Genomic DNA, 257,728 nt, shown 5'->3' with positions numbered 1-257,728 from the left:
AGGAGGGGGCTGGCAGACAAGCCTGCAGTGTCCTTCAGGGAGCTCTTATAGGGCTGTACTGCATCTGTGTGCTTAAAGTTTGTTTACCCGGGAGAAGTATGCAGTGCAGTGTGGGCCGGACTCGGGTGGGGGGGGGGAGCGGGACTCTGGCTGGGAAGAACAGACATCGGACTGAGCGGCAATGCATGGAGCAGGAGAGGGGTACTCTGAGGAGCCGGCTGAGGACACAGGTCATGCGGGGAATGCACAACTAAAGAGTGGCCAGTGCGATAGTCGAGCATGGAGCTCTGCTAGTCACCCTCCACCTCCACCACCCGTGTGCATTGTGCACTGGTACCCCTAGCTACCTATGCTGCTGCCAGCCATATGTAGAGGGGGCTGCATGCGCCCCCTGCATCACAGGGCCCGGTTGCGGTCGCGACTGCTGCACCCCCTATAGTTACGCCCCTGCTGGGCATGGGAGGGCAAGGGCCTCGTGACCTGGTTGCTCCGTCTCTACTATGGACCCCGATATGCTTTTATCATTAATTGGTTTGTTAGAATACGTCTTTTTATCTATTATTAAAGATACCACTTGCGTAATGTGCAAGGCTGATGCGCCCTCTCTTCTTTGTTTCACAGTGGGCTTTTCCCTCAACCCATAGAGGGTAGCAAAACCTGTGTTTTCATTGGAACCACTGAGAACCTGTGATACATCATCACCATTACACCACCCTTGAGCGCAGGAGAATAATGTGATGACTGGTGTTCTGTATGTAAAAAATAGGAAATATAACTGATGAGCTTCCTAGTAAACATTTAATAGGCCATCCTCTAGTGCTATTACAAGTATAAAACTTGAAATCCATTTATATTCCCTCCATTATACTGATATTACTTCTGTTCTCCACTACAGTGGAACCTCAGATTGCGAGCAATGCATTTACGGAGCGTTTCGCAATACAAGCTATTATTATTATTTTTTTAAATCCTGACTCTGTTTGCGAGTGTTGTCTCGCAAAACGAGCAGGATTCAAGCCTCTGCGGTGTGCAGTACTGCATTTGGTCAGAGGTGCGGGGGCGCCGATGACACTTGGAGCCGTTTGGAAATACTCGAAAAGACTCGGAAATACTCTGTTCCAGAGTGTTTCCGAGTGCACCCGAGCAGTCTGCGAGTATTTCTGAGTCCACCTCAGGCCACATGCAGTATTGCATGCAATAGAAGTCAATGTGGAGCAAGTTATCTTTGTTTCCATTGATTTCTATGGGGAAACTCGCTTTGATATGCGAGTACTTTGGATTGCAAGCATTCTCCTGGAATGGATTATGCTTGTAATCCAAGTTTCTACTGTATGTGTTTGACAACATCTCTCTCTTCTTTCATTTCTCTTTACGCCCCTTTCACACCAGGGCGTTTTGCAGGCTCTAGGGTCTATAGGGTTAGAAATAGCGCCTGCAATCCGCCCTAAAGAAGCTGCACCATTGTGTGTAGTGTGAAAGCCCCGAGGGCTTTCACACTACAGCGGTGCGCTGGCAGGACGTCAGAAAAAAGTCCTGCCAGCAGCTTCTTTGGCGCGATGAAATCAATGGGGCAGCGCTGTAATGCCGCCAGCAAAACGCCGCTATTGCGCGTATTGCTGGCGGTTTTAACCCTTTTGCGGCCGCTAGCGGGGGGTAAAAGCGAAATGCGATGCGAATCCGCCGCAAATCCGGCGGTAAAACGCCGCTAAAAATAGCGGCGTTTTACCGCCGACGCAAAGGGCGGTGTGGTGTGAAAGAGGTCTTAGTGTTCCATCACTGAATTTCTTAGAGCTGTCCCCATGCAGTATTTCATTTTTTGCCACAAGATGTCCTCAGTCTTCCTGTTTAAATAACAACCAGCTTCATTTGTCTCATTAAAGTGATACTAAAGTGTCAGTTTTTATTTTATTTAAACATAACAAAAATGTTATACTTATCTACTCTGTGCAGTGGTTTTGATACAGTATTATCATACATAAATACATACATACATATCATAAATACAGTATTTGGAAATCCGTATGACTGTTTTGATGTTGAATTGTAAAATCAGCAGTGTTCTGTCAGATTAGCAAACCTGTGAGATCAGCAGGCTTCCCGCTGCTTTTACAATTCAACATCAAAACAGTCAGACAGATTTAAAAACACTGAATCTCACTATATAAGCTCCGTTTAGTGGTTAAAATACGTGTGAAATGCCAGACTCTGGTGGGTGTAACAAGATGTCCACTTGCCACCTTCTCACTGTATCCTTACCATGGATGAGTGTGGGGTGTAGGAAGATGGTGGCAACAGAATGTCACTTCTATTTCAAATTCTGACAGGTCGCCGAATCTGACGAAACACTGGCACTCCTGACCCCTCCCTCCTGCCGAGTGCCCCCACAGCAAGCAACTCCATCCATTCAGACACAAAGCCACAGTTCGGCCCCACTCCCTCTCTCTCCTCATTGGTTTACTGACTTTGACAGCAGCAGAGCCAATGACTCTCCTGCAACATGGCTGGATCTGAATGGGTTAAGGTAAGTATTAGGGGGGCTGCTGCACACAGAAGGTTTTCTTTTTCTCTTAATGCATTGAGATAAAAAACCTTCTGACTTTACAACCACTTTTACCCTAGGCAGTACAGTGATGAGTTCACCTCTCTGTCACTATAATTTCTCCTCCTATATGCATGCTCCTTATCAGCACCTGAACTGATTGAGTCCCTGGGCTGCTTCTTACTGTCACAGCCTGCAAGATAATACTAAGCCAAATGTAGGTATTTGCATTTTAAGAGTACATTTAATAATGTTGTATTAAGAAACTGTGTTAATTTGTATTTACTATTAAACAGTTCATTTAACGCCTTGTACACACACACACCAGTGCCAGGGCAGTATTCGCACACTGTCTGTGTTCAGGGCTGCGCACCCACATGGCTGTCAAACTGGAAGCAGTGGCTTTGCCCGTGCCACAATTTGTTTGGAAATGAAGAAGCATGCTGGTATTGAGGTGGTGTGATTAGCCTTTGAAAGTTGCCTACTGAAGCCAAGCATAAGTTTTCTGTTATTACTGGAAGAACGTTGCTTGGAGGCTGATATTGCATTGTTATTATTTGTTGTCAATGGCCTTTAGCCCTTCTAACCCCCCCCCAAAAAAAAAAAACAAAAACAAAAAAAAACCCCACAATCATTGGTGATCAATGTTATTTTAAAAACCTCAATATGCCTATCATCCGTGGTCAATGGATTTATAAACCACCCCCCCTTCTCCCCCAGACATGCAACTGCTGAGGACTGTTCACATGCCATGGCTTCAATGGTATGCTTCTCGGCCACAGCAAAAATTAAACACCATGGGGATTATTTATGAAAGGCAAATCCAGTTTGCACTACAAGTGCAGTCGCTGTAGATCTGAGGGGGACTTGCAAGGAACATAAAAAAACAGCATTTTTTTTTATACATGATTGGATGATAAAATCAGCAGAGCTTCCACTAATTTCAGAGCTTCCCCTCAGATCTACAGCAATCAACAGCGACTGCACTTCTATTACAAACTGGATTTGCCTTTCGCGAATAACCCCCCATGTCACATTCGGTGGTTCAAATGTGATGCCACATGGTGATACTACGTCTACCCGCCTCTCTGCTTATTTAGACATTTTTGCAAGCGGTAAGAATATGGATTATTTGCAGCCTTGCTCTATGATGGTGACCTGTAGCCGGAAAGTCAAAACTACACTAGGGTACAGGACCAGTGCAACAGGGGTGGATGGGAATCCAAGAGGAACAGCTGCCCCATGCAGTATTTTAGGGCTAATTCACACTAATGCATTGATCTGCATGTTAGCGAAGCTGTTAACACAGGTCAATGGAAGGACACTTAAACTATTGTTTTTTATAGGTCCTGTTCACGCTACAATGCTGCCTTGTGACATGTATGTATTTTAACGCAAGTCAATGTGTGTAAAACGCAGGTCAACGCAATGCAAGTAAATAAAAAAAAGTTTGCTTTGTGATTTATTTTGTGACCCACATGTCAAAACTTGTGTTAAAACATGCATAAAATGGAAATAAATCTGCATCCATTTTACCTGCATTTTAGCACAAATAAAGCCGCGTACACACGTAGCCGTCTGTCCGACGTACTTAGTCTGGCGGACTTCCCGCCAGACTGTCCGTTGGACTTTCCGAACGGGCTACTTGCCCACACATGGCACTTTTTCAGCGGACTAATATGGCGGACTAAGTCCGCCGTACTATCCGCCCTACTTTTGAAATGAACGGACTCGCCCACACACGCGGAGGAAAGTCCGCTCATTTCGAGCGGGTCTCCAGGTAGACGGGGCCCGCGAAGGATACGTCGCTGGCCCCGCCGCTTGGTATGGACTTAAAGGGGAACCCCAACGCCGAAAAAATCGGCGTGGGGGTCCCCCCAAGGTCCACATCAGACCCTTGTCCGAGCACGCTACCCGGCCGGCCAGGAAAGGGGGGGCGAGCGAGCGCCCCCCCCCCCTCCTGAGCCGTACCAGGCCGCGCAGCCCCCCCACCCCAAAGCACCTTGTCCCCATGTTGATGAGGACAAGGGCCTCTTCCCGACAACCCTGGCCGTTGGTTGTCGGGGTCTGCGGGCGGGGGGCTTATCGGAATCTGGGAGCCCCCTTTAATAAGGGGGCCCCCGGATACCGGCCCCCCACCCTATGTGAATGAGTATGGGGTACAATGTACCCCTACCCATTCACCTGTAAAATAAAGTACAAAAAAAAAACACAACACACAAGGGTTAAAAGTTTATTGCACAGCTCCGGCGGTCTTCCGTCTTCGGGGGTCTTCTCGACGGACTCCTCCGCTATCTTCTTGTAGCTCTTTTACTAGCGGAGGAGCCCGGCTTTCTTCCTCACCGCCGCCCTTCTTCCGACTTCGGGGGTCTTGTCACCCTCTTCGGTTCTTCTGCCGGGCCAACGCGCCTTCTTCTAGCTCTTTTACCGGCGGTGGCCCGTTCTACTGCCGCCGCCGCCGCCGTCCGTTCTTCTGTCCTTCTCTTCTTCTTCAGATGTTGCCTCGCCGAGTCCTCCGCTCACAATGACGGGGATCGGGCACGCGGCGACTTATATAGGGACAAGGGGCGGGGTCTTCGGGTGATGTCACATGGGTTGATGTCACATGGCGACAGTCCCAGCATCCTCCGGGACTGTGACATCGTAAGGGGGCGGGGTCACCATGTGACATCGACCCATGTGACATCAACCGAAGACCCCGCCCCTTGTCCCTATATAAGTCGCCGCGTGCCCAGTTCCCGTCATTGTGAGCGGAGGACTCGGCGAGGCAACATCTGAAGAAGAAGAAGAGAAGGACAGAAGAACGGAAGGCGGCGGCGGCAGAAGACCGGAGGAGTCCGGCGAAAAGACCCCCGAAGACAGAAGACCCCCGGAGCTGTGCAATAAACTATTTTAACCCTTGTGTGTTGTGGTTTTTTTTGTACTTTATTTTACAGGTGAATGGGTAGGGGTATATTGTACCCCATACTCATTCACATAGGGTGGGGGGCCGGTATCCGGGGGCCCCCTTATTAAAGGGGGCTCCCGGATTCCGATAAGTCCCCCGCCCGCAGACCCCGACAACCAACGGCCAGGGTTGTCGGGAAGAGGCCCTTGTCCTCATCAACATGGGGACAAGGTGCTTTGGGGTGGGGGGGCCGCACGGCCCCCCTTCCCCAAGGCACCCCCCATGTTGAGGGCACGCGGCCTGGTACGGCTCAGGAGGGGGGGGCGCTCGCTCGCCCCCCCCTTTCCTGGCCGGCCGGGTAGCATGCTCGGACAAGGGTCTGATGTGGACCTTGGGGGGACCCCCACGCCGATTTTTTTCGGCGTTGGGGTTCCCCTTTAAGTCCATACCAGGCGGTGGGGCCAGCGACGTATCCTTCGCGGGCCCCGCCTACCTGGAGACCCGCTCGAAATGAGCGGACTTTTCTCCGGGCGGGAAAAGTCTGTTCATTTCAAAAGTACGGCGGACTGGCATACACACGGCCGGATTGTCCGCCGAAATGCGAGTCCGGCGGGAAGATTGGAGTGTAAAACTCCGCCGTACTTTCGGGTCAAAAAAGTATGCCGGAGGCTACACACGGGGGGATTGTCCGGCGGACTTGAGTTTGCCGGACTTTTTCACCCGCTTGTTTGATCGTGTGTACGCGGCATTAGTGTGAATTCAGCCTTATTGTGGAGGAAGGGCGAGGTTGTAAATCAGTAACAGTGGGCAACAATGGCACTTTGTGACATTAACTTAGGCCAAATTTACACCTTCGAATGGGCCCGACAGCATTTACATGCAAGAGCTCAAGTGGGTGTTCCTGGCGGTTAGCTGCGGGAGGCAGGCCCATTGAAAGCAATCTGCTTCCAATACTGATCTCTCACAGGTGATTGCTGCATAGTGCTTACATATGAGCGACCACAATTAGCTGCGGGAGCCCGCAGCCTCCCATTGCTTTTGATGGGGCTGACTTCCACAGATAAACATCGGGAACCTCTGCTGGAGTTATCACATGTAAATGCTGTCAGGCACATTCACAGGTGTGAATGTAGCCTTACCCATAGCTTCCAACTGTCCCTGATTTCGAAGGACTGTCCCTCATTCGAAGCAATGTCTCTCTGTCCCTTATTCCTCATCATTTGTCTCTCATTTTGGTCTGATCTATATAGTTGTATATAAAATGCACTATTTATTTTTCAAAGTGCTTCCCAGTGCTAAACCTTTCATCCAATTTCTAAATGACTGCATTTCTAAATTCCAAAGGCCAGTATAAAGGAATAGTAGTTTAGCGGCCAAAACCCATTGCAGTGCGGCCTTGACTTAATGGGCTTACCAGTTACCTTCTCTTGGCCTGCTCTTCCACTTCTAGGGGTTCCCAGGGTTGATACCCAACGACTTGTACACTGACACAGATGAAGTCCTTTTTGAAAGGTTTATTCGGCAGTAGAACCTTCAACTAACACAGTCTTTTAGGGAACAGAGGGCACGGGTGAAGAACTCAGGCACCTTGAACTGCAGGTCTAACAAAGTCTCTATTTCCACCCAGAGTAGCCACTCACAGCTGGGTACTTCAAGGCTGAACAGATCTCTAGCCAGAGATCGTGGCAGTCAGCGCTTTGGCTCAAAACTTGAACGACCAACTAAGGGTGAACAGGAACCTTTTTCCACCATACCTGGAACGTTTCCCGTTTCCTCAATGGTACTAGAAAAGTGTGAATTCGTCAATGTCCTTCCCAACTCAGTAACCAGGCACTTCTCAGGATGCCACTTGCTGGCCCTCCTCCGAAGAGTCCTCCCTGGTCACTTCCACGAGCTGTGGTGTTCCTCCAAGCCGAGAGCACACTCGGACACTTTGAATCCTCCCTCAGTTACTGCGCCTCAGACCAGCCGGTTCCGAGACTCGGGAACAGACGGATCCCTGCCCCAGACCAGGCAGGTCTATCAGGGGCCACCGACAGGAACATGTTGCGGGGTGTCGAACACCCCGTGACCGGGACCCCTCACGGGGCTACCCCGGTCCTGGAACCAGAACAGACCACACGGGTCTCACGAACAACTCCGGAACCCTGAGCACGTGACCCACACCTCCTTAAGTACCCCCTTCCCAGACTCCTCAACGGGCCCCCGGCAATCCCACTGATTGGTATTGAGAAGGCCGATACCTAAACATCCAACCAGACCTGGTTCTGGTCTGTCATGTGCACCTCACCGTTCACATGACCAGGCAGAACTTCCAAACACAGCCTGGCCAGACTGGTATTAAGGCGTACCTACACAATTAACCCTCAGAACCTTTATTATTCTGAGGCAAAAACTAAATTTACATGCGTGTGACATTTGATCCCAAATGTCATCCGCTACAGTAGTGGTAAAAAAGCCCTTGTGGCTTTAACCAATAATTTTTTTTTGTACAGTTCTCCTTTAAGGGGGGCGTGGCAGGGGGCATATCCTATGCCTACATACTTTTGCTAATAGGTGTCCCTCATTCCCATCTCAGAAAGTTGGGAGGTATGCTTACCTGCTTGTGCTTCCATTTTCCATCCAGGCATACTTGTATTGTACCGTTCTACCCCAGTCTTTTGGTATTAATATAGTGATCCTATGTGCATCACACACTGCAGGCCCCTTGCTCACATTCAGAAGGCTGATGTAAAAAATATCAGTACTAAGAAGTTCCTCACGATCATCAATCAGATTGAATCCAATTTCTTGAGATGTACCTGTGTATGGTGATGCAGGAAGCAGAGAGAGAGAGGAGAGGTTACAAGCACAGATCCAGCAAAGAACTCTGTCCTCCTACTGACCCTGTTTTGTGGTCTGTGCAGTGGATTCCAAGAAATCAGATTACGGTAAACTGAGGCAACGTTGTAGTTTCAGCACAAATGAAAGTTACACCTCAGCCCTGTGCTAAATAATCAGTTTGTGCTCAGACTTCCTCGATTTTTGCAAAGCAAATTTATCCTAATCTGAGATCTGCTGAAGACATTGCATTTGTGTGCAAACCATACCATGATGTTTCACTAAACCCCAGTCACTACCTTAAAAACATACAGTGTTGCCAACCCCCCCGAAGTGAAATTTACTGGCAGGACACCAACATTTACAAATGACACTCATTTTTTACTTGCAAAAATCATGAAATTTACTGACAGAGCCACATTTTTTACCGGCACTGCAAAAAAGTACCTAAAATTACAGTTTTCAGCGCTAAACAGTGCAAATGTTAATATTTAAACTATAAACACATAGCTAGTGCTATTAGCAATGTGTTCAAAAAACATATTTCTCAATTTACATGAAGGTCAGATTACTATAACCCAGCCAGCACAGAGTTCCCCCAGACATCAGAGTCTGCAGGATGCCCCCTTACAGCGAAAGGGAACTCTTATGTAAAAGGGGATGCTGAAGATCATGATCTAATGGGGAACTCTGATGTAAGGGGGGCTCTGGTGACTAAAGACCACCTTCCGAAGAGTGAATACACTAAGGTAAGGGGGTTAATAATATACGGCGAACCTATATAAGTGCCCACTTACATTATTGTATTTTCTCCCCCCTTACATCATTAACCTCACCCCTCAGACTGGCCTGGCGACGCGTTCACTGACCTCCTCTCAGGTGCACCATACAGGGCTTAGTCAGACGGCTCCAGCTTGGGGATTCTGGTTTTATTCCATAGTCTCCTCTCCACAGTCCACACATGTCTGACTCCTCCTGTGACCCCCATCCCGACAGCGCTCCCACTATTGACTCCTCTCCAGACTCCCCCTCAGAGACTGCGGACATGATAAAAGACAAGAGATGATCATAATACAGGAGGTGGAAAGATGCTGAGGTCACGATACAGAGATAGACAGAGGCTACGGTCATAATAGAGGAGATGGACAGAGGCTGCGGACATGACACAGGAGATGGACGGAGGCTGCAGTCATGATAGAGGAGGTGGATAGAGGCTGTGGACATGATACAGGAGGTGGACAGAGGCTGCGGTCATGATAGAGGAGATGGACATAGGCTGCGGACATAACACAGGAGATGGACAGAGGCTTCGGTCATGATAGAGGAGGTGGATAGAGGCTGTGGAAATGATAGAGGAGGTGGACAGAGGCTGTGGTAATGATAGAGGAGGTAGACAGAGGCTGCGGACATGATACAGGAGGTGGAGAGAGGCTGCGGTCCTCACCCCCTCACAGTAGTTTCCTCCTGTCATATTATCTCTCCACATCATTGTGTTCTTCTCCTGTGCCCCTTTCAACTCTCCACAGGGCAGCCAGAACATCAGTGTCCTTCTCTGTCCCCTTCACAGCTTCACCCCCCCCCCCCCCCAGTAATGTCCTCCTCTGTCCCCTTAATATAATTCCCCACACACAGTCCTCACCCCCCTCCATTGGCTACTTCTCTGCTGTGACCAGTGCACAGGGTGTGCGCCGATTCGAACGAGTGGACTCTGGACTGGCATCTATTTAAAAATAGTGCCTGGTGATCCAATTACTTTACTACTCACGCGCCGCCCAGCCAAGCATGTACAAGCTTTACCGAGCCTGGCTGGCTTAGGAACGGAGCATGCACAGTTGCATGGTCGGCCCGCGAGAGTGTTTTTTACGGGCACCGCTGCCGTAATGGACATTTACATGCAGCCCGAAAATGGGGTTAAATTTACGGGCTGCCTGTAAATTAACGGGTGGTTGGCAGCATTGAAGGCATACAATGGGGCCATCTACCAAATGCACACATCGATGTACAGTATCTCACAAAAGTGAGTACACCCCTCACATTTTTGTAAATATTTTATTATATCTTTTCATGTGACAACACTGAAGAAATTACACTTTGCTACAATGTAAGTAGTGAGTGTACAGCTTGTATAACAGTGTAAATTTGCTGTCCCCTCAAAATAACTCAACACACAGACATTAAAGTGGTTGTATACCCCTTTGTTACATTTTTAACTACAGGTAAGCCTAGGCTTACTTGTAAGTAAAATTAATATCTCCTAAACCTTTATGAGGAGTACAAAGACAAGTGTGTCTTGCCTACAGTCAAACATGGTGGTGGGAGTGTCATGGTTTGGGGCTGCATGAGTGCCGTCGGCACTGTGGAGCTCCATTTCATACTACGACATACTACTATGACATACTAAAGCAGAGCATGATCCCCTCCCTTCCGAGACTGGGCCGCAGGGCAGTATTCCAACATGATAACGACCCCAAACACACCTTCAAGATGACCACTGCCTTGCTAAAGAAGCTGAGGGCAAAGGTGATGGACTGGCCAAGCATGTCTCCAGACCTAAACCCTATTGAGCATCTGTGGGGCATCCTCAAACAGAAGGTGGAGGAGTGTCAGGTCCGTGATGCCATCATGGAGGATTGGAAGAGGACTCCAGTGGCAACCTGTGAAGCTCTGGTAAACTCCATGCCCAAGAGGGTTAAGGCAGTGCTGGAAAATAATGGTGGCCACATAAAATATTTTGGGCCCAATTTGACATTTTCAATTAGGGGTGTACTCACTTTTTTTTGCCAGAGGCTTAGACAGTAATGGCTGTGTTGAGTTATTTTGAGGGGACAGCAAATTTACACTGTTATACAAGCTGTACACTCACTACTTTACATTGTAGCAAAGTGTCATTTCTTCACTGTTGTCACATGAAAAGATATAATAAAATATTTATTAAAATGTGAGAGGTGTACTCACTTTTGTGAGATACTGTATCATATGGAGAAAAATATTAATCTGCATTTGGCAGGGCATTTAGCCACGGTGTGAATCCCAGTGGCAGGAATCTACTGATTCCTGCTGCTGGGTTTGACAGCTGCAAGCTAAATGCAGCCTTGGTGTTCTTCTAGCAGCACTGACTGACTCTGACTATGCATGCTTTGTGCGTCTTATGTTTGTGCAAAGCATTCCTGTGTTCGGTGTGTTCTCAATGTGTGTGCTATGACTCTTTGAGTGTGTTTTATGTGTACCGGTGAACAGTGTGTGTTATGATTATGTGTACTCTGCATATGCTGAGACAGTGGACTTCATTTACTAAAACTAGAGGGTACAAAATCTGGTGCAGCTGTGCATGTTAAGCATAGTTGCCAACTGTCCCGAGACATTCTTGGGATTTAGACCTTTGTCCTGGTCTTACAGTTTCCCGTGAAATGTTCTGCGAAATCACAGTTTTCCCGATTTTCTTTTTTTGCTCGCTAGAGGTCCGTGGCCAGCACTGAATTGTCTCTGCTGGCCGCCATTTTACAGAAGACCAGCTATCATGATGAGGGAAGAAGAGGTGGAACCCAGTCCTAATCTGCCTCTTCCTACTCTGCGGTAATCTTCAGTCTTCTCTCCTCCTCGCGTTGCCTTCTGGGTAATGGGGAGCTGTGTGTTCTTGGAAATGTGTGTCCCAGATCACAGCACGATCCATTCACAAAGCGCTGCACGACTCATAGGAAACGGGCAGGGAAGCTGCAAGGCTCCACTGCCTGTTTCCCTTAAATAGAAAGGCGGCGCCGGGACCTGAGAGTCGAAGGATGGGTCGGCCTCGGGCAGCTGACATCGCGGCCCCCTGGACAGGTAAGTCTGCTTATTAAAAGTCAGCAGCTACAGTGTTTGTAGCTGCTGACTTAAAAAAAAAAAATTCAGCTGGCCCTCCCCTTTAACTACTTGCCGACTGCTGGCTGTCAAATTACGGCCAGGCGGCGTGGCTCTCCTTGCGGGAGGGCATCATATGACGTCCTCCCATTTAAACAGGGAATGCGCGCGATCATGTATGCGTATCCCTATTCCTTGCCACCGAGGGGGGTGAACAGCCATTGTGTATGGCTGTTTACCACGTGATCAGCCGTGATTAAGTCACGGGCGATCACAGATGGTTCCACCCCCACTGTGCACGATACATGCGCAGCGTTCTTGAGCGCGCTGCACGTGCACGTCGGTGGCAGCGTGTTCCCGGGAACACTGCTTGTCACCGAAGCTGGTAAACAGCCATTGGCCGGCTGTTTACCCACATGATTAGCTGTGATCCTTTCACAGCTGATCACTAAATGTCAACAAACCGCGGTAACGAGATGTTACCGGGTTCTCCTCCTCACACACCGATCGTGTGTGAGAAGGAGATTGTGGTAACATCTCGTTACCACTTACAGGACACACCAATCACACTGATTACCCCCCCCCCCCCAATAAAGAGGACCTGTCACCACCCATCATAGTATCTGTCACTCAAAGTCCATCAGAGTACCTGTCACAGTCCATATGAGTACCAGAGTACCTATCACAGTCCATCAGAGTACGCGAGTACCAGTCACAGTTCATCTGAGTACCTGTTACAGTCCATATGAGTACCCGAGTACCTGTCACAGTCCATCTGAGTACCTGTCACAGTCCATCTGAGTACCTGAGTACCCGTCACAGTCCATATGAGTACCCGAGTACCTTTCACAGTCCATCTGAGTACCTGTCACAGTCCATCTGAGTACCCGAGTACCTGTCACAGTCCATCAGAGTACCCGAGTACCTGTCCCAATCCATCTGAGTACCCGAGTACCTGTCATGGTTCATCTGAGTACCTGTCACAGTCCATATGAGTACCCGAGTACCTGTCACAGTCCATCTGAGTACCTGTCACAGTCCATATGAGTACCTGAGTACCTGTCACAGTTCATCTGAGTACCCGAGTACCTGTCACAGTCCATATGAGTACCTGAGTACCTGTCACTGTCCTTCAGAGTACCCGAATACCAGTCACCAGGCCATCAGAGTGCCTGAGTACATATTTGCAGCCCATGCCTCATAGAATATACGTTGGGGGTGTTTGCTTTCCAAAATGTGGTCATTTTGTGGGTAATTTCACTGTCCTGGTGCTCCAGGACCTTCAAAAGTGTGATAGGTAGGAATGAAATGAGATGTATAATTTATGCTTCTAGAACAACTGAAGGTACTACTTCAATCTACGGCCTCTCTATGTGGCCAGGCTGTGTAAAAGTATCACACATGTGGTATCGCCATACTCAGGAAGAGTAGCAGAATGTATTTTGGGGTGTAGTTTTTGCTATATACATGCTACTTGTTAGAAATATCTTATAAATGGACAATTTTGTGTAAAAGAAAAAAAGCGTTTTAATTTTTTTTCCACATGTTCTAAAAACTTCTGGAAAAAAATGAACTGTTCAAAAGACTCATTATGCCTCATAGATTATGCGTTGGGGCGTTTGCTTTCCAAAATGGGGTAATTTTGTGGGCAATTTCATTGTCCTGGTGCTCCAGGTCCTTCAAAATTGTAATAGGTGGTTGTAAAATGAGATGTCATTTTTGCTCGTAGAACGCCTGAAGGTGCTACTTCAATGTTGGTGCTCTGTACGTGGCCAGGCTGTGCAAAAGTCTTACACATGTGTTATCGCCATATGCATATGCTGTGTGTGAGAAATAACATGATAATATGACAAGTTTGTAAAAAATAAATAAAAAATATAAAAATCTTCATTTTGAAAAGAATTGTGGGAAAAAATTACAACTTAAAAAAATTCACCATGCTACTTACTTAATACCTTGGAATGTCTACTTTCTAAAAAGGGGTCATTTGGGGGGTATTTGTACTTTCCTGACTTGCTAGAGCCTGTTCACACAAGGGCAACACGACTTTCAACACGACGTTTGGAGGCAACTTGGACACGACTTATCAACGCGACTTGGGGCGACTTACAACATGGCTTTAAGTCGCCCCAGGCGAGGCGACTTTTGCCGTGGCCAATCAGAGAATGAGCTCTCAAGGGGGAACTGCACGCCAAATAAAAAAAAAAAAAACGGCGTGGGCTCCCCCTCCGAGAGCATACCAGGCCCTTAGGTCTGGTGTGGATTTTTTTTTCAAATAACGGTTTCTTTATTTTGAGTATCAACATAAAAAAATAAACAGTACAGAAGCATAGTAGCAGAGGTGGAATTACAAAACATAGCAGGGTTAGAAATAAGCACGCTACCCGTGATAATGAGTCACGGGCACATACAACAAGGCATAAGTGTGTGGTCGACCGAGCATGGGGGGTCAGGAAACACATATAGTCAACTGTCCGCTCCCAAACCCGAGAATGGTATGGATTTTAAGGGGAACCCCCTACGCCGAAAAAAACGGCGTGGCCCCCCCCCCAGATCCATACCAGACCCTTATCCGAGCACGCTACCCGGCCGGCCAGGAAAGACAGCGACGAGCCAACAGCTCAAGAAGAAGAGAAGAGAAGAAGAGAAGAACAGAACAGAAGGCGGCAACAGAAGACCGGGCAACCACTTGTAAAAGAGCTAGAAGAAGGCGCGGTGGCCCGGCAAGAAGAACCGAAGAGGGGGGCGTGACCGGAAGTCGACCCGCATGGACGCCTACACGCCTCGCTCTCCCACCAGCCAAGCTCCAGCAGCACTTAGGGGGACAATCCGCCGCCATCCAATGGGCAGATCGAGGGCCACCCGCTCCGCTACCACCAAGGGACCCTCTGCTGTCCCCCCGGGACCTGTGACCGGCCTCCGTGCGTTTTTTTCGCCGACGGATCCCCCGGCCGGCGGGCCTCCCATGATGGCGCCGGCCTGCGACTGAGGAGACGTCCCGGGCCTCATCCCCGGTCTCCAGTCTGCAGAACAGCCGCCGCATGGGCTCCGTGGAGGACGAGACGCCTCTATCATCCAGGCCAGCCGCTCGGACCTCTGGTGGTGTGAGTGAAACCCCGCTCCCGGTCCCGCACCAGGCCGCCCGCTTAGGCTCGAGGCCTACTATGATGCCCTCAGTACCTGACACCCGTGCAATTAGTCCCCCACAGGCATCGGGGCAGAGCACTGATCCAAGGGACCAGCGACCACAGCAGTGGGGCCGGCAGCCCCCCCCCCACGCACTGTAGTGTAATGGGAGCATGGCAGAGGGGATGGCTGGGGGGAGGCTGGAGGCCGCATGGCGCCTGGCCGGAGCCCGGAGTACTTGGGGAACGGATCCCCTCCCCCCCAACGGATACACAGTACACACTAGCACTCCCCAGGCTGCTCCAGGCGGCGTCGGACCCCCTTCTCCCCGCCAGTTCATTGGGGCCCCCCCTCCCTGGAGGATAATGACTTTCCCGCCCTCCCCCCCCAGGGGAACCATTGTCCTGGTCTCAGCAGGGACGTGGGGGAGTGGAGGGGCCCCGACTGAGTCCGGGGGCACGGTCTCCTCCACCCAAGACCCAGAGACCAGCCTCATCATGGGCTCCCAGCCCACAGCGACACCGGAGTGGCTCCCCAGCTCCCACCACATTTATGGCGGGACTAACTCCGCACCGAGGGGAGAGACAGAGCCGTCAAACCCCCCCGGCTCCTACGCCTCCCTGGAAAGGGGTGTGGGACTTACCCACCGAGCCTGCCTCAGTTACACAGGGGAACGAGTCTGGGAGCTTCGGACCTACGCCGCCACCCCACTTGCACTCAGCCGGAGGTGACCCTGGAGGGCCCCCCCCACCGCCCTTGCACCCGCAGTGGCAGCAATACCTACAAGCAATTCCCACTAAGGAGGACTTTAAGCAATTGATCGAAGATGTTAAATCAACATGTAGATCAGAAATACAAATGTTACACTCAGGCCTAAAGCACTTAGCGGACCGGGTGGAGATGGCCGAAGAGGAGATACAGGAGACCAAAATAGCAATCCACAGGACCCAAGCACAAGGGGCCGATCATCGCTTGCTCCTGAGGGATATGCAGCGCCATGTGGAGGACTTGGATAACGGGGGCGTAGGCATAACATAAGGGTGAGGGGGATCCCAGAGGCGGACGGGCCAGAAGTACTTCAAATTATCCTACAGGAAGTATTTAATGACCTTCTTGGGGAACCCCCCTCCAAGTTTATTGAAATGGACAGAGCACACAGGGCCTTGCGCTCCAAAAATGCAACTTCGAACCCCAGGGATGTCATCTGTAGAATTACTTTGTTTCACCTCAAAGAGGACATTATGAGACAGGCCCGGGTGGTGACCTTTCGTAACACCCAAGTGCAGCTCTTTCCGGACCTATCCTGGCTTACGCTGCAGAAACGCAGACTTCTTCAACCGCTGCTCCGCACCTTACAGGACGCTAACATTTCTTACCGCTGGGGATTTCCGTTCACCCTTACAGCTAAGCATCAAGGCAAGACAGCATCCTTGCGGTACCCTGAAGACCTACGCGCCTTCTGTGAAGAACTGGGCGTTCACCCTCCCCAGATACCGGATTGGGATCTCGTGGCTACACAACCAACCGCTCCAACACTGTGGCAGAAGGTCCCCTCCCGACAACGTCCTCGTAACCGGGGGGCACCTAAAAAATCGGCCTGACAAGGACATGGCTGAAACATCGCATCGTGGCTATTTTTGCATACTTTTTTCCCTTTTTTGATCCCATTTGTCCTTGTGGTGAAAGGGATTACGGCCCGTTTTGTTTGTTGGTTGGCCGGTGGACCGCTGTCTGGACATTGCGATCCTGCCCTCATATACTGCCCCCTGAGTTCCCCTTTTTTTTCCCCCTTTAAGTGCCTTCTTGCTGACATTTTGTTTTTAGGCTGGTACAAGTGGGAGATCCGAGAAAGTGGGTTTCCCCCTGTCTTTGTGTCACGCCCCTCCTACCCGGATGCATTGGTGTTGCATCCGGGACCCTAGGAAATGTCTGGCGATTATCATCGCAATTGCATTTCCTCAGCTCCCCCCCGCCTATAACCGCCCACCCTACTTGCAGTGTCTGACAGGGGGAGCTGGACTCCCATGCGGCCGCCAGGCCCGGCCCTCGGGTTCGGGATCTGGTGGCCCCCTGGGAATCCGTTCAGACCTGAGCGACTTGCCTGTTCATGGTCTCCTGTGGCTATATTTTATGTTGTACAACAGTTGTCTATTTTATATGAGTTTTTTTGTTTGCTGCTCTAACCTTCTCTTCTTTTCTCTTTCTCAGTCTGTTCCCCCCCCTTCCCTGCCATCCCACCGTGTTGAGGTCGGTAGATATCGAGGAGCATCCTGTCGGGTCCCTCCACTGGAACAAGCAAGCTCCTGGCGGTCATCCTGAAAGGTGGAAATCGGGTAAGAACTCACTTACATCCCCCCCCCCTGACATGACTCATGGCTAAAATTTTATCCCTAAATGTCCATGGATTAAACTCCAACAAGAAACGGCATCTGGCACTGAGGGAATTTAGGCAGTCAGGAGCGGATATTGTCCTTGTTCAGGAGACGCATTTTGATAAGGGGGGTTCCTTTGCTTTTGCTTCTAGATACTTTCCTCTCGCTTACCTATCCTCGGGGTCCCATAAGAGAGCAGGCGTGGCCACCCTAATTCGTCACGGAGCCCCTTTCACCTACCTCGATCATTACAGTGATCCCGGGGGAGGCTTCCTGATACTCAAAGGCATGTGGCGGTCTCAGCCGATCACCCTGTGTACCCTATACGCCCCGAATGTCTGCCAGCACAGCTTTCTCTCCAAACTCTTGTTGCGCTTGTTTAAATCGGATCACGGTTATTTAGTGGTGGGGGGTGATTTTAACCTGGCCCACTCAGCTACTGCGGACCGCCTGGCGGCGACGCCCCGGCCGCCCTCAGCTAAAGCGCTTAGGGACTCGAAACTTTTTCGCCAACTGACCCGCAGACACGCTCTCTTTGATACCTGGCGTGCCCTCCACCCGGTAGATCGGCAGTATACGTACTACTCGGCCCCACACCAGCTGCACTCCCACATAGACTACTTTTTCACCAATAATACTACACTGAGAGCGGCCCGGAGTGCCCTTATTCTACCGATCTCGTGGTCAGATCATGCCCCAATCCTACTAACGCTGAACCTGGGTGTCCCTGCAGTTAGGCCCTATAATTGGAAGCTTAACACCTTTCTCCTGCAACATCTCCCATCCCAGGCGGAACTAGTCTCAACTTTAAAATTTTACTTTGCTGAAAATGCAACCCCAGACGTTACCCTCCCTACACTGTGGGAGGCCCACAAAGCGGTCATCCGCGGTAAGTGCATGGCCCTATCTTCAGCTTTGAAGAAAGATGCCGAGGCCACTAAACTGCGAACGGAAAGGGAGCTCGGGCAATTAGAACGGCTCATGCAAGTCACCCCGTCGCTGCGAACCCTCCGAAAAATAACGAAGCTCCGCATGGCACTTAGGGACCTGGCGCTTCGCCGGGTGGAAAAAACCCTCTTGAGGATTAGGCAGACGTTTTATGACAGGGGCAACAAAGCGCACTCACTTTTGGCGAGGAAACTTAGAGATAAAAACCTCCTGTCCACCCCACACCAGATTAAAACTAAAACCAATACTGTGGTCTCCCACCCTAGGGAGGTCGTAGACACGTTCGCGAGCTTCTATGAGGAGCTGTACAACAGCCGTGACATACCCAGTGCTCCCCTGACGGCGGAGCTCTCCCAACGCATGCACCAATACCTGACAGACAGCGGGATCCCCCGCATCCGAGACCATGATCTAGCCTCCTTGAATAAGCCCATTACAGAGGAGGAAATAGAATTGACCATCAAGTCGTTACTGGCTCATAAATCCCCGGGGTCCAGACGGCCTGCCCTATGAATACTATAAAACGTTCCTGCCCCTACTGCTCCCACACATGGGCAGATTGTTCAGTGCGTTTCTGCTGAATACTCCGGTTCCCCCCGATATGCAACACTCCTTTCTTACCCTGATACCCAAGCCAGATAAGGACCCCATCCTCTGTACCAACTATAGGCCCATTGCGCTCTTAAATGCGGACCTGAAAATTTTTACGAAACTCCTATCCCTGCGGCTCAACATGGTCCTCCCCTCCCTCATTCATAAAGATCAGGTGGGATTCGTCCCTCTCCGTCAAGCTGGTGACAATACCAGGAAGGTTATAGACTTAGTCGACGTGGCGAATAGGGGGAGTATCCCGTCCCTGCTCCTGAGTCTGGATGCGGAAAAAGTATTTGATAGACTGGGGTGGCCCTTCCTGTTCGCCACGTTGAAGCACATGGGGATGAGGGGACCGTTCCTGCAGGCTATACGGCACCTTTACTCCAACCCGTCCTCTCAAGTTAAGACCCCCTTCGCCATCTCCTCGACATTTTCTGTCTCCAATAGCACACGCCAGGGCTGTCCCCTGTCGCCCTTATTATTTGCTCTCTGCGTAGAACCCCTGGCGGCGTCCATTAGGCGGAATCCGGATATCAGGGCCGTCCCGGTTAGGGATAGGGAATTTAAGGTCTCATTGTTCGCGGACGATGTTATCCTCCCCCTGACCCAGCCTAGGATCTCCCTGCCTAACTTACACAAGGAACTAGATCGCTACAGCGCCCTATTGGGTTATAAAATGAATGCCTCAAAATCGGAAGCCCTCCCGGTAAATATCCCGCCCCTGGAGGTTGAACATCTCCGATCCACTTTTCCATACCACTGGAAAACCACCTCCTTGAAATACCTGGGGATACATATTACCCCGACCTTCGCTTCTCTGTACCAGGCAAACTTCCCGCCCCTGTATAGCACTATCAGGCAGTTACTCTCCCAATGGCGGAAGCACCAGATCTCCCTTTTCGGTAGGATAGCTTCGGTGAAAATGACGATTCTCCCGAAACTCCTCTACCTTTTCCAGACCCTTCCTATTCCCATACCTTACCACCACCTGAAAAAAATACAAGCGGATCTGCTCGATTTCACGTGGAACTACAAACGCCACAGAATACCCCGCTCTGTAAGACTGCCTCCCGCTCAGACGGGGGTCTGGCGTTTCCGGACCTAGTTAAATATTACCAGGCGGCCCAGCTCCGAGCAGAGACCTCCTGGTTCACTCAGCGGTCGTATAACAGATGGATGGAAATCGAAAAGCTTTGGCTGGCCCCAGCTCACCCTAATAGTATGCTCTGGAGTGCGGCAGCATTGGTCCCCCGGGCCCAATTACTGGGAACTATGTCTCACTTACAGGGCCTATGGCGCAAGCTATCTAAGGTATGCCCTGTCTTCGGATAAGTCACTCCTGACGTCCTTCTTATACCACCCTAAGGTGCCAGATAGCCTGACATATCCGATGTCCCATCCATGGTCATCCCGGAATGTTTTCCATCTGGGGACTCTGGTGGACCCCAGATCGCGGAGACTGCTGTCATACGCCGACCTTCAGTCTAAATTCGACCTCCCGAGACAGAGTTTTTACAGCTATTTACAGATACGACACTACACCCAGACCCTATCCTCTGACCTGCGCTTCTCCCCGCCCTCCGCTTTTGAGACCATAATCCTAGAGGGTACGGCCCAAAGGGGATTGATATCTGCCATATATAAAATAATCAACGCCCCCCCTATAGCTTTAAAAGGCAAATACACTTATATGCTCAAGTGGGTGGAGGCGTTGGGTGAGGAGATTACGGAGGAGCAGTGGCAGACGATATGGTCCCAGGCCTCAAAAAGCTCCCTATGCACGCTCTACAGGGAGAACGCGTACAAAATTTTATTTTTCTGGTACATGACCCCGGACGTTCTTCACGCCATCTACCCCACCACTTCCGACAGATGCTGGTGATGCTTGGAACACAGGGGTACGCTGTTCCACATTTTTTGGCAGTGTCCCATTATAGTTCCCTTTTGGGAAAAGGTCCAGCACCTCTTGACTAATCTCTTGGATCAGCGAGTGGTCCTGGACCCCAAGACCTTCTTGTTGGGCATCCCCTTCCCTAAGTTGACCAAGTCCCGTAAGAAATTGTCACGACATATTCTGACAGCGGCGAGGTGTCTAATAGCCCTACATTGGAAGAAGGTGCAGCCCCCCCACTCTCGGTGCTCTCCATACTAGAATCAGGGATGTGGAGTTGATGGAGAAGATGACCGCCAGGATACAGGACCGGCTCGAGGCTCATGATGTGGTCTGGAGCCCATGGAATTTCCGGGAGGACCGGATGTGATCGGGCGCAGGGACCACACACGGTGATCACCCCCTCTTCCCTTCCCCTACCCCCCCTCCTCACCCCTTTTCTTTTTCGATATGCTCTCTCTCCCTTTTCTTACCCTTCTTATCTCCTACCCTCCCCGCCTTTGCTCTCTCTTTTTTCCTCTCCTTATCGCTCAGTTTCTCTTTTTCTTCTCTTTTCTCTATTCTCTTTGGCTCTCGTTTTCATGTGCTTCATTGCTCCCCTAGAATGCTGCTTTGAAGAGAACGATTGGAGTGAGCAGTTAATATAACTTGTAGATGTTTATACCTATGTATCGGGCTACCTTACTGGACCCTATGATGGGCAGCGCTACTTCTCTAACTCCAGAGTCGGCCCGGATGTTCGCAGAGGAGCCTCCCTGGCCTGGTCCGTGCCTACTCCAGGAGGCTCCCTGTGGTGGGCCAATGGGCGAGAGGCCCCTAGTGACTGCTCATTTACTTTCTTGTTGACCTAATGTGACGCAGTACAGCATGAAGTGTAATGCATTGTTTAAAAAAATAAAAAGTTAATTGATAAAAAAAAGAACCGAAGAGGGGGACAAGACCCCCGAAGTCAGAAGAAGAGAGCGGCGGCGAAGAAGAAAGCCGGGCTCCTCCGCTATCTTCTGCTAGCTCTTTTACTAGCGGAGGAGCCCGGCTTTCTTCTTCGCCGCCGCTCTCTTCTTCTGACTTCGGGGGTCTTGTCCCCCTCTTCGGTTCTTTTTTTTTATCAATTAACTTTTTATTTTTTTAAACAATGCATTACACTTCATGCTGTACTGGAGTCCGGCGAGAAGACCCCGAAGACGGAAGAAGACCCCCGGAGCTGTGCAATAAACTATTTTAACCCCTGTGTGTTGTTTTTTTTAAATATTTTTTTCCACGGGTGAATGGGTAGGGGTACATTGTACCCCATACTCATTCACATAGGGTGGGGGGTCAGGATCCGGGGGCCCCCTTATTAAAGGGAACTCACGGATTCCGATAAGCCCCCCGCCTGCAGACCCCGACAACCAACGGCCAGGGTTGTTGGGAAGAGGCCCTTGTCCTCATCAACATGGGGACAAGGTGCTTTGGGGTAGGGGGGCCGTGCGGCCCCTCCTTCCCCAAGGCCCCCCCATGTTGAGGGCACACGGCTGGTACGGCTCAGGAGGGGGGGCGCTCGCTCGTCCCCACCCCCTTTCCTGGCCGGCCGGGTAGCGTGCTCAGATAACGGTCTGGTATGGATCTGGGGGGGACCCCCATGCCGTTTTTTTGCCGTAGGGGGTTCCCCTTAAAATCTATACCAGACCTAAGGGCCTGGTATGCTCTCGGGGGGGTTCCCTCTCGAGAGCTGATAATTCTGTGAGAGTCGCCTCCGTATAGACAGAGATCCGACTTGGAGGCGACCTCCATTGAAATCAATGGCTACCAGTCGCCTACAAGTCGGATACAAGTAGTACAGGAAGCTTTTCTGAAGTCGGAGCGACTTCAGTAGTGTGCATTAAGACGGCTCTCATTCACTTACATTGATTTTTACATGTAGCGTGACTTAAGGCGACTAGGGGCGACCTGAAGTCTGATCTGAGTCGCCCCTGTGTGAACCGGCTCTTAGTGTCTCAAGAAATGAGATACACCTGATATACTGAAGGCTTGATCAGATGTGATAAATTTTCAGTGATTGGCACCATAGTTTGTAGACTCTATAACTTTCACAAAGACCAAATAATATACATAAATTTTGGTTATTTTTACCAAAGATATATAGCAGTATAAATTTTGGCCAAAATGTATGAAGAAAAATGACTAATTAGCAAAATTTTATGACAGAAACAAAGAACAAGGCATTTTTTTTCATTAAATTTAAGTTTTTTTATTTTATTTATAGCACAGAAAATAAAAAAAAACACTAGTGATTAAATACCACCAAAAGAAAGCTATATTTGTATGGAAAAAAGGAAGCAAGTTTCATATGGGTACAGTGTTGCATGACTGAGTAATTGTCATTCAAACTGTGAGAGCGCTGAAAGCTGAAAATTGGTCTGGACAGGAAGGGGGTGTAAGTGCACTCTATTGAGGTGGTTAAGTTCCACAGTGAGTATAACAAGCATTCTATGCTGCATATACAGACTGATTTTACTGTTATGGGTTTAGTAACACTGTAACCCTTTAATGTCCCCTCAGTTAAGATCCATTTTGAATAAATTTAATTTTTTTCTATAGATCTCCAGATTCCTTTTTCTTTCTGCTGTGTTCTGAATTCTGACTTCTTGGTAGTGGGTGGCTATGTTTGTTTTCCATGGTCCCACTGTATGTAGGAATGTAGCCACACCACTTGCTCAGTCCTGAGATGGACTATGCACTATAGAAAACTGTGTCAGCCTATCCTTCCAATTCAATATATTCCAGTTGACTCGGGATTTTTTGCCAGTCTGGTATGTCCAGTTTGCTGACAACCTCCTGAAATACAAACACTGAAAAAAAAGCAGTACACAGTGCAATCTAGTCAAAGCTCACACATTCCAGTACTGTGACCTATGAACAGCCAAACTTCCACACATCTGTCAGTGCAAAAACTGGGTCAAACGGCCATTTATACTGACTGTAGTATGTAGCAGGATGGCTGCACACTTCCCTATACTTACTAATATTGTAAAAGACCTAAGCTCCACTGGTGACAACCAGATAGGATTAGGGTTAGGATGACTGAGAAAATGCGAAATACGAAAATTGGAGCGTGCAAAATCTGGTGCAGCTCTGCATATAAACCAATTAGCTTCCAGGGTTTATTGTAAAGGCTTAACTGAACAAGCCAAAGTTAGAAGATGATTTGCTACCATGCACAGCTGCACTAGATTCTGAGTGTTCCAGTTTTAGTAAATCCCCCCACTGTGTTCCTCAATGGGCTGCAAAAAAAGGTAATATGAAGGGACAATAGCAATAGAAACTAAAGTTAGGTATACATACCTGTGGGTTGAATGAAAATAAAACCTCACAAATCACCCCACCCACACAACTGATGTGGATGCAGGAATCTCCCCTGCTGTGCTATTGAATTCTGACAGCGGGGACTACCCCTCCTTTCATTTCATTTTGTGCACTTTTGGACTTTATATGTGTTTTTATTGATGTCTATATTTTTTGATTTATATATAGGCACATTAATGTTGATTTTGATTACTTAATTCAATGGTGGATATACATTTATTATTCAGATTTGATTTTTGTGCAATTTTTCACTGTTTGTCACGCCATATACAGGATTCTCTCACATTATTTGATTAATGGGTGGTTTATATATGTGTTCTTTTTCATTTCAGTTTCAGAATCAAATGGGTAGCGCGACTCTATATTTTTTTCATATATAAATTAGAGTGAACGGCTGGGCCAGTCAGTGAGAAGAGATTCCAGATGTTGGTCACTATAAACCTTGAAGGTAAGAATGCCCCCTATTGGTCTAGTGGTTTCCCTGTTAATGGGATAAGATTAAGCAAGCCCTGGCTTACAAACCAAAGAGGAATATCTGGAGGACGGGTGTAATGGGAAGGTCTTTGCAATGTAGGAGCTCTGAAAGACCCTAGGATGATGCAGGAAAGGTCTGGAAGTGCTTAGAGCCTACACTCTGGGTGATCTTGGCCCCAGTCTTGTGTGACTGCAGTAGAGGACCCTTGGGATAAGGCTGGGGGACAGGGCTCATCTTGTGAAGCTAAGGATAACCATACGGAAACACAATTCCAGACATCAATGCCTTCAGATGGCACAGAGCAAATGTTCCTGGAATTATTAGGAGAGTGTGAATTGGGGTTACCTATTACAGGGGGACATTCCCTTTTAAGTCTAGATACATGCATGTTGGGACTATGTGGTGATGATACAACTGAGGTCAGGTTAAAATGCAAGGCCCGAGGTACTCACAAAACCCAGGCAGCTGGTACCTGGTGAAGTTCAGATGGCTGAAGTTACACTGTAGGCGGGTAGTATGAATCGACTGGAGTTTCATGTGGCTCTTTGCAAAGCAGAAAGAGCAGCAAGATGATGATTCCTCTATGCTAAATGGTGGGAAAGAGAGTGTGGAACACGCACAGATGATATTATCGCTCAGTCCCTCAGTGTTAACTCCCTCCACCGGACGACCAATGGAAATCTGGGCATTCAAAGGCCCTGCCTATCAGTTTATTCACACAGTGATTCTTCAGAGGTAGGGAAAGCTCTGAGGCAATGCCAGAGGCTCTGGACCCAGAAAGTGCTTAATGTTATTGTTACTACCAAAATTTGGCCATGTGGCCATATTTGGGGAAAAGATGTAACCTCCCTATTGCAGCCCTTTTGCTTACATTCGGACTGAACACTCCGCTCATTCTCAGTGTTATCTATGAAAAAAAAAAGATATGTCATACACCTTGTTCCAAATTATTATGCCAATATTTTTCTCATTTACCTAAATAATTGATGTAAACAACAGTCAGCATAATTATCATGTTATCAACTATTAAGAGTACAATTCAAATTTTATTGAACAAACCTACTAATGATAACAGTTTTTTTTTTTCAAAATAAAAAAACCTACAATGCACTGTTCCAAATTATTATGCACAGTAAAGCCGCGTACACACGTAGCCGTCTGTCCGACGTACTTAGTCTGGCGGACTTCCCGCCAGACTGTCCGTCGGACTTTCCGAACGGGCTACTTGCCCACATACGGCACTTTTTCAGTGGACTAATACGGCGTACTAAGTCCGCCGTACTATCCGCCCTACTTTTGAAATGAACGGACTCGCCCACACACGCGGAGGAAAGTCCGCTCATTTCGAGCACGTTTCCAGGTAGGCGGGGCCCACGAAGGATACGTCGCTGGCCCCGCCGCCTGGTATGGGGTACCCCAACGGTGAAAAAAAACGGCAAACGGCGTGGGGGTCCCCCCAGGTCCACATCAGACCCTTGTCTGAGCGCGCTACCCGGCCGGCCAGGAAAGGGGGGGTGAGCGAGCGCCCCCCCCTCCTGAGCCGTACCAGGCCGCGTGCCCTCAACATGGGGGGTGCCTTGGGGAAGGGGGGGCCGTGCGGCCCCCCCACCCTAAAGCACCTTGTCCCCATGTTGATGAGGACAAGGGCCTCTACCCGACAACCTTGGCCGTTGGTTGTGGGGGTCTGCGGGCGGGGGGCTTATCGGAATCCGGGAGCCCCCTTTAATAAGGGGGCCCCCGGATACCGGCCCCCCACCCTATGTGAATGAGTATGGGGTACAATGTACCCCTACCCATTCACCTGTAAAATACAGTACAAAAAAACACAACACACAAGGGTTAAAATAGTTTATTGCACAGCTCCGGGGGTCTTCCGTCTTCGGGGGGTCTTCTCGCCGGACTCCTCCGCTATTTTCTTGTAGCTCTTTTACTAGCGGAGGAGCCCGGCTTTCTTCCTCGCCGCCGCCCTTCTTCCGACTTCGGGGGGCTTGTCCCCCTCTTCGGTTCTTCTGCCGGGCCACCGCGCCTTCTTCTAGCTCTTTTACAGGCAGTGGCCCGGTCTTCTGCCGCCGCCGCCGCCTTCCGTTCTTCTGTCCTTTTCTTCTTCTTCAGATGTTGCCTCGCCGAGTCCTCCGCTCACAATGACGGGACCGGGCACGCGGCGACTTATATAGGGACAAGGGGCGGGGTCTTTGGTTGATGTCACATGGGTTGATATCACATGGTGACCCCGCCCCCTTACGATGTCACAGTCCCGGAGGATGCTGGGACTGTCGCCATGTGACATCAACACATGTGACATCAACCCATGTGACATCAACCGAAGACCCCACCCCTTGTCCCTATATAAGTCGCCGCGTGCCCGGTCCCCCGTCATTGTGAGCGGAGGACACGGCGAGGCAACATCTGAAGAAGAAGAAAAGGACAGAAGAACGGAAGGCGGCGGCGGCGGCAGAAGACCGGGCCACCGCCTGTAAAAGAGCTAGAAGAAGGCGCGGTGGCCCGGCAGAAGAACCGAAGAGGGGGACAAGACCCCCGAAGTCGGAAGAAGGGCGGCGGCGAGGAAGAAAGCCCCGGAGCTGTGCAATAAACTATTTTAACCCTTGTGTGTTGTGTTTTTTTTTGTACTTTATTTTACAGGTGAATGGGTAGGGGTACATTATTAAAGGGGGCTCCCGGATTCCGATAAGCCCCCCACCCACAGACCCTGACAACCAACGGCCAGGGTTTTCGGGAAGAGGCCCTTGTCCTCATCAACATGGGGACAAGGTGCTTTGGGGCGTGCCCCCATGTTGAGGGCACGCGGCCTGGTATGGCTCAGGAGGGGGGGCGCTCGCTCGCCCCCCCTTTCCTGGCCGGCCGGGTAGCGTGCTCGGACAGGGGTCTGATGTGGACCTGGGGGGACCCCCACGCCGATTTTTTTCGGCGTTGGAGTTCCCCTTTAAGTCCATACCAGGCGGCGGGGCCAGCGACGTATCCTTCGCTGGCCCCGCCTACCTGGAGACCCGCTCGAAATGAGCGGACTTTTCTCCGGGCGGGAAAAGTCCATTCATTTCAAAAGTACGGCGGACTGGCATACACACGGCCGGATTGTCCGCCGAAATGCGAGTCCGGCGGGAAGATTGGAGTGTAAAACTACTTTCTAAGTCCGCCGTACTTTCGGGTCAAAAAAGTATGCCGGAGGCTACACATGGGGGGATTGTCCGGCGGACTTGAGTTTGCCGGACTTTTCCACCCGCTTGTTTGATCGTGTGTACGCGGCATAAGTTTCAAAACACTTTATAGGTTGTAAAGAACTGAAAATTGTCATTTGTTGTGTTTGCAGCATATTTACTGAAATCAAAAGCTATTTCAATCAAACTTTGAACAACATTTTAACTTTTTAAACATTTTAACAGGTCATTTTATTTGGGGAAAAATGTCAATAAAAAACACAACACAAGTTTTAAAAGTCCTTTATTAAGCAGCTCCGGGAGTCTTCTTCCGACGTCGGGGGTCTTCTGACGACTTCTCCGCTCTGTTCGGCCTCTTCTCCCGGTGATCTGGCGTTGTCTCCCGCTCTCCGGCGTCTTCTCCCGGGCTCCTCCGCTGTCTTCTTGCAGCTCTTTTACTAGCAGAGGAGCCGGTCTCCTCTGCCCTCTGTCCTTCTTCTCTCTTCTTTCTTCTTCCGATGTTGACCCGGCATTGTCTTTCGCTGTACTGGCTTGTGCGACATGCGCAGTGACTTATATAGGTATGGGGCGTGGTCACCGGATGATGTCACATGGTGACCCCGCCCCTTTATAACGTCACAGCCCGGGGCATGCGGGGGCGGTGACGTCATAAAGGGGCGGGGCCACCGTGTGACATCATCTGGTGACCACGCCCCATACCTATATAAGTCACAGCGCACGTCGCACAAGTCAGTACAGCGGAAGACAGCGCCGGGTCAACATCGGAAGAAGAAAGAAGAGAGAAGAGAGGACAGAGGGTGGAGGAGACCGGGCTCCTCCACTAGTAAAAGAGCTGCAAGAAGACAGCGGAGGAGCCTGGGAGAAGACGCCGGACACCGGGAGAAGAGGCCGAACAGAGCGGAGAAGTCGTCAGAAGACCCCCCCGACGTCGGAAGAAGACCCCCAGAGCTGCTTAATAAAGGACTTTTAAAACTTGTGTTGTGTTTTTTATTGACATTTTTTCCCCAGGCGAATGGGTAGGGGTACGAAGTACCCCTTACTCATTCACATAGGGTGGGGGGCCGGGATCTGGGGGCCCCCTTATTAAAGGGGGCTCCCGGATTCCGATAAGCTCCCCGCCCACAGACCCTGACAGCCAACGGCCAGGGTTGTCGGGAAGGGGCCCTTGTCCTCATCAACATGGGGACAAGGTGCTTTGGGGTAGGGGAGCCGCAGGGCACCCCCCTTCCCCAAAGCACCAACCCCCCCATGTTGAGGGCACGCTGGTACGGTCCAGGAAGGGGGGCGCTCGCTCATCTCCACCCCCTTCCTGACCGGCCAGGCTTCGTGCTCGGATAAGGGTCTGGTATGGATCTGGGGGGGACCCCCACACCGTTTTTTTCGGCGTAGGGGGTTCCCCTTAAAATCCATACCAGACCTAAGGGCCTGGTATGCTCCCGGAGGGGGAACCCACACCAGTTTTATTTTTTTAAATTTGGCTTGGAGTTCCCCCTTGAGAGCTCATTCTCTGATTGGCCACGGCAAAAGTCGCCTGGCCTGGGGCGACCTAAAGTTGTGTTGTAAGTCGCCCCAAGTCGTGTTGACAAGTCGTGTCCAAGTTGTCTCCAAAAGTCACGTTGGAAGTCGTGTTGCCCCTGTGTGAACCGCCTCTTAGTAGCTTTTCCTTTAATTGGGCTCCCCTGGCAATCTAATTATCACAGGTGTCCGAGATTGTTTTCAGCCATCAAAAGAGCCCTGAGACACAATGCCATCCATGAGTTAAACTGAAAAACAAAATATTTAATCTTTGTGACACTGAAATAGAATTTGCATAATAATTTGGAACAGGGTATAATTTATTTTAATCAATTCCAGATCTGTAATTAAAGCCCAAATTAAACATATTTTGTGCATCTGACATAGTCCCAAAGTTTAAAACTAAAGTAGAACCATGGACAAAATCTGACTACAGCAGTTTTTGTATTTCTGAGTCCTCCCTGTGACATTTTGGGGTTGATTTACTAAAACTGGTGAGTGCAAAATCTGGTGCAGCTCTACACAGAAACCAATCAGCTTGTAGGTTTTATTGTCAAAGCTTAATTGAACAAGCTGAAGTTGGAAGTTGATTGGCTACCATGCACAGCTGCACCAGATACTGAGTGCTCCAGTTTTAGTAAATGTCCCCTCTATTACCTGCCGGTAGATCCATTTTTGTCAGTAACTGGGCTGGGACAAACCATATAATTGGTCCTATTGCCAGTAAGAACACACCATTGGCAGAATCGCTATGCAGCTATACAGCAGGGAAGTCAAACACTCACCTGCTAGTATAAGCCACTTCCTCGCTGGAGTTGCTCTTCAAAGACTTGCATTCTACAGCCTTTTTGGCAGTGAGGGAGTGGCGCCTCGCTCATCCAGTAGGCGAGGGATCAACACATGTGAGTATTTTTCCTGCACATCTTTGCTTTGAAGGATATTGCAACATGGGCGTTACTCTGAAAAGGGTACATAGAACAGTCTGATCCTGTTCATGTTGTTTAAACCTATTTTACAAAAACACAAAAAAACACGTTATAGCTTAGCTGGAGTTTAATTTGATTTGTTTGTTGCTTACTTCAAACCCATTTAAAATGACATGTCCATCTAAAATGCATTTTCACAGCAGAATAAACAGCGCTATCAACCTGTTAATCACTTCAGCTCTGCCATTTTTTTGCAATATGGCACTGTGTTACCTTTAATGACAATGACGCGGTCGTGCGACACTGTATTTAAATAAAAACGATGTCCTTTTTTCCCACAAAAAGAGATTTCTTTTGATCATTTGGTGGTATTTGATCACCTCTGCCGGACACCTAACTGACACTTTTTTGGGAACTAGCGACACTAATACAGTGATCAGTGCTAAAAATATTCACTGTCACCGTACTGACACTGGCAGGGAAGGGGTTAACATCAGGGGCGAGCAAAAGGTTAACTGTGTGCCTAACCAGTGTTTCAGTGAAGTGGGGGAGGTGCTTTTACTAGTGGAAGGCATGGATCAGTCTTCCTGCTTCCTGGAAGACCGATCCATGCTTTCTGTACTCACAGAATGGCAATCTGCCTTGTTTACATAGGCAGATCGCTGTTCTGCCTATGTGCAGAATGATCAGCAGGTGCTGGCGGACAGAGTGTAGAATCACAGCGGGACCAAACCTCCTGGCGGCGCACACTCACACTTGATAACTGGAAGTGCAGGATCATATACACACACACACACACATATAATCCTGCGTGGCCCCCCTGTAGCAGTAAATGTGCTATAAGGCGGTTGCCAAGCGGTTAAAGGAAGTAGAAAAATAATGGATCTACTGGCAGGATTAACAGGTAATACAACTATATTACATAGGGGGCTCGCAAAATGAAAACAGTTTTGTTAATTCTAGTGATAGACTGCATCATATGTGTCCTTTTGATTTTGCCCATAGTCACACTTTAAGCAGAGTTCCACCCAAAAGTGTAACTTCCACTTATCTGATCCCCCCCCTCTCGTGCCACATCTGACACCTTTTGGGGGGAGCAGGTATCTGTTTTTTATAGGTACCCTGTTCTCATTCCTGGGAGACTGGGCCACAGCGAATTATGTCAGCAGCTCGGTCCCCTCCTCCTCCCTCCCCTTTTGCAGGGCCAGTGAGAGAGCAGTGCGCTTCATGCATGCGCAGTAGGGTCCCGGTCGCGAAGCCGAGAAGGCTACACTGCCGGGTTCCCTTAACTGCAATAGCGGCGCAGCACCCAACCAGCCAATGGAAACATCATACGGTGCCGAAATCTCTGGACTCCAGGATAGGTAAATGTCCTAATGTTAAAAGTCAGCAGCTGCAGTATGTGTAGCTGCTGACTTTTCATTTTTAAAGGGGTGGGCGGAACTCCGCTTTAAGTAATACTTATGCAGCGTGAATTACTGTTTACCCAAGACTGTTTACACCTTTAAAATGTGCAGTTTGAGGGCTTATTCAGACAAGCGATAAGCCTCATCCTCCATGCTGAGCCACATTTTGCTGCCTCTGCATCCACCTTGGAGCTGTGTGCAGGCAGCCCATAGAAGTGGATGCATATGCAACAGCTGCACAGATACAGTCACATGTGAAAACCTAATATGCTGGTGAGAATGGTTGCATGGATTTGAATGCAGTGTGTGTGTAGGGGGGGGGGGGGGGTGATTTACTAATACTGGTGCACACGGAATCTGGTGCAGTTGTGCATAGTAATCAATAAGCTTCTAACTTCAGATTCTTCAATTAAACGTTGACAAAAAAAACTACAAGATGGCTTGTTACTATGTACAACTGCACCAGTTTTAGTAAATCACCCCCACGGTGTTATGGAGAATAAAACTTTGCAGCATTTTGTCAGGAAATAAAGACTGTCTGTCACACAATGTTGCATATGTGGGCAGTATGTATCATAATATTTTGTGAACGCAAACTCCTTTTGTGATACAATACAATACAATGCCTTTGCCATCCACACAAGACGGGAATTTAATCTCTCCCTTGTCACCATTCCTGCTTAGCATGACAAAGATAAGCTAGGAAAAAAACAAATGTACATACTGGAACTGGAATGCTGATATGCCAGTTTATTTAGTCCTTGAAGAATTGTACCATTCCTAAACCCCTATTGTTGGGGGTTGTGAAATATGCAATGGATCATGCAGACCTGCATACTTAGAAAAATCACATTTTGCCAAGAAATATCACCTATACATCTGACCAGCAGTGAATGGCAGATTAATTCTTGCATCTTTACCGATGGCATGACATGAGCTCTACATATATGCTCCAATATCATTCAGCATGATGTCCTGGAGGTGAGGGGACAGACAAGTCTTTTTAGGAGCCTAGTCCTGGACAAGTTGCTGTCCAAGTATATTCATTAAAGTGGTTGTAAACCCTTACAACCAACTTTGACCTACAGGTAAGCCTAGATTAAGGCTTACCTGTAGGTCCAAGAAATATTTTAGGTTTTAGGAGATATTTAGCCGAAGACAGCCACCGCTGTCTACGGCGCATGCGCCATAGACAGCGGCACGCAGGCGCACTGGGCAGGCCGCAGATCGCAGCGATATGCCGGTGATATGCCGCGAGTGACGTCATCGCGGCTCCGGCGAATCACAGTGCCGGAGCCACGAGACCCGGAAGTCGCTCCGGGATACATGGCAGCGGCGAAGAGGAAAACGGAGGACCGTTTCGGGGGCTTCGCTCTCAGGTAAGTTATTCATAATGAGCTAGTATGCTATGCATACTAGCTCATTATGCCTTTGCCTTACAGGGTGCGTTTTTTTTTTTCCTTTACTTCCTCTTTAACCACCAATTCTGCCACTTCGATCCTACATGTAAAAATCATAATTTATTTAGCCGAAAATTACTCAGAGCCCCTAAACAATTATATATGTTTTTTTATCAGAGACTTTAGGGAATAAATTGGAGGCCGTTGCAACTTTTTATGTCACACAATATTTGCGCAGCGATTTTTCAAACGTTTTTTTTTTTTTTTGTGAATGATTTAAAAAAAATAAAAAAACAGTAAAGTTAGCCCAATTTTTTGTACAATGCGAAAGATGATGTTACACTCGTGGAATGGCGCCAAACTTCGATACCAAAAAATCTCCATAGGGGATTTAAAAATTTTCACAGGTTACATGTTTAGAGTTACAGAGGAGATCTTGGGCTAGAATTGTTGCTTTTGCTCTAACGCACGTGGAAGAACCTCACGTGTGATTTGAACGTCGTTTACATATGTGGGTGCGACTTACATATGCGTTTGCTTCTGTGAACGAGCACGCAGGGATGGGGGCCCTTTCAATTTTTTTATTCTTTATTTTACTTTTATAATTTTTTTTTTTTTTTTTACACATTTTCTTTAAAAAAAACATTTTTTTTGATTACTTTTATTCCTATTACAAGGAATGTAACCATCCCTTATAATAGAACTAGTGCGTGACAGGTCCTCTTTATGTTGAGATGTCGGGTCTTATAGACCCCACATCTCTCCTTCAGGCTGGAAAAGCTGAGATCAAAAAAATAAACTCTCTCGGCCTTTCCAGCCGCATCCTCAGCTTTGCTTAGTTCCATTGGCACGGATGTGGCATTATAGCATCACGCCAGGGCTTCCAAGGGTCATAGAGATGACTGGGGACCATCTGATCACCAGAAATCTCTATGGTAAACTTCTGGCGGCAACCAATTTGTTCTCTGGCTTGCCGATCGCAGGGGCGAGCCGGGAGAAGCACTGTATGAAAGATCAAGTGGCTGAACTGCCACTATGTTTGTTCTTATGGTGCACAGAATCGCCGGCTGAAAAAGATAACTGGATAATGCCTGTAGCTGCAGGCATCATTTAGCTATCCCCACTCAAAATCTAGGACATCATATGACAGTCTATGGACGGGAAGAGTTTAATATCAACAAGCTCCTCATTTTAAATCAGCTTGCAATTTTTCATAATCACATGTGGGTGTAAACTAAGGTGGCCTGCATGCAAATACAGTGGGGGTTGTTTACTAAAACTGGAGAGTGCAAAATTGGGTGCACTTCTGCATAGAAATCAATTAGCTTCCAGGTTTTATCGCCAAAGGTTAATTAAACAAGCTAAATTTAGAAGCCGATTGGCTACCATGCACAGGTGCACCATATTTTGAGTGCTGCAGTTTTAGTAAATCTACTTCAGGCTACCGAAATCCCACTCTTCAAGACTGATATTCATCAAGGCACTCTTATGCCGCGTACACGCGGTCGGAGAATCTGTCGGAATGCGTCTTATCGGACCGTGTCGTCAGATAATCCGACTGTGTGTGGTATGCATCGGACGGATTCCGTCCAAATCTCCGTCGGACCCAATTTTCCAACATGTTGGAAATATTTCCCGACCAACTGGGCTGGTCGGACGTAATGTGTAGAGAATTTTGATCGGACCAAGTGCCACGCATGCTCAGATCAAATTCCTACATCAAAGCTATTGGCTACTAGCCTGAATCTAGTCCCATCGTAACGAAATTACGTCATCACGTTCTGAAAGATCGGATTTTTCGACAACTTAGTCCGACCGTGTGTATGCAACAGTTTCGGACACAATCCGTCAGACTAAATCTGACGGACAAAATCCAACGGATTTGGTTGGCAGAATCTCCGACCGTGTGTACAGGGGCTTAAACTTGCATAACTTCTCCAAAAACAAGGCTACTGCTTGCATCTGGGTTGAGGACACTTGAGAGGAGTACTAAGTTAGGGTGCTGTGATGTTTTCAGGAAGCTATGTACAACTCCTTGTCAGCCTCTCGCACTAGCCATGACCTTCCTGCGTTGCATAGAAAAGCAAAGAGACAAAGTAATAATTTCACTGGGTCAAAATTGAGCATGTAATGAAAATGAATTAGGCAGCACAGTGGCTAAGTGGTTAGTTTCCAGATAGCAAGCAATTAATCTGCAAGTTTGAAAATGACTTGCTAAGCTATTGCTAGATTTGCCAGGCTTCACAAGCCTTCATTGCATGACTCCAGATCACACTTATTTGCAAACATTCTGCAAGTTCTGTTTATGTTATGTTGTGCAATAGTCATCCCACCACAGGGGTCACTGTGACTTGCAGGGCTCTTGCTGTAGACTCACCACTGCAACTTTTCTCTTGCAAGAGACTTGTCATGCAAATTTGCTACAAGTTGGAAAAGTGACAACTAGAACAACTTGCCAGTGAAAATGTGGAGCAAGTTAATAGACTTATAATTCAACACTTCCACACATTTGGAGCAAGTTATCCTTGCTTTCTGGGTTAGCACTACCGTCTAGCAGCAGTACGGTTGTTGGTTCGAATCCCAACCACAACACTACCTGCACTGAGTTTGCATGCTCTCCTGTGCCTGCGTGGGTTTCCTCCCACATTCCAAAGGCATGCTGGAAGGTTCACTGGCTCCTGTCTAAATTGGCCCTAGTATGTGTATGCGTGAATGGGAATTAGGACCTTAGATTGTAAGCTCCTTGAAGGCAGGGACTGATGTGAACGTACAATAAATATGTAAAGTGCTGCATAAATTGATGGTGCTTTAGAAGTACCTGTAATAATAACTAAAATGAATGGTATTATTTTATAAAATCATTACCATGTTGATAAGGGAGGGAGAGAGGAACTAGGGAAGAAAAAAATATATAAGCAGATTAAACTTCAGCTTTAAGCCCCTGTTTTTAAGCATACAAACACCACCAGCAATCCCATAAAAGAGGTTTATTAACACAGTAATAGTAGGAACATCAGCATTTAAAGGGGGGAAAAGTACCACAAGAAAAATGAAAGAAAGGAGTGATGAGAGCATAGGGCACTTACAAGTGATAAGTGTTCCTGCTCCCATCAGTCCCTACAGCAAAAGATGTAATGAGAAGTGGAGTTCTCTCTTACACAGTGAGGCACTTTGGACCTGATAACACTAAATGCCTTGTAGCACTGAAAAGTAAAGAGTAACCCACTACCCATTAAAGTAGGAATTTGAAGCATCAAAGGACACTTCTGTCTTCATGTGTATATAGGCGTACATATATGAATTGTAACACTATGGGTGTGGTTCATTATAGATACTGCATGTGTGGCTGTATATAAATATAAATATGGATTTATGGTATTAAAAGCATTCAGATTAAAACAATTCATATTAATACTATTTCTGGTAATCTCTCCCTGCACAGCCGGGCAGATCTTAGCTGTTCTTCTAGCATAGCAAGTCTTATGTAAGTCCAGGCATGAGCTATACTGTGTACATTCCTATCTTGTTAGTGAGTGAGAAAGTGGACCTGTGTGCTTTCCTTGTGACTAAGCATGTATCACCGGCAATGGGTGATTTATTATTGCAGAATGTGTGTGTGTTTGTAAGTTGGTAAATAAAAAATGGTTTGCCTAGCATGACTACAATACATTCGTGACAACTCTTTGTTTACTAGTCACAAAGCAGTGCCAATAGCACTGTAGAAAGCAAAATAAATATGTAGGCAATCACAGCTTTCTTCAAGTGCAAATTATTACAAATAAATTACATGAAAGTCATTTGTGCGTTTATGTCTGTTGCCAAGCTGTACATTGAACAAAAGCAGTAGCAGCGAATATCGTTTTCTATTTACTGAAGACAGAGCTTTTGGGCTCCTTCTACATAAAGAATAGAAATGAAAGGTACATAAAGCATTTCTAACAATATGAATTTTGTATGTTACTGTGCTTCCTTGATAGAATACCAGCTTAGAACTGATTCCAAAACTTTCCAAAATGGGAGTACAGGATTAACAATTAATTGGTTCCATGACTAAAGGGAGATTAGCAGTGTATTATGTGCTGGCATAATAAACTATTCTGCATTTTACGTATGCTTATTGTTAGAGTGAAAACTGTAAAAACATAATTTAGTGAATCTGATAAAGTATTTTCTCCTATCTTTCTTGTGCAGGTATCTGCCTGACTGTGCAGGAAGGAAGTGGTTTATAACACTGGACGTTCAAGCTTCTTAAACGGAGCCTTTGTGGGAATTCCCAGCTATTGCACACAGACCATGGAGGATTTGGACACAATAATGGCCCTCAGTTTTGTTCCAGTAGCCGTAGAGTCTGTGCTAGTCCCTGGGCTGTGCCGAATGCCAGGTACTGACAGCACAACCAGTCCTCTAGAGTCACTCCACCTTCTCTTTCAAGAGCTCGCTCTGCCAGTTTTATTAGGAGCAATGTCCTCTTCACCTCTAACCAATTATGAAGAGATCCTGGTCCTTGCAGCACATCATCCCGAGGCCCCCAAATTAAGCAGCGAAGTGCTGCCTTGGCTTGTCCCACCTGTAACCGATCTGAAGGGCTATGCTGCAAAAGAAGTCCTGCAAGTCGTCCTAGACCACGTGAGTAAGGAGAGCGACGTGGCACAGCTGGCAAATCACAAGGTCCATATTCCCGTTCCTTCAAGCCTCCATCTAGGAAGGGGTTAGCTAAGTGCAACATCTCATAAATGAGGATTCCAGTCTGGAACTCATCACTCCTTCTGTATTGTGTTGCTCCCACAATCTCTGGAGCCATCCGTGATGGATCACCCAAGCCCTGTGGTCGCCAAACACTCTGGCTCTTCAGCTTAGCCTGGCTAAAGTTGGTGAGGAGCAGTCGACCAGCACATGATGGAAAAGCTCTCTGTTCAGAGGGACCTTTGTCCTTGGGGTGCTCGTTTTGCTCCTCTGTAGCAGACTTACGGCAGCAACTACACTTTGTGTCACCAGGGCGGCAGCTAGCAAGCAAAAGGTTGTCTAGTCGAAGGTCACAGTGTGTTATTCCCTGCGCTTTTAAATGCTCCAGCGCCCCACACAACTGAAGCAGCAGTAAGCACACTTGTCGTTCATACATCTCTGGATCCCTGCGGTGCTGGAACTCTCCCTCCCTTACAAACTCTGCAAGTGTCTGTCTAGGGGGTTCTCGTGTAATCACCACCACCCGACTTCTCCTTTTACCCAGTGACCCTTGATTAGACAAAGAAGAAGAACACTTCTGGTTCCTGCTTAGGGCCTCCTTTCTTTCTGTGGATAATTCTAAAGTTTCCCCATCCTTTTCTTCATCCTCCTCCTCCTCTTCTTCTGATACATTCGGATCCTCCCAAGGCAACAAGCGAGCTGGTACTTCAGCCAAAAATTGCCCACAATCCTGCTGGATGTTGAAATGTTCTGTGAGGCCTTGCCGTACTGCCAGGCAATGGTAATATTCCCTCTGGGCTTGCTTAGACTTGCTGCGGCAGATCTGGGAATAAAAAACAATGCATGAAATAAAGAGAGGCATTGGCAGCAAACTGTTTAACATCAGTGTAACTGAATATGGTTCCAGAAAATGATGCTATTTAATGATTCATTTATGGATATGCTAACTATAGTTAAGAAATGTGCGGCTATGAATACAAATTCATGCTTTTTTATTTGAACATCAGTTCTTTATATCTGTATTATTGATCAGGTTTGAAAATGTCTTCCCTAACCCTAACTTAATAACAGAAAGAAATTAAACATCAGAATATAGTACAGAAGATTTTAATTTACTTTGTAGATGGAGTAGCACACTTTAGAACTCTCATTTAACAGCTCAATACAAAGTTAAAATACAACAAAGTAAACAATTCATACTGTACTGTATATATCAGAGGTGTCCAATTTTTTTTCAAAGAGGGCCAGATTTGATGAAGTGAACATGCGTAAGGGATGACCATTTTGACTGATGTTCTTTGAACCATTAAAAAAAAGTGCGTTTGTCCTAGCACTAATATACTGCCCAACAAGAATTCTCCTGCTTTTGTGACTATGTGTGGTGAAGAGATGAGCTTGGGCGTGTTATTTGGATATACCGTATTTATCGGCCTATAACATGCACAGACGTATAATACGCACCTTCACTTTAAAGTGGTTGTAAACACTTACAAACCACTTTGACCTACAGGTAAGCCTAGATTAAGGCTTACCTGTAGGTCCAAGCAATATCTCCTAAACCTATATGGTTTAGGAGATATTTGCCCGAAAACGGGCACCGCTGTCTACGGCGCATGCGCCGTAGACAGCGGCGCGCAGGCGCACTGAGCGCGGCAGTTCCAAGAATGGAGCTGCCGCATTTGTCGACTCCCGTGCGCATGCGCGAGAGTGACGTCATCGCGGCTTCGCCGAATGACAGCGGCGGAGCTGCGAGACGCCACTCCCGTGCGCATGCGCAGGAGTGACGTTATCGCGGCTTCGCCGAATGACAGCAGCGGAGCTGCGAGACGCCACCAGCAAGATGGATGCGGTGGACTACAGGGGACAGCGGCGACTTCGCTGGCTCCTGTGTCAGGTAAGTGACACATAATGGGCTACTATGCGATGCATAGTAGTCCATTATGCTTTACCTTTGCAGGGAAAAAAAGAGGAAGTAAACTCATCAGGGTTTACTTCCTCTTTAAGAGGGAAGTTTCAGGAAAAAACGTAAATTTTAAATAAAGAGCTGTGAAGCAAAATAAGGGTCAGTGCCCATCAATGCAGTCTAATCAGTGCCTATCTGCAGCCTCAACATTGCCATGAATGCAGCGTCAACATTGCCATGAATGCAGTCTCAACATTGCCATGAATGCAGTCTCAACATTGCCATGAATGCAGTCTCAACATTGCCATGAATGCAGCCTCTCCATTTCCATGAATACAGCCTCAACATTGCCATGAATGCAACCTCAACATTGTCATGAATGCAGCCTCAGCATTTAAATAAAGAACTGTGGAGAAAATAAGGGTCAGTGTCCATCAATGAAGCCTAATCACTGCTCCTCTGCAGCCTCACCATTGCCATGAATGCAGCCTTACCATTGCCATGAATGCAGCCTTACCATTAATTACCATGAATGCAGCCTTACCATTGCCATAAATGCAGCATCTGAATGCAGCCTCACCATTGCCATGAATGCAGCCACATCATTGCCATGAATGCAGCCTCACCACTGCCATCAGTGCAGCCTGATTGATGACCGTCTACAGCCTCGGAGGGGACAGGGAGGGGGGCTGGATGAGAGTAGGCATATTACATACGGGAGAATCTCCTGTTTAAACGGCAGCCTCTTTAATACAAAGTCCCACCTCCTATGATCGACAGAACAGTCGCCCTATGGCAGACAATGAATGCAGACACACCATTGCCATAAATGCAGCCTCACCATTTCCATGAATGCATCCTCACATGTGCCATGAATGCAGCCTTACCATTGCCATAAATGCAGCCTCACCACTGCCATGAATTCAGCCTCACCATTGCCATCAGTGCAGCCTGATCGATGCCCATCTACAGCCTTGGAGATGACAGGGAGGGGGGCGGGTCGAGCTTAGACAGATTACATACAGGAGAATCTCCTGTTTACACGGCAGCCTCTTTAATACAAAGTCCCACCTCCTATGATAGACAGTCATCCAATGGCAGCCCATGAGATGGGACTTCTTATTACAGAGGCCACTGAGTAAACAGGAGATTCTCCTATATGTAATCTGATGACGCTTGTCCCGCCCTCTCCCTGTCCCCTCCAAGGCAGCGCCGATAAATACAGTATACATTTTTTGTGGAAAAAGCAGGTGATAAAAGAAGCTGCAATAATGAAATAGGAAATATTGTTGTCCCCCTGACTAAGCCTCGATGAAGTGTGTGAATCACAAGACTGGCTGAGCAAAATTACAAACATTTTACCTGATAAAATAACTGACATGCATTTCAACTACGTTTGGAGTTTCTTGGGATCCTCTCGTTTTACAAACCATAAGAAAGAGTTATGCTTTTCATAAAATGATTGTCATATGCACATTTTATGAACCAATTTGTAATGCCAAAGATCAAAGATTTGTGTATTTTAGAAAGGACTGTTGATGAAGACTAATTTTAGTGGCCTTCTTTGTACTGTCCAACCTGCCACCACTCATGTCAAGGAATCCAAACAGGTCAGTGATATAAGGACCTAAACTGGCCATACATGGATCAGAATTTGGCCAGCTCAACAGGAACTGGCTGAATTTTGATCCGTCTGTAGCCCTCCCTGTTCAACAGAAGCTGGTCATTAAACCGGCTTCTGTCTAACGGTACTGCTGAAAAAACAGCATTGGATTAGTGCATGCAGCCAATGGGCTGCAATGCTGATCAGTGTATTCTGACAGCAGGGAAGTCTCACTCAGAATACAAAGACCCAACATGGAGGACTCCACAAACCACCTCAAATGTGTGGATGGGGAAATCAGTTCAGTTTTTGTCATTCAGCTGGCTGGCATAACAAAAATAAAAACAAAACTGAGCCATGTATGGTCCCCGCTTGTCACAATTTAAAAAATGGCTGTGGGGGCTTTGCTCAGCCGCATCATTCAGTCAGAGAGTTCTGTTAATATGTCAATTACAAATACCAACAGCCTTTGTGGCTCTCGACTTGTAGTTCTCAATGACTTACCATGGCACGTGAGTGTTCTGGTAGTTCATCAATTCTTCCTGTCAGTGTGAAACTGCTTGTCCATACGATGTACAGGTAGACAACTCACGCCAACAGTCTGCAGGTGACTTGCATGGCACCAGCACTCTGCTGATCGCGGGTGCAATGCTTTCCAGGCTTTTACAAAAAATTGTAAATGCACATTTTTTTACCAGAAAACAAAACTTGCATGTATTATTTATCCTTTAAGTGCTAGTCATTTTGTACCCAGCCCGCTGGGCAGTGACACATTATCTAACTAGCATGCTTTTCACACTGGAGAAATAATTACATTGCTAGAGAGAGCTTAGAGAATGCAAACTAATATGTGTTTGCCTTCCATTTACAGGAATGTAACACACTACAGTGTCATCTGATATTGTTTAAAATACCATCATAAACTGACTTACCTTTACAGCAAAGAGATTCCCAGGGTCCCGAGCATATGACGCCCGGTAATACACAGCATCTCCAGCCTGGCAACAAGGTGTGTTACCAGCTAGTCGGAAATCCGGCCAACTTTCCAATCCAAAGCTTACTGGTTCTCTTTGTCCTGCCATGAAGATGTCCTCACAACGGGCAAAGAACCGACGAAGGGCCTCAGCTTGTAGCTCTGCGATCCTTCCCCCTGAACTCTTGGGTTTTTCCATAGAATCTCCTGACTCATTTCCACCAACCTCCCAGCTGCGCTCTGTATCATACGTGGGATTGCCCAGGTTCAGTACTGTCCCAGGTGTCCTGTCCGTTGTGCACTGTCTCGGTGTCTGATTCTTCTTTGGAAGAGGAGGAGGAGAAAGAAGTGACTCTGGTTCTTCAGGAGGGCTTCCACCACGAGTCTGCCGAGGCTGCTTGTATGGGATCATATTTGCCCTAGAATGACCTGTGAGCAGAAAATACTAGACTATAAGAAGATCTACTAATGTGTATCACCATTCCTGTGTTTATTATTTTTCATTATAAAGAATCTAGTACAATAAACAACTCTATAGACTACAAGTGATATTCTAGTCCTGAATATTGTCATATTAAATAATATATAAAAATATGCTACTAGGGACCTACTGCCCCTCCCTCTAAATACCTAATGTAGTCTATAGTAATAGTTACTGTTACTAAATCCAAAGTGTGAACAATAAAAAAAACAACACTATTTATAAAAATCATTAAATACTGAATTAATGGCTTAATGAATGAAACAAACCCCACACTAGCACCGATGTCTACCAACAAAATTTACCATTATTTTGGTAATGTTAATCATTTACACCTTCAATAAAGAATCCCAATTCATTGGTAAATGTAATGCATTGCAGTTTACTAGTCCTTAGTGGCAGCATTAATCTAAACAGATTCATCCATCCATACAAATAAGGGAGGTGGAGGAATTGCCCCCTCCCCTCCCGCCAGCAAACTGTATTCTGACAGCTGTACCCGCAGTGATCAATGGCTGCAATGGATTGCCTGCAAATATTGATCAAGAAAAGCTTTCTAACATGTATCTTTGACAGAACCAGGGGCTGCCACACACTGACTGAAATTTGGCTGGCCCCTGCTGAACCAGCTGAACACTGATTTGTGTATGACCAGACTTTAATTTTTTTTTTTTCAGGTTCTCCACCCTTTTTTTTTTTACAAAGGGTGATTCCGCTATTAATACACTTTCTGTTCTATAAACACTTGGCTGGTTCAGCGGGGACCGGATACATTTTGTACAAAAGTTGATCTACCGAATATCTACCAGCAACAATGTATTCTGATAGCGGGTAAGCCTCACGGCTATCAAAATGCAATAGCTGGAGCGATTCCCCCATTCACTTTGAATATATGGATAACGGAACTCAGGTAATTTTTTTCTTTCAACCTACTGGCTGAGAGAAAAAAAAAAGATTAATATATGGCCTGCCTAACTCACTGTACTGCATCTATAGAGAAACAACGTGGTCAAGACATCCAGCCACTTGTGGCTGTATCTATGGAGAAGCACCGTTGTCAAGCTAGGACAGGAATAGAGTTAGGACTGCAGAACAACCCCTTCCTCTCTTATAATCTCCATAACATGGAGGGATGTGTTCTGTAGTTCACAGAATTTGGGAAGTTGGGACCTCGCTGAATTCCTACCAGATCAGCAGGTAATTTAAACCCTTTGGTGTTATATTTACCAGACCAAAAAGGTAGCAAAAAAAGCACCACGGTTTACTGCCCTCTGGACTTAGACATCCAGGTGCTCATGGCTGGACACACACTGCAGCCATGATGTTGTTCTTCAAAGCTGTGGCAAAAATCAAACAGCATGTTGCATTCGACGATCATTACCACTGCATGTTTATGGAGCCATTTTTAAACCACATGCAATGCATGCGATTTCGGCACAGCTGTGCAGCATTTACAGGCTTAAATCAGGCAGCGAGGAGGCAACATATCTCTTCCTCCCCACCTGTCAAATTCCCTCTGAAAAGCGATCCAAACAGTGATAGCACTTCATAGCGCATTATGCATATGATCAAGCTCTTATGGTTTACAAACACTTTAGGCTAGCTTCTATCAAGATCAAGCTTGCAATCAGATGCAGCCAATGTCCAGAAATCCCACAATGATCTCTGCCATTCAAGGTAGAGTTGCACCAAACAGTCTTCTTTTAATAAAATATGCAAATGTTTTAAACATTCCCTACCACCCACCCCAGCATTCCTTTTTAAAAGTCCTGAGTTCCAGGGGGCGAGAAGGATTGGCGATTATATGACCACTGTGGTTGGCTGTCACAGTGGTCACATGATCAGCAGCCAGTACTGCAGGCTACCGTTCAATAGCAGGGACCAACAGCTGTCTTTGACAGCTTGGTCTCTGTGCTGGGAGTGCCTTCCCGGTGACGCATATGTGTGGTGTGCAGGCATTAAAGTCCACCCTTTTTCCGATGCACATATGTGTTACGCAGGCGGCAACAGGTTAATTAAACTTAGGTGTATGAACAATGTTGTAAGAGATTTCTGTAGGTATTGATAGGGAGGAGTGTTCCCCAGTGGCTGTTTGTCTTTTTTATACTGTAGCCCAGGGATCTCCAAACAATGGCCCAGTGTAGCCCATTTGTTATTACCGACATTCCTCCTTGGATTTATCTGTTGTAGGTTGTTATAATGCTTCAACTAAAATTTGAACCAGCAGGTAAAGCTTTGGCTACAAATGTGTATTTAAGAGATCAGATCAATCTAAATGGATAATTGTTTTTTTGTAGTTGCTGGGGAATTAAACTCAGTTTCCTCTCCTGGTGAGATTTCTGTGCTTCAGATGCATTGTCTTCACACACCTACTGTGAACATTATGAGGGGTTTCTTCTCTCCTTGCTGGAGTTTTTATACTATAGAGAATGCAAAATGAGATGCTAGAACATGCGGTGGGACCACATAAAGCTCCAGATGGACAGGCTAGAATTATGACAGGGAAATTCACTGTAGAAGTATACGAGACATATAAGATGCCAAGGGATGGCTCATCCACCATTCTAAACCTATAATATATATATAAAATATTACTTTTGGGTGGCTTGACCCTTTAAAGTTGAACTCCAAATCATTTGTTGTTTGATTTGGATAGTGGGGAATTGAGGATTTTCTTCAATTCCTGCCCTAGTGATGGTAGTCACAATGACAGCAAAATGGGGGAAATCTCACCAACAGGGTTCAAGAAAAATAAATAAAAGATTTTAAAGAGAATCTCCAGGCTCAGTAAAAAAGTAAAAGTCAGCAACTACAAATTCTATTATATAAGGACACTTACCAGTCCCTCGATCCAGAGGTGCCTTCACCCTAGCCGATTTTTCAATCAGCTCTCGAGCGCTACCGCCACCATTTCTTGTAAGGGAAACCAGCAATGAAGCCTTGTAGCTTCACAGCTGGTTCCCTACTGCACATGCGCAAAGTGCACTGCTCTTTGTGAATGGCCCGGTGGCAGGGGAAGGAGGATGGGGCGAACTTCCAGGTGACTTCACTGCGGCAAGATCAACCGGAAGTGGAAGCAGATACCTTTCAAAACCAAGTACCTGCTCCCCCCTCCCCGCGAAAGGTGTCAAATGTGGCAGAGGAGGCAAATAAGTGGCGCTTCCTCTTTTGGGTGGAGCTCTGCTTTAAGTACAGTTGTAGAGGGTTAAAACCTTTATTAGGTTTTTATTGTCTGCATTCCCTAGCAGATCACAAAAAATAATAATTACAAAGATCACAAAAAAAAAAAAATGATGCATCACAACTTTAATAGAGTATTTCATAAATTTGCAAAACATCACATGACATCCTCAGAGGTATACCATATATATTCTATATATTTTTTGTGTATTTCATCATATGTCTGGTACACGTTATTTTTTTTATTTTTGTTCAACTCAGCAGGGAGCTTGCTGAACTAACTATGCGATGTTAGTGCAGCGATCTGCCCGCTGTGGTATCGTGTTTTGACAGGGAGACCTCCCCACTGCCAGGACACACCATTGGCTGCCAGCGCTGATCAGATGGCGACTGGCTGCTGGTTTTACAGCATGCCTGTTAGCCAAAAGCCAGTTGTGAGAGCAGCTTTTGTCGGACAAGAAGCTATACACACAAGCCAAATGTCAGCTGATTTCTACTGATATTCAGCTGATAATCGTCTCATGTGTACAGGGCATTACTTTAGACATCTAGACATTTTTATGCCTACGGAATAGTTTTAAAGGGGATATGATCCACAGACAGTGAACAGTGTAAATATCTTTCAATGTAAACCATATCTAAAAAAAATAATTCTGATAGACTTTTGTAATGCCCCATACACACGGTCGGAAATTCCGATGGAAAAAATCAGATCGGATTATGTTGTCGGAAAATCCAATCGTGTGTGGGCTCTATCGGACTTTTACTGTCGGAATTTCCGACGGAATAAGTTTGAGAGCTGGATCTAAAATTTTCCTACAACAAAATCCGATTGGACTTTTTCCGATCACGTGTAGAGAATTCCGATGCACAAAGTGCCACGCATGCTCAGAAAACATTTGGAGACGAAAGCTATTGGCTACTGGCCTCTACGTAGTCCGATCGGATTTTCCGACAACTTTGTGCGACTGTGTGTATGCAAGACAAGTTTTGACGGATTTTGTGGTCGGAATGTCCGACTGTGTGTATGGGGCATTAGCCATATCACAAATTGATTGGTGCACTGTAACGATCTCTCAGTAATGGACAACATACCAGCGAGCAGATATGTAGAAAATACTTTCCTTATTCTTGGGGTATTACTATGCTACTACATAAGATGTACAGGTGATTCTCACCTAAGTTGCTGTAGGTGGCTCCCCCTGGGCTGTAGTCTGATGAACTGTCAGAAACAGCTTCTGTCTTCTCACGAGTCTGAACGTCAGTGTCCGGAGGAGTGGGTGAAGTGTCCGTCACAGTCTGATCACCAGGCAAAGGGGGCAACATGGGTGCTAAAGGAGAGCCTTGTGCAGGCATATCTTCTGGGGTGCTGCAAAAAGACAGATTCAGAAGAGCTGCTTAGTTCTAAATCACATTATTCAGTCATTATTTACTGGTAATATCTTCATTTTCTATATGCAGAACCAATAACATACAATACACAATAGCAAGGTAAGCAGGAAGCATGGCAGTGCTAAACAAATGCAGCTATAAAACTGCACAGACAGAAGTAATGAAAGGAGGCCATTCGGAAATAACGTTGGAGTCTCACCATGCCTTGCTGCTGACACAACTACCCATTTTCGAATATGCAGTTCATGTGAGAAGTACTTATAATTTGCCCTGAGGTCTGACCTAACCTGTTTACCTGTGAAGGAGTGTCACCAGATACCCACCCCTCTGACAGCGCAGCACAGACACATACCACCCCCCCTTCCTCCACCTCTGATAAGCAACCGGGGAGGAGGAGGAGGAGGAGGAGGAGGAAAAGTAGTCATCATACAGTAGAAGCCAGGTAGTCAATATACATAAAACCAAATAGCTTGCTGTTTTCTCTTTGAGCTTTCGCAACTAATGGAAGCACATTTGCCTGTCTTGTCCTATTGTAGTGGACAGAACAGCTCTTGCATTTTATCTTTAACCCTTACTTTAGCCCTATAATGGCAAAAAGGATTACTGCAGAAACATACCTGCCCATGGAGTCAAATCTTTGACAAATATAGATTGCTATTAAGGTGCAATAGGAAAATGGACATTTCCAGTAGTAGAAGAAACTGCAAGTGAACAAGCAGAATAGCACAGAGAGGAAGAGGAAGGAGCTGCATCATAAAAGGAAGTGTGACAGCACACTGACAGCGTTATCTATACTGGAAACTGCCTGCATTATAGGAATTGTGGTGACTAATACTTCACACAGAGACTTCCACCATTCTGGAATGTCTGCATGTCTGAGTGATAGAAAAGCTCTTACAAGTTTCACACGTGTACAGTCATACATGGATCAGCACAGTGCCAACGTGGAATAAACACATTCATCTCACTATTATGGTGCTGTGATGTCACTTGTCATCTTAGATTTTTATATGGTCATGAAACTCTTGTAACATAATAACCTAACGTTTAACCACTTCATTACAAGGCACTTCCCCCGCCCCCCTTTCCTGCCCAGGCCAATTTTCAGCTTTTAGCACTGTCACTTTTTAAATGACAATTGCGTGGTAATGCTACACTGTACACAAACTAAATTTTTATCATTATGTTCCCACAAATAGAGCCATCTTTTCTTAGTGGTATTTGATTACCTCTGGGGTTTTTATTTTTTGCTAAACAAATAAAAATAGACTGAAAATTTTGGAAAAAAAAATGTTTTTTCTTTGTTTCTGTTATAACATTTTGTAAATAAGTACGGTAAGTTTACTCCTTCACTGATGGACACTGATGAGGCTGCACTGACAGGCACCGATAAGGCGGCACTGATGATGGGCACTAATATTCAGCACTGATAGGTGCCACTGATGGGCATTGATGGGCACTCATAGGTGGCACCGATGGGCACTGATAGGCGACACTGATAGGTACTCATGGGTGGCACTGATGGACACTGATAGATGGCACTGATGGGCATCACTGATAAGGAGGCACTGGCAGGCATTACTGAAGGGCACCGATTGTCGTAAATTAATAGGCAACTGAGTGGCATCCCTGGTGGTCATGGGTGGCATACCTGGTGGTCATCCTGGGGGGGGGGGGAGGTGGACCTGTGCTGATAATCAATCAGCGCAGACCCCCCCCCCTGTCAGGAGAGCAGCTGATCAGCTCTCCTCTACTCGCATCTGTCAGATGCGATAGAGGAAAAGCCAATACACGGCTTTTCCAGCTTACACTGTGGTCAGCTGTGATTGAACACGCGTCGGCTTGTTATCCTGAAAGATGTCATATGGCATCCAGTCAGGATAACGGAATCACCGACTAGTCATCATTCTGCTATAGGCCGGGTGGGAAGTGGTTAATATTAGGGAGATCTGTGGTCACAGCACACACTTTCATTTTATAACATCAGCATTGTAATAGTAATACCAAAAATAGGTTTCTTTTTCATGTCGAGTGCTACCTGTCTGCTGGCCGTCTCTTTCCACAACTTCCTGGATTCCCAGCATGCTTTGCAGCCTCTCCTCTGTTTACATTCAATTCTGACTCCGCCTTCTGAAACTCCTCCTCTCAGCACCTCTCTAGTTCAGAAGGCCGATGTTCTGCCGAGAAATGCCCCCCCCCCCCCATTGGATAGCATCCATCCCGTACTGCGCAGGCGCATCGCTTGCACAGTACGGAGGACAAGGAGATGCCGAAAGTCTCCGAAGATGAACGGCGCCTGCGCACTTAATAGTACCTTGTGCCCTGAGGCCAGGTTAAAGCCCCACCATGCAAGTGGACATTCGGTAGATGATGTTAAACAGCACTTTGTAAGAGGGCCCCTTGCGGGCTCCCTTCGTTCGTCACGCTTCACTCGCCACCCTTTGGGCACGGCCTCGCTACGCTCGGCAGCTTTTTATTCTAACTCTATGTCCACTTGGATGGTGGGGCAGGAACCTGGACTCAGTGTGAGGGTGCCGTTCATCTTCGGAGACCTTCGGCGTCTCCTTGTCCTCCGTACTGAGCAAGCGCAGTACAGGGCGAACACTATCTGAAGGGGGACAGTTTTCAACAAGACACCGGCTCTGGGAATTCTGTGACACCGCAGTGTATATCAGCAGGGCACCGTGAATGTGTCACCGGATTCAAGGAAGTAAATGTGAGAAGAGCCTTACCAAGTAAGTTTACAATCTACAAGAATTGCTCAGATGAATAGTTGTAGGTTATAATGAAAGCACAATGTGGAAATATACACTCACTGGCCACGTTATTAAGTACACCTTGCTAGTACCGGGTTGGACCCCATTTCGCCTTCAGAACTGTCTTCATTCTTCATGGCATAAATTCAACAAGGTGTTGGAAACATTCCTCAGAGATTTTGGTCCATATGGACATGACAGCATCACGCAGTTGCTGCAGATTTGTTGGCTGCACATCCATGATGCAGATCTCCCATTCCACCTCATCCCAAAGGTGCTCTATTGGATTGAGATCTGGTGACTGTGGAGGCCATTGGAGTACAGTGACCTCATTGTCATTATTAACAAACCAGTGGTGAGATGACTGGAGCTTTGTGACATGGTGCATTATCCTGCTGGAAAGAGTCATCAGAAGATGGGTACACTGTAGTCATAAAGGGATGGACATGGTCAGCAACAATACTCAGGTGGGCAGTGGCATTTAAATGATGCTCAATTGGTACTAAGGGGCCCAAAGTGTGCCAAGAAAATATCCCCCACACCATTACACCATCATCACCAGCCTGAACCATTGATACAAGGCAGGATGGATCCATGCTTTCATACTGTTTACACCAAATTCTGACTCTACCATCTGAATGTTGTAGCTGAAATTGAGACTCATCAGACCAGGCAACGTTTTTCCAATCTTCTATTGTCCTATTGAGCCTGTGCAAATTGTAGCCTCTGTGTCCTGTTCTTAGCTGACAGGAGTGTCACCCGGTGCGGTCTTCTGCTTCTGTAGCTCATCTGCTTCAATGTTCGATGCATTGTAAGTTCAGAGATGGTATTCTGCATACCTTGGTTGGTTATTTGAGTTACTGTTGCCTTTCTATCATCTCGTACCAGTCTGCACATTCTCCTCTGACCTCTGACATCAACAAGGCATTTTCCTCCACACAACTGCCACTCACTAGATATTTTCTCTTTTTCGGACCATTCTCTGTAAACCCTAGAGATGGTTGTGTGTGAAAATCCCAGTAGATTTGCAGCTTTTAAAATACCCAGACCAGCCCATCTGGCACCAACAACCATGCCACGTTCAAAATCACTTAAATCCCCTTCCTTTCACATTCTGATGCTTGGTTTGAACTTCAGCAAGTTGTCTTCACCATGTCTAGATGCCTAAATGCATTGAGTTGCTGCCCTGTGATTGGCTGATTAGCAATTTGTTTTACCAAGCAATTGAACAGGTATACCTAATAAAGTGGCTGGTGAGTGTATATTTTACATTCAGACCATAGATACACTTTAGGCTTCATGCACGCTGGACATTTTGCTAACTCCCCTATACTCCTTTCCTCCTGGCAGAAAAGTTTTGGCAAAGAAAGGCTTGACTCTTCTAAACTTGTGCTACTCGTTTAGGCGTGTCAAGCACTTGGGTGTTCATTCATTTCTTTGGCCAGAATAAAAACATATTCTGGTAATTGAAATGAATTACAGCTCAAGCTCTAAACGCACTTAGCGCTTGAATCGCTATTCCAGCCGCAAACATTTTTTTTTTAAAAGTCAGCAGCTACAAGCACTGTAGCTGCTGACTTTTAATAACAACACTTACCTGTCCAGGGAGCCCGCAATGTCGTTCCCCCGAGGCCGTTCCGTCCATCCGATCGGGTGCAGCCGCTGCCATTCAAACTACGGGAAACCGGCAGTGGAGCCTTCAGGCTTCACCGCTGTTTTCCTACTGCGCATGCACGGCGCTTTCTGAATGGCTCCGTCGTCTTCTGGGACACACACAGGTCCCAGAAGGCAGTGGGAGAGCAGCAGGAAATAACGCCCTGGCATTGGCAAGGCTGGGGCAGAAGTACATTATGTACTTCATTAAAGTTGGGAAGGAAAATACGAGGGGTGGAGGGTAACGAGGGGTGGAGGGGTAGTCTTTCCTTTAAGACCTAGTTGAAAAAACTGTGTGGAACTCTGCTTTATGTGCAATTAAGTGTGTGTAGGCATGTGAAACCTTTTTGTCTGGCTAAATCTCTGCTGCCCCTGGAGGCACTGGCTGTGTGTTTTATTTCATGTCTCTAAATGTCTACAATGTATGGACACAAATGTAGGGGCGTTTAGAGGCAGGAAAAAAAATGCCAAATGCCCCTAGGATCAGGCCTTAGGATTATATCAACCTCATGTTATAAACTGTGATGTGTGTCTGACTTTTACTGCTCCATTAGAGTGCTACCCTCACTTCAGTGGCGGTTGGTCCTCAACATTTGGGGGGGGGGGGGGGGTTTGGCGACACAACAATGCAAAAAAACAAAAAAACTATCGAAATCCATGTGTCTGGTGACCTGCATGTAGATTAGGGGCCGGGTGCATGGATTAGGGCGCCCCATATGGACGGACCACCACTGCACTTCATGTTCTGCTGAAATAGGGGAAAAACAGGGACACAGACGGAACAACATTTTCTTCCAAGAAAGCCATTCTCTTTCTGATAAGCACATCAAAATTACTTTATATTCAATTTTTAAATTATGACAATAATTATATACTCCTCTAGTATGCAAATCATGTTCAATGACTTACAATTTTAAAAGTATAACTTTTTTTTTAGCTTTGCCATCTGTACCACCCTCGTTAGTGAGATTCACTCTCTCTATTTGTCCCGTTTACCATTATCATTGAAAGTGAAAGTAAAAGAAAATCCCAAATTTTGGGTTGTCCCCAGAAAAGTAATGGAAGGGAAATCTCCCAATGGGTACACTAGTTCTGGTTACCTAGGGGAGCAAGAGATTCCCCTAATTACCGTAGCAGTGATTTCTTCTCACTTCTTGTTTTGGCTATGGGACAGGGAAATCCTCCCAATGGGACAAAGATGGCAAAAACAAAGCTTACAGAGGTCATAACCTCAAAATAAAGGAAAAAATTGTTATGCCTACTTCTACTTTAACCACTTCAATACAGGGCACTTAAACACCTTCCTGCCCAAACCAATTTTGAGCTTTCAGCGCTGTCGCACTTTGAATGACAATTGCGCGGTCATGCTACACTGTACCCAAAATACATTTTTATCATTTTTTCCCCACAAATAGAGCTTTCTTTTGGTGGTATTTGATCACCTCTACGGTTTTAATTTTTTGCTAAACAAATAAAAAAATACAGAAAATTTTGAAAAAAAAATGTTTTTTTTTGTTTCAGTTTCAAAACTTTGTAAATAAGTAAGTTTTCTCACTGATGGGTATTGATGGGGCTACACTGATGGACACTGATAAGGCGGCACTGATGGGCACCGATGAGGTGGCACCAATGAAGTGGCACTGATGAGGTGGCATTGATGGACACTGATATGTGGCACTTATAGGTGGCACTGATGGGCGGCACTGATGGGCGACACGGATGGGCCCTGATAGGTAGCACAAATTGGCACTGATAGCTGGCACGGATTGGCATGGATAGGCGGTACAGATGGGCATGGATAGGTGGCACAGATGGGCATGGATAGGAGGCACAGATGGGCATGGATAGGAGGCACAGATGGGCGGCACGGATGGGCACTGATATGTGGCACGGATGGGCACTGATAGGCAGCATTGTATTGTTTTATACTGTACTAATGGATGCCAATCAGTGCCAAACAATAATATATGCCAATCAGTGATGCCCATTGTGGGCACTGATTGGCATCCATTGTGGGCACTGACTGGAATCCCTGGTGGTCTAGGGTGGCATACCTTGTGCTGGGTATCCCTGGTGGTCTGGTGGCGTCCCTGGTGGTCCAGTGTGGGCATCCTCGCTGGGGCTGTGCTGATAATCGATCAGCACAGACCCCCCCTGTCAGAGGAGCAGCCGATCGGCTCTCCTCTACTCGCGTCTGACAGACGCGAGTGTGGAAAAGCCGATTACTGGCTCTTCCTATTTACACTGTGATCAGCCGTGATTGGACACGGCTGATCATGTGGTAAAGAGTCTCCGTCAGAGACTCTTTACCAAGATCGTAGTTGCGGGGTGTCAGACTGACACCCTGCAACGACGATCGCCGCGATGCGCGCCCCCAGCGGCTCAAAATCCTGATCACGTCATATGACGTCCGGTCAGGATTTTATAAATCCTGTATAATAATTCCCCATCTCTAATAATGAAACACATTTTTAACTTCTGTAAGCCCTTGTACACACGGTCGGAGATTCCGTCGGAATGTTTCCTATCGAAGCTTTTTGTCGGATATTCCGACTGTGTGTGGTCTGCATCGGACTGTTTCCGTCGGAATATCTGTCGGACCAACTTTTCCAACTTGCTGGAAATATTTTCCGACAAAATGCTCCGATCGGATATACTCCGATCATGTGTAGCCTACTCCGACGGACAAAGTGCCATGCATGCTCAGATCAAATTTCTAGACCAAAGCTATTGGCTACTAGCCTGAACGTTGTCCCGTCGTAACGAAAGAACGTCATCACGTTATGTACAATCAGATTTTCCGACAACTCAGTCCGACCGTGTGTATGCAACATCACTTCCGGACCTCGTCCAGAATTAATCCGTCGGAATAACTCAGATTTTGGTTGTCGGAATCTCCGACCGTGTGTACAAGGGCTAAGAGTCACTGTTGGAGAGATCTCCTTGCTTCTTATTTAGTAAAACATGGTCAGCTGGACAAGAATGGAGCCCCAGGATAGCAGTTAACATTTTCTCCAATCTAAACCTAAGAAAAATGTGAAGAAAACTTTTTTTTTATTATTGCTTAAAACAGATGAATGGGTTACTAATATATATATATATATATATATATATATATATATATATATATATATATATATATTAATATGGGGGATGTCTAGCTGAGTGGTAGATGCATTTTCAGTGAGTTCACAGCCAGCGGGAACTTTAAGGAACAGTTTAAAGTGGTTGTTTGTAAACCCAACTTTGACCTACAGGTAAGCCTACATTAAGGCTTACCTGCAGGTCCAATCAATATCTCCTAAACCTACACGGTTTTGGAGATATTTGCCGAAAGACAGGCACCGCTGTCAACGGTGATATGCCACGAGTGGCGGCTCCCGTGCGCATGCGCGGGAGTGACGTCATCGTGGCTTCGTCGAATGACAGCGGCGAAGCAGCGAGACCCACCGAGAAGATGGAGGCTGCGGACTACAGGGGACAGTGGTGATATCGCTGGCTCCTGTGTCAGGTAAGTGACACATAATGGACTACTATGCGATGCATAGTAGTCCATTATGCTTTACCTTTGCAGAGAATCAAAGAGGAAGTAAACTCATCAGGGTTTACTTCCTCTTTAAGGGCGTGGTAGCCCACTTTTATTGAAAGTAAAAAAAATGAACGTTCATACACACATGGGTTGCCCCCACAGGGGTTCTTCTCCAGCAAAAATGCACTAAATGAAAAATGCCAATCCACCTGGCTCTTAAGGCTCACTCAGCCTTGGGTGCAGCACCTTGCTGCAAAGGCCCACTCCTGGCCTCTAGGACACTTCTCCTGACACTCCAGGCTTTCACACTCCTCCAAGACTCACGGTCCCCTCTGGTCCCCAGGACTCTGTTTTCCAGTTGTCTCAGCTATACATATATATATAGTAGTACCTTGGTTTATGAGCATAATCGGTTCCAGAAGCATGCTTGTAATCCAAAGCACTTGGAATCAATGGAAACTCAGATAATTTGTTCCAGTTGCACTGTTAGGGTATGCAGTACCGCATGTGGCCAGAGGTGGGGTGGGGGCACCGGAGACACACGGAGACGCTTAGAGACCACTCGGGGACATTCACGGGCGCCCCCGCACCTCTGGCCACATGCGTTACGGCACAGCCCAGAGGCTTGAACCACGCTCGCCTTGCGAGAGAATGCTCGCAAATTGAGTTAGGATTTTACAATAAAAACAGCTGGTATTGCAAAATGCCTGTAAACCACGTTACTCGCAAACCGAGGTTTTACGGTGTGTGTGTGTATATATATATATATATATATATATATACACACACACATACACACACACACTGTCCCCCGCCGGCTCTAAGACCGAAAACGAAATGATCACATAGCCTCTGATCGCATAATTTTCTGCCCCGCCAGTGCTTACTGGAGCTCTGGGTTGGAGGGGGGCTGGCACAGCTGGCTTCAAATTGTGCTGTGAGCCACTCCATATATGTACATACTAACTACTCTGTAAAAGTGTGGAACAGGAGATTAGATATATATGTGGATCGCCAAAATCTATAAAGCAAAGAAAAATAAATTGTTTCTACACATATAGCTTTAGTGACCTAACTTGCCTGCAATGAAGGATGTCTCATGCTTTGCAGGCAATTGGATCCTGTAGATATCTTGTGTGCAGGGATACCCCCTACTCTTCCTGCTGCTGACCTTCCGGTGCAGAGGGAAGTAATAGCTCTGAGCCTTCTGTGAAGCTACAGTGAACAAGCTCCCGATAGGGGCCCACCCCCTCCATCTTGATTGAGAAAAGCCTATGCATTTATTACACACAATGTCCTGTTAACTGGAAGGAGTTTGATGGATAAAAGGAGAAGAGGGGGGGGGGGGGCTATCAGGGATCTCCACTGCAACTTCACAGACTCAGAGCCATTAACCCCGGCAGTGTCAGAAGTTCAGCAACAGGAAGAGGACAGTACACTATGCACAGAAGATTTCATCAGGATCCAGATACCTACACAATGTGGGTCATGCTTCATTACAGGTAAGTTATGTCGCTAAAGCTTTAGAGAACATTATTTTTGGGCTAAATGTCATTCCCTATATGCTGTGTGACCCACAGAAATGATTTGTCACACAATGACCTATATTCCAGGCAAGCTGTGCAAGATTGAGGACATTGCTTTTTTAAAAAGGTACCTTTCTCATAAAGCAGTTTGGCAAAAATTTCACACTTTAAAATATATGCAACATATGACCTACCAGTGGAAGTATTTTACCTGCTAGACTTTGTCTCAGCATCCATGTTTTCCTGTGGGCTGGTAATTGTTTTTTCATCTTCTGACCGATACACAAACACGATAGATGGCTTTTCTCCCTCCTCTCCTCGGCTTTCACTGAACCAATGGTGTCTTTGAACTGGTGGTGGAGGAAGCATGTGGATAACTGTACCATCTAACCCCACCAGTTTACCCTCATCTCTGTCTTCACAGCCTCCTTGACCACTTCCCTCTTTCTTCCTCCTGAAAAAACTTTTGAAGGATATCCAACGGCGTGGTTTGCCATCTGCTGGCCGGCGTGGCTGTGTTGATGTGTCAGTTGGTGACGGGCGATTTGTGCCCACTGGTTTCCCTCGAGTTGCAAAATGTTTGTGAAGCATGCTAGCATGGTAGGGTGAAGAAGTAGAACGTGGAGGTGGGAAAGGTGGAAGAGGCTCGGTTGTAGAAGACACAGTTGGGCTGTCATCGCTGGATAGTGCGAGAGATGTTTTGTTTAAACTAACATTCCCCAAAGTTTCTCTCTGTGAGCAAAATAATGTTTTTGGCCTTCCCAAGGAACCTGGAGGGACTTCTGGGTCTGACTGGGTTTCTGTCGGCCGATGTTCATCACTGCTGTGAGACTCTGGAGTAAGAGCCTCTGGTGGGGAGCGAGGTGGCTGGATGGATGCCACAATCTGAGACAAAACACGGTTTGCACTCTCCCTAGGACAGGCACCTGTCTCATGAAGAGCCACATCTGCAGATTCTTCTTTTCTTTTTGTTCTTGCAGGAGTTTCTATTTCCTCATATGTATGACTTCCTGTCTGTCGTTTTTCTTTGTCTGGGGGTGGTGGAAAGACTCCACCAGCACCCACAAAACTTCTGTAAATAGCTAAGTTATCATAAGCACTAGGGTTAATAAGGATGGGCACTTTGTCAGCGCTTTTGCAGCTATGGGCATACTCTGGTTCATCATGAATTATAATAGGAAAAGGTGGCATTCCTGCATTGTTGTAGCTATTGAATTTAATTTCTGACAAATTTGGAGAACGAACAGGTACAGTATGGGCACTCAATCCAGCAGTAGGAGAGGTTGGGGCTGACTTATAGCAGCTTCGATTAGGTTCTTCTGCTGTCTCAGTCTTTGCAAGTTTTTGTCGAGGGCTAGTGCTTGATGTCCAGACTTCCTGGTAGCGGGTCGAGCTTGACTTCTTCATTTTTGTGTTTATACGGGAAGCACTCTCTCCAGCCATTGCAGCAGAAACATCAACTACCGTATATGGCTTACAGACAGGTTGCTCCAAGCTCACCACACGATAAGGCTTTGCCTGAGCCATACCAGCATCTTGAACAACATCTTGCATTATACCATCTGGCCCAAGACCCACTGCTTTCTCTGTCCCTATACTTCCATTGCAAAACAGTCCCCCTGAGGAGGAGGAGGAGGAGGAAGAAGATGAGGATGAGGATGAGGGAGGACAAGATAAAGAATCCACCATTGAGGGATCAGGAGAAGGAGAGATGGTATTTATTTCATGAACTTCTCCTATGACCTCACAGCCATTTAGAATTTCATCATAGCTATCATCATAGTCCACAGCACAAACTCTCTGTAGTGATTTTTGTCTTAATGGCACAGTGTTCCATTTCGCTCTTCTCCCCAGTCTTCCTGGCACTGGAGATAAACTGCCACTTTGTAAATTGGCAAAACGTGGTTGTCCCCTCATACGAATCTCCATGGCCAACAGTTCTTCATCGCTCTCTTCCCAGCTTTCCCGCTCTCCTCTGCCTCCTTCATCTTCCTCATCCCAGCTTTCATCTCCACTGGAAAATTCTGGGTAGCAGAAGCGTCCACCATCCATTCCGATGATTGCACTTTCTTCTCCACTTACTGCTACTCTTCGAACACTTTTCTTTGACTCACCTCCATCATAATGACTGCCAGATAAACAACTGACAGATGGCTTTCTCTCTAGAGATCGTCTATAACACTGGTTGATACGACACAGAAAATTTTCTCGAGCAGTTCCTTCTGGTTGAAGCACAGGTTCAGATGGGCTACTTAATCCAGCTATCTCCTTCAAAACTTCTGTAAGTCCACTGCTACCCACATGATTGTTGTTAGAGACTGCCTGCTCTACCCCTGTATTGTTATTTGTGCGATCATCATTACAGACCGAAGGTGTTTGGGTTCTGGTGTTTGAAACGGGCAGGGGTGATCTGGCCTGACCTTGTAAAGGATGGCTGCCAGCTCCATCAACTGCTATCATAGTGGGTTTGACAGCAATTGTGGGTTTCTTGGCCACAGGAGGCCTGAATCCAGTGGTGGTACGTGGTCGCTGGCTTTGGTTGACTTTGGCATGTTGTGCTCGGTAGGGAGGAGGTGGTGGAGGAGGGGGAGGTGGCTGTCCAGCACCTCTGCCAAGAGCTGATAACTGGTGATGGCCTTTGGGCTGAAAGCAGTTCTTGCATTCTCCTGGCTTCCAGACATGCTCTGTAAATGAGCCACAAGCTGACATTATGGCAGGTATTGCAGAGCATGGCACCAGGCCACAAAACCGAGTGCTACTCAGAAGTTCATAGATCACAAACCAATGATGTCAGGTGGAATAAACATGTCATACATCTGTTAAGAGAAAAAGGAAATAAAACAATTAGTATAGAAATAAAAAAAAGCCACTACTTTATAAATACACAATGGGGTTGATTTATTAGTGCCTAGTACACACAGGCCGAATGTCTGGAGACATTGGACGGTTTAATAAAAAACGGCCAACATTCAGCCCATGTGGTCTGACAGAAGCTGCCTATTTGGCCAGCTTCTGTCCGAGGACCAATTAGTCCCTTCCAAAAGCCTCTGTCCTCGGCGAGTCTGTCACAAGCATGCTGGAAATCCAGCAGCTGACCGGCTGCCGATCAGCGCTCTCTAACGTCCGATCGTTAGTACATCGACTCTGACCAAAGCTGTCAGATTTTTTTTCATTCAACCTGCTGGGTTTAATGCAAAAAAAATATTAGTGTGTGCCAGGCTTAAAACTGGAAAGTGCAAAATCTGGTGCAGTTGTGCATGACAACCAATCAGCTTCTAACATCAGCTTGTTAAATAAAGCTTTGACAAAAAAAATAAAAGCTGATTGGTTTCTATGCACAGCTGCACCAGATTTTTCACTCTACAGTTTTAGTAAATCAACCCCAATATAGGGAATATAAAAGACAAGAACAAAATACATGTGAGCAGGAAGTGGCGGGTGCCACCCTAGTAATGGCACAGGATATAACAGTGAATCATTTCTGTATAGTAATGCTTTATTTCATTTTTAAACAATGACATTATGCATTTTTTGTATTCTGTCATTTCCAATCAGTACCAATTGAAAGGTACAGAATAGACATTATGAATGGATAGATCTCATGGTTTTGATCACTTTTACATTCAGCACAAGTGCGCTGGAGTCAGTTATTTAATCAGCAATGCCAAAAATCCACTTTGTACTGCAAGTGCACTTGAAAGAGCACTGAAAGTGCATTTGGAACTAAAGTTGCTGTAGATCCAAGAGGGACATGCAAGGAAAATAAAAAACAGCATTTTAGCTTGCACATGACTGGATGATAAAATCAGCAGAGCTTCCTCTCATTTCAGATCTACCCCTTAGATTTAGAGTGACTGCACTTCCAAGAGCACTTGCAGTGCAAAGTGGATTTGCCTTTCGTAAATAACCCCCAATATGGCCAGATTCCAGCTTTTCGTTAGTTTGGGGCAGTCAGAACAAAGAAAAAGAATGGCTGATTGGTTGTTATGGTATACTGCAGTGTGTTCAATCGTCTCTCTAACATGATGTAAGATTTAAATTGCCTGTGCCAAACTCCTTCTCTGACTATGCTTTGCCAACCTGCTGCACGGAAAATTATATATAGAAAACTGCGGTGCCATACTCCCCCTCAATAGTTGTCGCGTAAACTGAGAACAAGTATGTGAAATCAAAGTGCCAGTCCGTGTCTATATAAACAGCTGCCTTCACCTCTTAATTTACTTCGGCAGTCATCCTTTTTTCCTAAACACCCTTACATGCATTATTTCCAGACCTGGAAATTCCTCTTGCTTTATTTCTATCACCATGATAAATGGACTATGAATATTTGCCAGTCTGGCTGCCAACATTCTTCTAGTGGTTTACCGATGCATTATAGTGATATTATTTTTTTTTTTTTTAGCCTACGCAAAAATGCGTAACCTTTTGTAGAGTATCAATTTACCAATTTAGGCATAACTATTTCCACTATTTATGTGGTGACCTCACAGCCACCTCTTACTATTCCCAACTTAACATTCCACTTCCAGTACATCCCCAGAATCCTTCTCCCAGGACAATCTATTTCGGATTTCATTCATGCAGAAGTATCTAGCAACCCGCAGGCCTTTCAGCCTCATCTGGATTTCCAGTATTGCAGTATCAGCGCTTCTCTACTACTTATTTCCGTTCTGTAGGGAAGGAAGACATTAAAAGTCTGGACATTGGCAATGACCACCCACCACCACCCCCAACCCAACACTAGTTCCAACGTCCTGTCTCTGAATCACATATGGGTGTGAGGGAACCCCTCCCCTACCGGACTTCTACAAACCATCCCTCAATTAACTCTTTATCAGAGATATTTCGGTAAAACCGCTCATGTTTACGGTAAAGATTATAGACATAATTGCCTGATTAACATCACACTCATCAGTAATTGGTTTCTTTTGGTTCTCAGGGATATACCTTGTACCTGGTGCACAGGTGGAACATTTTGTTTGGTGCCAACAAGTCGTATTATAGGTGTGTGTGTTTCGGCATGTCTGTGCAGTAATTTGACAGATCACGGCATGTGCCTGGGATATTAGCTGGTCTTGAAGGCTGTATAGCAATTTGACAGCACCGGGTATGTGTATATAATACATACATAGATGAGTATAGGTCCAGCTTCCCTGCCTCCTGGGCCTGGGAAGAGTTACTGGAATGCTCGGTATGTCTGGGGGGGGGGGGTCAGTCTGGGAGCAGGGAAAGTATGTGCTATTTACAGGACAATATGGGAGGAGGGGGCTCACCACCCCGTCAAAGACTCAAAGAGCATCCACTGTAGAATCCTACCCAGTCCTGACTTGGCGAGCATCTCTCCTTTAACCCCATGATCACCCAATCCCCAATCCTCAATACACATTCATGCCAGCTCACTGCAGAATATCTTCATTAACCCTGCTACTAATCCAAGGCATGTCTCCATTACCTTCAATGGTCTGCCGTTACATCCAGATGCTGTCAGAACATCAGATTATCATTCCAGTAAAAATGCGAACATGCAGTCTATCATACAAAGCCCCCCCATGCAACAACAACAAAATCACGTACAATGTGATCGATCCACGCAGGACAAGCAATCCACCCCTTCCGCTGCCAGTGTTCCTCAAGTGTAACACATTGTGTTCTGGCATGTCAATCCCACAAATCCATATCAAGCTACGACAATTCCAGCACTCACCAGAACAAGCGTTTGGCTGATCTGTCCCTGCTGAGCGAAGATGGTCACACTACGCTGATCAGATGAATATGGATGTGACAGACTGGGGGGGGGGGGGGGATGTAGGAGACACAACTCTCTATGTGTATATGTCACAGCTGCATTTGGCTGAAGGCACCAGAGCTTCATCTGGAGGAACTGTCAATGTGTGACATCTCCACAAATCAGCCTGACAGTGCTGTGTGTCACCAGCTCATGTGTATGTTTATTACAGAGCGCTACCAGCGTGCTGTGTGCTGCAAGCTACCATATGTGTGTCAGAGCTGATCTGGTATGTATAGTGTGTGAGCTGTGTGTGTGTGCTGGCCTGTGTGTGTGTGTGTGTGTCTCACTGCCTGTGAGTCTGACTCCCCTACGTCTATCTCGCTCTCTCCCCCTGCAGGGAATGTTAAGAGCAGCAAGCAAATCATTTCCTGAAGGAGGAAGGCATACATCTCTTTTTTCACTCTCACACGCATAAAACATGCATCCCCCGCACACACGCACCACACAAAAGGATGCTCACATACATATTGTGCTGATACAAAAGAAACAGCTAAAGACTAACTATTCTTCCATTGTAATGGGATGGGGCGCACAAGGGAAGGAAATCTGTGTTTACCACAAAGAATAACAAAAGCAAATTAGGCTAATTTAGGGCAATGGAAGGAATAATGTATTGAAGTAACCCATAGCAACCACATTTCCCCTGCTGGAAGCAGAGAGAATAATGAAAGAGGATGCTGGTTGGGTGATATCATTTAGGCACGATCACTTGCGTCGTTACACAAAAAATCTCGGTATTTGTCATTTTAGAGCATTAGCAGAAGTCTTTTAAATTGTAGGATAAAAATGGAACAAGTATTTTACTGCACATGCAAGAACATTGCAGCAAATCCCAACGGTGTCTCTAAGCATTTGAGGGCAAACAGCTGTCTAGGAACTTCAGTTTTGGAGAGACAACTGCCCGTCTCTGTCCAATCTTAAAACAGTATAAAAACCCAAAACCAAAAATATAATATATTGCATCTTACCAATCAGTAGATGCGTGGCTACATTTGTTTTCTTTTGTTAGGCTTTCTTTGCAGGGTGGATTTGATTTAAAGTGGAGTAAAAAATGTAATTTATGTGCATAAAAAAAAAAAACATTTGGAGAAATTTTTAATTTTTTTTTTTACTCACCTCTAAATGCCTCTAAATGCCTATTGCTAGGGGGTGCCTCGTAGTCTGCCTCCTTCAGCGCCTGGGCCCTTGGCGTCACTTCCCCTCAGTGCAGGAAGGGAGGTCAGCTCTGCCCCCTCCCTCTTGTCAATCACCTGGGACACGTCACAGGTCCCAGATGATTGCGCGGCCAATCAAGGTGCGGGTCACCGCTCGCACAGTGGGTACCCGACTGTGAAGCCACAGCCAGTTACAATGTCAGTGCCAAAGAGCGGAGGGGGAGACAAGCGTGGCTTCGATCCCCGGCATCGCTGGACCCTGTGACAGGTAAGTGTCCAATTATTAAAAGTCAGCAGCTGCAGTATTTGTAGCTGCTGACTTTTATTTTAGTATTTTTAAGTGGAACACCACTTTAAATCAAGTCGATTTAAAGTGGAGGGCCACCCTGAAAAAAAAAAATACATGAAAAATTTGAAAAAAATCAGAAAAAAAAAAAGGAAAAAAAAGTTTTTTTTAACTTACCAGAAATGCCTGTTGCTAGGCACATCATCCTAATCTGGCTCTTCCTCCTCCGCGGAGATCTTCTTTCTTCTCTCCTCCGTGCGGCGTCTTCTGGGTAATGGGTCGCGCTGTGTTCTGGGAACTGTGTGTCCCAGAACACAGTGTGCACCATTCACAAAGCGCTGCGCGATTTGTGCATGCGCAGTAGGAAACGGGCAGTGAAGCTGCAAGGCTCCACTGCCTGTTTCCCTTAGATAGAATGGCGCCGGGACCCGAGAGCCGAGGGACGGGTCGGCCTCGGGCGGCCTTGGCGGGCGCCCTGGACAGGTAAGTGTGCTTATGAAGTCAGCAGCTACAGTGTTTGCAGCGGCTGACTTTTAATTTTTTTTTTTTTTTAAACCGGCCCTCCTCTTTAAATCACTAACAAAAAGGCTTGATTTAAATCATAATTTTTACCCTCCCTGGCAGTATTCCTGAGTCTGGCTCGGGTGGAATTTCAGTACCATTAGCGGTAACCCCGAGCCAGACTAGCAGGATATAGGGAAAGTTACTTACCTTGTCCCCTGGATCCTGCGATGTCTCCCCGCGGTGTGTGCGAGCTGTCTCCTCGCTCAATTCACACAGTGACGAGTTCCGCCGGGCTCCATTTCCTGTGAGCGTTGAGACGCATGGGGACGGAGAACGGAGGACGGCGCCAAATTCAAAAAAGTAAAAAACACAGTAAATATACAGTACACTGTAATCTTACAGATTACATAACTGTATAAAAAAATGACACACCCCCTTTGTCCCTAGTGGTCTGTCCAGTGCCCTGCATGCACTTTTATATTATAAATACAGTTTTTTCTGCCTGGAATTTGGAGATTGTCCATAGCAACCAAAAAGTGTCCCTTTATGTCAAAAGACAGAAAACAGCCATAATAAATTAGAATCACTTGCAGAATTGAGTGATAGCGATTTGTGGGGAAATTCGTCATCAAACACTAAATCTAATAACAGCGACAATTCTGCAACTGAGCACATTTCAGTGTTTTTGATTTGATTAGATTATTGAATAATTTTTATTATTATTATAATTATTTATAGTTATTTATTATATTATAAGTTATGATTTTATCAAATCTACTAGACTCTGGTTTGGACAGATTTAAGTGAGTTATTCCTAAGAATTACAGGCCTACAATATAAAATGCCAAATGTCCATGCAAAATAATTGTACTGCTTTCAGCACCAAAAATCAGAAATAATCTCTCCAGGGAGGTTAAAGAGCAACTGTCATCTCTGTCCCGCAGTGGCTCCTCTGACCCGCTGTTGACTCACCGACAGTCCCATTCACTTTAATGGGACGGCCGGTGATGTGGCAGTGGCACAAGGTGAAGGGCATGGCGGCAGCAGGTAAGTGGATGCCTGCTAACAGGCACTGCCATGATGGATCTGAAATGACAGGTGCTCTTTAAATGTAAGGACTTATTCTTGCTGGTAGTTAGAATCTTTAATATTTGCAAACAAAACAAAGGTTTCCTATATAGAATAATAAGCTCACCAGGTAAAAATTCAAGGAAAGAGCGCTAAAACCAATGCAGCCATCGCATGTAAGAATCGGAAATCTGTAATATAATAAATGTTTCCTTTTGGGTTTAACATCATTGTAAGCTGGCCATAGGTGGATCCAAATTCCTCCAGTTCAGCAGGGAGTGGTTTAATCTCGATCCATGTGTGGCCGTTCCCTTTCGACAGAAGTTGATCATGAGATTTAACCATCAACTTTTGCAAAGGGGCTTGTTGGAAATTTTTTCTCGATCAGCTGTCAGATTCCTGCTGTTAGAATACAATGGCACAGGGCAGAGGATTCCTCCTGGCACCTCGCCTCTGTGGATAGGGGAATCCCGTTCAATTCTTAGAAACAATTAAATAAAACAAGTCATCTATTTTACTCACTGTACAGCACTGCATATACTATATGGAGGTATGATTTACAATCAATGCTTCTTGAAGCTCATGAGTCTTTGGCTACTCCCTATCAGTAGAATTTTGTTTGAACCTTTACATGAAAATTCTGAAATATCATTTGTCAGAGCATTCAATCTTACCAAAAGCCCCTAAAATTACATGCAGACGTGCTAGTTGAATGGAATCTTAGATGTATTAAAGAGGTTTCTTTTGTGCCTAGAAAATGCTTATCATAATATGTATCATTTTTTCCTCAATGAAAACCACATTTAATGTTAGAACTTAAATTATTCAAGAAAAATATTTCACTTCTGCTCTTTGGAATTTTCTCATTACTGCAGTCAATGTGACCCCACCAACCATTAGAGCAGTGGTCATCAATCCTGTCCTCAGGACCCACTAACAGGCCAGGTTTTATGTATTACGTTGGGGAGATGCAGACTAGAATACTGCAATCACTGAGCAGCAAATGATATCACCTGTCATGTATTCCACTTATCTTGGAAACCTGGCCTGTTAGTGGGTCCTGAGGACAGGGTTGATGACCACTGCATTCGAAAATCCAACGTCCCAAATATGTCATTTTTCAACCAAACTTCCACTGGTGTATGGTCAGCTTTAGTCACAGTATCCCCTCAGGTGTTCACTACATGTCCAGCTGAACCTTTGCTATGCCATACATTTCTATTAAAGGGGAACTAAACTCAGAGATACTCACCTTTGCTTCAATGGACCAATGCCCATGAGGACCCTCACCAGTGCCAGCATCTTCTCCCTGGCTCCTTTGGGTGGCGCCAGCCATCTTTCTTGGCTGGAATGTAGTGGGAATTTCGTACACGAAAACATTTGTTCTCGTCAGTGCCATTTTTACAGTGATGAAAACTAAAACGAAAAGTACAGCATAAAAGTACAGGAACTAAAACGGGACGAAAATGTGAGGCAGCGACATTTACCCTTGTGAACTAAACGTCTGGTTTTTCACAGCGCTCCACCTGCTTCCGCAATCCGCTCTCAGCAAGCGAGCGCACCGTTACAAGATGACTGCCAGAGGCCTGAGAGTGAGAGAGCAACACTGCATTACATTCCAGCCAGGCTGAGGCCTCCTGAGTCCCAACTCCCAACAAGACTGAGTCTGTCCCAACTCACAAGATGACCGCGCTGCCAGGCACCCAGAGCAGAGCAGACTGTGAGTGTACAGTAACAGTTGTGTTGTACATTATAATTACAGCAGGCCTGAGGCCTCCCCTCAGACCACCGTCCATCCAGACAGAGCACTGTGTGTGCACCTGTGCATTACAGGCCTTCTCTGACCACTGGAAGTGGCATCCAGGGCACTGTGCATTACAGGCCATTCCTCAGACCTGAGACCACCATCCAGCACTGTGCAGCATTACAACAGGCCTCCTCAGACCACCATCCAGGACACTGTGCAGCATCACAGGCCTCCTCAGACCACTGTCCAGGACACTGTGAAGCATTAAAGGCCTCCTCAGACCACCGTCCAGGACACTGTGCAGCATTGCAGGCCTCCCCAGACCACTTTCCAGAGCACTATACAGCATTACAGGCCTCCTTAGACCACCTTTCAGAGCACTTTGCAGCTTTACAGGCCTCTTCAGACCATCGTCCAGAGCACTGTGCAGCATCACAGGCCTCCTTAGACCATCCAGAGCACTGTGCAGCATTACAGGCCACCTCAGACCATCGTCCAGAGCACTATGCAGCATTACAGACCTCCTCAGACTGTACAGAGTGGCTAAATCTGAATCTGTGAGTTTGTTCAAACCTTAATACTGTAAATAATAACATGATATTAGATTTTTTTTACTCCAGGAGTGTATAATGAGTTTTGAAATTCTAGAGAAATGCTTAAATAATCCATTATTTACCTAAACGCATTCGATTTTAGCCCACTAAAATGATTTTAGTCCACTAAAATTATTTTAGTCCACTAAAATGTACTGGAGATTTAGTCAACTAAATACGACTAAAACGAAAAGAATTGCAGAAGACTAAAATGAGACTGAAACGAAAATGCCAATTTAGTCCTAAGATTAAAACTAAATCGAAATTTGCTTCCAAAATTAACACGTAAGCACTGTAGGGAATGTAAACTGAGCTGTGCATGCAAAGTTCAGTGTACAGTCTACAGAAGGCTGTGAGCAGGTAGGTAGCCTGTCTGCATGGAATTTTTATATAAATAAGAAATTAAATATTAGACTTTAGTTCTACTGTAAAGGCTCCCTTCTTCAAAAAGTTCCAGTACACAGTGGATGCTGCAGAGCTGCATCAGGGACTTTGGTAGCAGTCTGCCTGCTGTAGTTCCCCCTTCTGTTCCCTGTATCTTTGATTACTACAACCGTTGCAGCAGAGGGAATCTAACACCCCTTGCCAAATCCTCCACAATATAAAACACATAAATCATTCAGAAGGTAGTGTAAGACCCACTTCACAATCATTAGGGCAGGGCAGTAGCCATGGGAATTCATATTCAGAAATGTCATCCTGGGTTTCAGAAATGAAAGGCAGACAATTCAGACGGTGGTTTTTCTTTTCCATTTCCATTTTTTGTTTTTTGGTCGTTAGATAAAACTGGGGCAGATGTTGGCTTTATACATATGTACACATTACCAAGCTGATTGGCTTGATCTCACATATCTAAGTTTGGAATTGCAAACACCGTTAACCAGAATATAAGAGAAAACTGCGGTACAAAGATACCATCATGTCATTGACAGCAATTTCATTTTTTTAAATGGTATTGGTGTAAGGTTCTCACCACTGGTTGGTTTGATGACTGCATTATTTTTCCTATCTGTTATTCTGTAAAGATTATATTTTTAAAAAATAGATATTTTTTTTTAATAAAAATATTTTTTATTATATTTTCAAAAAGTAAAACAAATACAAAACAGAGCCTCAGGGCATTCCCTGGCTCGCCAAATACTTTTAACATACTGTACCCTCACCAGCCACTTTATTAGGTGCACCTTTTCAATCGCTTGGTAACACAAAATTGTTAATCGGCCAATTACATGGCAACACAAATCATTTAGACATCTAGACATGGTGAAGACAACTTGCTGAAGTTCAAACCAAGTATCAGAATGGGGAAGAAAGGGAATTTAAGTTACTCTGAACGTGGCATGGTTGTTGGTGCCAGACGGGCTGGTCTGAGTATTTAAAAAAAAACTGCTGATCTACTGGGATTTTCAAGCACAACCATCTCTAGGGTTTACAGAGAATAGTCTGAAAAAATATCCAGTGAGCGGCAGTTGTGTGGAAGAAAATACCTTGTTGATGTCAGAGGTCAGAGCAGAATGGCCAGACTGGTTTGAGATGATAGAAAGGCAACAGTAATTCAAATAACCACTCGTTACAGCCAGGGTATGCAGAATACCATCTCTGAACGCACAACACATCGAACCTTGACCACATCGGGTGCCACTCTTGTCAGCAAAGAACAGGAAACTGAGGCTACAATTCGCACAGGGTCACCAAAATTGGACAAAAAAAGATTGGAAAAACGTTGCCTGGTCTGACAAGTCTCAATTTCAACTGCAATATTCAGATGGTAGAGTCAGAATTTGGCATAAACAACATGAAAGTATGGATCCATCCTGCCTTGTATCAATGGTTCAGGCTGGTGGTGGTGTAATGGTGGGGGGAATATTTTCTTGGCACACTTTGGGCCCCTTAGTACCAATTGAGCATTGTTTAAACGCCACGGCCTGAGTATTGTTCCTGACCATGTCCATCCCTTTATGACTACAGTGTACCCATCTTCTGATAGCTCCTTCTAGCCGTATAATGCACTATGTCACAAAGCACAAACCATTTCAAACTGGTTTCTTGAACATGACAATGAGGTCACTGTACTCCAATGACTTCCACAGTCACCAGATCTCAATCCAATAGAACACATTTGGAATGTGGGGGAAGGAGATTTACATCATGGATGTGCAACCGACAAATCTGCAGCAACTGCGTGATGCTATCATGTCCATATGGACCAAAATCTTTGAGGAATGTTTCCAACACCTTGTTGAATCTATGTCATGAAGAATGAAGGCAGTTCTGAAGGCAAAAGGGCCTCCAACCGGGTACTAGCAAGGTGTACCTAATAAAGTGTGCGGTGAGTATAGGTCATAGATTACATAAGGTAGAACTACCCACCAACTACCAAAACAAAGCCCGCTGCTCAGTTCCACATATCATGTCATGACAGTCCTGTTTTCCTTACTTCACCCATGAATAGAAGAAAGAAAGAGACTGAGAAACGACTCATAGCCACATGAAACAAAACAAAATAACACTAGGCTTGAGACCATGGCTCATCAGGAGACCATGGCTCATCAGGGGAGACCATGGCTCATCAGGAGACCATGGCTCATCAGACCATGGCTCATCAGGACCCAGAGCTCCTGTATCAGAGATGTAAGCAAATTTAGTAGAATTATTGGGATGCGTTAGTAATGGCAGATTCTGTCCAGATACTCCACATCTTGTTAAATTTAGCAGGACGGCCACGTCGGTGAAATGTAGGTGGCTTTATATAAGTGAACAGAAGCATTCACTAAAGATTTCCAGAAGTCTAGAGAGGGTGCCTCAGGCAACTTCCATTTCAACATGATAGCCTTTCGTGCATAAAACAGGAGCAACCCAAGGAGAGTTTTGCTTGCTCTAAGAAAAGCTAGTTGACCCACCAGGCTGAGCAAGCAAACCTCCACCGTCTGCGTCTGCGGTATAGGTATAGTAGTCAAAGGAAAAAAAAATAAAATAATTTGAATTCAAAGCTAGTGTGTGATTCATTGAGCCAACTTCTTCTATTAACGAAATATTATCTAATTAACATAACCACATAAACAACAGGTAATGGATCTTTAAGTATATCTGAATTTTAAAGGGTAAGCGCACCATTTTAATGTGTTAGATGTTACACCCATATTTAGGGCCTAACATGTACCATGTTCAGGAACCCGAAACCCCCCCCCCCCACCCCCGCATGCCCTTCCCCACACACCTGCTGCCAGACTTTAAAATCGGCGCAGCTGTACGGGACTCCACCCGCACAGCCACATTTCTCATTTATTGATTTCTGTGAATGAATAAACTACAAGTCCCGTCTGTCACCGTTGCAGAAAAAAGCCGTACACACGATCAGAAAATAGTACGAAAAATATCGCTTTCGAAACGATTATACGATAATCAGATTATTATTACAGAGCTTTTGAGAGCCGATCGTGGCAGTTCATCTGATATTATTCTATTGGAAATGAACACATTTTTTTTCTGTACGATGCTAAATCGCATGATTTTCATTTAATCAGTAAAGCTGTCGTTCAAAAATGCAATACAAATGCATTACAACACATGACATCACGTCCAAATTTTTAATTTATCGTATGAGAATTTTCTTGACATTAGTAAACTCGTCAGATTCGATCTGCGATTATCATGCAAAAAAAGGATGATCATTCTTTGATAAAATTATAGAGTGTGTCGGGCATTAAAGTCCATTTACACTCCCTCCAGCTTGGAACCTCCCTCTCTTGATCGCAGGTGCAATACTTTGCAGGCTCCTGTAAAAAAATGTTTACGACCTATGTGCATTTATTATTTCATGTAAAAGGTGAACGTATCCTTTAATCCCCAACATGTGTTTTCGTTAATAGCTCTTTATACTTTTAAATATTTCAAATTTGAAAGTTGCTCACTAAATCAAATTTGGTATTTAAGGAAGAACTTCATCCTCCTCTTGCATTTTTTTTATATTCCATCTTAACTAGTCTTTAAAGTGATTGTAAACCCTATTTTTTTTTTATTATTTAAAGTAACAAACATGTCATACTTACCTCCACTGTGCAGCTCATTTTGCAGAGAGTGGCCCAGATCATCCTTTTCTGGGGTCCCCCAGCGGTGCTGGTAGCTCCTCCGCGCATCAGATAACCCCCTAGCACCCCAGTCCAGCATTCGGCATCCATAGACACCGGGTCATTGGATTTGATTGACATCAGCGGGAGCCAATGGCTGCGCTGCTATCGATCTATCCAATCAAGAGCTGGGATCTTATGCAGAGAGGAACAGCGCATCTCAGCCGAGGGAAATACGGGGCTCAGGTAAGTAAAACAGAGCGGCTGGGGGGGGGGGGGGGGGGGGTGATCACTGCCAGGTGTTTTTTACTTTAATGCATAGAATGCATTAAGGTGAAAAAACACGAGTGTTTACAAATCCTTGAAAAATATACTCACCCCTCCAGCGCATCCAGCCCTGTCTGCTAAAATCCATCACTCCATCACATGCCGGGTCCCACACCATTTTACTTACTACGTAATCAGGGATCTAGCTGCCTTTTCCTGCAGGCCCCAATGATGCAGCGTGGTGCATGCACAGTGTGATGGATAGTTCCCGAGAATTTTGCAGTGTGGGGTTTAGTGCTCGAAGTCTCCTGTGGTGCATGACATGGTTATGGCAAAAATCTGAAGCAATGTTATTTCCTGATGATGTAATTTATGATGAAATGCATAGGGCAGAGCAGGAGAACGTGATGCTGGTGCGCAGGTGTGTGCATCCTCGAGGATTCTGGGACTTGTAGTTTACGTATCCTTTTACGCAGAGCATCAATGAGAGTGTTTTTAACCTATTTTATATCAAAATTTATATTGGATTTACACTATAGGAAGTGGTTTTGTTTTGTTTTCTATGCTATGTACGTGGCCTTAATTGTACAGAGAATTAAAGCGGTTGTATAGTCATTTTTATAAGTTTAACCTACAGGTAAGCCTATAATAAGGCTTACCTGTAGGTAAAAAAAACGTACAGGTTTAGGAGATATTACCCTCGCAATGCGCCACTGACTGCAGCGGCGCATACGCACAGGGGATTCTCAACTGAAAGTCCCGCAGATGCCGGACCCTGCTGGAAAGAAATCTCCCGCGCACATGCACAGCGCCGGAGCCGCGATACCCGGAAGACACACCAAGGGAATATGTCAGCTCCCTCTGTGTGGATCGGGCCAGATGTCGGGGCCTCGTTCTAAGGCAAGTATACATACTAGCATACTAGCTCATTATGCCTTTTCCTTTGCAGGTCAAAAAAAAAAAACTTCAGCGGGTTTACTCCCGCTTTAAAGTGGACCTGTGATCTATCCCATGGCTCTTTATATTGATAACAACAAGCATTTGTAGATTTCTTAGTTGAAGTTACAATTTCTCTGGTAAGCTTCAGAGTGCTTGGAGGAGCTTGAATTGGTGTCTGTTTGCACCTATTGTGGATTTAAAGAGAAAGATCACACATACAGTACTAGCTTTTGAAGAACTCACTGGGGGAAGAATTTTACGGATGTCACTGTGGACTATAATTTGTATTTACTTTACTACTTTTTAAGTTTATTATATGTTTAATTTGTATCTCAGTGCTGCACCTTTTGGATTCTAATGTTATGCTTGCCTAGGCAAGAAAGGCAGAAGCTTCAGCGGTTTTTGGGCGAAAAAAAAGTTTCAAAAATAAAGTGGTATAGGAGGGAGGGGAGGAGCAATATTACATTAAGACCCCTTTCACACTTCTCTGGTGCTGTATCCCTGCAGCACGGGTGCAGCGCAGTGTACCTGTGTTTTCATGCAAGTTACCTTCACTTTACAATAGACTTCAATTAGACTGTGTGTGTAAAACGGTACGTTTTCTGAAAGCATACCAAAAATCCTGCATGCTGCCTCTTTGGTGTGCGTTCAAAGCCTGATCTAATAGAAGAAGTCTATGGCAAAGTGCAGGAAAACTGCATAAAAAACACAAATACACTGTACTGCACCTGTGCAGCAGGAAAACTGCACCAGAGCAGTGTGAAATGGGCCTAAGTTGTAAAGAAGAGTGAAGGTCCGCTTTAAATAGCTGATACTAAACATTATCCTTGCAAGAGATCCTAACCATAGGGTGTCTTATTACCTAGATTTCCAAAACCTACTAAACTCAAGCCTACAGTTTTAATCCTTACTGATTACTAGTCCAGATACTATGCAGCACACACTATTCCAGATCTGGCATGCATTTGTATCTATAACACGTCCTGTTCCATATATCACCTCTTGGACACGGGAACATGTAACTTGTAAGTAAACATATTGAAAAAAATCTTCTGTTGCTTCTAATATTCCCTTAACAGTAAAAAAGCCGGGAGATCAAAGCAAAACATGCACATTACGACATAACAGGGAAATTGAGCCAGGTAATATAAGTGGCTAAATTCTACGGCTTAAATGCATTTTACTCTCTAATGGTGTGTTGTCCATAAAATGAGGCTCCCGGGGGTAAGATATTATTTCAGGAGATCATGGGATCCCTAAGGGATCCCCCTTCCCATTACAGTCAGATCCTCTTCCTCTGTTAATGGATGGCTCATTCAAGGATACATTATACAATTACACTGTGTCACTCAGAGGAAGCAGAGGAACATGCATTTAATAAATTATAGCAAAGCTTTAATGCAAAAAGGGGACCCTTGATGTTTGTAACCGAGCTTCGCCCAGCAAATGATGAAACTAAGGAAACACACAGATTAGTGAGGAATCTGAACAAATGTTAGAACAGAACAGTTGGCTGCTCTTCCAAACATAAAAGCACATGAAAACACAGATTTGTTTGCTGTACAGTGTACACAATGTCGCTATTGTGAACGTCTTCTATCTGCCAATACTGCAGTAATATAACGATGATATTTAAAGTGTATAGAAATCCTAATAGGGAATGTCCTTTATTTGTTCTCTTCTGTTTAATATATCAATGGAAGCATGTTTATTCTAACTGTTTAATAAGTTCAAAAAAACTGTTAATATTGTGAAAAATTCTAAAATGTCAAGTGTCCTCTACATACTAGCGTTTTCTCAAAGAGCCCTCCTAAATCTCATCATGGACTATAGAATTGTAAGCCTTTTATGTTGTAGAGATCCAAGAGTGGGAGTGGTCGAGTGTGTTAGCAAAAGACAATGGGCAGGGCTGATACCACTCAGTCCACAAAAATGCTCTGTGTTGTCAGCCCACAACAGGACTTGGGAGCCGAGTGCATTTCTGGCAGAACGGATATTGTTCAGTACTTGCAGTGTCTTTAACCACTTGCTTACTGGGCACTTAAACCCCCCTCAGTCCCAGACCAATTTTCAGCTTTCAGCGCTGATGCACTTTGAATGACAATTGCGCGGGCATACAACACTGTACCCAAATGAAATTTTTATCATTTTTTTCCCACAAATAGAGCTTTCTTTTGGTGGTATTTAGTTACAGCTCGGAGTTTTATTTTTTGCTAAACAAACAAAAAAAGATGCAAAAAAATAAAAAAATAAAATCATGTTTTAATAGTTTGTTATAAAATTTTGCAAACGGGTCATTTTTCTCCTTCATTGAAGTGCGCTGATTAGGCGGCACTGATAGGCTGCATTGGTGGGCACTGATGGGCTGCATTGGTGGGCACTGATGGGCTGCATTGGTGGGCACTGATAGGCTGCACTGGTGGGCACTGATAGGCATAGTTAAGGCGGCACTAATAGGCACAGATAAGGCGGCACCGATGGGCACAGATAAGGCGGCACTGATGGGCAAAGATGGGCACAGATAAGATGGCACGGATGGGTGGCACGGATAAGTGGCACGGATGGGTGGCACGGATGGGCACTGATAGGTACCACAGATAGATGGGACTGATGGGCACTGATAGGTGGCACTGATAGGTGGCTCTGATAGGTGGCACTGCTGGGCACTGATGGGCGGCACTGCTGGGCACTGATGGGCGGCACTGCTGGGCACTGATGGGCGGCACTGGGGTGCAGCACCTTTGAGGCAGATTTTGGTGGCACTGTGGGTGGCACTGCTGGGTGGCACTGTGGGTGGCACTGTGGGCACTGCTGGGTGGCACTGTGGGCACTGCTGGGTGGCACTGTGGGCACTATGGGCACTGCTGGGTGGCACTGACAGGGGGGCACTTACTTTATTTCAGGATGGCACTGCGGGTGGCAGGTGGGCACTGGCAGGGGGCAGGTGTCCGTTTAAATTTCTGGCCGTGATCGGGACTGATGTCCCGAACACGGCCGCCGGCGATCGGCTTTTTTTTTTTCTCCTCGCGCTGTCAGCACGAGGAGGAATACTAGCCGATTACCGGCTCCGTTTTATCACATGATCAGCTGTCATTGGCTGACAGCTGATCACGTGATAAGGGGTCGGGATCGACCCCTTACACGGATCGGTGATCAGGCGAGTCTCACGGACTCGCCGATCACAGAGCGCGCCGCGCGCGCCCCTCAGGGGGCGCGCAGGCCGCTCGTAACCGGGACTACGTCAATAGACGTAGTCCCGAAAATGTGGGTCCGCGCTATTGCCGTCATTTTGCAATAGCGCGGTACCCAAGTGGTTAAAGAGATAGTATATGAGGAAATGTGCATGCATGGCAGAAATGTACTGCATATGTTTTTTTATTTTGCTTTGACACTTTAACTCCAAATATAAATAACCAATTCAATGACTAAGGCTCGGTTCACACAGGGGCGGCACGACTTGCAGCACCGCGACCTGCACACGATCAGCGGCGACTTGCAAAACGACTTCTGTATAGAAGTCAATGCAAGTCGCCTAAAGTCACCCCAAAAATAGTACAGGAACCTTTTTTCTAAGTCGGAGCGGCTTGAGTCGCTCCTATTAGAATGGTTCCATAGTACAGAACGGAGCGCGACTTGTCAGGCGGCGAAGTCGCCTGTACAAGTCGCCCCTGTGTGAACCAAGCCTAAAGGGCCGGTTCCCACTGCTGCAATGTCAGACATTGCATGTGATTTGCACTCTACTGCTGTGCAAAGCAAATTCTGCCATATAGATTTTATGGCTGAAATTGCATCGCATTCGGACCAAACTCACGCAGGACCCTTTTTTTGCTCCGCACCAGAATCGAATCGTAGGGGTGTTCACAAACCTGCGATCCGATTCCTGTCCAAATTGATAGTTTGCACTGCGATATGCAAACCAATTTGGGTGGTGTCATTAACCTTATATTGACACTCCCAGCGTTTTGCTTAGGGCAGTGTGAACTGCAGGCAGGAGACATGCGATGCGGGAACCCATACTGGATTTGCAGGGTTCCCGCGTCGATGCAGTGTGAACCAAGCCTCATATATGAGAATGACATATAAAGTCTTCTAGTCATAATACATACATAAATAATTTCCAAACTTTCAAAGTTTCATAAATGCTAATACAGAACACACAAAGGAAGACTGTTCCAGGCCAGGGGCAACTTATCTACATTTTTTAATAAACCATATTAACCACTTGACGACTAGCGTAGTACCCGTGCGCAGCTGCAGATATAATCCCGCTACTGTTTTTTTGAGTCGGGAGCCGGCTCTCTTATAAAGCAATTCTAGGGGCTAACTAGCTGCTGGATTACTTTTACAAGCAAGGAAATCTCCCGCAGCTAAACTGGGATCCGCCGCCCCACCGGGAGTCCCGATCAAACAGCCGGCCCTTCCGTCAGCTGATACCTAGGCCAGTGATGGCGAACCTTGGCACCCCAGATGTTTTGGAACTACATTTCCCATGATGCTCAGCTACACTTCAGAGTGCATGGGCATCATGGGATATGTAGTTCCAAAACATCTGGGGTGCCAAGGTTCGCCATCACTGGTCTAGGCTATAAGAAGATTGCCAAGACCTTAAAACTGAGCTGCAGCACAATGGCCCAGATCATGCAGTGGTTTAACAGGACAGGTTCCACTCAGAACAGGCCTCACTATGGTCAACCAAAGAAGTTGAGTGCACGTGCTCAGAGTCATATCCAGAGGTTGTCTTTGGGAAATAGATGTATGAGTGCTGCCAGCATTTCTGCAGAGGTTGAAGGGGTTGGAGGTCATCCTGTCAGTGCTCAGACCATATGCCGCACACTGCACCAAATTTGTCTGCATGGCTATCATCCCAGAAGGAAGCCTCTTCTAAAGATGATGTACAAGAAAGCCTGCAAACAGTTTGCTGAAGACAAGCAGACTAGGGACACGGATTACTGGAACCATGTCCTGTGGTCTGATGAGACCAAGATAACATTAGCTTATTTGGTTCAGAGGGTGTCAAGTGTGTGTGAGGTGAGGAGTACAAAGACAAGTGTGTCTTGCCTGGTCAAGCATGGTGGTGGGAGTGTCATGGTCTGGGGCTGCATGAGTGCTGCTGGCACTGGGGAGCTACAGTTCATTGAGGGAACCACGAATGCCAACAAACACTGTGACATACTGAAGCAGAGCATGATCCCCTCCCTTCGAAGACTGGGCCGCAGGGCAGTATTCCAACTTGATAACGACCCCAAACACACCTCCAAGACGACCACTGCCTTGCTAATAAAACTGAGGGTAAAGGTGATGGACTGGCCAAGCATGTCTCCAGAACTAAACCCTATTAAGCATCTGTGGGGCATCCTCAAACGGAAGGTGGAGGAGCGCAAGGTCTCTAAAATCCACCAGCTCCGTGATGTCATCATGGAGGAGTGGAAGAGGACTCCAGTGGCAACCTGTGAAGCTCTGGTGAACTCCATGCCCAAGATGGTTAAGGTAGTGCTGGAAAAGAAAGGTGGGCACACAAAATATTGACACTTTGGGCCCAATTTGGACATTATCACTTAGGGGTGTTCTCAATCGTTGGTTTGTTGCCAGCGGTTTAGACATTAATGTCTGTGTGTTGAGTTATTTTGAGGGGACAGCAAATATACACTGTTATACAAGCTCACTACTTTACATTGTAGCAAAGTGTAATTTCTTCAGTGTTGTCACATGAAAAGGTATAATAAAATATTTACAAAAATGTGAGGGGTGTACTCACTTTTGTGAGATAATGTATCTCTTGGAGAATGGCATTTGGTAAATGTACATGATGCTGACACACATCAAAAGGCTTCTAGGCACATTTTCCAACAGGTTCTAAAATCCTACTCTATACAAGTGAGCATTACTTATATTATAATAGTGTACAGCAGTGGCGTAGCGTGGGGGGTGCAGGGGGTGCCGTGGCCCCGGGCGCGACATTTAGGGGGGCGCCAGTATGTGTCACTGGCTGCCTCCTCCTAATTTTATGTTCCTGTGTCCCCCTCACTCCGGTTGCCATGTTCTGTGTTCGGCATCTTGTGATTGAGCGTATGGGGGTCATGTAAGGCATAGGGCTGGCCTGCTCTGCGGTTGCTCCTGAAGTTCCGCTTCCGCACATGACCCCCCATACTCGCAATCACACAGTGTGCCTAACACTGAACATGGCAGCAGCCAGAGCGCGGGGGAGACAAAAAAAAAATGTGGGCCGCCGTGGCCGCTGTCTGAGACTCTTCTCCTACTCCTATATTTCGGACTGATGCAGGCCAGGACCATGGACAAGAAGGTGAGTGAGAGTCATGTTATGCTGCGTACACATGATCAAACAATCGGGTGGAAAAGTCCGGCAAACTCAAGTCCGCCGGAAAATCCCCCCTTGTGTAGCCTCCGGCTGACTTTTTTTACCCGAAAGTACGGTGGACTTAGAAAGTATTTTTGCAATCTTCCCACCGGACTCGCATTTCGGCAGACAATCCGGCCGTTGGTATGCCAGTCCGCCGTACTTTTGAAATGAGCGGACTTTTCCCGCGCGGAGAAAAGTCTGCTCATTTTGAGCACGTCTCCAGGTAGGCCAGTGAGGAGGTCCTGGAACGGCTCAGGAGGGGGGGGGGGGCGCTCGCTCTTTCCTGGCCGGCCGGGTAGCGTGCTAGGACAAGGGTCTGATGTGGACCTAGGGGGGACCCCACGCCGATTTTGTCGGCGTTGGGGTTCCCCTTTAAATCCATACAAGGTGGCGGGGCCAGCGACGTCTCCTTCGCGGGCCCCGCCTACCTGGAGACGCGCTCAAAATGAGCGGTCTTTCCTCCGCGTGTGTGGACGAGTCTGTTCATTTCAAAAGTACGGCGGATAGTCTGGCGGACTTAGTACGCCGTATTAGTCTGCTGAAAAAGTGCCGTGTGGGGGCAAGAAGCCCGTTCGGAAAGTCCGACGGACTAAGTCCGCTGAATAGTTGGCTACGTGTGTACGCGGCATTACTCGCTGGGGGGGGGGAGAGAGAAATAGAGAGAGAACAGTATAGTAGTCAGTCAGTGTAGTATGGTGGTCAGTGTAGCGTAGTATGGTGGTCAGTGTAGCGTAGTATGGTGGTCAGTGTAGCGTAGTATGGTGGTCAGTGTAGCGTAGTATGGTAGTCAGTGTAGCGTAGTATAGTAGTCAGTGTAGCGTAGTATAGTAGTCAGTGTAGCGTAGTATAGTAGTCAGTGTAGCGTAGTATGGTGGTCAGTGTAGCGTAGTATGGTGGTCAGTGTAGTATGGTAGTCAGTGTAGTGTAGTATGGTAGTCAGTGTAGCGTAGTATGGTAGTCAGTGTAGCGTAGTATGGTGGTCAGTGTAGCGTAGTATGGTGGTCAGTGTAGCGTAGTATGGTAGTCAGTGTAGCGTAGTATGGTGGTCAGTGTAGCGTAGTATGGTGGTCAGTGTAGAGTAGTATGGTGGTCAGTGTAGAGTAGTATGGTGGTCAGTGTAGAGTAGTATGGTGGTCAGTGTAGAGTAGTATGGTGGTCAGTGTAGCGTAGTATGGTGGTCAGTGTAGCGTAGTATGGTGGTCAGTGTAGCGTAGTATGGTAGTCAGTGTAGCGTAGTATGGTGGTCAGTGTAGAGTAGTATGGTGGTCAGTGTAGAGTAGTATGGTGGTCAGTGTAGCATAGTATGGTAGTCAGTGTAGCGTAGTATGGTGGTCAGTGTAGCGTAGTATGGTGGTCAGTGTAACATAGTATGGTAGTCAGTGTAGCGTAGTATGGTGGTCAGTTTAGCGTAGTATGGTGGTCAGTGTAGCGTAGTATGGTGGTCAGTGTAGTATGGTGGACGGTGTAGTGTCACAGGTGCCAGCCGACCTACAGCAGTAAAGGTAAGACACAGATCAGCTCCACAGCTCATCTGTGACATAGGAGGTAAAGGGGTTTTATACTGTACTAGTCGAAGGGACTCAATGAGTCCCAAAAGTCCACGCATTAGGGAGCGCAAATTACTTGCCTTGTCCTGGGTGCTGACAACCCACGAGACGCCACTGGTGTACAGCACTTAGCTTTTTGCCTTGAGATTGGCTTTAACACTTAGGGTCCATTCACACAGGGGCAACACGACTTCCAGCGAGACTTTGGGAGGCAACTTGGACACGACTTGAGTATGAATCACAGCACGACTTGAGGCAACTTACAAGGCAACTTGAAGTTGCTTCCAGGACAGGGGACTTTGCCAGTGGCCAATCACATAATAATCAGCTCTGTGGGAGGGAGGGGTTTGCCTAGAAAACTATTTTTACTTCCTGGAAAGTTGCTTCAGTTAAGACAGGGGATCTGACTTGGAGGCAACTTCCATTGAAATCAATGGGTACAAGTTGCCTAGAAGTCGGATTGAAGTAGTACAGGAACCTTTTCTGAAGTCGAAGCAACTTCAGTAGTGTACATTAAGATGGCTCCATTCACTTACATTGATTTTATCATGTTGCGCGACTTGAGGCAACTTGGGGCGACTTCAAGTCGGATCCAAAGTTGCTCCTGTGTGAATGGACTCTAAATAGCTAAGGGCCGGTTCACACTGCAGGCGAGGCGAGGCGACTCCGACTTGCCTCGCCGCGACCTGCAGCGGCCTCAGCGGCGACTTGCAAATGACTTCTGTATAGAAGTCAATGCAAGTCGCCCTGAGGTCGCCCAAAAGTAGTACAGGAACCTTTTTTCTGAGTCGGAGCGACTCGAGTCGCTCCTCTCAGAACGGTTCCATTGTACAGAACGGGGGCGACTTGCGAGAGCGAGGCGAGGCGAGTCGTGTCGCCTCGCATCGCCCGCTGTGTGAACCGGCTCTAATGTATTAAAGTTTTTGATTGTTGTATACGGCCCTTTATGCTTACACATGCTTGTTGGTGAAACATAATCTGTAGGAACAAGAAAACATTTAGACAATGACTCCTTGTTGGGTTGCATGTGACCTCAGCATAACCTATTGTCCTTCACCTAAGCAAGTGTAGATCTGATTGCTCTCTACTGGTATTTACATGTTTTTTCCTTTGTGTGGTGCAAAAGAACTGAACATGCCGGGTACCTTTTCATGGTGACAAATAATAAAGCGATTCTGGTATCTGGAGAAAATAAGTGACACTAAACTTTGGTTTAAAAATGGTTCTATTCAAATATGTATTTTTACAGAGGAACTCTAGTTGATTCCTTTCAAATGCTGTAGCTGCTGACTTCTGAAAACCAGGTACTTACCAGTGTCTGGGGTCCAGCGCTGTCTTCCCACAGCTGCTGGTCACTGGCACTACCATCTTGGATATGACAGTCAGCTGTGGCTTCCTGAGGAACCACAGCCGTATCCCCACTGCACATGTGTGACACTTTGTGAACGGTCCTGCAGCTCCCTGGGACATTTGACATGTCCCAGGAGGTCGCAGGATGGGGCGGAGAAAAGGACGTCCTCTTCGCTTAGGCAAGGAAGTGGAAGCCGGTACTAATAAAAATTGGTACTCGTTCCCCCCTCCCCCAATAAAACCAATAACTCAGTAACAGCCTGGGAGGAGAGTCAACCAGCGGGACTTCACTTTTTGAGTGCCATCTACTGCTTCCAGCCTCCTCCAAATTTCCAAATACCTTTTTTTTGCTGCTGTGATCCACCTACATGTTGTAGGGTGGCTACATTCCTTCTTTATGGCCCCACTGTAGGTAAGAATGTAGCCACCCTCTCTTGCTCACTCCCGAGATAGACTAGGGACAATGGAATTTTTTAGTGTGTATACAGCGGTGCACATGACTACAACGATCGTATACTGCTCATTCCAAAAAACAGAAATGAAGGGCAAAAAGAGAGGTTTGAGAGAACATTGCTAGGAGGCAGACAAGCATTTCATGGACAACATAGATTCCAGGCCCAGTAAGTAGTGGTTGTGTCTGTTTGGAGAATAGAAAATACTGTTTAGTGTCACTTTAAAGTAGCAAATTACAGGCAAGTGCTCTGAGCACTGGAGCATTCAATGTGCAGCTTCTGGAATAGTCAGACTTGTATTGAGCAGTTCAAAGTTTACTCAACCGCTAAAGTGGAAGAAACTAAAACTGATCCCCCAACAGATACAGAGGCAGCAATAAAAACACATTTCCTAGTAGGGTAAGGAAGGTTTAGAAACTCTCCAGGGAATTCCATAAATCCCTGCCAACACTTTCCTGGTGCTATGGCACTCTCAAATAGCCAGCGGCAGTTTTAAAAACCCCAGCCTCACATTTTGGCAACAGGTGCGTCAGGTTGAAGTAGCTCTCAATAGTGCCAATTTAATCACTTGCAGACCGGACCATTTTGCTGGCTCAAAACCAGACCACTTTTTGCGATTCGGCACTGCGTCGCTTGGACTGACAATTGAGCGGGCGTGCAACGTGGCTCCCAAACAAAATAGATATCCTTTTTTTCACACAAATAGAGCTTTCTTTTGGTGCTATTTGATCACCCCTGTGGTTTTTATTTTTTGCGCTATAAACAAAAATAGAGCGTCAATTTTGAAAAAAACGCATCATTTTTTTACTTTTTGTTATAATAAATATCCCCCAAAAATATATAAAAAAAAATTTTTTCCCCCAGTTTAGGCCGATACGTATTCTTCTACATATCTTTGGTAAAAAAAAATCGCAATAAGCGATTATTGATTGATTTGCGCAAAAGTTATAGCGTTTACAAAATAGGGGATAGTTTTATGGCATTTTTATTAATATTTTTTTTTACTAGTAATGGCGGCAATCAGCAATTTTTATTGTGACTGCGACATTATGGCAGACACATCGGACATTTTTGACACATTTTTGGGACCATTGTCATTTATACAGCAATCAATGCTATACAAATACATTGATTCCTGTGTAAATGACACTGGCAGTGAAGGGGTTAACCAGGGGGTGGCAGTGTAGGGGTTAAGTGTTCCTAGGGGCGTGTTACTAACTGTGGGGGGCTGGGCTTTGTGTTCGTGAACACTGATCTCTGCTCCAATTAGATGGGGCAGAGATCAACATCACTTGTTGCTAGGCAGAACGGGGAGATGCTGTTTACAACGGCATCTCCCCGTTCAGCCGCCCCGTAATACGATCGCGGGTATCCCCGCGGCGATCGAGTCCACAGGACCCAGACCGGACTCACGGGGGTCTCGGGCGGCGTGCTCGCGATGGCAGGGCGGCATTTAAAAATGGACGTACCTGTACGCCAATATGCCTGCCCGTGCCATTCTGCCGACGTACATCGGCGTGCACCGGTTGGGAACTGGTTAAAGAGTCTGTAAACCCAATGAAATAAAAAACCCTGTAAGACAAAGGCATAATGAGCTAGTATGCACTGCATAGTATTTGTAGCTGCTGACTTTCATATATATTTTTTTAATACAGGCTGGAACTCCTCCTTAAGGACGCTGTCAGCTTCCTAGCCGACAGGCTCCTGGCAACCATTGATGCTGCAGTGGGCAGAGCCTGATGGAGAAGCCTAGTTCCCTATCAGGTCCGCTCTCTTCTTGTAGTTGACAGCAGGCAGTGTGCAGATTCTATAAACAATAGCAGGCTGTCTGTTGGATAAGGATCTATCCATGGCCTCCTGTCAATCACAAGCAGACTCGATGGGGAACTAGTGTCTCAATCTCCATCATGTTCTGCACGTGTTTAGCCGCATTTTTACATATTGCACGTTTTTTCATTAAAAACACTCTTAATAATGTAAAAACTTCCACAGGACCTGACAGCGGGGGGGGGGGGGGGGGTCGGCGTCCGTATCGCACACAATCCGGTGACTGCAGCCATCGGGATTGTGTGTGAAACTGACAGGCAGACTCTTGCTCCACTTTCCCATCTGTGGGCCTGGGAGCTACATGACGGGTGCCTGAGGCTTTAGGGGTCCGCCTCACTGTGTCCCTGGCTAGCTTAGTCAAGAAGTATTGTTTTTGCCATGTGATCTGCATTACAAAACGTTCAGCAGAGCCCAGCAGAGCCTGCATATCTCTTAGGCCGGGTTCACACTGCTGCGGGGGGAGATCCGGATGTGATTCGCACCGCACTGCAGTGCAAATCACATCCGATCTCCGTAGCGATGCGAGTTCAGCCATACAGATAGTATGGCTGAATTTGCATCGCTCCCGCAGCAAACTCGCACGGGACCCTTTTTTTGGTCCGCAACAGAATAGGATCACATGGGTGTTCACACCATGCGATCCGTTTCCTGTGCGAGTCGGCAGATCGCACTGCGATATGCGGACGGATCTGGGGGTGTCATTAACATATCATTGACACTCCCAGCCGTTCGCATAGGGCAGTGTGAACTGCCGGCGGGAGTAATGCGATGCGGGAAAACGCCGCGGATTTGCGGTGTTCCCGCATCGCTGTGGTGTGAACCCAGCCTTAAAGAGAACCTGTCACCTAAAAAACATTTTGCCCCATGTGATAAAAAAAAAACTTAAAGTGATTGTAAAGTCTCATGTTTTTTTTCTCTAAAAATAACAAACATGTTATACTTACCTGCCCTGTGCAGTGGTTTTGCACAAGGCAACCCAGATCTGCCTACTTTTGGGTCTCTCTTTGGCTTTTCCTGCCTCTCCCTCTTGTTGAGTTCCCCCACAGCAAGCAGCTTATTCAGACACGGAGCCCCCGTTCAGCCCCATCCCCTCTCTCTCCTGATTGGCTAACTGACTTTGATTGACAACAGCGGGATCCAATGACACCACTGCTGTGTCTCCAATCAGAGGAGAGTCCTGGGTGGCTGGGGCACTGAGCTGGGGGTCAGGTATATATTAGGGGGTGCTGGGGTGGCTGCTGCACACAGAATGCTTTTTATCGTGATGCATAGAATGCATTAAGATAAAAAACCTTCTGACTTTACAACCACTTTAAGTAAGCCAGAAAAATAAAAAGTTACACCCAAGCACAATTCCCCCCTTACAAATTTTGAGGCCCCCCCACCTCAACATATACATCATACAAACGTAAATGCATGCGTTGGGGGCGCCTATGTGTGAAAACGTCAATTGCAATACACGTGTTACATATCGCCGCGCACGACGGAGTAAGAGCAATCATTTTAATGTAAGAACTCCTCCGTTACACTAAACTGATACCTATAGGGGGCTTTTGAAGCGTCTCCTATGGAAAATACAGGGTACTGAAGTTTGTCGGCATTTCACGGCACACACAAATTTAAGGTATGTCATGTAAGTTATCTATTTACTTGGTGCAACCTCATCTTTTACATTCTACCATAAATTGGGGTAGTTTACTATTTTCTAGACCTTTGTGTTAATAACATTTGACATAGAAAATTGAAACTACCACTATTTTATTCTATAGGGTGTCTGCCTTCCAAAAATGTATAATGCTTTGGGGTTTTGTGTAATCTTCAGGCCTGAAATGTTTTTTTTTAAACGTGTGCACAAAACACAACCATGGCTCTGGCAGCAAAAGGGTTAAACTTTGCAGCTCAGTGTAACCCACATCTACCAGTAAAGACAACTTACCAATACTTGTGACCAATACATAAAAAATGCAGCTTGTACTGTATTATTCTCTATTCACATATATGTGTCATCTTGTCAATGGTAAGCTATTAATATTTCAGTAACACATACACTTTGAGTGATATATGCATTTCAAAGCACATACATATATAAAATGTACTTTTCTTTTTCTAAATTTGTTTCTCTTTTTTTCCTGCAAATTTAGAGAAACATCTGTAAATCACATACAGTAAAAAACAAAACTGTGGGTAAAGGTATACAGATTCGTGGCCCCAAATGCTAACCTCACCATGATGCCTTAGGACCTATTTTTAGCTTAGATGGTGTTTAAAGTACCGTAATTGCATGTGGTTTGGGAGTTGCCTGAAGGTATACTATTATAATATATACTTGTGGTCACTGTGGGGCGATGCACTGCCTGGCGGTAGTAATATTCAAGCACCAGAGAGCACAGGCATACTTTGTAACTTCTTGGCATGGTGGCCTGTGACCTGTGTTGTCAGTGGTCTCTGGACAAGCTGTAACAACATGGTTTCATGCAGGACTTTTTCTGGTGTAATAAATGTTTATTGTTTTATTTTGGGGATTACAGAAAAATACAACATCATGTATCATATGCACATAAAAGACAACTCACTTTATAACAAAGGTTAGATGTTCAAAGAACAATTACCAGATACACAGTTACAAAGTTACATAGGTTGAAAAAAGACACAAGTCCATCTAGTTCAACCGTAAAAAAATAAAAATAAAATAAAATAAAAAATATACAATCCCATATACCCAATACTATACCCACAGTTGATCCAGAGGAAGGTAAAAAAAAACAACAGAAAAGCAGGATCCAATTTACTACAGTAGGGGAAAAAATTCCTTCCTGATCCCAGAGAGGCAATCGGATTTTCGCCAGATCAACGTTACCTATAAATGTTAGTATCCAGTTATATTACGTACATTTAGGAAAGAATGCAGGCCTGTCTTAAAGCAATCTACTGACCTGGCCAGAAGCACCTCTGCAGGGAGTCTATTCCACATTTTCACAGCTCTTGCTGTGAAGAAACCTTTCCGTATTTGGAGTATATTTTCCTCTAGACATAAAGAGTCTTGCCCTCAGTGTTGACTGTACGAGTATAACTCAACACCAAGTTCATTACATGGACCCCTTATATATTTATACATGGTGATCATATCCTCCTCCTCTTCTCAAGAGAGAATAAATTCAGTTCCTCTAATCTTTCCTCATAGCTGAGCTCCTCCATGCCTCTTATCAGTTTGGTTGCCCTTCTCTGCACTTTCTCCAGTTCCCCGATATCCTTTTTGAAAACTGGTGCCCAAAACTGAACTGCATATTCCAGATGAGGTCTTACTAATGATTTGTACAGTGGCAAAATGATATCTCTCTCTCTGGAGTCCATACCTCTCTTAACACAAGAAAGGACTTTGCTCGCTTTGCAAACTGCAGCTTGGCATTGCATGCTATTATTGAGTTTATGATCTATCAAAATCCCCAGATCCTTCTCCACCATTGATTCCCCCAGTTGTACTCCCCCTAGTATGTATGATGCATGCATATTCTTAGCCCCCAAGTGCATAACTTTACATTTATCAACATTAAACCTCATCTGCCACATAGTCGCCCAATTAGACAGAGCACTGAGGTTGGCTTGTAAATTGGAGACATCCTGTAAGGACGTTATTCCACTGCAGAGTTTGGTGTCATCTGCCAAGACGGAAATGTTACTTTTTTTTTACTTTGGTTACCCAGACCCAATATCATTTATAAAGGAATTAAAAAGTAAGGGTCCCAACACTGAACCTTGGGGTGCACCACTGATGACCTTAGATACATGGTAGAGCATGCAAACCCCATCTAACCACCATTCTTACATATAATCAGAAATAAGAAATGGGGCCCCGTGCTTGGAAGAGATCAGGGTCATTGTCGAATAGAAAAGAATCATATTTATAGGGCCCAAACAGATTGTATTGGGATTTTCAGGAATCTGTCATGTTTATCCTCCACCATAGCCGTCCATTTCTCAGTAACCGTTGTGCCGTTCAGGTGGGGCTTCAAAGTCCTGGAAATGTAATGATGATGGGGGAATCAAGCACATTTCTTTGTGCATGGCTGGCCTATGTTTCACCCATTTATGGTGTACAGCCTAAATGGTCTTGTTCAACAGGGATTCAACCGGGTCATTCCGTACTTTTTCATCACATTGGAAAGCTAATTCACTTCACTAGAATACATGCATTTTTAGTCTAATTAGGTTTCTGTATATTCGGAAGGCACACACTGCTGCACTGACGTGGACAGAGCCCGAAGTGTTAAAGGGGTTTTCCATTTTCAGAAAAAAAGTAGAAAAGCCCTCAAACCAGAGGATGAAACCCAAGGCTGCTGTTCTACTTCCTTTGAACTCCTGATGCCTGGCTGTGCAAAGTGTATTCCAGGTCTGCTAAAGCACTCAACGCTGTTAGTTTTATTCAACAAATCAATGACATGCATCTCCTTTTTCTAAGCAGTAAAAAGCCAACCAGCTCCATCTGCCCTGGATCATGTTCCAAAGCTGATCGGTGGGGGTTTGATGTGGAGATAATGCTGCACACCACTACCTCCAATTCGAAACAATTTCATTTTATTTTTATTGCTGAACATCGAAAACCCCTTTAACCACTTGCTTACTGGGCACTTAATCCCCCCTCCTGCCCAGACCAATTTTCAACTTTCAGCGCTGATGCACTTTGAATGACAATTGCGCGGGCATACAACACTGTACCCAAATGAAATTTTTATCATTTTTTTCCCACAAATAGAGCTTTCTTTTGGTGGTATTTGCTAAACAAACAAAAAAAGATGCAAAAAAAAAAAAAAATCATGTTTAATACTTTGTTATAAAATTTTGCAAACAGGTAATTTTTCTCCTTCATTGAATTGCGCTGATGAGGCAGCACTGATAGGCTCCACTGGTGGGCACTGATAGGCTGCATTGGTGGGCACTGATAGGCTGCACTGGTGGGCACTGATAGGCATAGTTAAGGCGGCACTAATAGGCACAGTTAAGGCGGCACCGATGGGCACAGATAAGGGGGCACTGATGGGCAAAGATGGGCACAGATAAGATGGCACGGATGGGTGGCACGGATGGGTGGCACTAAGGGCCACTGATAGGTACCACTGATAGATGGGACTGATGGGCACTGATAGGTGGCTCTAATAGGTGGCACTGCTGGGCACTGATGGGCGGCACTGCTGGGCACTGATGGGCACGGATATGTGGCACTGGGGTGAAGCACCTTTGTTGAGGCAGATTGTGGGCACTGCTGGGTGGCACTGCTGGGTGGCACTGTGGGCACTGCTGGGTGGCACTGACGGGGGGCACTTATTTTTTAATGAGGTGGCACTGGCAGGGGGCAGGTGGGCACTGGCAGGGCTGGCCGTGATCGGGACTGATGTCCTGATCACGGCCGCCGGTGATCGGCTCTTTTTTTTTCTCCTCGCGCTGTCAGCGTGAGGAGGAATAAGAGCCGATTACCGGCTCCTTTGTATCACATGATCAGCTGTCATTGGCTGACAGCTGATCACGTGATAAGGGGTCGGGATTGACCCCTTGCTCGGATCAGTGATCAGGCGAGTCTCATAGACTCGCCGATCACAGAGCGCGCCGCGCGCGCCCCTCAGGGGGCGCGCAGGCTGCTCGTGCACGGGACGACGTCAATAGACGTAGTCCCGGCAAAGGAGGTCCGCGCTGTAGCCGTCATTCGGCTATAGCGCGGGTCTCAAGTGGTTAAGGAAAGTAAAAGCGATCCCAACATATAATTATACTTGCAATGAGTGTAAACAATACATCTTCTAAATGCCTTACATGTCACTGATGCAGGTATGAGTAAGTTCAAGCGTTCACTCAGACCCCATCTAGACAAAACAGAAAAAAAAAGAAGATTTCTAACCAGATTATATGTTTAAATTTACACTTTTATGAAGGATAACGTCAATTAAAACCTCAAATATGTTTTATTTGATTTTACCACAATAGCAACACAATTCCTTTGCCATCACTGCAGATCAAGATTATCTTTTAAAACAAAACAATTGTTCATCAACCTTTGTAAATGTAATCCTAAGAAACCCAAAGTAATAGTATTTGAACACTACTTGGAACGTTAAAGTGTTACTAAACCCAGGACCCTGCATTCACTATATCTGGTCTCCCACAGTACACAGAACATGGAAATGCAATTATTTTAGTAAATACAAACTGATAAATACCTTTTCTCGTCATCAGTATATAGAAGTCTTGTGACTTTTATCAGTTCCTAGTAAAGCTTGTAAGAGTTTTCATTCTCCCCTGATCCTCTGTCTGGACATGTCTGGAGAGTGCCAATTGGCCATGTGCTGGTCACATGCACTCTCCCAAAAAAAAAACCCCCAAAAAAAAACCTCTAGCAAAACACACCAAACTGAGCATGTGCAGCCCATTCCCTGGCTCTGTAAATATCAAGTTATTTTTGGAGACAGTGGATGAAGGGGAGAATCAGGAGACAGGATCAAACAGCCTTTATACACAATGTGGAGGATTAACCCCTTAGGTTCCACCGTAAGTATAACAAGCATGCTTTACTACATATTACTGATTTTACTGTTGTGGGTTAGTAACACCTTAACTGCTTCCGGACCACCCACCGCACATTTACTGCGGCAGGGTAGCCCGGCTGCGTGAAACAACGTACCTGTATGTTGTTTCCGCCTCGGGGTCTGGGGGCGCACGCGTGTGCAGCCGGCGACCCATTTCCGCTGTGATTGGACACAGCGGGAACCAGTCAGTGGGTCCGGCGGCTGCTGGGACCTGACGATCGTTTGCTGGAGAGGCAGAGCGGCGGTTCTGTCTGAGAGGAAGAGAGAGATCTTGTCTACTAATCAGGATTGGAACACAGATATCTCTCTTCCTCCAGTTAAACCATCCCCCATACAGATAGAAAGCACTCACTAGGAGCAAACTTAACCCTTTGATCGCCCCTGATGTTAACCCCTTCCCTGCCCGTGTCATTTATACAGTGACAGTGCATTTTTTTTTAGCACTGATCACTGTGTATTGGTGTCACTGGTCTCCAAAAAGTGTCACTTATGTCGCATAAACACGAGCAGAATGTCCGACAGAAAAAGTCAGACGGGAGCTTTTCATCATATTTTCCGATCGTGTGTATGCCCCATCTGACTTTTTACGTCGAAAATTTGGACAGATCTAGAAATAGAACATGCTGTAAATATTTCCGACTGAACCAATTCCTATCGGGAAAAACACTTGTCTGTATGCTGTTCCGATGGACCAAAAACGAAGCATGCTCTGAATCAAGTACGAGACGGAAGCTATTGTCTACTGGCTATTGACCTTCCCTTTTCTAGTCCGTCGTATGTGTTGTACGTCACCGCGTTCTTGACAGTCGGACTTTGGTGTGATCGTGTGTAGGCAAGACAGTTTCAGCGGAATTCCGTTGGAAAAACCTTCAGAGTTTATTCCGATGGGAAAACCGTTCTCGTGTGCGGGGCATTATGTCCAATTTGTCTGCCGCAGTATCACAGTCCCGCTAAAAAGCGCTGATTGCTGCCATTACTTGTGAAAATAAAAATGGCATAAGAATATCCCATAGTTTGTAGACGCGATAACTTTTGCACAAACCAATCAATATACACTTTGTTGGGATTCACCAAAAATATGTAGCAGAATACATATTGGCCTAAATTGATGAAGAAATTTGATATTAAATTTGTTTTTTATTGGATGTATTTTATAGCAGGAAGTAAAAAATGTTGTGTCTTTTTTCAAAATTGGCGTTTTTTTTGTTTATAGTGCAAAAAATAAAAAATAAATCGCAGAGGTGATCAAATACCACCAAAAGAAAACTTTATTTGTGGGGAAAAAAGAACATCAATTTTATTTGGGTACAGCGTCGCACAACCGTGCAATTGTCAGTTAAATCAACGCAGTGCCATATCGCAAAAAATGGCCTGGTCATGAAGAGGGTGAAACCTTCCGGGGCTGAAGTGGTTAAGAAAAGGACACGACAAATAGATACAAAAAAAATATCTAACCACATCTGAATCCTAGAGGTTTCCACTGATCATAGAATAACAATAGTAAAAACTACTCTGCAAAAGAAATGAGGGGTGTGCACCAACTCGAAAATCCTGTAACACAGGATGCCAATAGGGGAAGCTGCCAAAAAAAGAAAGTAAGTGCCGTTTCAACCTGCCTAAAATCGTACCCCGCTGATATTCTTTTTATTCCAGCTTGAGAACATTTTCCCAACAACAATGACATTTTATTGGAAGTGTTAGTTCAGCCAAAAAAACATTTCAGTTTTAGGTGTAGTATGGTGACCTGAACCACCCATTGACTTCTTATTTCTCCTGGGGATTTTTCCTGGCTCTGTTCCTGCCCATCTCCGAGTGTTTCTATTTCTTCTGCATTTTCCACAATATAAAAGTAATACAAATTCCAACCGGCTGAGTGTGTGGAACAGGGAAAGTAAGAGCTGAGATTTCATCATCAGAATTTCAAGATATCTAAAGTTAAAGGGGTTGTTAACCCTCAAGGTTTTTTACCTTAATGCATTCTATGCATTAAAGTTGAGTTCCGCTGAAAAAAATAAAATAAATAACAGTCAGCAGCTACAAATACTGCAGCTGCTGACTTTTAAAATAAGGACACTTACCTGCCCAGGGCGCCTGCAATGTCCTCACATGAAACTGACCCGTCCCTCGGCTCTGGGTGCAGGTGACGGCATCTTCAGTAAGGGAATCAGGAAGTGACGCCTTGCAGCTTCACAGCCTGGTTACCTACTGCGCATGAGCTTGTTGTGCTGCGCGTTCCGACTGGTCCCTGCTATCTTCTGGGACCTGTGTGTCTCCCAGAAGACAGCGGTGGGGGGGCGTAGGGGCCGGACGTGGCATAGATCACATCGGATTCTACGGCGATATTTTGCCAGAAGTGGGAGAAAATACCTGTATTAGACAGGTATCTGATCCCCCCTGAAAGGTGCAAAATGTGACACCGGAAGGGGGGAGGAACGATATAAGCGGAAGTTCCCTTTTTGGGTAGATCTCGCTTTAAGCTGGAAAACCTCCTGTGATGCAGCAGCCCCCCACAGCCCCCCTTTTACTTACCTGAACCCGGTCTTTCCAGAAACGGGGATGAGCACATCAGCTCCAGTCGGTGTCTCGGGTCCTGATTGGATAGATTGATAGCAGGGCAGCCATTGGCTCCCGCTGCTGTCAATCAAATCCAATGATGCAGGGGTGGGGTTGAGTCCTGCTGTCTGTGTCAGTGGATGCAGAAGCAGGACACGGGATCACGCCCGCACGGGTGCCCCGAGGGAGAGCGGCTCTCCGTGTGGGCACTCGAGAAGAGGAGGAGCCAGGAGCACCACTGAGGGACTCCAGTAGAGGAAGATTGGGGCCACTCTGTGCAAAACCAACTGCACAAAGGAGTATTGCATGTTTTTTTTTATTTATTTTTTTAAAGAAACTTTACATAGAGTTACATAGTTACATAGTAAGTCTGGTTGAAAAAAGACACAAGTCCATCCATTCCAACCAACAGAAGGGAAAACAAGATGTATACAAGATGTATACAATCCTATTCAAATATATACAATCTAATTGGATATTCCCTGGATCAACTTTACCTATAAATATTAGTATCCGGTTAAATTATGTGTATTTCGAAAATAATCGAGGCCTTTATTAAAACAATCTACTGAGATGGCCAGAACCATCACTTAGACCCCTTTCACACAGGGGCGCTTTTCAGACGTTTTAGCGCTAAAAATAGTGCCTGAAAAGCGCCTCTCAAGCCACCCCAGTGTGAAAGCCCGAGTGCTTTTGCACTGGGGCGATGCGTTTGCAGGACGGGAAAGAAAGTCTTGCAAGCAGCTTCTTTGGGGAGGTGCGGGAGCGGTGTATATATCGCCACTAAAATGCCCTGACCGTTGAAATGAATGGGAAGCTTTGCTGAAGCGCCTGCAAAGTGCTTTGACAGCGCAGCAACACGGGCACTTTTAACCCTTTCTTTGACCGCTAGTGGGGGTTAACCACTTGCCGCCTGCCATATTGCAAAATGACGGTGGCAAAGTGGTTTTAATATCCTGACCGGACGTCATATGACGTGATCAGGATATAAAGCCGCTGCGCTTACCCGGAGGAGCGCATTGCGGCAATCGTTGTTGCGGGGTGTCAGTCTGACACCCCGCAACTACAATCTCGGTAAAGAGTTTCTGACGGAGACTCTTTACCATGTGATCAGCCGTGTCCAACGACGGCTGATAACAGTGTAAATAGGAAGAGCCGGGGATCGGCTTTTCCTCACTCGCGTCTGTCAGACGCGAGTAGAGGAGAGCCGATCGGCTGCTCCTCTGACGGGGGGGTCTGTACTGATCGATTATCAGCACAGCCCCCCTGAGGATGCCCTCACTGGATCACCAGGGATGCCCAGCAACAGGTATGCCCCCTAGACCACCAGGGATACCAGTCAATGCCCACAATGGATGCCAATCAATGCCCATAATGGATGCCAATCAGTGCCCACAATGGGTATCACTGATTGGCATGCATTATTGCTTGGCACTGATTGGCATCCATCCCTATACAATACTGTACACTACAATGCCCATCCGTGCCGCCTATCAGTGCCCATCCATGCCACCTATCAGTGCCCATCTATGCTGCCTATCAGTGCCCATCCATGCCGCCTATCCATGCCACCCATCCATGCCAATCCGTGCCACCTATACATTACAATCCGTGCCATCTATCAGTGCCTATTTGTGCCACCTATCTGTGTCTATCTGTGTCGCATATCAGTGCCATCTATCAGTGCCGCCTATCAGTGCCACTTCATTGATACCACATCATTGGTGCCCATCAGTGCCGCCTTATCAGTGCCAGTCAATGCGGCCCCATCAGTGCCCATCAGTGAAGGAGAAAACGTACTTATTTACAAAGTAAAATTTTTTCAAAATTTTTGGCCTTTTTTTATTTGTTTAGCAGAAAATAAAAATCCCAGAGGCGATCAAATACCACCAAAAGAAAGCTCTATTTGTGGTAACAAAATGATAAAAATTTAGCTTGGGTACGGTGTAGCATGACCGCGCAATTGTCATTCAAAGTGCTACAGAGCTGAAAGCTCAAAATTCGTCTGGGCAGGAAGGTGTATAAGTGCCCGGTATTGAAATGGTTAAAAGCACCCTGCTAGCGGCTGAAAAGTGCCACTATAACAGCGTTAAAGCACCGCTTAAACTAGCAGTGCTTTACCGCTAACGCCGGCAAACGCCGGCACCACCCCAGTGTGAAAGGGGTCTATAGTGAGTCTATTCTACATTTTGACAGCTCTTACTGTGAAGAAACCTTTCCGTGTTTGGAGATGAAATCTCTTTTCCTTCAGACATAAAGAGTGTCCCCTTGTCCATTGTGATGACCTTAAAGTGAATAACTCAACACCAAGTTCAATATATGGACCACTTATGTATTTATACAGGTTGATCATATCCCCCTTTAATCTCCTCTTTTTGAGAGAGAATAAATTCAGTTCCTCTAATCTTTCCTCATAGCTGAGCTCCTCCATGCCTCTTATCAGTTTGGTTGCCCTTCTCTGCACTTTCTCCAGTTCTGCGATATCCCTTTTGAGAACTGGTGCCCAAAACTGAACTGCATATTCAAGATGAGGTCTTACCAATGATGTGTGAAGGGGTAAAATGATATCTTTCTGTCTGGAGTCCATACTTCTCCTAATACAAAAATAGGACTTTTCCTTTGCTTTGGAAACCGCAGCTTGGCATTGCGTTGCATGCCATTATTCAGCTTATGATCTACAGAACACCCAGATCCTTCTCCACCATTGACTCCCCCAGCTGTTCTCCTCCTAGCATGTATGATGCATGCACATTCTTACCCCCCATTGCATAACTTTACATTTATCAACATTAAACCTCATTTCCCACACAGTTGCTCAATTAAACAGTGCATTGAGGTTGGCTTGTAATTTGGAGACATCCTGTAAGGATGAATGGCTTGGTGTCATCCACAAACACTGAAATGGTACTTTTAATCACAGACCTGATATCATTTATAAAAACATTAAAAGGTAAGGGTCCAAACACTGAACCTTGGGGTACACAACTGATAACCTTAGACCAGGGATAGGCAATTAGCGGACCTCCAGCTGTTGCAAAACTACAAGTCCCATCATGCCTCTGACTCTGGGTGTCATGCTTGTGGCTGTGGGAGTCTTGCTATGCCTCATGGGACTTGTAGTTCTGCAACAGGTGGAGGTCTGCTAATTGCATATCCCTGCCTTAGACCATTCAGAGTAAGAATCATTAACCACTTCAACCCCGGAAGATTTGGCTGCTCAATGACCAGAGCATTTTTTGCGATATGGTACTGCGTCGCTTTAACTGACAATTGCCGTGCAACGCTGCACCCAAACAAAATTGACGTCCTTTTTTTCCCCACAAATAGAGCTTCCTTTTGGTGGTATTTGATCATGTCTGTGGTTTTTATTTTTTGGACTATAAACAAAAAAAGAGCGTAAATTTTGAAAAAAAAACACAATATTTTGTACTTTTTGCTATGATAAATATAAATATATATTTATATAACTATATAAATAATAAATATATATATTTTTTTAAAAAGCTAATTTTTTTTTCAGTTTAGGCCAATATGTATTCTTCTACATATTTTTGGTAATAAAAGAAATCGCAATAAGCGTATATTGATTGGTTTGCGCAAAAGTTATACAGTCTACAAAATAGGGGATAGTTTTATGGCATTTTTATAATTAATTTGTTTTTGCTAGTAATGGTGGCGATCTGCGATTTTATGGAGGACACATCAGACATGCTAGAATGATGACAAGAGGGATGAGAAGGAGTGAGAAGGGGGGGGGGGGGTTAATTTTTGGCCAAAGATGGGCTTCAATTAGAACTGTATGATTAATCGTTAAAAAAAATTAACAATCTTGATTCAACCCCCCTCATGATCTCAATTGGGCATTTCCCCGATTCTATGTGTAGCGGTACCCCCTGTAGGGGCTGCTGAGTGATGTGGCCCCGTGTTCACCTTTGAGACTCTCCAAGACAGAAAACAGTGCATGCGCTTGTTTTTATATTTTTTATTGAGGGATTTGAACTTGGATGGGGTATAGGAAGTATGGGATGCCCAATGGAAGTTTCAGAACTTGCTGGGACAAACTATATAAATGCCGGTATATACACTCCATTTCGCCTCCTGCGCATCACTTCCTCTCTAGTGTTCCAGGTACAGCTAGCACAAAGTGGTTAGGCTTGACACTGTCTCAGCCAGGCCTTAGCAATTGCCTTTTGCAGGCAGGGACCGCGGGCCCCTATAGTGTAGCAGAAATATAAAGTTGGTGCTAGCTGTCTTACATGTGGCTACTGAGCCTAGTAACCCATCTTCAGGCCCTGCCGGCCCTCCTGGCTGAAGCTTCCCTTCTCCACTGCCCATGACACCACAGTCCATACCGCTGGCTCTGCACCCATCCCAGACTGCATGCTTCCAGTCCTCTCAGGCGTGCCTCCCCAGTCCTTCTGACTGTGCAAGTCACTCACCAGCCCTCCTGGCAGCGACCAATTGTTCCTCTCCTAGGAGACTTGCCCGGAAATGCTCTCTCCTCCTGTCCTCTCTTGCTCCTCCTGTGCCTACTGTTCAGGACACCTCCACGTATTCTTGAAGGGCACCCAAGCCCAGGCCCAAGATTGCCCCCCCAGACTGGGGGGCTCCCTCAAAGGCCCCCAACAGCCTAGCATTCCATCTCCAAGTCCTGAACAACTCCAACTCCCCCCCAGCTGGGCTGACCCTGGGTATTTAAGGAGGCCTGTCCCCTGTCAATCCAGGTTGGGGATTGGTCACGGCTCCTCAGAACATCCCAGACAGCTCCTCTCCCCTCTTCTATTTCTAGAATATTCTAGAAAGAAGAGGGAGGTCTCAGTGATGCTGCCCCTGAGTCACCAGCTGCTACACTGAGCCACTCCCAGCCCAGAATGATAACAAACAGGCCTGACTGTCAGCCAGGCCAGCTTAAATTTTCCTAGCTTACACAAAATCCTATTTCTAGCACCTACCTAGAGGGTGCTACATATGTAACAAGTGCAGAGCCATTCTCTGTCAAAAAAAAAAAAAAAGAAAAAAAAAGCCGGCAAATGTTTTTTTCAACATTGTCAGTGCTGGGAGAGAAAGAGAAACAATGAAACATTTGGTTCTTTTAGATCAAAGGGATGAACTTTGGTCTGTGAATGAGGTCAGTTTACCTACTTAACGACCAAGCCTTTTGCTAACACTTGTAGCTTACAAGTTAAAATCAGTATTTTCTGATAGAAAATTACTTAAGGAGGTCATATATATTATATATATATATATATATATATATATATATATATATATTGTTTAGCAGAAACCCTAGAGAATAAAATGGTCATTGTTGCAATATTTTATGTTACACTGTATTCGGTCTTTTAAACACAGAGCCCCACAATGTCACGGACCGCAGCCTGGACTCTCGGAAGTGGGAACAAGGTCAAAGACAGGTATCCTATCCCCCCTCCCCACTGAAAGGGAGGGGGAGAGGAGACAAAATTCCACTTTTGAGTGGAACTCCACTTTAACTAGCATTTAAAAACAATCATTTCTAACACAATTGCATTGATCTGAGTTTTTTTTTATATCTGCCTAGCGTTCAGTTTTAATATAAGAATTATAGAATTACAGAAAATGTCCGATCGGATTATATTGTCGGAAAATCCGATCATGTGTGGGCTCTATCGGACTTTTTCCGTCGGAAATTCCGCCGAAAAAAATTTGACAGCAGGAGCTAAAATTTCCCTACAAAAAAATCTGATCAGACTTTTTCCGATCGTTTGTAGAGAATTCTGATGGACAAAGTGCCACGCATGCTCAGATTAAATTACGAGACCAAAGCTATTGGCTACTAGCCTCTACGTAGTCCCGTCGTATGCAACGAACGCCACCTCGTTCCGAAAAATAGGATTTTCCGACAACTTTGTCCGACTTTGTGTATGCAACACCAGTTTCGGACAAAATCTGTCGGAAAAAATCAGAAGGATTTTGTGGTTGGAATGCCAGACCGTGTATACAGGACATAACAGTGTGCTAGACATACCAAATAATAGGTGTTAAAAATCAAATATTTCAAATATTTTCTTTTTTTTTTTTGCTATTCCTGCAATTTATCTTACATTTTCCACAATTTTAAATATTTCTTGTGGAGAATGTAAATAAGAGATATGTATATGAATAAAACAAAACAATATATCCAGAAGCACATAGATAGAACATGAAACATGCCATATGTATGTTCCAGTAAATGACAGTTCATGCCTACACAGTGAAAAATATCAGCTTCAGATACCCATCCTAATATCATTCCTGGCAGTTGACTTCAGTGGTTATAGCAATGTGATCAGACAAGGTCAACATGCCCTTAAAGGAAACTCACAGTCATAAAAACAGGGACATTAAAGTCAAAATACAACAATCTGTACTAAACACAAACTGACATTTATTGAGATTGAGAGAAAAGGATCAACCAAACTGTAGCTCTTAGCAAAAAACAAAAACAAAAACAAAAAAACAAAAACAAAATGACAGCCTGAACCAAAATATAAAGTGATTGAGAACCGGATTGATTTCGCCCAGCACTTTTCTTTGCACCGGATTTAACAAATGAAGTCCAACGCAGATAACTTTGCCTAGCAATGATAGACGGGGTTCTTTAACCACTTAAGGACCGAGCCTCTTTTTGAGATTTGTTGTTTCCAAGTTAAAAACAGTTGTTTTTTTGCTAGAAAATTACTTAGAACCCCCAAACATTATACATTTTTTTTCTAACACCCTAGAGAATAAAATGGCGGTCGTTGCAATACTTTTTGTCACGCCGTATTTGCGCAGAGGTCTTATTTTTTGGGGGGGAAAAATACACTTTTTTGAATTAACCACTTCAGCCCCGGAAGGATTTACCCCCTTCCTGACCAGAGCACTTTTTGTGATTCGGCACTGTGTTTCGCTTTAACTGATAATTGTGCGGTCGTGCGACGCTGCTCCCAAACAAAATTAATGTCTTTTTTTCCCGCAAATAGAGCTTTCTTTTGGTGGTATTTGATCACCTCTGTGGTTTTTATTTTTTGCACTACAAACAAAAGCATAGTGAAAGTTTTGGAAAAAAAAAACGCATTTTTTTTACTTTTTGCTATAATAAATATCCCCCAAAAATATATAAAAAACATTTTTTTTCCTCAGTTTAGACTGATACGTATTCTTGTATTGATTGGCTTGCGCAAAAGTTATAGCGTTTACAAAATAGGGCATAGTTTTATGGCATTTTTATAAAATTTTTTTTTTTTTACTAGTAATGCCGACGATCAGCGTTTTTTTATCGTGACTGCGACATTATGGCGGACACATCGGACATTTTTGACACTTTCTTGGGACCATTGGCATTAATGTAGCAATCAATACAATACAATTGCATTGATTACTGTAAAAATGTCACTGGCAGTGAAGGGGTTAACCACTAGGGGGCGAGGAGGAGTTACGTGTGTCCTAGGGGAGTGTTTCTAACTGTCTGGGGGATGGGCTGTGTATGACGTGACACTGATCGTTGCTCCTGATGACAGGGAGCAGATAATCAGTGTCCTGTCATTGGGCAGAATGGGGAGATGCTGTTTAGATCGGCATCTCCCTGTTCTTGAGCTCTGTGACACGATCTCGGATATCCCCACGGTCACAGAGCTCGCAGCAGGGGCACGCGCTCACGCCGGCAAATTCAAAGTAACGTACGGGTACGTTACTTTGCCCAACCGTGTCATTCTGCCAACATATATATGCCAAAAGCGGTCAGCAAGTGGTTAAAAAAATAAGACAACAGTAAAGTTAGTTAATTTTTTTTTTATATTGTGAAAGATAATGTTACGCTGAGTAAACTGATACCCAACATGTTACGCTTCTAAAATTGCGCCTGCTTGTGGAAAACTTTTACCCTTAAAAATCTCCATAGGCGACGTTTAAAAACATTCTACAGGTTGAATGTTTTAAGATACAGAGGAGGTCTAGTGCTAGAATTATTGCTCTCGCTCTACCAATCATGGTAATACCTCACATGTGTGGTTTGAACACTGTTTTCATATGTGGGCACTACTCACGTATGCGTTCGCTTCTGCATGCGAGCTTGGCAGGATGGGGAGCGTTTAAAATGTATTTTTTTCTTATTTATTTTAACTTTTATTTTTTATTTTTACACAGTTTTTTTTTTTTTTTCAAAAAAAAAAAAAAAAAAAAAAAAAAAAACAGGACCTCTTAAATATGAGATCTGGGGTCAAAAAGACCTCAGATCTCAGATTTACACTAAAATGCAATAAAACAAACAAACAAAAAAAAATTGTCATTTAAAAAAAAAAATGCCTATGGGCGGAAGTGACACTTCTTTGATGTCGCTTCCTCCCTGCATTGTTATGGAGACGGGTGACGGCCATCTTCCCCTCATCCATCTCTATGTCCAGCAAAGGACTGGAGCATGGCGGGAGGAGTGATCTTGCGGCGAATCCTCCACAGAGACCACTCTTTATCGGAAACCGGACCGCCGGCTGAAGAATAGGATACCAGGGCTATGGCAGCTAGCTGCTGCCATAATAACCATATTCCCCTCCAAAGTAAGGACATACATCATTGTGTGGCGGTCTGGAAGTGGTTAATTGTATGTGTCATGGAATTCTAGAGAATCTGACATTAATAGTCTCATTGTAATGTACATTTCACACCACTCACTGTAATCTTGAGAAATAAATGATCTATAAACATAATCCCCTCCCTTCATGTGTCACAATAATGAGACATTATAGTCAAGACTCAATAAGCACCACTCGTTCAAACTAAACGCGGGTTTAAAATCGTTTTCAACCCCACATTTCAGTGCGATTTCGGGGCGATTTAAAAAAGACGTGTGTGCGGGTTCATGCACAGATATCTATTTAAATCGTCCCCGAAGTCGCTAAAAGTAGTGTAGGAACTACTTTTGGAAATCAGTGCGGGGCCGCAAAGTCGGCGTCGCACCGATTGGGACAGTGCTGTCAGCATGTCAAATCGCGCCAATGTGAACGGGTGCTTACTGCCTGCTAACCCAGCTGTCACCATACTGCCATAGACAGGATGTACAGGACGCATTGCCTCACTCTGGCCTAACATTGACCCGTTCCCTGAGGGTTGCTGTAGAGATGATTAATGTGTATGGTGTCTGTAGGTGCAGAATATACAACTGGCTTTAATTAGCACAATGCACATTCTTCTAGATTGTAAGCTCTAACGAGCAGGGCCCTCTGATTCCCCCTGTATTGAATTGTATTGTATTGTCTGTCCTAATGTTGTAAAGCACTGCGTAAGCTGTCGGCGCTATATAAATCCTGTATAATAATAATAACAATAATAATAATAATTTTCTCTGCAGAGGTTTACAATGAAAGCAAGTCAACTGTGGGAAGACATAGACACAGATTAGAAAATGTATTGCAATCGAGAGTCCAGTATATTCCCTGAAGCTGGCCCATGTAGGAGATTCACCGCTATGTGTGTGCGGGGGCCAATCTGGTTGGACGTAAATCGGATGGATTGTCTAGGCAGGCCCTTGCACTATGCAGTCATTGGTAAATCTAAGATTGTACAATCAAACTATCATGACTACAGCAGCTCTACAGTGATCTTCAAGTGAGTTTATGGGAGTGAATTAAAGCAAATGTAGATCTCATTTTCTTTAGCGATATGTGGCTGTCATAGGGTTCATTCACACTGGCAGTATTGGGGGGTGGGCAATACAAATCTGAAGTTTAGCTTTGCTTTTCCCACCACCTACGGCTACCCCTTTTAGTTGCAGAGGCAGTGGCCAGTGGTGTACACACGCTGCGGCCACAATGTTTTGCGGCAGGAATTATAGCCCAGTTACTTTCAGTTGGTGTAGCACCCTCTGAACACAACCCATTCAATTGAATGGGGACAATCTGCCACCTCCCTGCAGCTGTGCTAGTACAGTAGGGGGTTAAAGCCAATGGCTCCCGCAGCTGTGTCTGAACTAATGAGGCAGCAGAGAGCTGGGAGAGTCGCTGCTCTTGTCCACATCGCTGGATCAAGATGGGGCTCAGGTAAGTATTGGGGGAGCTGAACACAGAAGGTTTTTTACCTTCATGCATAGAATAAGGTATAAAGCAGGGGTTGACAAATTTGCTTTGAATTTTGGAGCCAGTTAAAAAAGTTAGGAGTAGGTGGTGGCAGGTTGCACTGATTAGCGGTGGCAGGTGGCACTGACTGACGGTGGCACTGGTTGGTGGCACTGGTAGGTGGCACTGATTGGCGATGGCACTGGTTGGTGGTGGCAGGTGGCACTGGTTGGTGGTTGCAGGTGGTATTGATTGGCAGTGGCACTGGTTGCCACTAGCAGGTGGCACCGATTGGTGGTGGCACTGACACTGGCAGGTGGCACTGATAGGCGGTGGAAGTTGGCACTGATTTGCAGTGGCACTGGCAGATGGCACTGGCAGGTTTCACACGGAGCACTCTGTTACTGAAATGTAACAGAGGAGCTGTCAGAATTGAGCTTAATGTCAGTTGGGCAGCACCCGGCCGGGGTGGGCGGGGCCCGGCCGGGTGGGCGGGACTCAGCAGCTATCAAACACCAGCCAACGATTGGGCTGCTTAAGAAAAGGGGCAGGGCCACATACATGTTGCGGCCCGCCCAGATCCAATTGGCTGGTGTTTGATAGCTGCTGGGTCCCGCCCACCCCTGCTGGGTCCCGCCCCCCCGACATCAAGCTGAAATCTGACAGATCCTCCTCTCTCTGTTGCTTGTCAGTTTCACACACTTAACGCGGCGCCGCTGAGTGTGGAGGAGGGAGGAGGACGGCAGTCAGTGTTCATGCTGCTGCATGTCTGCGGCATCAATAGTGAGTGGGCTGGTGGCAGCTTAGGCGCCAGGTTGCGATTTCTGGTTAATCATTGGCGACCTGGCGCCTGGGGTTTGTCGAGCCCTGGTATAAAGCATTCAGCCCTTAGAATTATTTTAAAGTAGGCACTGAGGAGGCAATACAATGCCTCATCACTTGTCAAATGTTCTCTAAACAGTGATCTGAATATGGATTGCTCTTCAGAGAACAAAGCTTGCTTAAACAAGCTCTAAAGGTTGGTTCTGTAGCTGGTACAGGTCACTGCAGCAGTAAAGTGTTGGCTTAAGCAAATATACACTCACCGGCCACTTTATTAGGTACACCTGTTCAATTGCTTGGTAACACAAATTGCTATTCAGCCAATCACATGGCAGCAACTCAATGCAGTTAGGCATCTAGACGTGGGGAGGATGACTTGCTGAAGTTCAAACGAATTGGGAAAAAAGGAGATTTAAGTGACTTTGAACGTGGCATGGTTGTTGGTGCCAGACGGGCTGGTCTGAGTATTTCGAAAACTGCTGATCTACTGAAATTTTCACACACAACCATCTCTAGGGTTTACAGAGAATGGTCCAAAAAAGAGAAAATATCCAGTGAGTGGCAGTTGTGTGGAGGAAAATGCCTTGTTGATGTCAGAGGTCAGAGGAGAATGGGCAGACTGATTCGAAATGATAGAAAGTCAACAGTAACTCAAATAACCACTCGTTACAACCAAGGTATGCAGAATACCATCTCTGAATTTAAAACACATCGAACCTTGAAGCAAATGAGCTACAGCAGCAGAAGACCACACCGGGTGCCACTCCTGCCAGCTAAGAACAGAAAACTGAGGCTACAATTTGCACAGCCTCACCAAAAGTGGACATTGCAAAAAATTTGCCTGGTCTGATGAGTCTGAATTTCAGCTGTGAGGTTCAGATGGTAGAGTCAGAATTTGGTGTAAACATGAAAGCATGGATCCATCCTGCCTTGTATCAACAGTTCAGGCTGGTGGTGGTGTAATGGTGTGGGGGATATTTTCTTGGCACACTTTGGGCCCCTTGGTACCAATTGAGCATGGTTTAAATGCCACGGCCTACCTGAGTATTGTTGCTGACCATGTCCATCCCTTTATGACTACAGTGTACCCATCTTCTGATGACTCTTTCCAGCAGGATAATGCACCATGTCACAAAGCTCCAATCATCTCACCACTGGTTTGTTAATAATGACAATGAGTTCACTGTACTCCAATGGCCTCCACAGTCACCAGATCTCAATCCAATAGAGCACCTTTGGGATGTGGTGGGGCGGGAGATCCGCATCATGGATGTGCAGCTGACAAATCTGCAGCAACTGCGTGATGCTGTCATGTCAATATGGACCAAAATCTCTGAGGAATGTTTTCAACGTCTTTTTGAATTTATGCCATGAAGAGTTAAGGCCATTCTGAAGGCAAAAGGGGGTCCAACCCGGTACTAGCAAGGTGTACCTAATAAAAGTGGCCGGTGAGTGTATTGTATAGTAAGAATAATTACTGAATCATGTGATTCTGAAAGTAGCTGCTGAACTACAAAATTACAGGAATTACTTAAGATATATTAACCACTTCAGCCCCAGAAGATTTTACCCCCTTCCTGACCAGAGCACTTTTTGCGATTCGGCACTGAGTTGCTTTAACTGACAATTGCGCGGTCGTGCGACATGGCTCCCAAATAAAATTTACGTCCGTTTTTTTCCCCACAAATAGAGCTTTCTTTTGGTGGTATTTACTCACCTCTGTGGTTTTTATAAACAAAAAAGAGCGACAATTTTGAAAAAAAAAAGCAATATTTTTTACTATAATAAATATCCCCCAAAAATATATAAAAAACATTTTTTTCCCTCAGTTTAGGCCGATATGTATCCGCAATAAGCGTCTATTGATTGGTTTGTGCAAAAGCTATAACGCCCACAAAATAGGGGATAGTTTTATGGCATTTTTATTATACTTTTTTTTTCTTTTCTTTTTTTTAGTAGTAATGGCAGCGATCTGTAAATTTTTATCGTGACTGTGACATAATAGCGAACACATCGGACACTTTTGAGACATTTTTGGGACCATTGTGATTTATACAGTGATCAGTGCTATAAAAATGCACTGATTACTGTAAATGACACTGGCAGGGAAGGGGTTAAACATTAGGGGATGAGGAAGGGGTCAAGTGTGTCCTAGAGAGTGATTCTAACTGTGGGGGGATGGGCTTCCCCTCACATGCAGCGATCACTGCTCCCGATGACAGAGACGGGGCAGAACGGGGAAACGCCTTGTTTACATAGGCACTTCCCCATTCTGCGGCCCCCCGTGACACAATTGCCAGTAGACCGGCGGATATCAAGTCGCTCTGAACGTGACGGCGTGCGCGCACCTGCTAGCCCCGCCAATTAAAGGGGACGTACAAGTACGCCCATATGCCCACCGATGTCATTGTGCCAACGTATATCGGCGTGTGGTGGTCAGCAAGTGGTTAAAGTGTAAATCCACCCTAATGCTAAAATCCCTGCATCTACAGACATCCACAGTCTACTACTAACCTAAAAAAAGGGTTTTGCCTTTAGATATACTTTAATGAATGTTTGACGAGTATCTTGGATGACAAACATAAGAAATTTAAACGTATATGTGATCCCTACATAAAGCTTTACCATCCACTGCTACAATTTGATACCCGTGACTCGCGAGCCTCCTCCGAAGCCCATCTTATTCCTTCTCTTGTGGCTGCTCTTCCATCTCTTTCTATATTTTTGTTTGGATATCTGGTCTTTTCCGACTCTTTCAGTCCTCTATCCCTTTTTTCCCTATCACATGCCAATTTTCCAATACACGGCTACAGCTGTATTATCTTTAGCATGACGCTTAACTTGTTTTAGGAACATACTGAGCTAGTAGACCAAGGTTTCTCAACAAGGGTTCCTCTAGAGCAGCTTTTCTCAACCTTTTCAACACAGAGGAACCCTTGAAATAGTTTGCCAGTCTTGGGGAACCCCTGCTAAAATTTAGAAATCTACAACTCATGATACATTAGTGTGATGGTCAGTGGAAAGAATGGTCCTTAGCCCTTGTACACACGGTCGGAGATTCCGACAGAATGTGTCCTATCGGACCGTTTTGTCGGATATTCCGACTGTGTGTGGTCTCCATCGGAATATCCGACGGACCAACTTTTCCAACTTGCCGGTAAAATTTTCCGACAAAATGCTCCGATCAGACATACTCCGATCATGTGTAGCCTACTCGGACGGACAAAGTGCCACGCATGCTCAGATCAAATTCCTAGACCAAAGCTATTGGCTACTAGCCTGAACGTAGTCCCATCGTAACAAAATAACGTCATCACGTTATGTACAATCGGATTTTCCAACAACTTAGTCCGACCGTGTGTATGCAACATCACTTCCGGACCTCTTCCGGAATTAATCCGTCAGAATTACTCTGACGGATTTGGTTGTCGGAATCTCCGACCGTGTGTACAAGGGCTTACACTTGTGGTCATTGGGAAGAATTACCTCCTTACAGATAGTTAAAAAGATCAATGGTGTCGTGGAAACTTATCCGAGAGGTAGAAATGGCCCAATGCTGAAGGAACCTCTAGAACCCTCTGGAGGAACCCTATGGTTCCACGGAACCCTGGTTGAGAATCACTGCTCTAGAGCTTGCTATGGGTTCTCTTAGCAAGGAACTATTTCTGCCTCTCAGATAAGTTCCCACTGACACCAAAGATCTTTTTAGCTTTGTGTAAGGGGGAAATTCTTCCCAATGACCTCAAACATAAGAAGCATTCTTCCCACTGACCATCACACTAATGTATCATAAGTTGTAGATACAGTATAGTCATTTTTAGCATTGGTTCCCATAGACTGGAGAGTTGCTTGGAGGGTTCCTCTGTGTTGAAAATGTTGAGAAAGGCTGGAGTAGACCATTTGGTGTGGAAACGTGACTTTACTTTATGCTCGCTATTCAGATGATCATCCATTCTTTTCTTCCTATTACTGTATCAATGGCAGGAATCTTAAAGGCTCATTGCTGAGGTATAACACTGCTGTGCCACTATTGGAATTGTCATCTGTATTACGCAGATATACTTTAGATTTATTTTTTCCTGTAAAACTAATAATAAAAACTTTTATCCTAATAAAAACTTTGAAACAAAAAGTCATCTCCAGTAACAAAGCAATTTGCCACCCACAAGTTTGACTGACCACCAGAATTTAGTTGATTGTAAAGTCAAAAATGGACAATACATTGGCAGCCTCAATACAGTTTATTGAAGGATCAAATTAAAAAAGGAAAAAATCTACAGTAATTTCATGCTTTGGGAGTTTCAAACTGCAATTTAGATGCCATTTTCTCTGAGGTCGATTGAAACCGTAATTTTACCTCTTTGACTGACTTAGTGATTTTGTATATATAAAAAAAAAAGAAATCAAAAATTTGATTGCTCTTTTAACCACTTCTGGACAGGCTCACGACAATATACATTGGCACCCTCTCCATTGCCCTCTGCCGCTTACAGGAGCAAAACATCACGTCCGCCCATAGCTCTTAACCACTTAAGCCCAGGATCATTTTGCAGGCCAAAGACCAGAGCACTCTTTGCGATTCGGCACTGCGTCACTTTAACTGACAATTGCGTGGTCATGCGACGTGGCTCCCAAACAAAATTGATGTCCTTTTTTTCCCACAAATAGAGCTTTCTTTTGGTGGTATTTGATCATCACTGCGGTTTTTATTTTTTGCGCTATGAACAAAAAGAGAGCGACAATTTTGAAAAAAAACGCATTATTTTTTACATTTTGCTATAATAAATATCCCCAAATATATATATAATTTTTTTTTTTACCTCAGTTTAGACCGATACATATTCTTCTACATATTTTTTGGTAAAAATTTTTTTTGCAATAAGCGATTATTGATTGGTTTGCGCAAAAGTTATAGCGTTTACAAAATAGGGGATAGTTTTATGGCATTTTTATTAATATTTTTTTTTTAATAGTAATGGCGGTGGTCAGTGATTTTTATTGTGACTGTGACATTATGGCAGACACATCGGACATTTTTGACACATTTTTGGGACCATTGTCATTTATACAGCAATCACTGCTATACAAATGCACTGATTCCTGTGTAAATGACACTGGCAGTGAAGGGGCTAACCACTAGGTTGCAGTGTAGGGGTTAAGTGTTTCTAACTGTGGGGGGGTGTAGTTGTGTATGACATGTCACTGATCTCTGCTCCAATCACAGGGAGCAGAGATCAGTGACACTGTCACTAGGCAGAATGCGGAGATGCTTGTTTACATTAGAATCTCACGTTCTTCATCCCTGTGAGAGGATCACGGCTAACCCCGCGGCGATCAAGCATGATCGGACTCACGGTGGTCCCGACCGGCACGTGCGCACGCCGTCAGCGGCGCACACACGATGGCTGTCCGTGCCATTCTGCCGACGTATATCAGCGTGCGCCGGTTGGCATGTGTTTCAAGGGACGCAGATGCAGAAACATGTTGCATGTTACACCCTAAAAATGGGTGAAACTTGTAATCGTGTCTTATCCTTTAAAAAAAAAAAAGTAAAGAGTGCAATGCATCCCGTTCGGTGTATCGGCACTACTGTCATCCTACCGTACATTATCGACTTTGTTCTGGTGGTGTGCATGGGCCCTATAATCACAAATCCTGCATAAATACTTACACATCAGTGACTCAAAGTGTTCAAACCATTGGATTAAAAAGGCAGCCAGGAAATTTGCATTTTTGGGAAAGTCATCAATGACAGCCTACATTTTTCTCTCCGCACATGTCAAAAAACCTGATATACTATAAAAGTGCTAGTGATAATATTCAATAAATAAATTCCCATATCTTCACAGCAGCTGCACCCAAATATAATCAGCCACCTAGAAAACAACTTCTTTCCACAACATCAATCATCTCATCTTTCTCTGAAACACTTCGCACGCCGTATGAATTCTTAACAGGAAGATTTACTTTTTTTCCTTCTTTACTCAAAAAGCTGCATTCTGCCCCCGATAACACTAATGGTATCTGTTACCACTTGGGATAGCATTGTATTGTATTCAGCAGACAGGGAGGGGTGAAGTAGATAGATAATTAGATATCTGCCCTTGAGAGTCCTTTGGTTCAAATCAATAACAATTTCCATTAATGTTTATCACTGAACTAAAAAGGATGAAGCTGATCAGTCTATAGATTTAAAAAAATGGAAACAGCAAAAATATGAATGTTTTCTCATGTCTTCTCAGTTAATTGTGCTACTTGTATGTTTTCTGCAAAATATCTAAACAATAAAGGTATTTGTACCAGCTTAGGTGTTTGCACACTAAAGATCGTATACACGATCGGATTTTCAACAGACAAAACCTCTGACTTTTGTCCGAAGGACGCTGGCCCACATACAAACGGCAAGGAATTGTCGGGCAACAAACACAAACATAGTGACGTACTACGTGATTTTTCAGCTCTTTAGCGCCACCCTGTGGGCTCCTTCTGCTAATTTCATGTTAGTAGACGTTTAGTGAGTGTTTGTTTGCGGTTTTCATTCCGCGCTTTTCATTTTGTGCTTTTCGGTTCATTTCTGAACGGTCGTTCATCAACCAGCCATGTTGCGGAATCAGTGGAGATAACATTTTATTTATTATTGGCCTTGGAGTTATTGCTTTGACCCAAGTCCAGTCCAGGAACAGGAGGAGGAGGATTTTTGGACCAAAAATTGGTTGCTTTACTAATTATGACCAATTATGTCATATGCCTTTGCTGCGGGGGCTCCAGGAGAATAAATAATCCAGATGATTTTCAGAATTATCTCCGGATGACGGACCCCTGCTTTCACCAACTATTGGCATTGTTGACCTCCTATATTAAGAAGCAGGACAAATGCATGAGGCTTTTATTTTATTTTTTGGTTGAATAATGATTTGATTTGTTATATTTTTTATATTTTTGGATGCATAGAATGTACTTTTTGGTTAAGTTCCATTGGCAGATATCATGTCTAATTGTATTTGTTTTCTTTTTTTAATGCACAATAAAAACAATTGTGTAGAATAACACTTGGCTATGTGTTTTACTTCAAATGACAGTTTGGGATTAGGCAGGTACATTTAAAAAAATACAATGTAAAATTAAGGGACACCAACATAGTTGTATCTTTGCCCTTAAAAACTACGGGATAATGGTGTTGTGGTAACAAAAAAACAAGCATAATAATATTATTCTTGATATCACTAGGAAAAAAAAAGCCTTTGAAAATACATTTGGCATAACTCCATCAGTATCCCCAGCAAAGCAGCTTCATTATTATCCCATTAAAGGAGAAGAGAATTGTGCTCTGCATTTTGAGATTTCATAATTTGCCACGCCACGAATGTTAATTCTCCGTTACGAACGCAAGTTTACAAGACCGACCGCTTCTGGCTCGTCCTTGCTGCCGAGCATGCGTGTTTGTACTACGGACTTGTGTACACGCTCGGAAAATCCGACAACAGACATTTGTCTGTGGAAAATTTATAAACCTGCGATCCAACATTTGCCCACGGAAAATCCGACAACAATTGTCTAATGGAGAGTACAAACAGTTGGATTTTCCGCCAATTCCCTGTCATCACACATTTTCCGTCGGAAAATCCGATTGTGTGTATGAGGCTTTAGGGCGGTTTGGTCGCAGTGTGGGTACAACGCAATATACCAGCAGTTTTCGTGCAGGTTACCCATGATTTCTCAAAGACTTCTATTAGATCGTGCGTTTTTGGTGCGTTTACTGAACCTTACCAAAGATGCACCATGCAGAACGTTTGGTGCACTTTCGGGAAAACGCACCTTTTTATTTCATTTTCAAAACTTTTATGAATTTAGGGTAGAATAAGGAAGGTTTAATACCCCTGTCAGCTTTTTTTTTATGTCTGTGTCCCAGTTAGGGATATATGATACACTCTCTGTATTTGTCCTATAACCACTGTCACTTGGACTGAGGACTAGAACTCAGGGAATATATTGGACTGAGGGAAAATGTAAAATTTAGCCCCTGTACACACGGTCGGAGATTTCGACAACCAAATCCGTCAAATTTTGTCCGTCGGATCTTGTCCGAAACTGTTGCATACACACGGTCGGACTAAGTTGTCGAAAAATCAGATCTTTCAGAACGTGATGACGTAATTTCGTTACGATGGGACTACATTCAGGCTAGTAGCCAATAGCTTTGATGTAGGAATTTGACCGTGTGTACAAGGGCTAAGAGTGAGTCATCTGAATAGAAAAAGAGGAAAAAAAGATGAGACACTTGTTGCAGCAATCACTGTCTACTGCCGCGTACACACAGTCGGAGAATCCGTCGGAATGCGTCTTATCGGACCGTGTCGTCAGATAATCCGACTGTGTGTGGTATGCATCGGACTGATTCCGTCCGACGGATCCAATTTTCCAACATGTTGGAAATATTTCCCGACCAACTGGGCCGGTCGGACCTAATCCGATCATGTGTAGAGAATTTTGATCGGACCAAGTGCCACGCATGCTCAGATCAAATTCCTACATCAAAGCTATTGGCTACTAGCCTGAATGTAGTCCCATTGTAACGAAATTACGTCACCGCGTTCTTGGCAACCGCTAAATCAGACAACTTGGCCCGACCGTGTGTATGCAACAGTTTCGGACACAATCCGTCGGACTAAATCCGACACACAAAATCCGACGGATTTGGTTGGCAAAATCTCCGACCGTGTGTACGTGGGCTAAGGCCTAGTTCACACCTATGTATTTTTAGTGCATTTTCAGAAACAAACTACAGTCCATTTAACATGGCTTCCTATGGAGGTAGTTCACATTTGTGCATTTTATGGAAAGGGCCAGGGACATTTTCTCGTTTTTGATTCCATAGACGTTAATGGATCAAAAACATGTATTGAAAAACGCAGAAAAATGCATCTGGAATATGCAAACTGCAACTTGCATAGGTGTGAATTAGGCCTAATGCCGCATACACACGACTGGACTTTTCGACAGCAAACGTCCCACAGAACGAATCCATGGGACAATTCGATCGTGTGTGGGCGCCATCGGACCTTTGCTGTCCAAAAATCTGACTGACTTTAGAAATAGAACAAATTTTTTCGCCGGAACTCCGCCGGACCCAATTCCTATTGAGAAATCCGCTTGTGTGTATGCTAGTCCGACGGACAAAAAAACTACGCTAGGGCAGCTATTGGCTACTGGCTATGAACTTCCTTATTCTAGTCCGGTCGTATGTCATCACATTTGAATCCGTCGGACTTTGGTGTGATTGTGTGTGACCAAGTCCGTTCATTTGGAAAAGTCAGTCGGAACTCCGCTGAAACTCCGTCGGGAAGACCGTCGGACCTAGTCCCTCGAAAAGTCCGGTCGTGTGTACGCGGCATATGAGGAGATTTGCCTCCTTTTGGAGAGATTTTCTTGCTGTGCCTAAGGGACAGGAAGTAAAGGAAAATATCTCCAATGGGACAGAGATGGCAAAAGCAAACCTGACTGGTATTAACACACCCTACTCTATTCAAAAAAGAAAAAAAGATTAAAACTGATAATAAACCCAAAAACAAATCTTTTACTTTCACTTTCAATGATAATGGTAAACAGGGCAAATAGAGAGGGTGAATCTCCCTAACGGGGGCAGAGACAGAAAAAAAAGAGAAAAAGACAGAAGTTCTGATTCCTCTCTACTCTATCCAAAAACGAAGCACTTTCCGACCGCCTGCCGTCCATATACTGTGGCAAGGCGGCTCTATTATGCAAAATCACGTACCTGTACACTATTTTTTCAATGACCACTGGGGGTGGTGCATGCCACTGGAGCCACTATCGCATGCTGATTGGCCACTGGGGGAGCCAATCAGCGGGCTCAGATGACGCAACGTCTGACGGCGCCCACGATCGCTCCCTACAGAGACAGAACGGCGGTCTGCCGATGTAAACAAGCAGACCGCCGTGCTGTCAGGCATGGGAACTCTGATCTAGTGTTCCTGCTAATCAGGAGCACAGATCAGAGTGTACATGCAGTGAGCCCATCCCCCCCACACAGTTAGAAACACACTGGTAACCGTTTGATCGCTTCTGATGTTAACCCCTTCCTTGCCAGTGTCATTAGCACAATGTCAGTGCATATTTTTAACACTGATCACGGTAATAATGTCACTAGTTCCCAAAAAGTGTCAAAAGTGTAAGCTAGGCATCCAATCTGTCTGCCACAATGTCGCAGTCCCACTAAAAACTGCTGATCACCGCCATTACAAGTAACAAAAAAAATAAATACGTTTATTGGGATTTTGTTACCAAAAATATGTAGCAGAATACATATTGATTGGCCTAAATTAGATTTTTGACATTTTTAAATAATATAATTTTTTTTTTCATTGTTGCTAAAAACCGCAGAGGTGATCAAATACCACCAAAAGGAAGCTCTATTTGTGGGAAAAAAGGGACATCGATTTTATTTGGGTACAGCATCGCTATTGGTCATATGACAGTGGTCACCAGAAAAAAACACGAGTGCATCACAGGGCTGTTACACATAGATACTCTGATGGATCAACAAACAGCTTGGCTACACCAAACCTCCCTGCATAGAGGGGAAAGGGTGGAGACAAGTAGCCCTGGCAGATTCTGCAGCTAATAGCTGGACTATAAGGCCGCGGGGCGGTAAAGCACCGCTATTTTTAGCGGCACTTTACTGTCGTTTTAGCGGCGGTCTGCGGGCGCTAGCGGGGTGGTTTTAACCCCCGCTAGCGGCCGAAAAAGGCGCTTTGCCGGCGGTATTGCCGCGCTGTCCCATTGATTTCAATGGGTAGGAGTGGTTTAGGAGCGGTGAATACACCACTCCTTCACCGCTCCAAAGATGCGGCTAGCAGGACTTTTTTCACCGTCCTGCCAGCGCACCGCTCCAGTGTGAAAGCCCTCCGGCTTTCACACTGAAGTGAAAGGGGTCGGTTTTTTCAGGCGCTACACATGCGCTATTTTTAGCGCTGTAACGCCTGAAAACCGCTCCAGTGTGAAAGGGGCCTACAGGCTCATGCACACTGCAGCTCAAAAAAAAAAAAGCTGCTTTTACAGGCATTTGAGCTTTTATTTCAGCTTGAAGAAGCTCGTACTTTTTTAGGCTCTTTTGAACGTTTTTATTGAGCTTCTTTGAGTATAAACATTTTTTTTCCCCACAAACCCTCCCCTCATTTTTCCTATTATTATGTGTTTGAGCCTCTGTGAGCTTTTTCATGCTTGTTCATGATCTTTTGTGCATTTTCACATGTTTTTGGGCACTTTTTCTGCTCGAGGTTCCTCTCAAAAATGTGAGTTTGGTGGGGGTTTTTTCTGCATATGCCTGTAAGCTCCTGAAAAAGCCCTGAAAAAGTACATGGACACCTTGGCTAACATGGAGGAAAGTTTCCAGCCAGAAAAAACGAGAGCCCAAAAGGCTGTAGGAGCGGCTTCTTTGAGCTGCAGTGTGCTTGAGCCCTAAGCCCTTGTACACACGGTCGGAGAATCTGTCGGAATGAGTCTTATCGGACCGTGTCGTCAGATAATCCGACTGTCTGTGGTATGCATCGGACTGATTCCGTCCGAATCTCCGTCCGACCCAATTTTCCAACATGTTGAAAATATTTCCCAACCAACTGGGCCGGACGGACCTAATCCAATCATGTGTAGAGCATTTTCATCGGACCAAGTGCCACGCATGCTCAGATCAAATTCCTACATCAAAGCTATTGGCTACTAGCCTGAATGTAGTCCCATCGTAACGAAATTACGCCATCACGTTCTGAAAGATCGGATTTTTCGCCAACTTGGCCTGACCGTGTGTATGCAACAGTTTCGGACACAATCCGTCGGACTAAATCCGACGGGCAAAATCCGACGGATTTGGTTGGCAAAATCTCCGACCGTGTGTACGCGGGCTAAGGGTGATTGTGACAAATTTTCTAACTTTCCACAAGCTGGCAGGATTTGGGGGAACTCACAGATATAAGACCTTCAACAGATCTGAACGACTTTGGACAGCTGATTTTCACTTTATGCCTTTGGTCGCCTTCTCATTCAGGGAAAAGTGACATTGTCAGCTGTAGTCCCTCTTCAAGCAAGCAAACTTCCCTGTTCCTTCATCACCTGTCCACTATGTAGGCACTTTGCTTTTTAGCCCTTACCAGAGCAACACTTTTGGGTATTGGTGAGCATTTGATCACCCCTATGTGACAGCGTCCAATCACCAGGCCTTAAAGGGGTTGTAAACCTTTGTGCTTTTTCACCTTAATGCATCCTAAGTGCTTCTCCGAGGGGGTTAACTGATACAGGGAGGAGCCGCGAGAGCTGTTGGGGGGACCCCAGAAGAGGATGTTTCGGGCCACTCTGTGCAAAACGAGCTGCACAGTGGAGGTAAGTATGACATGTTTGTTATTTAAAAAAAAAAATGATCCTTTACAATCACTTTAACACTGTCATGTTGGGGGGAGTGACTCACTCAGGGTGGACCCTTACATAAGTATACCTTGCTGGTGGAAAGGGAATGCTATCAGGAGCCAGAGGGGTTGATTTATTAAAGGCAAATCCACTTTGCACTGCCAGTGCACTTAGGACTGCAGTCACTGTAGATGAGGGGAAGCTCTGCTGATTTTATCATCCAATCATGTGCAAGCTAAAATGCTGTTTTTTATTTTCCTTGCATGTCCCCCTCAGAGCTACAGCGACTTTACTTCCAAGTGCACTTGTAGTGCAAAGTAAATCAACCCCACTGTCACAATGGAAATGTGATAGTGTCTCTTTATTAAAGAGAACCTGTTACCTATTTTAAACTGACATAAGAATTGAGAAAACAATTAGATTCCTGCTGTTATCCAAGAACTGACTTCCCTGACTTCAGGACTAATGCTGGCCAAAGATGTAAGGCCTCTTTCACACGGGGCGGATCAGTAATGATCCGCTACGTGATGATCTGCTCGCTCAGCGGGGATCGCTCCGTTGTCCCCGCTGAGCCGGCTGCGGACAGGGCGGTCTCCGCACACTGTGCAGGGACCGCCCTGTCAGCTCTCCGCTCTCCTCTATGGGGATCGGATGCGCACGGACCGTGTGTCCGTGTTCATCCGATCCGCTCTGCAGACGGATAGAAAAATAGGATTTTCCTCCGTCTGCAGAATCGGACTGTTGCGGAGGCGGAGGAAATCGGGTGTCTGCTGATGTTCATCCGCAGACACCCGCTATCCCATAGGGATGAATGTATGGCCCGTATTTCATCCGCAAACGGATGGATGAAATACGGACATATCATCCGCATGTGTGAAAGGGGCCTAACAATACAATCATTTGAAATGATTTGATTTACGGAATTGTATTTTTCAGAATTCTACTGCAATGAATACAGTGTTATTATATCAAACAATCTTTATATGAAATAAACAATAAGCAATAAACAAAAAGACTGACAGACATGTAGTCAAATTTGGCCAAACTGTTGTTTTCATATCTTTTTTTTAGGAACAATGGTTTGTTTACAAGGATTAAATCTATAATCAGTTGTTCATTTACTGCTACATGTATGGAGGCAAACTGTGGGGTGGCAGTTGATAGTGTTTAAGCTGGCTATACACAGAGCAAATTTTGGGGTTGATTTACTAAAGGCAAATCCACTTTGCACTATAAGTGAACTGCAAATGCACTTGGAAGTACAGTAGCTTTAGATCTGAGGGGAAGATCTGAAATGAGTGGAAGCTCTGCTGATTTCATTATCCAATTATGTGCAAGATAAAATGCTTTTTTTTTTATTTTCCCTCTCAGATCTACAGCGACTTCACTTTCAAGTGCATTTGCAGTGCAAAGTGGATTTGCCTTTAGTAAATAACCCCCACTGTCCGGGTTCCTGAAAAAAACCAGTAGAAATTCATTCAGTGGGTGGCCCTATCAGCTACAAAACATCCCTTAGGCCGGGTTCACACCGCTGCGATGCATCGCATTACTCCCGCCGGCAGTTCACACTGCCCTATGCGGACGGCTGGGAGTGTCAATGATATGTTAATGACACCCCCAGATCCGTCCGCATATCGCAGTGCGATCTGCCGACTCGCACAGGAATCGGATCGCATGGTGTGAACCCCCATGCGATCCGATTCTGTTGCGGACCAAAAAAAGGGTCCCGTGCGAGTTTGCCGCGGGAGCGATGCGAATTCAGCCATACTATCTGTATGGCTGTACTCGCATCGCTACGGAGATCGGATGTGATTTGCGGTGCGAATCACATCCGGATCTCCCCCCGCAGCAGTGTGAACCCAGCCTTATACAGAAAAACTGAAGGAACCGGGCAGAACTTTTTTGTCCAAATAGCACCTGCATCCAATCAAGTGTGGGCACATTTGGGTAGCCACAGAAAGAAATGTATCCATCCACGATGTGTAACGTGTTGGACATTTTTCATTAAAGCAGAACTTCACCTATAAACGGAAGTTCCACCTTTCTTCCACGCCCCACTCCTTCTCTACCACTAATAGATGTTTAATTCCTCTTTTTATTGGAGTGGGTACCTATCAATAATAGGTAGACCTAGGCGATTCAAGCATTTCTGCTCCCTTCCTCCACCCACAACCTCCTGGGACACATCATAGGCCCCAGGGAGGCTGTGGGTTTATTGAGAATGAGCAGCGCTACGTATGCGTGTGCAGTGCAAAGTCGGCTGTGAAGCACCAGGAAGTCACTGCGGCTTCCCACATCCAAGATGGCGGAGCTGGGGACCTGAAGGCCGATGAAGAAACAGCCTGGATGATGACAGTGCTGGATCTTCGGATGGATAAGTTGTGTTTATTAAAAGTCAGCAGCTACAGTATTTGTAGCTTCTGGCTTTTATTTTTTTTTAAGAGTGAAGTTCCTCTTTGAGCTTGCATTAACCTTGAAGGCTGAAATCTTTATATGAATGACCAGCATTAGTCTTAAAATCAGGCCCATTAGCAAAGTGAAACTACTAGGAGGGTTATCTGGCTAATAAAGGCAATAGCAGGGCCTTGGGATGTTTACACTCGGCCTTTAACTTGTAAATCTTTAAAAGGCATGACAAGTTTGTTTTAAAGCCAAGTTCTGTGCTAAGCAGTAAAGACAAAACTGTAAAGCTAAAGACTCAATAAAGCCGAAAGTGTGAATGATTTGATTTTATGTTTCACTTTCGCAAAAAAAACACTTCTTTTTGTGATGCATCATTTATCTTCTATTTCCCCAGATACTGTCCTACGGGCCAGGCTGCCTCTTTTGTATTCCTGGACTAAAATAGTGTGTATCCTTATATCTGGCATGAGAGACTCGCAGAGGGTTAGTGCCCATAACTGCCCCTTTCCTTCCAAAAAAAAGAAAGAAATAAAATAGTGCCATCCCTGGCACTGTCCTTATTATCGCCCTTACAAAGGCCAACAAAGCACACACTGACTGCCCAGAGATGTCATTTGGTATGCAGCAGCTATGTTCCCGTCATGTGATGTAGCTTTGCCTATGCATATTTAATACAATAATCAAAATATGAAACAGGGAACGTGAAAATCTGAGCATTACCTCAATATTTCAATGAAGCTTTTCCCAGCCTAATAGTTCAGCACAATTATTCTGCTTTATATTTCATTTGTCTGTGCAATAGACAAAAATATGGGAGGTACTAATCTGCACAACCTAATAGCTAATAGCTATAAAGAACACCAGGAAGCTGCCAACATATAAAAGTTATCTCAGCACAGTGTCAAGAATATTTGTAAATGATATGTGGCGCTACCTCACCTACTACACTCCTTAAATATGTGGAAAAAAAATTCCAATAAATTAAAATTAATAATACTATTAATCATCACATGTACATGGTGAAATACAATATAAATCCTTAATAATATAAAGAACAAATAGTGATAAATGTGCAAACATATATGAAATATTGTGCAAAACAGCTTATAAAGTGCAATATGCTTCTAAAGTGCCAAAAACTTTCCAAAGTGCAGGCCGTGCTAAACAGTAATTAAGTACTCATGAACATGGGGACAAGATACTTTGGGGGGCTATTTCAAAGCACCCTCCCCATGTTGAATGCATACGGCCTGGTATGCTTCACAAGGGGGCGCTCTCTTGTCCCCCGCTCTTTTCCTGTGGCCTGCCAGGTTGCATGCTCAGATAAGGGTCTGGTATGGATTGGGGGGGGGGGGGCCCTACGCCATTTTTTTTATTTGCCGCAAGGTTCCCCTTAATATCCATACTAGACCTGAAGGGCCTGGTATGGATTTAGGGGGGGCCCCTACGCAATTCATTTTTTACATTTTTGGTTGGGGTTTCCACCCTAAAGTGGAACTTCCGCTCATCGGAAACCCTCCCCCCCTCTGGTTTCACATTTGGCACCTTTCAGGGGGGAGGGGGGTGTAGATACCTGTCTAAGACAGGTATTTGCACCCACTTCCGGGCATAGACTCCCACGGGAGTCTATGCCGTTTCCTGTCCTGCCGCGCTGTCTGCTGGGACACACATGGGTCCCAGAGAAAGCGCGGACCATTCCGCTGCGCGGCTCACGCATGTGCAGTAGGGAACCGGGAAGTGAAGCAGCAATGCTTCACTTCCTGATTCCCTCACCTAGAATGGCGGCGGCAGCAGCCGAGACCCGAGCGATCGATCGGTCTCGGCTGCCGACACCGCTGGACCCTGGGACAGTGTCTATATATTAAAAGTCAGCAGCTGTAGTATTTATAGCTGCTGGCTTTTAATATTTTTTTTGTAGGTGGAATCCCTCTTTAATATTCATATCAGACCCAAAGGGCCTGGTAATGGACTGGAGGGGGAGGGGGGGACACATGCCGTTTTTTCAATGAGTTTTATCTATATTGCCGAGACCCGACAATTCATTACAGCCGCAATCAGTTTTTTTCCTTTAGAATGTCATATTGCTGTGGTACTGTTCTAAACACAGGAAAACTGTGCCACTTTACAGGCATACTATAGACACCCCCCAGGCATGATATTTAAAGGAATATTTCATTATTATTGTTTCACTTTAAGCATTATTAAAATCACTGCTCCCGAAAAAACATTAGTTTTTAAAGCTTTTCTTTTGCATAGATACATGTCCCCTGGGGCAGGACCCAGGTCCCCAGACACTTTTTATGACAATAACTTGCAAATAAGCCTTTCAAATGAGCACTTTTGATTTTTCATGTTCATGTCCCATAGACTTTAACGTTGTTCGGTCAAATTTTTTTGCATGTTCGTAAGTTCTGGGGTGAACCGAACCGAGGATGTTTGCCTCATTCTTAATAGGGAGTAATAAATGCCCCTGTGTCTGTGGTCCTAGGGAGTAATAAATGCCCCAGCAGTCAATGGAAGGGATAGTGCCCCATAGTTGGTGTCAGTAGGAGAAATAGCTTCCCATCGTTAGTGTCAGCATTATTAGGAAAGCCCAGAGCACTGGTCTTTAATGGCATATTTCTTTTAATACAGCTGGGACTATACACCGAGAGATTCCTGCATGCAAGGCCTTCACATTGCAGGAGACAGTTTTTGGTAAGCAGCTGGCTGTAGTTAAGGGACCAAGTTTTTCCTGGCCCCAATGAGAATTATCATCATAATATTTTGGAAGCATGCAAGGTCCTAATAATGAAATGTTTGGCTTTTCTGAATATATAGCGCCCTCATGACCAGTTATCGAAATGCGAAATGGTGCCTTCAGCATTCCCATATCACCAACCTGTTAGAAGGTTCCTAAAGAAATATACATGAATGTAGAATCCAAGGCTAGGGAAAATCAGGATAGTTTAGCATCAATAACAGCTTGCCAGGGTATTGGTGCTAAACTAGGAGAGATCTCCCCACTTGGATAATGGAACAAGTAGACATCCACCAGCTGGGCTAGCACAGGGAGCAATTAGATACTCCCAGACGATTACAAGGTTATGACGTGCAAGGAAGTGACTGTGCTAGGGAATTGCTGGGGTAGTCAAATTTTCCAGCAAGATCAAAGGCAAAGTGAAAATAAAATAACTTATGAAAAAGAAAAACACTTTAGGTAAGCATTTAAAATAATTGACTTTTCTGTGTTCTGCAATTTTTCAAGTTGGCGAAGGGTCTCTCTAACCCTTTATGACCACAGGTCACAGAAGCCTAGAAGCCCAAGTCAAATTTACCAGCTTCAGTATGCATTATGTATACTTGACAAAATCTCTATAAACAATTTGCCAACCTAAATAATTGTAAATTTTTAAGGAAATACATACAAGATCCTGGTTACAAATTAAACTCTGCTTTTATTATAAGCTGACAGAGAAAAAAAATGGTAAAATAAAATGTTTTTACATTTGTAGATTTTTTTTAATACTGTAATTGTATCTGATATATATAATGTTAAACTTTAACTTGTTATATTTTTAGCCTGCAGTGGTATCTGCGGGCTGAAATATTTTTTAGTCTGACTGGAGTGTGCAGCCCATATGTAATCATTAGGCCATAGCTGAACCCACATGATTGGTTTCTGATTATTATTGGGCATTGGAGCTGTCGGTAACAACTGCATTTGACAGTTAAATGTTAGCTGCTAGCTGTCAAACTGTGAACCAGCAATGGACCCAGAGACAATTTAATATAAAGATTGTGGGTGGAAAGTGGTTAAATCCCAAAACTGTTTCCCACTTGGCCAGGTCAATGTGGCTATGGCTCATACCTGCAGGTGCACTGAACCAGGGACGCTTTTGGTTTTCTTCATTATAATAATTTAAGTGGAATGATTGCTGTATTTATTTCTATACTTGTCAGAAATCTAGTTTCCATGCTTATTTTTTAAAATTTCAATAAAACATTATTCTAAAATAATCCCAAAATGGTGAGTATGCAATCCAGGGATAGCCAGATCACCAGTATTTCCAGGATGCCAGCAGTGCTGCCCTCTAGATTTCTTTCTGTACAGGTCTCTTTAATGGAAAATTATATGCTTAAAATGAAGAATCAACATACTTTTCCAAACTACATTTGAGATTAGTGTCCTGTTTAATTTAATAAATTCAGCATCCAGCAGATATGGAAAATTAAGATACAGAATAACCAGCATTAATTTGCCACGTCATACATCAAATTTTAAAATTCTTTCATAAGTGAAGACACATGTTGGCAAAGGACAAGTTTCTGGAAAAAAGGTTCAAAGGGTGTGAGAAAAAATGTGGAAGCTGTAATGGAAGGATATCCAGTGTGCCAAATAGCTGTTTATGGCTGGAAACACTAATTTTAAAGCCACCCATTATTATTAAACCCTTTATACCCCCTCATAATTAGAAAAACTTAATAAGATTATAATCCATCTAATTTGAAGATATTTCAAAGGCTGTCTATCACACATTTCTATCTCTCAGTATTAGTATTAGTCCAATATAAGAATTAACATATATTTATTCCACAATTTCTAGCCAGTAGTACACATACCCCTAGACTTATTCTCACTGTTCACTCCAGGGGAGGGCATGACCGGGTGACAAGGCCGAAGCACAAATGGAAAACAGCAATCGCAGAACAATAGGAAGTGACTGAACAAATCAACCCATAAATGAGTTTGGCTATGACCTGTAGGTACCTATGTTACAGAGGTTCTAAAGGTTCAACCTTTTATTTATCTTAAAGCATTCCCTGCATTGAGGTAAAACATGTTTTGCCTCTTGCTGTGCACTTCACCCCCAAATACTCACCTGAGCCTTGTATTGATCCAGCATTGTGCCTGTCTTCTCTCTTCTCTCCCCGCTCTCACAGGCTTGTCTGAGAGCAGTGGGAGCCACTGGCTCCTTCTGCCATCAGTCAAATCCAGGGAGCAGCGAGTCGAGCTGTGTGTGTCAATGGGTGCAGGATTGACGTCTGCCCCCATAGCAAGCGCTTGCTATGGGGGTAGACACAGAAGATGAGATCGCTGGTGGATGACCCCAGAATAGGAGATTCAGGGCTGATTTGTGTAATACCATTGCACAGAGCAGGTGAGTATAACATGTTTATTACTTTAATTTAAAAAAAATGCCTTTACAAACACTTCAAAAGCTAAGTTCACTTTTTTTTCTAAATTCCAGCTCCCCAATGTACCAATATAGCATTCATGTCATTTTTTTGTAAAAATATCAACGCTTTCCATAAAATCTACAGACACTTACCTTACTGTCCTCCACCCACATTTCCAAATGTTGCTTCTATTGCTTCTGTCTTACTTCCTGAACAGACTTTAGGTCATGACACAGGAAGGAGTTGACCATTTGACCTCATTAGCACACACCCTGCTTCATCTACCCACCCATTCCCAGCTGCCCGTTTTTAAATGAAATACAATCAGTAATCACCCTTCTCACTAAATACACAATATACAATCAGGTTGTATAGCTGTCAAGCCCTGTCCACAACTCTGCATAGCAGAAACTCACATTCCCACATGGGGGGGGGGGGGGGGGGGGTGAGTTTTGGAGCATTTTCACTCATCACACATAGGGCAGCTATATGTGGCTTATGGGAAATTCTGGCGTTTTATGGGTTGCTTGTATAGTATATGGCCACCTTTATACACCTACAATTACTAGTTGTGCTTTCAGTGCCATTAATTGTTAACGGCATACCAAACACAGAAGCAAATACACATTTTGCCATGTGAAAAAATGAGTGGTAAATGCTGCAAAACGCACAGTAAAAAAAAAAACGACAAAAAAACCTAAATGTCTTATAAGCCACATGTAGCACAGCCCATTGAAATCAGAAGGCTGCCCTATGCGTGTCACAGGAAAAACGAGACACAAAACGTTCACTCCCACTATGTTATATGTGAATGGGGCCTGAAAGTGAAATTGATGCGATAACACAAGAACAATGAGGCGCCATTCACACCTGTGCGTGTCCTTTTTCAGAAATGTGCTGCACCAAAAATTGCAGGAAAAATGCACCAAGCTCCGCTCTAAAAAAAGGTTCTGAAGTTTCTTTGGGGCAATTGCTGCGTGTAGGGCAGCCCATTCAGGTGGATGGGCTGTCCTATGTGTGATGAGTGAAAATGCTCCAAAACACCTCCCCCACTCGCCAAAAAAAAAAAAAAAAAGCACGTGGGGATGAGAGTTCCTGCTATACGGATATGTGAATGGGGCTTAAGAGCTGAGTGTTTCTGTCCACTCCCTCCTATGTCAACTCCTTCCTGTGTCATGACCTAAAGTCTGTAAGGAAGTAAGACAGAAGCAATAAATGTTTGGAAACATCGATGGAGGACAGCAAAGTAGGTGTCTGTAGATTTTAAGGAAAGCTTTGATATTTTTGCAAAAATACATGAATGCTATATTGGTACATAAGGGAGCTGGAATTTAGAAAAAAAAAAAAAAAAGGTGAACTTATCCTTTAAATGTGATTGCAGACAACCAAATGTGGAAATCAGAATACACATCTGGATGGATAAATGATGCCTTTTTTGTTCTCAAACTTTGATTGAAAAACAAGGTGTTAAAGTGGTTGTAAACCTCAGTCATGAAATCTGAACAAAGCACACATATCTGTAGTGTTTACTTGTCTATTTTCAAAGTTCAGTTCTTTGGTGCTATCACCAGCATGTGTCACTTCTGACAAGTTGTCCGCACACCGAAGAGCTCAGCACACAGCTGGTCTATTCACAACAAAGGCTCTGCTGTGTGAAGGAGGTGTGTCCCTTTCCCCCAATCAGCTCACACACTGTAACTGCAGCTCCCCGCCCCCTCCTCTGTGCTACAGATGCAGAAGGATTGTATCTAAATTCAGAACTTTGAAAGATTATAGTTACATAGTAGGTGAGGTTGAAAAAAGACACAAATCCCCTCCGTCTTAATCAACACAAATACACGCTACAATCTGTGGATAAAGATGATATTACCTTAAAACAATCTTTTCAAAGGTTGGAGCATCTGATGGTAAAAAAGATTAAATCGTATTGTAATGTGAGTTCAATGATGGAATATCTTACTATAAAACAAATCCCGCAAGGACTAATGCCGCGTACACACGACTGGACTTTCCATCAAAATAAACTCTGACGGTCTTTCCGACGGAGTTCCGACCAAACGTACTTGCCTACACATGATCACATCAAAGTCTGTTTGTTTCTAACGCGATGACGTAAGACGGGACTAGAAAAGGAAGTTCAATAGCCAGTAGCCAATAGCTGCCCTGGTGTCGTATTTGGTCCGTCGGACCAGCATACAGACGAACAGTTTTCGCGATAGAAATAGAACATGTTTTAAATCTTTCCAATGGAATTAATTTCTAGGTCCGTCAGACTTTTTGAAAAAAAAAGTCAGCTGAAGCCCACACACAATCGGAATATCCGATGAAATTATTCCGTCTGACCTTTTCCGCCAGAAAGTCTGGTCGTGTGTACACGGCATTAGAGCAAAGAAATTCCCGACATTCGATGAGAATCTCAAAAAGGAATGGACAGATACTTTGTCATTTTGCTCTTTCTCTTGGAAATTTTTATAACCTCTAAGAATAAAGAGCTTGAACAACTTCAAAGGGAAATGTCTGTCATCCAGAAAGACCTTATGGGTTTATAGGGACACACTAGTTTTTTGGAATTGGACAACTGCCTCAACAAGAGAGTGGATAGTTGGAAAGTAATATCACTGAAAAGAAAAAAGAAAAAAATTACAAGAGACTGTAACAACTACGAGAGCGCAAATGTTTATATCTGGACGGAGCGATCACATTGTAAACTGCCGATGGGTGCACCAAGATGGCCGTCTCTCTCCCCTCTGTGTACAGATCTGTACAGTGGAGGGGAGAGATCGGATGGCAGCAGCGCTGTGGGCTGCATCTGTAGTGCCCACAGCGCTGCTCTGTGACAATTGCAGTCACAGCCATCCCTCCATACTCTGCAATACCCTGCCAATACTCTGCAATACCCTGCCAATACCCTGCCAATACTCTGCCAATACCCTGCCAATACCCTGCCAATACCCTGCCAATACTCTGCCTATACTCTGCCAATACCCAGCCAATACCCAGCCAATACCCAGCCAATACTCTGCAATACTCTGCCATACCCAGCGATGCCCAGCCATACCCAGCCATGTTCAGCCAATATTACAGTGGGGGAGATGCATATTACAGTGGGGAGATTGTGGATATTACAGTGGGGACTATATGGCGGTAAAATTTTCACAGGTTTTTGCAAATTCAATTATTATTTGCTGATCCGAAAAATGATCCTATCCGTGACTCTGATCCAAAGAACGATCTGATCCGTGAATTTTTTGTTCCGGTGCACCCCTAATAGACATATGAAGGATTGTGCATTTAACATACACATGTTGTTGAGGCAGTTTTGCTATACGCCAATATAATCTGCTGTGTTCCTGCCTGGCCTCCCTTTTCAGCTGTGTAAGGGTTCCTGTGAACCTGGAGTGGGTTGGTGAGCGATCATTTGTATGGATTTAAATTTACTAATAGTTATCATCCCTTTTTTCACACTCTTTTGGGTTAACTTTAACATGCTGATTACAACGAATTGCCTCCATACCCATTCCTTCTTTCATGTGTGTGTATGAAAGCTTTGGAGGACAGCACCTGATCACAATCTGTAAAGAATACGTTTGGTTATGTGACCAATAGACCATACGTTATAAAAGACAGATTGGGGTCGGTGGTCCTACAGCTATAATTAAGCACCACTAACGGTGCGAAACGTGTCAGTTATCCACACTGTACCTGTGCCTCTGTTGGTGAATGGATTACGTTTTACAATAAAGGTGTTGTATTGGAGTGTGACCGTCCATCTTACTTTTTCTACTAAGCCTTATAGGCTTACCGATCTCTGTTCAACAAAAGTTGGCTGTTGAATGGTTCTGCTGGAAAACTAGCATTCCATCGGTACTTGCGGCCAATGGCTTCAACACTGCTCTGTGTATTCTGATTATTGTGATGAAGGGAGCTCCCACTGTCAGATTACAATAGAACCAGGGATCGACCAATATAATTTTTTTGGTGCCGATACGATACTGATTTTTCAGCCACCTCTAAGGCCGTTAGCCGATATTGTGTGCCGATATTTTGTACATTTAAAAAAAAAAATGTGCACTTCTTTTTTTTTTTCTTTTTTTTACTGATGTTATTGCTGTCTTAAGGAATGTAAACATCCCTTGTGACAGTACGTTGGTCGATCCCTAAATAGAACAGCAGGGAAAAACTCCCATATTCAGCCCGCTGGTTAAATGAAAAAAAAAATATATAAAAATGTTGTCCGTGGGTCATAGACAGCAAAAAAAATTAAAAATTTTAAAAACACACAATACTGGTTGTAACCATTCCTCATTGAACCAAAAACTAGACAAATATGATTTGCCTTAAAATGACCATTTATGTACCATTCTAAATAATAAAAATGGGAGTTGTCAACCACCTGGCTGTGCAGTATGACATCACAAACCTCAATTAATAGAATGAAAAGCGTGCAGCACTTACAGTATACAGTATATGTACTACGGGCTCAGCAGTTCTGTTTACACTGCACATAATTCAGTGTTTCCTGAGAAGCTCACAGTATTAATAGATGGAGAATACGATTGCAGGAAGGAAGAGTGGAATGTTTTATTTAATGTGTGCAAAATGTATGACTTACACTAATATCTACACGGAAATGGTATGTATGCTTGGTAATTTACATAATCCTAGGGAAACCCTATGAATGATATATGATTGTGGGCCACAGATCCATGGTATTTTAAGAAGGGAATAAAATTGTTTGCCATAATAAGATCAGATTGTGTTCGCCATGTGGATTTACGTAAATAGCTTCCCAAGCACACAGTAGGCTTCTGTCTAGTTCAATGGTTTCTGTTGCTTCCTTCACAATACATACATCAGTTTTACAGTAAATAATCGCTATCACATGTGACAGCATGCGTCTTGTGCTGCATACCACACAAAGCGTGTTTGCTGGCTCTCTTCTCACCCAGTCTGTTACTCTTACTGAATCCTTACTTTGGTGAGGCACAAATGGAAAAATACACAGCGAGGAATAAGACGCACCCATTTTTTGACAAATTAAACTACTGACAAAATCTTTCTTAGCTTTGTACAGAGTGGAAGGAGAGAGAACCTCTGTTGGGTTTTTGTTGAGTTCTACAACTACATTGGGAAATTTCTCTTTGTGACGCGAGGAAGTGGAATGCACAGAGCGATCACGGCACTATTTTTCTTGGGAAAGGATTAGATATTAGAACGTATTGGGGCAAATAGACAACACCCCCATAGAGAACTTTTTGTCAACTTCATTATCATAAAATTAGGCCCTCAAAGGGTTTACTTAACAGTTACCACCTCGTAGGAATCCTTTTGATTCTCTGTATAACGTAGAAGTATGGCAGCAAAGCTGCTCTCCTGTGCTGGATCATGTATCCAATATGTAATCCAGCTCTTCGCACCCGCCGTACCAGCTGTTCTGTGTATAGTCACAGCACAAGATGATCGGCAGGTCCCGGCCAATGATTGCTGGCTGGGACCCGCTGACTGGCAAAGAGAATGGCAGGACAGAGCTCTGTGAATGTAAACAACGCAGAGCCATATCCTGTCAGCGGGGATGTGCTGTTTTTGTTTTTCCTGCAAAGCTGAGAATAAAAACCAGCACATCCCTTAGTAAAAACAGCAAACAGGGAATGCACCAAGGACTGTTAGGCACATATTTAACCCCTTGAGCACCCTAGATTTTAACCCATCCCAGCCAGTCGTATTAGTATAGTGACAGTGTATATTTTTAGCACTGATCACTGTATTAGTGTTTCCCAAAAAGTGTCAAAGGTGTCAAATTTCCCACAATACTATCACAGTCCTTCTATAAGTCGCTAATCAATGCCATTACTAGTGTAAAAAAAATTTATTCCAGTATATACAACATATCACAGTTTGTAGACACTATAACTTTCACACGAACCAATCAATATATGTTTATTGGGATTTTTACAAAAACAATTTTTTTTTTTTTATTGAATATATTTTACATTGGTTTTTTTTTTCAATATTTTTGGTCTTTTTTCATTAATAGTACAAAAACTATAAACTAAAAACAGTGGAGATCAAATAAATACCACCAAAAGAAAGCTCTATTTGTGTGAAGAAAATGATCTAAATTTTATTTGGGCAGTGTTGCATGACCACGCATTTGTCAGTTAAAGTAACGCAGTGGCAAAAAGCAAAAAATGGCCTGGTCATGAAGGGGATAAATCTTCCGGAGGCCAAGTGGTTAAAGGATAATGCCATGTACACACGACCGGTTTTCCCATCAGAATAAACTCTGATGGTCTTTCCGACTGAGTCCCGCTGAAACTGACTTGCCTACACATGATCACACAAAAGTCCGTTAGTTTAGAATGCAATGGCATACGACAGGACTAGAAAAGGAAGTTCAATAGTCAGCAGCCAAAAAGCTGCCCTTGCGTTGTTTTTGGTCCATCGGAATAGCATACAGACGAAAGATTTTTGCGATAAGTGAAATCAACCAGAACTCAGATGCAAAAGTGGCTGTACATCACTCCAACTGGGCAGAAATTATGCACCCATATCATCAGGATAAATCCTCTTCAATTAAGTGCATGTGCACTTAATGTGTGTATAGTCTTAATGTGTGTATCAGTGCTACCTAATCAGTGCCTTTCAGTGCTGCCTCTTGCCCATAAGTGCCTAATCATCAGTGCAGACTATGAGTGCCCATCAGTGCCGCCTATCAGTGCCACTTATAAGTGCCCATCAGTGCAGCATATTAGTCCTCCTCATCAGTGCCACCTCATCAGTGCTCATAAGTGCGGCCTCATCAGTGCAGCCTATCAGTGCCCCTCAGTGCCGCCTCATCAGTGAAGGAGAAAAATTACTTATTTACAGAAAAAAATTTTTTCTAAATTTTCAGTCTTTATTAGTTTTTTTTAGCAAAACAATAAAAACCCAGCAGTGATAATACCACCAAAAGAAAGCTCTATTGATAAATGATAAAAATGTAATTTGGGTACAGTGTTGCATGACTGCGTAATTGTCATTCAAAGTGTGACAGTGCTGAAAGCTGAAAATTGGCCTGGGTTAGGAAGTGGGGTGTAAGTGCCCCGTAGGTAAGTGGTTAAGCTCCTCCTATTGTTAGCACAGTTTTGTCACACCCACAGGTCGTCACGCTGTGCACCGCATACTTATTTTCTGCTATGTGCCCAAGGCTAAATCCCTCCCCAGGTAAACAACTATCTACGGCCACTCAAAGGGTTAACAAAAAATAATGCAATCCAATCCTCTTTTACTTATATTGTTATAGAAAACTAAAGAGCATATTTCTAAAGTATTGGATTTGACATTTATCAAATGTTCACTGCTGCTAAATATTCCAGGTGCAAGTTCACATATGTATATAATCAAACTATGCATATGCATGGAGTACTTTGAAGCACCATTACTGCACATGTATTGTTTTTTTTTTTTTCCAATTCTTTATACAGTTAGGAATAGTAGAGAATCATAAATAAAAATTCAGCTTAAAGAAACAATCTTGGGCCCACGGGAACTTTTTGCTAAAATGTGCAAGTATGCAGAGTATACATGATTTGCACACCATGACAATCCTACCATGAAAAGCAACCCGGTCCAGCACTGCTGCTTCCACCTTTTCCTGATCCCCTTCTGGGTTCAGAGTCTTTGTCCAATATGACTGGCTAGGCTGTGTGCGCACGGCAGAGGTATTTATGGCAGAAGAGACACACACAGACTCTTCTGTCATAAAAAGCCTGTCAGCACTTTTTGCTAAATTCAGGTAGTTTTAGTTCTACAGTTAAAAGTTGTTGTTTTTTAACCTTTTTTTTACCTTAATGTATTCCCTGTATTTAAGTGGTTCTAAAGCTTAAGGCTCCACTCACACATAGTAGATTTGAATTCGAGGGCCGAATCGCGTCCCGCGTTTTCGATGCCATTATTATTTTTTAATGGCACCCTAAATGCAGTGTGATTTTTCTGTGATTGCCTTGTGACAAATCATGGCAAAATCGCACAAACAAAATCATGTGAAGCGCGTTGTTCAAAATAAGTTTTGCCGTTTTTCTTTGCCAAAATTTGTCACGCGACAATCGTGGTAAAACCGCCCACATTTAGGGTGCCATTGAGAAATAATGTCATTGCAGACATGTCCCACATTTTGCTGCGATTCTTGAATTGTGCCGATTTCACCCACGATTCAAACCGCCTATATGAATGGAGCCTAAAAGGTTTTTTTTATTTTACTTTTTTTTTTGCACTCTGTGCATTAAAGTGATTGTAAAGTCTCATTTAGGGGGGGCGTGACCGGAAGTCGCAGTGGACGGACGTGCCAGAGCTGAGCTCCGCCGAGGCCTCTCAGCATCCCCGTCCATCCTTGCTCGTCGGGCGTTTTTTCGCCCCACCGGACCCTCCATCTGTCCGGGGGAACGTCATAGCTCCGGACGGAGCCATTATCTTCGGCCGATTCGCCGCCGAGCCGGTGAACAGGGCCGCAGACGCCGAGACGGGCCGGTCCCCGCCGCCATCTTGCGGCCTACTCCACATCGCGGATCCTCCGAACGGCGCCTCGCGGAGCACATCCCGGGCCGGCATCCAGGACTTCATCCACCGCTGGGCTCATGGGACCCTCCCGCTGGAGACAGGGAGCTGCGGATTGTTCGTTGGGGCCTGGAGGAACACCAGCGCTGAGAGGTGAGACCCGGCGGCCATCTTGGTACACCTGAGGCCTGATACAGTTTATCTGCACCCCTCCTCTCAGCTGTCCTGCATAATCCCTCAACGAGGACAGTACCCTAGTTTAAGCACAGCCTATCCCCCCCCCCCTGGGTGGCTGCCTGCCTGGATCATCCTCCATTTCGAGTCCTTTAGGCCCTATCGGCGGCCATCTTGGTACACCTGGTCCCTTCTTCCATCATCTTAAGGCCTACTTCTGCCCATTTTACAGCCTGTTTAGTGCCTGGACTCTCCCTGTACCGTAGTGTGGCAGTGTTTCATGGACTCCCCCTCCCCCCACTAGCTCTCTAACCTGATACATTCTACTTCGGGGTCACACCCCGGGTCCCTCTGCTTGATAGACATGTGATCACTTTTTGCGAGTCCTACCCGCCTTCCAATGCTCCCCCACCGCTTACAGTTGCTTCTTCCACATGGGGAGTTCCACGTGTAATTGAATGTATGCCTAGTCCCATTGCCTCATGGTGAAATACGGACCGAAACACCTCCCTCAGTCGCTGTCTCCTGATCTGCGGCCCTCACAGACTCTGGATCGCTTTCTAAGCAGGCCGGCCTCCCCTGTTCCAACTCCAGGCTCTTCTACATATGCACAAGTGGCTTCCCAGTTATCCGCACCAGATAACCCAAGTCCTCTGTCCAGGAGCCACCTGGACACGATGTCCGCCCCTGTTACCGTCGATGTACTGGATGATAAACTGCGAGCTCTCCTGCAGGACTTGACCAGCAATGTCTCTAAGGAAATGGGTAAACTCGCCCATGAATTGCGGGGGGAGCTTGCTCAGATTGGGGAACGGACTGACGTCCTGGAAACCAAATTTGACGACCTACTGCAATATGTGCACGTCTTGGAAGAAGACAACGCCGGTTTGAAGCAATCAGTCTCGCAGCTCCAATCTCAACAGGAGGATCTGGAGAACAGGGAACGTCGCCAAAACCTACGCATCAGAGGAGTCCCTGAGGCGGTTAGTGAGGGGGAGATTAAACCATATTTACTCAGCCTCTTCAATGTTGTCGCCCCTAAAATTCCGGACATAGATTGGAGATTGGATAGGGCCCACAGGTCTCTGGCCCCAAAGCCCCCAGCTGGGGCCAACCCTAGAGACATCATTGTGCGCTTCCACTACTACGACAGCAAAGAAGCGCTGACCATGGCCACCCGTAACAAGTCCCGTCTGGAATTTAAAGGAGCCAAGATACAAATCTTCAGCGACTTATCCCCTATAACCTTGGCCAAACGTCGCAGCTTTCGTCCTGTGACTACGCATCTGCAAAATCACCAGTTCCCGTATCGCTGGGGTTTCCCCTTTCGTCTCTCGGCCTCTAAAGATGGGACTCAATACTCCATGAGAGATCTTCAGGAAAGCGAGGCTTTCATACGCAATCTGGGTTTACCACCTCTGCCAGATGAGGACCCCATCCCGCTTCCAACGACGCCCAGACCCTCGTCTATCCCGGCACGGATTTGGACACCAGCTCGCCAGAAATCGCAGAAACCCTTCTCTACTCCTCAGCGTAACTTACACCCCAGATTACCTCCTTGAAGAGAAATCTCAAACGTCAGGTCGGGTTGGTCTCGATTTCCGTCCTTGTTTCACCATGTTTTTTCCCTTTTTTCCCCTTGACAGGGGATGTACGCACCCTTAGTTATAGGTTGTGACTTTTCTTTTCTTCCCATTTTTGGGTGCCTGGGACTATGGTATATTGTTCCTATTGATTGTAACGTTTGCTGGAAGGTGGCGGGGTCTCTCCAGATGAGCTGGAACCCCTGATGTGCCTCCTTTTGTTCCGCGGCCGCGGCTGCGGACTCCTGGGTGGTTTTTACCCCCCAGGCCTTTTTTCTGTTACCTATGGTTTATTTTTCCATTTTTTAGGCCTTTTTTTTGGCCTTTTTTTCATTTTTTGCTTATTTTGGATGCCTTCTTTATCACTCATTAGATGCATTGTTGATATGTTATGTTTTCACGTGCTTTTCATCCCTAGGATACACCACGATTTCCAGTATTTCCTTGGTCTGTACAGGTATATTTGGTTACTGTATGTTAATTATGGGTACTTTAAGCTCCAATTACTTCATGCACAATGGCTTTGAGGGTACTTACCTATAATGTTAAGGGCTTGAACTCTGTTCATAAGCGTTGGTTGGCTCTGAAGGAGTTCAAGTCCTCCAACGCAGATGTGGTCCTAGTCCAGGAGACTCACTTCCGCCCAGGGAGTTCTCTTAAATTTGCTGCCAAGCATTTTCCAGTTTCTTTTATGGCCTCCGACCCCTCTGGTAAAGCCGGGGTCGCGATACTGATTAAAAAAACCTGTCCGTTGCGGGTGAAGTCCTCTTTCCTTGACCCGCAGGGTAGATATATTCTCCTGGACTGTGACTACCTATCTCGTTCTCTTACTATAATTAATATTTATGCCCCCAACTCGGGTCAGGTTCAGTTCCTCACTGGGGTCTTGGATACGCTGGGCGCATATGCCCAGCCGTTCATGATCATCGGCGGGGACTTTAACATGACTATGTCCGCTAGGAGGGATAGACAAACCCTATTTTCAGGTAACCCTTCCTGTAAATCTGAACGCCAATCCACTGCGTTTCGCAAACTCACTAGGTCCCATAACCTCCTAGACATTTGGAGGATTAAGCACCCGACACATCGGCAATTTTCTTTCTATTCCCCCCCCCATAAGATGTACTCTAGATTAGATTATATTTTTGTAACGGCACCTCTATTGACGTCGGCAGTAGCCGCGGAGTTGAACCCCATGACATGGTCGGATCACGCCTCGGTTCAGCTTGACCTTGCCCTCTCCACTTCTACACCCCGGACTTGCCACTGGAGACTTAATGATTTCCTTCTCCGTGACCCGGTCACTGAAGCTCACTTGTCCCAGAGTTTAACTGACTTTTTTCAACTAAATGTAGGATCTGTGCGGGACGTGTCCACCTTATGGGAGGCTCACAAGGCCTTCTTCAGAGGAATATGTATTTCTGCCGGCTCCCGCCTTAAGCGAGACTCGGCTGCGCAGAGACTTGACATCCTTTCGCAATTGCAAAAAGCTGAGGCTCTGCTCTTATCCTCCCCTTCGGTGCCCCGTCTTCGCACAGTGACCTCCTTACGCGAAAGGTTAAAATCTCTGGACATGCATAAATGCTCTAAAGCCCTACTTTGGGCAAAACAGAAATTTTACGAGTTCGCCAACAAGCCTCATAGGATGCTGGTGAATAAGCTTAAGCCCCGCCCATTTCACTCTTATCCTGATCTTCTTATACAGTCAGATGGCACTCCGACTTACTGCCCCTTAACAATGACTAAAGTTTTTGGTGCTTTTTATAAAAAATTATATAACTGCCTGACCTCCGATCCCAACCACGTGTTCTCTCAAGAACACTTTAATGACTTTTGTACCTCTTTGAAATTGCCTTTGTTGTCCTCTTCTCAGGTGGACACCCTGAATGCTGCTATCTCGCCTGAGGAGTTGGCAGCGGTAGTAAAGGCACTCCCGTCCCACAAATCCCCAGGCCCAGACGGACTTCCTTATATCTATTATAAATCTTTCCTCCCGACGCTTAGCCCTCATTTACTAAATCTTTTTTCCTCTTTACAGAAAGGAATAGTACCTCATTCCCAGTTTCTACATGCTCACATAACGGTTATCCCGAAGCCGGGTAAATCCCCTACCCTACCGGATAATTACAGACCCATAGCTTTACTTAACTCCGATTATAAGATCTTTACCAAAATTCTAGCTAATCGACTATCCTTGATGATTCCCGCCCTGGTCCATAATGATCAGGTGGGTTTTGTCCTGGGTAGACGAGCTGGAGACAACACTAGACGTACCATCGACCTCATAGACCTGCTCGACAAGACATCCCGCCCTGCCATTATTTTAAGTTTAGACGCACAAAAAGCTTTTGACAGGCTGGGATGGCCGTATATGTTTGCCACACTTCAGCGTTTTGGATTTTCTGGCTCTTTCCTGTCAGCTCTGCAGGCCTTGTACTCGCTACCCACGTCTCAGGTCCAACTGGCATCTTATAGGTCACCACTCTTTACGCATAGTAATGGTACTAGACAGGGATGTCCTCTTTCCCCCCTGTTGTTTATATTATGCCTTGAGCCCTTGGCCGCAGCTATAAGGGATGACCCGGACATAAGCGGCGTCTCCCTCAGGTCGAAGGACTATAAGCTGTCTCTTTTTGCCGATGACATTCTCCTCACCTTGACGAAACCCCACATCTCCCTTCCCAAACTTCATACACTCCTAGATGCATTCAGTAGACTCTCGGGATATAAGGTCAACACGACTAAAACTGAAGCGCTCCCCGTTCACATCCCTCCCCCACTTCTAGCTTCGTTAAAAAATGAATTCCCCTACCATTGGTGCCCTGTCTCCCTCAAGTACCTTGGCATTAATTTAACTGCCACATATGATTCCTTATACGTAGCAAACTTTGTTTCTCTGATTGCGGAAACACATAGTTTGCTCCGAAGCTGGTCGACTTGCCCGTTATCCCTCCTGGGTAGGATCAATGTACTAAAAATGGCCATACTCCCTAAGTTTTTATATCTCTTTGAAACGTTACCAATCGCTATACCCATGCCTCAGCTTAGAAATATTCAACGGGCCTTCACCAAATTCATATGGGGAAATAAAATGCACAGAATTGCCCAGTCCGTGGTCTTTGCTCCACGATCCCAAGGGGGGTTGGGAGCTCCTGATATATTGAAGTATTTCTATGCGACTCACCTCCTGCCGGCTATCTCCTGGTCGTCGTATTTCGCTTCCAGTAGATGGTCGGAACTAGAGATGAGCGTTGTCAGTCCGGTTCACCCGTGCTCTATGCTGTGGTCAGATTTGCCCTCATCTATGGTCCAGCTTAGACGCATACTTCTTGGGCCGATGCTATTTTCTTTATCAATATGGAAAAAATGTCACAAGAGGTTCTCTCTCTCTTCTCCATGCTCACCTTTGCTGAATGTTATATTCAACCCAGACCTTCCAGACAGCCTCTCCCTGAAGAACATGTTCCCCTGGTTTAGTTCGGGTATCTTCCAACTTCGCCATTTGGTACATCCGATATCCCGTAAATTCCTATCCTTTCTAGAGCTTCAGAATAAGTATGATATCCCAAACCAACTTCTTTTCTCATATCTTCAATTCAAACACTATTTTCATTCTAGATCCCCAGATCTGGCTTTGGTCAACCCTAGTACCTTTGAAACCTTATGCTCCCAGGGTCCTTGCCAGAAGGGTCTAATATCCTCCATATATAGCATACTTCATAACTCAACCACCCCCAACACGGACACTCACCTCTATATGAGAAGATGGTCCTCTGTTTTACAGTCTCCTTTAACTATCTCTCAATGGCAGGATATCTGGATGTCTACCTCCAAAGTCTCTAGGTGTGTGGAGCAGAGAGAGACGGCTTATAAGATACTGATGTTCTGGTACAAGACTCCTGAAATGTTGCATAAATATGATCCCTCTATATCTAAGCTGTGTTGGAGATGTCTGCGACATGAGGGCACTCATTATCATATTTTTTGGAGTTGCCCTATGATTGTACCCTTTTGGTCTATGGTCCAATCCCTGCTCCATACTGTGCTGGGGATTGATATCCCTTTGGATCCTAGGCATTATTTATTGGGCTTGCCGGTGGCAACGCTATCTAAAAGCGCTAAGAAGCTGACAGCTTATGTCCTTCTAGCTGCCAAAAGAGTGATTCCTGCGCTTTGGCTGTCCTCCTCCCCACCCATTCACTCGCAATTGATATCCGCGGTGGCAAACATACGCAGAATGGAACATATGACTGCCTTGGCGCAGGACTCCCTACCTAAATTTTTTAAAATATGGGATAGATGGGACAGCTCCATTCTGAACCCTGAGGCAACATCCTACTGTATGGGTGTGATCCCCCGGGCCAGCCTCCCTGGGGCTTCCCCCCGGGATCCTATCCCTGCATCGCCTATATAGTTTACGGCATTTGGTTTACTTATGCATCTTTATTTGCAGACCTGTGGTGTATCCTTTTTCCTTTCCCCCCTATGTTTTATATCAAGATATCAACATTTGATGTCCCGCCTGCGGCGGTTTTTGCTGTTACATTTGCAATGTTAATTTTGTCTGTATGTATTGAAAGCAATCTTCTTTTTGTTCTGTAAATGAAAAATTTTTCTCAATAAATATACATTTAAAAAAAAAAAAGTCTCATTTAAAAAAAAAATAATAATAATAACAAACCGGTTATACTTACCTCCTCTGTTTAGTTGGTTTTGCACACAGCAGTCTGGATCCTCCTTTCCTTGGGTACCTCTTTGCTGCTCCTGGCCCCTCCCTCCTATTGAGTGCCCTCTCAGCCAGCAGCTCTCCATGGGGGACCCACGCCAGAGCTCCATGTATCCATTCAGACACGGAGCCTTGGCCTGGTCTCGCCCCCTCTCTCCCCTGATTGACTGACTGACTTTGATTGACCGCTATAGGAGCCAATGGCGCTGCTGCTGTGTCTCAGTCAATCAGGAGGAGTGTCCCGAACAGCTTAGACACTCATGGACATCGCTGGAGAGAGATGGGGCTAAGGTAAGTAATTGGGGGCTGCTACACCCAGACGTTTTTTTTATCTTAATACATAGAATGCGTTAAGATAAAAAAAAACCTTCTGCCTTTACAAACCCTTTAAGGTAAAAAACCTTCTGTGCCACAGGATTCCCCCCTTACCCTCCCCCCCCCCCTTATACTTACCTGAGCCCAATTTTGATCAAGCTCTGTGCATGAGAGCAACAGCTCTCTCCCCCCTCACAGGGCAGATTGCTGTCAATAAAATTCTGTGATAAGGGTCCGGGTGGGGAGGGCGAGCCCGAGCTGCGCTTTCCATGTCAACAGACACAGACAAGGCCACTGAGGAATGTCTTTCTATGGGGGCACTTGATTGTGGGGGCCCCAGAAGAGGAGGATCAGTGTAAAACCATTGCTCAAAGCAGGTTAGTATGAAATGTTTATTATTTTATTAAAAAAAATAAAGCTTTAAAAAATGCCCCACTACCTGGTCTACCCTCCCTGGTTTGTCGGCACTGTGTGTCTATGGACGCACAAAGAACATCTCAGGAGTGCAAGCAAGGGCTTGCTAAGGAGGCACCTGGAGGAGGGAGGAGTAGACAGAGGTAAGGAACCGCTCTGTGCAATATCATTGCACAGAGCAGATACACATAAAATATTTATTTTTATATTTTTATTTTAACATACAAAAAAACATATTTTGATATCACTTTAAAGCAACTGTGTTGCTAGAATAAAAACCTGAAACTTCTGTTCTCATTGCAAAGGAGAAATGTAGTTATAGAGCAATTCTAAAGGAAAAACTCAATTTGAAAGCGCCACATCCCTCTTAAAGTAGAAAAACACAGAAAAGACCATTTTTGGGGACTTTTTAAGCGCATACATATACAAAAGGAGAAATATATATAGAAATATATGAATTTTATTTAATTAAAAAATCCATAAACAGGGATAAATTGATCAGTAGCAGATACCACTATACGTGTAAATTGTTATCTCTACATGTTTCCCCTGTTAAGGCTTCCTCGGGAGAAACATGTAGAGATAACAATTTACACGTATAGTGGTTATCTGCTACTGATCATTTTATCCTTGTTTATGGTTTTTTTCATTTAATAAAATTTATATTTTTCTATATATATATTTCTCCTTTTGTATATGTATGCGCTTAAAAAGTCCCCAAAAAATGTATTTTCTGTGTTTTCCTCTGTTCTCGTTGGTTCTTCTCACTGACCCCTATGTTACACTGTCATTGGGTCAGCAGACTGGATCACAATGCTCAATGGGGGTCCAGGCATCCAATATAATCCAGAAGTGTCAGATGCTGAAGATTCTTAAGCAAGTTTAGCTTTTCAAAAGAGCAAAGACCAGACCAGAGGTGCCGGCAGCAGAACAAATACGTATTAATTATTTTCTTTGCAGGGAGCCCACAGTGTCACATTTTTATTATAGTGACAGAATCGCCTGAAAATGAATGCGGTTAATAGAGACTTTACTATGTGGGAGCAGCGGGGGAGGACCATGATTTGAATTCCTTTTTTTTCTGTTTCAAAATCTGCTTCTGGAATTTATTATAGCAGTTCTTTGATGTAGTTCTTCCCTGGCTCTTAGTTAGAGAGACGGACCTATCAACATTGGGCAGATACTGCCTACTGAAGAAAGCTCCAACTTTTACTGTGCAGATACTAATACAGCATTATATTTCCTATCTATGTGTCTGTACTACACATAAAAAAGAATAAAAAGCCAATAGGGGTCCAATAAAGGATTTCGTAGATTAGATCATATCAACCTTTTATTTTTCTCTTGCTCTTGTACAGAGTGTCAAAATATCAATTTGTGCCACGTAAAAAAGTCCCAAAAAAAGTCCTTAGCCCTTGTACACACGGTCGGAGAATCTGTCGGAATGAGTCTTATCGAACCGTGTCGTCAGATAATCCGACTGTGTGTGGTATGCATCGGACTGATTCCGTTCGAATCTCCGTCTGACCCAATTTTCCAACATGTTGGAAATATTTCCCGACCAACTGGGCCGAACGGACCTAATCCGATCATGTGTAGAGCATTTTCATCGGACCAAGTGCCACGCATGCTCAGATCAAATTCCTACATCAAAGCTATTGGCTACTAGCCTGAATGTAGTCCCATCATAACAAAATTACGTCATCACGTTCTGAAAGATCGGATTTTTCGCCAACTTGGCCCAACCGTGTGTATGCAACAGTTTCGGACACAATCCGTCGGACTAAATCCGACGGGCAAAATCAGACGGATTTGGTTGGCAAAATCTCTGACTGTGTGTACAGGGGCTAAGTCTGGTGCATGAGTAATTAGCTATTTTTTCCAGGGACAGTATACTATGGGAGGGCCTGTACACACAGTATGTATGCTATGTGATAGTTATTCTTCCAATGGGGTCACTTGTTCTAGTGTATAAGGCTTAATTTACACCTGAGCATTTTGGGATTGCAAAACGCACTACAATCGCAAAACTCAGGTTCAGGTGCCATTATTTAAATAATCAAAAGCTGCAGCACAACTGAAACTTATTGCTATAACATCCAAGGAAGACAAAACAAACTCCCACATGCAAGAGTCCATCCACAATAGGGATTCCTGATAGGCAATGAAAAGGTGGGAAACACCAGCCACCTCAAGGTGAAAGCTCCACCACCAATAGTCACACCGGCCGCTCACTTCAGAATGTTGACCCCTGTAATATACAGGATGGTCAAATGCACTTCACCCAACAAGGGTTAAATCATCCGAGGCATCCAGCTTCAATGCTTCTAATAAAGACAAGTCCCCCGAAGTAGCATACAAAAGAAAGCAGACTAATAGTGCTCTCTGTAAAAATCACTCACTTTATTGTAAAACCAAGCAAACACTCACATGTAAATCGACTTGGATGAAAGCCTATAGTAGTACAGATCCACTGTTCTTGTGCGAGCTCAGGATAGTAGCAGGTGACATCACATAAAAATCCCCACCTCCTGTACACGTTACGTCCCAAGGGACTTCATCAGCGGGATAGATCCAGTAAGTCACCCGATTCATATATGGACAAATCGGTGCCATAGAAACAGAAGACGCCAGCACAGCACAGCAGATGCTTCTGGCATTAAGGACACTGCCTCTACCCATTTAGTACTAACAGGAATTAAACCTGCTGTAACTAATCGGCCCGCTATGGCTTTACAAAAGAACAGGAAAATAACTGATTCATTACTAAAATAGTCATATCCCATTTACCTCAAATTAAAAAGCCCAAATAGTGTATAAAAAAGTTATTTAAAAATATGTCACCTGCTACTATCCTTCACAATACCTGCTACCCCAAAATAATATACATAAATATCAGTAAAATTATCCCTATAAATCCCATATATGAAAAATTGATATACCGAGCAAGCACAGTCACTTCCATAACTACATACCTCCTCTGCATACCCGCCAAATAAAAATAAAAAAATTAAAATTATATATAAGATGTATTGCCTACTAAATGGACCTTTACCTATCATAAATAAAACAATTAAGGTCAATAGCCACATTCAATTCCCCCCCAGGGATGAGCACCTTGGTCTCAAAAATCCAAAAGGACTCCCTCTGGCTAAGATGCCCCCCCCCCCCCTACAGTGTCTTTTAACCCTCCCTGTTCCCCAAAAGCACAGAACACTAGGTTCTCTATCATGGTGGTTCCTGAAATGTTTGGACATGCTATGGGCCCTAAGGCCTTTCTTAATATTATTGATATAACTCTTACACTGAAGGGCCTAGAAGTTCTCCCTATATATTGAAGACCGCAGTCACATTCAAGCATTTAGACCACCCCTCGAGTTCTACAAGTAATGAAATCCTTGATAGTGTATTTTGTATTAGTAACAGAAGAAGAGAACTCTTACGTTTTTTGATATTAGGTTTAGCCTCCCTACATGCCGTGCATTGCCCACATCTGTAGAAAACAGATAAAAAAGAAACAGACGATTGTTTCTCAACACGGGGTGGTTTTGACCACTCCAGGGGCAACAATGTCCCAAAGAGTGGGCGCATGCCTATAAATAATCTGTGGGCGGCTAGGAAGATCTGATCCCAATATACCGTTCTTCAACAGAATGTCCTAATGTTTCAAACTTTTTACACTGGATATTGTAGTCAAGAACCCGTTTGTACTCATGTTTATTACTATTGGTAGCCTTCTGGGTATCAGATACCAAGTAAGTCCTGCACAAACTTTTAATTCTCTGGATATCTCCTTCTGTATCCTCCTTTAAATAGCCTTTTTTACAAAATCTCTCTGCCAAGACTTGAGATTGTGTCAAAAACTCTGACTTCGAGGAACAGTTCCTCCTTAGTCGGACGAACTGTCCATGGGGATGTTACCGAGCCAGGTCCTTATGGTGCAAACTATCCAAAGAGATAAAACCATTCCTGTTGGTTTAAAATTATTTAGTGTTCTAAACCAGTCCCTCCTATTATATACTTCCAAATTGAAAAAAAACATCTGTTTGCAGTAAATATTCCAAATCAGGGATATTTAAGAGATATTTAAATTATTTCCATTAGGTTTCTCCATAAACAATTCAAGACTGGCTAGATCCCCTTCCCAGACCATTAAGAGGTCATCTATGTACCTTCTGTAGGAGATGAACTGGCCAGGGCAATCATTAAATCCGGCTTCTTCCTCCCAGTGTGCCATGAAAAGGTTGGCAACCCTGGGAGCAAAACGAGCACCCATAAAGCTACCCCCTAATTTGAAGAAATAACTGTCCATCGTACCAGAAATAGTTTTTCTTTAAACAAAAATCCAAGTTTTTCAGCAAAAACTCTTTATGTGTAACTGGGAGATCAGCTCCATTGAGGGCTCAGTCCACTGAGAATAAGGCTTTTTGGTGATCAATAATCGTATAGAGGGAACCTACATCAACAGTAACCAAGATACTATTACTGGTACTTGGAAGCGTTTCCAAAATTTGGATGATCTGTTTAGTGTCCCTCAAGTAGGCTTTGGTTTCTCCAACCAGTGGTTTCAAAAAATAATTCATGTATTTCCCTAAACATGGGATCACAGACTCTATGCCGCTGATTATGGGCCTACCTGGGGGGGTCAATCCATCTTGAATGATAGGAAGGATATATATAATGGGTGTCCTGCACTCCGTGGGGTCTAAAAGTTCTTCTTTCTTATTTAAAATTATTTTTAATGGCACCTAAAACAAGGTGCAGCTTTGCTGCGATTGACGCATGATTTATCACATGGCAATCGTATCACGTGAAGCTTGTCGGCCAAAAAGGAGCAGGAACTTCTTTTGGGCAACAAGCTTCACGTAATGCAATTTCCCGCAATTGCCGCACAACATACAACGCAGCAATCGTGGCAAAAGCGCACCACGTTTTAGGTGCCATTGACAATAATGGCACCTGAACCTGCACTTTGTGATTGTAGTGCGTTTTGAGTTCCCAAAATGGCAAGGTGTAAATAGAGCCTCAAAGAGGATTTCCTAGCCCTTTGTAGAAATTTCATCATACTTCCTCTTGTGTGTCTAAAGAAAGGAAATGGGGGCAAATATCAATATCCCAAACAGAACACACTAAGCAGTTCCTACGGTATTAGTCTATTAGACCCCAGACCTCTACTCTGTCCCCAAAAGTATCTGTTCAAACCGAGGTTGGTTTTATCAGAAGCTTTACAGGCTGGTAATGGCTTGTAAACAACAAACCAAAATCAGAAATCTTTGTCACTTCCTGCTTCTTACGTCAAGAGTGGGTGGGTACAGATTTACTTCCCTCTGTGTTTACTGGACAGGACAGGTAGCAGCAGGCCTGAGCTCACCAATCAGCAGCTGCAGCCATGACCCCGGTATAACCACTCCAACCTGAAGACATACAGGTACGTCCTAATGGCATGAAGTGGTTAAAGTGATTGTGAACCTCCAAAATGAAAACTGAACAAAGCATATCATTCTAAGGCATGTAGTCTCAATCCAAAGTACCAAGTGTGATTTTTCTCTGCTCTCTTATTCCTCTGCTATATGCATGAGCCAACACCAGACAATTCTGGGAGATGCCCCCCCCAGCACACAGCAGGTGATTGACAGCCTCAGCTGTGCACACACAGCAGGTGATTGACAGCCTCAGCTGTGCATATTTTTCATGAGTTTGTGTAGAGAGGAGAGGTGTCCATTAAATCGGTAGTATTCTGCAGGTGGTTGAAAAAAAAATCCCTGCAAGGCAATGTCATAATGTGCTAGTATGCATCGCATACTAGCACATTATGAGAAACTTACCTTAGAACGAAGCCCTCCAGTGTCACAATGTCACGGCTGAAAGGGCTGACATTTTCCTCCAGTCTTCCTTCCAGGTTTGCGGCCTCCCGCTACACGAGTGGCCAGGGGCGTGATGATGTCACTCCTGCACATATGCACGGGAGCCGCTGTTTACAGCATGGGCTCTGAAGTTCCGGCGCTGTAAGCCGAACCTTCAGCTCACATGCGCCGCTGATGTCATTGGCTGCGTGTACTCTGAATATCTCCTAAACTGTGCAAGTTTAGGAGATATTCACAGTACATACAGGTACGCTTTATTATAGGTTTACCTGTAGGTACAAGTTGTGTAACAGAGTTTACTATCACTTTCACTCCACACAGATCTCAGATTACACTCAGCTCCCTGCTCTATGCTGTGCATATGTGACATTAGATCCCTGCCCCCTGCTTTCTGGAGATCAGAAATGCTGTGTAAAATGTATGCTTCATCAGCCTGTGAAAAGGGGAGGGCTGCAGATAAACAGGTATAACTAATGTTGGAGGATATGTTTCATCTCAGCGAGGTTAGTTACATTGGTGAGTATATGTAACTTTACATGTGGTGACTGCATTTGTTTTCTTGCTTTATGTCGAAGACATATGTGTCGAAACGCGTCGGGCTAGCTGTTGGCACCCTACATTGCTTTTATTCTTATTTTTACCTAACCTTTTTGTGATCACTAAGTCATAAAATATTTTATATAATTTTTTGACTTTTAAATAAATTTGCCGTTTTATACCGTCTGACCCGCACCATGTGGAGCCTTCTTTTTCCTCTTTTTTTGGACTAAAAAACCTCTAACATCCTTCACCCTATTTTGGGGTGATCGGAGTATCGGTGTTGATCGTGCTACGTCCGAGTTGGATAAGAAACCATCCTGATGTTCCATCCGTGAAATACATCGCCTGGCACAAAGTTGGTTGGAGTTCTCTCATCAGTTTGACGGACCCTCATCGATCCACCCCCTGGCCCTAGATTGGGACCCCAAGCTTTACTGACTCAACTGTCATATGACCGTGTGAGTCCAACACAGCTGGTAAGAGTACTTATCTACTTCCTTAACGTCTACAGACAAGCTGTTTTACATGGGTATATCTGTTTAGCAAGATCCCTCTCTTTCCTTGTAATGGCCTAACCATTCCTGCACCAGTTACATCACGGAAGTTCATACTTATTCCATTGGACTGTGTTTTATGTATATGGACTGTCGCATGTGACTATTTATTTTGAATTTTGTGTGCATGCGTTGATCACATTCACTACTACCGAAGCGCTACACTATTTTTTACTTTTTGACTGTGGAACTTTGTTTGTTTTAAGTGTTGGCAGCTGTTTTTGTTTTATATTCAGTTATAGCGCAGTGTTTTCCCCCATTTTTCCTTTGTTTTCTTGCTTTAGTCTTTTTTTCTTTATTTTCACCTGGTGATTCACAATCAGTAACACACTTCCAGCTATTACAAGAAACATTCCAGGACTTATTACTTTTGCATCGAATATATAATACTGAAGTTTTTCAGATGAATCTTATACATGTTTTTCTTTTAGCAGTGCTTTATGTTTGGGTGTGTGTGCATTTTGTAGTTAATAGGACTTACTTACACACCCGTGTCCTTTGGTTTATTGGGATGACAAATAAACTAAAGGCATATGACTAAATACGTGTTTTGTAAAATAACCGTAGATGATAAGTGTTTTATTAACAAATGCCAGTTTAGGTTATATTTTCAGGAATTCTCTGGTTTATGGAATGAGGGGTTTTCTGTAACTTTTCCATCATTCAGAAGCCTAAAATAGACTAAGCAAGAGTACAGCTAACCAAATTCTTTCCCACAGTGTCAGAGTTGCTCACTGTATTTGTAATGTATGAGAGCTGCACTAAAATAAATATGTAGGCGGCCATTGCTAACCATTCCTTCTGCAGATGCCTCTGCCTGCTGTCTGCCTGCACTACTTTCTGAGTCATTGACCTAAACAAGTACCATATGTAGCTACTCAAGTCATAACTCCTGATCTGCAAACTTGTTACAAGCTCAATGACCCAATGTACCGAAGCCACAGGATCAACATGATAGCGAGGCAAACCTTATTTTCAAAAGGAGAGGTCCAACGCGAAGATTTGCAGTATTCACCAAAAAATGTTTATGAGTCCTCTGCAATTTTTTTTAACCAGACATCCTGCAAGTAACAGCACTTCCCATTTCAGGCAACTCAATGATCAGCAAGACAGGCTGACAACACCGCAGCTAATCAAGAGGTAGAGACTAAAGCCCCATACACACTATCAGATTTTATGCTGATTTTTGTCTTCAGATTTACCAAAACCATGTAGTGCAAGGACCTGTCTAATTGCATACAAATTGAAACTCCTAAGGTTTATGGTTTTGGTAAATCTGAAGGAAACAAATCTGCAGAAAATCTGATAGTGTGTATGGGGCTTTAGGTCGCGTTCACACTGGTACGAAAAATGCTCCGACATTGGGAGCTCATATCGCATGACGTGTGAAAATCAATGTTTCCCTATGAGAGCCGTCTTAACTGGTCTGACATAAGTCGGTCCGACTTTGAAAATGCTCCCTGCACTACTTTGGTCCAACTTTGATCCTACTTCAGTCCATTGAATATCACTGAAGTCGGATCAAAGTCAGATCGCTGTCTTAACTGATCCGACTTTGGCATGTGACTCGTGCTCTGAAGATCTTGAAGGGGAACTCCACGCCAAATAAAAAATAAAAAAAAAAACGCCATGGGTTCCCCCTCCAAGAGCATACCAGGCCCTTCGGTCTGGTATTTTGGATTTTAGTCCCCCCCCAAAATCCATACCGAACCTTATCCGAGCACGCAGCCCGGCAGGTCAGGAAAGGGGGTGGGGACGAGTGACCGTTCCGCCTGAACCGTACCAGGTTGCATGCCCTCAACATGGAGGGGGGGGTGGGTGCTTTTGGGCAGGGGGGCCCTGCGCCCCCCACCCCAAAGCACCTTTTCCCCATGTTGATGAGGACAAGGGCCTCTTCCCAACAACCAATGGCCAGGGTTGTCGGGGTTTGTGGGTGGGGGGGGCTTATTGGAATCTGGAAGCCCCCTTTAACAAGGGGACTCCCAAATCCCGGCCCCCCACCCTATGTGCATGAGTATCGGTACATTGTACCTCTACCTATTCACCTAAAAAAAAGTGTCAAAAATAAAACGCAGTATGCAGGTTTCTAAAGTAATTTATTAAAGAGGAAGTAAACCCTGATGGGTTTACTTCCTCTTTGATTCCCTGCAAAGGTAAAGCATAATGGACTACTATGCATCGCATAGTAGTCCATTATGTGTCACTTACCTGACACTGGAGCCAGCGAAGTCACCGCTGTCCCCTGTAGTTCAGAGCGTCCATCTTTTTGATGGGTCTCCATGGGTCTCGCTGCCCCGGCGCTGTGATTCGCCGGAGCAGCGATGACGTCACTCCCACGCATGCGCACAGGAGCCCACACTCGCGGCATATCGCCGCGATCTGTGGCTTACCCAGTGCGCCTGCGCACCGCTGTCTATGGCACATGGCTGTTTTCAGGTAAATATCTCCTAAACCGTATAGGTTTAGGAGATATTTCTTGGACCTACAGGTAAGCCTTAATCTAGGCTTACCTGTAGGTCAAAGTGGTTTGTAAGGGTTTACAACCACTTTAAGGCAGCTCTGGCATCGCTTCCTATTTCTTCTCCCTTCTCCGGCTCTTTTGCCTCCACCACTGATGTCTTCTGCCTCTTCCAGTTTTCTCCCCTGTCCGGGTCTTCTCCGCTGATGTCTTCGAGCCCTCTCCGGTTCTTCTCCCTCTTTATTCAGCCTCTGCTGGGTCTTCTCCGCTATCTTCTTACTCTTTTGATGGGTCTTCTCCACTGTCTTCTTCCTCTGTTCTTCTTCTGATGCTGACCCAATGCTTTCTCCCGCTCAAATACTGGGTGCGGGGTGTGCCACTACTTATATTGGCATGGGGCGGGGTCATCGTGTGACATCATTCGGAGGCCCCACCCCATGCCAATATAAGGAGTGGCACACCACACACCCAGCATTAGAGCGTGAGAGCGTTGAGTCAACATCAGAAGAAGAACAGAGGGAGAAGCAGAGAAGACCCCCCCCCACATACCCCGACAACCAACAGCCAAAAAAAGAAAAAGAAAATGCCCTTGTCCTCATCAACATGGAAGCTTTGAGGTGGAGGGACGCAAGGCCCCCCTGACCCAAAGCACCCACCCCCACATGTTGATGGCATGTGGCCTGGTAAGTTTCAGGAGGGGCGCTCGCTCATCCCCATCCCCTTTCCTGACCTGCCAGGCTGCGTGCTCGGATAAGGGTCTAGTATGGATTTTGGGGGGGACCCCTAAGCCTTTTTCTTGTCATGGGGGTTCCCCTTAAAATCCATTCCAGACCTGGTATGCTCTTTGAGGGGAAAAACACAAAACAATTAGTCCATGTGTAAGTGGTGTAGCCAACCCTTTGGATAAAATATGGAAAGTCAAAGGTCTTGCTGTCCTCCTCAGAACAATGGGTGTCCTTAGAGCTGAAACATATAGAAAAACAGGGAGGGTGCACCGACCTTGTGCATTACCAAAGATAAAATTACCAAAGATAACATTTATTTAAATAATAAAAACAGAAGTCATACTCACAAACGTTAAAAAAAGGCTTAACGTTGCTCCAATAATTCGGAACCATGTATTCTAGACACCTGTAACCTAGAGTGGCTCTGATGAAGAGGGTACTCCCTCGTAACGCATAAGCTGTTTGCGATGCCATCTGGTTCCTCCTAATACCCAGTCCAGGTTGCAGGCGTCTAGAAGATTCCAAATTCTTGGAGCAATGTTAAGCCTTTTTTTAACGCTTGTTTGTGAGTATGACTTCTGTTTTTATTATTTAAATACATTTTATCTTTGGTAATGCACAAGGTCGGTGTGCCCTCCGTTTTTCTACTTGGAGGGGGAACCCATGTCGTTTTTTTTTTATTTTGCAGTGGAGTTCCCCCTAAAGATTCATACCAGACACAAAGTGCCTGCATTGTTGGGCTCAAAGTCGGATTCCCCATTCATTGAAGTCGGACGGATGTCAGACTTCAAGTCGCAAAGCAAAGACGGATCCATAGTCGTAAAACTGTTGTGTCATACCAGTGTGAACCCGGCCTTAGCCCCGGTTCACATCAGAGCAAGTTTTTATGTGAGTTGATGGGTCAAATTGCAAGACAAGTCGCGTCCTATTGCTGGCAATAGCAATGTTCCAATTGGTGCAGCGCTGACTTTGCGGTGCCACATCGATTTGAAAAAGTAGTACATGCACTACTTTTCGCGATTTCGGGTGCAACTTGAATAGACATCTGTGCATGAAGCCCCACAGATGCCTTCAAAGTCACACCTGAATTCGCACTGACATGCTGATTTCAGATGAAGTTGCATGATTTCAAAACCATAGTCAGTATGAACCAGGGCTCAGGCTCCATTCACATTTGACATTTTGGGATCTTGGGCAGAATCACTGGGATTCTGCTTGCGAATAGAAATCGCACTGCAATTACAAAAACACACGTTCGAATGCCATTCATTTTCAATAGCACCTAAATGCAGTACGGTATCTGCAGGAAGCTGGTTGCTGCAAAAAAGCTGCTGCTCTTTTTTGGACGACAAGCTTTGCGCATTGCAGTTTGTTATGCGATCATCATGGCTAAACTGCACCGCATTTTAGGTGCCATTGACACCTGAAAATGCATTATGCAACTGCAGTGCGATTTAAGGTCAAATTTAAAAATTCTTTTAAAAATGGTTGGTGCTAATTCAGGTGAATATACATAAACATGCTTAGTACCATACAATTATATTGAATCACACCTTGATTAGGTGAGTATCTAGAAATATAGGAAATCCTTAAAGAAGAATCCAGACACCAAAAGAAAGGAAAAAAAAATTCTTGTGTAGACAAATAGTGTTCTTAGTTATCTGTGCTCCACCATCACTTGTACAGGAGAATATCCAACTCACCAGATAACTAATAAAATATATATAAATTGTGTAGAAATCAATTCCTTGGACGCTAGGGATAGCAGGAGAGAAGATCCTTATAACTTAGCACCATCCACTGGTGTATCATTTGCCTTATAAAAAGACAGGAGCTTGAGAGAGCAAAGTTCATTAAATAGCGCAATACAGTCTATAAAAACTTAAAGCCAAAATGCAAAGTAATACACTTACATTTGTGGGCGCTAAAAGGCTAGCACTAGCGTATATGGCCAAACAGAAGGAATACTCACCGTCCCTAGGGCTCTTGGCGTGCGTTTCAGCACACCAGAGATTGGAGCCAGGCGTACCGCAAATGACGTCAGCGCGGGCGAGCGCGCAGCCTCAATGCATTTTGCGCTTCCACATCATCAGGAAGCTCACAAGATCGCAGACAGAATCACAGCAATTTCCCAAAGATCCCAAAACACCAAATCTGAATGGAGCTTCAGCGTTGTCAGCCTGTAACAGGAAAATTATGTTACTGGCAGGATCTTCAGAAACTTTGCAACAGATCAGTGAGTAGAGTGAGGTATGAGGCCAGACATGCTGAAAATAAATTTAGGGTTTACATTAAATTTAACTTTAAGGAAAGTCATAGTGTAGGTACATAAAGTTATTATCAAACTGCAGCCAACATTTTTTTTAAACTCTGTCTTTTGCGAGATAACTGTATCCAGCCTGAGCAAAGAAGACATAGCTGAAAGGGACAGTTAAAGAGGAAGTAAACTCTGATGGGTTTACTTCTTATTTGTCTCCCTACAAAGGTAAAGCATAATGGGCTACTATGCATCGTAGCCGCCACTAACGGCATATTGGCGTTAGCAGTGGCATGCTGCTAACGGTGATAGTGCGCCTGTGCGCCGCTGTCTACGGCGCATGCGCCGTAAACAGCGGTGCCTGCCTTTTTGTAAATATCTCCTAAACCATGTAGGTTTAGGAGATATTTCTTGGACCTACAGGTAAGCCTTAATCTAGGGTTTACAACCACTTTAAGATGGCCATACATTATACAATTTTCTTATTTTCTTAAATATGCCCGATTGCATACAAATGGAAAGTGTTTAGGTTTGACCTCCATATTATATGGTTTTGGTAACTCTAAAGTAAAATTGTGCAAGAAAATCATATAATATATGGCCAGCCTTAAAGTGGTTAAGCCACTCTAACCTGTATACATACATACATACATACATCAGCAATGCCTCCTATTGTAGTATCCCCCTCTGTGTGTGATTTATAAAAATAAATGCAGTAAATACCTAATTTCACTGCCGAGATTGCGATCACATGACTGGCCAGCTTTCTCCTTTCCTGCTCTGAGAGATGCAGTGGGTGGGGGTAAGATTCCTCTGCTGATGTCACTCTGGAGGGGAGGAGGAGAGAGCTGGCTGGTCATGTGATCGCAATCTCGGCTCTTAAATTAGGTATTTACAGCATTTATATTTATAAATTTATATATATATATATATATATATATATATATATATATATATATATATATATATATATATATATATATATATATATATATCACAGAGGGGGGCACTGCAATAGGAGGCAGTGCAGTGCTGATGGCTGATGGCGTATACAGGTTAGTGTTATGAGAGCAGCAGGAGGGGGGAGGGGTGGCTCACACACAGACAGAGAGGGGAGGGGGGGGGAGGACACAGGAGCAGAGAGGAGACAGATAGCAGGCTGCTGATGACAGAGGCATGTAAACTGACCACGGTGTCTGGTCTCAGCAGCCATGATACACTGTGGTCAGTTTACAGAGGGGAGGGAGAAACTGGCAGGATCAGCCAGGCTTTTAGGTGTTACAGCAAGCCAAATGACACAGGACAAGCAGTGTGTCATATACAATGCTTTAAAGGAATAGGATCACTGTTTTTCTTTTTTTTTGGGTTAAGCCTTAGCCTTAACCCAGCAGTGTGCTTTACAAACGTGCATTTGACTCTGCTGGCTTCATATGTTTGAACCTGGTAAAGCATAAAATTGTTCTATGATTGGACAAGGTGGAGAGGTGGGGCAGTGACATCCGCACTCTTGTCCAATCAGAGAACGCTTTGCATTCATTCATTCAGAAAGCAAAGCATTTTCTAAATGACGCCCATTCTGAATGGCCAGTATCCTGTGTTCACAATGCATCAGGCCAGCCACTCACTGGGGTATTGGTGACTACTTCAAAGATTTCCAGCTTCCATCGGCATTGGCCAGGCATGCTATATACATGGGTACATTGGTCCACTCTAGACCAATATAACTAAGTATAAATTATCCATTCCTGGAATTCCTCCTCAAGTAGCGGATGTGTATGGATGGCTTTTGGAGAATAAGGATATTGTTTAGTTTCACTTTGACATTCCTTTTTACAATACAGTGTGATACAATAAGGATGGTGCAAAAGTAAAGCTCATATATTCATAATGTAATGAACCTACCACAACTGTATTAACATGAAAAGCCAAACTAACTGTCCAAGTTTTACCTCTGCACTACAAATGTTCGATGTGAGCCCCGTTGGTGACACAACAGATGTGGAAACCGTACTCCAGTTTTGTCCAGACTCGTGCCAGCATGTCCTTGGATATGGACTCCACTGCTTCTATGATGACTTGTCTCAGGTCTTTCAGGTCCTGCAACATGAGGGGATGGCATACACCCAAGTCCCTGGTGTACCCCCATAGACACAAGTTGCGGGGCATTAGGTCTGGTGATTGCAGAGGCCAGAGTGACATTGGCCAATTGTTCTTTCCTGCACGGCCAGCCCAACGTTCTGGTAGGGAATCATTCAGGTATCGGCTAACATCCAAGTGGAAATGAAGAGGAGTGCCATCCGGCTGAAAGACTAGGTTGGTCAGATTTTCCTCCATCTGTGCCATAAGCCATTCTGTAATCATGTCCAAAAACTTGCAGCGAGAGTGATAACATTGATAAACGGCAATCATCTGTCGTGTCACAAACGGGGCTCGCACTGAACATCTGCAGTGCTCAGGTAAAACGTGGACAGTTGATGTGTCTTTTCACAATAAAGGATACGTTTACTTTTGGAACATGCTACCCCCCGTGATAGTGGGCCAGGGATCTTGTCCTCATACCCGCTATCACTATTTTAAAAACAGTGCAGATGTGCTAAGCTCCGCCCACATGGCCTCATAATTCATTCAGTTTCCTGTGAGGGTGCTGGTGAGCGTCCTCATAGTCCAATGATTCTTCTTGTTCTCAGGTAACTGCCTGCTCATATGAGGCATTAGCAGACAGCTATGCTGAGAGTTTGCAGAAGGTGGAGATTGCACTCATAATCTTCTGATCGCAGGTGCAATGCTCTGCAGGCGCCTTATAAAAAAAAAATATATGCACATTTTTTCCTGAAAAACAATGTGTGTTTATTTATTTTAAAGGACAAGTACAGCCAATGCTCGTTTGGCTGTACTTCTCCTGCAGTCCACAGGAGTGTAGTTCCTTCTGCACTCCTGTGACCCATTTTCAGCAGACAGTGGGCTGAAGTCTGCTGTCAGCTGATGTCACAGAACTGGTCCAGGCTCAGGTAAGATCGCAACCACATGGTCAAGATTCTCCCCACATGCCTAGACGGGAACCCGGCTCAGCCTCTAAGCAAGCCACTGAGAGCCTGAGTCGGCCGATCCCGCCCCTTCCACAGCCCAGTGCTCCAGTGAGCGTGCCGGGTGGCAGAGCAGACAGCCGATGACTGACAATCACCAGCTCTCTGAGAACCGAGTGACCGGCGGTGTTTAATCACTCGGTTCTCAGTGCAGAACCGGTGGGGGACCTATGCCGCATCCACCTAGGTAAGTATGATTCTGCAAAAACAGTTATGTTACGTCCACAAAAAGCTTTCTTGCACCATCCATTTAGCCCTTGTACACAGGGTCGGACATTCCGATGGAAAATGTCCGATCGGACTGTGTTGTCGGATAATCCGACACAAAGTGTGTGGGCTCCATCGGACTGTTTCCGACAGAATAGCCGACGGACAAAGTTTTAGAGCTGGGCTACAAAACTTTCCGACAACATGATCCGATCGGACTTTGTCCGATTGTGTGTAGAGAATTCCGATCGGACAAAGCGCCACGCATGCTCAGATCAAATTTCTAGACCAAAGCTATTGGCTACCAGCCTGAACGTAGTCCCGTTGTAATGAAATAATGTTGTCATGTTACATACGATCGGATTTTCCGACAACTTTGTCCGACCGTGTGTATGCAACACAAGTTTCGGACAAAATCCGTCGGACAAAATCCGGAATGTCCGACCGTGTGTACAAGGGCTTAGAATCACACTGTACTACATTGAGAAGAGAACTATAAGTAATGTTTTCACACATACTAACATGTTGTTACGACAGGAAAACCTCTATAACACCTGAAGATGTAAATATATTTCATAAAATGAACACCAAACTCTGCATACAACAAATCTACTGAGTTCGGACTATCTATCTCCTGACAATGAGCACATTAAACTGTGCAGAGCAATGCATTACAACAAAGGAGCCTATCACAACAGCTGTCTGCTCTCTCATGCATCCTGACTAAGTCCCTGTGTGGGATCAGAGCTGGGCCCATGTCCAAGAACAAGCAACCCCTCTTTTATTGTGACAGTAGAGACTGCGAGACAAACCCTTTCCCTATATTCATGACTAGCACCACAGTATTAACCATTTTTAAAGTATGTTCCCAAAGAAGATGAAATCCTTAGCAATCAGCGACCTATTGCACAATCCAAGCGACTGGTTCACGGATGTGCTGAAAACAAAGTCACTGCTGTGCACAGCTCTGTGAAACACCCTGACGTGAAATGCATACAACATCCCCTTTACTCATCATAGAAGGATCGCCAACTCATGCCTATACGGCACAACATAAGTCCACTAATGACACAAAAAGTCAATTTGTCATACCCTTTTATGGATGGATGGACCCTAACCTGAAAAGACATTCTGTATGCTTTATTGCAGTCAAATAGACAATATGTTAAACACTTTCTCTACTATAATGACTCCAAATATTTTATTCTCTACAATGGAATTCCCTAGTACAGAAGGTATATCCCGACATTCAATTCTAACCATATAGCTCACCCGAATGGCCATAAAGGAACATGAAATCTCCCCCTCTTGTTCAATGGGTGGATGTGAACTGGTTAACGGAAGACCAAGCTTAGTCTTAGCCAGAACTCTAGATATGGAAATGGAAATTTAATGAGGGAGGGCCGCGGAAAGAGAAAGAGAGGAAGGAAGAGAAAGGGGAAGACTAAGAACACAGAAACAAAAAGGAGCATTATTACCAAGACAAGAGACAATCACTGTAACTAAATCATGGCTGGAAAAACTTAAAGAGATACATTTTAAAAGTGATGAGGACTCACATGAGCTGTACAACTAGCTGGCCATCTGCCCTGGCATTACCCGACGATGGGTACAATATTACTCCTGTTCCACTCTCTCCATGTACTAAATCAATATAGGAATTGAATGTTTTTTTTTCTTCTCTATGGGTGCTGACTCTTCAAATGTTATCCGACAGTCACACCCTCAGTCTGTCATTTAACTTCCACAATTCATGTTCACTCCCTCATTTTAATCCATCATGAGCAGTGACAATTCCTGGCTGTCACCCAAAAGAGTCAACATTGTCATTCAACGTCTTTTCAGCACTGTCTGAGCACGATCCTACAACATCCACAACCGATTGTCATTAAGCCACAAAGATTTCATTTCTCACTGTCACTCTTATTATTTCACTACCACATATTACCCATCCTGCTTGTACTAGTCTCTGCATCAGGCTCATCCTCCAAATACATCCCAATCGTCTCATTGACAGGAAAGCAAATCATTGGGAAACATGAATGGCTGGGTCTAACCTCTGAAACTGATCAACGCATACAATGTGCTTTAGGACAAATCTGTTCTGTGAAAATAAGAAGCAACGTGTGTTCGCTGACCTCCTCACCTTAGTGCACAAGGACTAGTTCCTTCATTTAAACTATCATTTACTAAAGGGGTAGAGCTGCACGATTCTGGCTAAAATGAGAATCACGATTTTTTTGCTTAGAAGATAGATCACGATTCTCTCACGATTCTCGTGGCGTAACATCATCTTTCACATTAAAACAAAAAAATTTTGCTAACTTTACTGTTTTTCAAATTTTTTTTTTAATTATTGAAGTGTATTTTTTCCCAAACAATTGCATTTGAAATACTGCTGGGCAAACACAGTGTGACATAAAATATTGCAGCAATTGCCATTTTATTCCCTAAGGTCTCTGCTAAAATGTATATATATATATATATATATATATATATATATATATATATATATATATATATATAATTTTTATTTATTTATTAATGTTTGGGTGTTCCAAGTAATTTTCTAGCAAAAAATATTGATTTTAACTTAAAGCGGTTCTTCACCCTAAAGGGGAAGTTCCGCTAGTATTATCCCTCCCCCCCTCCGGTGCCACAATCGGCACCTTTCAGGGGGGAGGGGGGTGCAGTTACCTGAATAATCCAGGTAACTGCACCCACTTCCGGCCAGACCGCCGCAGACCCCCGCATCGCTCCGCCCCCCCCCTTGTGTTCTGGGAAACACACAGTTCCCAGAGACACAGCGGGGGACCATAAGAGAAGCACAGCGCGACTCGCGCATGCGCAGTAGGGAACCGGGCAGTGAAGCCCTCATGCTTCACTTCCCGATTCCCTGACAGAGGATGGCGGCGGTGGCTGCAGCGAGACGAGCGATCGCTCGTCATCTGCCGCCGACATCGCTGGAACCTGGGACAGGTAAGTGTGATATTATTAAAAGTCAGCAGCTGCAATATTAGTAGCTGTTGGCTTTTAATATTTTTTTTTTTAGGTGCAGCTCCTCTTTAAGAAAGAAGTGTCAGAAAAAGATTTAGACTTTAAGTGGTTAAACTTCCTGCATTTACATGTGGTTGAAAGCTTGGCAGACTGCCCAGATTATTTGTTTACACAAGAAGTTCTATGCCTTTGATCTAAGAAGTTAGTTACAATGTTTCACCAAGTTCTAAACTTGGCAGATTGCCCGGGATGCTTTATTTTGACAGCTGAGTGAGCAGATAATCTCTCCACTTGTTTATATGAAAGAATTGCCTATTCTCAGTGGGAGAGATCGTCAGAGGAGAGAATCGAGATCGCGGTTTTATAACGATTAATTGCGCAGCTCTATAAAGGGGTCTCCAAACTTTCTAAATAAAGGGCCAGTTTACTGACCTTTAGGTTTTAGGAGGGTCATTTTAGCCAGTGGGAGTAGAAAATGCCCCAGTATCGGCGTAGGCAATGGGGTCGATTTACTAAAACTGGAGAGTGCAGCTCTGCATAGAAACTAGAGGTCGACCGATATATCGGCCGATATTTGCCGTTTTTTAAATAATCGGCATCGGACGATTTGAGCTGATAAAAAGCCGATTTAGAACTACAGCGGGACTTTTCTATTACAGAAGTCATTTCAGTCAGTGTAAGTTGCCTGAGTCGTCATAGCAACCCTTTCCTCCTCTCTGGGCAGGCTGCCAAGAAAAGAACAGAATGATACAATGTTTACACTTGAATGAATGAAGTCATCTCTGTGTGTAGAAGTTCTCAGTTTAACCATTTAAAGACTAAATCTTTCCTGACACTTGTTCCTTACAAGTAAAAATCTTGTATTTTCTGCCAGAAAATCACTTAGACCCCCCCAAAAATTATATATATTTTTTTAGCAGAGATCCTAGGGAATAAAATAGCGGTTGTTGCAATATTTTATGTCACACGGCATTTGCACAGAGGTCTTTCAAATGCATTTTTTTAGGAAAAAAATACACTATTTAAAAAATAAAATAAAAACAGTAAAGTTAGCCCATTTTTTTTTTCGTCCAAAAGTTTTGACTACCTGTTTTTATTTAATATATAGGTTTTTTTTTTTTTTTTTATCTAAATCATACATACAAGTAAACTGATTGGTGGTTTTGTTTTGTTTAATAAATGTTTAAATGTAAGAAATTTTCTGTATCACTTATGAAGTTGCTTTCACACTGGAGCGGGCAGGCGTTGATGGTAAAACGCACGTTTTAGCGGCTCTTTACCATCATTTTAGCGGTGCTATTTGGCTAGTGGGGCACATATAACCCAGCTAGCGGCCAAGGAAGAGGTTAAATGCGCCCATGAAGCACTGCTGCCAAATCGCATTGCATGCGCTTCGGCAGTGGTGCCCATTCATATCAATGGGCAGGAGTGGTGGAGGAGCGGTATACACCACTCCAAACGTGCTGCTTGCAGGACTTTTTTTTTAAGATCCTGCCAGCGCATTGCCTCAGTGTGAAAGCACTCTGTCTTTCACACAGACTGCAGGGGAGCCATTTTACAGGCACTATTTTTAGCCCAAAAGCGCCTGAAAAACGCCCCAGTGGGAAAGGTGTGTTAGATCAAGGGGGATTAAAAAATAAAATAAAAAATAAAAAAGGAAAAAAAATAAATAAATAAAATAAAATCGGCCTAACATATCGGCCCAAAAAAAATCGGCATCATATATCGGCTATCGGCTGCCATGATTTGTAAATATCGGCATCGGCATCGGCCAGAGAAAAACCCATATCGGTCGACCTCTAATAGAAACCAATAAGATTCCAGTTTTTTATTTGTTTTATCGAAGTGTAATTGAACAAGCTGAAATTAGAAACTGATTGACTGCCAAGCACAGTTGCACCAGATTTTGCACTCTCCAGTTTTAGTAAATAAACTCCATCATCTCAAGTTTGGTGGTCAATGGAAGTAAAAATAATTATATAAAGCCAGTGGTCAATGAGAAGAGCAATATTGTTCCATCATTGGTATTAGTGGGAGGAATAATGTCCCATCATTGGTGAAGTAGAAGGAATAGGGACATTGGTGAAGTGGAAGGAATAGTGTCTCATCATTGGTGAATTGCAAGGAATAGTGTCCCGTCATTGGTGAAGTGGAAGGAATAGTGTCTCATCATTGGTGAAGTGGAAGGAATAGTGTCCCGTCATTGGTGAAGTGGAAGGAATAGTGTCTCATCATTGGTGAAGTGGAAGGAATAGTGTCCCGTCATTGGTGAAGTGGAAGGAATAGTGTCCAATCATTGGTGAAGTGGAAGGAACATTGCCCCATTGTTGGTGTTATGGGAGAAATAGTGCCCGATTGTTGGTGAAGTAAAAGTAATAGTATACCATTGTTGATATCAGAGGGAGATACAGTGCCTTAAGGGCCAAATAAAGGCAAGCAAAAGACCACAGTTTGGCGACCACTGATTTAGTAGTCTCGACTTTGTACATGAGGGACTAGAGTAGTAATTCCTACATCTGGTCTAGTTATTATCTACAAAGTCTTACCTTAGTGCAAAAGGAACTGGAAAAATTCCTTTATGTGATCTATCATTTAGTAGTCTCACCTTAGTGTACCAGGAACTGGTATAATTCCTCTATGTAATCTATTATCTACTAGTCTCACCTTAGTGTGGGAGGAACTGATGTCATTCTCATGTGTAATCTAGTTACCATCTATTATTCACCTTAGTGCATGAGGAATGGAGTAATTCCTAGATATAACCTAATTACCATCTAGTAGTCTCAAGTTTTGTGCACAAGAAACTTATTTATATAATGAATCTAGTTATCATGTAGTAATCACACTTGTGCGTGAGGAATTTGAGTAATTCCCATACATAATCTAGCTCTTATGTAGTATTCATCTTAGTGAATGAGGAATTGTAGTAATTTCTATGTGTAATCTAGTTATCATTCAGCCTCACTTTAGTAAATTGGAAAATTAAGTCATTTCTTTATGTAATGTAGTTATCATTTAGTAGTGTTTTTTATACTGTGTTCAACTTCCTGACCATTTAAGCCTGGTACACACTAATGCCGCGTACACGCGACCAGACTTTCTGGCAGAAAAGGTCTGACAGTCTTCGGACAGACTTTCGACGGAGTTACGACGAACTTCCGAACAAACGGACTTGCCCACACACGAATGAACTAAAGTCCGTTCGTGTTGAACGTGATAACGTATTACGGGACCAAAAAATGAAGTTCAATAGCCAGTAACCAACAGCTGCCCTTGCGTTGTATTTGGTCCATCGGACCGGCATACAGACGAACAGTCTTCCCGACAGAAATTGAGTCAGTCGGACTGATTTGAAACATGTTCTATCTCTAGGTCCATTTTTCTTTAAAAAATTCAGACGATCAGACTATCCCACACACGATCGACCTATCCAACGGAATGATTCCATTGGACCTATTCTGCCAGAAAGTTCGGTCTTGTGTACGCAGCATAAGTGTTTTTTTTTTTCATTTACCCCACTGGGCTGAGCTGTTGTCTTCTGACAGGGGGAGAGCATTTATTGGGAGTTGATTTTCCAGCATGCTTGTTTGACAGAAACCGGCCAAACTAGCTGACATTTGGCCCATGTGTACTGGGCATTATAAATGGCAATTCATGTCAAGTATGTGTGTATCATCAAGTATCCCTAATGTATATATCTCCCCCTCCATTTCCTGTTGTGTATAAATGTATTCCAAACAATCTTATCACACTGCTAAATAACTGCAGATACACAGGCTGATGCCTACCCATGACAATGAAACACCTACCTGTCCCCCCATACACATTAGGAGGTATAGCAATATACTTTGCAACTCAGTTAACAAACAGAAGCAGTGTATGTGCAATCAAATCCCAACTCCAAGTAAAACATTTTATTCATTTTGTATAGAGAGGCGAGGGGTTAGAGACTCTGTCAGGTTTTCATTTCTGTCTGTGTCCTTATTGGGGAGATTTCCCTTCACTTCACACGAGAGCAGGGAGTGATAGGGAACACATTTTAGTAGAGTGGGAAAGAGTCAGAAGTTCTGCCAATGTTTTTATTGCTGTTCCCATCTTCCTCTCTAAGCACATGCTACACCGCCCTCTTCTTATATTGTCATTACAGTGCATGGAAGTGAATGGAAATCACCCCCAATGAGGTCACAGTATAAATAAAAATGTGACAGAGGGTTTATGGGGCTAGCATCTGACAGAACCTGCTATTCTATATATTAACTACAACACAAGTAAAACTTGGTAGATCTTGGAACAAACATTTGTATGAAAATTCTCAGCGCGTTTGATGACTTAACAAATGTCGCTCAAGAGAACTAAATTAAATTTGCTTTCCATATTCCATTTTGGAAGGAATGTACTGTACCTTCCACACCAAAAATACTTTCATTGTTGAAATGTATTCATTCAAGAAAACAATTTCCATCCTCCTTTTTCAATCATCACTGTGATCAAAAATGAATGTCAATTCGACACCACTGTGGTTAAAAAAAAATGAATGAATGTTAAAATGGAACATTTAAAAAAAAAAATCTACTTTATGGCTAGCTTAAAGTGTTACTAAACCCAGAACCTGCATTCACTATATCTGGTCTCCCACAATACACAAAGCATGGAAATGCGATTATTTTGGTAAATATAAACTGCTAAATACCTTTTCTCATCAGCAGTATATATCAGCTTTGTGACTTCTATCAGTGTCTGGTTAATGCCTGTAGGAGGAGTTTTCATCCTCCTCTGACTGTTCTATGAGGCTGCATGACCCCTGACCCTCTGTCTGGACAGTGCTGATTGGCCCTGTGTTGATCACATGCACCCTCCCCCCAAAAAAAAAAAAAAAAACTCGCTAGGAGTAAACACCAAACTGAGCGTGTGCAGAGTGCCCCCAAGGCTCTGTACTATCAAGAGATGGTTTGGGGACAGTGGAAGGAGGGGAGGATCACAGAAGGTAGGATCAAACCGCCTTTTTTACACAATGTGGGGGTTTAACCCTTTACGTTCCACAGTGACTATAACAAGCACGCTTTACTGCATATACAGACTGATTTTACTGTTGTGGGTTTTGTAACAGTTTAAATGGAATTTACCTGAATAAATCCTCCTCATCCCTCTTCTGCGCCAATATCATTTAAAAGTGCATATACCCTGCCGGTCTTCGTCATTTATTTCAGACCTAGCAGAGACCGCAGAGACCAATGAGCATTGTGGATTTCTGTGCATGTGCACACCCCCCCCCCCCCCCCCCCCCATTTCTGGTAATTGAGTATGACAGCGGTCTGCGGTGTGAAACAGAAACATAATTGGGTGCACAAATGCACTGCAACAACATTTCTGTTCTACAAACGCATTACATCTTGCTGTGTGTGTGCCTTTGGTAACTCACAGCCTCCAGAGATCGATGGGTCACACCTATCCAAGGAGGCAGTGAGGCCCAGGCTAGGCTGGAAAGTAGGAAGTGCAAGAAAGGAGAAAAATCTGTCAAAAAAGGCAAACATTATATATATATATATTTTTAAATTAGAAGGAAAGGGGAGAAACAAAAGGGAAGTTTGCTATACTTAGTAAAATTCAGCTTTAAAGCGGAATTCCACCCTAAAGTGGAACCTCCACTGATCGGAACCCTCCCCCCCTCCGGTGTCACAATTGACACCTTTCAGGGGGGAGGGGGGTGGAGATACCGGTCAAAGACAGGTATTTACACCCACTTCCGGGCATAGACTCCCGTGGGAGTTTACGCCATTTCCTGCCCTGCCGCGCTGTCTGCTGGGACACACACGGGTCCCAGTGACAGCGCGGAGATTTCCTATTGCGTGGCGCGACTCGCGCATGCGCAGTGGGGAACCGGGAAGTGAAGCCGATTCACTTCACTTCCTGATTCCCTCACCTAGAATGGTGGCGACAGCAGCCGAGAGCCGAGCGATCGATCGGCCTCGGCTGCCGGCATCGCTGGAACCCGGGACAGGTGAGTGTCCATTTATTAAAAGTCAGCAGCTGTAGTATTTATAGCTGCTGGCTTTTAATTTTTTTTTTTTTTGGTGGAATCCCTCTAACTCCCTCACTGGGGTTTTATTATATGGCCTGATAACAGAGACTGTGTGTTTTTTATGGCAAACTGTGGAGCCTTCTTCTATGCCATTTACTTTATGAATGTACGCTTATGTCATTTCCTCTGGTGCACCTATACAAATGTAATATGCATTCTTGCTTACTAAACAAACAAAAAAAGTATGACAGAAATGAGAACTCTAAAGCCCCATACACACGATCAGATTTTCTGCAGATTTTTTCCTTCAGATTTACCAAAACCATATAATATGAGGTCAAACCTTAGGAGTTTCAATGTGTTTGCAATCAGGCAGGCCCTTGCACTACATGTTTTGGTAAATCTGAAGACAAAAATCAGCAGAAAATCTGTTAGTGTGTATGGGGCTTTATCCACCTAATTCAAAGCTGGGTTTTAACAAATTTCTGTCATAGAAAAAAGCATATGTTGCACATTGTTGCAACAAGCTGGAAAGTCTCTGGTAATTCTGGTCAGTTACAGAAAGAAGGTTTATGGAAGGGACTTTTGGAAAAGCACCACTATGACAAATATATATAAAAAAAAATATATACAAATATCGCTTTTATTAAATACATTCTTAAGACAATAATAAAATACATGCAACAGTGAATGCTAATTTTGCACAGAATAATAGGACTTTCTTCATAACAGGAAATGGCTCTAGATCCCAAAAAAAAAAAAAATCATGGCTAATCCTACAAGTTTCGACTCAAGGGTCTTCTCAAGAGCAATAGATTGGGCAACTGTCTAAAAACATACTGTAATAAGAGTCATAAACACATAAATGCACATAACATGTATATAGGAAAACATATAAAGTAAGGCAACTTTATACGTGTTATGTGCATTTATGTGTTTATGACATTTATTACTGTTTATATTTTTGGAAAATTTCCACACTATAAGAAAATCAAGCAACCGATCGTCCGATTTTCTGGGTTGTTTGGTAATGCCGTGTACACATGACCGGACTTTCCAGCAGACTAGGTCCGACGGTCTTCCCGATGGACTTTCGGTAGAGTTCCGACGGACTTTCCGAACTAACAGACTTGGCCACACACAAGCATGTGCGTCTGATTTTTAGACAACAAAGGTCCGATGAAGCCCACACACGATCGAATTGTCCAGTGGATTCATTCCGTCTGACCTTTGCTGATGAAAAGTCTGGTCGTGTGTACAAGGCATAAGACGCTGTCTACTCCTGGGTTTATGGAGCGTGCTCCCGCTGTGATTGTACGAAGCAGGAGCCTATCAGCGAGTCCTGGCCAATGATTCATGACCGGGACCTGCTCATCGGCTGAGTGCAATCACAGCCCAGAGCTCTGTGTGGGTCTTTCAGTTTCTCCTCCCTGCAAAGCAGGGATGAGAAAATTGAGTGATCTAGTAGTAAAAGCAGCACACGTTACACATATTACACACATCTAGGCACATAGTTAACCCCTGGATTTCCCTAGATGTAAAAACCCCTTCCCAGCCAGTGCCATTAGTACAGTTACCGTGTATAGTATTATCACTGATGACAGTATTAATGTTAGTCAGTTCCCCCCAGCATCAGTTATTGTCAGATTGACCGCCACACTATTGCAGTCCCATTATAAGTCACTGATTGCTGCCATTAGTAGTATAAAAATAAATAAATAAAAATTCAGTATATATCCCATAGTTTGTTGTGCTATAACTTTCATGCAAACTAATCAATATACACCTATTGAGATTATTTTATAATCAAAAACATGTAGCAGGTATACATTATGGCGTATGAAGAAATCTGATTTTCTTTTATTGGATATGTATTATTACAGAAAGTAAAAAATATTCTTTTTTTTTTCCAGATTTTTTACCTTTTTTTATTTTTTATTGCAAAAAATACAAAACCCAGTGGTGATCAAACACCATCAAAAAAAAAGTTTTACTTGTGTGAAAAAATGTATAGAAATGTTGTTTGGGTACAGTGTTGCATGACTGCGCAATTGCCAGTTAAAATAGCGCAGTGCAGAATCGTAAAAAAACGGCCTGGTGATGAAGGGGGGTAAAACTTCTGGAGATTAAGTGATTAAAGTGAATTAGCGATACTAAACCCTTCTGTCCTTCAAAGCCAAGGAAGCCGCCATCTTATCCTCTGTGTGATCAGCAAGTAATAAGGGCAGCACAGTGGTAAGAACTTCCACCTGGCAGCACCGAGATCATCAGTTCAAATCCCATCCACGGCACTACCTGTATGAAGTTTGCATGTTCTTCCTGTGCCTGTGTGGGTTTCCTCCAACACTCCAAACACATGCTGGTAAGTTAATTTGTCCCTAGTATGAAAGGGGCTTTAGATTGTAAACTCCTTGAAGGCAGGGATTGATGTGAATGTACAGTATATATATATATATGTAAATTGATGGCGCTATATAACTACCTGTTATAAATATAGTGCCGCACATGTGATCAGTTATGACCAGGGCTTTATTTCAGCGGGAACGCAGTTCCTGCACCTCCAGCATGGAATGTATGTAATAGCAAGGGGTACTGGGGTGTGCTGTAGGGTCTATTGATGCTGGCAGGAATCTATTTTCTGTGTGGGGGTCGACTGTTGCTGGGGTTATCTATTATTGCATGGATGGGATATACTGTTGCTGCAGAGACATATTATTGCTGGGGTATATTGTTGCTGTGGGGGATCTATTGTTGCTGGGGTATATTGTTGCTTAGGGGGATCTGTTGTTGCTGAGGTATATTATTGCTGGGATATATTGTTCTGAGTGGGGAATATTGTTGCTTAGGGGGATCTATTGTCGCTTAGGGGACCTATTATTGCTGGGGTCTATTGTTGCTGAGGGATCTATTGTTGCTGGGGGAATCTAATATGGGAAGAGATCTAAAATTGTTGCTGGGTGTGGGGGATCTATTGTTGCTGGGTGCAGAGGATCTTTTCTGCTTTTCTTGTTATCCTTAACAAAGTCCATACAGATTTTTTACCACCACAAAATAATACTTGGTTCTGTACTCTATAAAAGGGCAGTACTGGGAGGTGGATGGGTTGAAACCAAGGGAATGTGCTCGGAGGTGGGTAGGGGGCGGAGACAAGAGACAGTGCTCGGAGGTGGGTAGGGGGCAGAGACAAGGAGTGACTCAGAAGGGTTCCTGCACCTATTCTCTCAAAAAAAAAAAAGCCCTGGTTATGACACCAGACATTTGATGGCTTGGCGATTCAGTTGAGAGCCCAAGCAATTGTGACGGTCATCCTTCATGAGATGCCTAGAATGTGATTGTTCTGGGAAAAAGTGAAATGGAAGGGTTCAGTTCTACTTTCTGGGTCCTGGGACGAAGGACTTTCTGGGTCCCGAGGACGAAGGGCTTACTGGGTCCCGAGGACGAAGAGCTTTCTGGGTCCCGAGGACGAAGGGCTTTCTGGGTCCCAAGGACGAAGAGCTTTCTGGGTCCCAAGGACGAAGGGCTTTCTGGGTCCCGGGGTGAAGACATTTCTGGGTCCCGGGGTGAAGACATTTCTGTGTCCCGGGACGAAGGAGTTTCTGGACCCTGAGATGAAGAAATTTCGTTCCAGGATGAAGGACTTTCTGGGTCCCGGGACGAAGGACTTTCTGGGTCCCGAGACGAAGGACTTTCTGGGTCCCGAGACGAAGGACTTTCTGGGTCCCGGGACGAAGGACTTTCTGGGTCCAAAGGACTTTCTGGATCCCGGAACGAAGGACTTTCTGGGTCCCGGGACGAAGGACTTTCTGGGTCCAAAGGACTTTCTGGATCCCGGGACGAAGGACTTTCTGGGTCCAAAGGACTTTCTGGATCCCGGAACGAAGGACTTTCTGGGTCCCGGGACGAAGGACTTTCTGGGTCCCGGGACGAAGGACTTTCTGGGTCCCGGGATGAAGGACTTTCTGGGTACCGGGACGAAGGACTTTCTGGGTCCCGAGACGAAGGACTTTCTGGGTCCTGGGACGAAGGACTTTCTGGGTCCAAAGGACTTTCTGGATCCCGGGACGAAGGACTTTCTGGGTCCCGGGACGAAGGACTTTCTGGGTCCCGGGACGAAGGACTTTCTGGGTCCCGGGACGAAGGACTTTCTGGGTCCCGGGATGAAGGACTTTCTGGGTACCGGGACGAAGGACTTTCTGGGTCCCGAGACGAAGGACTTTCTGGGTCCTGGGACGAAGGACTTTCTGGGTCCAAAGGACTTTCTGGATCCCGGGACGAAGGACTTTCTGGGTCCCGGGACGAAGGACTTTCTGGGTCCCGGGATGAAGGACTTTCTGGGTCCAAAAGGACAAAGGACTTTCTGGGTCCCGGGACGAAGGACTTTCTGGGTCCAAAGGAAGAAGGACTTTCTGGGTCCAAAGGAAGAAGGACTTTCTGGGTCCAAAGGAAGAAGGACTTTCTGGGTCCAAAGGAAGAAGGACTTTCTGGGTCCAAAGGAAGAAGGACTTTCTGGGTCCAAAGGAAGATGGACTTTCTGGGTCCAAAGGAAGATGGACTTTCTGGGTCCAAAGGAAGATGGACTTTCTGGGTCCAAAGGAAGATGGACTTTCTGGGTCCAAAGGAAGAAGGACTTTCTGGGTCCAAAGGAAGAAGGACTTTCTGGGTCCAAACGAAGAAGGACATTCTGGGTCCCGGAACAAAGGACATTCTGGGTCCCGGAACAAAGGACATTCTGGGTCCCGGAACAAAGGACATTCTGGGTCCCGGAACAAAGGACATTCTGGGTCCCGGAACAAAGGACATTCTGGGTCCCGGAACAAAGGACATTCTGGGTCTCGGAACAAAGGACATTCTGGGTCTCGGAACAAAGGACATTCTGGGTCTCGGAACAAAGGACTTTCTGGGTCCCGGAACCAAGGACTTTCTGGGTCCCGGAACCAAGGACTTTCTGGGTCCCGGAACCAAGGACTTTCTGGGTCTCGGAACAAAAGACTTTCTGGGTCCCGGAACGTAGGACTTTCTGGGTCCCGGGAACAAAGGACTTTCTGGGTCCCAGAACGTAGGACTTTCTGGGTCCCAGAACGTAGGACTTTCTGGGTCCCAGAACGTAGGACTTTCTGGGTCCCAGAACGTAGGACTTTCTCGCTCCCGGAACGTAGGACTTTCTCGCTCCCGGAACGTAGGACTTTCTCGCTCCCGGAACGTAGGACTTTCTCGGTCCCGGAACGTAGGACTTTCTGGGTGCGGAATCGTAGGACTTTCTGGGTGCGGGATTGGAGTACTTTCTGGGTGCCGGAAAGAAGGACTTTCTGGGTCCCGGAACGTAGGACTTTCTGGGTCCCGAGACTAAGGACTTTCTGGGTCCCAGGACGAGGGACTTTTTGGTCCCAGGACGAGGGACTTTTTGGTCCCGGGACGAGGGGCATTTTGGTCCCGGGACGAGGGACTTTTTGGTCCCGGGACGAGGGACTTTTTGGTCCCGGGACGAGGGACATTTTGGTCCCGGGACGAGGGACTTTTTGGGCCACGGGACGAATTACTTTTTGGGTCCCGGGACGAGGGACTTTCTGGGTCCCGGGACGAAGGAGGTTCTGGGTCCTGGGATGATAACATTTCTGAGTTCCGGGTCAAAGGAATTTCAGGGTCCATGTGTGAGAATTATATTATCCTATGCTGGCCAAACAGCGGAAGACTCCGCCCCCCGGGAGAAGCCAGGACCAATGAGGGAGCTCATTAGGGTGTTCATGGACTTTAGTTTCACTTTAAGGACTTATTGATGGGCACAGAGCTGCACTGATGGGTGTCATTAGGAGTTCAGTATTATTAGTCCTCACAGACCTCTATGTAGCCACAACTCCTGTGCTGAGCCCCTCCACTCACTCCTATACACCTGTACCAGCCATAGCAGCCTCTGCTGTCACCATCCCACCATTGTGCTCACCACTGCCACTCCTCCCTCCATCCCTCACCACCATCTCCTCTCCCCCTCCCCCCTCACACATATCACCCCACACATCCTCTAGAAATCAGTGTCGTGACAATGAGCACCTACCTGACGTCACCTTCTTATGTCACAGCAGCACACAGATATCTCACCACTCCCATCCAGACGGTTCTACGTCACCACCCCCTTCCACTGTCTGCCACCGCATCCTCACCCCGCCAGCCAATCACCGCGCCGCTCACCCTCAGCACCGAGTCAGCCACGGAGGGGGCGTGGGAAAGAGAGGGGCCAATCCCGGGCCACGTGTTCTACCCAATAGACACGCTCCCCCTTGTGTCTACGTCACCGGCCCTCTCTAAAGACTACAACACCCGGCATGCTTTTAGGGGCGGAAGACTACAAGAGTGACTAATACTATAATATAGTTCCGTTTTTGTTTTTCTGTATAACGTCCATTCTTCTTTTGTGACTTCAGCAGAACTTGATAAATGTTTCCACGTTGCTGTACAATTTTTTTTAACTTATAAAAACATTGTATAAATCGGTAAAGGGTTGGGTGGAGGGGGTGGCGGAGTGATATACACATGGGAAGCATTGCAGGGGGGGACGTACGACGTGCTCTGTACGTGTCTGCAGGTTGCTAAGGAGCCGGTGCTGAGGGAGAAGCGAAGTGGCTGGTAAATGATCCGTTCTATGTAGTTCCTTTCAGTGCGTTTCCGGTTTTGGAATATTGTGTGAGGGAATAATTGATGTGGCGGGCTGGGCGGGGCGGCACGGGGGACCGGGAATACCGCACCTTCCTATACCGCTCTCCTCTATTCACGACCATTGTTGTCGGAGCTCTGCTCACCGCATACAACCCTATATATTCATAGAACCCTATAGAAAACTCTGTATATTCATAGAAAACTATATATTCATAGAACCCTATTGTACTCTATATATCCATAGTATTCTCTATATCCCTATGTTATTATTATTATACAGGATTTATATAGCGCCATCAGTTTACGCAGTGCTTTACAATATAAAAAGGAGACAATACAGTTATAATACAAGAGGATTAAAGCGGAGGTCCACCCTAAAGTGGACCTTCCGCTCATCGGAACCCCCCCCCCCTCCGGCGCCACAATTGGCACCTTTCAGGGGGGAGGGGGTGCAGGTACCTGTACAGTACAGGTATCTGCACCCACTTCCAGGATAGCTCTCTGCGGAAAGGGGCGTGGATTACGCCCCTTTCCGAAAGTCCCCCGCTGCCTGCTGGGAAACACACAGATCCCAGAGGCAGCGGGGTCCATCCGTATTGCGCAGCGCGACTCGTGCATGCGCAGTAGGGAACCGGGAAATGAAGCCGAAAGGCTCCACTTCCTGATTCCCATACCCAAGATGGCGGCGGCAGCACCCGAGAGACGATCGGGAGATCGGCTTCGGGTGCCGACATCACGGGCGGCTGGACAGGTAAGTGTCACTATTTTAAAAGTCAGCAGCTGCAGTATTTGTAGCTGCTGGCTTTTAAAAAAAAAAAAAAAAAACGCGGACTCCCGCTTTAAGAAGGCCCTGCTCACAAGAGCTTACAATCTAATAGGGTGGGATGGGTGGTACAAAAGGTTGTAACTGGGAAATGAGCTGATGGAAGTGGTAGGAGATTAGTTGGAGACATGATAGGTTTTCCTGAAGAGATGAGATTTCAGGGATCGCCTGAAGGTAGCAAGAGAAGGGGATAGCCAGACAGGCGGAGGTAGTGAGTTCCAGAGGGTGGGAGAGGCTCTGGGGAAATCCTGGAGACGAGCATGGGAGGTGGAGACGGGAGAGCTTGAGAGTAGGAGGTCTTGAGAAGAGCGCAGAGGATGATTTGGGTGATATTTGGAGACAAGATTGGTGATGTAGCTCGGGGCAGAGTTGTGAATGGCTTTGTATGTTGTGGTTAGTATTTTGAATTTAATTTGCTGGGTGATTGGGAGCCAGTGTAGGGATTGGAGGAGAGGGTTGGCAGTAAGGATGAGCTCCAGTGTGTTGACACACACCATGTGCTGAGCCCGCTAAGGAAGTCGGTGCAGTGCTGCGCTAATCAAAGGCAGTGAGACATTTCCCCGATGCGCGGCTGCAGAGATCGGGCAATGTCTCACTGCCTGTGATTAGCGCAGCACTGCACTGAGTTCCTGGCAGGCTCTGCACGTGGAGTGTGCAAACACACCAGAGCTCATCCCTAGTTGGCAGACACTGAGCGGTTGGTAAGGTGGATACGTCTGGCAGCAGCATTCATGATAGACTGAAGAGAGGATAGCCTATGGAGAGGCAGCCTAATGAGAAGGGAGTTGCAATAGTCAAGGCGAGAGATAACAAGGGAGTGAATGAGGAGCTTGGTGGTTTCATTTGTTAAAAATGGGTGAATTTTAGAAATATTACGGAGGTGAATTCTACAAACTTTTGGCAATGATTGGACTTGAGGCTGAAATGACAAGTCAGAGTCTAGGATTACACCTAATACCCTGGTGTGAGGGGAGGGACTGGTGGTTGCATTGTTGATTTTGATGGAAAAGGCATGGAGGGGGGCTTGTGCAGGGGGGAATATTAATAGCTCAGTTTTAGAGAGATTTAGTTTAAGGAAGTGGTGTGACATCCATGCTGATATGTCAGTAATGCGAGAGGAGACTGAATGAGTGAGGTGAGGAGTAGACAGACAGATTTGGGTGTCATCAGCGTATAAGTGATATTGGAAGCCATGGGCTGTTATGACGTGACCGAGGGAGGAGGTGTAGATAGAGAAGAGAAGGGGTCCAAGAACAGAGCCTTCGGGGGACTCCCACAGAAAGGGGCAATGGAGAGGAGGAGACAGAGTTGTAGGTGACACTGGAGGAGCGCTGTGATAGGTAGGCAGAGAACTAGGATAGAGCAGAATCTCAGAGGCCAAGGGAATGTAGTTTGAGAAAGAGCGGGTGATCAACGGTATCAAAGGCCGCAGAGAGGTCATGTAGTAGGAGTACTGGCTGTTGGTTGTATATATTCATAGAACCCTATAGATTCATAGAACGCCATTCATACAACCCTATAAAACTATATAGTCATAGAACTCTAGTATTCATACAACCCTATAGAACTCTATATATTCATACAACCCTATGAACTCTATATATTTATAGAACTAGGGCTGGGGGAAAAATTTCAGCAAATCGATTCCCCCCCCCCCCCACAAGGACCGGTGCTGACACCGCGCCGGTGTCTTGTCAAATAGCGTCCTCCATCAGATAGTGTCCCCTGCGTACTGCGCATGCGCAGTACACAGGAACATAGATTCCGAAAATTGCCGAGGATGAACGGCGCCTGCGCCGTGAGTCCAGGTTCTGTCCCCACTATCCAAGTGGACATAGAGTTAGAATAAAAAAGAGCCGAGCGCAGCGAGGCCAAGCCCGAAGCGTGGCGAGCGAACCTCGCCCGCGAGGGGCCCACTAAAATTCACAACCCTATGTCCGCTTGGATGGTGGGGCTACCACCTCCACTCACGGCGCAGGCGCCGTTCAGCTTCGGAGATTTTCCGAAGCTTCATCTGCTCCGTACTGCGCATGCGCAGTACAGAGTGGACACTGTGATGCCCGGACTCTATACGCCAGAACACCGGTCCTGGGGTGCTGCGGGCAGGAGTTTTTAGACTAGGCTGAAGCCGCAGACTCCCCTAAAAACTCCTGCCAGCAGCTCCTCAGAACCAGCGCGGTGTCCATCCAAAAAACCCCCCAAAAAACTTGATGTGAATTGAGTTTTTTCATTTATTTTGTGAGAAAATCACCCAGCTCTACATAGAACCCTATATAACATTATGTATTCATAGAACTCTATATATTCATAGAGTCCTATAGAATTCTATATATTCATGCAACCCTTTGGAACTATATATATATATATATATATATATATATATATATATATATATATATATATATATATATATATATATATATATATATATATATATATATAGTAACCCTTTATAACGATATATGTATTCATGTAACCCTCCCACTGCCACAGCTGAGTGTGCTTTTTTTCTTTTTGCAATCGTGTTAAAATGCACATTTTTAGATCTGAGGTTTAGTTATTCCTAGGGATGCACCAAAATTTTGGCCGCCGAAACATATCGGCCGAAAATGCCCCGTAGGATTGGACGGATGATCTGTCTATCAAAGTGCCCTGACAAGGGGGAGGGGCTGTACGTGACGGCGCGCGGCCGGGAACACACAGCTATTGAACTGAAAGCTGTGATGTTCCCGCGCTGTGATCAAACAGGCGACGGAGGCGACTCTCCTCTTCTCTCTTCTGTTTTCTCTTCACAGGTTAGCTGCTATGAGGGGAGACACACACTGGCTGCTATGAGGGGAGACACACACTGGCTGCTATGAGGGGAGACACACACTGGCTGCTATGAGGGGAGACACACACTGGCTGCTATGAGGGGAGACACTGGCTGCATTGTATCAATTGTATCATGTGTCATGTATCGTGTGCAATTTCTGACCATCTCCTGTACCACGTCTGCAGTCTGACCATCTCCTGTACCACATTTTCAGTCTCTGACCATCTCCTGTACCACGTCTGCAGTCTCTGACCATCTCCTGTACCACGTCTGCAGTCTCTGACCATCTCCTGTACCACGTCTGCAGTCTCTGACCATCTCCTGTACCACGTCTGCAGTCTCTGACCATCTCCTGTACCACGTCTGCAGTCTCTGACCATCTCCTGTACCACGTCTGCAGTCTCTGACCATCTCCTGTACCACGTCTGCAGTCTCTGACCATCTCCTGTACCACGTCTGCAGTCTCTGACCATCTTCTGTACCACGTCTGCAGTCTCTGACCATCTCCTGTACCACGTCTGCAGTCTCTGACCATCTCCTGTACCACGTCTGCAGTCTCTGACCATCTCCTGTACCACGTCTGCAGTCTCTGACCATCTCCTGTACCACGTCTGCAGTCTCTGACCATCTCCTGTACCACGTCTGCAGTCTCTGACCATCTCCTGTACCACGTCTGCAGTCTCTGACCATCTCCTGTACCACGTCTGCAGTCTCTGACCATCTCCTGTACCACGTCTGCAGTCTCTGACCATCTCCTGTACCACGTCCCCAGTCTCTGACCATCTCCTGTACCACGTCCCCAGTCTCTGACCATCTCCTGTACCACGTCCCCAGTCTCTGACCATCTCCTGTACCACGTCCCCAGTCTCTGACCATCTCCTGTATTACGTCCCCAGTCTCTGACCATCTCCTGTACCACGTCCCCAGTCTCTGACCATCTCCTGTACCACGTCCCCAGTCTCTGACCATCTCCTGTACCACGTCCCCAGTCTCTGACCATCTCCTGTACCACGTCCCCAGTCTCTGACCATCTCCTGTACCACGTCCCCAGTCTCTGACCATCTCCTGTACCACGTCCCCAGTCTCTGACCATCTCCTGTACCACGTCCCCAGTCTCTGACCATCTCCTGTACCACGTCCCCAGTCTCTGACCATCTCCTGTACCATGTCCCCAGTCTCTGACCATCTCCTGTACCATGTCCCCAGTCTCTGACCACCTCCTGTATAAAAATATTTTTTAAAAACAGTCATTTTCGGTATCGGTGCTGTTTCGGTATCGGTTTCGGTTTTCGGCCTAGTGTATTTTTCATTTTCGGTATCGGTTTCGGCACCAAAAAACCAATTCGGTGCATCCCTAGTTTATTCCCTCCCCCAATATTAACCCCTTTAACCACGGAAGGTTTTATTCCCTTCATGACCAGGCCATTTTTTCTGATACAGCACTGCATTACTTTAGCTGACAATTGCGCGGTCATGCGACTGTATCTGTCTAAACAAAATTGATGTCTCTTTTTTCCCACAAATAGAGCTTTCTTTTGGTGGTATTTGATCACCTCTGCGGGTTTTATTTTTTACGCTATAAACAAAAAAAGAGAGTTAATTCAAAAAAAGGATATTTTTTTTAATTTCTGCTATAAAACATACCCAATAAAAAAAAAAAAGTAAAAAATCTAATTTCTTCATCAGTTTAGGCCGATATGTATTCTGCTATATATTTTTGGAAAATAAATCCCAATAAGCATATATGGATTGGTTTGTGCAAAAGTTAGTGTCTACAAACGATGGGGTGTTTTTGTCTGCTTTTTTTTTTTTTTGTAATGGAGGTGATCAGCGATTTTTAGTGGGACAGTGTCATTGCGGAGGACAAATCGGACACTTTTTGGGGACCCGTGACACCAATACAGTGATCCGTGCTAAAAATATGCATCGTCACTGTACTAATGACACTGGCTGGCAAGGGGTTAACATCAGGGGTAATCAAAGGGTTAAATGTGCTCCTAGGGAGTGATTTCCAAAGCCTCGTACACACGATCAGATTTTCGAAGGACCGTTCGTCCATTTTTTGCTGCATGCTAGTCTCATGTCGAAACCGAAAAGGTTACTCCCCATACGAAAATTTTCGTCTGACAGACTACAACTTCAGAAGTGACATTATGTGTTGAACCGTTTTGTATGTATTCTTTCGTTTCTCAGCATGCGTAGTGTTGCTCTTATGATTTTTTTTTTTTATAAAAACCGTACTAATTACAGTATATGAAAATCGGACTTTGAGTTCAGGTTTGATTCAAATTTTATAGTCTGCACATCCAGCCTTTGTCGGATGAAAAATCGTAATTGGCTCCCAAAAGCACCATACTAACGATCAGAAAATTGCAGATCATTCGTTTGGATGAAATTTTACTTCAGATTATCGTATTGTGTGTGTGTGTGGGGGGGGGGGGGGATGAACTGACTGGAGGAAGAGAGAGATCTGTGTTCCTGATAGCAGAAACACAAGATCTCTCTCTTCCTCTTTGACAGAACAATGGTCTGCCTTGTTTACATAAGCAGACTACCATTCTGTCTCTCCGGAGAATGATCATGGGTGGCCTGCGACCATTGCAATCATAGTGGGAGCGGGTCTCGGCGGCGTGCACCCCAGGCCCGGAAGACAAAACAGCCTATTGGTACGTTGTTTCACGCAGCCGGGCCGCCCTGCCGTGGTATATGTGCGGTGGGTGGTCTGGGAGCAGTTAAACCAAAACCCCAGCCAAAAATATCAAGATATAAATGGCGCTTTAACCACTTGACCTCTGGAAGATTTACCCCCTTCATGACCAGGCCATTTTTTGGCGATATGACAGTGCGTTACTTTAACTGACAAGTGTGCGGTCGTGCAAAGCTGTACCCAAATAAAATTTGGCATTTTCTTCCCACAAATAGTTTTCTTTTAGTGGTATTTTATCACTACTGCGGTTTTTATTTTTTGTGCTTCAAACAAAAAAAGCCCAAATTTTAAAAAACACAAAAACAAAAACTTTTTACTTTCTGCTATAAAGCATCCAATAAAAAAAATGTAAAAAATCTTATTTCTTCATAAATTTAGGCCAATATGTATTCTGCTATATATTTTTGTTAAAGCAGAGTTCCAGGCTAAATTGAAACCAGGTCTAAGCCCACGTTTACATTGGGCCAATTTGGCATGCGATTTGACATGTTAAATCGGCAGCTATTACCGGCAATGGCGCGGTCCGAATCGGTGCGACGCCAACTTTGCAGCGCTGCACCAATTCCCGAAAATAGTTCCTGCGCTACTTTTGGCTATTTCGGGGGGCTGATGTCTGTCGACTCGCTCCCGAAATCGGACTGCATTGCCGGGTTGTAATTGTGTGAGCTCAGCTGAACTCACACGATTTCTAACCCACATCAATGTGAACCTGGGCATAATCACTTGATCTCCCCACCCCTTGTTTTTTGGATATTGTTTTTTTTTTTTGTACAGTTTTGTACTTTTTTTTTTTTTTTTTTTTCGTTTGCAGCAGGCCTTCCTTTCTGACCTCGCTGCGGCAAAGTTACCTCTCAGCATCATCTTCACCCCCCGCCACCGTCTTCTGGGACCTGTTTGTGTCCCTCAGAAGACGACTAGGCCTTTAGAAAGTGCAGCGTCACTCGCACATGCACAGTAGGAATCTGGCTGTGAAGCCTGAAGGCTTCACTGTTGGTCTCCCTTAATTGCAATGGTGGCACCTTCGCCCGAGCCGCTGAAATCCTTGGACAGGTAAGTGTCCTTATATTAAGTCAGCAGCTACAGAATTAGTTTCTTTTTTTGAGGCTGGAACTCGCATATAATGATTGGTTTACGCAAAAGTTATAGTGTCTACAAACTGAGAGGTGTGTGTGTGTGTGTGTGTGTGTGTGTGTGTGTATATAATATATATATATATATTTTTTTTTTTACTAGTAATGGTGGCGATCAGGGACTTATTGTGGGACTGCGATATTGCGTCGGACAGTGTCACTGACACTTTTTGAGGACCAGTGACACTAATCCAGTGATCAGTGCTAAAAATATGCACTGTCACTGTACTAATGACACTGTCATAGAAGGGGTTAACATCAGGGGCGATCAACGGGTTAACTGTGTGCCTAGTCAATGTTTTACAATACTGTGTGAGGTGCTTTTACTAGGGGAAGTCATGGAATTTATTCCCTGCTTTGCAGAGACACAAATATTATCCCTTCCCTCCTGTCAGAACGGCGATCTGCTTTGTTTACTTTTTTTTTCACCTGCTGATCTGGCCAGTAACACACCTCCTGTATTAGTGCCTCCACTTTGAATAGAGCAGCAACAGAGACACTTTTAGTCAGCAGCATTGTTAATCTGGGGGTAGGGGAGTGTTAGATGGACTAATTGATTTGGATACACTAGCAAATTTAAGCCAAACTCCAGCTAATGCAGTTACAGCAAAGTGTTTTTTTTTCTTTTTGTTTTTTCCTTTTGGGATATAGGCTTTACATATAGAAAAGCTGACCATTGTAAACACCCCTGTCAGTGGTAAATGGTTTGTCTCAACCCTCAAACTGCCTCTTTATCTGCACAGCTTGGTCTGTTAAAGGAAGTTGAAAATAACACACTTGCTGACAGGATCTCTAGGTGAAAAAAAATGCAGTCATCACATCTAAGAATTGATAGGCTGCAATATATTGCATTTTTGTTTTTAGGTTTAATACTGCTTTAATATTGAACAAAATTCTCCTCTCCAGCCAAGGAAGCTGCCATCTTAGCCTCTGTTTGATCTACAACTGCCATGGCGCTGCACATGCGATCAGTTATGACTCAAGCTATTTAATGGCTTGACAGTTCGGTTCGGATTGTGACTGTTATCATTCATTGCATGCCTTGAACTAATTTTGAAAACTGTTAAAGCGGAACTAAACCCTCCTATCCTTTACAGCCAAAGAAGCTGCTATTGTTTGATCTTCAAATGCCACAGTGCTGCACATGTGATCAGTTATGACTCCAGCCATTTGATGGTTTGGCAGTTTTAATGAGAACACAAGCAAATGTGACAGTTAAAATTCCCGGAATGTAACTGTTTTTTTAAACTGTTAATTGATGGGTTCAGTTTCGTTCTAATTTTCAAAGATCCCCAAATATCACAACAGAAGGCTCCAGTTTACTTTCAGTTGGTTTCTAACAGCCTCCAAACATCTGCTTCTGTGAGGGCTGGCCGCATTCTATGATTCTGCGCTCATAGGGAAAAAAATACATAGATTTTTCTGACTCTATTGTGAACTTTGAGAATTAATTTCTCTACAATGCCTATATACACAAATTTTCAATTTCCTTAAGGGCCAGTTCACACTATAGTTCACACCATAGATACGCAGTCCGGATGCGCTCCAGATGCTTTTTTTCTTGTTTTTGATGGAGTCCAGTGCATTCCCCATGTTTTTGACTCACTAACAGTCCCATTCCAACACACTGCCTCCACCATGTTTTACAGATGACGTTGTGTGCTTTAGATCATGAGCTGTTCCAAGCCTTCTCCACACTTTTTTTCTTCCCATCATTCTGGTGCAGATTAAAAGAGAAGTATGGGGGGGGGGGGGGTTCGTTTTGTTTTCTTTTACCCATCATGTGCTGCATCTGTCCCCCGGCGCCTCTGCACCGAGAACCGAGCGATCGAACACTGTCGATGGCTTGGTTCTCACAGCTCCCCGAGCAGGAGCTGTATATTGGCAGGAACTGGGACACGCTGTCGTATACGCCGATCCAGAGAATCCCAAACATGCTCAATGGGTGACATTTCCGGTGAGTATGCTGGCCATGCAAGGACTGGGATGTTTTCAGCTTCCAGGAATTGTGTACAGATCCTTGTAACATGGGGCCATGTATTATCATGCTGCAACATGAGGTGATGGTTGTGGATGAAAGGCACAACAATGGGCCTCAGGATCTCGTCACGGTATCTCTGTGCAATCAAAATGTCATAAAATGCACCTGTGTTCATTGTCCATAGCGTATACCTGCCCATACCATAACCCCACCACCACCATGGGCCACTCCATCCACAACGTTGACATCAGCAAACCGCTCACCCACACGACGCCATACATGCTGTCTGCCCTGTACAATGAAAACCGGGATTCATCCGTGAAGAGAACACCTCTCAAGTGCCAGAGGCCGTCGAATGTGAGCATTTGCCAACTCTTTTCGGGTACAACAACGAACCTCAGTCAGGTCGAGACCTCGATGAGGACGACAAGCATGCAGATGAGCTTCCCTCAGATCGTTTCTGACAGTTTGTGAAGAAATTCTTTGGTTATGCAACCCAAAACTTGCGACATCTGTGGCATTGTGCTGTGTAATAAAGCTGCACATTTTAGAGTGGTCTTTTATTGTGGCCAGCTTAAGGCTGGATTCACACCTATGCGTTTCTAATGCTTTTTTGCATTTTGTAGATTTGCGTTACAGAACTTGGTCCATAGGAAACAATGTTAAATGGACCGCAGTGCAAATCTGCAAAATGCAAAAAGCACTAAAAATGCATAGGTGTAAGGCACACCTGTGCAATAATCATGCTGTCTAATCAGCATCCTGATATGCCACACCTGTGAGGTGGATGGATTATCTCGGCAAAGGAGAAGTGCTCACTAACACAGATTTAGACAGATTTGTGAACAATATTTGAGAGAAATAGGCCTTTTGTGTACATAGAAAAAGTCGTAGCTCTTTGCGTTCAACTCATGATAAATAGGGGCAAACACAAAAGAGTTGCATTTTTATAATTTTGCTTAGTGTATATAAGGATTAAAAATACTTAAAGTGGAAGTTCACCCAAAACCTAACTCTAAATCTACTCACAGCCACATTCTAAAACAAATCCTTCTAGCCCTGTAAAATATAAATCGATATACATACGTTTTCTGAAGTCGTTCCGGTCCGGTCTCCAGCAGCGGAAGCTGTGTGCAGGAGAGAATCGACAACGGCTCTGAAATGCCTGAGAAGTGACGTCATCTATAGCATTACTATGGGGCCTTCATTGGTGGCTGCCTCACCTACACAAACCTTCGCAGTAAAGCCGCTGCTGACAGCTCAGCCTGGGATCGGACTGGAGCGGCTGCAGAAAAGATAAGTACAGTGATTTCTTCTTTACAGCGCTAAATAGATTAGTTTTAGTATATCGCTGCAAGTAGGTTTAGAGCTAGTTCGGTTATAGCTGAACTTCTAATTTTAATGATTATATAAAGAGGTTAGTTCCATTCTCGCGGTGAAAGTGTTAGTGAGGAGTTATTCTCAGAGATCTCAACCTCTTTCTGAGAATCGTAGACGGTGGTTGTGGGGGTCAGTGGGCAGGGGGGGTCCCCAGGTAACGTCATCTGAAGACCCCACCCCATCATGCCCTAGGTGGTGACATCACAAGGGGGCGGGGTCTCCGGAAGGCCATGCCCCATGGCTATATAAATAATGCCACACGCCGGAGCTAACACAACAGCGGGAGATAGAGTCGGGAGAAGAACCAAAGGAAAAAGACAGCGAAAGGAGAAGAACCTAGAGAGAGAAGACAGTGGAGGGACAAGAACGGGAGGACGAAGAGAGAAGAACCAGAGGGATAAGACACATTGGAGTTACTTTAATTAAAGGATTTTTTTTTTCAAAAACCTGTGTACTGATTTTATTTATTTTTGGAACTTTTTTGGGTGAATGAGTAGAGGTACAATGTACTCTTTATTCATTCACGTAGGGTGGGGGAACCTGGGATGTTTAAGGGAGCTTCCAGATTCTGATAAGCCCCCTGCCCGCAGACCCGCACAACCACCACCCACAGTTGTCGGGAAGAGGCCCTTGTCCCCCCATCAACATGGGGACAAGATGCTTTGGGCTGTGCCTTTTTTTTCAATTTTGCTGTTGAGTCCCCCCCTTGACATCCTAAGAGCACGAGTCGCATGCCGCATGTCGGATCAGTTAAGACGATGATGCCACTTTCATTCAAATCAATGGGCTGAAATTGTGCCCAAGTAGTGCAGGAACAATTTTCAAAGTCAGACCGACTTGTGTCGAATCAGTTAAAGTGGTTGTAAACCCTTACAAACCACTTTGACCTACAGGTAAGCCTAGATTAAGGCTTACCTGTAGGTCCAAGCAATATCACCTAAACCTATATGGTTTAGGAGATATTTGCCCAAAAACGGGCACCGCTGTCTACGGCGCAAGCATCAGGGTTTACTTCCTCTTTAAGTCGGCTCCGATTTATACACGTCATGCAATATGTGCTCCCAAATGTTGCAGCGGTGTGAACCGGGCCTTAGACGTGATTTCCCTTTGGGAGTATCTCACCAAAAACTTTTGCTGCAGGGGATGCCAAAAATCTGACTTGTGTCTTATTGGAGACTTCTGGGAAAATCAGTGAGCCAATCGCACAAGCATGAAATTATATTTCTGGGGGGCGTACTGTACACTGTGTACAGAATAACTCCAGGTAGCCATATTGCATTGTTTTTTACAGAAAAATACAGAGCTGCAAAGGAAAAGGAAAGAATTTTCAATACCCTTCAATTACAATATGACTTGTGTAGCTATTGTATAAACTAGATTTTTTTTTTTTATTATTTACTATTCCCCCCCAGGAAAGTGGAATTACCCTTTAACCACTTGCCACCAGGGGATGTACCCATAGGTCACTTTCAGTGGTTATACCGGGCATCATCCCAATATCATTTTTTATTTTTTTTAAAGCAATCCTAGTGGCCTGGATTGTTTTAACAAGTGGCAGGAGAGGGTCCACCTGTCGCCTTCCTGGGCTCTCCCGCCCCACACTCATTCTAACCCTATTCCATTTCCCCTGTAAAAGCAAAGATGCCTATATTTACTTATTCCGAAGTTGCTCCAGGCAGAACACATGATCTCTCCAGGGTTGGCTTCAGTGTAGAGGAGAGATTGCTGGCAAGGGTTGCAGAGCCTGTGCAATGATGGCATCTATAGGTTACTATAGGGCATACATTTTCGGCTGGCGCCAGCCTGTTCATGTGCATGTGTCATGTCCAGACCACAGTGACTTCAGAATAGGTGAATATACAGATCTTTTCTTTTACATGGTAGATGGAATAGTCTTAGAATGGGGGTTGGAGTAGATTTAGGTTGGGTTTACACCTATGCAAATTGGATGCCGGTTTCGCCGCATCCAGTTCGCATAGCAGGAGATAGTGACTGTCTCTCTATAGAACCGGTTCACACATGTCCGCAGCGGCTCCGGTATTAATTGCACAGGAGCCCTGTGCGCCTTTTGGTCCGTTTCAGGTCCGAATTCAGCCCAAAATTTGGTCTGAAATCTGACCTGAAACTGTGAATGGAGGCGCACCAGCCTCCTGCTGTGAGCCGGAGTGTTCTGCGGTGTGAACCCAGCCAGAGTTCACACTGATACGTCACGACAGTCGTATGACTGTGGATCCTACTTTGCCCTGCAACTTGAAGGCTGTTATCCATCCGACTTTAATCCCGACAATACCAGGAACTTTTTAGGGTAAACTCCAAATGAAAGAAAAAATGCCACGGGTTCCTCCTCCAAGAGCATACCAGGCCATTTGGTCTGGTATAGATTTAAGGGGAACCCCCATGCCAAACAGTGTGGGGTCACCGCCAAAATCCATTCCAGACCCTTATCCGTGCACGCAGCCCAGTAAGTCAGGAAAGGGGGATAGAACAAGTCGCATGCCAAAGTCAGTTAAGATGATCAATGGGCTGAAGTAGGCTCAAAGTCGGACCAAAGTAGTGCAGGAACTTTTTTCAAAGTCAGACCGGTTAAGACGGCTCTCATAGGGAACTATTGATTTGCACACGTCATACCACATGTGCTCCCAATATCGGAGCATTTTTTGGACAAGTGTGAACTCTGCCTCAAGCTTAGTTTTGACTGAACAGCTTAGTTTTGAGGTCTTAGGTTTTGATTGAACATCCACTTTACCTTGCTCCACAATATATATTGATACAGAGGTGAATGGGGGCATGTTTTAAATTGTTTTTACTGCTTGCCCAGAATTTGTAAATACTTTAGTATGCATGACCACCCAGGCAGGTTTACTTTATCTTCATAAAATCTATGGAATCTGCAGCAAAACCAATAAAAAAAAAAGGAAAAACTTGTTAAAGTGCAGTAAAACGCATATGCTGAAAAAAGTACATGAAAATATCTGTTTAGAAAAGCATAAATGTGAATGGGTCCTTGGTTATTCTTCTCCCCGAACTTCTCGTGGGAATGAATTGAGAAATCTGTGCTAAATATTGACTTTCACAATACGGCTGTAACATTAAAGTTTTATTGTCAAGAGGAATGATTCTTTCAGTAACAATGGAAATCCAGGCCTAGGTCTCCATGCAGTGAAAGTGTTTGGAATGCACTGTGATGACTCAGGAAATGTGCTTCTAACCTTATGGGGTTATCTAGACAGAAGGCTAAAACGCTGCCTCCTGCTAGCTGGGGGCAAACGGCAGAGTGCTTTTGTTTGGAAAAAGATTTCTTCTTGCAGTTGCTATTCATTTTACTGCTTGTGGTGGACCAAAACAGAAAATTTACGCTGCACTTGGCTGAAAACTGAAATGGACAATTAAAAAAAAAAAAAAAAAAAACTATATATATATATATATATATATATATATATATATATATATATATATATATATATAATATTTGTAATCAGCTTTTTTTCATTATTATCATGAATTTAAATTGATATGAATTTATTTTCAGCCATTATTGGCACCTTTTTCGGCCAATAGACTGCAGAAAAGCTCCAAAAAATTATCCCTTTAAATTGATTGTTCCCTGCTGACAGCTGACAAAAAAAACATTGCCGGAAATAAATAATTGTGAAAAAAAACAGCATGTAGGTCCCCCCAATCCATACCAGGCTCTTTTGGGTATGGTATGGATTTTAAAGGGGAACCCCATGCCAACATAAAAAAAAAAATGGCATGGTTCCCCCCAAAATCTATACCAGACCCTTATCTGAAAGAGGGGGAATAAGTGTGTGCCTGTCCCCCGCCACACCAAAGCACCTTGTCCCCATGTTGATGGGGACAAGAGCCTCTTCCTCACAACCCTGGGCAGTGGTTGTGGGGGTCTGAAGGCAGGGGGCTTATTGGAATCTGGAAGGGGGGCCACCGGATCTCACCCCTTATGTGAATGAGTAAGGGGTATGGGGTCACCAAAAAAAAGTGCCAAAAATAAATAAAAACACACGCACGGTTTTTGACAAGTCCTTTATTAAAAATAAAAACCAATCTATATCAATCGTCAATCGCGCTGCCTGCCACCAAAAAAAGAAAAGAAAGGCCCTGGTATGGACTGGGGAGGAGAGACTATGCTGTGGTATTTTTTTGTTTTTCGGATTGAATTTGTGTTCAAAACTGATCCGATGTGTGATTCAAATGAGTTCCCATAGAGGGCAATAGCCTGGAATTTGCACCTCAGTGCTCAAGAAAACCCATAGGACTCTTTTTAAATTTGCAGTAAATTTGCACTGCCGCTGCATCGGACATACACTATATTATCAAAAGTAATATACTATGTAGTATAGATTAATATACTTTGTGAATATCATGAACATTCATTTTGCAAAAAACACTGATTCACATGAAAGGACAATATAAATAAAAGCGTTTTTGCTTGCACTTGAATGAGGCAAATCTGTGCTGACTTCAATCCTTCAGTTAAGGGAAATTTCCCTTGAAAAATGAACATGCTTTTCTCTTCTAGTAAATCAGGGTCAATGTGTAGAGTAACCGGTATGGTAGGGACAGTCTGTCATGATTATTTACTTCAGAGCTAGCATAGGATGCTATCTACTGTACAGGCGGTCCCTGGGTTACAAACATCAGACTTACAAACAACTCCTACTTACAAACGGAGGGAGACAACAGGAAGTGAGAGAAAATCTACCCCTAGGAAGGGAAATTCGTTCCTGTAAGTGTTAACATGGGGAAAAAGAGGTCTCCACTGAAGTTTTATCACCAATCCTCATTTCCACAAAAACCCCAAATTTTCAAAATCCAATTGTCACAGAGACAGAAAGTGAGGTGAAATCTTCTGAACAGGGGCACAGACCGCAAAGCAAATGTGGCAGGGCTGTCAACTTTCCCTATGATATCCAAAAAAAAAATAAAAATAATTTTTTTGGCTGGAGCTACTTTTAAAAAATGTACCTGTTCCGACTTGCACACAAATTCAACTTAAACAGGTTGTAAAGGCAGAAGGTTTTTTATCTTAATGCAGTCTATGCATTAAGGTAAAAAGCTTTCTGTGTGCAGCAGCCCCCCTAATACTTACCTGAGATCCCATTCTGTCCAGCGATGTCCATGAGTGTCTCCGCTGTCTGAGCTTCTCCTTCCTGATTGGCTGAGACACAGCAGCGGCACCATTGGCTCCCACTGCTGTCAATAAAATTTATCTAGCCAGACTGGGGGAAGGGGCGGAGCCGGGTCCGGGCTCCGTGTCTGCATTGACACAGGGAGCGGTGACTCAGATCGGGTGCCCCCATAGCAAGCTGCTTGCTGCGGGGGCACTGAAGAGGAGGGAGGGGTCAAGATCACAGAAGAGGGACCCGAGAAGAGAAGGATACTGGCTGCTCTGTGCAAATCCACTGCACAGGGCAGCTGAATATAATATGTTTATTATTTTTATAGGGAAAAAAATTAGACTTTACAATCACTTTAAGAACAAACCTACAGACCCTATATTATTTGTATCCCAGAGACTGCCTGTATATGACAATCCTGATCAGAGGTCAGGATGCAGCTTGTAGAATGGTCACCTCTTATTGTTCATCCCAGTCTACTGCCTTCCTGAGTCAGGGGAATTTCGTTGGTATCAAATGTGGTATAAACAGCTGCAAAGCCAACAGGAAGACTTAAAATGTGCACTTTTTAAGGAAGTCAAAATGTTATTTCATCATCCTATTGCAGCCCCCGTGTTAAATGTTATTGAGTTTACTTATTATGGCAAATTGGCCAATGATCTGGTTATCTAATGCCTTGTATACACAATGAAAATATTGGACAAATGATTGCCTGTTTTTTTTTTTTTTTTTGGTTTTTCTTTGCATCTTAGTTTCATATTGAAAACCAGTAGGTTAATAAAGCGATGAAAAATCTGATTAGGACAGAATACAACTTTGGAAATTATGTATTTTTTTTCTATTTTTGAGCATACAAGGTCTTGGTCTTCCAATTTTTTTTAATCAAATATTGTACTAATTAAACGGAAATCGCTTGTTCTGGTATGGTACCCAAAATGTCTCTTAGGTATCACTATAATTCATGAAGCTCAATGTACTGTATATTTACAGAATGGCCTACTGTCCCCCAAAACTCCTGGCTTGTCCCTGTATATATGGTGCCTTGGGGATTTACAGAAGGGAACAGGAGTATACCATTTATAGTCAGTGAATAATGTTTTTTGCCTGTCATCTCTGTAAAGCTGCTCTGTCAACCAGTGATTCCAATCAGTGGCCATCAGTGCTGCCTTTCATTGCCCGTCAGTGCAGCTTCATCAGCGCACATAAGTTGAGAAAAATTACTTATTTACAAAATTATGTAACAGAAACTAAGAAACTTTTTTTTTTTTTTGGTCTTTTTTCATTTGTTTAGCAAAAATAAAAAAAGTAGGGGTGATAAATACTACCAAAAGAAAGCTCTATCTGATTATAAAAATTTTGTTTGGGAACAGCATTGCATGACCGCGCAATTGTCCTTCAAAGTGCAACAGTGCTGGAAGCTGAAAATTGGCCTGGACAGGAAGGGGGAGAGAGTGCCCGGTATTGAAGTGGTTGAAAAACAACCTCAAATTAAGTTTAAGTGTTAAATCAAATTCCTCTATAATAGAGAAAATTGGGTACTGTCCGTGATACTTTTTTTTTATTTGCACTAACATACAATTTTTCAGGACAAGCTTTCGGGGTATGTCCCCTTCTTCATGGTCCAAGCAGTACTGATTTACAAATTTTTAAGCAGAATGTAAAAAAAAATATATATATATATATATATATATATATATATATATATATAATTAGCAAACAGACAAACAATTAAATCAACAGGAGTGTGAAAAAAATATATCTCAAGTAAAAGTCAAAGTATAAATAGAATTATAAAAAAAAAAAAAACCTCTCCAAGGAAATTGTAATTAATCTTACTTGATTGACATGATATCAATATGTGACAGTGAACTCTTCAATAACATCACATAACAAAATACATCAAATAATAAACACCTGACAAAGGTCCAAATGCCTCCTTACAACACGCAGGCGCAAATAAATCAATTCAATGTGCAATTATACAAGTAAACAAAGCGATATTTAAAGTAGAAATAGAAATGTTGATACTGTATATCAACACCCTGCTGAGGTGACAACACATAAAGGCAAAATTTAAGCAACAAATCAATGAAAAACAATCCAGCTTATGAACATTAAAGTGATAAAAAGTAAGTGCAAGTCCCAGTGATAATTCAGCTTCTAAACAGTCCAATCAGATGTGCTCCTTTCAGAATTTTCTATAATACATTCACCACCATATATTGTGAAGATAACCAGACAGTGTTCCACCACCTTCGGGCATGTAAGCTCACCTTCATGTTTGACCTATATAATACAAATCAATAATCGCTTTGTCAGATCCACATTCAAGGTCTCAGAAACGGCTTCTCCTACCAGGAAATCGGTGTATATTCCATTTCCATATGTCATTCAGATGGATCAACGTAAAGACATAAGGGATAAGAAAAGACTTCCCATTGTGTAGTAAATGATTTATTAACCACTTGCCTGTCGGGCACCTTCACCCCCTTTCTGCCCAGGCCAATTTTCCGCTTTCAGCACTGTCGCACTTTGAATTAAAATTGCGCTTTCATGCAACACTGTGCCCATATGACATTTTTATCATTTTTTCACACAAATAGAACTTTCTTTTGGTGGTATTTAAAAACCACTAGGTTTTTTATTTTTTGCTAAATAAGCAAAAAATCTGAATTTTTCATAGTTATAACATTTTGCAAACAGGTAATTTATTTCCCTCACTCATGTGCGCTGACGAGGCTGCACTGATGGTCTCTGATAAGCAGCACTGATTGGCAGCAGTGATGAGGAGGCACTGATTGGCAGCACTGGTGGGCACCGTTGGGACTGCACTGATAAGGACCCTGATAATTAGTACCCTGATTATCAGTGCCAAAGTGCCTTTAACACAAGCCGATTACCGACTCTCTTCTTCTCTACTCTTGCTGTCAGCATGAGGAATAAAAAGCCTATAACCTGCTTGTGTTTACAACTGTTATCAGCTGTCATTGGACACAGCTGATCACATGGTAAAGGGCCGCTGTGATTGGCCCTTTACCTGAAAGACTCATCAATCACAGAGTGCATAGCCCGTGCGCCCTCCTGGCGAATTAAGCCCATGCTGTAGCCGTCATTCGGCTATAGTGTGGGCGAGAAGGGGTTAAAAAATTTAAAAGTAGGCTAAATACTTGCAAAGATGAAGGGTCAAAACCTATAAATGGCATTTAATTCACAGACTGGGTGTACCAAGATGGCCGCCTTTGTCCTATGTGTTATACGTGACACCCCACGTGACTTCACCAGGGATAGCAGGGCGGGGACAAGCACAGATCTTATATAAGCCAATAAATGGCAGGTAACTATGACAACTAACGGAAGACAGCGGCGGCCATTTTAGTAAAGTAAGAACTTGGCATCCCCATAAATTTTTTGTTATGTAAAATATATTTATGGTGTGCATTAATAAGTGTGACTAATGGCCACGATGAGAAAATTGGATGGAAAAATACGGCTTTTGAAGCAATGGTGCGATAATCTGATCATTGGTGCACAGCCTCGAGAGTTGATCACAACGGTTCATGCAAAATTATCCGAAGGGACGAGCACAACATTTTATCGCGTAAAGTTAACAGAACAAATGATTTTCTTTAAGCAGTACAGTATTTGTCCAAAAAAAATCGAGTAACTAAGACCGCGAATGCTCGGAAATGAAAGAATACATTACAATACATTACATCACTTCTGAAGTTGTATTCTGTTATACGAGAATTTTCATAACCTCTTTAATTTGGAGACTAGTTTGAAATAAAAAACGATTATTCGTCGTATATTCTCATTGATGGTACCAGGCATTAGCCCAACATACATGTCCTTGTCTTTGGAGAAAGGAGGGGGGAGCACACAGCAGACACCCATCTCAATAATGGATGTCTCGGGAAAACCCACCGAGCCCTTCAATTCCTTCCCTGAAAAGGTTTAACCTGCCTGGGTCAGACAACAGACATTCTATCGTTCCTCATACAGCCTGGTGTTTAATGAATCTGTTTTATGCACCTTGATAGACTCTGAATAAGGATAAGGTTATTATAAGGTTCAGCGTCTAGGAACTCTCTGTAAACAGGTAGAAATATTTTTTCCAGCTAATACACATCTATTATTTTATGTGTAACAGGCTAGTTTAGAACATTTCAGAGTGGTCAGTCCCGCACGTTTTAGACATTTCTTTTGGTTGTCAGCATGCAGCCTCTCAAATGAAGCCTGTAATGGACAACCTGCTAAGCTCCTGAAACTGTTCTTTCATGTTTTTGACAATTTCAAAGTAGATCTGAGATGTGTCTGCAAGTCCATGTGATGAAACGTCATTGAAATCAGCAGGAATAGACCAGTGGTTATACATTACTTATACAATTCTCTGCAATCATGCATGGGGTATGGTTAATTATAGCTGAATTCATTGTATCTGCCTGTTTACATAAAGCGTCAGAAATGATTAACTGCCATAGAAAATGAAGAGAAAATAACCTGATTTGTTATTCAGTGGATGTTTTATATTTCATGCTAGTTTAGACCAGTGTAAAGCAACCATTCTCAACCAAAGTTTGATGGAACCCTATGGTTCTTCCAAATTATCTATGGGTTCCTTGAGCATGGGCAGATTGATCTCCTGCCTGTCCGTGCCTGCATAGTTTTGACCCCAGCAGCACAGAGCCAGTATACGCTCACTTCTAGTTTCTGAGATCTGTACACATTCTTCCCTCTCACCCAAAATGTTTGCCACTGACCATCAATGTTGGGGTGATACCTGCTACTGACCAGCAGTGTAAGGGGCATGAACATACCAAGTATGCCCTAAAAAACTGAATCCTTAGTTCCTAGGGTGTACCCCCTGTCCTCATGTCTTTACCTGCAGTGGCCATTTGCCACCATAGTCATTTTGACCACTAGGTCTCACTCTGTGCTTTCCTTTGCTCTGAAAAAAAAAAATGTGATAAAGTGCTACTAAAGGTTATTTTTCATTAAAATAACAAACATGTTATACTTACCTGCTCTGGGCAATAATTTTGCCCAGAGCGGCCCAATCCTCCTCCTCTTCCTCCTCTTGGGTCCCCCGGTGGCGATTTTATCTCCTCCTAATTTTCGTGTGTGATACCTGCTACTGACCACCAGTGTAAGGGGCATGGTTCACACGGACTATCAATGTAAAGGTGCATTAAACTGATTAGCAATATAAGGGTCACAATTGCCACTGACAACCAATGTGAAGGGGCACTACATTGACCAGTAGTGAATGGATCGTGTGTCCCACTGACTACCAATGTAAAATTGCACTGACCAGAAATGTAAGGGGAATGGTTCACAGTGACCACCAATGTAAAGTTGCACTGCACAAACCATTAATGTACAGTAAGGGGCATGTGTCCCACTTATTTACCACCAATTTAAAGGTGCACTACATTGGCTAGTAATGTTAAGGGCGCGTGTCCCACTGACCATCAATGTAACAGCGATTTTTGTTTTCACTGTATGAGTTTCTTTTCTCTTTATTTTATTTGGAAGGGAGGGTGAGGGAGTAGTATACCACATTCTTTAATTCATTATGTCTCTCACTTACTCACCATGTTGGTGTACCATGAGCTATAAATCTAGTTTAAGTAGGGTTTCCTGAGACTTGAAAATCATTTCACATGTTAATTTATGATTAAAAGGCTACTATAAAATAAGTGGTGTAGAGATTCAACCATATAATTATGTTTCCTTTACTCTTCTAGATGGAGAGTGCTGCTTCTGTTGTTCCACCTGGTGGTGAAATTGAGGATAGCAAGGAGAATGTAGATCCGCCATTCCCTGGGTAAGTTTACCACGTGATTTCAAAATCTAAAATGGACATTTTTAGTTTTAGTGTGAGTTTTTGGGGACCCAGATGAGTAAGTACCCTCTAACTTTATCAGCAGTAATCATATTAGACCGTGGAATCCTGAGCGCTGAGTTCATGCCTGTTTTAAGTCTCCCTGTATTCCTACATCTACCTTGATTTGTTTTCTATTTATTCTTGGATTTCTGCAAGGCACAGGATAGTGGAAAAAGAAAAAGCTTGTATGAGAATTGTTGTTTAATTCACTTTAATACTAACCAAAAAAAGTACCTCAGACATACCAAGTATGCCCTAAGAAACAGAATCCTTAGTTCCTAGGGTGTACCCCCTGTCCTCAGGTCTTTACCTGCAGTGGCCATTTGCCACCATAGTCATTTTGACCACTAGGTCTCACTCTGTGCTTTCCTTTGCTCTGAATAAAAGAAATGTGATAAAGTGTTACTAAAGGTTATTTTTCATTAAAATAACAAACATGTTATACTTGCCTGAGAGCGGCCCAATCCTCCTCCTCCTCTTGGGTCCCCCGGTGGAGATTTTATCTCCTCCTATTTTTTGTGTGTCCCCATAGCAAGCTGTTTGCTATGAGAGCACATCTTCTGCCCGAGCTGTGTGTCTATGGAGCCTTGCTCTATAGACGCACACAGCAGGGCTTAGCCCTGCCCCCACGTCCTCTTTACTGCATTTGATTGGCAGCAGCAGAGGCCAATGTCTGTGTGAAGAGGAAGAGAGGGGAGAAGAGATACAGCCATGCACAGCGCTGGATCTCTTCTCCCCACTCTTCATAAAGGGGGAGGACAGAGAAATATAAAACATTTTTACCTTCATGCAAGGAATGCATTAAGGTAAACACATTTTTAACTTTAGTATCACTTTAAATGAACCTCACAAGTTACAGAAAAAGTTCTTTATTAAAATCTGTTACTAGTTAAGCTTAATCAGACTTTATACCCTTTTTTTCCGTTTCTTCACCCAGGGCCTGTTATCTTCTATTGTGTTAGAAAAATCATATACATTTAAAAGCGCATATAGTATGTTTATACAGTTGTGAGTGTTTAATGTTGTTATAAATCTCTGAAATGAAAATGAAAAAAAACAGGGCTCGACAAATCCCAGGCACCAGGTCGCTTTGGCGACTAGAAATTGCATCCTGGCACCTGGGCTTTTGTCAGCACATTCAGACCCTCCTAAGAGCCTCCTCACTGCTGCATCCCCTGTGCACTTCTCTGTCTTGTGAAACCTCATCCGCCACCACAGTCTCCGGTGTGCATCTCCATACACAGCCCTGGAAGCTGTGTAGAAGCATAATCTTTGCAAGGTCTCCTGGCCATTGATTAATGTGGTCATATGACAGCACTAGCCAATGAGTGTGTGTTGTTTCTTCCGAGACAAGAGATTCTCATTGGTCAGCACTGTCACATGACCACGCTAACCAATGGCCAGGAACCCTTGCAAAGATTATGCTTCTACACAGCTTCCAGGGCTGTGTACGAATGTTTCAAGTTTACAGAGATGCACACCGGTGACTGTGGGTAGTGCGGTGGTGGATGATGTTACACAAGACAGAAAAGAGCACGTGGGTGGCAGCAGTGGGAAGGCTGTTAGGAGGATCTTAGTGGGGGTTTTTTTCTAGTTGTGGAAGTCAAAAAAAAAAAAAAAAAAAAAAACTTTAGCTCTGCTGCTTACCCGCAATTTTTTTTCGTCTTGCTTGGGGGCAATTTATGAAGAATAGCAGGGGGGGGGGGGTTGTTTATGAAGAGGTAAGAGCCGTGTGTGGGGGGATTTGTGAAAATTCCTGAGAGGGCAGTCAAGTTTCCCCCTATAACAGGTTTTTTTTTCATTCTTTCCGGCTATCCTGTAACCCTGACGTAACGGCATTACACTAACGTATGATGGGGTTATTAACTCGCCGCTCTGCTGTAAGTAAGTTAGGGAGCTCAAACTACATGCCTTGCCTCAGGCGCTGAAAACCCACGCTACACAAAAAAAAAAAGCTGGCTCCTAACTGTTTTAGCGGGCTTCTAGATTCAAAGCAAATTTGTAAAGCCTTGAACAAAACATTCTCATATAGTATGTACTTGGCTCAGTCTATAGCACTTTGTGTCAATTTTGTCTGCTCCGCAATCTGCATGAGGCAAGTCTGACCGTTTTCTGGACACCAGGCAACCCTTGGAGACAGCCTCACCCCCTAAGCACACAGCAGGTGATTGACAGAATCAGATGTGCATGTTTGCTAGTGAGATTAAGAGGGGGGGGGGTTGTTGTCCTTTCCCCTCAATCAGTTCTCAGATATTATGCTCAGCGCTGTAGCGCTGTACAGTTTGTGACATCAGATCCTTGCCCTTCTTGAAACTGGGATATAAAGTATAACTAAAGGTAAAATCTTTAGTTATACTTTTAGTTAACCCCCCCCCCCCCCTTATGGATTATTTTAATTGTTCTCACTGAGAGTGAAAGTAAAAAAAAAAAAAATCCACAATTTTGGGTTGTCTCCAGAACAGGAATAGAGAGGAAATCTTCCTAAGGGGACATTAGTTCTGGTGACAACCAGAAATTCCCTCACTTTGGAAGGATTTCCTCTCACTTCCTGTTTTGGCTATGGAACAGGAAGCTAAATCTCTTGAAAAAGAACACGGGTGGAAAAAAAATAGCAGGGGTTATAGCCCTCACATACTCTATCCAAAATGTAAAAAAAAAGCTTTGCCTTCTAGTTCTACTTTAACCCTCACAAGCAGTTATTCGCGTGCTCAAGGTTCAGCACAATGCTGTATAGTTAGGATGGATGCCAATGCTATTTTCTATTTCATTTCTTCTTTTTCCATTAGTACTCAAGTAACTGATATCTCTAAAGCCCATGGAACTCCACATCCTCCGAGCTCTCAGCAAGAGGACCAAGATCATCAGGTGCAGCATCAGCTCACAGAGCAGCAGCACTCGTTAGAAGGGGGAGAGCGAAGACAAGATGAAGAGGTGAGAGATATGATGGAAGGGAGGGTTGAAGGGAGCTAGGTAAACTTGTTTTAAAAGGAAGTTAATGTTACCTCATAATATTTTTATATGTGGTAGTCTGTTTCCTGACGTGGATTTGATTTTGAAGACTATACAAATTTTTTGGTCACATACTATTGCGACTAAGGAAATGCTGACAAAGTATAAAAAAAAGACATTCGTTACTTTGACCCTGTTTAAACTACACTTAAAATAACCCTTTAGAATGGCATAGTATATTGTTTTAAAGCGTTGATTGTCCAAAAATTATTTTTTGGCTATAGGTGGAGCCTGGTGGGTTGAGTCAGGCCCGTGTTTCTTTAATACTCCAGCAGCATGATCTTTTCCGATTCCTGGCTTTGTTCCTGCACACCTGGAGTTGTGGGTGTTTCCATCCACCTTTTATGTGTTCTGTCACATTCTTCATGAAATAAATAGTAAATCAAGTCAGAAAAGTGAGACCCCTATCATAATGGCCATATCAAATGTGCAGATCCAGGATCTTGAACACAAATATCTCACTGAGAAATCTAAGAAACTGTCCAGCGACTATGAAAAACCTGAAGAAATTGTTTTGGGGGACATAATTAATTTTCTTTTTTTTTACAGCTTAGGTTTTGTTTAGCAGTTGCGTTAACACATCCTGATGAATGAGATGTGAATGAGGGTGTAGTATGGTAGATGCTATGCAGAGAAATCCATCGCAACATCAACTCTATGATGATCCATTTATTCTTTTAAACTGTATCTAAAGCCAAAATAGTTTTTTTTTTATTATTTTTTTTTTTTTTGTATAGAGCAGGGGAAGGGTTATAAGCTCTGTTTATTTATTGGTTTTATTTACCGTCTGTATCCCCACTGAGGAGATTGAATCTCTCTTTTGTCCTGGTGACAGTCCTCAGAAAATGCTGGGAAAGTTAAAATGTTACAATTGTCACCAGAACAGGATGTGAGGGGAGATCTTCCAGAGGTGACACCTACTTCAATGACAACTGTATAGGTATTTTTTCTTGTTTTGAGGGGATTCCAGTTCACTTGCTGTTGTGTCTTTCCTCAGAAAGTAAATGAAAATCCCAATGGTAGGATGCAGAAAGCAAAAAAATTGCATCTTCGCTGTTGCAGGTCAGGAGTCCTATGTGCAATTCTGGGTGTAAGGTTGATTGGCAGTGCCTTTTTTGGGGTTCCGCCACCTTTGTGATTCTTCTTCTTTGTCCTGAGATTTATCTCTCTATATACACTGTTCAAAAAAATTAAAGGAACACTTTGAAAGCACTTCAGATCTCAGTGGGGAAAAATATCAAGCTGATATCTACAGTGGTGTGAAAAAGTGTTTGCCCCCTTCCTCATTTCCTGTTCCTTTGCATGTTTGTCACACTTAAGTGTTTCGGAACATCAAACCAATTTAAACAATAGTCAAGGACAACACAAGTAAACACAAAATGCAATTTGTAAATGAAGGTGTTTATTATTAAAGGTGAAAAAAAATCCAAACCATCATGGCCCTGTGTGAAAAAGTGATTGCCTCCTAAACCTAATAACTGGTTGGGCCACCCTTAGCAGCAACAACTGCAACCAAGCGTTTGCGATAACGTGTAATGAGGCTTTTACAGCGTCCTGGATGAATTTTGGCCCACTCATCTTTGCAGAATTGTCCTAATTCAGTTACATTAGAGGGTTTTCGAGCATGAACGGCCTTTTTAAGGTCATACCACAACATCTCAATAGGATTCAGGTCAGGACTTTGGCTAGGCCACTCCAAAGTCTTCATTTTGTTTTTCTTCAGCCATTCGGTGGTGGACTTGCTGGTGTGTTTAGGATCATTGTCCTGCTGCAGAACCCAAGTTCGTTTCAGCTTGAGTACACGAACAGATGGTCGGACATTCTCCTTCAGGATCTCTTGGTAGACAGCAGAATTCATAGTTTCTTTTATCACGGCAAGTCTTCCAGGTCCTGAAGCAGCAAAACAGCCCCTCTTTTTATGAAATGCAGTGTTCCTTCTACGCCAGATATACTTGGACACACACCTTCCAAAGAGTTCCACTTTTGTCTCATCGGTCCACAGAATGTTGTCCCAAAAGTCTTGGGGATCATCAAGATGTGTTGTGGAGAAATTGAGATGAGCTTTGATGTTCTTTTTGCTCAGCAGTGGTTTTCTCCTTGGAACTCTGCCATGCAGGCCATTTTTGCCCAGTCTTTTCCTGATGGTGGAGGCATGAACGCTGACCTTAACTGAGGCAAGTGAGGCCTGCAGTTCCTTGGACGTTGTTGTGGGGTCTTTTGTGACCTCTTGGATGAGTCGTCGCTGCGCTCTTGGGGTAATTTTGGGCGGCCGGCCACTCCTGGGAAGGTTCACCACTGTTCCATGTCTTCGCCATTTGTGGATAATGGCTCTCACTGTGGTTCGCTGGATTCCCAAAGCTTTGGAAATGGCTTTATAACTATTTCCAGACTGATAGATCTCAATTACTTTCTTTCTCAATTGTTCCTGAATTTCTTTGGGTCTCGGCATGATGTGTAGCTTTTAAGGATCTTCTGGTGGACCTTACTGTGTCAAGCAGCTCCTATTTAAGTGATGCCTTGATTGTGAACAGGTGTGGCAATAATCAGGCCTGGGTGTGGCTAGAGAAATTGAACTCAGGTGTGGACAACCACAGTTATAGTATGTTTTAACAAGGGGGGCAATCACTTTTTCACACAGGGCCATGATGGTTTGGATTTTTTTTCACCTTTAATAATAAACACCTTCATTTACAAACTGCATTTTGTGTTTACTTGTGTTGTCCTTGACTATTGTTTAAATTGGTTTGATGTTCCGAAACACTTAAGTGTGAAAAACATGCAAAGGAACAGGAAATGAGGAAGGGGGCAAACACTTTTTCACACCACTGTATACTGATATGGACTGGGTAATGTGTTAGGAACTAAAGAATGCCACATCGTTTGATGGAAATTAAAATTGTCAACCTGCAGAGGACTGAATTCAAAGACCCTCCGAGAATCAAAGTGAAAAAATGATGCAGCAAGCTATTCCATTTTGCTGCAATTTCATCGCAGAAACTCAAAATGGTACTAGTAGTTTGTATGGCCCCCACGTGCTTGTATGCATGCCTGACAACGTTGGGAGTATGCTCCTAATGAGACTCCGGATGGTGTCCTGGGGTATTTCCTCCCAGATCTGGACCAAGGCATCACTGAGCTCCTGAACAGACTGAGGTGCAACCTGACGGCGCCGGATGGACCAAAACATAATGTCCCTGAGGTGTTCTATTGGATTTAGGTCAGGTGAGCATGGGGGCTATTCAATGGTATTGATTCCTTCAACCTCTAGGAACTTGCTGCATACTCTCGCCACATGAGGCCAGGCATTCAGACCAGGCATTCAGGAGTCGTAACCCAGGATGCACTGCACCAGCGTAGGGTCTGACTATGGGTCCTAGGTTTTCCTCCTGCTACCTTACTGGCAGCCAGAGTGCCATTTTCTAGCCTGTAGAGGTCTGTGAGTCCCTCCATGGATATGCCTCCCCAGACCATCACTGACTCACCACCAAACCGGTCATGCTGAACGATGTTATAGGCAGCATAACATTCTCTACTGCTTCTGCAGACCCTTTCACATCTGTCACATGTGCTCAGGGTGACCCTGTTCTCATCTGTGAAAAGCATAGGGCACCAGTGGCGGACCTGCCAATTCTGGTGTTCAGTAGCAAATGCCAATCGAGCTCCATGGTGTCGGGCAGTGAGCAAAGGGCCCACTAGAGGATGGCGGGCCCTCAGGCTACCCTCACGAACTCTGTTTCTGATTGTTAGATCAGAGACATTCACATCAGTGGCCTGCTGGAGGTTATTTTATAGGGCTCTGGCAATGCATCCTGTTCCTCCTTGCACAAAGGCGCAGATACCGGTTTTGCTGATGCGTTAAGGACCTTCTACAGCCCTGTCCAGATCTCCTAGAGTAAGAGACAGTGCATAGAGACACAGCAAACCTTCTGGCAATGGCACGTATAGATGTGCCATCCTGAAAGATTTGGACTGCCTGTACAACCTCTATAGGGTTCAGGTATTGCCTCACGCTACCAGTAATGACACAGACCCTAGCCAAATGCAAAACTAGTGAAAAACAGAAAAGTAGGGAAAATAATCCACCTGTAAAACCATAAAATCATTCCTGTTTTGGAGTTCGTCTCACTGTTGCCCATCTAGTGCACCTGTTGTTGATCAGTTTCAGCTGCTTTGGTGTTAATGAAATTAACAACCTCCTCTGCTACTTAACTGACCAGATCAATATCCCAGGAGTTTAATTGACTTGACACAATACTCTGATTAAAAAGCTTTATTTTTTTGAGCAGTGTGTATATATATATATATATATATATATATATATATATATATATATATATATATATATATATATATACTAACACACAAGCTGAATCCTATCCACAACTACAAATCTCATTTAAAAGGTATATACATTATCTCACAAAAGTGAGTACACCTCTTACATTTTTGTAAATATTTTATTCTATCTTTTCATACGACAACACTGAAGAAATTACACTTTGCTACAATGTAAAGTAGTGAGTGTACAGTTTGTATAAGAGTGTAATTTTGCTGTCCCCTCAAAATAACTCAACACACAGCCATTAATGTCTAAACCACTGGCAACAAAAGTGAGTATTCCCCTAAGTGAAATTTCCAAATTGGGCCCAATTAGCCATTTTCCCTACCCGCAGTCATGTGACTCGTTAGTGTTACAAGGTCTCAGGTGTGAATGCTGAGCAGGCGTGTTAAATTTGGTTTTATCGCTCTCACTCTTTCATACTGGTCACTGGAACTGGAAGTTCAACATGTCACCTAATGGCAAAAAAAAATGTGGCTCTATATGAAGATGGCCTAGGCTATAAGAATATTGCCAAAACCCAGAAACTGAGCTGTAGCACAGTGACCAAAACCATACAGTGGTTTAACAGAATAGATTCCACTCAGAACAGGCTTCGCCATGGTCAAGCACAAGTCCATAGCTTGTCTTTGGGAAATAGACATATGAGTGCTGCCAGCATTGCTGCAGAGGTTGAAGGGGTGGGGGGGGGGCGGGTCAGCCTGTCAGTGCTCAGACTATACACCGCACACTGCATCAAATTGGTCTGCATGGCTGTCGTCCCAGAAGGAAGCCTCTTCTAAAGATGATGCACAAGAGAGCCTGCAAGCAGTTTACTGAAGACAAGCAGACTAAGGACATTGATTACTGGAACCATGTCCTGTGGTCTCATGAGACCAAGATTAACTTATTTGGTTCAGATGGTGTCAAGCATGTGTGGCAGCAACCAGGTGAGGAGTACAAAGACAAGTGTGTCTTTCCTACAGTCAAGCATGCTGGTGGGAGTGTCATGGTCTGGGGCTGCGTGAGTGCTGTTGGCACTGGGGAGATATAGTTCATTGAGAGAACCATGAATGCCAACATGTACTGTGACATACTGAAGCTGAGCATGATCCCCTCCCTTTGGAGACTGGGCCGCAGGGCAGTATTCCAACATAACGGCCCCAAACATACCTCCAAGACGACCTTTGCCTTGCTAAAGAAGCTGAGGGTAAAGGTGATGGACTGGCCAAGCATGTCTCCAGACCAAAACCCTATTGAGAATCTGTGGGGCATCCTCAAACGGAAGGTGGAGGAGTGTAAGATCTCTAACATCTACCAGCTCTGTGATGTCGTCATGGTGGATTGGAAGAGGACTCCAGTGGCAACCTGTGAAGCTCTGGTGAACACCATGCCCAAGAGGGTTAAGGCAGTGCTGGAAAATAATGGTGGCCACACAAAATATTGACACTTTGTGCCCAATTTGGACATTTTCACTTAGGGGTGTACTCACTTTTGTTGCCAGCGGTTTAGACATTAATGGCTGTTTGTTGAGTTATTTTGAGGGGACAGAAAACTTACACTGTTATACAAGCTGTACACTCACTACTTTACATTGTGGCAAAGTATAATTTCTTCAGTGTTGTCACATGAAAAGATATAATAAAATATTTACAAAAATGTGAGGGGTGTACTCACTTTTGTGAGATACTGTAAATAGTTATTAATCATAGGAAATGCATAAAAATCATCAAATATATATAAAAAAAATTACCATAATAAGAACGCTTATATGAAGGGCTTACATTTCTTTGGCCACTAGATGGAGTTAATTCACATGTTATAAAAAATTAAACAGTAACTTTACATGTATTCAATGGATCCTTGTTATACAAAAAGATAGATTATAACAGATCTATCTTACTAGTATAGTATACTAACACCTAATTTAAACTGAATCCTATTTACAAATACAATTTAGTACATATGCAAAAGGTGTATGTATATAATTATTTGAACCATTAGTCATGGGATACAGAATGCACAAAAATAATTAATAATAATAAATAGTAAAATAAAATTACTAAATCAATAATGCAGCTTCTTTTAGGATCCTAAATGCATTAGTCTGAGTTAATTCACATTATAAATAATTAAAAAGTACTCTTTATCTTAATCACATCTTCATCTGAACTATAATAATACCTCAAAATATGAAAATTATACATGACAAAACTCCTAGTTAATAATAAAATAGTATGATAATATGATAGTAGGATATATAAGAAAATAAAGTTATTCTTTTGTATAACAACTATCCATTGGAGAAGTGTAAAGTTACTGTTGAATCATTTATAGAATGTGACTGCACTCCATCTAGTGGCCAAATAAGTTTAGGGTCCTAATCAAAGCTTTTTTTATTAAGTAATTTTATATTTATATGGATTCTCTATGACTAATGGCGTGTATAATATAGTATAATGAGATGTATTCATTTGTAGATCAACTGCAACCTTAGTGATGTGGTTTTTATACTGTATATAGAGAGAATTGTCTCAGCAACCAATAGGCTTCGCAAAGGGACAAAACCCCAAAATGGATTGCCAGGCAAACCTACATGTGGGGTTCCTGTCCTGCACCATGATGATGCTGCTGCATTTGCAACTTAGCCGGGTCTTTTGCGTCTTTTGCATCCTGGAATTAAAATCTTTCCTGCTGTTGGTATAACTGCTGGGCACAGCAGGCTTTAAATAATACCTGCTCCTTCTGGCTGTGATAGGCTTTTCTATACTGGATGTTTGCAAGTGCCCCATTTTGCTATTAACTATTAAAAGAGTGATTACACATAATATTGTGTGCCCTAAGTGTTTGGTTTTATACCATTGTAGACAATCTCTGTATTTTTCTAAAGGGGCTGCCAGACCAAGTGAGCTGTGTATCTAGTTGACATTATTTAATATAATTAAATGAAAAACTTTTTTTTTTTTTTACTTTTGGACAGAGTGGAGATGAATGAGAACACCTGTCAGTTTTTATTGCTGTCGGTGCCCCTCTGGTTAGGAAGATTTGCCCTCTCTATTTGTCCCAATTTTTAGGTTGTCCCCAGAAAAGTAATACAAGGGAAATCTTCTAATGGGGGTACTAGTTCTGGTGACCCGGGGTCCCCAAGAAATTTCCTTTCCTGTCACTTCCTGTTTGGCTATGGGACAGGACGTGAAGGTAAATCACCCCAATGGGACACAGATGGCAAAAATACATTTTACAGGGATTATAACCCTCTCTTACTCTATCCAAAATGGAAAATAAAAGTTTTGTCTATAGTTCTACTTTAAATTTTGGAGACGTTTAGGGTTGGTAAAAAAAAACATTCAACATTTGTGTCACACTGCAGCTGTCCGCCGCCGCCACCAAGAAATGGGTGATCACATGGACATTGATCAGTCAAGCCAGTAGCTGTCGAGCTGGCCATAGATGCATCTTTTTTTTTTTTCAACAGTTGTTGGGCTGATCAAAAAAAAAACAGGATTCCCCCATCCACACAAGCAAGGTGGATGGAGGACTCCGCCCCGATGTGATTTGGTATTCTGACTCCTCAGCTGCTGTCAGAGGTCACTCACTGATCAGCGCTGCAGCCAATTTAGTCACCGCTGTCTGCTCTGCTCCTTCAGTGCTCACTACAGCATCAGGCTCTAGGGCACAACTGGCTCTGGCTCTAAGGCATGTGCCCTATCAATCAGGCAGCCAGGTGGATACAGACATTGTTGTCAGGATTCTTCCTGAACCTCAAAAGTACAGCCAAAAAGCTTTGGCCATACTTGCCTTTTAAGCCTTGGTGCTGCAGTGACCGTCCATTGGAAAATTGCGTGAAAGTTATTTTCTGGATTTTGAGCTATTTATTACGTTAGAGCTCTGGGATCCCCTTAAAAAGATCTAGTTTGCACTTGGATCAATTTTGTTTAAGAAAGCAAACACTACCCTGACTGAGGTTTTAACCATTTTCTACTAAAAAAATATTTTGGCTTTAGATATAAGGCATAATAGTTTCAATATTTAGAGTTGGATTTTCATTATAATCCTATACCATAAATGTAAAATGGGAACATCATAATATATCACTGTCAACCTTATAAGGGCCATGTGCCACCACAATGTTACGCAGGACATTAACGTGTACATTTTCTTTTGCTGCTATTGAAAGATTGATAAATATATATAAAAGACATTGAGAGGGCAACTAAAATATGTTTGTTCTGTCTATAAGCAACCTAGAGCTCGGCGGGGAGGATGGACCAAAGGGCGGAAGAGGAAGAGAAGCCCCCGTGATAACAATGCACCTAAAGCACCCCTTACAGGTTATGTGCGCTTCATGAATGAAAGGCGGGAGCAGTTAAGAGCTGAACGCCCAGATGTTCCATTTCCAGAAATTACCAGAATTGTTGGCAGTGAGTGGAGCAAGTTGCCTACTCATGAGAAACAGGTGATTACAAAAATGTTCACATAGCATTATGCTCATGGACAAGTTATTTAAAGCGTATGTAAACTCTGACAGTGAACGTCTCTTATTTGCTCCCTTTTGGTCAGTTAAAGTGGTTTTAAGGTGGGTTTTTTTTTTTTTTTACCTTTATGCATTAAGGTAAAAAAAAAATCTGTGCCAGAGGAACCCCTCCCCCTAGCCCATTTTTAATGCAGCACTGTGCACGAGAGCAGCAGCTCTCTGATCTCTCACTCTTCACTGAGCAGATTGATAGCAGTGGGAACCATTGTCTCCTGCTACTGCCAATCAAATTCTGTGATCGGGGGCGGGGGTGAAGCGCCCTGTCTAATGTCTATAGATGCAGGCGGGACAGCTTGGGATCGAGCCTGCACGAGTGCATCCATAGAAATCTGCTTTCTATGATGGGCACATGTCAGAGGAGGAGCCAGGAGCACCGGTGGGGGGACCTCAGAAGACGGGGGCTGCTCTGTTCAAAACCAATGCACAGAGGAGGTAACTATGACATGTTTATTATTTTAATAAAAACTAATTTGAAGCTTTACAATCACTTTAAATACATTTTTGAAAGTGTTTTGTTTATCTGTTTGAGAAGTACAAGAAAATACCTGTTGATCTGGCAGAATCATAACACTCTATTGAACTGATAACACAGTGCCTTTGTTGCACTAAAATCCCATCAGCCCTGCTATTGTTAGGCTGGCCATACAATATGCAATTTTCTTATTCAATTTACCTTAGATTTACCTTACTTTACTTTAGATTTACCTTCAGCTATGTAGTGCAGGGGCCTGCCAGATTGCATACAAATTGATTGTGCTTGGGTTTGACCTCCGTATTTTATGGTTTTGGTAAATCTAAAGAAAAATTGTACAAAAAAATTGTATATTGTATGGCCCGTCTTAAATGGGTTACTAAAGTCACAAAAATTCTCGTACGACAGGAAAAAAAAATCGGAAGCGATGTCATGTGTTGTAGTTTATTTGTATTGTATTTTCTGACAACTGTACTGACTAAACGAAAATTGTACGATCTGGTATCGTACGAGGAATATTTTCGTGCCTGTCCGATCTAATATCGGATGAACTGTCGTGATCGGCTCTCGAAAGCTCTGTACTTACGATCCAATTATCGTACAATAGTGCCGAAAGCGGTATTTTTCATCCGATTTTCGGACAGGCCATAACTCTGCTTTGGAGAGAGAGTAGTCTGGGCCAACAAAGCTGCTCCTCCATATATTCAGTACAGTGAGTGAATGTTGCCAATGTAGTACAGAAAGTGTATAACTCACAGGATCACCAGGTGAAGATAGAGAAAAAGATACTAATGTAGCCACTGCTACTAAGGATGGATAAGCAGTAGTATTTTATCTTATTGTTAGTTCTTTGGGTTAGATACACTTTAAGTCTTACAGCTTTCCTAGGAGAAGCTGGTAATCTGCAGCAATACAATAGACCGGTTTATGTGCTAAGAATGTCCAAGAAATATGAACACCAACCAGGTTGGCAGTTCTGCTCTTCAGCTTTTCTACCAATTCAACTGGTTGTGACTAGGTGTTCTGAGATCTATGGTAGCCCATAAAATCCAGGATTCTTTTGTGCCCCATTTTGACTTGGCAATGTAAGTAGAAATCATCCTGAATGCTTTATTTTTAGCCCTACAAGCAAGAGGCATCTCTGTGATTTAGAGCCTCGCAACATATTTTTAACATAAATAGTATATGCATATTGCAGATTATGCAGTAGTCTGGTGCATTGCAATCCAGCTGTCAGCCATGAGCCTTATGCTATCCCGAGGGTCCAGAAATCTCACCTTCTACCTCTGTCACAGACAACTCTGTATGGAGAGAATATGTTTTATCATATTTGCATACCGTTTGTACCTTTCCTCATGCATATGTCAGCAGAAAGATAGATGCTGGCTGCTGTATTTTGCCTGTGACTACCAACATTCCCCATTTTCTATTCAGCTTAGAGGTGGAAATGAATGTGTATTGTGTGTGTAAATATGTTTTGTGACTGAGTGGGTAGTGTTTGTGATCATGTATCTATGCAAATGTGCGTTCTGTGCATGCCTGTGTGACTGAGTGTATATGATGTGTGAAAGTGCTCGTTTGACATGGTTTATGGTGTAATTGCCTTTAGATAACAACAATTGATTTTGTCATGATTTAACAGTGCCAGTGTCATCAAGACTCATGATTTACTGAATTTTACTTTTGTTAGACAAGAGCGTTTAAAGGGGAAGGTGTACATTTTTTTTTCAGTAAGCATATATTGCAGTCGTGTTTTTTTTTTTTTGTTTTTTTTTAAGTCCAACTGGGAAATTTGAAAATCCTCCCTTGCAGTGGGGGCACACCACACAACAGTGTTTAGCTGCTTATTAAGTCCCGTAGAGAATAAAAGCACTTTTACTTACCTGATTATGCGCTTCCCTGAAGCATGGGGAGAAGATGCTGTGAGGACTGGTCTAGCTAGAGGACCAGGCGAATAAATCTTCTTTTTATGCCCCTAAACCTAAACAAGCAGAAAAGGCTTATAGTGCGAAGGCAGCTCCACTCATTTTCCGGAGTTCAGCTTTAAGCTATATTTTTATAAAAATTTGCATTAAAGCCTAACTCCAGATTTATTGTGACTTTAAAGCAGAACTAGCACCAAGAACACTATTTAGTTCATTTTTAATATTTAAAGCAAACTCGCCCATCTTCCATGTCTCAGTGCTTAATTTTGCTGAGCAATCCTTGGGAAAAACACCCCTTGAGCATTTCTGTCCGCGGTCATCTCTACTGAGGGCGGGTGATTCTTGCAGCATTTACTTCCTGGTATCCAGCTGTCCTTAGCTCAGGCACACAGGCAGGAAGGTGGGCTTGGCTAGGAAAATCACTCCTGAAGACCCCTGGGGTGTATGACGTTATTGGTCTAGGTATGGAAACCAGGAATAAACTGAAGAAATGTAAAAAAAAGTTTAAAACAAGTACATATAACATGTTCCTATCTGTTTAGTAATGCTATTATTATAAGGATTAAAAATAGTCAGTGTTAATGGAGAGAGTGAAGTTCCACTTTGAATAGCTTGTTTGGACCAAACAAACTATTTGCTTCACTAACAGATGTGCCCACTAGAAGCGCCTTATAAACTGTGTGTAGCATCAGCTACATACACTATACAGGGCTGTGTTTTGGAAGCGGGGCGATGACTGCATCTCACTCTTGGAACAAAATCTATTCGATCTGAGTGCTGCTCAGCCATTCACAGAAAGCTTTGCATTTTATCAGCTTGGACCAAATTAACTAATTAATTTAAAGTTACAAAAAAACCTAGAGTTAGGTTTTAAAGCGGTAGAAATCCACAGCATTAAAGAAAAAAAATTCCCTGCTAGTATGCATCACATATTATGAAATACCTACCTTAGAATGAAGCCCTCCAGAGGCATGATGTCACCACTGACAGGACTTCTATCTTCACTCTGTCTTCCTTCTGGGTTCGTAGGCTCCGGCTGTTTGATTGGCTGGGGCCGCGCTGATTTCGGCTGCAGCACCGAGCTCTGAAGATGTCCTTGGCTGCATGCAGTGTGAATATCACCTAAACACCGCACGTTTAGGAGATATTCACTGTACCTACAGGTAACCTTTATCATAGGCTTACCTGTAGGTACAACTTAAAAACTGCCTTTACTTCCACTTTAAATGTAGAAATTTTGAGACTAGCCATAAGCGAGAGCTCAGTGCAGTTACTCATTGTTAACTGTTTAAATGAGATACCAACCACACAGGATTCCTTGGCTAGCATAGTGTGAATGAGCAGTGATGTGCATCCATTGTGTAGCAGTGCAAACAAGTAAGCAGACCCTACATATATAATTAGCAAATATGGCTTCTGTTAACACGTATGTGGGTGTGTATATATGGCAGAAATGTAAGCACTTGCAGTTTTGTGCTATTTTTCTGAATGCAGAACATTTTAGAACCTTCACATATAGGCGTTTGTTTATCTTGGCATGTAAATGCTAATCTATAGAGTATCATTTCTGTCGAGCATTTTACAAGCTTTCAGCAGCTTTCTTGAAGGCAGATCTATATTTAGAAAATTCATTGTATATTCTATTAAAATGTTTATCTTTAAACATTTATTTAGACCTGTATTAGCTTAAAATAACCTTTTTGATTTTTCTTTTGCATTTTACACTCTTGCTCCTCCATATTTTCATGAGGTATAGAATACAGCGATTTGGGTCCCTTCCACACAGGGCAGGCTCTGCTAGGAGTCTGCTTGCTCAGCGGGGAATCTGTCCGCTGATCCCCGCTGAGCAGGCAGGTGGCTGGTCCATGTCCGCTCCACTAATGCAGAGCAGACACGGACACAGCCTGCTCTCCTCTATGGGTGGTCAGATGAAAACGGACTGCTTGCCCGTTTACACCCGACTGTCATCTGATCAGAACCACTAGACTAGAATACATTCCCATCCATCTGTTTTTAGTTGATTGGATGTCGGTGGGTATAACAGGACACATGTCCATTCACACCCGCTGCTTGATAGAGGAGAATTGAGGATCCGATCAGGTCCGCCTGAAAAACTGACAAGTCCGCTCATGTGAAAGGGGCCTTATAGATTAACCACCTGGGAGAGTACAAATTTTCTACTGGAAGTGTGTTACTTTAAGTGAGTTGGTTAACCCAAAGAGTAGCATTGTGAAGAGTAGCAGTAAAACAGAACTGTGAGTCTACATATGTATTGTGAAAATGTTCTGCTTAACGATCGTACATTTTATATATTTAGAAACTATAGTTAGGCACAAGGATTTCAAAACATTATCAACATTGATAGTATGGTTTTATGAAGCTGATAACTTACCCTTCTATTTAGAAAGGACTATACATTTGCTTTAAGTTCTGTATTCTCCATTCCCAAGTGGGGAGCTGAAGGCATTCTAAGGGACTAAAGAGTCTTGAAGCTTTGTAAATTAAAAATAATTGCTGAGCCCGATGCTGCATGCACAGACACACTTGTCTTTGGTGTTCTGACAAACCTGATGTAAACTTTTATGTGTCTTATTAGTTGGGTAGAAAATGAAGCCCCCTGTGTTCACCAAGACTTGTTAAAAAAGAAATAGCAAGCTTTTAGGATTTTATGACCCTTCCTCAAGCATTCTATAAGTACAATTTGGGACCTAAAGCCCAAAAGTGTGCATCTTTAACAAGTTAGCCATTATGTGGTATGCCTTAAAATCCAGGCTTTGTGCATTAATTGATAGCTAACATACAGTGGTGTGAAAAAGTGTTTGCCCCCTTCCTCATTTCCTGTTCCTTTGCATGTTTGTCACACTTAAGTGTTTCGGAACATCAAACCAATTTAAACAATAGTCAAGGACAACACAAGTAAACACAAAATACAATTTGTAAATGAAGGTGTTTATTATTAAAGGTGAAAAAAAATCCAAACCATCATGGCCCTGTGTGAAAAAGTGATTGCCCCCCTTGTTAAAACATACTATAACTGTGGTTGTCCACACCTGAGATCAATTTCTCTAGCCACACCCAGGCCTGATTATTGCCACACCTGTTCACAATCAAGGCATCACTTAAATAGGAGCTGCTTGACACAGTAAGGTCCACCAGAAGATCCTTAAAAGCTACACATCATGCCGAGACCCAAAGAAATTCAGGAACAATTGAGAAAGAAAGCAATTGAGATCTATCAGTCTGGAAAGGGTTATAAAGCCATTTCCAAAGCTTTGGGAATCCAGCAAACCACAGTGAGAGCCATTATCCACAAATGGCGAAGACATGGAACAGTGGTGAACCTTCCCAGGAGTGGCCGGCTGCCCAAAATTACCCCAAGAGCGCAGCGACGACTCATCCAAGAGGTCACAAAAGACCCCACAACAACGTCCAAGGAACTGCAGGCCTCACTTGCCTCAGTTAAGGTCAGCGTTCATGCCTCCACCATCAGGAAAAGACTGGGCAAAAATGGCCTGCATGGCAGAGTTCCAAGGAGAAAACCACTGCTGAGCAAAAAGAACATCAAAGCTCGTCTCAATTTCTCCACAACACATCTTGATGATCCCCAAGACTTTTGGGACAACATTCTGTGGACCGATGAGACAAAAGTGGAACTCTTTGGAAGGTGTGTGTCCAAGTATATCTGGCGTAGAAGGAACACTGCATTTCATAAAAAGAACATTATACCAACAGTAAAATATGGTGGTGGTAGTGTGATGGTCTGGGGCTGTTTTGCTGCTTCAGGACCTGGATGACTTCCTGTGATAAAAGGAACTATTAATTCTGCTGTCTACCAAGAGATCCTGAAGGAGAATGTCCGACCAGCTGTTTGTGTACTCAAGCTGAAACGAACTTGGGTTCTGCAGCAGGACAATGCTCCTAAACACACCAGCAAGTCCACCACCGAATGGCTGAAGAAAAACAAAATGAAGACTTTGGAGTGGCCTAGCCAAAGTCCTGACCTGAATCCTATTGAGATGTTGTGGTATGACCTTAAAAAGGCCGTTCATGCTCGAAAACCCTCTAATGTAACTGAATTAGGACAATTCTGCAAAGATAAGTGGGCCAAAATTCCTCCAGGACGCTGTAAAAGCCTCATTGCACGTTATCGCAAACGCTTGGTTGCAGTTGTTGCTGCTAAGGGTGGCCCAACCAGTTATTAGGTTTAGGGGGCAATCACTTTTTCACACAGGGCCATGATGGTTTTGATTTTTTTTCACCTTTAATAATAAACACCTTCATTTACAAATTGCATTTTGTGTTTACTTGTGTTGTCCTTGACTATTGTTTAAATTGGTTTGATGTTCCGAAACACTTAAGTGTGACAAACATGCAAAGGAACAGGAAATGAGGAAGGGGGCAAACACTTTTTCACACCACTGTAGTACAAGCCTCTACTACTGAAATATGTGTTTAAAGCTCTTCCAACATTCCCAAGAGAACACAGTGCTTATTCATATCCCTCAGCCCACTGATATTCCTGTATGTCTCTGACTCTTCAGCAGCATGGTAGTCCATCCATGTGCCTGTTTTCTGTGTCTCTGTGCCTCTATCTTCACTAGACCAAGATTGTTTTGTACTAAGTTGTGTATATTGTTGCAGCGTTTCCTGGACGAAGCAGATAGAGACAAGGAACGGTACACAAAGGAACTGCAGCAGTACCAGAAAACAGAGGCTTTCCGTTCGTACAGCCGAAAGTCGCAGAACCGTCAGAAAGGGAGGCAACAGAGACAGGGTACGTTGTGGTAAAGCAGTGGGGCTAAAAGCTAACGAATTACATTTTTGTAGCTTTCATTTAAATGTAATCTGGTCAGTTTATAGGAAGTATTTTTCTGAACCTACCTGCAGACTATATTGCAGCCAGAACAACTTGGTCCTGGATGCACCCTAAGCCATGACTGGAAAGTAAAAAAAAACAGCAACCTTGTAATTCACTGGACTTTGCATCCCTGATTATTGCCACTTCCTTGTCCAGTCTAAATGCTCTGTGCAGGGGATTACATGAGGCTGAGAGACCAATTCTGGCACTTATGCTAGTTTTATGTAAAATACAAAACTGGATAAACCACTCCCTGTCCCGCCCACAGTAATTTTACTGCGGGTGGGCGGCACAGCCAGGCACAATCACATACATGTATGTTACTGGCTGGTGGGCACAAAGTGCTCCTCCTAGGGCACACATCATGCCACTCCCACAACCGCTGTGTCCGGTGGACACAGAAGAATGTGGCTTCCAGTACCCAACTGCTTTGAGCAGCCAGGGTATCATGTGATCGCTATGTGATCACAATGTAAATACAACTGTTATGAATGGGTTTCATTCATAACAGCTCTTCTTAGTATTGTGATGCTGTGATTGGCCCATGTCTATCACATGGTATCTGGGCCAATTACCGCACCCTGTACCATGTAATAGCTGTAGGTCAAGTTTTATATAGCAAAAAATAAAAGAAACGCAGAGGTGATCAAATGCCACCAAAAGAAATCTCTATTTGTGTGAATTTTTTTTATAAATTACATTTGCGCACCATGCTGCATGACCACACAATTGTCAGCTAAAGTAGGGCAGTGCTGAATAGCAAAAAATTGCCAGGTTATCGAGGGGATAAAACCTTTTGCCGGTTAGGTGGTTCATTGTAGATGTAGACATCATGGGGTTGATTTACTAAAGGAGTAGAACATGTTTTGTCTACATTTCACTTAGCAGAAAAATACCCAATCACATGCAAGGATAAAAAAAATTTGATTCTTGCTTGCACATGATTGGATAATTGATGTCAGCACAGCTTCACGTCATTCAGTAAGCTAAGAGAAAATTAATTTTGCAAAGTGAACATGCTCTAAATCAACCCCCGATGGGGTCTGGCAGTGAAATATGTTTACAACAGCAAAATATGTTTTGGGATTGCACATTGGTAATGAAGCTCTGTAGTTGTTCAAGACATCCTGTCCTACATGATTTGTATATATTTTTTTTCCTTTTCTTAGAAGCATCACGTACAATCCCCAGTGACCCCGAGGTAAGGCTCTGTATATGTAGTAAGGCTCTTGTCTTGTGCATTGTGATTAATCTTAAAAAGTGTTTTTTCCCCAATCTTAAAAATGTAAACGCACTGCAATTTCTGTGGGGGTTTTAAACTTCTGATTAAAAATAATTCTTGGTCTCTACATCCTGTATTAGGTGCTGATAGATCAATTATTGAAGTAATCAGATGTACAAATACATAAATGAGCAATATAATTGATTTGGAAACTAAATTGATGCGTTTTAAGTGTGGCATTTATTTGTAGTGATAACATGAGTGCATCGGGGAAACAGGTATTTAGTGTAGATGTATAGGATAGTTCTAAACAGGAGTGACAGCTTGAGTGCAGAAACAAGGCACAGGATTGAAAAACAGTGTGAGAAGCATTAAATAACCACAGAAAAGGGAGGACAAGGTAATGTGGTTGGATAGATTACACAAGCAAGCAGACTGGGGAGAATAAAGTGTCTAAATGGCATTGCAGTATTGAAACATAAATGGTAACTATCAAACAGGAAAACGGAAATTTGAAGAGGCGTACAAAGTAAGTCCGATGTTTCAGGGAAAATGGATGCCCACAGAATCTGTTATTTTGTCTCATCTTCCCAAATGTATCAGTTCTTGTTGCTCCTCTTGTTGTACAGTTAGGTGATAAACCAAGGTAGGATAAAAGCAATGAATGGGTGGGCAGATGTAAAGGGTTATTTACACAATATAGAAATACAGAATACAAATATGCACTAATGCTATAGCTATAAAGGACCTTTGTGACCCCATTAAGCCATAAAACAGATTCCTGCTGTTGCTGTTATGTATCAATTGTGTTGTATTTCATTCCGGTCTCTGCCATTACACAGCGTGCGGCCTTGGGACCAGGAACACGTAAACAACGTTCTCCAGCTGTCCTAGAGGCCTCCCTCTGGCCAGGCTGGCTGTCAGACCAGGATCATTTCTGCACAGTACTGCAGAAGCTAGCCCAGGAGCAAACATTTAGAGTGATGTAAAAAAAAAAAAATAGGCACTTGGGCTCTATGATTTTTTTAAAAACAATATTCGTTTTATATAAACCTCACAAAATAATTAAAAAGTATGCAGTTATGCATCAAAAAAAATAACATGTTTTGAAAATACACATTCCATTAAAAATGTTCTAAGTGCAGAAATAGTCCAGTTCTGTGCCTGGCGAGTTATGTAAATTTTCACTACAGCCAAAAATAGAAACATTATCTAGCCTCCCTGGCGGTATGATTATGTCAGATTTTTGCTTCTCAAAGCGGTACAATTGTTTTGCATAGAAATTTGGCGGTTTATATTGTAGGCCTGTAATGCTTAGCAATAACACACTTGAATCTGTCTAAACAAAGTCTAGTAAATATCCCAGGTATGATAAAGTTAGAAACACAAAATCATAAATTATAATATAATAAATAAATATAAATAATTATATAAAATAATAATAAAATTAATTTCTCCACGATTCACTATCTCTCAATTCTGCAAGTGACTCTAATTCACTATCGCTGTTTTCTAGCTGGTCTAAAACCACTTTTGACGTAAACGGACACTTTTTGGTTGCTATGGACAATCTCAAGTTTCCAGGCACAAAGAACAGTATATATAATATTAAACTGCATGCAGGGCACTGGACAAAGCACTAGGGACAAAAGGGATGTGAAATTATTTTATACAGTAATGTAATCTGTAAGATTACAATATACTGTATACGTTATGAATTTTAATTTTCTTTAATTTGTCGCCAGTTTTCGCCCCCATGTGTCGCGACACTCGCAGGGAGCGGAGCCCGGCACACAGGATCCTGCAATGCAATGTGTGTTTGGCTCGTTGTTACTGCAAATGGTACCCCGAGCCACACTCGGGAAAACCGACAGGGAGGTTAAAGTGGTTCTAAAGCCTCAAGGTGATACTGAATACACACTGTTTAATTTACATTGTCCCTTCTTTTTCTGTATGTGGATGATGGCACTGTAATTATTTTAATAAAAGAAAACATCTAAGTACCTTTTTCCTAAATGATATACAGCTGTCACATGACCCAGATCTTTCCCAGTCTATCTGAATGGAAACATAAGCAGAAAAAAAAAAGAACAAAGGCTTTAGAATAAAGAATAAAAATAATTAATATCAATAAACTGTTTTAAAGTGTATGTGTGTGTGTATATATATATATATATATATATATATATATATATATTTGAAATAAAATTGTCATTGTTTTTTGACTCTCATCCTTTCTAAACTACTTATCTATAAGTATATACATGCCTCTTGCATGTATCCTTACCTGTCAAATATCTCCCTTCTGTCTGTTACCCAAAATACTGCAGATTCTGTGGTTGGGTCTGTTGTCTGGAGCTCGGTGGGTGAAGTTGTGATGTCAGTAGACTTCCCGCCCACCTCTACACTCCCCTTGTCTATATGCATATTCTCCTGTGTATTTCTTACACTGAACTTCTGCTATGATCATTTACATCCAGTCAAAACCCAGAAAAATCACTAAATGACTTCAGCATGCCCAATCATGCTGAGGTGTAGAGCAACCAATCCTGGGAGAGCTGGTGAAGAAAGGAGGAGGGTATCTGAAGTACACAAAATGTGTCTCTCATGCTCCCGCATGAGATATGTAAATCACCTGTCGCTCACAGCAAGGGGAGAAACTGACTCCTATTTCTCTGTCTGTCCATTTTTATCTCACTGAAAAAAGATAAGCGGACTGCTCAGAGCTGGATTAACCTTCCGTGGCAAGACTGGGCACAGATGACTTGTAATCCTATACTGTACAAGGTGCAAGCCTTAATAATAAAAAAAAAAAAATCTGTTTTACATCCACTTTAATGCATTCTATGCTTTAAGGTAAAAAAAAAAAAAAAAAAGCTTTTGTGCTGCAGGAGTTGTTCCCCCCCCCCCCATTATACTTGCTCTCGCCACGGTCACTAGGGTTGCCACGTCATCTCTTTAAACCCGAACACATATGAGTTGCACAGGTTCTGAAGCAAATTTAATGTAATAAATGGTGCTGTGCTCCCTTAAACCAATAAACTACGTGAATAAATTAATCCGTATAAAGTGCTAACAAATAATTATACGTAAAATACCAGTGAATAGACTCTGATTATCGTGACCAATCGTGATCGGTGATTAAAGTGATTCCCTGATGAAGTCATGTGACACATGACGACACGCGTCGGAATAGGAAGCGTTTGTTTGGATACCGGAAGTCACGTCCGAGAGACGAACGGAATACTCGGCTGTGTACCTTGCGCTTTATTTAACTGATTGTTTGTGAGTACCTCTCCACCTTGTTGATTTTAAATATTAAAGAGTGTATATATACTTCACTGTTGGAGCCCTCCTGTTTCCTTCTCTGTGAGATCCTGCCATTGTGACATCTTGATGTGGGGATAAGACCTCCCATTTGGAACTAAGGGCAAACCGCTTAAACCATCTGAGACCCTGGTCTCTATATGCTGTTTACCTTACAGCAGTAAGGTAAGGGGCCACCTTAACTGCCACGTTCGGGACACTGAAGAGACACCAGAGTGTGCACATCCTGTGTGTTTTGCTGGCACCTGTTACCTTGAGAAGCACTTTATGGATCACATGTCACTTTAAATTTATGTTGCAGCTTAAGAGACTTACTTATTTTGTTTGAATCGCACTGCGTGATTCACATTCATTTAGTTTTAGCATTTTAAATACACCTTGTGAGGTATTATTTTGCCTGTATTGATCACCATCACCGTGTGATTTTTTTATGCGACTTTGTTGTGGTTTATGCGATTTTGCAGATTTTGCACATATATATATATTATATATTGTATTTTTTGCTTGCACAAGACACTTTCATCACCGATCACGATTGGTCACGATAATCAGAGTCTATTCACTGGTATTTTACGTATAATTATTTGTTAGCACTTTATACGGATTAATTTATTCACGTAGTTTATTGGTTTAAGGGAGCGCAGCACCATTTATTTGATTTTGTGTTATACTTTTCAGTGGTAGGGTCTATACCTCTGTCGGTGCTCTGCTGCAACCCAAATTCGGTTTTAGGTGGATTATATTTATGATAGCGCAGGGATATTTTTACTGTCATTCAAATTTAATGTAGTTAAGGCACCAAGTGAGTTTAATTACCACCTTAATCAGCCACAGAACCTGTGTAATACGTGTTCGGGTTTAAAGGGATGAGGTGGCAACCCTGTCACCGTCCTCCTGGGCAGATTGATAGCAGCCGGAGCCTATGGCTGTCAAATGCTGTGATGAGGGAGCAGGGCATGAGGCTGAGCTGCCCATAGTCAATAGACGCAGACAAGGTGGCCCGGGAGCGAGCCTGTGGCTTTTTATGAGGGCACTCGATGAAGAGAAGGAACCTGGAACATCAGTGGGGGGCCAAGAAAGAGAAGGATCAGGGCTGCTCTGTGCAAAACCATTGCCCAGGGCAGGTAAGTATAACATGCTTATTTTTTTAATTAAAAAAAAAATGAAGCTTTAGTGTTACTTTTAAAGCTGACTGAATTATAAACTATCTATGTATGCATTTCCACTTTTGTACACAATAATGCACACAAGCTACACCAGACATACTTCTCCCAAAGGTCTGATAAGGAATATTCTCCTAATGTACTTAAAACCTAAATTTGGTTTTATCACAACATACTTGTGAAACGAATGAAACTTGTTTTGAGATTTATGTTTTCCAACATCTTTACCTTTCTTTACTTTGTATGTCGAATGGTCCTACTTTATCTTCTCAGTAATCCCTTTTCCAGCAAACCTAATGCACTCATTTCATCCTCTTCTGCTTTGTGAATGACTGTTGGCCCCTCATCTGGAGCATATTCCCCTCTCTGGTGTTTTGTACTGATCACTCTGCTTCTGCCTGTTCCCTTCTTTGTGCATTCTACTTTCCATCATCTTGTATTTCTTTATTTCAGAAAGAATCTGTGTTGAAAGAGAGATCAGTATTTGATATTCCTATTTTCACAGAAGAATTTCTGAATCACAGCAAAGGTGAGGTTACTGGGTCACAGTGCTGGGAGGGTTTATGATTGATGAACCTTTTTTTTGCTGACAGAATAGTTTGTAATTCTCTTTTGGTAGCAGCAGGATACTTTGGTTAGACCTGTACTCATTTCATTGCCATCCATCATTCTTTCTGCAGCACGGGAAACAGAGTTAAGACAGCTCAGGAAATCCAACATGGAGCATGAGGAACGGAATGCAGCGCTACAGAAGCATGTGGAAAGCATGCGATCTGCAGTGCAGAGACTGGAGGCTGAACTGCAGCAAGAGCAGGGGAGGAACACACTGCTACAGCAACATTTACAAAATGTTCGCCAGACTCTTTCACACTGCCTGCAAGCTGTCCCTATCCCAGGTATTATGTCGGTGCTGTTTATTCTTACCACTAATATGTATGTATAAGCCTATGTGTAGCCTGTTACACACATGACTTCCATAAACTCATTACGCAGATGTTGTAGTCAACACATCGAGGAAGGAACAGAATTAGGCCGTAGTGTGAATAAATGGAAGAAAGTGACAGGATTGAGCGTTGATGTGAAAGTAATGGGAGTGAAAGAACTGAAGTATATTTGATCTTAAACAGAAGCAAGTTAGTGTAGGAATTGTAACTTGAGGTGAAGAGAGCCCTAATGGCGATAGATACGTGGTAACATACACCTGATTAATACCTGCCATTTTCTATCAACCTCATAACTGTCTTCCGTAATTCGCCTTCTGTCCCTTTACTCAGGTACCACTGAAACACCGACCCTGGAGACAATTGACTCATATATGAGCCGCCTGCAGAGTGCCGTGCTTACACACCCCAAGGAGAGTGAGGCTCTTATCTCTGGCGTCAGAGAAGTGTTAAGTCAGCTGGAGGGTTAAGGATAAATCTCACACTTCTTGCAACCATAAAGACCTTGATGTTTGACCTTTTTGCTGATAGAGGGGCTCGCAGCTACTAGCAGAATAACCACATAAAGAGGATTAAAATAACACCCAGAACTAAGGCAAATACTTGTTTCTCCATCTCACCGCTTATGGTTAGCAGAGCTGTATGCAGTATGTCAATAAAGAGATTGTGTTTTATGTTGATTTGATGATGTATACTCCCTCTTATTGATTATTGCTATGTAAACATTGGGGTTGATTTACTAAAACTGGAGAGTGCAAAATCTGGTGCAGCTGTGCATGGTAGCCAATCAACTTCAGCTTGTTCAAAAAGTGATACTACATACACACACACACACACACTTTAATGTACATTGTCCCTTCTATTTCTCTATGCGGGTGATGGCACTGTAATTATTTTAATAAAAAAAAAAAAAATCTTAGTACCTTTTTCGTAAATGATATACAGCTGTCGCCTAAATAGCTTTTTTCCCAGCCTGTCTGGGGAAACATAAGCAGGAGGAGCTTCTAGTCCTCTGCTGCTGGTCACATGTTTAAAATAAAAACAGCCAATGAAATACAGAGTAAAATAATTAATATCAATAAACTGTAAAATCGTCAAACAAATATATATGAAATCACATGGTGTGCGTGGATTTCTGCCAGTCACAAGACTATCACTCCCCTCCATCCTGTGTCTTAAAATAAGACTCTAGATGTAATATCCCATCCCCATTGTGTTTAGCTGGTTAGTGCAAATGGAGGAGGAGGGAGGGAGTGGGCTGTCATTTACCACTTTGAATATACCCACATGTTTGACTTTATAGTCACATGGGCTACTCAGGTGTGATAGGGAGGAAATGCTTGGCATAGAAACTCACTGAAAACTGAGCATGTGTAGAGCTACCACCACAGCTGCAAAATCCCTAGCTGAATTGGGGACTTGAACAGAAGGTGGAGAGAGAAAACAGCAGGATCAACTAGGTTTTTTGCAAAATACAGAAAACAAATCTCATAGTGACTGAGTGAGTATGAACAGCATGTAAACAAAGTATCCAACGCTGTACCCAAACAAAATGTATGTAATTTTTTCCCACAAATAGAGCTTTCTTTTAGTGGAATTTGATTGGCTATAAACAAAAAAAGGCAGACAATTTTGAAAAAATATATATATATATTTTACTTTTTGCAATAATAAATATCACCCCCCCTCTAAAGTAGAAAAACAAATTTCTTCATGTAATGGCGGTGATCAGTGATTTTTAGTGTGACTGCGACATTGCAGTGGACAGATCTGACACTTTTGGGAACAGTGACCTTTATACAGCAATCAGCTAAAAATAGCCACTGGTTACTGTATAAATGTCACTGGCAGGGAAGGGAATAACACTAGAGGGTGATCAAGGGGTTACGTGTTCCCTAGGGAGGTGTTTTTAACTGTGGGGGGCACTGACTGGAGGAGGAGACAGATCGCTGTTCCTAATCATTAGGAACAGCAGATCTGCCTTTCCTCCCCTAACATGGGGATATGTCTGTTTACATTGACAGATCCCCATTCTGTTTCTCTCAGAAGCGATCGCGGGTGGCCATTGGACATCGCAGCTGCCGGCCACATGCTGCGGCTCTGATGCCGTGCATGCGCCAGCCCCCTAGTGGTTTTAAAGTGGCCGAAGTACAATGACGGTGATTCACACAGGAGAGCCGACCTGCGGCTGGTCCTTAAGTGGTTAAGCTTTGACAAAATAAAACTGGAAGCTGATATGGTTTCTATGCAGAGCTGCACTACCTTTTGCACTCTCCAGTTTTAGTAAATCAACCCCATTGCTGTTTTGTGTCAACTCTAGGCAAAAAAAAAAAAAAGTCTTTGCAGTGGGGCTCTTGCACTACAAGGTTTAAAGCGGTGTTAAACCCCAAAGCCAAAAATGTAATATATTGCATCTTACCATCCTTAGATGTGGTGCCTGCACTAGCTTTATATTCTAAGGCTTTGTTCCTTCAGTTTTCACCTGATGATGTGGCTAGTAAGGATGGCCATAGCTGATGATTTTTTTTTTTTTTTTTTGGTTCAATCAGTAGGTTGAACCAAAAAAAAAACGGATTCTCCCATCAACACAGTTGGTGTTGATGAGGGAATTCCACCCATGGAGCTGTTGTATTCTGACAGCTGTGAGAGTTCCCCCACAACAGAATACAATAATCAACCCCTGTCAGCTGTAAGGCCCGGTTCACACCGCTGCGGGGGGGGGATCCGGATGTGATTCGCACAGCAAATCACATCCGATCTCCGTAGCGATGCGAGTTCAGCCATACAGATAGTATGGCTGAATTCGCAGCGCTCCCGCAGCTAACTCGCACGGGACCCTTTTTTGGGTCCGCAACAGAATCGGATCGCATGGGGGTTCACACCATGCGATCCGATTCCTGTGCGAGTCGGCAGATCGCACTGCGATATGCCGACGGATCTGGGGGTGTCATTAACATAACATTGACACTCCCAGCCGTCCGCATAGGGCAGTGTGAACTGCCGGCGGGAGGTGTGCGATGCGGGTAAACGCCGCGGATTCGCGGCGTTCCCACATCGCTATAGTGTGAACCCGGCCTAAATGGTTTGCCTCAGCTTTTTAACCTAACTGATACATTTGCAGGAGAGTTGTTTATGCTGAAAAACAGACTTTCTGGCCAGATTGCCAGATGAAAATAAAGACAGCATAAAAAAGAAATTGAATGTAGCCAACACATCTAAGAATTGGCAAGCTATAGTATAGTAAGTATTTTGGATGCAGGAAATGGCTGCATTACTTGCCTGAATACCCACTCTGATGCTGCCCACGTCGTCTCAAAGCGTCAGTCACTCAACGTCATCACATGCAATGCAAGGGGCTATTAATCCTGAATTGTACATGATGGGGGGAACATGCATGCTGCCTAGAGGCTGCGGGAGACTGGTCACACTGCTGGAGCGAGGAAAAAGCTAAGCCTCTTCTGCAACCCACTTGGGCTTAAGAAATATTGAACCCCTGCAATGTTGGGTCGGCCCACTGCAAGGGTGCTTTATTTTGTGCTCAGATTTGGACTTTAAGCAAGCTGGAGAAATGTATGTCCAGTTTATAAAACAGTCTAGTCAGCCTAGTGAACATGACAACCATAATAAAGGCCTAACAAAGTTTGATCTTGTAATGTCTACCTGGCTTCTAGGATCTGGCCTGTCTTATTAAAGCGGGAGTCCATCGGGACTCCGCGTTTTATTTTTTTTTTAAAAGCCAGCAGCTACAAATACTGCAGCTGCTGACTTTTAAAATAGTGACACTTACCTGTCCAGCGCGCCCGCAATGTCGGCACCCGAAGCCGATCTCTAGGTCGTCTTTCGGGTCCTGCCGCCGCCATCTTGGGTATGGGAATCAGGAAATGGAGCCTTTCGGCTTCATTTCCCGGTTCCCTACTGAGCATGCGCGAATCGCGCTGCGCAATAAGGACGCTCCCCGCTGCCTCTGGGATCTGTGTGTTTCCCAGCAGGCAGCGGGGCACTTGCGGGAAGGGGCAGGCACTTGCGGAAAGGGGCGTAAGTTACGCCCCTTTCCGCAGAGAGCAATCCCGGAAGTGGGTGCAGTTACCTGGATTATCCAGGTAACTGCACCCCCCTCCCCCCTGAAAGGTGCCGATTGTGGCACCGGAGGGGGGGAGGGTTCCGATGAGCGGAAGGTCCACTTTAGGGTGGACCTCCGCTTTAAGAGGGACATTTTGTTTATACTTTATCCTGATATGTTATGTAATCTATAAAAGGTGATCCTCATCTTACTGTCGTCTTTCATATTAGACAACTTTTTTTTTTTTGCTCATCAATTGCATGTTTAAATACAGTATATTGTAAGTGGGAAACTGAAAAACATGCTTTCTTATTTTTTTTGTTTCCATTGTAGAGCATTACATTGATTATTGCATATTTTGTGATGCATGTGTGCAACTGTAATTTATTGTTAAAAAAAACACAAGCGAAAAAAACGGCTATAACCTCTTTCGCCAAGACTGCGTGTACTTTTTGCTTTGCTGTGCTGACAAAGATGTTGAATTGCATAGAATGCACTATTTGCAGCATATGACTATAAAGTGAGCATGCAGGAATCAACATTTACATACAAATCGTGCTCTTGAACAGGTGACACTTTTCACCGTCTTTACTGGAGTTGATAGGTACCCTTCACTAGGCAGAGGGGTTGGTTTACTAAAAGTGGAGAGTGCAAAATCTTGTGCAGCTGTGCATGGTAGCCAATCAGCTTCTAATACCAGCTTCTTCTATTCAGTTTTGACAAAATGGGATTTGATTGGTTTCTTTTCATAGTTGCACCAGATTTTGCACTCTCCAGTTTTAGTAAATTAACCCCGTATCTAACAACTAAATGCCTAGTGGATATTTGTAATTTCTAAGGGGCTCTTTCTTACATACTATTGTCCGTTTGGAAGGAAAAAAAAAAAAAAAAAAACTCACCCTTTCAAGGCTTCTGGACTGCAATTCTTCCCTTAATTACAGGTCTGAGAGTTAGTTAAACCAATCAGTGCCAGATCAATAGCACTCTTCATCCCTCCCTAACAAGGTTAGACCCACCATATAATGAACTCATTTGAAGCCATCTTAAAGAGACATGGGAGCCAGTGTCACCCCGGCAATTAATTACTAAGTATTTAATCACTTTGTTAATTAACAAAGGTTGTGTGGGAAGAGAGCTGGCTCCTATGAGTGCCAAGCATATCCTGCCATGACCAGCCATAATCCTGGGTTTTCACTAGAAAAGCTGCATTGCCATGGCATTCTTCTCTTATTTTTGTGTGTATGATGTTGTCCATGTGTCCCGTAATGCTCCAGGTTGCTTTTAGGGCCCATTCACACTAGGAACTGAATGTGAATCGCACAGGATCATGCTGCGTGTTCCTGTGCGGTGTACAATGCAGTTCTGTGCAGTGCAAATTCAGCCCATTCATTTAGATGTATATGTTGCATTTATCACACTGCTGCTTACACACTACCTTGGTGCAATACATGCACTAGCAGAGCTACATGGACTAATATATTCATAGATGCACTAGTGATTACACTCTGCGCTGAACAGACATTATTCTACTTTAACATTAGTAACTCAAGCTCCAAACAAAGTCTTTATCTGCAGGTAATGATCTCTTAGCTACGTCAATATCTATTAGACTGGTTAATATACATTTTTTGTTGTCCTTCAGAATATACAAGTAGTTTCACAGTTGCTTATAAGATAACACGCCTTCATATACATCCCAGAGCTGGCATTTTAGAACAATCCGCTTTCTCTGTGCAGGTCCCTTATACATAATGTATGAACCTCTCCGGCCCCAGTTGAGGAAGATTACTAGGGTAATCTGTATTTATTACCTGCCCCCTCCTTGGTCACCAAGGAATTGGATGCTGCTATCCGACAAAAACATGTTTAGCAACGTCTTCCGGCTAGCTACTTTGCTATGAGAGAAATCACAGTGGACATATTTTATCATACATTTTAATCTCACGTTGGTGTGATGTATTTTTATAATTTTATATGAATACACTTACAGCAGACCGAAATTCATTATTGAATATTAACTGGTTGCGTTTATCTGCATAGCTTGCAGATTATGTTTCCTTGTTAAACGGTTACAGATGAGATGCAATTTCAGGTCTGTGCTGAAGTGAGGAAGAATCTCAAAAATAGCTACAGTTCCATCCTGCACTGCACCTGTCTCTGTATTATGATCTGTCAATAGCAGGGATGAGAAAATTGATTGATGGATCAGGAGAATCAGATATTTCTGATGAAACCCTTCCAATTAAAAGCACACCAAATCACCTGATGTGCAGAGAATCTTGCTGTTTTTCTGCTGAGGGGCAAACAAATAAACCTTCGGCTCTCCATAGATCAGGCATACCTTGTTCTGTGAGAAAGTGTATGTCTGGAAAAAATGAGCACATCTCTACAATACATGCACATTTCATGTGTTATTCTTTTTTATTTGAAAAACTGAGCTGACATTAAATACTAATGCGCCTGTAAACGATAAACGTAATAAAGTGCCTTAATGCAAAAGATAGATATAAAGCAGCTAGCTTCTAAAGCAGGGGTCTCAAACTGGCGGCCCTCCACCTGTTGCCAAACTACAAGTCCCATGAGGTATTGTAAAGCTGAGAGTTACAAGCATGACACCCACAAGCAGAGGCATGATGGAACGTGTAGTTTCACAACAGCTGGAGGGCCGCCAGTTTGAGACCCCTGTTCTAAAGTGTTGGGCAGCACAGTGGTGTAGTGGTTAGCACTCTCACCTAGCAGTAATAGGGTCGCTGGTTCTAATCCGACACCATCTACCTTAGAGTTTGCATGTTCTCCCTGTGTCTGCGTGGGTTTCCTCCGGGTACTCTGGTTTCCTTCCACACTCCAAAGACATGCTCGTAATCGGATCCTGTCTACAAATTGGCCCTAATATTTGTTTTTAAGCGCGTCGGGACCCTGCAGGGTAGGCCACGCTATATCAAGATGCAACTCAACACCAAACGTATATGTGTTGTGGTGAAGCAGCTACCTCTACAACAATACTAAATGTATAGATAGTTAATAATAAAGTACTAATACTGGTCCTGGGTATATCTGAACCAATCTTAAGGTATAAAATGCTTATATCAATTTCACTTTCCAGTGTGCAAAATAATGTGATAACAAATGACATCAAAGAATATGTAAAATCCCCAGAGATAACTAATCCAAGATGTAACTACAGATGCTAAGCAGTAGTCTATGAGAGTAAGTGTAGCAAAGAAAAGAAAGAGTCCAAATGCAGATAATATAATAGCTTGTAGAGATCCTTCTCCAATCCACGCCCTGTGTGCGCTAGCCTCTCACCTCAATGTACACCACCAATGTGTCCTTTTCCTCCAACTTTGGGTGTGTCCTAGACAGATGGTCACTGTAATCTCCAGGCTGTTTCTCCACAAACACAGAGTTCCACAACCAGCTCCTTCAAAAAATTGTCTGTAAATGCGAGTACATGATTTTTGTGTAGCGTGCTTGGCTGGAACGGTATTAGCACTTTATTATTAACTATCTATACATTTAGTATTGTTGTAGAGGTATTTAGTGCTGCTTCACCACAAATCACAAGTAAGCTGACATTGGCACTGCTTCTGTGCACTGAAATCCCAAGCAATGTTGTCAGCCCTGAGTTCTCTTCTCTGACAACTCCCCTTAATTTTATAGAGAAGAGGTGCTTGGGATGTGCCCTGTAGTCCCAACCGGAGGGAAGCTCCAAACAACGCGACAGCCTTTCTGGGCTCCAACCAGGCCACACCCCCAACATGCTTCACTCCGCCCAGAGCTTAAAGAGGAGCTCCAGGCTCCCCCGCTCCAAAAGGTATTCAAACTACGGCCCTCCAGTTGTTCAGGAACTACAATTCCCATCATGCCTGGTCATGTATGCGAATGTCAGAGTTTTACAATGCCTCATGGGATGCGTAGTTCCGCAACAGCTGGAGGGCCGTAGTTTGAGGATCCCTGCTGTAGCTGGTGACTTTTTTTTTTTTTTTTTTTATAAGGGCCTTTACCTGTCCAGGGATGTCTTCACTCAAACCAATTCTTCAATTGGCTTTGGGTGCAGGTGCCAGCATAACAAGTAGAGGAAACAGGAAATGCGTCTCGCATTGTGAATGGTCCCGTATAGTCTTCTGGGACCTGTGATGTGTCCCGGAAGACTGTGGGGTAAGGGGGCTAAGGCTGTCATACACCTCGTTACAGGGTTTTTCTGTGATGTGCAACTTGTAGGATTTACTTTTCCTACTAGATGTTTTGAATTTGGAGGAGCTCTGTCCCTGTCAGCGCTCCAAGTGGTTTGTCATGCAAGAGGACCTAGTAGAGCCTTGCGTGACACCTGCCATTTTTGTTGTGGGCCAAAAGGAGTGAAATTAGGCAGAGTTGACAATAATGGTTTGACTTTCCATGCAGGAGAGGCAGCGTTGTCGGCTCGCTACAGAAAGTTAAGACCTCAATGGATTTCTGGTAATTCATCTGGTATTTTTCTGTGATTTCTGTGTTTTCAAAAAGGGGAAACATGGATAACTGCATGTACTGCAAAGATGTGCTATGTCTTCATTTCTTTCCTTATATGCATTGTTACAAACCACAATTTGCTTGAAAGTATCTTGTTCTTCCAATAAACAGATTCGATCACCTCTGTTCTCTGGTTAAAATGTCTCCTGACAATAGATGAACTTTACTGCCTTCTTGTACCATATGCATACCATTCATGGCATTGACGACCCTTGTTTCCAAGCAAAAGCTACCCAGTAAAAATTTTCATTTGCATTGGAATTGGAAGCACTTTAAAGTACAAAAGGGACCTAGCATTCAGAATGAGAGAGCCCTGAGGAAATATGTTACAGTTAAAATTGCTTACTGTTGGACCAAGGAAAATAAAGCAATCTCCTAGAATACATATGTAAAATGATCTTTCTCGCTTAAGATGCAGGCACTTTTTACAACCTATTTAGACCTTAGACATAAGATCCCTGCTCAAGCCATAACCTGTATGCAATGTTAAACAGCTTGTTATTCAAAGATAACTGATGCGTTGTGCACGTTGGTTGAGTCTTTTGTATGCACTATTTCTTGTTTGTTATCTGAATAAGCTGAGCAGGGTTTTTCTTCTTTAGCCATACACCTGCATGACCAGCAAGAAGTAACTGGGCCTACTGGTGCATGGTTATTACTCAACACTTTTTTTTTTTCTGGAAAAGTGTCCTTGATAATCATGTGGCAGTCCTAGGTGTGAGGAGGCATAACCTAAGTGCTCTTTCAGGCTTGTGGTACCCTGCAGAGCGATCCACATTTGGATCAGTTTTCAGAGAGCATTTGACAGGAGGTTTGAAGGCAATTTCATACTGTGTGCTTGAACCCTATAAAACCACCCTACCTTGCCACAATCATGTACTGTACATTGCATGTATTTATGGTATGGCCCCAATAAACTCAGTGCGTGAGTTTGACAGGCGGTATCCCGAATTAAGAAATCGAAAAGAAATACTGCGCTGTGACTATGGTTTTTAAATGTGAAGAGCAGTCAACATTACCGGAAGACTAGCGGTTGATTAGAAGAGTGAAAAGAAAATATGTTGCGCTAAAGTGCATATGTGCAAAATCATGGAAATTTTGCAATGCCCACAATATATACCAAAGTTAAATACATACATTCAAATAAATAAAATTATGTGCTAAAGTGCATATGTGCAAAAATCATGGAAATTCTGCAATACCCACAATATGTAACGAAGTTAAATACATACATTTGATTACATAAAATTATGTGCAAACTATGAAAGTTAGAAAACCAAGTGAATAGTCCAAGTATGTACACTCAGTGATTAATCCTGATATGGATCACAAAGAAATATGAACACTGAAAATGACTAATAGGTGTTAAAGTCCATCGAACAACAATCAAAAAATTGTGAAAAAAAGGAGTCCATGTGAAAAGCGACAATTTCCACGTAGTCAAGTGACAACACTATGCGGTACCCAAGAAGAAAGGATATTTTCTGTCAACGCCATCACCTGTAAAGCCCCATACACACGATCAGACTTTGTAGAAACGTTCCCATGGACTTTTGTACAAAGGGTGTTGGCCGTAAGTTTGTATTGCATACACACGTTCAGACTTTTTAGGCAACAAACACAAAAGTAGTGACATTTCAACGTACTGATGACACTTCAAAAGAGGACGTTCAATTACTCCAGCGCCACCTTTGGTCAACTTCTGTATTGTTGTCTGATCTTTTGCATTGGTTCTGAGCATGTGTGTTTGTACTTTGTACAAAAGTCAGATGGTTTTGTGTACACACGATTGGACTTTGCTCCATCGGACTTATGTTGTCAAAAAGTATGTTTGTTCGCACAGCCAACAAAAGTCAGATGAAAAAGTTTGTCCGATGGAGTGTACACACAGTCGGATGTTGCTCCAAAACAACTAATTTGCATGTTTGTTGTCAAAAAGTCTGATCGTGTGTATGGGCCTTAAGTCATGATAAACTTTATGGTGAAATGTGGAAGTACTCTGCTCCACAAACAGTCTTCAATGCTTCTCTCAATATGGCGTTTACACACTCACAGAAGATGGACAGCGGGTTGATAAAGGAAAGGAGGATGGTTTGACCATCGTCCTTTCCTTTAGTGTCCATCTTCTGGTATCCCGAATTGAGGCCCAATCAGGCTGTATTGGGACAATTCATGGCTTGGCCGCCATCTGAAACAGCACTAAAATAATTCACAACTTTTTTTTCACAAGATTTTAGACATGCATTGTACTGATTTAAAGCTCAACTCCAGGCAGACAAAAAATACTAGTTCATGCAGGTATGGGTTCATCAAAAAATAACGGCCAGTTTACACCACAATAATGTGCACTGCAATGCACATGTCTTACATTGCGTTAAACAGCCCATTTGAAATTAATGGTCTGAAGCGCTGCACTGTGTTGTGTATTGCATCGCATAGGTTTTTAAGGTGCTTTGGGGTGCCATTCACAATAAATGGCAACTCAGGAACATACATTAAATGCATTACCGTGAATTGTGGTAATGCCTGTGTAAACGCGGGGGCCACTATTGTGAAAAACATACTATTCTGGTAACTGTAAAGGGCAAATACCTATAGTATTCAGTATTAAGATTCCTTTTTGTTTTTATTATATACCTTATATTTTCCCCTACATATACATGCAGGCCAAGCTGTCCAGCAATAGTGACAGTTACAGGAGTTGGGACTACCAGTACCACTACAAATAATGCATCCAATCTGACAGAGCTTGAGCTATTTTGCAAAGGAGAATGTCACTCTAGATGTGGAAAGCTGGTAGAGACATCCCCAAAAAGTCTTGCAGCTGTAATTGCAGCAAAAGGTGGTTCTACAAAGTATTGACTCAGGGGGACTGAATACAAATGCACACCACACTTTTCACATATTTATTTGTAAAATAAAAAACATTTATCATTTTCCTTTCACTTCACAATTATGTGCCACTTTGTGTTGGTCTATCACATAAAATCCCAATAAAATACATTTACGTTTTTGGTTGTAACATGACAAAATGTGTAAAATATCAAGGGGTATGAATACTTTTTCAAGGCACTGTACCTGTCCAGGGATCCCACAATGTCAGCACCCCAGCCGATTTTTCCATCAGCTCTCAGGTGCTGCACCGCAATTGCCATGGTAAGATCACCCAGAAGTGGGAGCAGGTACCCGCTCCCTCCCAAAAGGTGCCAAATGTGGCACTAGAGAGGTGGAGGAGACAGATAAGCAGAGCTTTCACTTTTGGGTGGAGCTCCTCTTTAAGCCGGTCATAGAAGGCTTGAAACTCAGCTGGTTCAGCAGGGACCAGCCGAGATTCGAGCCATATATGGGCAGGCTGATTGTACCCAAGTCCATCCATCAATCGACTTGGGTACAACCAGCATGTCAGATTTTTAGGATGAAATTTTTGCCAGCAGCTATAGACGCCAGCAGCAATCGCTGTATTCTCCCTGCAAGGATGCCCCCCCCCATCGGGAGAACACAATGGCTCTGTGAGAGGGATTCCCCCATCAACATTGACTGTGTTGATGGAGGAATTAAGAGAGTTTTCGCATAATTTATGGCCTGCCTTTTGGCTTTTAATTTGTGTAGCGATGACCCCGCATGCTACATGTTACAGCATCCACACATTTCACACCTGCTGCCAGACATCCATTAGACACACTTCTCTGCCAATGAGCAGTCTCTTGCTTGTTTTTTTTTTTGTTGTTATTAGGGAATTGAACTTGGTTGGGGAAAAGGGACATGGGATGCCCAGAGGATGAATATTGTAATTTGAAGAATAAAAGTAACTGCGTCACACTTCTCAGTAGAACAAGATGGCTGACCCTAAACTTGACAGACATTTACCTCAGAACACTTCCTCCAGCATGCTACTTCACTGTCCAACTTTAGTACTCCTTTCACGCCATCAGCACATGACTAGGCCTCCCTCTGAATAAGTCCCAGTGTCTTTATTTGATAGCCCTTTGTAGGCCGGGGTCTGCAGTACCTCTTTGTGGTAGCAACCAGTTCACTTGAGAAGAATAAATGTAGATGGACTACTGATCCCAGCAAGTCCGACTTGAAAATCCTGCCCACCCTCCTGGCTGCAGCGACTTGACACAAACTCCCACAGTCTCTCCCTCTGGCTCTACATCCAGCTTCCACATTCCTCTGTGTTTTCCACTCACCGACACCTGCCTTGGATCCTTTCTGAATGACTTTGCTCCTGATGTGGGGACCACCTGTCTCCTCCAGCTCCTGTTCCAGGCTCCCTACCAAGTCCTGAGCTCCCCGCCTAAGCTACAACTGCCCCAGAAAGAGGTTCCCTCAGACACAACAGTCACTCCATCATCCAGTTCACCCAGCTGACAACTCCCCCCCCCAGCAGGCTGATCATGGGTATATGTAGGGGGCCTACCCCCTGCCAATTCTAGTTGGGAATGGGTCAGAGCTCCTCACATGCAACCCAAGTCATTCCAGCTCTCTGCCCTGCCTCTTTTCCAAAACATTCTCCCTGGAAACAGAGGAGGCGCCCAAGAGCTGTACATGTCAGTCACCTGCTGCTACACAAAACCACTCCTCTGCCCCCAGATCAAAACAAACAGGCCTTGCTCACAGCATAGGCCTGCTTAAATTTACCTGCGCTGGCAGCTTACACAAAAACCTACACTAGCACCTACCTACCTGAGGTAGAGGGTGCTACATTTGGGTCTTATAGACCCCCACATCTCTCCATAAAGAGGACCTGTCATGCACTATTTCTATTAAAACGGATGTTTACATTCATTGTAATAGGAATAAAAGTGATCAAAAATAGTTTTTTAAAGAGAGAGTGCAAATATAAAAGTAAAATAAAACTCCCCTATCCCCGCATGCTCATGCACAGAAGTGTACACATAAATAAGTCATTCCCACATATGTAAACGGTGCTCAAATCACACATGTGAGGTATCCTCACGTGCGTTAGAGCAAGCGCAACAATTCTAGACCTCCTCTATAACTCCAAACAGTTAACCTGTAAAAAATGTTAAAGTGTCGCCTATGGAGACTTTCAAGTACCAAAGTTTGGTTCCATTCCACAAATGTGCGCAATTTTAAAGCGTGACATGTTAGGTATCTATTTAATGGCATAACATCATCATTCACATTATACAAAAGAATTGGGCTTTTTTTTTTATTCATGAAAATATTTTTTTTAGAAAGAAATGTGTTTGAAAAATTGCAGCGCAAATACCGCGTGACATAAAAAGTTGCAACAACCGCCATTTTATTCCCTAGGGTCTCTGCTAAAAAAAATATATAATGTTTGGGGGTTCTGAGTACATTTTCTAGAAAAAAAAATATGATTTTTACATGTAGGAGCGAAGTGCCAGAAGTGGCACAGATGGGAAGTGGTTAAAGTCCACTTCCCATCTGTGCCACTGTGATTTTACGGCAGAGCAAACAGCATTGTCGGCTTGATGCAGAAAGCGGGAAAATTATTTATTTACGGGAAAGTTAAATGGGTAAAAAACATTTTTTGTCATTGTTGTCCATAGAGGGATGCAGGATCCAATAACTACCATTTTTTATATAGTGCCACCTTCAGGTAAATTGGACTTTAGGCAAACCAAATCGTAGGCCAGCCACTGCAGCCTATATAACCCCTCCACCACAGCCATGCTTCAGTTTTAGCCTAGTCTCCTTTGATGATTAAGGCTGGGTTCACACTGCTGCGGGGGGAGATCCGGATGTGATTCGCACCGCAAATCACATCCGATCTCCGTAGCGATGCGAGTACAGCCATACAGATAGTATGGCTGAATTCGCAGCGCTCCCGCAGCAAACTCGCACGGGACCCTTTTTTTGGTCCGCAACAGAATCGGATCGCATGGGGGTTCACACCATGCGATCCGATTCCTGTGCGAGTCGGCAGATCGCACTGCGATATGCGGACGGATCTGGGGGTGTCATTAACATAACATTGACACTCCCAGCCGTCCGCATAGGGCAGTGTGAACTGCCGGCGGGAGGTGTGCGATGCGGGAAAACGCCGCGGATTCGCGGCGTTCCCGCATCGCAGCGGTGTGAACCCGGCCTAAATGTTTCTTTTTTAAAGAATTGCTGTTTAAGGCCGGGTTCACACCGCTGCGATGCGGGAACGCCGCAAATCCGCGGCGTTTTCCCGCATCGCACACCTCCCGCCGGCAGTTCACACTGCCCTATGCGGACGGCTGGGAGTGTCAATGTTATGTTAATGACACCCCCAGATCCGTCCGCATATCGCAGTGCGATCTGCCGACTCGCACAGGAATCTGATCGCATGGTGTGAATCCCCATGCGATCCGATTCTGTTGCGGACCAAAAAAAGGGTCCCGTGCGAGTTTGCTGCGGGAGCGCTGCGAATTCAGCCATACTATCTGTATGGCTGTACTCGCATCGCTACGGAGATCGGATGTGATTTGCGGTGCGAATCACATCCGGATCTCCCCCCGCAGCAGTGTGAACCCAGCCTTAGACTTACGTCTTATGGAAATAGTTTTCTGTATTGCCATTTTCAATTACTCCACTGATTTAAATCAAATAATTTAATATTGACCATTTTTCTTTTCCGATGTTTATTGAATCCACTGGAAAATATAAACTGTCAAGCTTACAAACAACCCACTGCTACACTCCACTCAAGTCTGGTCCCAGTTAGTTCCTCATTGGACACCACCACCTTGTCAGTGACATAAGATAGATAAGGGTGACGGCAGATTTTAAGTAACAGCCTACCTGCCAAAAGATACCTTTGCTGTTCTTGTTACAGCCATCTCTGCATACATCATCAGCAATGGGGAGGGGATAGAGGTGGAGATGAAGGCATGTGCATATTGGTACCAGCAATGTGTTTAATGTGTCCATTTTGCAGAAAGAAGTGCATTTGGAACGGCTGGTGGAATGGATTATGAAGATCCTGCTATGTTCATATGCTCAGGAATAGAAAGGTTCACTTTAAGCAGATGTGCATTTCTCTGCTAAAATCATTAAATTGATAGGGGTACAAAATGGATGCTGTTGAACTTTTAGTTTGACATCCAAACACACGCTCTGTCTTAGTAATGATAATTTTCTCTGTTAATGACGCATTTAGTCGAAGATCTAACTATAGCCACTGTACCACAGTCTAATATATTTACAGCATGTTCATTGATGTGCTACTTACCACCATGGCATTTAAAAATGTCAGATCTTCAAAAGTGGTAAGATTTACTAAACATACTAGTAGTCTGTTACTAAAGCAGTGCTTAGTAGGGGAGATTTCGATTTCTTCAAATTCATTTTTGATTTGAAATATTTATGTGTCTTTAACTGTGATATTTAGGCGATCATTTCCATGTTTAAGGCTGGGGTCACACTCTTGCTAATGGGATGCAGGTTTTCCCACATCCAATTCACATGTCAGGAGGGTGTGACCAGCTCTCAATGGAGCCGGTTCACACATCTCCGGAGCGACTCTGGTGTGAATTGCACGGGAGTCCTGTGCTATTTCTTGTCTGAAACGGTGAATGGAGACACACCGGACCCCTGCTGTGAGCCACTCCGTTCCTATGTGTGAACCCAGTCTAATAAAGGTAGAAAGTTCCTTATTTTTAAGAGAAGAAACTTAATTTTCAGTGAAGTTGTCCTCTACACTACATCCCCAGAGCGGAAGCCACATTCCTAAATATTTACCTTCAGTCCTACAGAAGATTTCACTGTGTTGCAATGCTAGATGGCACACAACCAGTGGCGGACCATCATTAGGGGGCTCAGGGGTCCTGCCCCCCCACCCAAAGCTACTTATTTAAAAAATATATATTTATATATTATTTAATATACTTTTTTTTTCTAAAAGTGAGCACACACTTAAAGTGGTGTTGCACACAAAAAAAATGATTACAATTCCTAAAAAAGTTAAAAAACATTTGGAATTTTTTTTTTTTTAACTTACCTCTAAATGCCTGTTGCTAGAGGGTCCCTCGTAGTCTGCCTCCTTCAGTGTCTGGGCTGGTGACATCACTTCCCCTCGGTGCAGGAAGGGCTCAGCTCTGCCCCCTCCCTCCTGTCAGTCATCGGGGACACGTGACAGGTCCCAGATGACTGCATGGCCAATCACGGGACGGTGCCGCTCGTGCATGCACAGTGGGTGCCCGGCTGTGTGACCCACAGCCGGGTGCCCGCAGTTGCAATGCCGGCACCACCGAGTGGAGGGGGGGATGAGTGGAGCTTCAACCCCCCCGCATTGCTGGACCCTGGAACAGGTAAGTGTCTGATTATTAAAAGTCAGCAGCTGCAGTATTTGTACCTGCTGACTTAAAAAAAATAATTTCAAATGGAAACTCCTCTTTAAGCCCCTTTAAGTGAATGCGTTAAGGACTGGACACAGGGGTGCTATTGGAGGCATGACACGTGTGTAAACACATGAATGGGGCTAAGAAGCTCTATTGGCATAGTTTAGAGTGTCCTTGGGGCTATAAACTCTGCGCCCAAACACTCCACCTCTAGCATTAGGTTTCCTGTGGTTGTTATCGATTGGCAGGTCCGTAGGGCGGGGCTTTTATCGGACCTGCTGCATCATTGGCTCACATGCTGCCTGTCTCCTTCAACAAGTGAGGGAAATCAGCAGCAGAAGAATGCAGGTCCATGCAGAGGCAGCAGTCCATTCATCTCCCTGTGACATGGACTCCGCAAACCAGCAGTGCACAAGAGGGATAACACAGAAATATCCAGGTACAGTATATCCAGGGCCATGACTGGAGGGGTGAGGGGGGGCAGAAGGGGCACCTGCTACGCTATTATCACTGTGTCCTGAGTGACTCTACAGCAGCACCTTTAACCTCCAACTTTACTTCCCCATTTCTCCATGCAATGCATGTCTGTACATCTTCCCTATCACACCTATCCTCCCCCTCCTTCTCCTGTATTTGCTCTCCCCTGGCATTGGCATAGATCTTCACTGCTCACATCCTGCATCCATCTCAGATCTGACCATTCCAATCACTGCCTAACACCCTTTCCATTCCACATTACTTTTTATTAGACATGTGCATTTGTTTTCGTCCAAATGCATTTTCATCCTAATTTCAGGTATTTTCATTATCGTTTTAACAAACGATAATGAAAGTGCAGAATCCGAAAAAAACGAAAGATCCAACATAAATAAATGCTTTATTTTCGTTTTCGATGTGACAACAGTTCGATACACATAGGAGATTCGACATGACGCTGACAATAACAATCTGTGTCTATCGAACCTGTGGTCGAATGTGCCTAACCTTAACTCTATTAGTCCAGGATTATTCTACATAGAGACAAAAGATTTGACAGAGGGAAAAGATTCGACAGAGAGAGAAAAGATTCGACAGAAAGAGAAAAGATTTGACGTCAGAGAAAAAAGATTCGACGTCAGAGAGAAAATATTCAATAGAGAGAGAAAAGATTTGACATAGAGAGAATTGGGTGTAAAATAAAAATAATGATGATGATGTTATTGGCTGATTGTAACCAAAGAGGAGGAGCAGTAAAATAGCTAGAACTAAGTTCACACGTACAGCCAACTTACTTACAATTGCAAGCAGAGAGAGACACGCACACTGAATCATTTCAGAAGACAGTCAATCTTAGCTGGTCCGTTTGTCAGAGAACCTAAATTATTTAGCAATTAAGCATAAGCACAGCAGCAGAACAATAGTGAAGCAAGCTGCAGTTCAACTTAACTTTTTCATAATAATCTGCTGCTTAGTGTTGTGAACCTGATAGTGATACTAGTGTTGCTAGTGTTGTGATAGCCTCAGAGGCTGCCCGTGTTGTGTGTGGGGGGATTTATTATTATAGATTCTATATTATAGATTGAGATTCCATATAGATTCTATATACCCTATCTTGTTACCTGTCTGATCAGAGATCACTATCACCAGTCCATTTTCTGTTTGAACTATATACATTCAACATGAACGACAAAGATTCGACAAAGCAGCGAAAAACATACATACGTAGAATCTTTGGCTTATGGTGTCTGTCGAAAGTTCTAAGAAGATTTGACGGAGCAGCTAAACTATATGGAGTCATTCAGTTTAACTGCTCCGCCGAATCTTCTTTAAACATTCGACAGACACCATAAGCCTTCAATGACAGATTCGACCTTAATTAATTTGGATTTTCGGACGAATGCAATTTTTAACGAAAAACTAAATAAATAAAAACGAATTTCGGGAGTAACTAAATAAATGTATTTTTCGGACGAAAACAAAATTCCGAAACGAAATATTTCAGTGTGCACATGTCTACTTTTTATCTCTTCCAAACTGTTCAGCAGCCCAGTACATTCTCTGCACTCATTTAAGGTGGCGTAGTAGGAATGAAATTAAAAAGGAATCATCAATTCTACAGCCACCTTAAATGAGTGCAGAGAATGTACTGAGTTGCAGAATAATTTGGAAGGGATAAAAAGTAATGTAGGATGGAAAGGGTGTCAGGCAGACAGTCAGTGATTGGACCCCTAGAGAGGAATGCCCAGATCTGAGACCACAATTGTAAAGAAGAACTCAACACAGGGATGGTGGGAACCCCTCATAATGGGCACAGGGGGTGTACAGACCCGGGAATTTGGCACATCGATGATGGGAACCCCTCATAATGGGCACAGCAGGTGTATAGACCCGGGAACTCAGCACAGGAATGGTAGGAACCCCTCCATAATGGGCACAGAAGGTGTACAGACCTGAAAACTTGGCACAGGGATAGTGGGAACCCCTCATAATGGGCACAGTAGGTGTACAGACCCGGGAACTCAGCACAGGGATGGTGGGAATACCTTATAATGGGCACAGCAGGTTACAGACCCAGGAACTCAGCACAGGGAAGGTTAGAACCCCTCATAATGGGCACAGCAGGTGTACAGACCCGGGAACTCAGCACAGGGATGGTGGGAAACTGCCATTCTGCTCCTTGACAGTGAGGTGTGAGGTTGCTGGTTCCTTAGCTCCTGTGCTTCCAGAGTCCAGGGGCTAAAGTTGCTTCTCTGCCCCGGGGGGAATGCTGGATCCTGACGAGGACCCTGACGGGAGGCCCCCTGGATGGGCCTGTGACTAGGCCTCAGCCTGTGGAAGATACTGGGCCTGGCCCAAGGAGAGATGAGTCCCTGTCTACCTTTAAACAGAGGATTGTCAGTAAGCTAAAATGGATTGAGAAAGAAGAAGAGAAATTGTTTTGATGGCTTAATTTAGGAAAAAAAAACTGATTTGTGCCAAAGTATACAGTAAAAAGAGACAGACTCTGAGGCCTTAGTTGAAGAACTTGGTGCAAGCTGTGAGGAAGCAAAAGGAACTGGTGAGCTCTCTGAAGAAAAATATAGAAACAAGGAACGTTTAGCTGAATGAGAAGAAGAGTCGCTTCCTGCATGGAAAGTGACCCAACCAGTGAGGAGATGCAGGTACCGACAGAGTCAGCAGAGAGTGAGAAAGTGGGCCTGTAGGTGTTCAACACCTCAGGCATCTGCTGAGCCCTCAATGGTGGAGGTCTCTGTCCCCCTCCCGCTGCAGCAGCAATATGGAACATCTGAGCAGGAGGTTGAGGGAGGTACTGGCATGCTGGAGTTCATCACTAAGCTGGAATCCCCTTTGGGTGTGGATTCCCCAGATGATGATGTGATGATGAGGAGATGAACACTGTTCCTCTCCCTGTGAAAGAGAGACCTATGGAGAGAGCAAGATTCACCATGAAGTCTGCAACAACTGGGGTTGAGACTGATCCCACTGTCAGCCATGACATCGCAAAGGTAACAACACAGCAAGCAGGTACAGTGTGTGTGCAGTATGCTGATGTGAACTTTAATGACAATGGGCTTGCTGAGGGTTGTAGTGCTACGGGCAGTCAGCCCAGACCCATAGACAATGTACAGAATGCAACGCAGTCTGAATTACGTGCTGAAAACAAAGCTTCAAATGAAATTGGTGAGAGCAACTGTCAGCTTCTGGGGGAAGAGTCTGCAGAGAGGAGCACCATGGACAATACAGTGACTTTACCTGGACCAGACACAGCGGCTGTTCCTGAGAATCGTGGAAGAGATGCTGGGAGCAGTAGTGCTACAATTCTCCAGGAGTCTGCAGTAGCCAAGACCGTGCTTGAACCAGGAAAGAAGCTAAGTGTGCAGAGCAGAGGGAGAGGACAGCTCCCACCTCTGTTAATCCAAAGACTGCTATCCCAGCTGAATCAGACTCTCTGTCAGTGGGTTTGATTGTGTCTAAGGACAAGACTGCAATTGGTGGGAGCAAGCAGGGAAGCAGAATAGAAATGTTTATCTTCCTCCCTGTTTAAAAGGAGGAATGTTATGCAGCATAAATGGGAGGGGGTGGACTTCCTCTGCATAGGGGGGCAGTGGTGGATAGGATTCTGCAGATGGGGTTTAGGCCCACAGATATCTGCACCCTGATCAGCTTCTACGAGTATGATTTGTCCTTTATCCGTCTGGAGTCTTTGGATATATTTTGGGAGAAATATGAGCACGTGTGTAGGGACCTGCCGGACTGGAGAGGGCTCATCCTCAAGCTTGTATCACGCCAGCCACTCATTAAAATGGTGACAGTTCTTGTCCGTAATGAGTCCATATATATGTATGTATCTGTGGGATCCCAGTTGAAGTCACAGGAAGTGACGTAACGCATAGGATACAGAGACCGGAAGTGACGCTTGCACCTGAGCGGTTCGCTTGAATTGTTTTTGATGCTAGTATTGCCTGACTCACCCCATCTGTTTGTGAGTATTTTAACCTATAAATAAAGTAGTGACGTTTTTTAACTTGCTACACTATGGTTGCCCTTATATTTGTTCTTTGAGCTATACTGGAGTACACTGATGGAGTTTACATGGACGGAGATCTGAGAGTGGTTCCTTGAAGTTCCCCCTCACCCCCCCCCCCCCCCCCCTCTGATTCCTGGTGTGTCTTTGAGGACACTGCATACACGCTGTATTTTATATAGCGGGGAGGTAATTACCCAGTGTGTACACTAACACGTGGAATCACCTGTGTGGAGGAAGATTCGTTATGCACTTTACAAGCACGGAGTCACTTTATATTTATATTTGATACTTTCACTGGACTGTGTTCACTCAGTTAGTTTATTGTGCGTCTCCCAATTGCTTTTTGTTTACTATATGAACTTAGCACTTTTGATGCAAATTTGCTTCACAGTTAGATCACTGTGTGTGTTCCAATATTTTTACGTTTACTACATGCACTTAGCACTTTGATACAAATGTGTTTTACAGTTATAAGATGCACTTAGCACTTTGATATCCAATTTTATGTTTATTGTTTATACACAGCTTGATTTATACGAGCACTCTAATTGGGGGTCATACTATTTCCCACGCTGTGCTTGGGTATTTTCATTATTATATTTGATTTTAGTTTTAACAAAATAGTTTTTGGGGTTGGCTCTAAGTTTTCTAAGGTGATTACACACCATTAGGTTACACTCTTTTTTCAATAATTAAGTCTCCTTGAGTTCTAATTTAGTGCTCCACTTTCCTTGGAAGCGCAACACTACTCCCCTTTTCTTTATGTATCTGTATGGTTGAGGAGATATGGAGCCATCCTGAGCCCTCTAAAGAAGATTTTGGATGATCAGGGAATATGGACGGGGGGTGGTCTGTGCAGTGGAAATTAAAAGTCATTGGCAATGTCGTCCAGCATCTGCCATCCTCAGCTTTCTTGGGGAGGGACAGGCTGACCATCTTCTACCCATGCCAGCCAAAGCTATGCAACAAGTCTGGAGAAAAGGGCATCTTGCATCCTCCTGATAAAGTGCTCTCTGTGTCAGGGTGTAAGACATTTGGCAAAGGATTGTAACATTATGAGGTGCAATTTGTGCAATGCGGTGGGACATTCTTACAGTCAGTGTCCTGAGGCAATGCATAACAAGCCAGAGCTTATGAGAGAGTTCTTCCGCCTGGACATGGAGGATGCTCAGAGCTTAGCAGCTGGGGTGCCTGTGATTCCATCTGAATTTGTGCCCCAGTGTTTCTGTGTCTTCCCAGTCTGTGGTGCCCCAGTCTGTGAGTTTACCTAGTGTGCCCATGTTTTCCCAGTCTGTAGGTAAGGCATGTGTCCAATCCTTCTATGTCTTCCAAAATTGTAGAGGCAGCAAGAGGTGCTGAGGCAGGTGCATCAAGTGCAGTGCCAGTCCCCCTCCCTCGATGCTGCAAGGTTTCTATTGAGGATCGTGGGGTGCAGAGGAGTGGGGAGGATGGTGAAGAGGCTGGCCTAGTGATAGGTAAGGGTAGGAAGAGTGGGGGAAGGGTGGTAAAGGGGGGGTTGGATTGGGGAAGCTGTTGATTCCGGTTTGTCTAAGGATGATATGGAGAAGTTGGAGGATAAAAGGAGGAGGGGCAAAAGAAAAAAAAAGAGGTACCGTTACCTTAAATCCTAAGGTTTTGCCTTTGGCAAATAAGTTTGAGGTCGTGTCAGATGATGACAATGAATGGGACTCGTTGAGTACAGCATCCTCTATAGATAACAAGTCCCAGGGTGCGCACTGATTCTCCAGGGAGAGGGAGTAGTCAGGCTAAGAAATGTCTCCGTTAAAAGTGGCAACCATTAATGTTGCCAGGTTAAAGTGGAAGTAAACTCCCCTATCGTTTTCAGCCATGGAACCTGCCATCTTTGCCTCTGTTTAATCTTCAACTGCTATGGTGCTGCACATGTGATTTGTTATGACACCAGCCATTGGATGGTTTGATAGTTTGGCTGAGAGCACAGCCAATGTGCAGTTAGCATTCCCGGCATGCCTTTTTTTTAACTGTTTAAATCCATGGGTTTACTTCCACTTTAAGATCAGTAAGTGCTCATCATATGGCCTTATTTTTGCTCAGCGAGTTTGATGCTGGCATTTTGTTTTTGCAAGAGACCCATCTGAGTAGTCTGGCCCATTCACAGAGACGTCCAAGACCATGCATCTCCCAATATCTACCTCAATTACCCGCCGGCACGTTACCATACCAGAAAAAAGGACTGCAACCCCCGCTGTAAGGCTCGGCAGCAAGAGACCAAAATGAGGGACCATGTCTCCACTCCTTCTTTGCCAGATGTACAGTACAGACCAAAAGTTTGGACACACCTTCTCATTCAAAGAGTTTTCTTTATTTTCATGACTATGAAAATTGTAGATTCACACTGAAGGCATCAAAACTATGAATTAACACATGTGGAATTATATACTGAACAAAAAAGTGTGAAACAACTGAAAATATGTCTTATATTCTAGGGTCTTCAAAGTAGCCACCTTTTGCTTTGATTACTGCTCCGCACACTCTTGGCATTCTGTTGATGAGCTTCAAGAGGTAGTCACCTGAAATGGTTTTCACTTCAGAGGTGTGCCCTGTCAGGTTTAGTAAGTGGGATTTCCAGCCTTATAAATGGGGTTGGGACCATCAGTTGTGTTGTGCAGAAGGTGGATACAGCACACAGTTGATTGTCCTACTGAATAGAGTGTTAGAATTTGTATTATGGCAATAAAAAAGCAGCTAAGTAAAAAAGACAAGTGGCCATCATTACTTTAAGAAATGAAGGTCAGTCAGTCCGAACAATTGGGAAAACTTTGAAAGTGTCCCCAAGTGCAGTGGCAAAAACCATCAAGCGCTACAAAGAAACTGGCTCATATGAGGACCGCCCCAGGAAAGGAAGACCAAGAGTCACCTCTGCTGCGGACGATAAGTTCGTCCGAGTCACCAGCCTCAGAAATCGCAGGTTAACAGCAGCTCAGATTAGAGAACAGGTCAATGCCACACAGAGTTCTAGCAGCAGACACATCTCTAGAACAACTGTTAAGAGGAGACTGGGTGAATCAGGCCTTCATGGTAAAATAGCTGCTAGGAAACCACTGCTGAGGACAGGCAACAAGCAGAAGAGACTTGTTTGGGCTAAAGAACACAAGGAATGGACATTAGACCAGTGGAAATCTGTGCTTTGGTCTGATGAGTCCAAGTTTGAGATCTTTGGTTCCAACCACTGTGTCTTTGTGCAACGCAGAAGAGGTGAACGGATGGACTCTACATTCCTGGTTCCCACAGTGAAGCATGGAGGAGGAGGTGTGATGGTGTGGGGGTGCTTTGCTGGTGACACTGTTGGGGATTTATTCAAAATTTAAGGCATATTGAACCAGCATGGCCACCACAGCATCTTGCAGCGGCATGCTATTCCATCCGGTTTGCGTTTAGTTGGACCATCATTTATTTTTCAACAGGACAATGACCCCAAACACACCTCCAAGCTGTGTAAGGGCTATTTGACCAAGAAGGAGAGTGATGGGGTCCACAGTCACCAGACCTGAACCCAATCGAGATGGTTTGGGGTGAGCTGGACCACAGAGTGAAGGCAAAAGGGCCAACAAGTGCTAAGCATCTCTGGGAACTCCTTCAAGACTGTTGGAAAGCCATTTCAGATGACTACCTCTTGAAGCTCATCAACAGAATTCCAAGAGTGTGCGGAGCAGTAATCAAAGCAAAAGGTGGCTACTTTGAAGAATCTAGAATATAAGACATATTTTCAGTTGTTTCACACTTTTTTGTTCAGTATATAATTCCACATGTGTTAATTCATAGTTTTGATGCCTTCAGTGTGAATCTACAATTTTCATAGTCATGAAAATAAAGAAAACTCTTTGAATGAGAAGGTGTGTCCAAACTTTTGGTCTGTACTGTACATCTGGCAAAGAAGGAGTGGAGACATGGTCCCTCATTTTGGTCTCTTGCTGCCGAGCCTTACAGCGGGGGTTGCAGTCCTTTTTTCTGGTATGGTAACGTGCCGGCGGGTAATTGAGGTAAATATTGGGAGATGCATGGTCTTGGACGTCTCTGTAAATGGGCAGGACCTGCGCATGATTAACATCTATGGTCCCCAGACAAAGTGGGACAGGAAATGCCTCTTTAGAAAGATTAAAGTGGTTCTGCACCTTAAAAAAAAATATTAAAAGCCAGCAGCTACAAATATTGCAGCTGCTGACTTTTAATAAATTGACACTTACCTGTCCCAGGGTCCAGCGATGTCAGCGGCAGATGACGAGCGATCGCTCGTCTCTCTGCTGCCCCCGCCGCCATCCTCTGTCAGGGAATTGGGAAGTGAAGTGTTGCGGCTTCACTGCCCGGTTCCCTACTGCACATGCGCGAGTCGCGCTGCGCGTCTCTGCTGGTCCCCGCTGTGTCCTGGGAACTGTGTGTTTCCCAGAACACAACTGGGGGGGGGCATCTGCGGCGGTCTGTCCCGGAAGTGGGTGCAGATACCTGGATTATCCAGGTAACTGCACCCCCCTCCCCCCTGAAAGGTGCCGATTGTGGCACCAGAGGGGGGGAGGGATCCAATTAGCGGAACTTCCACTTTAGGGTGGAGAACCGCTTTAAGGCTTTTCATTTTACGGCCTAGCAGGTTATCTTTGGAGGTGATTTCAATGCCATTACTAGGTCAAAAGACAGGAGAGGTTTCAGAGATAAGCTGGGCCTTTTTCTCAATGCGACAATTAGGGAAGCAGGTCTGGTAGATGCTGCCCAGACAGCACAGGGTTCACTTTTCAGCGAGTCAGAGTAGGATAGAAAGGGCTTTTTTGGCACCTGTTTGTCAGGCAGTGGAGTTTTCTGATCACTGTATTCTATCTGTGACTCTGAATGCCTCAGACATGCCATCTAGGGGGAGTGGTATCTTGAGATTGAATTCGGCCTTCCTGGAAGATGAGAGAGTAAAGCCGCGTACACACGGGCGGACTGTATGGCCTACTTAGTCCGTCATACAATCCGATGGACAGTCCGTCATACTTTCGAATGAACGGACTTGACCACACACACCACTTTTTGAGCGGACTAATACGGCGTACTAAGTCCGCCATACTATCCGCCCTACTTTTGAAATGAACGGACTCGCCCACACACGCGGAGGAAAGTCCGCTCATTTCGAGCGCGTCTCCAGGTAGGCGGGGCCCGCGAAGGAGACGTCGCTGACCCCGCCTCCTGGTATGGACTTAAAGGGGAACCCCAACGCCGAAAAAAATCAGCGTGGAGGTCCCCCCAAGTCCACAACAGACCCTTGTCCGAGCACGCTACCCGGCCGGCCAGGAAAGGGGGGCGAGCGAGCGCCCCCCCTCCTAAACCGTACCAGGCCGCGTGCCCTCAACATGGGGGGGTGCCTTGGGGAAGGGGGGGCCGCGCGCCCCCCCCACCCCAAAGCACCTTGTCCCCATGTTGATGAGGACAAGGGCCTCTTCCCGACAACCCTGGCCGTTGGTTGTCGGGGTCTGCGGGCGGGGGGCTTATCGGAATCCGGGAGCCCCCTTTAATAAGGGGGCCCCCGGATACCGGCCCCCCACCCTATGTGAATGAGTATGGGGTACAATGTACCCCTACCCATTCACCTGTAAAATAAAAGTACAAAAAAAACACAACACACGAGATAAAATACTTTATTGCACAGCTCCGGGGGTCTTCCGTCTTCGGGGGTCTTCTCGCCGGACTCCTCCGCTATCTTCTTGTAGCTCTTTTGCTAGCGGAGGAGTCCGGCTTTCTTCCTCGCCGCCGGCCTCTTCTCCCGACTTCGGGGGTCTTGTCCCCCTCTTCGGTTCTTCTGCCGGGCCACCGCGCCTTCTTATAGCTCTTTTACAGGCGGTGGCCCGGTCTTCTGTCGCCGCCGCCGCCTTCCATTCTTCTTCTTCTTCTTCTTCTTCTTCTTCTTCTTCTCCAGGAGATGTTGCCTCGACGATCTCTCCGGCCGGAATGCCAGGGACGCACTGCGCGGCCACTTATATAGGGACAAGGGGCGGTGTCACATGGCTTTATGTCACATGGGTTGGTCACATGGGTTGATGTCACATGGGGACTATGACATTGTAAGGGGGCGGGGTCACCATGTGACACCAACCCATGTGACATAAAGCCATGTGACACCGCCCCTTGTCCCTATATAAGTGGCCGCGCAGTGCGTCCCTGGCATTCCGGCCGGAGAGATCGTTGAGGCAACATCTCCTGGAGAAGAAGAAGAAGAAGAAGAAGAAGAAGAAGAAGAAGAACGGAAGGCGGCGGCGGCGACAGAAGACCGGGCCACCGCCTGTAAAAGAGCTATAAGAAGGCGCGGTGGCCCGGCAGAAGAACCGAAGAGGGGGACAAGACCCCCGAAGTCGGGAGAAGAGGCCGGCGGCGAGGAAGAAAGCCGGACTCCTCCGCTAGCAAAAGAGCTTCAAGAAGATAGCGGAGGAGTCCGGCGAGAAGACCCCCGAAGACGGAAGACCCCCGGAGCTGTGCAATAAAGTATTTTATCTCGTGTGTTGTGTTTTTTTTTGTACTTTTATTTTACAGGTGAAAGGGTAGGGGTACATTGTACCTCATACTCATTCACATAGGGTGGGGGGCCGGTATCCGGGGGCCCCCTTATTACATTCCGATAAGCCCCCCGCCCGCAGACCCCGACAACCAACGGCCAGGGTTGTCGGGAAGAGGCCCTTGTCCTCATCAACATGGGGACAAGGTGCTTTGGGGTGGGGGGGCCGCGCGGCCCCCCCTTCCCCAAGGCACCCCCCCATGTTGAGGGCACGCGGCCTGGTACGGCTCAGGAGGGGGGGCGATCGCTCGCCCCCCTTTCCTGGCCGGCCGGGTAGCGTGCTCGGACAAGGGTCTGTTGTGGACTTGGGGGGGACCCCCACGCCAATTTTTTTCGGCATTGGGGTTCCCCTTTAAGTCCATACCAGGCGGCGGGGCCAGCGACGTCTCCTTCACGGGCCCCGCCTACCTGGATACCCGCTCGAAATGAGCAGACTTTTCTCCGGGCGGGAAAAGTCCGCTCATTTCAAAAGTACGGCGGACTGGCATACACACGGGCGGATTGTCCGCCGAAATGCGAGTACGACGGACGGTATTTCGAAAAATCCGAAATACTTAGTACGCCGGACTGCACGCTGAAAAAGTCCGCTGAAGCCCACACACGAGCGGACTGTCCGCTGAAATGTGTTTCGGCGGACTAAGTAGGCCATACAGTCCGCCCGTGTGTACGCGGCATAAGACAATCAAATCAAGACCATAGGAAAAAGGAAGCAGCAAGATAAGTATATCACCTACCAGCTTTGCAGAGGAAACTTGAACCACCTTGTTTCAAATGGAGGAGATTCTGGGGCGATCTCTGAGGTGAAGCTCCTCCTTGGGAGACATCAATATGACCGGCATGCCTCTTTTCTTCAGGAGAGGGATTACGGGAAATACCATTCGCCTGACCCTTACCAGAACTGTAAACAGAGCACAGCAGTTAAAACGGTCAATGGCCTGAAGGACAGTATGGGCTCTCTGACGAAGTCTAGGTCAGGGATCCTGGAAATTGTCAGGTCATACTATGCCGATCTCCTGAGAGAAAGGAACCTTGATTGGACAAGGATGTTGTTTTTTTTGACTCTACACCAGGTCTGGAAAGTAATGTTCCTTTGATGAATTTGACAGATGAAATCACTGCAGATGAGGTAATCCAGGCTATTGATAAACTAGCCATCAAGAAAACGCCAGGGCCAGATGGTTTGACAGCCAAATTGTTTAAATGTTTTAGACGATCCTAGCTCCCTGCCTTGCAGAGGTTTTTAATGGCTGTTTGCAAGAGGGTTCTCTCTCTCCATCCATGAGGCAATCTGCAGTGACCCTTCTGTCAAAGGGTAAAGATCCTTCGATGATTGGGAATTGGCGCCCCATTAGCCTTCTTAATGATGATAGAAAGATACTGGCAAAGATATTTTTATGCTGATTATCACCAGTGGCAGGCAGTTTGTTATCCCACCACCAGCACTGCTCGGTCCAAGGTAGAAGCACTATCTCAGCGGTGTTAGCTGTCCGGGAGGCCTTGGAGCATTGTAGGGCTGCTGGTTGGGGTAAATTTTTGCTGACATTGGATCAGGCCAAGGCCTTTGATCAGGTTAATTATGAGTACTTATGGCTCCTTCTTGGCAAATATGGCCTGGAGGAGGGGTTTCATTGATTGGCTCAAGATTTTGTACAAAGGGGCTGAAAGCTTTCCTCTGGTTGATGGTTGGGTCGGGCAGCCCTTTGTGGTCCGCTCTGGTGTGTGTCAGGGGTGTCCATTGAGTCCTCTGCTATATGTGTTTGCAATCAAGCCCTTCATTAGAAGGCTAGAGTGCACCATTTTGTGGGGTACCTTTGGGCATCGCTGGTGAGCCTCATTTGAAGGTTGTGGCCTATGTTGATGATGTTTCTGTTTTTGTCTCTGGGATTGGGGAAGCGCAGTAGGTGGTCTCAGTGATAAAGCAGTATACAGAGGCATCGGGTTAAAAGGTCAACCAAGACAAGTGTGAAGCTTTCTGGATGGGCGTGGAAGGTGAGAGCTTTGTTCTCCCGGATGACTTCCCGGAGCACCAACAAAAAATTTGAGTTATAGGCACTGAATTTGTCCCAGGTGACTATGGCCATGCAAATTGGGTGAACAGGCTGGAGAATGCCAATGCCAAGGTGGCATGCTGGAAAGGTTGGCGGCTTTCCTTGAGGGAAAATGTTAATCTGATCAAGACTTACCTGATTCAGATTTTTCTATATGTCAGCTTTGTTTGCGTTTTGGCAGTTTTTCTCTATACCAGGGTCTATGGTTGTTTCTTACAGCTGTTACGGGATAACAGAATAAACCTTGTCAAAAGGAATGTGACTTACCTTCCTAGGCGGGAGGGTGGTCTAGGGATGATCAACCCTGTAGTCTTTTTCTCTCTGAAGTTTGTGACATACAATCTTGGTAATATTTTGGCAGAGAGACTGCTTGGATGGGTTGATATTTTCCAGTCCTGGTTTAGGCCCTTTCTGCAAGACTGGGAAAATGGTGGGCCAGTGAAAAGCCTGAGGGTCAAGCATGATAATCTCCCGGCTTATGTTGCCACTTGTTTGAAAAAGCTTTGGCAGTGGCAAGTAACAGCAGGAGAACTCAGATCTCTTCCAGGGAAACTTCTTGAGCTTTGCTTTTTGAGAGCCACTGGCCTTGAGGGATTGCCCAAGCCTGGTTTTGGGGGTGGGTTTGCGATTGATTCATTTGGAGAGAAGCCCAATGAAGTTTAGGGATCAGGCTTTGCTTGCCTTTCATGGAAACCTATATGCGAAGGGCAACTTGAAGTTTCTTTCCATGAGTGATCAGGGCTGCCTGAGAGTGGAGTGTGGAGGAGTGGTGGAGTCCATGGATCACTTTCTACTTCAGTGCCCTTTTGTTGTACAAAAGGGTGGGGAAGGCTCTGAGTATACCCTTCCTTACCCATATGAGTTATGCAGAGCGGGTGTATGGGGCATTCCAGACTCATCTGAATTATGATTTTGAAACACTTTTTTTAGTCTATTAGTCCATTATTTCACGTGGAGTGCACGGTGTCAGGTTTCTTTAAGGAATAAAATCCTCCCTGTTGAAGTGGTGATGTAGGACATTCTGGGTGAGGTTGGGAAGATTCAGGGTCTTGAGGAAGACAGGTGGCAGCAGGAGGGCGTGGAGGAATATCAGGACTCTGTAGCTGCTTTCTGTTGAGCTTGGGGTGTGCAGCTTTTCTTTGTGTTCTTGTTTCACTCCCCTATATTTTCAGATCAAATATATTTTTGCTAAAAGGCTGCATGCATGGTGACAGTGGTGTTCTTTAGTCTGGCTCTCTCTTTTGTTCTTGTTTTGTTTTATATAGTCATATTCAATTATTTTGTAAATATGTTTTATTTATTTACTATGGTTTTATTGTATATATGTTGTTTGTAAGATTTTTCAATAAACAAAATTAACCCCTCAAAATGGGCACAGCAGGTGTACAGACCCGAGAACTCAGCACAGGGATGATGTTAACCCCTCATAATGGGCACAGTAGATGTACAGACCCGAGAACTCAGTACAGTGATGGTGGGAACCCTTCATAATGGGCACAGTGAGGCTGCAATTGACGGGCACAGTTTTACCTAGCAGAAAAGATACATAATCACCTGATAAATGGCTACAGCCCTGCATTACTAAAAGTTTAATCTTTAAATTTGTGCCCCCCCCCCCCCCCCCCACCAAAATAAATGCCGCCACTGCACACAACCCATGCTTCAATAGTTCTTGGCCATGGCCAGCTCAAACTGCATGTGTGCACCACTTGCACATGCATATTTCTGCTACCCTTCATGTTCCCTAATGCCGTGTACACACGACCGGACTTTCCGGCACACTAGGTCCGATGGTCTTCCCGATGGACTTTTGGCGGACTTCCGGCGGACTTTCTGAATGAACGGACCACACACAATCACACCAAAGTCTGATGGATTCGACCGTGATGACTTACGACCGGACTAGAATAAGGAAGTTCATAGCCAGTAACCAATAGCTGCCCTAGCATCGGTTTTCACCCGTCAGACTAGCATACAGACGAATGGATTTTTTGACCGTACTCGAGTCCACCGGAAAGATTTGAAACATGTTCTAAATCTAAAGTTTGTCTGATTTTTTTTTCGACAGCAAAGGTCAGATGAAGCCCACACACGGTCGAATTGTCCGACTGATTCGTTCCGTCTGACCTTTGCTGTCAAAAAGTCCGGCCGTGTGTACACGACATTAGAGAACTGACTGTTCTTTAGGTGGAGTTTGGAGGTCACTAAAAATATGCTATAATATTTCCTGAGGTTATAATCCCAAAAAGTTTAACAAACTAAAATCAAAAGAAAAATTGGGATTTTTAAAACAATAACTACTCTGGGAAAATATTGATTAGACACTTTTCTCAAATATATACAGTATATCAAATAGTCAATAATACTTTATTACAAACATTAAAAAATGCATTCATTAGTCACAATGAAACTATTAAAACACATGTTACAAACAAAACACATCCTAATTCGACGCTTGTCTATGCATTTCGTGGATAATCCACTTCAAATACACTATGTACTGTCAATATTATTGGGGCACCTGCCTTTATACGCACATGAACTTTAATAGAATCCCAGTCTTACTCCGTAGGGTTCAATATTGAAGTTGGCCCACCCTTTGCAGCTATAACAGCTTCAACACTTCTAGAAAGGCTGTTCACAAGGTTTAGGAGTGTGTCCAAGGGAATGTTTGACCATTCTTCCAGAAGTGCAGTTGTGAGGTCAGGCACTGATGTTGGACAAGCAGGCCTGGCTCACAGTCCCCGCTCTAATTCATCCCAAATGGGCTCTATCAGGTTGAGGTCAGGACTCTGTGCAGGCCAGTGAAGTTTCTTCACCCCAAACTCACTCATCCGTGTCTTTATGGACCTTGCTTTGTGCACTGGTCCAAATCATTTTGGTAAAGGGGGTAAAGGGGGGGGGGGGATTATGGTGTGGGGTTGTTTTTAGGGGTTGGGCTTGGCCCCACAGTTCTAGTGAGGGTACTCTTAAGGCGTCAGCATACCAAGTCAATTTGGACAATTTGATGTTCTCAATTTTGTGGGAACAGTTTTGGGATGGCCCCACATGTTCCAACATGACTGCGCAGGTTTTTCCAAGCTTTATACAATAGATGATTCTCACAAAAACTTTACATTATGCAATTTTGCCCACCCACCAGGACTTTTCCACATTGTGTTATCTTATACCCTGAGATTAAAATGAAATGAGTTTATTTGAATTTGTGTGTCACTGATCTATGCAAAATAGTCCATAGTGGAGTTCAGTGAAGCTATAAGGACAATTTTCAGTAGTTTTCCTAATGAAGAATTCCAGGCATGGTATATTTTTACAGAAAATATTAGTACAATCAAAAAAAAACTGCGCTATAAAAAATGTTTAAACAATAATAAAATTAAATTGCAAATAGTCCATATATTGTGTCACACCAATCAAGGCCGAAAACGTAATCACAAATAAAAATAAAGATTCACAGCACTCTGCCATGTACTGTCAAGCAAAAGTAAAACATGTCAGTTCCCTATCAGGCTCTACCAACCTAGTCGCGGGTGGGGGGTAGCATTCAGGTATTCATGTGCATGCTTCCAGCAGTTAGTGATGGACGAACTTCCGACGGGACGTTTCGCGAACGCGAAACGCGAACGGGCACAAACGTTCGCGAAAACGACCGTTCGCCGCGGGCTCCATTGACTTCAATGGGAGGCGAATTTCGCAAACCTTTAGGTCGAATTTGCGGCCACGGGGTAATTATTAGGGGGTAGCACGCAGTCCCACCACCTGGACAATAGCATAATACATGTATGAGGTGAATTTGGGATCGATAACTACAAGCATTTTTTTTTTATTTGGGAAATTGTTCTGACAATTCAGGACTATGGAGCTAATGAAGGCAATGGAGGAGAGGGAAGGTCAGGGACCAGGGTAGGCAAACAAGAGGGTGCAGGAGATACAGAGCACTGACAGCAGCACCGTAATACAGAGCACTGACATCAGCACCGTGACATACAGCGCTGACAGCAGCTCCGTGACATACAGCGCTGACAGCAGCTCCGTGACATACAGCGCTGACAGCAGCTCCGTGACATACAGCGCTGACAGCAGCTCCGTGACATACAGCGCTGACAGCAGCTCCGTGACATACAGCGCTGACAGCAGCACCGTGACATACAGCGCTGACAGCAGCTCCGTGACATACAGCGCTGACAGCAGCTCCGTGACATACAGCGCTGACAGCAGCTCCGTGACATACAGCACTGACAGCAGCTCCGTGACATACAGCGCTGACAGCAGCTCCGTGACATACAGCGCTGACAGCAGCACCGTGACATACAGCGCTGACAGCAGCTCCGTGACATACAGCGCTGACAGCAGCTCCGTGACATACAGCGCTGACAGCAGCTCCGTGACATACAGCACTGACAGCAGCTCCGTGACATACAGCGCTGACAGCAGCTCCGTGACATACAGCGCTGACAGCAGCACCGTGACATACAGCGCTGACAGCAGCTCCGTGACATACAGCGCTGACAGCAGCTCCGTGACATACAGCGCTGACAGCAGCTCCGTGACATACAGCGCTGACAGCAGCTCCGTGACATACAGCGCTGACAGCAGCTCCGTGACATACAGCGCTGACAGCAGCTCCGTGACATACAGCGCTGACAGCAGCTCCGTGACATACAGCGCTGACAGCAGCTCCGTGACATACAGCGCTGACAGCAGCACCGTAAGCAGCCCCAGGAGGAAGTCAGCACAGCACAGGGATGGTGTGATCCCCTCATAATAAGAACCCCCAGGAGGAAGTCAGCACAGCACAGGGATGGTGGGAGCCCCTCATAATAAGAACCCCCAGGAGGAAGTCAGCACAGCACAGGGATGGTGGGAGCCCCTCATAATAAGAACACCCAGGAGGAAGTCAGCACAGCACAGGGATGGTGGGAACCCCTCATAATAAGCAGCCCCAGTAGAAATATGACACCGCTCAACCTCTTCAAAGAGGAGGGTAGGGGCATATAGTACGGTGTGCTTTTTTGGGTCAGGGAAGTGAGCCAAATGAATTAAGAAGGTCTGTGTGCTTGATTCCAAAAATTGTTTATAGACATATACATGGTCTACTGATCACATGTGTTGAATTCCTCCGAGATCCATGCCTCATTCATTTTTAGAAATGTGAGGTAGTTAACACTGTCGTGAGCTAGGCGAGTACGCTTATCGGTCACAATCCCCCCTGCTGCGCTGAACGTCCTTTCGGACAGGACACTGGATGAGGGGCAAGCCAACAGTTCGATTGCAAATTGGGCAAGCTCTGGCCAGAGGTCAAGCCTGCCCACCCAGTAGTCTAGGGGTTCATCACTCCTCAGAGCGTCCACATCGGCCGTTAACCCAATGTAGTCGGACACCTGACGGTCTAGGCGTTCCCTGATGCTGGATCCGGATGACACCTGTCGATGGGTCGGCTGAAAGAATGACCTCATATCCGAAGTCACCAACACATCTTCAAACCGGCCTCTTCTTGCAGGCGCTGTTGGATTGGTACCCGCAAATCCTTCTCTGGGAGTGGGAATTGCTCCTCTGCCAGCGCACGCAAAAGCAGAATGCAGCATTTCTCGAAGCAAGGCCTGGAAGTGCTGCATTCTGACAGCCCTCTGCGACGGCGGTAACATTTCCGCCATTTTGTGTTTGTACCGGGGATCTAAGTACGTTGCCACCCAGTACTGGTCCTTGACCCTCATGCTTTTTATACGGGGGTCCCTATTAAAACACTGGAGCATGAAGGCCCCCATTTGCACTCAAGCGGAAGGTATGTGGTGGTGGTGGTGTTGTTGGTGGTAGTGTCTTTGGGGGTGCACATAGCAGAGAGTGAAGAAGAGGGTGCAGATCGAGAGGATGAGGAGGGTGCAGAAGAATAAGGCTGAGTGAGCCACTCAACCAAGTCTGGTGCGTCCTTTAAAGTAATTGAACGCACCTTCTGCAACTTCCCACTTTGGCTCAAGGCTGTTGCTCCTGCCCTACCCCTACCACCCCTGCGGAAGGGCCTGCCTCTTCCTCTGCCTGTCATTTTTTAAATCACCCTGTGACAAAACTCTTAGTCCCTATACCGCTGAAGGACTGCTGCAGTATAGGGCAGCGGTCAGCAGTAGTGCACGTCAACCCTATGTATTGTGGACCGATAGCGGTCCTTACAGAACAGCAGACTGTACTGCACTCAGGCCTATGTACCGTAGCACCCTATACCAAGTTACCAGTCCTTATAAGAACTTTTGTGGACCAAGCAGGTTGTGTGTTAGTGATTAGCAGACTGTACGTCAGTCCCTATACCAATGAAGGACTGCTGCAGTATAGGGCAGCGGTCAGCAGTAGTGCACGTCAACCCTATGTATTGTGGACCGATAGCGGTCCTTACAGAACAGCAGACTGTACTGCACTCAGGCCTATGTACCGTAGCACCCTATACCAAGTTACCAGTCCTTATAAAAACTTTTGTGGACCAAGCAGGTTGTGTGTTAGTGATTAGCAGACTGTACGTCAGTCCCTATACCAATGAAGGACTGCTGCAGTATAGGGCAGCGGTCAGCAGTAGTGCACGTCAACCCTATGTATTGTGGACCGATAGCGGTCCTTACAGAACAGCAGACTGTACTGCACTCAGGCCTATGTACCGTAGCACCCTATACCAAGTTACCAGTCCTTATAAAAACTTTTGTGGACCAAGCAGGTTGTGTGTTAGTGATTAGCAGACTGTACGTCAGTCCCTATACCAATGAAGGACTGCTGCAGTATAGGGCAGCGGTCAGCAGTAGTGCACGGCAACCCTATGTATTGTGGACCGATAGCGGTCCTTACAGAACAGCAGACTGTAACGCACTCAGGCCTATGTACCGTAGCACCCTATACCAAGTTACCAGTCCTTATAAGAACTTTTGTGGACCAAGCAGGTTGTGTGTTAGTGATTAGCAGACTGTACGTCAGTCCCTATACCAATGAAGGACTGCTGCAGTATAGGGCAGCGGTCAGCAGTAGTGCACGTCAACCCTATGTATTGTGGACCGATAGCGGTCCTTACAGAACAGCAGACTGTACTGCACTCAGGCCTATGTACCGTAGCACCCTATACCAAGTTACCAGTCCTTATAAAAACTTTTGTGGACCAAGCAGGTTGTGTGTTAGTGATTAGCAGACTGTACGTCAGTCCCTATACCAATGAAGGACTGCTGCAGTATAGGGCAGCGGTCAGCAGTAGTGCACGTCAACCCTATGTATTGTGGACCGATAGCGGTCCTTACAGAACAGCAGACTGTACTGCACTCAGGCCTATGTACCGTAGCACCCTATACCAAGTTACCAGTCCTTATAAAAACTTTTGTGGACCAAGCAGGTTGTGTGTTAGTGATTAGCAGACTGTACGTCAGTCCCTATACCAATGAAGGACTGCTGCAGTATAGGGCAGCGGTCAGCAGTAGTGCACGGCAACCCTATGTATTGTGGACCGATAGCGGTCCTTACAGAACAGCAGACTGTAACGCACTCAGGCCTATGTACCGTAGCACCCTATACCAAGTTACCAGTCCTTATAAGAACTTTTGTGGACCAAGCAGGTTGTGTGTTAGTGTTTAGCAGACTGTGCGTCAGTCCCTATACCGCTGAAGGACTGCTGCAGTATAGGGCAGCGGTCAGCAGTAGTGCACGGCAACCCTATGTATTGTGGACCGATAGCGGTCCTTACAGAACAGCAGACTGTAACGCACTCAGGCCTATGTACCGTAGCACCCTATACCAAGTTACCAGTCCTTATAAGAACTTTTGTGGACCAAGCAGGTTGTGTGTTAGTGATTAGCAGACTGTACGTCAGTCCCTATACCAATGAAGGACTGCTGCAGTATAGGGCAGCGGTCAGCAGTAGTGCACGTCAACCCTATGTATTGTGGACCGATAGCGGTCCTTACAGAACAGCAGACTGTACTGCACTCAGGCCTATGTACCGTAGCACCCTATACCAAGTTACCAGTCCTTATAAGAACTTTTGTGGACCAAGCAGGTTGTGTGTTAGTGTTTAGCAGACTGTGCGTCAGTCCCTATACCGCTGAAGGACTGCTGCAGTATAGGGCAGCGGTCAGCAGTAGTGCACGGCAACCCTATGTATTGTGGACCGATAGCGGTCCTTACAGAACAGCAGACTGTAACGCACTCAGGCCTATGTACCGTAGC

General features: G+C 44.4%; 2 protein-coding genes across 4 annotated transcripts; one reads left to right on the top strand and one right to left on the bottom strand.

Annotated features, from left to right (window-relative positions):
* Window positions 1–36,223: 36,223 nt before the first annotated feature.
* Window positions 36,224–171,494, bottom strand: PEAK1 (pseudopodium enriched atypical kinase 1). 3 transcript variants are annotated; one of them, XM_077470844.1, is made up of 6 exons: window positions 171,342–171,494; window positions 152,702–152,909; window positions 57,142–59,746; window positions 47,253–47,443; window positions 42,373–42,842; window positions 36,224–38,757 (listed from the first exon to the last, which is right to left on the bottom strand). In XM_077470844.1, the coding sequence occupies exons 3-6, from the start codon at window positions 59,637–59,639 to the stop codon at window positions 37,573–37,575; spliced, it is 4,344 nt and encodes a 1,447-aa protein (XP_077326970.1). In that variant the 5' UTR covers window positions 59,640–59,746; window positions 152,702–152,909; window positions 171,342–171,494; the 3' UTR covers window positions 36,224–37,572. The 3 variants fall into 3 exon arrangements, with proteins under 3 accessions (XP_077326970.1, XP_077326971.1, XP_077326969.1); XM_077470845.1 differs by lacking the exon at window positions 152,702–152,909 and having other exon boundaries at window positions 171,342–171,486; XM_077470843.1 differs by lacking the exons at window positions 152,702–152,909; window positions 171,342–171,494 and adding an exon at window positions 62,635–63,012.
* Window positions 171,495–171,821: 327 nt separating this feature from the next.
* Window positions 171,822–220,247, top strand: HMG20A (high mobility group 20A). The gene is made up of 9 exons (XM_077470797.1): window positions 171,822–171,910; window positions 193,659–193,738; window positions 196,585–196,729; window positions 205,366–205,581; window positions 212,698–212,830; window positions 214,084–214,115; window positions 219,080–219,155; window positions 219,307–219,522; window positions 219,901–220,247. The coding sequence occupies exons 2-9, from the start codon at window positions 193,659–193,661 to the stop codon at window positions 220,035–220,037; spliced, it is 1,035 nt and encodes a 344-aa protein (XP_077326923.1). The 5' UTR covers window positions 171,822–171,910; the 3' UTR covers window positions 220,038–220,247.
* The last annotated feature ends 37,481 nt before the right edge of the window (window positions 220,248–257,728 follow it).

This window comes from Lithobates pipiens, unplaced genomic scaffold (assembly GCF_037356315.1).
Source record: "Lithobates pipiens isolate NorthernLeopardFrog02 unplaced genomic scaffold, aLitPip1_a1.2 Scaffold_8, whole genome shotgun sequence".
NCBI lineage: Eukaryota > Metazoa > Chordata > Amphibia > Anura > Ranidae > Lithobates > Lithobates pipiens.
This window is presented reverse-complemented; position numbering and strand designations above follow the sequence as displayed.

Bases quoted from the DNA above. Each gene is read 5' to 3' on its own strand.
- HMG20A (XM_077470797.1), top strand. From the start codon at position 193,659: ATGGAGAGTGCTGCTTCTGTTGTTCCACCTGGTGGTGAAATTGAGGAT. The intron at 196,730-205,365 runs GTGAGAGATATG...TCTGTCTATAAG, and splicing joins AGCGAAGACAAGATGAAGAG to CAACCTAGAGCTCGGCGGGG. The intron at 219,156-219,306 runs GTGAGGTTACTG...TTCTTTCTGCAG, and splicing joins ATTTCTGAATCACAGCAAAG to CACGGGAAACAGAGTTAAGA.
- PEAK1 (XM_077470844.1), bottom strand. From the start codon at position 59,639: ATGTCAGCTTGTGGCTCATTTACAGAGCATGTCTGGAAGCCAGGAGAA. The intron at 47,444-57,141 runs GTAAAATACTTC...GTCTTTTTGCAG, and splicing joins GCTGAGACAAAGTCTAGCAG to CACCCCAGAAGATATGCCTG. The intron at 42,843-47,252 runs GTGAGAATCACC...TTCTGCTCACAG, and splicing joins AGCCACCTACAGCAACTTAG to GTCATTCTAGGGCAAATATG.